Source organism: Rhinolophus sinicus, linkage group LG06, assembly GCF_036562045.2.
Source record: "Rhinolophus sinicus isolate RSC01 linkage group LG06, ASM3656204v1, whole genome shotgun sequence".
Classification (NCBI taxonomy): Eukaryota; Metazoa; Chordata; class Mammalia; order Chiroptera; family Rhinolophidae; genus Rhinolophus; species Rhinolophus sinicus.
Window position 1 is genome coordinate 151,880,196 of NC_133756.1, and position 285,463 is coordinate 152,165,658.

Genomic DNA, 285,463 nt, shown 5'->3' on the forward strand with positions numbered 1-285,463 from the left:
CAGAGTGGGCTCCAGGGCCACTCTGTGTTTGTCGGGGTGAGGGGACAGCGGGAAATGAGGAGGTATCCCAGAGACTAAGGCGTGAATTGGCTGTGGGAAAGGGGGGATCTGTAAGGGACAGATTCAGCGTTCTGAGTTGATTAACTGTCTTTGTGAGCCATACAGTGCAGCGTTCTCTAGGCCCCAGGCCCCTTCTCTGAGAATCAGAAAAGAAAGACAGTGTGAGAGGATGTAGAAAGATTGACACTGGTAAAAGGGGCAGAGATTCACTGGGTGGGGGGCGAGGGGAGAAATCTCACAGGTAGAGAGGGAGAGAGTCAGATACCTGTATAAAGAAAGTATTGACAGAAGACAGAAAGAAAACCAATGACACAGAGACAGAGAGACTGATGGAGAGACAAAGGGCAAGAGCTAATAATAGATGTAGAATGAAAGGAAAAAGAGGCGGAGAAGAGATAGGAGAAATAGTTACAAAAAGCAGGGAGGTAGGAGAAAAATGGTGGCAGAGAATCAGAACCAGAACCAGAACCAGGGAGAGAGGAACACAGAGAAAATATAGGTGAAAGACAGACCAGAAGAGGGGAGGAAAAAGAGATAGAAAAAAACAAGAATAGCCAAAACTGAGAAAAAGAAAAAGGAGAAAGAATCAGAAATAGAGAGATTGGCAGGAAATGGGGAAGGAGGAGATGGAGGCTGAAAGATGATCAGATTGGCAGAGGGGTCAGCTAAGATGCAATGGTGGCTCCCAGCCCTGTTCTTTGCAGAACTTGAGACCCCTGCCATGTGAAGGATCCCTGGAGATCCCCTGTCTGCTCTGGGAAAGGTCACCAGGACTCTTCCCCTTGCCTCCCCAGGAGAGTGGCCAGGCAGAGTGTTCCTAGGCCCAGGTGCCCCTGGGCTGTTAGTAGGAACTGCAAGGAGCAGCTGCGAAGGGGCTGCGGTGGCTGCAGTAGCCACAAGCAGCAGGTAGGCTGCTGGAAGGTGTCCTGGTGGCTGCTGCACTCCCAGGGGCCTCCATATATCCTGTGCATATGTTTAGCAACCTGCCTCCAAACTAGGAGCTGTGTTTACACCCAGGGTGGATGACAGTCTATTATTAGGAAAAAGAAGCTGGCAATGTTTTACATTTTTCAAGGTGGTGTTGCCATCTTTGCAGGTTGGGATTTCCCAGGCAACCTGCAGTTGCCTGCTGAATGGAAGAATAAAAGCTACTGTTTTGCCACCAAGAGATAAATTCCTCATAGATGATGGTGGGGCTTAATATGCTTTCTGTAGAACCCAATATCCCTTTTTACTTTGTCTGCCAGGAAGCTCAATACTAAATTGTAGTGATTCACGCATCTATAACCAGTTTCTAAACCAAGGATTCTTATGTTGAAGTCCATAGATCACAAAGGTTTTCTAAAGCCCCTGAAATTGTGTGCAAAATTATTGTCTTAGTCATAGACTAGATGGCTTAAACCTAGTCTCACAGTTCTCACAGTCTCACATTATTTCTCACAGTTCTGGAGGCTGGAAAGTCCAAAATCAAGCTACCAGCAGATTCAATGTCTAGTGAGGGCCCTCTTTCTGCTTTGCAAAAGGCTGCTTTCTTGCTATATCCTCACATGATGATAACAGGAAGCTCTGGTGTCTTTTCCTCTTCATATAAGGGCACTCCACCCTCATTACTTCATCTAAATCTAATGTCCTCCCAAAGGTCCGACTTCCTAATACCCTCACATTGGAGGTAAGGGCTTCACCTATGAATTTTAGGGAAAGACAAAGACATTCAATCCACAACAGTTATGTGTATATGTATTTTTTTTTGGGGGGGGGGCATTCTTCAGCTTTCTCAAGGTTCTCAAAGACGTTCATTACCTTTAAAGGGTTAACAGAAAGGGGCAGCCTGGATCAAGCTTCCAATATCCTGTGTGTTGGGTTAAGCCACTTTCAGTAACCTCCTGTTGCAGAGGCTGCTGGCGTTCCACCAAAGCCCCTCTCCAATTCCTCCGAAGTAACTTAAGTGTAGGTGTGCAAATGGCTGCCCAGGTGGACTACATTTCCCAGCCTTCTCTGTACCTGGACATGGCCACTGAGCAAGTTCCAGCCAAAAGACTGTGAGGGGAAGGTATGATGCTACTCCCGGGCCATGCCTTAAGACGCTGGGTGGACCTTTTTTCTACATTCTCTTCCACCTTCTCACTGGCTAGAACCTGGCACTGCCAGGGACCTATTTTCAAATGACCATGACTTCAGCAGAAAAGCAACTAGCAGGAACCTGTCAATCGTGGAGCTATTACATGAGGGAGCAATATATTTCTATAGTGTTTCACCGTATTTGGGAGTCTCTGGTATAGCAGCTGAGCTTTACCCCACCGGATGGTCATCCTTGAGTTCCCACTGCAAAATCACACACATTGAACATGAATTACCTACTTTCTGGGGCCTTTTAGCTTTGTGTGAGGGTATCTTTGCCCCATCATGCCACCCAGAGGGCCTGTGCCCACGACTGGACGGCAAAGCTTATAGCTCCCCAGCACTTCCCGTTCTTCCTTTCCCCAGTGACAGCCAGTCACAACCCACTTGGTCCTCACTCCCCACCCTCAGATCCCTTCTGAGTTCTTGGCTTTCCTGGGTTCTGCCTGAAAGGGCAGTGTAATGGCTCGGGGCACAACTTTACACTTAGCGTGCCTCTGGCCAAGTCCTGACTCTGCCCTGCATGGACGTTGGGACCTCAGGGAGCTCATTTGACCCCTCTGAGCCCCAGTCGCCTTATCTTTAAATGGAGGATGATAAAATAATACCCACAACACAGGACTGTGGTGAAGAGACAGGAGCAAAGGCATGTGAAGCTCAGAGGGTATATGGTAACCTCCGCAATCATCGCCACTATGGTCCCTTTACATCCAATCCATGTACCCCATGGACAACTGTCCTCTGTGGGGCCTCCTCCTCCGACTTTCTCACTCGAAGCCCCAGAAGCCTCTCTCCCCGAAGGCCAGTCCATACTCCATGAATTATCGAATGCTGCAAACCAAATCACTCCCACAGTTAGTGGTATAAAACAATATGTCACACAGCTCTGTGAGTCAGGAATTCATGATGTTTGGCTAGGCTCTTTGGGTTTGGGGTGTCTCCTGAAATTGTAGTCAAGATGTCAGCTTGTAGTCATCTGAAGACTTGGCCGGGGTGAAGGATGTGTTCCCAAGATGGTGCAGCCACATGGCTGTTGGCTGGAGGCCTCAGTTCTTCACCATGGGGACCTCTTATTGTGGCAGCTGGCTTCCCCAGAGTGAGGAGAGAGAGAGGGAGAAGAAGAGGGAGAGGGAGAGAGAGAGAGTGAGTGAGAGAGAGAGAGAGAGAGAACAGGCCAAAATGCCTTTCATGGTCTAGTCCCAGAACTTACACACTGTCACTTCTGCCACAGGCAAGGTGGAAAAGGCAAGGAAATGATACAAAGCAGTGAGTGGGGGCAGATCAGGCTGGCCTTGTAGGTCACTGTCAAGACTTTAGCTTTTACTCTGAGAAGCAACAAGGACAAATGCAGGCCTGTTCTTGGGTCAATACTCCCCCTGTTCTCAAGTCTGTGTCTTGGTGGAGGTGCTTGTGGGGAAACCCCATTTAAAGTGAACACCGATATGACTGACAGAGTGAAAGGGCCTGGATCACGGTTTCTGGGAAACCACAGGGTGGCCAGGTGCGGAGAGGCAGGAGTCTACTGAGCCCTCAACCCAGGCGTTCCCTGTGCCCCTGGACAGCCCGTACTGGCATCTTTGCCCTTAGACTTCTGGACCCAGTAATTCAAGTTCCCTCCCAGACCTGGGATTGGCTGAGTCTTTTGTGTACGACTTGGCCAGTGCCTCCCTAGGAAACTTGCTTTTAAGAGGGAGAACACCCTACTAAGAATTGCACAGGACAATTCAAGCATGAGCAGATTCCTAAGTGGGGGGATGACAGGCAGTGGAGCAGAGAAGACAAAAAAAGAGGTATTGATAGAGATTGAGAAGGTCCGAGCTGGAAGGGACACACAGTTCATTTCATCCAACCTGAACCACTCAGAAAGGGCAAGGCCTTGTCCAGGCCAGCAGCAGGCCACCAGCAAAACTGGAACGGACTCTTGATCTACTGACACCACTGTCTCCTGGTGTTGGGTGTACTCAGGGCTCCAGGGAGCCCTCTTCGGGCTTAACTGCTCCCTTGAGTTCTTGTTAGTTTGTTTGAGGGGGCAGTGATTCCAGGCTATGGAAAGTGGAGTACAGATTGTTCAGTGGGGTTTTGTTAGTTTTTTTTTTTTTTTTTTTTAATTTATTGGGGTGACAATTGTTAGTAAAATTACATAGATTTCAGGTGCACAATTCTGTATTACATCATCTATAAATCCCATTGTGTGTTCACCACCCGAGTCAGTTCTCCTTCCATCACCATATATTCGATCCCCTTTACCCTCATCTCCCACCCCACACCCCCCACCCCCCTTACCCTCTGGTAACCACTAAACTATTGTCTGTGTCTATGAGTTTTTGTTTCTCATTTGTTTGTCTTGTTCTTTTGTTGTTTTTGGTTTTTATCTCTAATAAAGTGCTCTTCTTCTCCTTGTTGTGTCCCTTAGGAGGGGTGAGTGGTCACCTACTACTCCCGGAAGTGGGCCTGGAGGGTCTTTCCCTGCCTTGGAATGTGCAGAGGGCCGGGGGCCACGTCTGCATTCACAGGGCAGCCTTGTGTCTAGCCAATCCCAAAGGAGACAGCCTTCTCCATGATCTGGGAGCACCATCAAAGCAGGGGCCACATCTGTCAGAGTCACCATTCCATGCCCAGTGTTCCCCTAGCACAGCGGCTGGCACATAGGTGCTACTCTAAAATATTGGATGGACGAGTGGAACCTCTGATTTGAAGGATCATGTCCCAGAACACAGCACTGTGTCTCTGAGAACAGGTGCTCAGTGGTGCAGATAATTGCAATCAAATCATTTTAGCTGGGGAGGATATGCTATTTGATATTTTCCCCTTTAGAAGATGTAAGCTCCCAACTCTGTTTTGCTCAATCTAATCTTTATTGATTATTTGTTTCATTTCTTCACTCACTAGGTATTGATTGAGCCACTTCCAGGTGCTAGATGCTGTGAATGAAACACTGGACAAGGCCATCCCAAAGTGGCCGGTTCTTGCACACTCAGTCATGGACTACTACAATCTGCTATGTTGCAATCCTCTGAGCAGACCCAGGGTCTTCTAGCAAAGGTCAGCCTCTTAAAACATGGCGCCACTAAGCAAACATTCTTGGGAGCTTTATGGAGTTAAGCTGTTTATGCTGGGGAAGCATTTCTAAAAACTGCACATGGGGCCTTTTACCCATCTTATAATTGGCTCTGGCTCCTGCGTAACTGGAATAAATCAGGCATCAGCCTGCCTCCAGGTTTATTAGAGGTTTACATATTTGGAATAAAAAGCAAAGAATCATCAGGCAGACAGTAGCAGAGAAGAGAAACCTGGGAAGAAGAAACAGTAGAAGGAGAGAAATGGACAGCTGGGCAAATGGGCCTTGGCCCTGGTTCTGCTGCAAATCAGTGGATAAATTTGGCTGCCATTTACCTGCTGTGATCTAAGCGCCTCATCTGCAAAGAAAGTCAGCTGGGAACATCGCTTTTGATAAATTCAGATACTCCCCTCTTCCTCTCTTCTGGGAGTCCTTATTCCCTCTCTTCCTTCGTAAGCTCTCACACATGCTCTTTTGTCAGAATGCTAGATGAGGGTCAGCAGGCCTCACTGTGAAAAACAAGAAAAAGCCACAGGAAAGCTGATTGTTGACCAATGCTTGTTAACACAAGAGCAAGATACACTCCATATTTTTTTGGTGGAAAGGTCTTGAGGGTCAGTTCACATATTGGCACGTGAACTAGTTGTTCCCATTAAATGAGTCAGATAAAACGTTGTGAACATTAATTTGAGTAAGTGAATCAGCCTCACTCTGAAAAAGAAAAGATGCCATTAGGCAGTATGGACATGTACCAATACACACACACACGAGCACAGACATGTGCCATCACACACACAGAGACATGTGCCATTACATTTACACCTATATACACACAAGCACAGGCACATACATATACAAATACAGACACACACACATACACATAGGTACGAATATGTACCATCACACATACACATACAAGCACTGACATATACTCACATACACATGAGCATGGGTGTGTATACACACAAGCACAGACATACTCGCACACACTCAAGTCGATCATCACAGTTCCTTCCATCTTCAAGGCCTTGTGAGCTTCATGAGGGGAACTAGGATTCCACTGCACGTAATAGTGTGTGATGTTCTTCCTGTTGTTGTTAGTTGTTCCCATTTAACAGATGGGGAAGCTGACCTAACAGGATAATGCTACCAGAGGCAGCAAGATAAAATGATTAAGAGCTCAGGTCCTGGAGCCGAATTTGAATCCTGGCTCTACCACTTAGCTGTGCAACATTTGTCAAATTACTTAGCCATTCTGTGCCTCAATTTTCCCATCTGTGAAATGGGGATAATGATAGTAGTAAATATTCAGAAAGACCTTAGAAGAGCACCTGACATATAGCAAGTGCTCTGTAATATTAGTTAAGTAAGGACCCCATTTCCAAGGAGCAGGAGAAGCCCCTGGAGTCTTACGGTTTTGTGCATCTGTTCCGGGGATAGCAGGCACAGAGCACATTTGTCAGTGAGAACTTGACGTAGGGTCCTTTCTTTTGAGCCTGGTCACCTTGAAGTGTATGTTTGGACTATGGAAACTAAATGGGGAAGCAAAGACAGACGGGGCCCTAGTTTCCACATAGTAGACAGCTTAAAAGAACAGAAAGTTATTGCCTCACAGCTCTGAAACCTGGCAGTCTGAAATCAAGGTGTCAGTGGGGCCAGGGCCACACTCCTTCTGAGATTCTGGGTAGAAGCGTTCCTTGCCTCTTGCTCGCTTCTGATGGTGGCCCCAGCTCCTGGGCAGACCTGGGCTCACAGCTGCTCAGTCTAACCTTTGCATCCTTCATCACATGGTCTTCTCCATATGTGTCTTCACGTTGTCTCCCTCTGTCTGTCTCTGTGTCCAAACTTCCCCTTCCCTCCCTTTAAAAAAAAAAAAAAAAAAGAACTCAGTCTTATTGGATTAGGGCCCAACCTAACGACCTCATCTTAACTTCATCATCTACAGAGACACTATTTCCAAATAAGATCCCATTCACAGGAACTGGGGGGTAAGACTTCAACATCTTTGGGGGGAACATAATTCAGCCCGTAACAGAGAATGAGGGAAGGAAGGGGGTGGGAGGGAGGACGAGAAGAGTGAAGAGAGCCAGGGAGTAGGAGCCAGCCTGTGCTACCTAGGTACAGGAGCAGGGTCTGTACTGACATGTAGTCCTGTCACTGAGACAGGGACAGGTGGGTGCGGATCTGTCCTGGAGCCTGGAGATGGCCCTGCCTGTGTTTCAATTCCAGCTCTGCCACTCACATGCCGGGTGATCAAGGATAGAGAAACTCTCTGTGCCTCGGTTTCCCCCTCTGCAAAATGGGGGCAACAATAAACCTTTCCTTATAGGATTGTTGGGAGGAATAAACAGAGGCATGGTGTTTGGTGAAAGTGCTGGGATTTAGTAAGAGCTCAATAAAGTTCTTAGCTGCGGTCTTTGCAGCTTTACCTCCCTGTAAGCACACAGTAGGCTGTCAATGCTTCATGTACTAAAGAGACTTGGTCTTCAAGGAAACTAGGCACCACAGTCTTGAATACTTACTGTACGCCTTCTGTAGGCACTTCACATGGGTTATTTCAATTCATCATCTCAGCCCCCAAGAGGTAGTTACTATGTCCACTTTGCAGAAGAGGAAACCAAGCTTCAGGGAGGTGAAGTGACTCTCCCAGGGTCACAGTGGGGTGAGATTTCAACCCAGGTCCAATCTGCCCCAGACCAGAGCTGCAACATTTTGATGCTGCATGGAAATTGATCCGAATCACCATTGTTCCCTCAGCTAGACTGCTAGTGACTCAGAGGAGAGGTGTCCTCTGCTCATGGGCAGAAGAGCCCTTGGCCGTGGACCCACTTCTAGGGCAACTCCTGGATGTTGCCTGAGGCCCCTGGTTGACCAGTTATGTGTATTTGCCTTCCGATTGCTTTCTCTTTGGGAGTTGTTTGCATCAGAGTGCAGAAGCGGGGACATAAGAGACTCTGGGATGGGGAGCAGAGGTGTAGGGACTACCTAATAGTTCACAAAGGAGAGATGGTATCTGTCAGCGACTGAGGCTCACAGAGCTGAAAGTGAAGCAGGTTTGGTCAAAACAACACTGGGAAGCAGGACCCAAACTCCCCTAAACTCTGAAGTCAGCTTGCTGGCAGATCTTGGATAAGTTACCCCTGCGTAAAATGTATTTTCATCTGTAAAATGGGAAAGCCGTTGTACAAGATGAGTCTTAAATTTAAAATCAACTGAATTGCGTTGATTACTCCCCATCCGTCACTCAAATGAGGGCCAGGACCATACACATTCTTTGTTCTTACTCAGGTTTGGGTGTCCAGGTACAGAGCCAGTTCCCGGCGCACGATGGTACCTTCACAAATATTTGTTGCATGACTGAGTTGTACCCGGGGACCCTGAGCTCCCAACTTGTTATCTCAGCAGCTCTGCATGGATGATAAAGGCGATTTAAACAAAGACTTACATTTGTTCCGCCCTTTCTGGTTTTCAACGTGCTTCCGCAGACTTGTCACCTGCTTCAATGTTTACAAGTGCCCTGTGGGGTAGGTGTTATCAGTTCCTTGTATAGAAGAGGAGAGAGGCTCAGAGAAGATAGGCCCCTCTCCCACCAGGGCCACACAACCAAAAAGTTCAATGCCAGGATAGCCCCAGGATTCCAGACCTCCTCCCTGCCCACCCCTCTCTCCCTCTCTTGTGAGCAGATGGTCATTATGCAAGTGAAAAGAGAAATGTTTGAATCTCAGTTCTTTATTTGCTGGGTGACTTTGGGCAGGTATTTCTGAGTCTCCGTCTGTGAAATAGCCATCCCTACCTAACAAAGTTGTTTGGAGGCTTAAGTAAGCTGTTGCTCTAAAGGCCTTATCGCAGTGCCTGGCACACAATACAGATCCCTCCCATTAAAGATTAGGAGTCTAAAGCACAGAGAGGCAAAGTAACTTGCCCAAAGCCACACAGCCTGGTGAACAAAGGAGCCAGGCTTAGAATGTGGATTTATCTATCTTCACAACCTGAGCTTCTACTCAAGTAAGCATTTCATGAATGGTAGTTATTAGTACTGTATTATTTAGTGTCAGTTGATAAGATAAAGGTGGATGATGAAAGTTTAAGAGTCACCATATCTGGCAGGATCTATTCCCAGGGCTCTGCTTTCTGGAAAGTCGGGTTACCAGCACCCAGAGGAAGCTGGACTCTGGGCCCCTCCCAGCACAGCCATCCTGAATCTACCTCTTTTCCTGTGAGGGGTGGGGGGTAGGAAATGAGCACCATCCCTTTTTTCCAGCTGCCAGCCAGCAGCATTCCTGGGGGTGGAGGAGGACCTTGGCAGATCTGGCCCTGGGCCTTGTGCTGAAAACACTCAGAGGCCAGCCATGGCCTATGGGTATTTGCTGGAGGGAGAAAAAGACAGAAAGGGGTGATCCCTGCAGCAGACCCAGGTCTGGAGGGTCGAGACCATGTTCTTCAAACCCTGAAGGACATTTCTAGGACTTGCAAATTTATTTGTACGAAAATCATTGCAAAGATAAACAAATTCAATCACACTCAGTTATACATTTAATGAACTGTCTTTTTTGGGGGAAGTAATTTGCAAATTACATGTCAAAAGAGATAATTCAGGAAAAAATCAGGGAGGCAATGATTACATATTTAAAATGCGGACTGCCTGGGAAAAGCAAGGTTGTGAGATCAAAGTGCCTTTTGGGAAAAGGACCTGGCCTGTCTGGCATCATCCCGCCATCCATTCATGCATTAGACTCACCTTCATTGAGCATTTATTACGTGCCAGGGGTTGTGCTGAGAACTTTCCATGAGACTCCCACAGCCACCCGATGCCAGCGGTGTAGTTACGATTCCCAGTTTAGAAATGCATCCCACTGAGGCTCCGAGAGCTTAAGTGGCTGGATCAAGGAGGCGGTTAGGAAGTGACGTCCAATATTCCCCTGAGCGCCGAGTCTGTGCCAGTTTCTGGAGACCCGAAGATGAACAAGGCAGGGCCCTAGTCCTTGAGAAGCTCCTAGTCTAATCAGCCACAAATTTATAAATGTTAAGAGTAAGAGGTCATCCCTGTCAGTGATTTCAAATTCTTTTTAAGTAAAAGTCACTTTCTCCTTGAAATCTTATGTGAGGTACCATCGTACAAAACAGATGAGAAGGGAACCTCTTCTGGCTAAAGCAAGGAGGGAGATTTCCCTCCCTCTCCCATGGTCCTTAGGTACCTACCATGTTTCCCCGAAAATAAGACCTAGCTGGATCATCAGCTCTAATGCATCTTTTTTTTTTTTTAAGTTTTTTTTTTTTTTTTCTAATGCATCTTTTGGAGCAAAAATTAACATAAGACCTGGTCTTATTTTACTATAATATAAGGCCGGGTATAATATAATATAATACCAGGTCTTATATGAATTTTTGCTTCAAAAGACGCATTAAGAGCTGATTGTCCGGCTATGTCTTATTTTCAGGGAAACAGGGTAGGAGCAGGACCTGCCAGCCCAATTTGAAACCAAATGTCTCATTTTACGGATGGGGACACTGAGACCCAGAGAAGGAAGGGAATTGTCAAGATAGCCAGGATTGGAACTCCGGCCTGTGGACCCCTGGTTAGGAGCTCTTTGCTCTGCATTAGTGGCCCCGGATGTTGGTGTGTGGGTACTCACCCCAGGTGTCCTATGCCCAGTGACGGGCGCAGCATCTGGGTTGCCCAGCACTGCTCACACCCTGGTGAGTTTGGGGTTTCCAAGTGCCAGGGAAAACAGAGTCTAGGAGGCCCTTGGAGGAGAAGTGAGAATTTTCAAAAGAACCCTTTCTACTAGAATCCCCAAAATCAGGGGTGTTGAAAGAGCCCTGGCCTAGAAGTCATGAGGCCTTGGTTCGATGCCCAGCTCTCTGACCATGACTAGGATCTAGTCCATGTTTCTTCCTCAGTTTCCCCATCTATAAAATGAGGTGGTTGGATGACAATGAATTTTTCACAAGGTTCCCTCCATAATGGGGAAATGGGGAGTCTAGAATCTCCTGGGCCAGGCCACTTCTGCATTTATGACAACCTAGACTCCAATTGGTCAACAGAGGCCTTAACACCACCTTCACTCCCTCCTGAGGACTGCTGACTCTTGTTCATGCCCCCCCACCCCCCTTCGTTTTCCTCCCTTTCCCAGCCTCTATCTTTCCTATCCCCTCTCCTTCTCAGTTTCCTGACATGCCACAACTTTGGTTCCTTTATTGCTTTTTCTCAAAGAAAAGCAAAAGGGATCCTTTTCTTAAAGAAAAGCAAGAGGTCATTTGTCCAAGGCCTCCATTGTACAGGTGGAAACAGTGAGACCAGAGAAGGGAATGACTTCCCCAAGGTCACCCTGTGAGAAGGAGGCCTGTTCTCTGCAACCATGATCACCTTCTCTTGTCCAGGACTGAACGCTTGGGATTCCGAACTTTTGGCACAAAGGACTTCTTGCCTAACATACTTAGAATTGTGTTTCCCAATTGTGGGGTATCAGAGCTCTTCAAGGAGATTTAAGGTCATGCATCCATGGGCCTTCAGGACTCTGACTGACCTCCCCAGGAGTTGGGGGTGGGAAGTTCCTTTTCACTTCTCTCTCAATCCTTTTGATCACAACGTGTGGGAGTCTCGGTTTGTTGCTAATGTATCTTTAACACCTTTCTAGCCCTTGCTAATCTCCCTTTTCAATAGAGAGTTGGCCCCTAGCTCAGCACCTTCCTTAGGCAGTAGTATCTTGCTGGAATTTTTAAAAAGTTTTTTTTTTTATTGTGGTTAAATATGCATTGTTGAAATTTAATAACATTGCTTTATTTTCATTGTATTTATTTTACGGTTACCTTCTATTTATAGGAATGTGATGCTGGTTTTCCATTTATGGTAATGATATAACATTTCTTTGAAAAACCAAGCACATTTAAGTGAAAAAAAAAAAGACAAAACAAGAGTTGATTTAAAGAAAGCTATGAATCAAATCGTTCTATCTGGTGTACAGATAGGGCCAGAATGTTGATGGAGGCAGGGGAATGGCTGAGATCCTGGGAACATGGACTTGGGACCGGAGCTGTCTTTCCAGCTGGGTGTCGAAGTGTCCAATTGGCTTGCTGGGTCGTCACTGCCTTGCACTCCCTTCCCCCACTTCCTCCTGCCTGCTTCTACCAATGCCCCAGACCCTTAGAAACTCCATCCCTCCATCCTGTTGTCTCTGGCCTCTACCTCCCCAGTCCCTGCACCCTTATTATAGGCTCATGCTTTTTTCCTCTTTAAATTTATGTGGTGCCTTGCATCCGAGATAGCCTTTTCCAACAGCATTCCATAAACGCAGGGCCTGTGGGGTTTCTCAGCTCAAAGGGTCAGCCTCTCCCCCAGCCCTGTTTTGGCAGCTGAAGGGGTGAGTGTGAAGCCTGAGGCCCTTTAGCAGTTTCCCTGTCCTTGTGTTACAGAAATTGCACTATTAAAGATTTTTCTCCCCTTGGGTTAAGCATTGCTCTCTCTGGGTCCATTTCAAAACAGTGGATCCTGTTGTTTCCCTCCCAGCCACACGTCTACTCTATTAGCTTCTCCTCAATTTACCCAGTGACTCATTGAAATGGTTGAAAGGACCAGACATTCTCAAAGTCCTTAGAGGGATGTATCCTTTTCTTGGAATGCGGCCAAGGAAAGACAGCGACTTTTTGCCCCTTGAAATTCTGCCCTGTGGCCTGACATCACCAACATTCATATTCAAGACTGGAGTAGGTTCAGCTCCTATCAGTCACTCTCTCCTTAGTACAAATCTGTCGACCAAGGGGCCTCCTCCTGTAGCAATTCTGTGTGCTTGAATGTCCAGGGGCTGCAGGCACTGGGTATGGACGTATCAGAGCTGGGACTCAACTCCAAAAAGAGCTGCCCAAGGAAGAGGAGTGGACAACCTGACCCCTCTCAGCTGGCGGTTAGCAAGCACTTTCACTTGGGCTGTCTGCTTTGATCCGCTTGCTTACCCATTTTGTCTGGGGCAGGCTGGGTGGGTAGCTGCTTTATAGAGGAGGTTCAGAGGTTAAATGTTTCCTTGAAGTCATGTGTCAGGGGCTGAGGAAGGGTTCTGTGGCTGTGGCAGCAGTACAAAGATGGAAAGAGAAGTCCTGAGATTGGAGACACAGATCTGGCCTCTTGTAATCAAGTCATTTGCATCTGGTCTGGGGTCAGGACTCTCTCCCGGTGCTGCAACCCCTCCAGTCGCCTCTGTTACCTGCAACAATCTAAAGCAGCCCAGGGAAGGTGAACCCAGCTGGCTTTCAGCAGGTATTCCCAGGGCTTCGGGAAGCCCAGGAACGAGGTTCGGATGGAGGGTCATCCCACCTCCAACCCTACAGTCGGGTCAAGGGGAGTGGGGCAGTGTAAAGTTTCCCTGGAATAAATACTCCAGGTCTAGCGTGCCACCCTGCCCACTGCCCCAGCAGATCTTCTGAACTGAGCCGGAGCTGGGGCTCATGAGGAAAGGAGGGAGGCGGGCAAGGGGCATAGGAAGGGAAGAAGGGCAGAAGGTGACCCGGTGACCCAGTGCCCCCCAGAGCAAGGCTTGGATGCGGGACTGAAGGCGGAGACCCAGGCAGGGAGGAGGCGAGGAGTAGCCCGCGGGAGGAGACGTGCCTCCACGGCGGCCGCCACGGCAGCGGTGGCGGCGGCGACTGGAGACTGAAGGGGAGGCGGTTTGGGGAAGGGAGGGAGCGCGGGGGAGAGGGAGGGACGGAGGTTGGTTGGGAGGTGGGGCCGGCGGGCGGGCGGGCGGTTGCAGCTGCCGCCAGCATCTCGGGGGCTCCAGGCTGCCGGGCGGACGCAGCGCGGAGCGATCCACAGCCGAACCGCGCGAGGCCGCCCGAGCCCCGGCCCCGAACCCCGAGCCCCGAGCGAGTGCAGCCGCGGCCGCCGCCTCGGGCCAGCGGGTCCCTGGACAAGCCGCCGCCGCCGCCAGGAAGGCAGCCGGCGCCCAGCAAGTTGCGAGCGCGCTTCTCCGCCCGGGGAAAGTTTCCCTCGCGGCCGCCGGCAGGAGTTGGCGCGGGGTCCAGCCGCTGCCTCTGGAAGGTAGGGGGCTCCGCACCTCGGTGCCCTGCGTGCGTCTCGCAGCTACGTCCCCAGGGACTTGGAGACTCCACGCGCGCTCCCCCTGGGAGACTGTTGGGCACGGTCGGGGTTGGGGGTGGGATTGGGGGGATCCCAGGACGGTCCCGGGAAAGCCTTGGAACCAAGTTCTACTTAAACTAGCATTGGGAGGGTCAGGGAGATGTGCTCGTCCCCGAATCCGCTGAGAGCTGGGGGCTTCCCACCGGACAGGTGCAGCGCCAGTCCGCGTTGAGCCTGGGTGGGTGGGTGAGTGTGGGGCGCCAGGAGAACGGCGGGGGTGGCAGGTGTGGTTACAAGGTTCCGGATCTCGGCGAAGGTTGAGCCCCGAGGGAGGGGTGCGCGCTTCGCTACACTGTAGGAAGGCAGGTAGGGACCAGGGATTAGGAGCGACGATCTGGCCCGAGAGGATTGCTGGGCCCAGTAGGGCGCTGAGGGCGTGCGATCTTCGGGGTCCCTGGCAGTTGTGCGGGGTGAGAGCGCCACGCTTTCCTCCGGGGGACCCCCCTAACTTCCTACACGGTGTGTGCGGTTCGGGGAAGCAGGTTCTGTGGGGTGTCGGTGGATCCGAAGCTCGGGCATCTCCAGAATTAGGGAGTGTAATGGGAGTCGGCTTGGAGGGTTGGCGGGTTAGCGAACGGCGTCGCGCGGGCTTTGGGACCCGGCTGGCTTGAGGTGAGTTGACTACCGCCAGGGGGCGACCTTCCCTGGTCCTTTCACCCACAGGAACCAAGTCCTGGTTCCTGCGACAAACGCTTTGAAAATCCAGGATAGACAACCACAGACCCTCCAAAACACGCCGTCGGGGCCTCTCCCAGAGGAGCATCCGGCTCCACAGGCGGACTGGGGGAGAGGGTCCGAGTAGGAGGCTCGGTGCCTCAGTTGTAACTGCACCGTGTGCTGGAAAGCTTGGCTGTCAGGAGTTGGTTTTCCTGGGGGACTAGCACGGTCTATGGGTGAACTAAAAACTCACTCTCAGAAAGACAAACGAGAGAAACTGTACACTAACAGCAAATTTGTGTGGAGAAAATGGATGGGAGAATTAACTTTTCAAGGTTTCTTTGGAGTTTGAAACCCTAACCCCTGAATGCACGCTTTTTGTAAAAGTTGTACCTTTGTTTCCTGGATCAGGCCAGACCCCTACCTGCTGTGGCCCAGTGAGAGTCTTGGAGCATAGCCTATCCCCTCTTATCCATCCTCATTCTGGGCACAAATAAACTGGGAGGTACAAGTTGGGGATGAGGGGAGCCCCTTAAAGACTTGAGCAGCCTGGGCTCAAGTGGTAAATTTCTCAGTCAACAGGAACCCCCCCTTCCCCCAATCTGGGGTCTACAGGCCACATTCATCTGGTCTGGTGGAAACCTGCTATGTGTCCCATTGTCTGACCTCAGGGGCCCTGTGTGTTGAGTCTTTGTGTCCCTGCCAAAACCTTGCGGAGCAAGGTGGCTGCTGGCATCTGTGAAGAGCATCGTCTTTGTCATGTGTGGGGCTGTTTGACACTGAAGGGACTCTTGCCTCATTTCTCTCTCTAATTCCCTGCCTCCTTCCTGCACCCCAAGTGAGTACAAATGAGCAAATCAAAGATGGTGCTGTGGCCTCATAGGGGCTGAGGAAGTTTTCATCTTTCTTTTGGCTAGAAACTGTGTGCTCATTGGGCAGTCCCCTTCCAGTGTCCCCTGAGTCTCCTGCAAAGGTGATGGAAATGTGGAGGACCCTGAAAGAAAGTTGAGGTGCTTGCTTTCGATGTAGCTCACCTAACATTTTTGTTGGGTGCTACCAACTTGCTCTAGGACAGAGTTGTCATAAAGGAAGAGCAACATGCTTTTTCTTTTGAGTAGAAGAGGAGAGGGAGCTGGGAGACAGAGGAAAGGGTGGAGGAGCTGGTCTCTGGATGTGTCTTCAAGACATTCCATGGGGCTAGAAAACAAAAGGATTTTTTGTTTTGTTTTTAGTGACTCTTGTTTTTCTGTGGAGGAAAGCCTGCCGGGAACAGCCCTGCCCTTGGAACCTGGGTGTGAGCGGGAGGCCCAAGGGCTGGCAGCTCCTGTGTTCCACTCACTCTCTCTGCACCCCGCTCCGCCCCCCCAAAACATACCCTGAAGAGAAGAGGGAATTGAGACCCCAGGGCTGCTGACGTCCATGTTTGGACTTAGCATATCATGTGTGGACTCACAGTGCTCCCAGGCACGTTGCTGGTCTCTGATTCAGCAAAATTTCAAGTCTTGGTCACTTTGTATCCTTGTTTTCCTGTCCCCAAATCCATTTAAATGGCTGACCCGCAGGGTATCTTTACCCAACCCAAGGCTGAAATAGCATTGCATCCGTGAAAGTTCTAGAGCACTTTCTAGAAGCCAAAGTTCATCTGGAGTTGGAGTTAGGACATCTTGGGTTGATCCCCCAAAGCAGCCCACCCCGTATAAAAAATTCCTTGTCAGCTGGGAAGTTGCTCCTTGAGTCACTTAATGAGGTTTTCCTGGTCTGGGGGGTGTGGTTGGAAGACAGGGTGCTGGGCAGGAACAGATGTGTGAGGGGATATTGAGGCAAGGGCTTACAGCAGGGATTTGTGGGAAGGGGTCCGAAAGGGAGGAAACAGCAGATTCAAATCCAACTCTAATGGCTCATCAGTGTGGCCTTGGGCAAGTCACTTCCCCGCTTGAGTCTGCTTTCCCCGTCTATGGATTGAGGGTCCTGGCCCAGGAGGTTCTGAGGGGCTTTGCCATGTAGGAGAGTCTAACCTTTAGGATGCTGGGCATCCCTGCTCTGCCTTCGGTCCAGTGGAGGGCACCTTTCTTGGCTGTCTTGCCCCACCCTACCCCACGCCTGCTTTAGCAGAGTGAACCAGGCTCCTGACCTCCATCAGATTGTGGTTTGGGGGTGGAGAGGGTCATGTCGGTGCTCCCGGGAGCTCCATGTCTGTCTGCAGGCTCAGACCTTGCCTTTCTCCTCATGCATGTCCTGCCCTCACTCTCTCCCTTTCCCTGGCAAGAGCAAATGTTGGTGGCTGCGCTGCCCCTTTTAGGGGTCCCCTCTTTCCAGAGGGCTGCTCTTCTGGCCTATTTCATCAGCTGTTGAGAAGAAAACGAGGGACATTTGTTCATGCTCCTCTGGGACACAGCAAAGGGAGGGGTCTTGGAAACCAGCACTTTGGCCCCTCCCCAGGAGCAGATGATGGGCTGAGTGGGTATTTCTGCAACTTGATGCCATTGAGCAAACCTGCCAGCTTGGGCTCCTCCTGCTGCACAGGCTGGCACCTTGGCCTTGCATCAGCGCTCTGATGTAGGGAGGGGGCGCAGATAATGAAACACTTATTAAAATAAGAGAGAGTGAGATGACGAGCAGCAGTGTTTGCAGCTGGCAAAGCAGGTCTTTCATCTCAGCACTTATCTTAAGGTCCAACCCTTACCCCTTGTCTGCACCCCAGACTGCTGCTTTAATTAGTGATTTAAACTACTTGGAGATGAGCAGAAACATGTTCGCGGTGTGTGTGTGTGTGTGTGTGTGTGTGTGTGTGTGTGTGTGTGTGTATACATACTAAGAGGCAACAAGATGGAGTGGAAGGGTCACTGAATCAGGAGTTAGGAGATTTGTGTTCTAGCCCTGATTCTGTTACAAATGGAGCTGTGTGACCTTGAATGAGTCACTACCCCTCTCTGAGCTTCAGTTTCCCTATTTCTTTAGAGGCAGCATTATGTGGTAGTTAGGCTGCCTGGGTTTGAATGCTGGCTTTCTCCTACTTAGCTATGTAACTCTAGGCCATTCAACCTCAGTTTCCTGATCTGTAAAATGAGACTAATAATACCTCATTTTATTGTTGTGACTGGTTATCCAGATGAAATGTATAAAGCACTTAGCACAGGGGCTGGCACAGTAAATGCTTAGTAGATAGTCACTATCTTCACTGTCATTATTGTCATTGTTACTGTTATTGTAAAGTGGGGGGGAAGATCAACTTTGATCCTTTCCAGCTCTGATCTTCTGGGGCGTGGTATGGTGCGTATGTTTGTATGTCTGCTTTAGGGATGGAAGACAAGGGTACATAAAATAAATTGCTTTTTTGTTTTCTTTCTTCCTTTCCCTGCCTCACTGAGGGACTCCTGAGTTAAAATCTTGTGAGTATTCTCACGATAGCCCTGTCCTCATGGCAGGAAGCCCACTTTGACGTCACTGAAAATATCCTGGTTTCTGGCACTTGAGGGATGATATTTCATCAGCTCGTATTTGCCCATCATTTCTCTTCCACCCTTTGTTTCCCACCCTGAACCAGAGTACGAAGACCATATGTGCAGATAATGAATTTAAGCTGATACACAACTCCCAGATTCACCCAAATAGAAGGCCATCCTCCTGGAGACACTTTCGACTTCAAAATAAATAATCTGGCTCCTCTGCTACATTGCATTCTATCTGGCTGGCCCTGCTTTCCTCTCTGTTCTGCTCCTGAGTCTGTTGCAGGGACGTGGGCCGGGCCAGGTCTGTGATCTAAGGCTCTGGGCTCCATCAGCCGTCTTGGCTGAGGCAGCCTCCCTCCGCTGTATCTCTGCCTCATCCCCTTCCGGCAAGGCTGGTGCTCTGAGCCGTCCTAGTGGTGCTCTTTATGGTAACAGACACTGTGGGAGTGCTCACCCCACAGCTAGGAGCTAACCAATGCTTTCTGTCACCTCCACCCTCAAGGTTGGTTCAGATGCTGTCCCCATTTTACAGATTGGAAAGGTTCAGAAAAATCAAGAGAGTAAGTGATGGGACTGGGATGTGATCCTAGGTTGATCTGATTCCCCATCCTCTGCTCTAACCCACTATGTGATCTTTCCTCGTGTTTCAAAACCTCCTGTGAGCTCCAAAGCCCCAGGGAAGCTATCCCTGAGATTTAGTCAGCCCCCTTCCTCCCTGCTTTTGATCATTTTCCAGGCTCAGAATGCCTTATGGGATTCCCTCTTTTCATCCTGCATTGTTTACTTAGCCATCCTGGGGACAGTGAGGGGAAGGAGTTTTTTGGGGCAAGACTGCTTCCAGGAGGGGAATGATCTTATTAAGCAACAAAAGGTTGTAATTGAAAGAGGATGTGTGTTGGAGTCACAGATCTGCATTTGAGTCTTGTTTCTGCCACTTACTGGCTATAGGGCTCTGGTTTCTTTATCTGTCAAAATCAGAATAATAGCAACAATGATACTGTTAAGTAAAGTAACACTAGCTGCCACAGCAGATGACCCCAAATTCTCGGTGGCTTAACACTGCAGGCTAATTCTTGCTCACATTACTTGTCTAACATGGATCTCTGCTCCACATGGGTATTCAGGGACCCAGGCTGCTAGTCACTCCACTATCTTTGTAGCTGCACCTGGATTATGTGGCACCCACAGTTACTGCAGAAGGGGAAGAGAGATGGAAAAGGCACACTAACGCTAACCTGCCTTAGCCAGGAGGCGACATACATCACTTCAGCTCTAGTACTTGTCAGAACTGTCACATGGCTCCCAACCAGCTATAAGGGAGGCTGAGAATGTAAGGAAGAGGGTGGATATTTGCTGAGCACTAACTCCCTCCATTTACATTTCCCTAATAGAGTACTGTGAGAATTAATTGAGATGGTGCTTTTAAAGCTTCTAGCATCGACCCAGTGCATAGTCCATAAAACATGGAAGATTCCTTTTCCTAATAATCCCTGATGTGCATTGCTCTTTATAGATTACCGACTGTGTATGTGGAAATATATCTCTGGGCAGATCATATATTGCCTATAATACACTGGAGGGAGGTGGGGCTTAGAGAGGCCCAAGGGACTGGCAAAGGAATAAATACACAGCAAGGGCATTAAGGTGGGCCCTTGACCTTTAACCCCTGACCTTTAGTTGCTCCCATGGCCACCTTTGGCTTTTACTGAAATTTACTTCTCTGAAAACTTCCCAGAATCCTCCAGTACCTACTTCTGCTCCTATTTCCACCTCCCATATCATAATGGTGTGGAGCTTCTGTATTCATCTTATGTGTGTGCATGGGTCAGGAGGAGAAGGGCCCAGAGAGGGGAAGCTGCAGGAACTATCTGGAAGCTCAGGGAGAAGCCGAAGGGCATGAGGTGAGAGAAGCCATACATACTTTTAGATATTCGTAATGAAAGCCATAGGAATTTGGGCCCTACATGCACTGCCTTGGGAACTGCTGTGCATTCAAGCTTTGGGGTGTCCCCCAAATGATGTACAAAGTTCCCTGTCTCACTTATGCAGCCCCACGCTGGCCCTCATGGAATTGGCCAGGGAAGGAGAGGGGGCCAGATGAGGCTCTCCAGCCCTGTTTTTCTGCAGACAGTAAGATGGCCAGAACTAGGTTTGAAACCTGACTATTCTACTGGGCACTTGTTCATCTCTCTGAGCCTCAGGTTTCTCTTTTGCAAAATGGGAAGAATATGGGAAAGTTAAAAAGCTAATCAGGTGCCTGGCACATAGTAGGTCTCAACACATTTGTACATCTCTCCTCTCCCACTTGAGTAAGAAGGAAGAGATGCCTTTGGCAATGCCCACCCATAACGACCGTGTCTTGGATGGAGAGGCACTGAGTATCCATCCCCGGCAGCCTCTAGCTGAGCTCTTAGGTTGAACTAATATGACTTCGATTTGAAATGGGTGAAGAATATGGAGCCCGGGCCGGCCCTTGGATTTAGGCCCGTCTTTTCATGTCTAATTTACCATTGTCAGTGAGAGGCCTGGGGCTTGCGGCTGAGAGAGGGCCCCTCCTATGTTGCTGCCTCTCCAGCTGGGACAGATTGCAGCACTCTCCCCAGCCAAGTGTGCCTCAGCTTCCTGGGGGAGCAGCCCTGCAGCCACCTGGTGCCTGACATTTAGGGCTCCCTCCAGCAGGGCAGGCCCAGGGTTCTCATCTGCTATGGGCTTCTAGCTCCTAGGGGAACGAGGTACTTCTGAGCCAAAACAGAAACACCCCCGGAATAACTGTCCCCTTGAACAGACCCTATGGGAATTGCTGGTGCGCTGGACCCTGGAGTGGAGGGGTGTTTGGGAAAGGATGGCTTCCCAAGACAGGGTTCCGAGGTGGTCCATTGCCCCCTTGGGCGTAGTGGACACTTGTGGGCGCTGCATACATTGGCCTCCCACCGCAGCTGCCACCGAGATGCTAGGAAGGCACGCTGACTCCCGGCTTATCCGAGAAGCACTGCAGGCACACAGGCCAGGGAGGTCTGTGAGTTGGCACCGCATGGTTCCTCAAACACACCTCATTACTCCTAGCCCCAGACCTCAACTCCTGTAGGAGCACTTGAGACAGGGCTTTGGGCCGCCTCAGGAGCCCTGTGAGGCTTCCTAGAGCTACTGTAACAAAGTGACGCAAACTGGGGGCTTCATGCAAGACATTGATTCTTTCATAGTTCTGGAGGCTAGACGTCCAAAATCAAGGTGCTGGCAGAGCTCTACCTGCCAACACTTTGCTCCCTCCTAGCTTCTGGTGGCCGTTGGCAATCCTTAGTGTTCTTCGACTTGTGGACACATCACCCCAATCTCAGCCTCTGTCATCACATGGTGTTCTCCCAGCGTTCATCTTTATTCCTCTCATGAGGATAGCAGTCATATTGGATTAGGGTCAAATGACCTCATCTTAACTTGAACTTGATTACTTCTGCAAAGACCCTATCTTCAGATAAGGTCACATTCACAGGTACCAGGAGTTAGAACTTCAACATATCTTTTGGGGGTTCACAATTCAACCCATAGCAGGTGAGTATGTTATTGCCCCATTTTACAGCCAAGAAAACCAACAAAGAGGTTAAGTAATTTGCCCAAGTTCATAAAACTATGCAACTAGTAAGTGATTGGTAGATTAATCTCTGTACATCTCAGGGTCCTTCTCTATAAAGTGGGGATTTATACCCACCTCGTGGCCTAGTTATGAGCGTCAAAGGAGGTAACTGCATCCAACACACTGTCCACAACTAAGCATTTGTGAAATCTTTGTTCCCTCTTGACAGGCCTGGAAAGGTGCTGGGTGTTCAGTATGGGCTCAGAAAACAGCGACGTATATGAATTATAACCAACTGCAGATAGTGTGTTTTCTAGAAATAATGATTTGAAACGACTGCATGAAAGGCACCGTTTACATTCTTTCAATGTATCTTTGTGGAGTTGCCTGCCATCTCCTCCATCTCCTCTCAAGTTGAGAATCTCTGGTTGAGATGAATTGTTCTCACTTGCTATGTGTCCTGGGTTCACCTTTAGCACTGGAAATCACTGACTTCTGCAAGCTGAGCTCCTCTCTCCAGGTGCGGTATCTGGGCATCTCTACACAAGGAGGGAGTGTAGGAGGGACAGCAGATGGCTGTCAGCTACAGACCCAGCCTGTAGGGGCCCAGGAGGGTTTGAGGGTTCAGATATGCAGCCTCTTCCCCAGGCAATGAAAGCAGAGGAGGCAGGATGCCATTGAGGGTTAGGAGTGTGGCTTCTGAACATAATGGCCTGGGTTCAAAATCCCAGTTCAGCCAGGTCCCTTGATCTTTGACAAACTACTCGACTCCTTTGTGCCACCATTTCACCTCACAGGGTTTTATGAAGATAAAATAGGATTCAAATGCATACATGTGTCTCTTAGGATTGAATGTGGCACTTCAAAAGTATTCAGTGAGTGTTAGGATTATTCTGATTATTTCTTATCGGTTACCCTTAATGGAATGAGGGCAGAAACCTGTCTGCTTTGTTCTCCGTGGAGCCTGCAGGGTGTAGCTCAGTGCCTGGGGTTCAATAGATGTTCAGTTCGCACATGCTGAATGAATGAGTGAATGAATGAATTCTTAGTCATAACTTCTTTGGGACACATTCTTCCTTGCTATGCATGGAGGCCTCTGCCCTTGGGCCCCGGTTATCTAGGGACACCACAGGAAACAACCCAGGTGGGAGCCCCAGGATGCCATGAAAAACTCAGGAAAGATCCTTATATCTGGGGGTGGGGGTAGCCCCCGCCTCCCCATGGAGTGAAGTGCAAATTGCAGCTTGGAGGATGAGGAGTGGCTGGGGAAGGGGAGTCTGGAAGGTTGTGTCACCACAGGAAACAGGCTGTGTGGGGGCCCCATGGGTAGAGCCACATCTGTGGTGTTGGGTTTTCCCACGACTTCTGGGGGAACAGAAGGATGCCACTCTGACCCATGGAAGGGAGGCCAGTCCGCCTTCAGGGCTATTACCTAACAGGTGTACCTCATTCGAGGCAGGCCAGATCTATACCATGCCAGCTGGATCAGGGGTCCTCATTCAATTTACAGATAAATGAACTCTCAAATTCCCATTGCTCCCTACTGCCTTAAAAATAAAATTTGATTTACCGAAGTTCAACTTACACACTTTGTTAGGGAAAACATCTGTTGTGTAACGTGATCCTGTTAGCCTCCTGGCTGGAAACCCTTCAGTGGATTCTCACTTGTGTTCAAAAGGCTTTGTCCGCAGCCTCTGCCCCCTCCCCCATCCAAGCCTTTTTCCCTCTGTTCCAGCCCACCTGTGACCTTGCTTCCTTCTCTTGCCCCCACCCACACAGGGCTACTCTACATGCTCTCCTCCCCCAACCCCGGCAATGCTTTTTTACTTCTTTAACTACCTGATTCTTCCTCATCTTTTGGATTCCAGCCCCTGCATCACCTCTGCCAGGAAGCCCTCCTGGACTCCCAAGAGGGCCAACTTCCCCCATCTGTTGGCTCCAATTGCTCCACCATCCCCTCCTTAATGTGGTTTCATCACAGTTGGGCGATTGTTGACTTGTCTTTGTGGTTATTTAATGCCTAGCTCCCTCACTTTAGTATAAGCCCCAGAAGGCAGGGACCCTGTCAATCTTTGCTCATCCCTGTATCCCCGGTACCTGGCAGGTGCTCAGGAGGTGCCTCCCTCCATTTTCGCCCAGTGTTTTTCAGGTCAAGAGCATGGCTAACATGTATTGGTCACTTGCACTGTGCCAAGGCACTTGCAAGTCTGATCTCATCCAATAGAATGGCTTATAGTCCCAGTTCTACCACTCACCCGCTCCACAGCCTTGGGCAAGTTACTCAACCTCTCTGTGTCTCCTTTTCTCATCCATAACATGGGACTAAAAATAATACCTGATTTATTGAGCTGTTGTGAGGATTAAATAAATTAATTCATGTCAAATTTAGTTTCTCACAATTTTGGCAGCTAGAAGGTCATGATCAAGGTGTCAGCAGATCTGGTTTCTTCTGAGGTCACTTTCTTTGGCTTGCAGATGGCCACCTTCTCCTTGTGTCCTCACATAGCCTTGCTTCTATGCACCTTCCTCCCTGGTGTTTCCTGGGTGTCCAGACCTCCTTTTCTTTTAAGGACACCGGTCAGATTGGAGTAGGACCCACCCAAAAGCCTCATTTTAACTTAGTCATATCTTTAAAGGCCCTATCTTCAAATACAGTCACAGTCTGAGGTACTGGGGTTAGGGCTTCAACATATGAATATAGAGGAACACAGTTCAGCCTATTATACCTTCTAATTTGGTACTGTGATTATCACCATTTTATGGCTGAGGAAACCGGGGCACAGAGAGGTTAAGTCACTTGCCCAAAGTCACACAGCTGGGAAACAGAGGTGTAGAAATGAAAACACAGGTGGTCTGAACCCCAAGCCCATTCTCAAGATGGTCTGTTTCCTGGCTATGCTCCTTTACAGGAAACCAGGGTCTTCCCTGTTGGAGCCAGTTTGTGTCTTAACGGCTAGGCTGGGGAGGAAGCAGGATCTAGGGGTCTCAGAGGCCTCTCACCTGGCCCCTTGCTCCCTTCCAGCCCTTAATCTCTTGTTCAGTGGCAGCTACAGAAATTTTGAGGGAATTGGGACCTATCTTTCTGAACCCGGGCTGAGAAGGAGGCCACGATGGGGTGACAAGGAAGTAAGAAGGTTCTAGGAAGTGAGGGAGATTACCAATACCAGGGTCTTCTCCCTCCCCAGAAGTCATTTATTTGATTTCCCAGTTCTCAGAAGTGCTTTGAAAAGAATCATGTTTTACTGGTGAAAGGCTTAGGAGGAAAATAATCAGAAAATATGGAAATAGAACAAAAGCCTGTTTAATGGAAACTCTCAGTCTTCACCCAGTCTCCTCACCCAGAGACCAGTGTTACCAGCTTCCAGTCTCTTTTGAATTGTTTCCTGGGGAAATAAGCATACCTAGGTACACAGCGTCCTTCATTTTATATACCTGGTGATGTTCCATACCTTCTACTCTGCATCTTACTTTTTTTTTCACTTGTTCTGCATTAGCACATGTACTTCTGCCTTGTTTTAGTTGGGTGTCTCCAAAAGCCTACCATGAGCCAGTATCTGGGTACAAACAGTTTATAGTTGAGTGGGCAGAGGGGAGGAGAGCCAATAAAAGGTGCGATAATAAGCAGCCTCTTGCTGTGCGTAACTGGGGATCCATCCCGTGATTGTGTGGCACTCACCTCAGAGTCGTACCAGCGAGCAGTCATCAACTTCCGCCTCTCGTGGGTTGAAGGTTGCTCCTGGGGACACAGCATCCAGACACCATGTTTCCCCGAAAATAAGACCTAGCTGGACTATCAGCTCTAATGCATCTCTTGTTTTTTTTTTCTAATGTGTCTTTTGGAGCAAAAATTAGTATAAGACCCAGTCTTATTTTACTAGAATATAAGACCAGGTATAATATAATATAATATAATATAATATAATATAATATAATATAATATAATATAATATAATATAATGTAATATACCGGGTATAATATAATATAATACCAGGCTTGATATACAATAAGACAGGGTCTTATATTAATTTTTGCTTCAAAAGACGCATTAGAGCTGATGGTCCAGCTAGGTCTTATTTTTGGGGAAATATGGTACTTTCAGCCTGTCTTCTGGCCAAGAGACTGAAGGCGGGACTTGCGTACGGGTTACCAGTGAACAGAACTGTCCCCTGAGGCTGTAGGGGGTCTCTGCGTGGACCATGAGACGTGGGAGAGGCACAACTCACGTGACCGCTGCTTAGCACATCCCTTCGTGACAGATACCTAGTATTCCTACGTGGATAGCCATGATGCGCTGACTGATTCCCTAGTGATGACTCGGAATGCCTTTCTCACACACGCCCCTTTTCCAACACTCCACCAAGCAGACAATCTGTAGTGACCACCTATTGTGGAATGTCTAACTGGGTCAATGGCCATCTCCTCTCCTACAGTTGCTTGACCCTCTCTGGCCTCTTCTTGCCCACAGATGTCACTTTAACCCTTTCATCTCATAGGCTCCAGGTGCCTGAGCCAGGTGGGCGTTTGTGAAAGAGACCTGGGGCCCTTTGCAGGGGACTTGGGAGAGGAAGGCCAGCTGGTCCTGACAGAGGGTGATTTCCACCTTCCTCCAGGGTCTTCTGTTGGCAGATCAAAGGGCTTTCTGTTGTTTTGTTTTCCTTTCTAGTGGCTTCTTGCTGGGGAAGCAGGCTGCAGAGCCAAGGCAAACAGAGCGACCTCTGAGGCTGCTGCCGGCTTTTTGTGCAAGGCTGAGTGAGATGGACGTATGGCTGTGGTACTGGGGAGGGGCTAGAACTGGGGTCACAGGTGGGAGCTTTCTCGGAGCCCTTCCTTCTTCTGAGCCCAGAGACCTGATGGGAAAACCAGGGGCCAACCTCAGTGCCTGGTGGGCCCCAGGAGGCCTGGGGATGTGGGAAAACCATGGAATTGGGAGAGTGTGGTGGCAGTGCTAAGAGAGCTGGGTGGCAGCCTAGACCCACCCCTTGAACTGCTGCTGTCCCCATTGTTCCCCGACTGAAGAGATGGGGACAGCACTGGACTAGGAGTCCAGAAAGTCAGAGTTTACAGCCTAGTTCTGCTTTGGCTTGAACTAGCTCTCGTTTCTGACGTGACTGCTGACATCTCATCCACACACTGGGGAGTGGGGCTGCTTACTCTACGGGTCTCTGCCCGACTCTAGAGTCACCCCTTGGAGCCTTGATCAGGGACTATGACCAAAAAGCCTTGAATTCCCTGGAGAAGAGTGCTCAGGAAGCCCAGGCGTGATTGTTGATGGAAGTGGGGGTTGTTGTTTAAATGAATTAAAAGCAAGAGAGGAAAATTCATCAGCATTATTTTCAATAGCTGGGAAGAGATGCATAATTTTTCCTCCTTTCATTTGATAATTTTTTCTTCTCAAAGTAGTTTAAAGAAAGAAAGTGTCTGATGCTTTACTGCACAATGAGCTCAAATAAAAATACTCTTTTTAAAAAGTGGTTGCTATGTAATTGAATTTAAATCGTGGGCATTTTTTTTTCTAAGTAGCCCAACCACTATTCAAGCACCATTCAAAACGGTTTGAGAGGTGTGTGTGTGTTTGTGTGAGAGTGTAAAGAAAAGGAGATCTCACTGATAGAGTCTTTTTGGCAAAACAATAATAATGATAATAATATGTTAAATAAAGTTGTGTGCCTGACTTCATGCATGTGTGCTGTTGAGAAATATATGAGATTAAAAAATCAAATACTCTTCTAGAAAGAAGAGATCCAAAGGGAGCTATAGCGTGTGAGTGGCATTTGAATGAGTCAGTGAGAATTCTGGTTTCTGAATCCCACAGATCTGAGTTCAAATCCTGACGCTGCCCCTCACCAGCTGCATGACATTTGGCAAGTTTTTCATCCTAACCAAGCCTCCTTTTCCTCACCTGGAAAAACGGGACAGCACAGGCTGGATCAGGGGCCTGGCCAGGTGCTAGGCGTGGAGTGACCTGCCACAGGACGAGCAACAGGATTAGGGCCGGGCCTGTGCCGGCCAGTTCAGTGGGTCATGGGAAGAGAGCCATGTGGTGCAGTGGTTAGAGCTGGGGTCTGGGGTTGGGTCTCCTGGGTGGATTCTGGCCCTACCACTTTCTGGTGTGTGTGACCTCGGGCTGGTTAAGTCTTGATACTTCCATTTCCATCTGTGTGAAAGTAGATAACAGCAGTGCAGGCTGTTGTTGGTGGGAGGATGAAGTAACCCAGTGCACGTGGGGTGTGGAGCGCAGAGCTGGAGCGGCCTGTGCAGGGCAGCCGTGCCTCACCATGGACCAACGAGTCCCCAGAAGTTTGGGAGAGGGGTGAACTAGACCTCGTGGGAAGATGTGTGCAGGAGGCAGGGATCCCCCACATTTTGAGTTACCCTTGGGTCCTCTTCCTGTCACATCAGTTCTGCCACGACTGGGCGTAGCCAGAAGTCTCCCAAAGACTACAGCCGTTTCTAGGGTGCTCCCTTCACTTCTGGGAGCACCCCAGAAATGGCTGCAGCCAAGCTTTACTGGGGCTCTTGGGGCTAAAGAACATGGTGATCATTCCACGTGAGGAGCATGCTGGGTGCCTTCCTAGGCCACCCCTGGAAACCCCAAGGCTCCATGGAAGGAGAAGACTTTGGAGGTGACGATAAAGCTGCCCCGAAGGAAGAAATGCTCTTGTAACAACCGTCTGAGGACCCAATTTCAGGCACATTTTGTTCCAAATGGCCTCAAAAAGCACATTTGCCGATGTTAGGGAACTTTTCACTTTTTTTTTTAGTTTTGTTTTTTAATTTCTAGCGTGAGTGAGGGGAGAAGAACAAAAAGGAGCCATCTGCCTGGTTGAAGGGAGAAAATGAGATAGCTTGGTTTTCCTTTGCAGCAAAATGCACTGTGGCACTGTGAGTTTTCCTGCAAATGTTAATAAAAACAGAAAGTGGTAAGACAACAGAGGCGACCCCCCCCCCACCACCACCACCGGCTGCTGCTGGAAACACCTTCACATCAGAGCACCTCACTGGGTGTGTGTGTATTATCACATCAGAAAAAGGGCAGTTTTCAGCAATGTCAGATCACAGTCTCAGCTGCATTAGGGAAAATCTCTGTCTTGACGCCAGGGAACAGGGCGAGAACAACACCTGGCCTACTCCTGGCTGCAGCCCTGTCTCTGTGCTGAGACCCCAGCCTGCAGCCAGCCTGGGCGCCTTCTCCACTGCTTACTGCTTAGTGGGGAGGAAGTGATATAGATGTGACCGCTGGGAGATGAATGAGGTTACCATCATGGTTCTGGCTTTTCCAGTGGTTCCTAATTTGTTGTGAGAGGCCCCGTGGAGTGGAGAATAAGAACCCTGGATTAGAAATGGGGAGAGAGATTCCAGTTCCAGCTTTGCTATAGCTCGCTATGTAACCTTGGACCCTCTCTGGGCTTATTTACATCTATAAAACCTCTGTGTATCAAGAATGGACTGGGGGTGAGCTGCAGCTGCCCCCTTTGGATGGGGTGTGCCTCTCTCTCATTCTCCTTCGGGGTCTTTGCTGGGACTGGCATTTGGAACCCACAACAAAATGCTGCCCTCTGGGACTCTGTGGGGACAGAGCCCCAGAAAACAGTTTCCAGGCTCTCGGCCTCACATAGACAGGTGCTGGCTCAGGTAGTAAATGGCCATCAATATGATTGGATGGCCATCAGCTGTGGCTGGTTGGCCGTCAGCTGTAACCAGTGAGCCATTGGCCACTAATATAACTGCTGTGGCTACGCTAGCAGAGAGAGAAAGAATGGGGGCTAGCAAGAAGGTGGCGGCTGGGCTGGCAAACGTGGATGGCGGTTTGCGGACAGTGTGGCTCCAGCCTCCAGTGAGAGTATAGTGCCGCCAGAGAGAATATAGTGGTATGACTCCCCTACCTATGGCTCCGTGGGTGTTCTTTTTGGCCTCACCATATCCTGCGTTCTTATGGGGGGAGCGAGACCAGAGACCCCACCGGACTCCCCGCACGACAGACTCCCAACCTGTGTCGGAGAGAATGGGTTTGCAGATGCGTGATGGATGAGTTAGAAGGAGCAAAGATCTGGTCATGCTGGGATTCAATCCTGACTCCTAAACTTACCATCTTGGCGACTTTGGGTGAGTTATTTAGTTTCTCTGAGCCTGTTTACCCATTTGTAAAGTGAGAAGAGTAGCACCCACTCCAACAGATTGTTTTGGGTTTAGCGCAAGACTACGATTGGAAAGTGCACAGCATGGCTTTTCTGCCCCTGCCCACAGCTGGCCTGGTGGTGTCCCCTCATGCCCCCTGGAAGGGGACACTTGGTGGTTCCTGAGCTGTGGCCCCCTGGTCCCAGTACTCCCTTTGCTGTTGTGGGGGTGGGAGGTGGGAATTCTCTGGGGCCCTGGTAGTCCCCCTCTTCCTGGCCTGCCCTGCACCAGGGCCCAGCTTGCATGGAAGGGCAGGATATGCCTCTGGCTAGTCAGGGCAAGACACCAGGCGAGGTGGTGACCGCAGCTCCCGGCAGCTCATCCTGCCAATCATGGTGCCAGGTTCTCCCTCACAGGCAGGCATCTGCTTTACCTTGTGGGCAGCTGACACATGGGAACATGCTGTCTTCACTCCCCGCTCCATGGTACCTTCCTTCATTCTGCATTCTGCCCACAGCTGGAAACAGCCCTGTCTCCAGGGGATGGTTCGCAGGCACCTGGTGCTTCCACGAGAAGCTTTCTGGTTGGGTCTTTCCTGACTACCAGTTTTTCTTATCCCAGAAACAACTTGGGTGGGGAGGTGTGGGGACCAAGTGACTTCCCTTCCCCAAACCTCAGTAGCCTTACCTGGAAAGTGGGCGTTAGTCATACCTGGCTCATCACTGCTGCTCAGGAATCCTAAATATGATTGTGAATATTACTGTTGCTATTGTTAATTGATTATGAGAAAGCATCTAGTGGGACATTTGGGGTTGACTTTGGTGTAAAGGATGTGGTTTGAAATGGCCTCTTTGTCTCAGAACAATTCGTGTTGATTCATTCAACTGTGGGAATTTGAAAATGGCCCACATGTTTTTCCTCCTCTTGTTCTCTCTCTCTCTCCAGCTCTTGGATTTCCTCTCATTCCCTCATTCACTTGTTCGCCACTCACACCCTTCTTGCTCACTCATCCACTCTCACACTTGTTCACACTCCTCTTCTCACACTTAATTTAAGTGAAGGTGGAACTTCAAATGGCCCAAATGTTTTTCCTTCTACCTCAGAGGCTCACACTGTCTCAACTACACACACTCAAATGTATGTACCGTGTTTCCCCGAAAATAAGACCTAGTTGGACAATCAGGTCTAATGCGTCTTTGGAGAAAAGATTAATATAAGACCCAGTATTATAGTATAGTATAGTATAGTATAGTATAGTATAGTATACCTGGATGGGGTGTGCCTATATAAGTAAAATAAGACTAGGTTTTATATTAATTTTTGTTCCAAAAGACGCATTAGAGCAGATTATCCAGCTAGGGCTTATTTTTTGGGGAAACATGGTAGTGAAACTCAAACTCCCCTCCCTCTTTCCGTCTCCATCATTCCGTCCCCCCACTCTTACCCTTTTCCCCACCCCTATCCTAGTAAAGCCTGAGGTCAGGAGACCTGGTTCTCATTCTGTCTCTTTTACCAACTGGCTCCGTGGCTGTGTGACATGGGCCAAATCACTCAACCTCTCTGGGCTTCGATTGTCTCCCTCCCAACAGAGGCCAGGCTACCAGTTTACATTTAGAGAGATGATCACTTTCTTATGCAGTATCTCAGATGCTCTGAGATAAGGTCCTTTCTGCAGCTGAAATTCCTTGACTCTGAGAGTGAGTGGTTTCGATCTCATTAGGCAGACTGTGTGCTGACCTGAAATTACTTTTCCTGGTATTGGAGAGACATCGTTTTATTTTGAGTTGGAAATTAATACAAGGTCAGGAGAAACATGGCAAGTTCAAGAGGATGATTCACTTCTGACTTTAGAGAGACATGTCATAGCATCTCATTCTGTCTCATTCCTGACTTCCTCCGCATGTCCCTGGCAGAGGGGACTAGGGAAATGGGGGGTGGGGTTTGAACTCAGGACATAGACCCTGTGTTTTCAGCCCCCAAACCACCAGAGGGATCCACTTCATTTCATGTCCCCCTTTCACCCTGCCCCAGGTCCCATGGACAGAGAAGCTAGAATTGATTGAGAACACACCACATGGGAACATACTGTTATGCGGAATCCTTGCAACAGCTCTGTAGGTTAAGTGCAAATATCGTTCCCGTTTTAAGGATGGTGAAACTGGACCACAATAAGGCTGAGCATCGCAGAGCTCGGTCTGCAACTGGGCAGTGGTCTGCAGTGGTCTTGAGTTAAGCTTTTGATCACCAAACCATGCTGTCCCCAGTGGCCCAGTGGTGCCACAGTGGAGTGGAAAGAAAGAGGATTTCAAGATGGGAGTCCAAGTTTTAATCCTCTCCGCTGCAAACTCATTATGAACCTTGGGTGAGTCCCTTCCCCTCTCTGGGCTTCAGTTACCCATCGTAAAAAGGAGGAGCGGGACCAGTGATCCCCAGAGCCCCTTCCGGCATGGTTTTCTATGGCTTTCTGGGGAGTTAGATTTTAGGCAGTGATTAAGAATCAGGGTGTTGGGGTTAAATCCTGGCTTAGGAGCTGTGTGGCCTTGGGCAGGTTACCCATCTTCTCTGATACTCAGGTTCTCTGTCTGCAAAATGGAGAGAAGATCAACACCTATTATGTAAGGCTGCTGTGAGGACTGAGAGAGGTAAAGTACCTGGGACCAATGGCAGTGCTCCAGTGCCTGCCAGGTCTTCCTGTGGCTTTATGGTCTGTCTTGGAAGACCCTTTTGCTAGGGATGTGGAGTTGCTACCTGGCAAGGAAAGCCCCATCCCAGAGTTCGAGGCATTACATCCCCAAGTGACACGGTACATGGGTCACCATGATGCCTTTGGATAAAAACCACTTGGCCACCAGAATGAAATATAATGGAGCCGCCGTGTGAACTAGGGTGGGGGCTCTTCCGCCCTCCCCACTTCCTCTCCACTTTGGTCTGTCCCGAGGAACCTATGGGGAACCCATTTTGAGAATCACAGGCCATGAGCTAATAGACAATGGAACCGAGATCAGTTTCATTGTCATTCACCCAGGAATCAGAAGCTGGGAGCGTTTGCCAGAATCATTTTCATTAGCTGTATCGTTTTACGTTCTTAGAAGAGGGCTCTCCTGTGTTTCTTTTGGCCATTGATCTTAATTAATCATCTAGAGACATGTCTTTCAATATTGACACTTACTTAGCGGCTGACATTTCTGAATGATTCTCCTGTGTCCTCACAGCTACAGGTAAAGGCTGGATAGATATTTATTGTTCAATTAAAGAAAATGGGGCTTTTTATTTGGAAGCTTTTGAAACACAGTATTTACCCAAGTAATCCTGCTTGATTCTGCAGGTGTTTTGGAGACCTAGGAAAGTGTATTTGACCAAAATACATAAACAAATTGCGACCAGAACGAACCCACAGATGGGGTGGTTTGTAGGGGCTCTCACGAGCCCCATTGAAATGAAGCATCTCTCCCCACTCCCCACACTCCCCTCTTTGGTTTTCCAGATCACATGGTATTCCTCCCTCAAAACCTAATTTCCGCACAGATTTAGTCCGCAGTGACCCGCCACATGAAGAGCTTTAGTGAGAATCAATACGCATGGGTCGTTGGTGAGGGCTTCACGCCTGCTGCATGTAAAATACCCTGGCAGCAAAAGCAAGATTGATGCTGGCAGCACATCTAGGGCGTCCCAGCACAGTGGGTCCCCCTGCTCATTTTAAAGGCGAGGTGCTGTGGCGCACAGAGAGGCTTGCGACTTGCCCAAGGTCACGCAGTACGTTAGAGGCAGAGCCCTGGTCCTCTAGGGTACCTAGGCTAGGGCCCTGTCCAATACACCGACCCCCCTCTTTGCTGAAGTTAGGCTGCCCTTTGCTTGCGGATCTAGGTAATAAACCAGTTCTGCAGTGCCTGTGTGGGCAAAGAGAGATGCAGGGAACTGTTAACGCAAGGCTGGCCTTTTCGAGAGCATAAGCAGGTTTAGCTAGAGGCGCTGCCATCAGAGCAAGTGGAGAGGTGCTCTGAGACATTTGCCTGTTACCCACGGTGCCCCCATCCCAATGTCATGGGAGGTTCAAGAAGGGAGACCTGGTCCCAGCCTACAAGTGTAGGAGAGACACATGTGAATTCAATTCAAGGCTGGCGAGGCTTGGGCTTGGCTTCCTCGCATGCTGTGTGCTCTGGGAATGGGTGGGAACACTGTCTTCTGCAAGCCTGACCCTGGCAGCCCCGCGTATGTGTTTATTTCTTCCTCTTCCATGTGGGAGGCCGGCGTCTGGCAGGGTAGTGAAGCAGGCAACCTCTGGGGCCAGGCTGCCTGGGGTTCACGTCCCCCCTTACTGCTCAGACCTGTGGTCCCAGGCTAACTCCTTGTGCTTCCATTTCCTCTTCTGTCAGATGGGGACACGAATAGTCCCGTGCACACAGGGGGGCAGTGAGGCCTTACGGAGAGAATCCACAGGAAGTCCTGTCCCACACACAGGAAAAGCAGAGTTTGCATTAGCCATTCATTTGGGGAACGTTAGATGGGGGTGTTTAGATGGGCGAGGGTGTTCCTCTGTTTAAAAAATAATGTTTATCACTCTTTTTCCTGATTATAAAAGTCACATGTATGTATATGCCAATTACATAAAGATACCAATTGGTATCATTTTGCTATATTTCTTTCTGGTTTTCCCCCTGTGCATTGTGTGTGTGTGTGTGTGTGTGTGTGTGTGCGCGCGCGTGCGCACGTGTGTGTGCAATTGGGCATGTACAGTCAAAGTATAATTTCCAAAAAATTATAAATCCTATACAATTTCATATAAATGTAAAATGAGCATGGGGCAAAGATTGATTTAACTCATTAATGAAAGAGCCAGCCAGCAAGATGCTAAAGCTGGTTCTCAGGAGAATTAGAGAAACAGTGGTTATACAGGCATTGGAGAAAGAATGAAGAATGCTGGATAGACGGCTGGATTGGATACAAAACTGGTTAATGCTCTACAGGGCAATAGAATCATAACCTTTGGAGTTACCTTTTCTATAAGACGTACAAATTTCCATGTAACGTCACCAGAGTTAACGTTACATTCCTACATAATCCCCTAGATAGTTAAATAATCCTTGGGCAGGCCTGCTAAACTATGCTCCAATGTGATGCTGAAAAGACAGGTCTCTCCTTGCCGTATTTCCAAGTTTTGGGTCATTTTTCTCAACAGTATCTATAGACTCTTTCTGATCTTACACTAGAAAACATTGTTCACCTCCTCTTCTACATTTAATACTACATGACATTTATTTTCAAAAGATAGTTTTGAAGGAGGACCCAGAATTCCCCAAAGGGTGTGACCTGCTGCTCATAAACTCAGTTTAATTGAGGTGCCCCCCCTGCCCAGGGTCCCAGGGCAGCCACACTTGCCTCTGTCACCACCGTGTTTTATTGTTATCGTCCATTTCCCTGTCTCTCTCCCCATCTAGACTGAGTTTCTTGAGATCAAGGATTTGTTGAGCTGAACTGTCTTCCTGCGCCTTCTATCCCAAGCACCTGGCATGCAGCACAGAGAGATTCACTTCAGAGATGCTTGCTGAGTGACCACGGATGTTAAGAGGAATGGCCTCTTGTCAGTTACAGAAGGTGAGCCTTGCTGTTAGGAATTAGCAGGCTCCTCTCCTGGACTGGCTGTGTCCTTCTGTCAGTCAGAGGTGCTCCCACCCCCCATGCAGGCTCACCACCCCCATCCCTGCTTCTGCCAGTTAATTGTGTTTGGAGGGCTCTACACACTCCGTCTAGAAAACCAGTCTTGTCTCTTCTCTGTAGGGCTCTTCAGACTGAGCTCTCTGAATTCCTGCCTTTCTTTCCTACTCAAGGTTTAAAGGGGTAAAAAGTTCTTGGCCACTTCAAGCTGGGGAGAGAAAAATATGGCTGGAATTATTAAGCTCTGCACTAGAATTTACTACGAATTTTAAAGCTCTCTTGTTGCACGTGTTGGGAAAACCCATCAAAATGTTAATGGCTCTGTGGTCTTACCTCCTGCAGGCCATTTGCATTTACTTGGACTTAAGCAAGGAAGAATTACAAAGAATTGGGGTGCAGTTTTCCCAGATCCCACCACAACCCTATAAAGCCTGAATTAATAGTCCCAGGTTGAGGAAGAAAGTTGTGGTTGGCCGTGGGGTTTGGCCTCTTCACTCAACTCTCCTTATAAGTTCTCAGCTTTCAGCTTCCTTGCTAGCTAGCTGCAGGGTGGCCAGTTTGGAAATATCTCTATTACTGTCATGTGGCTTTTAATACAGTCATGCATCACTTAACAATGGGGATACAATCTGAGAAATGCTTCGTTAGGCAATTTTGTCCCTGTGCAAACGTCATAGGGACTCACACATACCTAGATGGGACAGCCTACTGCACACCTAACATATATAATGTAGCCTTTTGCTCCAAGGCTACAAGCCTGTAACAGCATATTACCGTACAGAATACTGTAGCCCGTTATAACACAATGGTAAGGATTTGTGTATCCAAAAATATCTAAACCTAGAAATGGTACAGTAAAACTATGGAATAAAAGATACCAGGTGGTGCACCTATATAGGACCTCACTATGAATAGTGCCCGCAGGACTGGACGTTGCTCTGGGTGAGTGAGTGAGTGGTGAGTGATAGTGAGGGTCTAGGTCATTACTGAACACGACTGTAGACCACAGACACTGTACACAGCGGCTAGAGTAAATTTATAAAACAACGGAAGATTAAATCACGCACAAGAGAAATGATGTACTGAGGAGACGCAGTAAACACGAGATGGATGAGGCTGCTGCCGGCATGACAAGGCATCCTGTTCTACAGCAAACTTTGCGATAGTAGAAAGAGTAAACTCTAAAATAATGCTGACCGGTATAGTATAGTATATACGTACACCAGTAACCGTTGTGTATTATCAAGTATCATGTACCGTACGTAGGTGCATGTGGTATAGTTTCATATGTCTGACAGCACAGTGGGTTTGTTTACACCGGCATCCACAAGCAGGCGGGAAATGCATTGCACGACAACGTACGGCAGTCGCGACCTCACTAGTGGATGTTATGATGGCTACGGCACGTGTCCCTAGGCGATAGGAATGTTTTAGCTCCGTTATAATCTTATGGGGCCGCCATTGTATATGTGGTCCATCATTGACCAAAAAGCATCGTTAAGCGGCACCTGACCGTATTGCTTCTCTCAGAGGTGGAAGATCCTTGGACACGCATCCCTGTACGTTTAAGACTGCACAGTAGATCCATGTTGAGTTCAAGATCTGGAACATGTGGAGACACAATTTGTACAAAAGCCAGCTTCAGCTTGGCTCTTCTTGAACCATGTACCAGAAGCACTGGTTGGTCTGGTTTCCTTTGAACCCCCAGGTATCTTTGCTCAAACAGTCCAGTGGCCTGAGAGTCTCCCAGATGCATCCAGGGGAGGATGGACGTACGGGGTTGTCCTAATGCAGGCTGGTCTCAGGCTGCAGACAAAATCGTGGGTTCTGGTCCTCCCTCAGCCTGGGTCAGCTCTGTGACTGCAGACAAGCCACTTGACCTCTCTGAGCCTCAGGTCCTTTCTTTGCTAGAGTGGAGGAGGACGCTGGTCATTTGGTAAAAGCGTGATGTCTCCATGTTTTTCGTCTGTCTATTCATTCAGATGACACTGTGGAGTAGGGCTGGGCAGGCTAGGGTCCACCTTCAGGGACAGGTCTCTTCAATCATCGGTCTGTCTGGGACCAAATGCCCAGGTCCAGGATACTGGGCACTTGCTGGCAGGTCTGCTGCCCCCTCCCCACGTGTCTCCTGTGAGAATGAGTGAGCCTTACTTAGCAGACATTATGGATAGAATCATTTATGTTTTCTGTGTCCCTTTCTCCATGAACAACACACCTACGTTTAGTTACATGAAAATGCAGTTGCTCACTTTCCTCATGTGTAAAATTGGAAGAGTGATAATACACCCCTTGCAGTGTGGGAGGAAGAAGAGGGAAGATCAAGTGTGAAGTGAGCTCTAGTGGATGGATAGGATGGAGACTTCTTGTCCTTGCCTCCTTCAGGTAACAAGAAAGAACTTCCAGACGGGACAGAGGGGGAGCAGAGGCAGGGCCGTGCCCGCTGGGGACAGGGAGTCTTAGGCTCCCAGAGGCCACACAGTCTCCTTTCTGCTCATCTGAGCATCTTGGCATCTGTCTCATGGGGAGGGCACGAGAGACTCTGGCCAGCATATGGCATCTGCAGAAAAGGCCCAGACCTAAAGGGAGGTACGGGGGCGGGGGGCTGATTACTAATGGCAATTGCATTGAGAATGAACAGCTTCCTGTGTTAACTTCACCCGGGCCCTTCCACCCACCCCAGGCCACCAGGAGCTACAGGGCTCAGATTGGGAGTTCCTTGTCCACTGGGATCCTTGCCAGCAGTGCCAATGCCCACTTGCTGTGCCCAGTTATATGTAGGAAGTGGCTCTCCCTTCCTGAAGCAAAAATAAATCCCAATCTTTCTAAGGATGTTGTGGCTCCCACCTCAGCCCGACTGTGACCCTGGGGTACAATTAGCAGGCCAACTCAGGGACTCCTATGGGAACAGAAGACCATGGGGCTGAGTGACAGGGGGAGTGGCGCTGGGAAGCAGCGAGCCAAGTGCAGGTAGAGAGAAGGTGCAGAGACAGGATGTGGCCTCATTAAGAGCTGCCCAGGGGATAGTTGACATGCAGGACACAGCAGGAACTCCTCCTGAACACTCCTTGGCTCCTCTCCCTCTCCCCACCCCCACCCCAACCCCCTGCGTTGCTAATTTAAAACAAAGTAAAACAAAGCCCTGGCTTTGCTTTGGAGCCATAAACTGCAGAGCTTTTATGTGTCAACAGCCATGCATCAGCTGGCAGTGGCCCAGCCTGGATCTGGTGGCCTGGCATTGGTGTGGGTAGAGGGCATCCAGGGCTGAGCCACCTGCAGGGTCTCACTGAGGGTGCTGCTCTTTCTTGGGAGTCTTTGTGGTCACAGGGCTCAGAAGGATGGCAGTTCCACCTAGGAGCCAGGAAGAGATGTAAGGTGGCTGGAGGAGGGAGGGAGGGAAACAGAGAGGTTATAGTGGGAGCTAGCCAGGAAAGGGCTTATCACTGGTCTCATCTCTTCCCTCCCTCCGTTCCTTGCTGCCTCTTCCAGGAAGCCTTCCCAGCTCTCTTCCTTCTCTGAAATCATACTGACTTGGGATTCTAGGATATCAAGAGACTCTAAACCAGTTGTCTTCAATGTTACCTAGAAACTTATTATATAAAATATTAGGAAGTTCTGCTGTAGTGAATTAAGTGTTAGCATATGTCTGGGGTGTAGACTCCATCTTTTCTGTGTGTAGACCCCTGAGGAAGTGAGAGAAGGCTATGAGACGTATAACTGGAAACCACCAATCACAGCCACTACCAGTTTTACAGAAAGTAGCAAGCAGATCCTACTTCATGGAATTCCTTCTTCCTTTATTCATCGGCTGCTGATTTTGTGCCATGTACCATGGCAACCACTTACAATCTGTTAGCTCACCTAGTCCCCAGCTCAGGCCAGCGAGGTAGGGCTACGATTGTCCACACTTTGCAGGCGATTTTAGTTTGACTGTGGGGTCTGCATATTGTGAGGATCTGAAGGTGGGCCTGGAACGATTGGTAGCCAGGGATCAGATGACAAAAGGCCCCATGCGTAGGCAAAGGGAGGCCAGGAGAGAGAAACCATCCTCCACATTTATGAGCTCAGTCTTACAGCAAAGGAGAAGGCAGGTTGGAGGGAACAGAGGCCCCAGCCCCCAGCTGGCAGACTAGCCTGGAGCCTGTTTGCAGCAAGCGGACAACAATGATAAAGCTGAGCCCAGGCAGGGAAGGGCAGAGGCAGCGGGATGGAGAGGCAGGGATACTTTGAGAGACATGGGATGGAAGAGAAACAACGATTGGAAAACAGAGAGAAGGTTTTGATGTGGGTGTCAGTTACGTAGGGGTGCTCTGTTTGTGAAAATTCCGTAGGCTGCATACTCATAGTACATGCACTGCTGTGTATATATGTTCTATTTTAATTTAAAAATAGAGTAGGAAGCATCAGGGTAGAGATTAAAGTCTCTCAACGGGGCCTCATCCAGGACACCAAAGTGGCCCTCAGCGTTTTTCTTATACCTTGAGAGCTGCTTTCTCTCACACAATGCAGATGTGCTTTGTTTAGAAGAAAGAGAAGGAAAAAGATCTGAGTTTTGAGCTGGACCTTGCAAAATGGGAGGACTTGGCTAACAGTCATCAAACCCGCTGCCTTGATTAAGCTCTTACTGTAGTTCACGGAGTCCAAAGCACACTTTATTTTATTTGTTTCTATTTTCATGTCTCTGGAACCAGGACGCATCGTTCAAAAAGTGACAAGTCATAATTAATTAACTGGCAGTGTTTTCTTTCTTAGAAGTCCATAAAATAATGGTGCGATTATAATCCACGGAGTCTTACATTCAAGAAATAGGATATTGTGCGGCAGGCTTTCTAGGTCCTGTGTACACATTCCTCATGCAACCCTCGCACAGCTCAGGAGTTATCAGCTGTGGTCAGCCTTGTTTCTCAGAGGAGGAGTTGAGGCATGGATTAAGGTCAGTGGCTCAAGGTCACAGAGCTAGTTAGAGGTGGACTCAGGATTTCAACCTGTGCTACTTCAACGTAGGGGATCGTTGTACAAACCAAGAGTAAGTCTGGGGCCTGGACAGTGGTGGCCTTTCCTTTCCACAGCCCGAGACACCACGGTCAACAGCGACCTCCATTGCCCTCCATTGACCATCTTTCAATGCTGCCTCTTGTCATCCAGCTTTAGTCCCCCTCTTGGCCCTAAATCCTGGGATTCTTTTCTTCTTCCCAAGAGAGCGCCGAGTCTAACATCTGCAGTGACCTCCCTCCCGCACAGAGAGGAGGGGGCTGGAATGAGATCTCAGGAGAAAAAGGAAGAAATTCCGAGCCCAGCTGGTTTCTCTCACACAATGCAGATTTGCTTAAATGAGAATTAGGATTAGTGCTGGATTTTGCCTCTCCAGGCTGACTGGTAATAAACTAATCTCCCCTCAGGCGGCAGGAAGGCAGAATTCCTCTGAAGACTGGAGACAGCTTCAGGCTCCGGAGTACAAAACCTGGAAAGTAATTTTGTTATTGACAGCCTACCCGCATCATGCAGCCCGCTGCTCCTTCCCAGGGTGTCCGTGGCCTTTAATTTCGTTAATGTGTGACATCCACCCAGGCTGCGTGGCTGACAGGCATGCTTGACATTAATACATGTTCCTCACGGTCCCCAGAGCTCATAAAAGCTCATTATCAGTTCTGATCCTGTAAATGTAGTTCCTGGCTCCTGGCTCCCGTGGGCCAGAGTGCCTCTGAGATGCCCCCGGCAGTGGAGCCTGGCCATCTGCGTGAGCCCAGAGATCAACTCCTCCTTTTGTCCAGGGGACTTGGCCTCCCAGGCTACTAGGGGGTGACTGGAAAAGCCCTTGTGTAGACAGAACCCTGGGTTCCAAGTTACATCCGAGAAAAGGGGCTGTTTCTGCCCTGCTATGTGAGGGGAATTGATCCAGCATTTTGGGAAGGCCGTTTGTCTACATCTATTCAGAGGCAGAAGGTACACAGTCTCTGCCCAGCCGGCCCACTTCTAGGCATCCAGGCTTTGGAATCTCATGGACATTTGCACACAGAGGTATGGGGAGCATTGCAGCAAGGTTGGAGTTATAATGGCCCGGAATGGAAATACCCCACCTATCCATGGCAGGGGAGGAAAATAAATTTTGGTCCACCTTTACTATAAGGTACCGTGCAGCTGTGCAAAAGACTCAGAGAGTCTGTATAATCTCACCGTCGTGGGTAGGCATGATATCCCTGATAAGTAGCATTGTAGAACATGTGTGGTAGGATCTTACTTGTGTAAAGTCACGTTGTCTGCATGTGGGCCCACATGGGCACATGCATGCACCCACGTATGTGATTACATAGAATAAGATCTAGAAGGTCACAGTATGGGGACTTTGAAGTGGTTCTATATGTAAAATGGGATTCATGGGTAAGGCAGAGCTTTCACGTCCTGCGATGGTAGCCTTAGTCTGGCCTCTGATGCATGAGGGCCTTCGGGCTGACACTGGCTGGGTGGATGTCTGGGGCAGAGAGAGCCAAATAAAATGAGGTCACATCCACCAACCAAGCCCTGTTTCCCATCCGTCAGGAGGGAGTTTTGAGAACCTCTTCTGTGCAAGGGGCGCACTGATGCTGGGATTTGTAGCGCAGACCTGGAACTCAGTTCTCTCCTGTTTGCACTTCTCCTCCTGTGGATATGGCACTTGCAGCGGGCTTGACTTCCCAGGGCCCTGAGTTCTGGTCGTGGTTCGGTCCCATTTTAGCAGCATGACCTTCGGCAAGTTATTGAATTCTCCTGAGTTCATGATCCTCCTCCCTGAGGTGGTGCTACTTTCTCGTGTGATTGCAGAGGGCATCGGGATTCTTGTCGTCATCATTTGAGACAACCTGAAACTTGATCAGGGCTTCCACTGTGCAGCCTGGTCATTTGGGCTCAAGGAGCTGGGCTGGGGATCTTGGCTCTCCCCCTCTCTCTGCTACAAATTTTTCTTCTGTTTCTCAGCTGTGCATGTGAATAAGCCGGGCCCCTGGGACTGGCCCAAGTCTTGGCTGGCAGGTATGTAGCCTGGACGGGGTGAATTTGATCCTTCTCCTGTGACCTGGGGCCTCAGTCAAACTGACAGAGAAGAAGGGGGGAGAGACGGGTCTTCGACCCCTGCACTGTGGGGCTGAGCCGTTGTTCTCACCGCCAAGGACCCCTCCTTTTTTTACATCTCTTTGTGGATACCAACCAGATCTTGAAAGTGTTGGTCTGCCCAAGGAGCCTGCATTCATTAGGTAATGATTCATTCTTTTCCACGTTTTCAAACTTACTCAGAAAGCCTTTTTTCTCTGCCTGAGGAAAATGCAGTTCCCACACCAAGTTGATAATATTCTAGCTGGCAGCAAAGAGTCGTGGTGTGATGTGATGCTCGAGGTCATCACGTGGGCATTGCACAGGCTCCCGGGCTGATTTTGGGAGACTGAAAATACGCCCCGCTCCATAAGCACTGGGGATGCCATCCTGTGAGCCGACGTGGGCTGGGTGCTTAGTTCTGCCTTTCTGGCCACAGGGAAGCTTGTCTGGCTTCTGCTCCTGCTGATGTGGAAGGAGGGAGTGGACACGTCAGCCAGTGGGCGCACATCGGGACTGAGGGCTCCCCCAGAAGCCACCCTAACCCTTGCCTTTTCAAAATTCTTTTTTTTCCTCTTCCCCCTCTAGAGCTTATCTAGAAGCCACCATCAGAAAGAGACCTCAAGAGAGTCTTGACACCTCTGAAGGGACAAGACACCCGTTGAAAGAGGTATGATTTGGGCAACATGGTGGAGTGGCGTCTCAACTTATTCATATAGAGGGTGTGATCTCCTCTCCTCTCCCTGCCCTCCAGACTCTCCCTTTCTGAGTGGGAGAACTCAGCTCATGCTGGGGGTGCAGGGCAGATGAAAGGTGGCTTTCCTCTCGTCCTTGCCCCCAGATGTTTGTTCAGGGGTGGGGAGCAAAGGGGAGGTGTGAGGAGAGAGAAGCTGGTGCTGAAGTGGGATCTCACGAGGCTGGCTGCTGCCCTGCTGAAGGGGCCACGGGTCATAGCTGCTCCTCCACGGGTCCATCCAGAAAGTGAAGATTGAAGGATCGGAGGGAGTGAGCCCTCCAAGGGAAAGCAGAGCTCCTGGGGCTCACGGAGGACTCCTTCCTTGGCTCACCCTTCCACACGCCCACCACAGTCTTGGAAATACCTTCTTAGTGTTACTCCTTTATCTCCCCATCTCAGGACTCTCTTTTGAATAAAGTTCACATTCCATGATGGAGTTGAGAATGGAAAAGCCCAGGTTAGCTTCTGGGACTCTGGAAGCTTCTTGGGCTGCCCACAATCCCAGGACATGTGATGGGCTAGAGGCCTCATGGAAAGTTCCTGAATGCGGAGTTATGATGTCTGTTCTTTGGTGCGGCCTGGGCTACCATTGTGCTCACGGGCCCTTATAAGCCATTTCCCTCCTTGAGCCTCATTTTCTTATCTGTTAAATGGGGCAGCAGTGACTTGAATCTCTGTTCCAGTCTTCGTGTCCTCTATTTCTGAGGTTCCAAGGCCAGGGCCTGAACTAGAGGAAGTGACAAGGGTGGTAGGACAGCTGGAAGGCAGAGATGGGTTGGGGCCTTGGGGAAAGCTGTGGAGAGGAGAGAGGATTTGAAAGCTCCAACGAGATCTGATGGCCAGTCTTGAGCGAAGGATGACTCAGACCCTCAGTGGAACAACCACAGGGTCTGAGGGGCAAATGGACCAGGGTTTGAGTCCCTGCTAATCACAAGAGTCAGATTAACCCACATTGAGGGCTTCTCCATACCCAGCTCAGTGCTAAGCACACTCCCTGCATTATCTCATTCTGTCCTCTCAACAGCCTCAGAGACACGAGAACACTGGGCCTCAGAGAAGTTAAGTGACTTGCCCAAGGTCACACAGTAGTAAATAATGTGACTGAGATTTGAAGCCCTTGCCTGAACTGCCCGACAATTTTTATGTATTTTTCTTACCAGCTTTGTGACTTGAGGCTTGTTTCCAAAAACAAACAAACTTTTAAGCCAAATCACCTCTCTGAAATTCCGTTTCCTGAAAAGACATAAAAATGATTTGTTTCCTTGACCTAGAATTTTTTTTTTTTTAAACTTTGGGCTCTTCCTAAAATCTCTCGGGTGCTGGTTGTCTGATCTCTAAAATGGGGGCCTAATCTCTACCCATGGGGTGGTTTGGGGGAGAAGATAAGATGATGAACTCCCAGAAAGCTCCCAGAAAGCTCATCCCAGGTGCAGACCCCCTCCACCTGCCTTCCTGCCCCTATGGATGCAGAGAGGGTGGACGGGGTGTACACACTGTGGAGTGCTGCTCCCAGCCGCCTTATGGCATTTGCAAGTTAGCTTATCTTTGGTGGCTGCGGTTGGGAAGCACCCGGCCACTTTCTTAGTCACTGATCTGATATGCTCCTGGTCTCCCAGTCTATCCTCTCACTTCTGGGCTGTGCCGCTGGCTGGGTGGGGTGTTTTAGACTGGAATCCAAGGCAGGGTGGTTGGCTCCCAGAGGCAGAGAAAGCAGGGCCAGGCTGAGACCCGTGTGGACAGTGGCACCAGAGTGGCGAGGCCTGGAGCTGCTTGGGCTCTGTCTCTCCCTAGATAGTATCTGTGTCCTGCAGCAGCCCTTGCTCGGCCAGCGCCTGGGCCATAATCTTAATTGTAAGCCTCCTGGCAGCTGCCGCCCTGATTCCCACAGGAAGCCATTGCCTTATCACAGAGACTGGATCTTGCATGGTTTTCTTAATCAGGGGAAGGCTCTGAAGCAAGTCGGAAAAAGCTTAACTTCCCCAGGATCTTTCTGCTACAGATGCTTCTCTAATCAGAGGAAGCCATGGGCCTGGGTGAATGAAGGGAAAGAATCTCTTTTGAGTACAGTAAAAAGCAGCAAGTGTGCTGTTGTTCCTGGGTTACCTTCAGGAGGGGTGCCGAGAGAGCAGAGCGATTTAGCCTTGCCCCTCTTGTTAGCCAGGAAACAGATAAATGTTACAGAGTCACAGGAAAAGTGCAAAGCTGACCATAAGGCCACAGGCAGACAGGCATGTGCTGTTGTGGGAAATGTTTGCTGGGGTTTAGTAGCCAGACTGATGGAGACCGAATCCCAGCTGTGCTATTTGATTCCAGGGGAGGGATTCAATCCCCCCAGAGCCTCCGTTTTCTCATCTATAAAATGGGCAAACAGCATGCATCTCACTGGGTGGTTGTGAGCGTGAGAAAACTGCCTGCGCAATGCACCTGTTTGCTTTGAACGATGCAGCTCCTGAAATAATGTGGCCTTTCAAGGTGACCTTTTTGAAGAGGCTCTGGATCTTGGGATGTGAGCGCTGGGTGTTTATGACCAAACGGTGGGGTTACCCTGGAGACACATACCTCTTTCTGTGCCTGGTCTAAAAAAGGGCTGAAAGCAGGGCCTGGGTTATGTCAGCTCTCTGTTCTGACACCCCTGGGGTGTGGGGCCACCTTGGGTGTGAACAGTTCTTCCTGAGCCTTTCTCCCCTGGTTTTCACTTCACCCTGACGATCTTTACTGGACCCTTTCTGAAGATAATTGCTGACCCTCCTCACTTCCCAAAAAGCAAGTATCTATCATCTCTTGATAGGTGAGGACAACTGGGGTTCAGAAAAGAAAGTTGTAAATTAATCCAGGCTTCACCTCTAAAAAGCAGCAAGTTTAGGACCAAAACACAGGGCTTCTGCTCCAAAGACAAGTGTGTTTACCATAGAACCTACAGCAGCCATGGTGCCCACATGGCACACCTACAGAGACACCCCATTTGCACCCACAGCCGCACCCCACAGTACCATGGTGGCTTCCTATGGTGCCTGACAGCACCCACACATCCGCTGCGTTTTCCACAGTGCCCATAGAGGCACCCAGGGTGTCCATGAGGCCCCCCACAGGACTCAGCATCACCCCATGGCACTCACTGCCCATGTGTCCACAGAACACCCTGCATGCCCACAGTGGCTCCCCACGGTGCCCATGGTGGCACTCTTCTCATGTTCTCCACCCATCCTTGCACGGAGTTTGGAACTCAGGTAGAAAGGGAAGTCCCCTGATGTTTATCTCCCAGCCAGGCCTCTGCAGCAGGCGGAGCTAGCGAGTGAAGGCAATTTGTAGGAAGCGTCAGGCTCTTCCTTCTGCCGAGATCGGACAGCGGGAAGCAGGTGTCAGGGACAGACTGATGGAGGCCTGGCTGCCGCAGGAGAACCTATAACCCAGGCCCCATTTGATCTGTTTTTTCTTTTGTTGCTCGTGCTTTTGGTGTCACATCTAAGAATCTATTGTCAAATCTAGGGTCTTGAAATTATTTTACTATAACCTAAGGCCGGGTCTTATATTAATTTCCGTTCCAAAAGACGCATTAGAGCTGATTGTCTGGCTAGGCCTTATTTTTGTGGAAACACTGTATTTAGATCACTGATCCATTTTGAGTTAATTTTTGTATATGGTGTGAGGTAGGGGTCCAACTTCATTCTTTGGCATGTGGTTAGCCAGTTGTCCCAGCACCACTGGTTGAAAACACTATTCTTTCCTCATTAAATAATCTTGGCTCCCTTGTTCAAAATCAGTTGGCCATAGATGTATCGGTTTGTTTCTGGACTCTCAGTTCCACTCCATTAGTTTATATGTCTATCCTTATGCCGGTTTCATTACTATAGCTTTAGATGTAACTTTTGGAGGAGCATTATTGTATTTTAAAGCTCCCCGAAGTGATTCCAATATGCAACCAAGAGTAAGCACTACTGGTTTTTAGAGGAAGATGAGGCACCGTTAGGGAGGCCAGCTGGGAGACTGCTGGCATGATCTAGGGCAGTGCAGGGCGGAAGGATGCAAAGCCACAGTGATAGTGGTGAAAAGGCCATGAAGGAGTTAAGAGAGATGAGTGAGGGGGGGAGACGTCCTGATCCTGATTCTAGGAAGTTCCTTGGAGATGTCAAAGGTGAGAATGGAAGCCGGTGGTCCAGGTGAGCTTTATTAGCCTCCTGCCCACCCCCAATATGATTTGGAGGAAGACCTGGTCCCCGTCACAGCTCTGCTCCACTGTGACCTTGGGCAAGTTGCTTGACCTCTCTGAGCACCCTCATTGTCTCTGTAAGGTGGATCAATCTTCTCTGCTACTCACGCAAGTGGTTGGCTGAGGATCAAATGGGTCAGCTCTACAAAGGCTGAAGGACTTAAATGCAACTGAATGCTTGGCAGAGTCTCTGCCCCAAAGTTCCTGCCAGTTGGCTGTCAGTATCTGCCTACCCACCTGCAATGAGGCTCATGGCCTCCATTGCAGTCTATGCTACCTTGGCCTTCCTTGGGCTGACTCTGATGGTCAGAGTGTCTCCATGCTGAGTTGACATCTGTTTTCTTGTATCCTCTGTCTACTTGCCCCAAATCTGCTTTGTGGGGCTGTGTCACTCCTTTTCGTCTGGGCCTCTCTCTTGCATCCTCACCCCTCATCTTCTCATCTGCTGGCTGAAAGCTCATAGTTACCTCTGCCTTCCCTTGAGGATGTAACTCGGTGTTCCCTTGACTTCTTGCTCACCCTCCTCTGGGCAGAGTCTGGCCTGAACTTGGCACTTTCGTAGTTCAGCCCTCTGGAGCTCTGGCTCCAACTGTGTTCTGACCGCAGCCCAAATGGGTGGGACCATCGCCTCCCTTGATCTGGACCTTTTACTTCTATTCATGCAGCAAGATGGTGTTAGAGTCCAGTGATTCCCCCATCCCATTTTTTCATTGACCAGATAGAAAAGGTATCCCTTCGCTCTTGCTGCATATATCACCTTTTCCGTCGGGTATTTATAAATCATAAAGCAGTTTAATGCAGGAGGGAGAGCATAGCTATGGCATTAGATGAATTTCAGCACTATTTTTGAATTAGTTATTAGCTTGGGCAAATTAACTCAGTTTAGTCTCCTGTTAGATGAGAGTCACAGCAATTGCAGACGTCATGGTCAAGATTAAATGAGATGATGGATGTCAGGTGTGTCACCCATTTCCCAAGAAGGAAGCAGTCAACGTTCCAGAAGGTGAAGGATGTCATTACCGTTATCATCCGAACACCACCCTTCATTTTTCTCCACTTCTGACAGGTGGGGTGCAAGCCCTGAGCTTAAGCACAGAAAGGGGCTGCAGCCCAAGGGCTCATCTCCCTTCCTGGCTTCCCCCTCACTCTGAGATACGTACATGAAGGGCCAGGATGACAGGTTCTCACCGCCCCAGTTTCCGGCTCACTCAGCCCAACTTCTGCTGGGCCTTTCTGGCTGCGGGCCAGTCCTGTGTCCACATGTAACTCCTGACAGCTCCCTGACCGTTTTCTCCCTTGTTGGATATTTTCCATCCCAAACTTTTCCCTTCTTTTTCAAGTTGTTTTAAATTTACCCAAGAAGGTTCATCCCAGGGCCACATACCCATCGGCCCTGATGGGAGGCTAAGCTTGGGGGAGTGTTTCCCTCGGAGATGCCCTATCGCCCTGGCACAGTTGGTGGTGAGAGCAAAGCCAGACAAACCCCTTTGCTCTGTGTGGTGACCACTCCTTGACACCCTGGAGAGATAACATGAAGTCTTCATTTTCCTCATCAGAAGAATGAGCAAACCATGGCTTTTCCGTTTATGTAGCAAAAATTAGCAGAAAGTCCTCTCAAGAGGCTTTATTATCGTTTTTTAATGACATATATCCACACTGTGACTCACAGCTAAAGAACTTTCAAACAGCCAGGTGTGCCAAAGAGGAGTGGAATAGGCACCCCATTTTCAGATTCCACATCAGCATCAGAGAGGGGAAGTGACTTGCCCAAAGCCACACAGTTACGGAATAGTTGAGATGGGCCTCACCTGAGAGTCTTCTGACCTGGAATGGTGGTTGTTCTTCCCCACCCAGCTGCTTCTCTTATTGATTAAAAGTGTAAATAATGTATTTTAATTAATGGCCCAGAAATAAAGGAAAAAGTCCAAATCAGCTGGCAGCACTGCTTTGTTAGCTGTGGTAGTTTATTACCTGCCCAGAGCTGCTGATGTGACAAGAAATGACTGATGCCATAGCCTGTGCTTTGGGGTCACCAAGGTGTCTCCTTTTCTGGGGCCTGGCCAGGGCCGTGTTTTGAAAGAAAGGCACCGTGGGGCCAAGGAAGGAAATTGGGCTCTTGACTCTGAAACCTTTTATTTTTTATTTTTATTAAATCACCTTATTTTCTAGAGCAGTTTCAAGTTTACAACAAAACTAAGCAGAAAGTGCAGTGAGTTCTCATATTCTCCCTGCCCCCCTACACCTGCCCCCTTGGTCACTGTCCTGCACCACCGTGATACATATATTGCAATCAGTGAACCTACACGGATACATCATTGTGGGGGCAGAGCCCCAGAAAGAAGTTTCCAGGCTCTCGGCCTCACATAGACAGGTGCCTGGCTCAGGTAGTAAATGGCCATGAACTGTGATTGCATGGCCATCAGCTGTGGCTAGTTGGCCGTCAGCTGTAACCAGTGAGCCATTGGCCACTAATATAACTGCTGTGGCTATGCTAGCAGAGAGAGGAGAAAGAATGGGGGCTAGCAAGAAGATGGCGGCTGGGCTGGCAAGCGTGGATGGCGGTTTGCAGACAGTGTGGATCCAGCCTCTAGTGAGACTATAGTGCCGCCAGCGAGAATATACTAGTATGACTCCCCTACCTATGGCTCCGTGGGTGTTCCTTTTTGGCCTCACTATATCCTGCGTTCTTGTGTGGGGAGCGGGAGCAGAGACCCCGCAGGCCTCCCTGCACGACAATCATTATCACCCAAAAGCCCATAGTTTAGATCATGGTTCACTGTTGGTGATATACTTCTATGGGTTTTGACACATGTATAATAATTACATGTATTCATCATTATAGTATCATCCAGAATAGTTTCACTGCCCTAAAAATCCTCTGTGCTCTGCCAATTCATCCTTCCCTCCCTCCTAAGCGCTGGCACCTCTCATCTTTTTACTGTCTCCATAGTTTTGCCTTTTCCAGAACATCGCATAGTTAGAGTCATATAGTATGTAGCCTTTCAGATTGGTTTCTTTCACTTGATCATATGCACGTAAGTTTCCTCTTTTCATGACGTAATAGCTCCTTTTATTGCCCTATTTTTTTATTGTGATAAAATATGCATAACATAAAATTTACTGTCTTAACCATTTTTAAGTATACAATTCAGTAGTATTAAGTGCATTCACATTGTTGTGCAACTATCACCGCCATCCATCTGTAGAACTCTTTTAGCTTACAAAACTAAAACTCTATGCCCTTTAAACAATAATTCCCAATTTTCCCAGCCTCTGGCAACCACCATTATACTTTCTGTCTCTATGACTTTTGTTACTCTAACTACCTCATATAAGTGGAATCATAGAGAATTTGTTTTGTGTGTGTGTGTGACTGGCTTATTTCACGTAGCATAATGTCCTCCAGGTTCATTCATGTCGTAGCATCTGTCAGAATTCCTTTCCTTTTTCAGGCTGAATAATATACCTTTATACGTGTAAACTACATGTGGTTTAATCCATTCATCTGTCCACGGGAACTTGGGTTGTTCCACATTTCAGCTATTATGAATAATGCTGCTAAGCTCATTTCTTTTTAAAGCGGAATCATGTTCCATTGTCTGGATGTACCACAGTTTATCCATTCACCTACCGAAGCACATCAGGGCTGCTTCCAAGTTGGGGCAAGTATGAATAAAGCTTCTCCAAACATCTGTGTGTAGGGTTTTATAGGGACATAAATTTTCATCTCGTTTGAGTAAATACCAAGAAGCATAATTGCTGGATCATATGGTAAAAGTATGTTTAGTTTTGTGCGGAACTGCCAATCTGTCCTCCAGCGTGGCCGTGCCATTTTGCATTCCCACCAGCAGCGTACGAGAGTTCTGCTCCACATCCTCTCAGCATTTAGTGTTGTCAGTGTTTTGGATTTTGGCCATTCTAATAGCTATGTGGTGGTATCTCATTATTGTTTTAATTTGCAATTTCCTAATGACATATGATGTTGAGCATATGTTTATATGCTTTTCTCCCCCATCTGTGTATCTTTGGTGAGTTGTCTGTTCAGGTCTTTTGCCTTTTTTTAATCGGGTTGTTCATTTACTTATTGTTGAATTTTATGAGTTCTTTGTCTATTTTGGATAACAGTCCTTTACCTATATACCTTTTGCAAGTATTTTTCTCCTAGTCTGTGACTCCTCATTCTATTGACAGTGTCTTTCACGGAACAGAATTTTAAAATTTTAATGAAGTCCAGCCTGTCAATTATTTCTTTGATAAATTATACCTTTGGTGTTGTATCTAAAAAGTCATTGTCATACCCAAAGTCATCTAGATTTTTCTTCTGTGTTATCTTTTAGGAGTTTGAGAGTTTTGCGTTTTACATTTAGGTCTGTGATCCATTTTGAGTTCATTCTTGTGAGGGTTGTAAGATCTCTGTCTAAATTCACTGTTTTGCATGTGGATGTCTAGTTGTTCCAGCACCATCTGTTGAAAAGACTACCTCTTCTCCGTTGTATTGCCTCTGCTCCAACTGTCAAAGATCAGTTACCTGTATTTATCTGGGCCTATTTCTGGCATCTCTGTTCTGTCCCATTCGTCTATTTACCTATATTTTCACCAGTACCACACTGTCTTGATTACTATAGCTTTAGAGTAAGTCTTGAAGTCAGGTAGTAACACTGCTCCAACTTTGTTCTTCAATATTGTGTTGTCTATTCTGTCCTTTGCCTCTCCACACAAGCTTTAGAATCAGTATGTTGATATCCACAAAGCAACTTGCCGGGGTTTTGATTGAGATTGCATTGAATCTATAGATCAAATTGGGAGGAACTGACATCTTGGTGATACTGAATCTTCCTATCCATGAACATGGGATATCTCTCCAGTTATTTAGTTATTCTTTGATGTCTTTCATCACAGTTTTGTCGCTTTCCTCATATAGATCTTGTGCATATTTTGTTAAATTTATACCTAACTATGTCATTTCTTTTGGTGCGAATGGAAATGGCATTGTGTTTTAAATTCAGATTTCACTTGTTCATTGCCGATATACAGAGAAGCGATTGATTTTTGTATATTAACCTTGTATCCTGCAATCTTGCTTTACTATAAATGCTTACTAGTTCCAAGAGCTTTTAGTCAGTTCTTTCAGATTTTCTACATAGACAATCAGGTCATCTGTGAACAATGACAGTTTTATTCCTTCCTTAATTTGTAAAAATAAAACCCTGTAAAAAGAAAAAAAATCCAACAACAACAACAACAGAAAAGCTTCCTTCCTAATCTGTAATAATGAAAAAAAACTTTGTCATACTGTATTAGCTAGGGCTCCGAGTACAATGTTGAAAAGCAGTAGTGAGAGGGGACATCCTTGCCTTGTTCCTGGTCTTAATGGGAGAGCTTCTAGTTTCTCACTGTAGGTATGATGTTAGCTGTACATTTTTTGCAGATGTTCTTTATCAAGTGGAAGAAATTCCCCTCTAGTCCTAGTTTGCTAAGTTTTTTTTTTTTTAATCATGAATAGATGTTGGATTTTGTCAAATGCTTTTTCTGCATCTATTCATATGATCATGTGATTTTTCTTCTTTAGCTTGTTGATGTGAGGGGTTACATTAACTGATCTTCGACTGTTAAACCAGCGTTGCATACATGGGATAAATTCCACTTGGTCATGGTCTATAATTATTTTTATATATTGTTGGATTTGATTTGCCATTATTTTGTTGAGGATTTTGCATCTACGTTAATGAAAGATATTGGCCTGTAGTTTTTTTTGCCTGGTTTTGGTGTTAGGGTAATAATGCTGGCCTCATAGGATGAGTTATTAATTATTTTCTCTGCTTATATCTTCTGAAAGAGATTGTAGAGAATTGTTATAATTTCTCACTTAGTTATTTGGTAGAATTTACCAGTGAACCCATATGGGCCTGATGCTTTCTGTTTTGAAAGGTTATTAGTTATTGATTCAATTTATTTAATAGATATAGGCCTATTCAGACTGTCTGTTTCTTCTTGTGTGAGTTTTGGCAGATTGTGTCTTTCAAGGAATTGATCTATTTCATTTAGGTTCATAATTTATGGGCGTAGAATTATTCATAGTTTTCTTTTATTATCTTTTTAGTGTTCATGGAAACTATAGTGATCTCTCCTCTTTCATTTCTGATATTAGTAGTTTGTGTTCTCTCTCTTTCTCTCTCTCTCGTTAGCCTGGCTACAGACGTTTTGATTTTATCTATCTTTCCAAAGAACCAGCTTTTAGATTTTTAATTTTCTCTATTGATTTCCTATTCTCTGAAGCCTACGTTTTAGTCATGAATCTGTCACTATCTAAGGGTTATTGAGGGGTAAATCCCTTCCATTCTCAGAGTCTCAGTTTTCACATCTGCAGAATGGATGGTGATGACAATGCCTGGCCCAGAGTTGGTTTGAGGGCAAATGTCAAATGTGAGTCCACATTCATTGATTCAGTAAGTATTTGTTGAGCCCCTACTGTATACAAATACTGCTCTGCATACTGGGAATATCATAGTGAACAAAACAGCAAAGTCCCTGCCCTTGGAGCTCGTCTTCAAGTTGGGGAGACAGAGACCTAACAAACTGAATGCCAAACAGCATTAGGTGCAGGAAGGGATGGGGAGTGGCCAGGGGGTGCTGTTTTGGATAGGGGAACTAGGAAGGTCTTCCCGATCAGATGTCATTTGAGCAGAGCTCTGAAGGCCCTGAGGAGTGAGCCTTGACTTTCTCTATGGGAAGAGCCTTCCTGGCCGAGGGAACAGCAAGAGTCAGGGCCATTAGGCAGGCAGGCAGCTGGCATGGTGAAGTATCAGGGGTGCCAGGGTGCTAGAGCAAGGGTGGTGTGGAAGGAGAGGAGGCCGGAGGGGAGCTGCCAGCCGGGCTGAGGACTTTGGGTTTTGATTCTAAGTGTGATGGGAAGCCAGAGAGCAAAGAAGAGATAGGATCAAATTTACATTTTACCAAGATCACTCTGGCTGCTGGGTAGAGAACAGACTTGGGGGCCAGCGTGGAGACTGATGTTGGAATCCAGGCGAGAGATGAGGTGATTTGGAAAGACAAAATGGCGGTGGAGGTGCTGAGGGGCCAAACGGTCAGGATTTATTTTGAAAGTGTTGCTGACAGACGTGCTAATGGATTGGATGGGGTGGGAGAGAAAGAGAGGAGTCGTACGACGGTGAGTTTGTGCCTGAGGAGGAGGCTGAGTGGGCTAGACTTTGGTGCAGGGTGAAGGGAATGTACGGAGTTCTGTTTTGGGACATTTCAAGTTGACACATTTATTAACCATCCCAATGGAGGTTGCAAGAACGTGGATGGAGATGCAAACCTGGAGTTCAGGGGTAGGTTGGGACTGGAGAGACAAATTTGGGAGCCCGCAGCTGGCAGAGAGTATTTCAAACCTTAGACCTGAATGAGACCACCTGGGGGGGGGGTAGATGGAGAAGGTCATGGGGGACTGCAGGGTTTTGGAGACCTAAGGAAGGTGCCCATGGGAAGCTACGTGGAACTACCCAGACGGTGGCCCATCCTGGACACCGGGGCAAACAGATCCTATTTTCGCAGTGCCCTGGGAGCTGTGGAGTGGCATGGAATGAGAAAGCAGCCAGCGGCCAGAGCAAGCCCTGGGTTTAGTGCTCACCGGAAAGAACACTGTTCAGCTGTCGGTACCTGACATAAAATAGAGCAGGTGCAGCAGGGAATACCTAGGCGTCTGACACCTGGAGAAGATGATTTCTTAATACCCGCCTCCTCTATACATAAAATGATTTTCAGTAATAACAATGAAATAAAGTCAATTCTAATAATGGCCAGAAAAGAAACACAGACAGTAAAAGTTTCCTTGCAGTGAACTTTATTATATAACCGTTCTAGTCGACAAGCAACCATCACAGTATACAAAAAAAGGGGGGTGGTAAGGTAATGGGTTCACATTTTTAAATTATATTAATGGGTATTTTGAAAAAAAAAAATGCATGAAGAAAGTTCCAGAAGCGCGAATCCCCAAGGTTCAGAGAATGACTGGCAGAGAGGTGGCCGCGTTGGCACTAATCCAGTTTCTACCTTGTCCTTACAATCGCTGTGCTATCGTGGCTTAGTTCAAATCTCTATTCTAGTGCAGGAAAATCTAGTGGCACTGGGGCGGAGGTGTGAACCCTGCAGAAGGGAACTCCAGGCGTCCTGAATCCTTATTCCTAAGATGAACGTGTATGGAACATGTATAACAGAATCGGCTCGTGTTGGGTTCTGTCTGGATACGTGGGTGTTTTCTGAACCAATCGCCATGTAAACACAATGTTTATTAAAGGTTAAGTCATCAAAATGTGCTCATGTGAAGCTTACGTACATATAACTCACCCGTGACTATAGCAATTATTTAGAAATTAGAGCAACAAAAGATTGTTTTTATAGGCAGAGTGTTTTATCACTGACATTGTTTAAAATGGTCAGCTTTTGGTCGGTTTTATGTTTGTTTTTCAATTCTCTGCAGTCAATTCATCCCCTATTGCTTACATCCTGCACAGACTGCTCCCAGGCCCTGCCCTTGGCACAGCAATAGGGAGGTGTTTCCAAGAGGAGTGTTGGGGGGATGGTGAGGGGAGGAGGGGAAGGTGCTCAGAAGACCCTGAGAAGAAGACCCTGTGGCTGGTCCTGCAGCGTGGCTAGTAGCTTTCCAGGTGGGCTAAGTGCAGAAAGGATTTCTAGGGGTCCAGTCTATGCCGAGGCATGAGGCGGGACAGAGCCTGACATCCTGGGGGACCCTGACTTGGTAGGTATTTGGCTCCTGTTCCTGAAATCTCCAGTTCGGAGCACCATCTGTGGTCAGTGTCTGACATTTTGAAGAATCAGGCTGAAAGCTTCCTCCTCAGGGTGAAGTGTGCCTGGTGGATGTGAGACTGTGCCTGTCCCTGGGACCCATGCAGCCCCGCTCAGTGGGATCCCCACTCTCCCTCCCTCTCTCTCCTTCCCTTTCCCTTTCCCAGTGCCGTCCTTGGAGGCAGCCGTACTAATGAGATATCTCATAAATACCAGGAGACAAGGATCCAGGGCTTTTGGTTTTTATTTCTGCCGAGACTCCCTCGTCAGCCTTTTCGGTAGGAAACGTCCCTTTGGAGCTGAGAGTTTTCTCCCAGACTTCAAAGACAGGGCTTCTTAGGAACACAACATCTGTTTCAAGTGAACTTGAACCAAGAGGCAGGTGTGTCCCGCAGGAGAGGGACAGGGCAGAGTGGGAGGGTGCAGACTCTGCTTTCTGTCAGGCCTGTTCCTGAGTCTAGTGTGTCCCCATGCCGGGCAGTGGCTGTCAGTACATGCAGAGAACTGGGGAGCAGGGGACCTCAGGCCAGAGTCTAGGCTTTATGCTGCCTGATGTCCAATTAGTATGCAGGCCCCTGACTGCAGATACCTCTCCACCGGATAATACAGCGGCTCCTCCAGCCTGGGAGCGCCTGTGACGCTCAGACGTCACTTTCTAGTTGGGTTTTTTACAACTCGTAGCTTTATACTCACAAGTCCTCCTTGCCTCCCTCCCTCATTCCCTGAGCATCCACTGGGATACAGAGATTAAAAATGTCCAACCCCCGACTTCAATGAGCTCGAAATCTGACAGAACAATCTGAACAATCGCTCAAAGGTAAGAAAAGTTGAGCGTTTTGTAAGCACGTGTGTGCGTGCCCACGTTGTTATCATTAAGACAATAAAACAACATTATAGAAAGCTTGGAAAATGGAGGGAGAAGAAATCTGCCAGTCCCCCTCCCAGGACAAGAGGCCCACTCGTTTCCTGCTTTTGTTCCCACTCAGGCGCACTTCAACAGAGTTGCCTCTAGAAAGTCCATGCAGTTTGGCTTCCTGCTTTTCTTTGCTCACCCTCTCCGGCTGCATCCCAGCTGCGTGGGACCCTGTCCTGGGCAGCACTGGGTAAGGGAGCCCCCATTGTTGACGTGCGGCTGGTTTCCACTGTTAGAGGCATGCCTCCTAGAAAGGGTAGCTGGGTAGAAAATTAAACTGCAGGACACCCAGTTACATTTGAACTTCATATAGACGATGAATAATTTTTAAGTGTACGTCCCATCCGTATTAGTCCCATGTACTCTTTGGGATATACGTTAAAAATTATTTGTGGTTTGTCTAAAAACTCAAACTTAACTGAGAGTCCCATATTTTATCTGGCAATTCTATATACCTGGAGTGTCTTTTTGCATGGGTGTAGTCAGTGCTGCGTTATTTAATGGCAGAGAAAACTATCCGGCTGATATGTTTTCTTTCCCATTTTGTGAGGAACTCTCTCCCTGACTTGACTCTGTCCCTTCCCTGGACCACCCTCCCTGACCACTTTGGTCTCCTGTGCTCTGTGAATTAGCACACGTCCAGCCCCCACAGTCCCAGCCTCTTTCTGGAACTCCCAATGCCTGCTGATGTGTGGTTTGCTCCCTGTAGGGGGGAGAAGAGGTCGGTGGGAGCTGTGAATTAGCACTCCCCCTTGGGCCCCTGGAGCTGCTTCCTCCAGAGCCCACCAGCATCTTTGGCAGCGATGGATCTAAGCAGTGTGTCTAACTTGTCACGTTGGAGGAAGCGGAGGTTTGAGGGCTTGGTCCAGGGCTGCAAACCCACAGAGGCTTTCTTTTTACCTCCGTCTCTCTCGCTCTCCATCAATGAACTTATTTATCATTCTAAGCCTGCTTCAGGGTGATAAAAATATAAATCTAAATGGCAGACAGTAAAAAAAAAAAAGTGATTGACTGGCGACTGGAAAGACAGCGTTGCCTTGTGGTTAAATGGATTTTCTGTTTAACTGAGGGTTAAGTAGAAAACTCGTTTTGATTCAACCTCTGTTGCTGCAAATCTTTCTAAAATGTATTAGCCTGCTCCCTGGTTTTCCTGAGTGCACCATAATGACCATAATTGAATCTCTGTTGGCGGAGCATCCTGTGGGGCGTTGGGGCACGCTGTTGGAAATGTCAGTCCTGTAGGTGCAGCCAGTTCTCAGGCTTTAGAGCCTGTGGCATAGGCTGTGTGCTTTGCAATGGTCCTTATTCACTGCCATCTCATTCTATCTTCCCAGCCACCCTGGTCCGGGCTTTAAGAAGGGACCATTTTACAGGTGTGGAAACTGAGGTCCACCGATGAAGGACTTGCCCCCAGTCACTTTGGCTGGTGGAGGAGCTGGACCTGAAGCCAGCAGAGGTGGAGGTGGTATGTTGACCCAGATTCAAACCTGGCTTTCACTTGTTGGCTGGAAGAAGACCATTAAGCTTCTTGAGCCTTGGTTTCTTCATCTGTGAATTGGGCATGATAACCTTTCCTTGCAATGCTGTTGTTGAGATTAAATGAAGTAATGATGTAGGTGGGCTGCACACCAGGGCCTTCGTATATTGAAAAGAAATATGACACAAGCACACCCTCTCCCCCTGAAAAAAATCAAACATACCCTAGTCCTGGGACCTTGCATCATGGTTCTTTGTACTTTCCTGTCTTCCTTCCTCCGTCCACTAGTGATTTTGCATACAGATCACAGGACTAAAATGTCTGGGTTTGAATCCTGACTCTACCTGCCAATCCCTGTGTAGCTACATTTCTGAGCCTCAGTTTTCCCATCTTTTTGATGGGGATGATAATAGTAACGTGCCTCTTCAGACTACCACGAAGATGAAAAGCTAGAGAGCTCATCCTGGGGCAAGTGTTTTGCAAGGATTTGCCATCACCATCCTGGGACTTGGTTAGGTGAGTCCTGGGTAACCAAGCTTTCCTGGATATAGTTCATATCCTGAGCATGTTAGTGGGATTGGGCTTGGGACCTAAGCTCCGTATTGGCACCCCTGGAGTTTGTATGGTCAGTCTGGAGAGGGAGAAAGAGACCCCTCTTCTCTCGAGCCTGCTTCCTGCCACTGTCTGGCTGATGTTTACCTGTCTCGGGGTGCTCAGGGAAGGATACCGAGAGGGACCTGTGGGTAACTTATGAGGCCCCTGGCTAGAAGATTTCTACCATGACAGGGCCCTCTGCCCAGGGGACACTGGCATCAAATAGCCCCTCTGTCTGGGGCACTGTCTCGTCTGTGCTCCCTCTCCGTATATCATGCATTTCTGGCATTTTAAGAAGGTATTTGTTTTCTCCTTATCAAGGGACCCACTTGGAGCACAAGAGGACTATCTGTGTGTGACCTCTGAACCCTCCAATGGGGAGTCGGGGTGGGGCTGGGGAGGACACTTTGCCAAGCTAAACCCTGGCCAGTGAGGCCACCTCTTCTGGCCTCTGGGCGGCTGGCTCCGCGACTCCTTGGGTCTTGTAGGCAAATCTACTTCCGCTCCCGAGTGACCAGTGCTGGTTTGTGCTGAGCCACCTCCTTGCTCTCCAGGTGACCCACTTCTGGACACCCTCTGGGACTCTAGGGGTGGAGGGGGTTGCAACTAAATAAACAGTCACCCTGGTATTTTAGGACAGGAGCAGCAGCCTGTGTGTGCAAAGCCCCTGGGTAGGCTGGTTTATTTATGTGTTTCTTTTTAATGGGAAGGCTGAGAGAAATTGCGTGGTGTGTGAATATTTACAGGCAAATTACTTCAGGGAGGAAATGAATTCATTCTCTCTCCTCTCCCACTGTTAACAGATCACACTGTGGTTCCTGCCGCCTGCCTCCCACATCCCTCTTTTCTGTCTTGTAATTCCTTGAAGTCTTTCTGTCAGCTCCTTGCCAGCTCCAGAAGGAGCGGCTGGGTAGATGTGTCATTGTAATGCACCATGCATGTATTGAGCGTCTACTGTATTCCAAGCCCCGACTGAGGCACTGGGGATGGATTCCGAGGTGAGCACCACGTCTGCTCTCACGGGTCTCCCAGTCTCAGGGCCGTGAGGACAAAGAACAACAGTGCTCTGTCAAAGGAACCAGTTGCTTTGAGACCCTGAGGCTCCAGGTCCTGCTGAGCCAACAGAAGAGCGGGTCTGGCACTGTGGGCTTTGTGGGGGCCGCAGGCAGAGGGGTCTGTCCTGGGAGCCTGCCCCCGGATTGACCTCTGGGCCCTTCTCAGCAGAGAGAAGCTTCCCTTGTGCTCTCTTTCCGTCTAGCTTTGCGTGCTCCTCCTCAGTCCTCTTCCCTGACCCCCACATTATCTGTCGGCTGTGTCCTCAGTTTGGTCCAGGTCATGTGACGTGAGACCAGCCCTTTATCCTCAGGATTCTGAAATGCGGCCCAGGAGAGAGTAGATATTTCAGAACTGTGTAGGGCCTGGCTGCCCTCAGACGCTAAGAAAAGCACCATGCCCTTTTTGTGTTCAGTGAGGCCCCTCCTTGACTTGCTATAGGCAGGGGGGAGTCGGTCACACCAGCTGGGTGAGATCCTGGGGAGGCTTAGTGGGGAGCAGCAACCTTCCCAGGCTCGGAACCTTCTGGATCAGGTCTTGGCTGACGTTTGTCACCCTGGGAACAAATGGATCACTCCACTGTGGTCTCCTTAAGACACAAACTGCCTTCCACTGCTCCGAAGGGGCACACACACTCTTGCTGCACACACTGCCTTCACACTCTCCTTTCCTTGCACACACCTATGCACGCCTACGCACACGCCTGCACACACCTACGCACACACCTGCACACACCTATGCACACCTACGCACACGCCTGCACACACCTACACACACGCCTGCACACACCTGCGCACACCTATGCACACCTACGCACACGCCTGCACACACCTACTCACACGCCCGCACACACCCATCCATGCAAACATCGCGCCCCTGCAGGTACCTCTTCTGCACATCCACCCCTGCTCCCACTTACCGCCCGCAAATCCTTCCCTATGCAGATTCCCTCGCTGCAAGCATCCGTCCGGCCTACCCCTCCCCACCGTTTATGTGTGTGCCTGTGCACACGTGCTGTCCCCTCCACCATGCACACACACATTCACTGCAACCAGGCTTTTGGGTGATCTTGCTTATTTCTCAGCTCAAAGCCTACAGAACTCGGGATTATCTGGGACTCTTTACCCAGATGCTGAGCCTATCAGGGGCTCTGCAGAGAGTGGGAAAGTTGAGTCAGGGAGTAATCCTGGACTCAGAGCAAGTACCCTCTGAGTCTGGGTGCATTCCCTGAACCCTCTGTTTCACACATCCATTTATCCATTCATTGATTCATCTACCCATTCATTCTAGCACATATGGATAGAAGTGACCCAGGAAAAAACATAGCCTGTGTCCTTATGGGGCTTACCGTCTCATTGTAGTCAACTTACTTTATCATTTCCTTCATGGTTTGAGGTTTGTTAAGCAGAAAATGACATTGGACCTTCTACTTGGTTTTGGGACCAGAAACTCTGGAATCTGGTTTCTGCCACTTGCTGGCTGTGTGACCTTGGACATGTCGTGTCATCCTTGAGCTAGTTTCTCCACCTGTAAAATGGGGATCATGGTACCTCTCTCCCAGGAAGAGCCCTGGGCTCAGGATGGCAGCCGCAGGCACCAACTTGGGGACTTCTGTGTTTGTCAACAAAACCCTCCTTAAAACAGGGGTGGGATGGGGTGAAATAAAATGCTTGCAACTGTTGGTTGCAAATGAGAAGTGAGGATATTGGTAAATGAAAAGTTTCAAAGTACTGGTGGGTCTTTGAACCTGTCTGTCAAATACCAACTTTTCAGCTATGGTTGGTCAGTTTCTTTGTTCTGTCCCTTTAAGAGAAAGTGGTTGAGAAAGGACTAGCTTATCACACACATTAAAGGAATATGATGCTCTGGAGATTTCTGGAAAAGGCAAGAGGAGTAGCCAGAAACTGGTGGCTTAGTCATTCATGGCTGCACCAGAGGGCCCTCAGCCAGTCCTCTCATCTGTAGAGTAGAGATAGTGAAGCCTGTTGAAGGCTTGGAAAACCCCCCTGGTGTCTGCATGCTGGCCTTGCTGGAGGGCGTCCCATAGTCACCAGATTCCATGGATAGACCCTTCCCAGTCCTCATGGGTTCTCCTTGAGACAGATCCAGACGCTGGAGCTGCCAAAGGCCTGGGGGGACCAAGAGGTGGCTGAGTGGCTTTTTTATTATTATAACACCTTTAATTGGTCATTGGAAAAATGCACTGGCTAACTTCTAGAGAAGTCTCTCTCTCTCTCTCTCTCTCTCTCTCTCTCTCTCACACACACACACACACACACTCACACACATACTCATATTCACACACAATGACTGTTAGCTCCTTGATGGATGGGACACTATGTATTTGCGTTTGTTGCTCCAGAAGCTGTAACAGTACACGGTAGGGTCGACAGATCTTTGTTGGCTGATGAATGAAGGGAACCTTCCAGAAGCATGTGCATGCCTCTGTCTCTTCTCCCACATCTCTGGGCAAGTTTGGTAATAGTGTAGGACAATTGAGAAAGTGTAAGTACTTTCATGTACATTCATCCAGCACATATTTCTCCCCCATCCCCGCCAAAGAACCACACATTTTATTGAGATACAATTTAAAGTGTTCAATTCATTTTGACTGTGTATATACACCCATGTAATCCACACGCCCAGCGAGATAGGGAACGTTTCCATCAGCCCAGAAAGTTCCCATGAGCCCCTTCCCAGCCAGTTCTTCCTCCCCAAGGGCAACCCCTGATCTGCTTTCTGTCACTATAGGTTTGCCTGTTCTAGAACTTTTTTTTTTGATGTTCTATATCATCAATTTTATTTTATTTTATGTTTTAAAAATATTTTATTAAAATATAGCTAACAGACAATATTATATTGGTTTCAGGGGTCCACCATGGTTATTCAACATTAATATACCTAAAGAAGTGATCACCATGATAAGTCCAGCAACCATGTGATGTTATCCCATGCTGTCGCAATATTACTGACTGTATTCCAGACAGGAAAACCATTCCCAGACAAGAAAAAGCTAAAGGAGTTCATCATCACCACAGTCTCTGAGCACACCAAGGCCACCACCAGCCTGGGGCCTGAAACTCCGATAGTTTTCCAAACAACAATGCAATGTGGGTGGGGTCGGCTGCTCTCGAGAAAGTGACCCAGGTGTTGGGGGAGTTGGATGGGGTGGGGTCCCAGTGAGTCAGCAGGGTGGAGCTACTGAGCTCACCAGGCCAATCTGATTCAGATTTGGCTGTAAGCGTAGGGGGAGGGCTCAACACAGGAAAAATGGCGCCTGCCTACTGGCTGCCTGGGGGAAAGGACCCCTCATGGGGAATTGCCGACTGTCCTCCAGCCCTTTTCTGGAAGCCACACACCTCAGTTGGTCCCCCGTATGTCTCCAACACCCTTGAGTCACTATCTCCCCATTGGAACCCAAGGTGAGTGCCTGTAAGCGAGAACGTCTGCACACGTGCCCTTTAAGAGGACCTTGGGTTTCCCTCAGCCTTCCATCCCACCTAGACAGTCGGAATCCCCACTATTTTTCACAGCCAGATGTTGTGGGGCTCCTCTTCTTGCCATCAGTACTGGGGCTGGGGAGTCTGGTGTGGGGCTGGGGTCCCTCACTTCTTTTGGGGGGAACCTCCACAGCCGAGGTATCCCTCCTGATTCTCAACTGCCATACGGAGGTTTGGGACCCGTTCTGCATCTCCGCCCCTCCTACCAGTCTGGACGTGGCTTCTTCTTTATATCCTTAGGTATAAAACTTCTGTTCAGCCAGACTTCAGATGGTTCTCCGGTTGTTCTGTACTTTAGTTGTAATTTTAATTCGTTCATGAAAGTAAGCGGGCATAGTGTTTATCTACTCTGCCATCATGGATCTTCTGTTCTAGAATTTCTTATAAATAGAATGCTACAATTGCATCCTTGCATTTGGCTTCCGTCACTCGGGTTAATATGAGACGAATCTGAGATTCATCCATGTTGTTGCCTGTATGAGTAGCTCATTACTTTTGATTGCTGTATAGTATTCCATCTTATGCCCCTCCCCCCCCCGTGATTTATCCATTCCCCCTTTGATGAACATTTAGTTTCCAATTTTTGGCTGTTATGTATTCAAGCTACTAGGAACCTTTGACTACAAGTCTGTGTGTGGACACTTGCTTTCTGTTCTCTTGGGGAAATACCTAGGAGTAGGATAGACGTATGTTTAACTTATAAGAAACTGCCAAGCTGTTTTCTAATGTGGTTGTACCATTTCTCACTTCCACCGCTGTGTATGAGTGCCGGTTCTTCCACAGCCTGGTCAGTACTGGGTGTGGTCAGCTGTTGAATTTTAGACATTCTATAGCTGTGTAATGTTATGTCATTGTGATTTTAATGTGCACTCTCTTAGTTGTCTAGTGAAGTTGAGTATCTTTTCATGGGCTTATTTTCATTTGAATATCTTCTTTTGTGAAATAGCCATTCAAGTCTTTTGCCCATTTTTATTGAATTGTCTGTCTTTATTACTGAGTTAAAGGAATTCCCTAATTTCTGGAAGAAAACAGGGGAGAATATCTTCACCACCTTGTGGTAGGCAAAGATTTCTTAGGACATTAAACATAGTAAATATAAAAGGGGAATGTGATGAATTGGACTTCATCCATCAAAATTTAAAACTTCTGCTGACACTGTTAAGGAAATGAACAGGAAAGCCACAGATTGGAAGAAGAAATCACAGCACATGTATCGAGGATATATCACAACTATTTCTGAGGACTTGCCCGATCCTATGAGCTCCTACAGATCCTGCTCCCAACCGCAGCTGCAGTGCTCTTTGTGGAACACCCATGTGATCGTGGCTGGCCCCTGATGAACTTCCAGCACTCACAGGATAAATCCCACATGCTCGATGTGGCCTCGGGGCTCTGCCCCTCCCTCCCCTGGCTGTCTGCCATTGTGTGTAGCCACCTTCTCTCAGTCCCTCAACGGTCTAAGCTCTTTCTAAGCTCTTTCCCCAGGTCTAAGCTCTTTTCCTGGGGAGCTGAATTCCCACAGGCCATTTTTCTAGAACACTTCTTCTGGCTGTTCACACAGCTACCTCGCCTTGCTGTTCAGTATGCCTGCATGAGGGAAACATCCTTGAATCCCAGAGGGATAGCCTGGCACTATGGTGGGGGCTTGAATGGGAGGGGAGGGGTCAGGACACAGCCTGTGTTGTTTGCTTTGGGGGGAAAGATTGCGGTGCAATTTAGAACCCTATCCTTTAACTCAGGGGCAAAGCGCAAACTGCCAAAGGACAAGGCAGTACCGTCATTGACCAGCCAGAGTGGACACTGGGTCCCAGAGGCCCCTGCTGGGTCAGACACCCTCCTTTGAGCTTCTGGGTGTGGGGAAGCGCTGGGGAGGCAATGGAAAGACTCTGGAGCCCAGAGCAACCACGAAGTATCAACCAGTGCCAACCAACGTAGGACGGGATTTTGTTCCGGTGCGTACGGCAGGCTCTTGGCCCTACTTTGTCAGCCTTCTGCTCAGGGTCTTGTTTCTACCCCATTTCCTCTAAAGCCTTTTTATTATTTACATAAGACAGTCATGTCAACCCATTACCTTTCCCACAAGACCACAGACTATATGAGAATGTGTTCAGGCATTTGTGGTCCCATCTCTGTCCCCTGAGACCTAGTGAACCCCTTGCCATCAGCTGTCTGGGGACCCTGTGCTATCACTTCTCATGTATATCAATTAATGAGGTACTATTGTAAAATTCTTTGTCCACTGTCTGTCTGTTCCTGGACAGCAGACTCTGTGAAAGCAGCCACTACTTCTGCTGCATCTACAGTCGTGCCCCTAACACTCAGGGCTGTGCCCAGCCCACAGGAATTGCTCAGTGAATACTTGATCATTCAATGAGGGTTAATGAACAACCACCAGCAAAACAGCCCAAGTACAGGCTCTCATTTTCCCAATTGGGAAACCGAGGCTTCATGAATGGCATTAGCTTGTTCAGAGTCTCAAAGCTGGTAAGAGGCAAAGTCATGAATGCACTGCAGATCTTTCGGTTTCTAGCACTTTCTGCCCTACGACAGCCACACTCCTTACGTCTAAGTTTAAACCCAATAATGAGAGTGGTGAATGCTATAAAAATGTAGAGTGCTGTATAAATAAAAGGTATCATGTAAAATATCTCTGGTGATTTTAATCATTGCTAACCACAGTAATGAGACAAAGTGTTATTCTAAATATGGGCAAGGCGAGTGCTAAAATCCAGATGTTTCCTAGGGGGCTTGAGAAATGTTGCATTGTGAATGCTTCTGTTAAACGCGGATGAGATGCAAAAGAATATTTATAAAATAAATATAGGAATGAATTATACAATATATTGAGCACGTGAGTATCTACCACCCAGACCCAGAAATTCCAAAGGTCCCCCGTACCCTACTTAAGCCCATCTCTTCCCATCCTAGATTTTCCATTTATCCTCCTCCTGCTTTTTTTTTTAATGGTTTTTCCACATCCGTTACTTTAATATTTCCTCTTCACTTATATATACATTCAGCAAATGCTTGTAGAACTTTAATGCCATGGGTAGAGTTACAGAGCTCCCAGTTCCACTCCTACAGCCCTGCAGTTTTTACAAGGGAAGAAAGATAGGTGATTTTGTTTTCCTCTGACCAAAAAAAAAAAAATTCTCTGGGTGGTATGTGCACCCCACCCCCCACCAGCCCCTGAAGCCAGTTTTTCCCCTCACATGCTTCGTTTGCAATTTGGCCCCCACTGCAGGCCACTGTGAGTGTTTTCCACAACATATTTGTGGCTTTGGCAAGGTGGTTGATACCATTAATAGTGTTCCCTTTGTCTGGAGGTTTCCCCCCCTCCCTATTTCACTCGGTATGCATTGGGGCGTTGACTGGACTTGGCAAAGCAGAACTTTCTTTGCTCCTGGGGCCTCTCACTCTTGCCGCCTGCTAAACGGTGGTGTCAGGGCAGCTGTGGTCAGAGAGCAGGGGTGGCGGGCAGAGGACTTGTGGCAGAGCCCATGAACACTGGCTATTTAATATCTGCATATTAAAGGCAAGTCCCTTAACTCCTGGGTACAGCACTCGTGCCCAGTGACTGGGATGCTTAGAGCATTAGGAAGGCCCTGTCTAGTTAGCTGTTTTTGTCAGATAAGACAAAGGCACCAACCGATACCACCCACAGGCCTTCACAGTGTTTGACAGTTTGGGGTTACAGACCTTTGCACACCCACTGTGCTTATCTGTGATGTCCTTGTATGACAGATAAGCAGACCAAGGCTCAGAGACGGTGGGATTTGCTTGTGGTCACTGCTGGTAAGTGGCAGAGCAAGATGGGGCCGCCTCTCTGTTCTGTGAGCTGCTCTCCCAGTCCTCCTAGTGGTGGTGAGGGAGGAGGTGATCGTCGGGGGCTGGGGTGGTGGGATCGTCTGGCAGGAAAAGAGGTTCTGTGCTTCTGTGCCTTGAGACCTGGCATTGGATAGGTTCAGAGTGAAATTCAGTAATGTCCTCAGAGTCTCTTCCTGCCAATTTTGTGGCATCTGTTACTGCGGGGGACAATTGTTAGGGCCTTCCTCCCCTGGGCCCCCTGGTGGGTGGAAGTTGCACAGGGATCTGGGATGCTGTCGTCACTTCCCCATTACCTGCACCTGGATTGTCCACTTGTATTTTTAACTCTTGCTTCATTTCTCTCCGTCACCATTTCGGGCCATCTTAGGAATGCAAACCATTTTTACTATTAGCCAGAGGAGGGCCTATTTAGGAAGGCGTATAGGCTGTTTGTGAGGGTGGGGACAAAATGGGGGTGTCCAACAAAGATAGAATGAATTCTAAAGCTAAGCAAATTGGGGCAAAAATTTCAACTCTTGAAAAACAGGGATATAAGCAACCATTTTTGAGTGCTTCCTATGTGTTAAGCTAATATTACTGACACTGACTCACTCAATTCTCATGTTAACCTTATGATATATGTTCTTTCAGGATTCCCATTTTACAGATAAGAAAACTAAGGCTCAGAGAGGAGAGTTAGCTCTCACACAGTTAGTGAGGAACACAGTTGGGATTGTAAGCCAGCCTGTTGGATTACAGAATTTGGAATTATATTCCCCTTCCCCACCTGCAGTTCGCATCTTTCTACTGCCGTGGGTGGTGCAGAGCTGACAAAATTCACAGTGGGGTCCCTATGGCAGTCCTATGTGCTGGCATTGCTGGCTGCTGGAGGTTGATTCTCATTCCCTTAGCACAAGGACGCAGAGTGAGGGAAGTAGTGGGCTTAGAGGGTAGGACCCAGGCTGCCTGGCTTTTTCTTAGCTTCCCGGTGCCTAGTTACCTCATCTGTAAAATGGGAATAATAATCTGATCTCACAGGGTTGTTATGAGAGTTAAAGGATATAAAACATTTAGCACCTGGCCAGGTCCAAATCAAAGATATTGGCAGGCATGGATATCATTTATGTCCTGACAAAATCCAGGGACAAGGCTAACCCATCCTCCAGTTAGTTTGGGACACTTTTGAGCTCATCAGTAATTGCCCGTTGTTTGCTGAGGCTACTTTCTGGAGCTTTCAGAAGTCCCCCAGTCTCACCTAACTCACTGTTCCTAGGCTGTATGTCTGCCCTAAAGCCCCTCATTCTACCAGTCACACTGTGGACCACCTAGGAGCCTGGCCCAGGCTCGGGTCTGTTTCACCCACTCTCTCTGGCAGAACAGGTGTCACCCCCATTTTGTAGGCAAAGAAAAGGTTGAGAAGCCAGAGTATGGAAATAGGAGTTGGTTGGGTATATCTTTTATATGCCTCCTCTTCTATGGGTCATGCAGGGGCCAGACACCCTCTAGAAACAATTGGCAGGCTGAGGCTCTCACAGAGCAAGCTGGGGAGCCAGGGAGCAGCCTGCGCCCCAGGACGCTTGCTCCCCAGATGGCCTGGGGTATTAGCAGCATGGCTGCCACGGTCTCAGCAGCTCTTAAAACAGCGCTGTTCTGTGGAACTTGCTGTGAGGACCGAGTTGTTCTATGAGTGCGTTGTCCAGTATGAGAGCCACTTGAACACTGAACATTTTAAGTGTGACTAGTGCAACAGAGAGACAGGCATTTTAATTTTATTTCATTTTCATTGATTTAAATAACTGCATGTGACCAGGGGCTGCCATATTGGAGAGTGCGGGTTGGAGGAGGGACTTCCTGCAAAGGGACATGTTTTACAAGAACTGGTGGCACCTCTTCTCTGTGGCTTTGTTTCTCTTGTACCTGGAGAAGCTGGCCAGGATTAAGGAGGTCACATGTCTGAGTTGATATTACACTAATTCCCTGCCCACCGCTCCAAGGAGAGGAGAGGGCCAAGTGAAAGGAGGAATCCATGCAGCTGGCTACCGTTGCCTTTCTGCAAACAAGGCTGTGCAGGGTGCCTGGGCACAGCGTGTGGAGCAAACCACAAGGAGCCCACAGTCACGCTTGGTGGAGGGACTTTCTCCCCAGCAGAGAGGGCTGGGAATGGCAGAGGAAGAAAGACGTGCCAATTTTCCCTGTGTAGCAACCTTACAATAACACCCTCATGTCAGTCGCTGGATTTCATTCACCCAGGGAGAAGAGTGTTGCATGAATTCATCAATGAATTCTTTTCACAGTTTACAAATGTTTACAGGAGGCAGAGCTGGGATCATCAGAGAAGCTGAGGTTCTCACTTCCCAACAGAAATAAGTCCCAGGCGGGGGAGTTAAACAACCAGCCAATGTCAAATCTTGTAGGATTCTTTCCATCATTAGCCAACATTGGGATTAAATTGTCCAGTTTGGAGCCTTTTGGAAGGAAACTAACCCTATGGGTTTTTATGTCTGCTAAGGAAAAAGCTTTGTACGATTTGTCTGTTCCTTTGTGAACTTGCTATGTGGCCTCAGACAAGTGATTTAACCTCGCTGAGCCTCAGTCTCCTCTCCTGACAAAGGTGGGCAATGATACCTTGCAGGGGGCTTGTAGGAATTTGGTGAGACAGGAAGTGGGGCTGACCTTGGCAAGCAGCGAAGCTCTGTTGGCCCCTGAGAGTGTCTGTGATATGGCTGAGGGAGGTGTCTCTTGAGGAGGCTTCAAGATTATTGATGCTGATGCAGGAGTAAGCCAGGGGTGAATTGTGTGCCTTAAACCCAGAATTATGGTATTTGTGGAATGAAATAAAAACAATATCCCAGATCAGTAGGAAATGAGTCTTTATTTTCATAGTCTGTCAGCAGGATTCCGATAGCATTGGGACAAGACGAACAATAATGGTTCATGTTCAAAATGGAGCCCCACCCACCTCCTCCCATTACTTGTCTATGTGGGACTGTGCAGGGTGCATGGAGTTGAAAGACTCCTTCAGGAGCCCTCGCCGCACGCCAATGCCCCTTTCTGAGTGTTTTGGGGGCCTGGGGGCTGCTGGCCGGTACACCGAGGAGCAAGGTCACTTGGAGTTTCCTGGGCTGTCAGAAGGAGGCCCATCATGAGATTGTCCTTGTCCTGTCCCTGAGCCCAAACCTCTGACATCGTGGACTCATAGCCCTTGGTTGGTCACCCAGGCAGCAACTTTACCGCTGGGCTCTCTGGGGCCAGGAAGGTGTCTGGCTGCTTCATGTATGTGTGCGCATGTGTGGGTGCATGTGCGTGCTTGCTCTGGGCTATAGGACAATAGAAAAGGTGATGGAATTGCTGATGTCTAAGGAAACCTGGAACCTGGTCAGCAGAGCAAGATACCTCAAAACGGGCACATTTGAGGCTTAGCGTCCCACATTCCCCTCTGAGCTTTCGCTTCTCCATCTGTAACGTGAGGTTGCTAATAGCTAATTCAGTGCTGGGTCATTGCTGGGCCCGGTGCATGATGGGTGACAACAGAATGGCATCTGGGACAGGATGACCTGGCAATCATCCTAAAGTCAGCTTCCTCTTGTGGTCCCTTTAGGAAATGACATTTTTTTGTGTGGTCTGAGGCAGGAGTTTTTATTCTGCTTGGGCCCCGCATTATCCTGGGGGCATCTAGTACAGGGTCTCTCCAGAGACCCTTGTCCAGGCTCTCAGGAAATGGAGGCGCCCTTGGTCCCCATCGGAAGGCACCAGCCTCCTGCATCCCCAAGGCTTCTGAATGACTCCATTCCCTGTAAGCTTTTGGAAACCGGGTCTGGGATGGCTTCCTCCCTTCACCTGTGTTCTTTCACTGCTGAACTATTCCACAGGTATGGAGGCAGCGCCAGTGGGGAAGAGCCCTGGGCGTGGCACTTGGCCACTGCGGACTCCAGCCTGGGTCTGGGGTGTGAGCCACGGGACCAGTCTCGTTTGGCCCCTGGTTTTCTCACCTTTGTGGGGAAAGAGGAGCTATGCCTGAAATGCATCCATAATAATTTCCCTTCAAACTTTTTTTTTTCCTTTTTTAAAGATTTTATTGGGGAAGGGGAACAGGACTTTATTGGGGAACAGTGTGTACTTCTAGGCCTTTTTTTCCAAGTCAAGTTGTTGTCCTTTCAATCTTAGGGGTGGAGGGTGCTGTTCAGCTTCAAGTTGTTGTTCTTTCAGTCTTAGTTGTGGAGGGCACAGCTCAGCTCCAGGTCCAGTTGCCGTTGCTAGTTGCAGGGGGCGCTGCCCACCATCACTTGTGGGAGTCGAGGAATTGAACTGGCACCCTTGTGGTTGAGAGCCTACTGGCCCATGTGGGAATCGAACCGGCAGCCTTCAGAGTTAGGAGCATGGAGCTCTAACCGCCTGAGCCACCGGGCCGGCCCCTCCCTTCAAACTTTTGAAGTAATGGGCTTATATGTTGAATAATGGCCATGTTGGGTCCCCTGAGGAGGTTGGAGAGCTTCCATCTGGACCTCCCGTGTGGGGAGGCTGGAAGCCTTGGCCGTAGTGAAGGAGCTGGTGGAAGCGTCTTTCCATTTTGAGTAATGACTGCCCGTGTGGCCACCAGCCCCACCTCGTCCTGGTCCCCAAGAGGGGCGCAGCCTAGTCCCCTCTTCTGTGGGCCACCTCCTCCTCCTGACCCTCTGCATCCCCAGCCACAGAGGAGCCCGTCACCAAAGTTTGCGTGTCTGCTCTAGAAAGAGGGGACTGGGAGCAGCATGCAGGGTGTGGTGCCGCTGGAGAGGGTTCCCCATCAAGGCCGGCAGCGGTGGAGCTCAGCGCACCCCCAGTTCTTGGCGGCCGTACAGCCTTAGGCAGGTCATCCAGCCCAGTGAACTTTGGTTTGTAACAGCACCAACGTTGTCAGTGGGGGGCAGGCATTTGATTCATTCATTCAGAAATATTTATTGAGCCCTTCCAATATGCTGCAGACACTATTCTGGGTACAGGGGTTATAGCAGTAGACAAAGTTTTCTCCCTTGTGGAGCTTACACTCTAGTGGGAGAGAGAGACAACTAAATATATAGTCCATGTGAATTGTATGCATATAATTAAATATCTATTATTATTGGCTCATATATTTTAAATAAGTAACTATATGTTTAAGGTAATGAGAAATTCAGTGAGCAATGATGGGAGAAGCTGATAGAGGTCGGGGGACCTCTCCAGTTGACATGTAAGCAGAGACTTGAGGAAGTGAGGGAATATGCCCGGAGCGTCTGTGGCAAAGACAACTACAGACAGAGGGAAGCGTAGACATCAAGGGCTTGGGGCAGTGATGGGCTGGCGAGCCCCAGGACTGAAGCACAGTGATGGGGAGGGAGGTGAATAGAAGGGGGAGGGAGACAGCCAGGAACCCCCATGGAGGGCCTTGCAAGCCTCCTTAGACTGGGGGGTTTTCTTGCTGACTACCTGGCACAGCGTAAGTGCGTAAATGCTTTCATTTGCTCCTTCAGTGTTGGTTAGCGCTTCCCCAGTGACTCCCCCTGAGTGGGGGGTGAGGATGCAGAGATGAAGGTGGGTGCCTGCCCTGGGGGGCATGGGGGTCTCACAGCAGGCTCTGGGACATCAAGTACATCCTGTCCATGCTGGGGCTTTGGGGGAGCTGGGTGGGGGTAATGCAGAAACAATGAGGTGCCTGTGCCCCTCTGAGCCCCTTCAGTGATGGCCGCAACCAGGGAAGGCCGCCCAGATAAGGCGATGCCTCAGCTAGCTCTGCAAGGCTGAGTGGACCTCTGCCCAGGAAGCAGCCTGGGAAGGAGGCGCCGAGCAGAGTGCACAGACAAGAGGCACGTGCCAAGCCCAGAGGTGCAAGAGAGCATGGCCGAGCGGAAGCGCCATCTTTCAGTGTGGCTGCAAGTCCAGACTTTGGAAGGGTGTGGGGAAATCATGAGAGCCGGGGCCAGGTATGGGAAGAGCTCCAGCACGGCTGACTGTGTGACCTGAGGTCAGGCTGTCCCAGGAGCTAGCTCTGAGGGGAGGATTCCTGTGCAAGTGATTTGTTAAGGACCTGCTCCCAGAGGGATTCGGTGAGGAAGTGGGGAAGACAGTGAGGAAAGGGGATCCCAGGCACAGTCCAGCAGAAGGGGGCTTCGGCTCTACCCCACAGGGGAGCTCAGAGCTTGTCCTCAATTGAGGCAAGGGAACAGGGGATTCTCTACACCCGCCCCTGTCAGTCACTGGCCCAGGGCCACCTGGCAGGAAGGTATGTGGCTCAGAGCACTTCCGACTCGCTGGGGGGACATGGACGAAGCTAAGGTGACCCGCCGTCCCTGTTTGCCAGGGACCCAAGGGTTTTCTGGGATGTGAGATTTTGAATACTAAAACTAGAGTGAGAGGTCGCCCAGAGCACCACCAGTGTTCACAATGACCTCACCTCCTCGCGCCTCAGTTTCCTCTTCTGTAAAACGAGGATCATAATAGTGCCAACTTCGTGGGCACGCTGGTGGATTCATTACAAATAACCCAAGCAGACCCATTGCCTGGCCTCGAAGCCACTTGAAGAATGTTTGTTCTCTAAGCCTCCCTGTCACTTGTGGGGCACCAGGTGACCCTAGAAGGATGAGAGCCGACATTTCTCAAAGCAGAGGTCCTCCCAGTTCTTTGCCTGCCACCATGCTTCCTTCCCACCCCCGCCCCAACCGTTTGACAACTGCCCATGGACTGAGGACCAAAGAGGAGGAGGCTGTGTCTTTAAGTGTTCCGAACAGCACTGAAATGTTATGACAGTGCATCTCACAAGGGATGCAGTTTCCACGGCAACCCCACACTAAGATAAGCAAGCCGCCTGTATTTTTTTCTGAAAGATTCAGGAACGGGGGGAATTAGGAGATCTGTCAGCGGGTGGGACTTGAAAGCAAGAGCCACGTCCATTAATCCTTGAGCTCTGATTGCATTATCCGGGAATGAATGTGTACCATTAGAGGAAGGAGAAGCAGGGCTCCTTTCCTGTGCACCCCATCTTCTGGACACATGGCAAGAGGAAGAAAGAGAAAGCCATGGTCAACTTTTGTATGAGAAATTGCAGCCCTTTAGACTCTACCAATTCTGTCCCCACCTAGTGTACCCAGGGAGTGTGTGTGTGTGTGTGTGTGTGTGTGTGTGTGTGTGTATAGAGTTCAGACTCAGGCTTTGCAATCGGACAGACACAGGTTCAGATTCTGGCTGTTCCAGTGGCTGGAATATTGGACAAGCTGTTAACCTTTTGGAGCCTCAGTTTCTCCATCTGTAAAATGGGGTAATAACGATAGTACCGGTGTCATGGGATAGGCGTGAGGATTTAATATGATGAACATATGTGATAATGCTCAGCACAGTGCCTGGCACACAGGTGCTTAATAAATGCTAGTTATTAACATTTATTATTAATAACTGAATCAATGGGGGAAATGGTGCCACTTTGGTTTATGCATGAACGAGAGGTCATAACTGGCTTTAGGCAAAAACTGGCATTATCCAAGTCCACATGCCTAAGAGCTGCTGCTATATCTGCCGTTGGAACCCTCCCAGGGTCTTCCCATCACATTTCAAATCAGATTTAAGCTCCTCACTGGGGGCTGGCTCCTGCCAACCTCATCTTCATCACCTTCCCCTCGCACACTCTACGCTGGACCAGTTCCTGGCCTCACACCAGCTACTTCTCTGCTGGGACTGCTCTTTCCTCACTGGCCCGCACCAGTGAGAAGTGTTTGACGTCATCCAGAGGATGCTGCTGCCTAGTCCCCTGGTTCTGATGTTGGCATCAGACGATGTTTAAGATGTCTGCCCCGGAGCCATTCTGCCTGCGTTCAAATCCAGTGTCCCATTACTCACCCTAGTAAACGTGGGCCTGATGATTTCTGTACACCTCAGCTTCCTCATCTGTAAAATGGGCACAACGATAGTCCTGCATCCACTCACTCATTCAATCTGCCAAACGGTAAGGCAGTGGTGCGGCAGGAGACCAGATGAGGGCTACTACTGCAATAGTCCCAACGGGCGATGGCGGTAGCCACCTGTGGCACAGGTGTGAAGGTCAGATATGCACAAACTTCCAGTAGCTTTGCACCAGGTAATTACCACCTCCTTACTCCTGCCGTTTCTGGTTGTCTGAGGGCCTGGGGCCTGAGACTCCATTTTCTACTATAGGAAGAGGGCGATTACTTCCCACGGGGTTTGGAGCCTTAGGGTGTGAAGCCGGGGGATGCACCGATTTTCTTAGTTGAGAGACGTGGGGCTACCTCTGTGCTCGGAGCCCACTGCACTCTTGCTCCAAGGGCCTTCTGCGACTCTGGAGCGACCTGGGACCCAGCAGAGCCCCTGTTCTCAGGCCTGCTGAATGTGGAGTCGTAGCCCCAGACCTGGCCTGTCACCTGCCCTGTCCGCCCCAAACCCCAAGGCTGCACACGGCTGCATCCGCACCGACGAGTCCTCCTGTGCCCCCCACCCCGTCAGGCACCCCTCCTGCCCTGCCCGCATCACAGCTGCATCTCATTCCTTGGCCTCAGTGTCCAGGAGACTCTCGGCCGTGATCATCAGCTTTTGCAGAGTAGCCATCCGAGAACTCCCAGGACGGCGAGGAGGAGGAGAACATGGAAGCTCCTGGGTCTTTGCTAATTTATTTTGACAACTGTAATGTCATTTTAATTATTTATGCTCATGCTCCAGAGTTCACTGGCAAATGACCCAGAGGTGTGTATTTCGTGCAGTGGAGGAAGCATGGACTAAGAGATTTGTTTTCAGCTTTTATGTTTTTTTTGCTGATTCTTGGGAAATGAATGTCAGAGTCCTCTGCCCCCAACCCCGCCCTAGGAGTTCCTCCGCCATCACTGAAGAAGTACTTTATTTTCACTCCACGGAGATAGATAACAAGAACCCAGTGCTCAGGGTCCTGTGGGGGCCCCTAGCCACCCTCCCTGTTTCAGGCTGGGCCACTCCTCTTTGGGTTTTATTGCCTGCCCTCTGGGGGTGTGGCCTGCTTACCGTGCCCACAATGGAACCTGAAATGTCAGGGTAGGCAGAATGTTGGTGAGGACTCGTCTTGAACCCTTGCTGCATGCATGAGAGAAATAGTGACCAGAGAGGTCAGGGATAGCCTCGGTCACACAGCAAAAAGCAAACCATAGACCTGGTGACGCCAGCCCAGTGCAAGCCCACTCACCCCTCTTCTGTCCCCCGTCCCCAACCCACGTGCTGGGCATTCATTAACATGCATGTTCCTGAGCCCCAGCCTAGGTTTGCAAGGGCTTTCTCAAGCTATCTGTCACTGGAGACACTGGCTTGGAGGGTGTGGTCAGGACTGGGGTGTCCTCAGGGCCATGGCTGGGGGGCTTCTCATGAGGTAGCATCCTCCCCTCTGAGCAGGTGTCACCAGACCTGACATTCTACCACCGGAGGGTCTTCCTTTGGGGATGAGCATTGCCGTCGGTATCCTTTCCAGTGCAGGTATTCCTGGGAAGACTTGCTCATTAAGGCCACGAGGAAGTCCCCCATAATAACCCCTCACGTCTGCCAAGCATGTTGTGCTGTCAGCTTACCTCACAGAGGGTAGACAGCAAGGCTCACCTGCCCATTTCACAGATGAGAAACAGAGTCTCCAAGAAGTTGACTTTTCTGAAGGCACATGGCCTGTGAATTCACAAACCAGACTCTGGACATTTGAGCCCCTGCTGTGCCCTGAGGGGTCAGGGGTTAGGGAATAAGGGAGGAGGGCCTAAGGGGCCGTGTGAGGGGAGTGAGAAAAGGCTCTGGGGGGCGGGGCCTCCGCAGCCACCATTGTTTCCCTCCCTGTTTTGGCAGCGTGGGAGGTTCATTCATTCATTCATTCCTTCATTCATTCCTCATAGCCTCCGATGGTCAATGGTGGACTGGTTTTGGAGTGAAAGACCTGTTGGTAATCTGCTCTTTTAAGGACTGGTGGTGTAACCTTAGCTATAATTAGGGGGAAGAAACGTACCTCTCAGGGTTGACATGAAGCATTTTAAAGCTACTTCCTGTGCGTAAAAGTGCCTTGCACAGCATTTGGCACAGTACATCTCAGCTGCTGCTTTCCAAGTGGGCAGACTTCTGGCTGTTGGCTCAGGAGGCGGAGCCTGAGTCTGGTCCTCAGGCCTGGGAGTGACGATGTGCAGGAGTGTTTCCCTGGTCGGACCAGGATCAGGGACCGTACTCAGTGATGCCACAGCCCAGTGACTGTCCCCACCACTCTCTACTGAGCATTTGCCTTCACTCATCCTGTCAGCAAATGCTTCTGCAACCCCTGTCATAGGTAGGCATTATTCTGTGTCCTGAGACTAGAACAATGCATAAGAGAACGCTCCTGCCCTCAGGGAGCTTCTTACCTTCCAGTTCTAGGAGAGGGAAAAGAAACAAGGACACACACTAAATATAAAACTTGCAAGTGGAGGTAGTGCTGTGCAGGAAGCAGGCAGGGAAATGTGATAGCGACTGGTTGGGATGGGAGGAGATACTTTGGATGGGGTGGTCAGGGAAAGCCTCACTGAGAAGGGAGACAATTAGGCAGACTCCTGACGTCTGTGTGAAGCTCCAGGGGAAGAGCATTGCAGGCGGAGGGACCAGCACGTACAAAGGCCCAGGGGTGACATCTGAAAGGAATCCCTTGTGGGTGGAGGACAGTGAGTGACAAGGTGGGGAGTGTGCAAGTTGGTGAGCGAGGTAGGATTGTGGGGGTCTTTGGAAGACAGAGCAAAGAGTTTGGTTTTTGGGAGAGGAAGCAGTCAGACCATTTTAAGCAGGGGAGTGGTATGATCTAATTGCATTGAACTTTGCGGAGAAGACGGGTGGGGTAAGAGTGGGAGTGAAAAATCAGTGAGAAGGCACCTGCACCCAGGTCAGAGATGATGGGGGCTGGGAGCGGTGCAGCAGTAGTTAGACGTGGTGAGTGGTGGTTGGATGTGGGGCATATCTTGGGGTAGACTGGGTGGGATTTGCTGTGGATATGAGGGATGATGGCTAAGAGGGATGGAGAGTGACTAAAAGATTTTGGGGCTGAACATCTGGGCGAAGAGCCCTCCCGTTAATGAAAATAAGGAGGCAGACACACCCGCAATGGCTCCCTGATAAGACTAAAAGATTCTTAAGGACCGTTTCTGCACAGACTCATCATTTTATTGCCCCTATGCCTCGTACAGGACCTGACAGGATGAGGTTCTCAGGAATGGTTTGTGGGGTGCGTATGTACACAAGAGAGGGGAAAAGGACTCAGGAAGAGATGAAAGTGTGAACAAATGAAAGGAGGAATTACTGATACTCCCGTGCCGAAGGTGGAACAGCATCCAGCGTTTCCCTAAGTGGATGACACAGAACACTAACCCTTGGCCCTAAATGATTGTGCAGCAGAGAGGTCTGAGAACCAGCATGGATTCTGCCTCCCTTTCTGGAGATTCAAGATGCACATTGGGTCAAAGAAAGGCTCTGCTAAATCCCACACGAAAGAGCCTCTTTAACTTGGGTGAAGCCAGCATGTCCCAGACTTCAGTGATCACAGAGCCTTTTTTTGTTTTCCCCTTGCTGGTTTACTTATTAACATCTGAACACACTTCAAAAAAGGCTCTCAGGCCAGCCCCCCTCATATCGCTCAGTTGCTGGCTGTCACTGCAGAGGGTCAGAAGGCCAGAGTGCCCTCCCACACTTAGCTCTTGGGAAATCTCTCTCTGGGGTCGAGGATTGTTCTGGCAGCATTAGCATCATAATAACACTAGTCCTCCTCAGTCCTCACCCTGGGCCAGGCACTGTTGTACGCAGTTTCTGTGCGTTTGTCATTGAAAGCTCCTAGCAGCGCTCTGACATGGGCACTGTCGTGGCTATCCTTATTTTACAGATGGGGAAAGCGAGCATTGGCAGGATTAGGTGGCTTATCCAAGGTCACACAGCTGGGAAATAGCAGAACGAGAATGTAGGAAGGTTCCAGAGTCCCCCTCCCCCAGCCCCTAACCAATACCCTATCCTGCTAGGGGCTGAGTACCCTCCACCATCCATCCTGGACCCCGGCTGAGCCACCCTGTGTCTTCTCCGCCCTGGCAGCCCCCACAGTGGCCCAGTCTCCGGGGAGCTCCAGGCCCCCCAATGTAGCCTGTGCATTGCTAGCCTGAGTCTGGCCTCCTCTGGGCAGCGCACCTCCCACCCTGCCCTCAGCCATCCTGGAGCCAGGGCTGAGCGGCTCAGAAGCCCATGGAATTAGAGAGTTTTAAACAGGAAACTGGTATAATTTTGGTCAGGAGCTCAGGCAAGAGGGAGAAGCTCTGCCAGGCACAGCCACATCCAAAAGAAATAGAGAGGGAGGGTTTAGGGTTTCAAGTTTGTGCGTTTAAGGGATATTAAGGCAAATAAAGGACTTTTATTTAGCCCTGTCCAGGCGTGGCCCTGTCCTGCTTTTCAGTCTACCGTGTACCTCCTTGTCGAATTGAGTGGGACTGGGGTCGACCAGGGGAGGCCAGCGCAGTGCACCCCCACCTCCCACCCTGACCTTTGTGATTTGGCATGGGAGCTCCCTCTCCCCTACCCCCTCCGCCCCTCTCCCAGGCTCTGTCCCAGCCGCTGTGTCCCCCTCCTCACCCTTCCCCTCCTTCAGTTTTTGTTCTTCTGGAGCTCCCCAGAGACTGGGCCACTGTGGGGGCTGCCAGGGCGGAGAAGACACAATGGGACCCTTGTGAGGCTATGGACCCCTCCTGCCCCCTCCCGAGGGGCCCTGTGGAACATTCCTCAGCCTTGCCCAAGACCGCCCTGAACCTTGTCCCCTTGGGAAACCAGACTAAACCGGTCTGGTGGGGAGAGGGATTTTTCTCAGCCCCAGGAGTCTGTCCCTTTCCCCAGGGTCAGGAGGGAGCACCGCGGCTGGGGAAGCAGACAGATGACCACCGCCAGGCCAGTGGTCAGGAGTAGCATTTATTGAGTGTTTATCATGTGCCGGCTGAGATCTACGGGGTCACAACAACCCCATGAGGTTGCTGCTAGAGAGGAAACTGAGGCAGAAGGCATGATGCCCCTTGCCCAGGGTTACAGTCAGCAAATGGCAGAGTCAGGACTGGAACCCAGGCAGGCTGCTTTCAGGGCTGCTCTTAGCCATCCACTGCGGTTATCAGAGGGCTTAATTAGCAAGTGTTTGTGAACCGGGCGTTCTCTCTGCCACCAGAACAACCTCTCCCCAGGGCACGCACTTTAAGATTCATGACACACTTGTAGATCACAGTCTTCAGGATGACCACACAGGTATTACAACACCCGTTTCGATGATGGAAAAACTGAGGTTCTGAGAAGTGAAAGGAATCACCAGAGGACCCAGAGCTTGTGCATCCTGCTGGTCTGGGTTTGGAACTTCTTCTGGCTCCGTTGAATTTCACCGAAGCCTGCAGCTCAGTGTCAACACAATTTGGGTGCTGTGAATGAAAGTCTAATTAATGCAAGAGACCAGTGACCGGGTCTGGACCCGCCCCTTGTCTGTGAGAGCCGGCCACCTGGTCTGGGCTTTTCCGGACTGACCAATGGACTTGTATTGGCACAGCGTTGGGAAGCTTTGCTCAAAGTACAATTGCAACTGATCTCTTCGAGGAGCCTCTTCCGGGGCTGTCCATCAGGACTCTGGGTGACACCTGTCTGCAGAAGTTTCTGGTCTCCCCTCCTGGGCCAGATATCCCTCAGGCCCCTTCCCTAGAGAGGGGCTGCCCAGGATTGGGGGTAGGAGTGGGCAAGGACTTCTCAGGCAGTCTGTCAGATCATAAATCAGGGCTAATTGCAGAGCTTCTCCCCACAGAGGCTCAGTGTCTGCCGGGAAGGCCGTCTCCTGGGACAAGGAAACTTCCGGAAGGCTATAACTGCTCTCTGCCATGCAGGGACCCCGCCTCAGCTGCGGGCTGCAGGGGCCTGACCTACAGCCCTGGGCTACACAGCCCGTCCACGGTGGCGCCAGAACCAAACCTCAGATCTTTTGACCCCCGGTCCGACTCTTTTAAAACTCCATGTGCTTTTTCATTTATTTTTTTAAATAGCATCAGAATCAGATTGGCAGGATTGCTGAGGCTGAGGGTTGGTACCTGGGGGTTCTTTGTGGTAGCCTCTCTGTTTGTGTGTATGTTTGAATATTCCCCAAAGCATCAGTGAAAACCATAAACTACATGTTAGCCTCCTCACAAAAGCTTTCTCTGAAAGAAAATATTAGCTTCATTCTCCTCTATAGCCCCCTCTTGCTTCCTCTACAGAACTGAGGACAACGCACGGTTCTTACATGGTTTGTCTGTTTCCGTCTGCCTCTCAGTGTTGACTTGGCTTTGTTACCTGGTGTGTCCCTGTCTGCTAGCACAGAGCCTGGCGTAGGGAAGGCACCCAGTAAATACCTGGGGAATAAAACGGTGTGCATATGGCATCTGGAGAAGCAACACCAGCTTTGGGGCATAGTGGGGAAAAAGGAAAAGTATTTCCAGGAGTTGCTGCCTCAGGGCGGCGGTTAAGAGTATGGAAGACAGAAGGAACTGTCTGGTTTGAAGTTACCTCCAGCGTTCCCTGCTCAAAGCCCCCGTTTCTTCACCTGCAGAACAGCCATCATAATGGTTCTAGTGCCAGGGGCCAGGTCATCCATACAGGGTGCCCGGCACATGCCCTGTGCTGCCTCCATGCAGGTGGGTGATGCTGTTGCTGCAGGTTCCTTGGCTGCACAACAAGTGGCTGTGGTACCAGCGTTTAACCTCCCTGGACCTTCTCGGCCACCTTTACAAGACAGGGCTATTGAGTCTTATTTATCTAAAGGAAGGAGCTGAATAACTCTCGGGCTCTAGGCCTTGGAGAAGCCCTGCTTTCCTCCCCACAGAAGGTTTTTATTTCTCTGGCTGGCTCTGGCCAGAAGGGCCCCACTATGCTTCCCAAAGTCCCGGGCCCGCTCCCCATCTCCACAAATGAAGGGGAAACTCAGGTGAAGTTGTCCCTGGCCAGGGTGGGAAAGAGGCCCGTGGGGTGCCAAGTGGGGGGTTGGAGAAGGCAGCATGCCTTTTCAAGACGTGTTCCAGGGGCCACCAGTCTGGGGAAACCTGCTTTGTCACCACCCCAGGCACTGGAGTCCAGATTAGAGGCTGGCTAGGTTTCTTCCTGCCGCGTGACTTGGGGCCATACCCCAAACCCCTGTCCGCACTCCAGTCCTGAGAGCTGTTTGCCCCCCTGCAGACCTGAGGGGCCCACCCCGGACTCTGATGTGACTGTGAAGGAGGGAAGTTCTACGGGTGAAGGGGCCACTCTGTGCTAGAGGGATGAGGTCTGCGGGGTGATCAGGGCTCTTTGTAAGCCAGACCTAGGGCATGGCAGGCTCAGAGACCCCTGGTCCGGTGGGAAATCTCCAGTGGTAGCAGCACGTGCTGAGGGTGCACAGCGCCCTGTGTGGCAGTGTCTCGTTTACGAGCTCATTTTAACGCTCATCTGAAGAGGAGCTTCCATCTTCATTCCTCCTTTATACACAAGGAAACTGAGGCACAGAAAGATGGAGTAACTGCCCAGATTACACTAAGAGATAGAACTGGGATTTGAACCCAGGCCAGGTGACCCACTCTAGACTTGAAAACCTTGATGATAATTCATTCTTAGCAGCCAGTCAAGTGGTGGACAAAGACAGATCCCCCTCTCCTCCCGTCTTCTATGTAAACTCTCTCATTAGCATGGGGGGAGGTCCCTCGCCCGGTGGAAAAGGCAGTAGGTGGTTATTTGGGAGCAAGTCCCTGGGCAGGTCCGCAAAGGTCTTTGACGGGTTAGGAACCCTCCAGGAGAAGGAGCAGCAAACACAAAGCTGTGTTCAGGGACCCCAAGAAGCAATGCTAGATGTGGCTGGATAGGTAGGCAGAGCACTGGGAGATAAAGTGAGAGGGGGGGTGGGGTGGGGACGGCAGGCCTTTGAAGAGTTTGGATTTTATTCCAAGTGCAATGAGAAGCCTTCCAAGGGATTTTCGCAGAGGAGCTCTGAAGTTCTAATTTGCATTTTAAGTAAATCTCTGGCTGTTGCATAGAAAATGGATGACAGGGGCCAAAGCCGGAGCCAAGAGACCAGATAATGGAGATAGAACAGGACTGCCCCCCAGGAAGGACCGGCTGGGGCATGGGCACTGTGCACGGCCCCCCACAGACACACTTATACACACACACATATAAACACTCACACTCACACACACACACACACACATTTGTCGGGACTTAAGAACCCAGGGAAGAGGTGGTTGAGGATCTGCGGAGGGTGGGGGGGGGGGGGGCTACAGATGATGGGGGGACCCGAGCATATAGCTGGGAGGTTTGTTGAGACTGGTTTCAAAGCCCTCAGTTTGTTGAGACTGGTTTCCCAACATAATGGGAGAGAAGAAAAAACGGTGAGGGAAAACTACGCTGAGGGCTTTACTAGGGAAGCCCTCCCCTGAGTCAGCTCAAACCCATTACTTGTATTATTGTTCTTGTTCATATTATTTGTAATGTTATTACTGTAACATTGCGCTTCTATGGTAAACTGGTGCACCCGCCCCTTGACAGTAGGGACAGTGGTGGGATAGCAGTGTATGGGGGAGCAACGTGGAGGGAATTTTATTTACCTCCCATCAATTGAGTACTTGACATTTTCCAGGCCCTACCAGGCATTAAAGGTTATTCCTTGGTCCCCATGACTATGTTTCTGCCCTTAAGTTTGAATAGTGCCAGAAGCAAAATCCACAAGGAGAGTTAAGGCTTTGTAGAGGACAAAAGTGGGAGAGGGGTGGAGAAAGGCTTTATCGAGGTGGCCTTACAGGGCTGAGGTTGGGAGGAAGACATTCCCGGGGGAGCAGCCACATTTGTCAATGCTTGGACATGGGAAAACATGGGGTGTATGTTTCCATCAAAGAAGGACTAATACCTTTTGGTGGTAATTCTGGGAACACGTAGCAGAGTAGTGAACCATTAAGCCTGAAAGGTTGGTTGGAGCCAGATTGTACAAGTTCTGGAATGCTGAACTTGGGACTTACCTGTTCAGCCTTGGGGGAGCCTTTGGAGGTTTTGGATCAGGTCGGCGGTCTAGTTGCTCTGATAGGGGTGCAGAGGATGGGCTGAAGAGGTAAGAGATGGCAGCGACTTGTCTACTGCAACTATCTAAGCAATACAGGGTGCAGGCCTCGTGCAGCAGAGACGCTGGGGTAGAGAGAAGGGGGCAGATGCAGGAGGCAATGGGAGACTCTATAGGACTTTGGAATGAATTGGATGGGGCAAGAACAGAACTGTCTCTGAGTTTTTGAGCTGAGGTAACTCAGAGATTGTTCAGGCTGCTAAGAAAAATGATAGGAATTCAGAGGATAGGGAAGGAGCTCGTTGGAAGAGCCAGAGAGAGAGGAACTCAGCTTTGGGCAAAGCACTTACGATTCTTACTCCCTCCCTGCGTCAGAATCTCATTCCAGCAGTATTTTCTCAGCACTCAGATGGACATTTGACCAGCATTTGAGCCTTGAAAATAAGACTAGAATGTGGCCAGCCCAGAGCCTGACTGCATGGTTGTTATCAGATTACATTGTTATTTACCTTTACTCTGCTTCCTTGACTCTTTCTACTTCTAGATGTTGAATTCACTTAGGGCCACAGGCAGGGTCCATACCAGTTGTTTTCTTCTTCTTCTGTGGACCCAGAGTACACCACAGTGTCTGCCAGTAATAGAAGAGCTCAGTAAGTATTTGTGGATGGAAAACAGGGAAGGAGGGAAGGAGGGACGGAGGGAGGAAAGGAGGCAGGTCTTATTCATCTCAGTTCAGCACTGAGCCTAGCCTTTGGAAGCCCCTTAACTAATATTTGTAGACCAGTGTTCAGTGGATGAGTGATTCTTTGCAGGCTGAGGTTTCAGAACTCCTCTCTGATAGCTGCCATGCTTGCAGTGGTATGTTTATCTTTAAGGTTTGGGTCTAAATGTTTCTTTCAAGTCCAAAGGCATTTATAAACCTCAGCCCAAAACAACAAGTGGGCTGCATTTCTGAGGAGGGTGGGTAGGGGAGAAGGGAGAGCAAGAGAACCACTCCCCTCCCCTCCCCTAGTGACTTCTGGGGTGGAGGTGAGAGCTACAAGAGGCAGGGCTTGTGGCTCTCCCCACTGAAGCACACTGGGGAGAGCCACAAGCCCTGCCTCTCGGGGGTTGCCTGGTGAAAACTCAGGGGGAGAAATCAGTTTATGGAGAAGTTACAGACCTTCTCCTGGTTTGGCTGTTTAGCAGCGAAACTGCGGCCATCCTTGGGGGGCAGGGCGTGTTGGGACCTCTTGGTAGTGGGCGTGGGTCTTCCTGACCACAGGCCGAAGCAGCCCAGAGATGTCTACCCAGAAGAAACTGTGCTGGTCACCACTTTTCATGACGGTTGGGTCTCATCGATGCCTGGGTGGGGGTTCTTGGCAGAATAAAAAGCCAGCTCTCATGGGAGCCACAGATGTGTGCATCTGTCCCAAAAGCCAGTCAGAACACACAGAGAGACCTGGCTAAGGACGTTTCTAGCCACTTTTCACAGCTCTTTGTGATATAGAAGTTAAAAATAAAATAAGCTGCTTCCACTGAGGCAATTATTATCTCAAGGATTTTTCTCAATGTTCAAGCGAAATTAGGGACCATTGGGGCCTAGGGGCTGGGTGTTTACATCTTGTTCTGGCTGCTGGCTTCTAGGAAGTACTGTCCTTCTCAGGGTGAGATCAAGACCCAGGCTGGGAGGCCTGAGTTCTTGTTCCAGTTCTGAGATTTAGTTGTGGGACCTCAGCTCAGCCACCTGGTTTCCCTGGGTCTCCATGCTTGCCTTCTGTATTAGTTTGCAAGGGCTGCTATAATAAGTTACCACAACCTGAGTGCCTTAAAACAAAAGAAGTGTAATCTTTGACATTTCTGGAGGCTAAAAGTATGAAATCAAGGTGCCGGCAAGGGCCTCGCTCACTCTAAATTTCTAGGGAGGAATCGTACCTGCCTCTTCCAGCTTCCGGTGATTGCTGGAAGTCCTCGCTATTCTTGGTTTATAGCCGCCTCGCCCCAGGGCTGTCTCACCGCTGCAGCCATGCTGGTTCATAGTTGAGCTGTAACACAATTGAGCTGTTCCATGGCGTGCTGTATCACAGCTGAGCTGTTTGCACTGAATCAAGTTTCCTTCTTCACTGCACCCCAAAAAGGGATTCCTATTGGGGTTGAATTGGCACCAATGACCATTGGTTAACATCCATCTGTTGACAACTGCCATCTCTGCCTCCATCTTCATAGTCTTTTCCCTTCTGTATGTCTATTTTTCTGTGTGTCTTCACCTCTTAGAAGACACAATCATTTCGTTTAGTCTCCCGAAACTAGTATGACCTCGTCCTAACTGAGCATATACGCAAAGACCCTTTTGCCAAATAAGGCCATGTTGTGAGGTTGCGATAGACACGGATTTGGGGAAACTGACACTATTCAACCCAGTACACTTTCCTCCTTTAAAATGTGGTTGCACTTTATGAAGTTCAACGTATGTAGTTCATAAACAATTACGAAGTGCCTGTTGGGTGCACCATGCTGGGGAAGGGGTCTCCAAAGATAAGTAAGACTCTGTTGTGGATTTTCCAGCCTCATTTATAACAAGCCCATGTCAGCTGAACTTGCACTCGGCCTGTTCAGGGTGGGGGTCCAAGAAGCCAGGGCTTTCCCCAGGACATGTAGCTGCTTAACTGTAGCCCTTGTGGTGTCTGCATGGACAGCCTGAAACTTGCTTGGATAGCTAAAGAAAATGGTCGAAGGTATCCTTTTTGTGTCATGTGTTCCACTGTAAAAATCTGTCTACGTTGTCTTGGGGCTAACAAACACTTTCTCATTCCACAAAGTCTCAACCCAACAATATTTGGAATATTGGCTGAAAAATCGAAACATAACGGGCAGATCTAAATCAAATATAACGGGGAGGCCGGTTCCTTCAACACTTCCAGAGCAGGGAGGAAGTGCATGAACAATCGGTGGCATGTGGCATGTTAGGTGATTTTCCATAGAGCTCATGTGAACTAGAACACTTTCCGTTTCAATGGTTATATTGTTATTTGAATGAGTATTTGATAAAGTGTATTTGACACAGCAAACCCATGGTTTCCTAGATAGTATTACTTAAGACAAGGTTGAGTTTACAAATTGAGTAGGTTTGAAGTCATTTGAAAGAAGTTTCAGAGCAGAATAGTCCAGAGGGGATATGTGTAAGGTAACATGAGTGAAAGTAGCATGTAGGGGGTGTGGATATGGCCACTATGGTGGGTGAGGGGAGCTACTCGAGGTTGGGGATACTGGTTGAATGGATTAGAGAGTCTGGCATTTATACTGGGTTTGCATATCAGCTGTACTGCCTACTGGCCTGGGAACCTCAAGCAAGTCAGTGCCTTGGAGCGTCTGTTTCCCCATCTGAAAATTGGGGGTTGGTGGCATCCCCTGTGGCACTAGGGAACCGTTTCTGTGGAGTGTGGAACACTGGCACAGAGGGAGAGCCGAGACAGGCTGGACGTGGCTATCAAGCCAGAGGTGCCTCCAGTGGGATCCAGATGAGAAGACAGATCCAGACTCTGGTTGCAGCAGAGACGGGGCCTTGTGGGGCTGGCTGGGTTCCAGGGCTCCGAGCTGGAGGGGTCTTCTTGAATGCCTGACTCTGGGGAGTGTCCTGGGAAGCAGCCTCCTTCCTGTAGGTTTGAGAATGGAATGGGACTAGGAGGAAATACTGTTTTAGTAATTCAGGAGGCGTTAGTTGGGGTTTTTTGTTTGTTTCTGTAAGCTTCTACTATGTGCCACATGCTTCATTTGAAGTTTTATTGCTCCTGCAACAACCCTATGAGAAAAGTGGTATTATTCCCATTTTACAGATGAGGACACTGAGGCTCAGAGAGGTGAAGTAACTTGACCAAGGTCTCATAGAAAGAAGAGGTGGAGGGAAGATTGGAAACCTCCACAGTCTTGCTCCATTTAGCACCCTGCTCCTACCGCTCTTGGGGCTGGTGTCTCTATAACTAGATCCAGAGAAGAGCTGTGGTGTTGGACAGACCTGGTACAGGAGAGGAGACCGGAAATTGAGCAGAAAATTCCTATACCTCTTTGTATATAAGGAAGGATCCCCTAGGTGCAGGCTTCCCACAGGCTTCTGCTTTTCATTTCACCTGTCTTTCCAGAAAGGAGACACCAGGGCTCATCACCTGATCTGTGGCTTTCACGTTTTCTTAGCCGTAGAGGAGCAGGTAATACTGTGCAAAGGTATCCTCTAGAAACCACGGGGGTGGGGGTTAGGGGATGCAATCTCATGGGATTAAAAAGCAATTTGAACATGAAATTACTCCCTGGGGCCTGGCAGTTACACAGAGAGAGGGGGATATAATTTGACATTTCTTGGAAACTGATATTCGCCTTCCCAACGGACCTGGGTTTGTGGACAGTCTTCTGGGTTATGTTTCCCTCACCAGGGTTTGCGATGACTGCTGATTGCCCTTATTCGTACAGGGCTCAGATTTCCTCATGGACTTTCACTTGCTAACAGGCCTGAGTTAGTTTGGCGCTTGGATCTATTGTGGTTCACCATGTGTCTTTCTTGAACTTCGTGCCTTACCCGCTTCCCATGCCTACATGGTACACAGGCAGAGACCATGGTAATAACAAGGGCTAAAGCTAATCATGTAGCCATGACCATGCGTCAGGCCTCATTCTAAGGCCCTTCACATGGTCTCAATTATTTCATCCTCAGCACAACCCTTTGAGGCAGCCATAGTTAGCCTCGTTTTACAAATGAGGTGCAGAGGTTAGGTGACTTGCCCAAGGTCACACAGTTCAGCTGGGGCAGAAGGAGATTAGAACCAGAGTCTGCTTTCTTGACACTATGCCACACTGAGTTCGTTGCCTGTGAATTCCTTTGACACACACCCAGCGTGCCCTGAGCAGATGTCTGTCACGGAGTTTATAATAATTGCAAGTACTCGTTGGTTTTCCTGGTTATCTCCACTGCGAGTTCTTTGAAGCTGGGACGTGGGCTTACCACTTCTGCTTCTCCAGGACCCAGTATGGCACGTAGCACATGAAGACTGTTCGACAATGTTGTTTTTGAAACAAAAGGATTTGAATTTGAAGTTCACTTTCAGGAAAATTCACAGCAGTGGGTGCCAAGAAATCAGGAAGAAGCCATTTGAGAAGCAAAAAGCCACAAGCCCATAGCGGGGGCCAGTTGGTGAGACGTGAAGCCGACGACCTGGTTCCTTGCTTGATGCTGGACATCAGTGTGGAGCAGAGGTTGGTTCCTGAATCTGGAGGGGGTTGGTGCTTGGTGTTTATCTCGATATGCACTGAGCACAGCTTACCCAGCTGTCCAGAACAATGGATAACCAGCATGGTAGTGTGGTGTTATGTTGAGAGCAGGCTGGGCTTGAGATCCGCTCTGCTGCTGATTTTCTTTAAACTTCAGCTACCCCTTCTGTAAAATGGGTTTGTTACGAGGTTTGAATGAGATAGACAGTGAGAAGTGCTCAGTGCACTAACTCGACCCATAAGTGCTCCGTAAATGTTACCTTCATACAGCTCACATTTTCAAAACATCTTTCCCACCTAGTGCCTGCTGGATCCCCCAACACAGCTTGGCGAGGCCCCATTCTGTAGAAGAGGAAACTGAGGCTGAGAGAGCACAAAAGTGATCGCTTAGGTCCCAGGGTTAGAAAGAGAGAGAACAAGAGTAGGGCCAGGGCTGACTCGAACCCAGGGCTTTACCCACATCACTTGTTCCTTCATAACGTCGAGAAAGCTCGGGCTTTCCTTAAATTAAGAAACTAATCATAATTTATTGCAGCGAAATTCATATCCCATCAAATCAGCCATTTAAAATGAACAATTCAGTGGCAGTCAGCTCATTGACAATGTTGTACAGCCATTTCTCTAGCTCTAAAACAGTTGCCTCCTTACCCACAAAGCAGGTTTTCTCCATTCTCCTCTTCCTCCAGCGCCTCAATCTGCTTTCTCTATGGATTTACCTCTTCTGGGTATTTCACATGAATAGACTCCTACAATAGGCAGCCTTTTATGTCTGGCGTCTTTCACTTAGCATAATGTTTTTGAGGTTCACCCATGCTGTAGCATCTAGCTGTCCTTCATTCCTTTATCTGGCTGAATACTATGCCACTGTGTGGGTATAGCATGATTTGTTTATCCATTCATTTGTTGATGGACATTTGGGTTTGTTTCTACCCTTTGGCTATTGTGAATAGTGCTGCTGTGGGCATGCGCGTACCTTTACTTGAGTGCCTGTTTTCGAATGTTTTGGGTATATACCACTTTTCTTACATTTTAAAGGAATAGAAACATACGAGCAACACTGTCATTTCTAAATATTACGAAACCAGCAGGCATTTATAATTAAATAATTTAGTTACTATCCGTCTCTTCCCCCAAAATAACAGACTTCAGTTCTACAAATGTGGTTTAAATACCTCTACTTCCCTGGTCAATAATTGGAGTTTTTTGTTTTTTGGGGTTTTTTTTTTTTAAAGATTTTATTGGGGAAGGGGAACAGGACTTTATTGGGGGAACAGTTTGTACTTCCAGGACTTTTTTCCAAGTCAAGTTGTTGTCCTTTCAATCTTAGTTGTGGAGGGCGCAGCTCAGCTCCAGGTCCAGCTCCAACCAACTGAGCCATCCGGCAGCTCAGCTCAAGGTGCCGTGTTCAATCTTAGTTGCAGGGGGCAGAGGCGACCATCCCTTGTGGATCTCGAGGAGTTGAACTGACAACCTTGTGGTTGAGAGCCCACTGGCCCATGTGGGAATCGAACCGGCAGCCTTCGGAGTTAGGAGCACTGAGCTCCAACCCCCTTAGCCACCGGGCCGGCCCAATAATTGGAGTTTTAAACACACACACACACACACACATGCACACACTCACATGCATACGTGTGCCTATGCCTTGTCACACGGTGGCTACCGTTTTTCCACTGGTTGCTGTCCAACTGGGAGATTGTGTCTCTGTTGATGTTAATTGACACAATCTGATGTTTGGTTTTTTTAACCGCCTCCAATAGGCACTCAGCACCATTCATCGGATGTGAGAAAAGAGAGAGGGAGAAAAAGGCACACTCTGCAATTAGCCTTGAAGTAGAATCAGAAATACAAGCTCGATAATCTCCTAGTGATAAACTCCTTGATGGCATGTGCCATGTTTTATGCCTTCTAAAAAAAAAAAAACACACTCTTTTGCTCCAAGTGTAGGTTTGGGGCTCTGCAAATATTTTTCAATGAGTCAATCATGGCACTATTTTGATGTGCTAACAAGCTCCTTAAAGGAGATGGCTACTGTGGGTGAACTAAGGAACCCCCAGAAGGAGAATAGAAGGGTTAGCTCACTTCCCAGGATGACAACTATCACAGTTTACCCCGGGAGTGGGCACGGCCAGCAACGCCGTGTGTTGCCATCGGCCTGCTTCTCCATGCTGCACCTGGTGGAAATGCCGCTGTCAGTACTTAATCAAAGCAAGCCTCCCCAATCTCCACGAGGTGGGCCTTCAGGCTGAGGAATCTTCTTTCCTCCATGGCCAGGCAGGTCTACCCAGGGCAAAGAACATGTCCTTTGCAGTCCTACAGGCCTGGGTTCAAATCCTAACCCGGCTACTTCCTGGCAGTGTTCTCTTGGATAAATGACTTAACCTTTCTGTGCCTCAGTTCCCTCAGGAGGTTCCAGTAATCATGAAATGAGCTTGAGCTTGTAATATGTTTAGCGAGGTGCCTGGCGTGCATTAGGGGCTCAGTTCTGTGATTGTTGTTGCTCTGTCCTTCTTTCCTCCAGAAGACAAGACAGTTCTGTTTCTGGTGTACAATAGAAGCTGTGTCTGCACTAAGTGGCTGCTCTCATGGAGGGCAGTCCAAAGGGGAGGATAAACATGAAAATAAACAGAATCACAAACGGCATACCACGTGCTGCTGGAACAGAGGAGCAGCAAACTCTGACGGTGGGTGCGGACCTGTCTTTACAGAAAGGAACTCCCTAATCTGGTTCCTAGAGGATGAAGAGCAGTTTGCCTGGTGGAGAAGGTGGGGCTGACATTCCCAGCGAGGGTCCAGCGTGGGCAAAGGCAGGGAAGTGTTTCTGACAAAAGGAGCAATGTGGCTGGAGGTTAGGGTGCTTGAGGTCTCCAGGTGTGTGTGTGTGTGTGTGTGTGTGTGTGCACGCACGTGTGCCTGCGTGATTAAGGTAAAATCTGACAATGCCTTACTACATAAAGTTACGAGTTAGTTATGAATTAGGGTTGAACGTTAGAGGAGTAGCAGTTACTTTGCCTCTTTTACCCTTTGGAACCAGCCAATTTCAGCTCAAAGAGGTGACTAAAAGAAGGGCACCTTAGCAGATGACAGGACCACGTCTCTAGCTCTGTACCTGCCTGGCCACCAACCCCACCCCCGAAATGATATCTGACATCATTATCATGAAGGCACATGCCAGGCTCATGAAATAGCTTCACTGGGCTAGAGGAGGGGCTGGTGGGTTCTTAGCCAAAGGGGATGTCTGAAGGAGGGGAGGGGATGCCACAGGCAGCCCCCAGCCCAGGGCCGTTGCTGCTGTCGTCACCAGTAGGCGCCTTAGGTTCTCGGGCATGCCAGAACCTGTCAGTGTGCAAAAGGGCACACATTACAAACACTGCAAAAGGGCACCCATTACGTATTTTGCTCGATGGCAGAGATAAATCCTCCGTGTGTGTGTGTGTGTTTGTGTTAATTAGTAAAGGACAGCACAGCTGTATCTCTCTGTGTAACTCCCCAGCACTAGGCCTGCCCTTTCAGACACCTCACATACCCCTCACCGCACAGGAGGAGCTGTCCCTCTGTGCTCAGCTCCCTCACTCCCACAGCAGCCCTGGAGGATTGCCATCTCCAAGCCCCAGATTTTCTCCAGCCCTGCCAGTCCATTCCTGGCCTCAGCAGCCTTCTCTTCCTTGTTCTGCAAGACGGGCTCAGCCAAGCTGCTTCTAGAGAGATGACCCCAAGCAGAGAATAGCCAGCTGAATGCCTGTGAGCAGGGACTCGGGGCCATGTCTTGGGGACAGACAGACACAAAGGAAGAGGGGGCACTTGGAACGGATGTAGCCCAAATCCTGACCGGGCCACTTAGGACTCCTGTGGGATCATGGGCAATTCACAGAACCTCAGTTTCCACAGGGGAGCATGGGGATCATAGCACAAGCTTGCATTTGTGGGTTGAGATAATGCACTAAAGTGCCTGGCACAGCCCCAGTGTTCAACACCCAGCTTTTGCGGGCACACGATGAGTAAATTGGAGACAGGCTTTCGTTTCTCATGTCCAGGACAGGCTGCCAAAGGGCTCTTGAAATTTCAGCTCAGCAGGTGCTGCTGGGAGAAGGACCTCTAAGAACTAGCCTTGTGCCTTTCCTTGCTGTGTGATTTTGAACCAGACGCTCGGTCTCTCTGAATGAGGCTAAACTTAGGGGTCGTTCAACTACTCCCAGCAGCAGGGCCCGAGATGCATTCATGGCAAATACACCTCAAGGGCTGTTATTTTGCCTTTTTGTTGCAAGATACATAAAACTTGGTGGTGAGAGGCCTAGGAGGCAGCATGTGGCCAGAGAGCAATGACCACTGGCACCCATCGTGCAGGGCCGAACTGGGTTGGACAGAGCCCTCCTAGGTCCTCTGCATCTGTCAGCTGGGCTCTGCACACCTGGGAGGCAAGCACACCCAGATCTGGAGAAAATTCTGAGCAACTCGGGCCATGATGTGAGAAGAGGTGTCAAGGGCATAGAGACCCTGGGAACGGGCCTTGGAGATAGAGCCTTCAGAGATCATCAAACTTTAGAAAAGCTGCAAAACCTCTTTTTCAAAGGAAGCCCAAAATAGGAAACAGACAAAAGCAACGAAGGAGTCCTCAGGCGGTTTAATTCTTCATTGTGTGGTGGAAAATGCCTCATTGTTTGTGGCAAGTCAGCAGAGCACCAGGGTGGAGGGTCCAGACTTCATTTCCTTTACCAATAAAAATTGAAAAAAAAAAAGAAAAAAAAAAAAGAACTGACATCTGCATCTGGTTGAAAACTTCTTCCTGTTGAAGAATAAGGACATTACAAAAAGACAGCTACCATCTCCCAGCGCCATTATTGCCCCAAAGAAAGAAGATTTGTCCCATCCTAGCACCAGATAGGAAGGACAGGGCTTTACCAGGAGGACGCTCTGCTTCATGAAAATTCTGCCTCATCCTGCGTTTGCTCATTTGCTTATTTGTAACCTGCAGCAGCAAAGCAGTGGGTGGGAACCCCGTCCCAGGGGTTTTCTGGCCACACAGTTTGAAGAGGGCTGACTTTATCCCAATACCTCATTTTACAGATGTGGAAACTGAGGCCCTAACAACAAGACAGCGCGTTCATTGAATGACACTTCGTAAGTGTCTGTTCCATGCCATGCACCATGCCTGGGTTAATACTGAGGCTTCAGATTGAAATTCCATCTAGGAGGGCTGGATACCATAGGGCTCAGTGGTAGAATCATTCATTCATTCATTCCTTCATTCATTCACAGTTTACCGAGCCACTGCAATAGACCGGCTAGATGGAAATACAAGCTATAAACAGGGTCTACAAAATACAGCCTAATGGGGTTTAAGGCTGATGGGGCAGATAGATAAAAGGAAAACTAAAGAAAGCAAAACAATGATTTTAGAGAATGACAGTGATACAAAGATATGAAACAGAATAACATGAGAGAATGACAATGGGGGGTGGTCATATGTCTCTGATGAAGTGAGCATTTCTGTGAAGACCTGAACCATGAGAAGAATCTGGTCATGCAAAGAACTGGCCGAAGAACATTCTGGACAGAGGAAATGACAAGAGCCAAGGTTTTGCGGTGGAAATGGGTGTAGTGTGAGGGAGCGGCAGCATGAAGGTTTCAGAGTAGCGGCTGGTGGTGCTGAGGGAGGCATGGAGAGGAGAGGGGTGAGGGCAGGCACACAGGCATCGGCTGCTGACCCTCAGGGGAGAAAGCCCAGGGCTGGCGTGCCCAGCAGGCATGCAGCTGGGACTCCCACGGGTCTCCCACTGGGGATCTGCCCGAGATTTGGCCAGTGTGGAAATGGAAACCCACCTGTACACCAGCCTGTGACATGGGGTGGGCACTCCTGGGGGGGCTTCCTGGCCCTCAGTTGGGACCCACTTTCCACCTGGACACACATGATCTGGATACAGAGTGGGGTGAATTGGGGGCTGGGGACATCTTTCCCGTTATCTCAGTGTCCTTAAACCTAGGGACCGGAAGAAACCTGTCACCATTCTAGAAGGTGACCGAGAATGTAGAGGCTTAATCCTGCATCACCACTGCTCACCAGCCCTCGGCAGGGCCTGCTGGACTTGAGGGGCACCCTCAGAGTTGGGGTGGGGTGTCTGGAGGCCTGCTCTGCTGACGTTGCACCTCCAGCCCTTGGTGTGTATGTGTGTGTGTGTGTGTGCGCGCGCGTGCATGTGTGTAAAGGGGGTCTGTGTGGCTAGAGATTGACGAGATTCACTCGACAAATGCTTCTTGAGCAGCTACTCGTTGCTGGGGATTATCGTAAGCACTGAGGATGCCGTGGTGATGATACATACCTTCGATAAACCCAGGTCCTGGTGAGTGCGCTGAAGGTACTGAAAAGAGACGATGAGCAGAACAATGGGCTGAGGCGTGGAGCCACTTCAGATCGAATGGTCAGGGAAGACTTCGCGTGGAGGAGGGGCAGTGGAGAGTTGAGCTTGAGAGCCTGCCAGCCATGGGATATTAGGAGGCAGAGGGGCCACCAAAAGCACTGAGGGGGAAACAAGATTGCGTGTTGCAGGGGCGTAAAGAAGGCTAGGTGACTGGAGCAGAGAAAGCTGGGGAGGTGGGGTTACAGCAGAAGAGGGAGGATCTTGCTGAACTTCACATGTCAGGGACTAAGGGGACAGGCAAGACCAGTCGTTTCCTTTACTCAAATATGTCCAGGAAAGAAAACCCATGTCAGTGTGAAAAAAGCTGGTGAGGTAAAGAAGGCATTAGAATCTAGAGACCTGAGTTTACTGTTGTGCTTTCCTGTGTGACCTGGGACAGGTCTACTGCCCACTCTGGGCTTCTCCTCTGTAAAACAAGATTACTAGACCAGACCAGGAAGAAAAATAGGTTTTCCCATTAGTGCCAGTTCAGACCGGTGACCGTGGCTGCCAGTGCACTGGGCTGAAAGGATGCTGAGGTCCCTTCTGGGTTGATCAGCAAAGAGTGCTGGAATCGATTAGTAATGTCTGCCATGGGTGAGACATTAGCAGGGAGTTGTATGTGTGCCACACATTTGCCATTCCTGGATCATTTACGACTAAAACTGACAGGAGACCACACTGGATATGTTTGTGCTTGTACCTGTCTTCGGCATCTGTGTATTTTCCTCTTGTTCATCAGAATTGAGTGCTGTGTGCTCCCTGGGCACAAACAAACAGCTGAGCAGAATAGTAGCTAACATGCCTCACTGCCTTAGAGTTTTTACCAGATCCTCGTGCTCATTACCCATAAAGTCCTCATAGCAACCCTGGGGGAGAGTCTTTAAGTCTTTTCTCCATACACTGGGTTTTGAGGCCCAGGGAACCTATTTCTGGCCATGCAGCCAGCAAGGGGAGAGCCAAGGTTGGAACCCATCTCACTGCAAACACCACACTGTTTCTGCTGTAACAGCTGCCTTCTCAGAGAAGGTGAGGAGACTGTGCCCTGACGGAGAATCACTTGGGGAATGAGTCTATGAGAATCGATGCTGACTGCTGCTTCTCCTGTCCCTCCCTGCTGCCCCTGAGCCTGCTGTCTCCAGAGCATTCTGCCTCCTAATCCAAGTGCATGTGGATTTACTGGAAGGATCTGGCTCCCACGCTGCCTGCCGTCTGGGTGCAGGAGGTGGCCTGGCCCAGCAAGAGCCTGGCAGCTCTCCCTTCTGACTGCTGCCTGCTTTTCCCTCAGTCTGTCCCTGCCAAGGAAGCGTGAGAGGACGGCAAAGCAGAGTGCCCAAGTCCAGGTGAGGGTGACTGGTAGGGCAGTGACTGTCTGTGGCCAGCTAGGCTCTGCTGCCGTGCTATGGGTATGAGCCCCGGTGTGGTCTGGTAGGGCTACTCTAGTGAGGCCCCATCTCAGTGAAAGGAGGGACCCAAGGGACAGGTGTACATCGCCACCACAGCAAGCTGGGGAGGCAGCTGAGGGCATGCCCAGGGGGCCGTCCTGGGTCTCAGCCCTGCCTTTACTGCCTGCCAGCATCTTGAGCTTGAGCAACATCCTCCATCTTTCTTTCTCATAGGAAAATGGGAGTTGCATTCATTATCACCCAAATAATGCCGTATAACAAAAGATTCCAAAACTCAGTGGCTTAAAACAACATTTATCCTCATGTTCAAGGGCTGTGGGGTGGACTGCAACGTGGCTAGGCTGGCTTGGACTCCAGGTGGGCTCCTGGCAATGGCTGCAGGTTGGGTCTGAGTCTGCTCCACGGGTCTCTCATCCTCCTTGGACCAGCAGCTGCTGGGGCCTGTGCTCACCTCTATGCATTTATTGTGGGGCAGTGGCTTCTAGGACATATTCTTCTCACAGCAGTTGACCAGAATGCAAGAGGGCCTTCCCAGGACATCCAGGGACATCCATGCCTCTGCTCTGACATCCCATTAGTCAAAGCCAGTCTCATGGTCAGGCCCAAGGTCAAGGCATGGGTGGTCACTGCCCACATGAGGCGGTGGCAAGGATATGGATGAGTAATTCTATTATGGGGAGGGAAGACTTGGGAACTCTAACTCCAGCTCCCACTGAGATGCACAAGAACTCATATACCAACCACTGCTCATTTCATCGAGCACTCACCATGTGCCAGGTGCAATGCAAAGTGCCTCAGGTGCAACACCTGTCAGGTGGCCATTCTCCACCCACAGATGGGGAAGTGAGGCTCCAGAAGCTGGAGTCTCCCCAGGCCACCGGAATCTGGGTCTGAACCGTTAGCCAGTGTGGTCCAGGCACTTCTCCCAGTGCAGTTTCTCTTACAAGGAGTGCCCACAGGTGCCTGCACGTATTCCTGCTTTGTAGATGGGATGTCTGAGGCCAGAGACGAGAGTTCCATAGCTGAGCTTATCCATCCGGGAAGCCCGGGAGTCTGTCCGAAGACCTCTGATCCTTTCCGTGCTAAGATCTGCTTCTTTTGGCCTCAACCATGTATTAGGCTAGGATGGCAGAGCATCAGCTTGCAAGTCAGGATGTCCACGTTTTACCTCTGCGAAGTGTGTGATGTGGGCAAGTCTCTGTTGTTTGACTTGGCTGCGACAGAACTGACGGTGAATGATAGGAAAGCCCATTTCCTCCAAGAGCCCTGCCAGTGCCGCCCTGCCTACCCGTGCAGGGGACGCTATTTCTATACATCCTCCCTGGGCCCTGACCCTGACCTTCCTCTGCCCCCGGCTCCGAAGCTGGGGAGAGCCTGGGGCCTGAGAGCCAGAGGATTTCCTGGCTCAGCCCCACCAGCTGCTCAGGGAGCATTCAGCAGGGCCCCCACCCCAGCTCCTTGCCTGGGTTCTCTGTTGCCAGCGGATTGGGGCAGGTGGGATGTATGGCACAGGCTTTGTTGAAGGGTGGCTGGCCCAGTGTCCTATGTTCGTCTAAGACTCAACTCCCTGCTTCTTTCCTCTGAAAAGCAAGAGGGGAGGCCAGAGCCAGCTTCACTCCTGGCAGAGCTGCAGCACCCCCCTCTCTTTTGCCCTCCCCCACCTTACCCCGCCTAGCAATCCCCAGGAAACCCAGTAGTCAACGCCTGCCTCTTATTCTTGCAGGGGAAGGGAGGAGGGAATTAACTGTTATTTATTGATCTTCTTTCATGTGCCAGACACTAGATAGCATAGTTATTATATTGATATATAATATACATAATATAATTACAACGTGTCCTACAATGGCCTATTATATCACTAAAAGAGCCCCCTGGCTGGGGTTCAAGAGGCCTAGGCCTAGGCCAGAGTCCTGGCCCTGTTGCTAAAACCACGTAGCCTGACTTCCTTGAGCCTCAGTTTCCCCATTTGCCAAGATGCCTAGGTGATCTCTTACACCACTCCCAAGGCTGATACTCCCCAGTCAGGCCTGGCAGGCCCCTCTTTAGCAAACACTGGGGGCCTTTGCCTGTCTGAACAGGGAAAGTCATCTTCTTAGACTGAGGTTTTATGGATTGTTCAGAATATTCACTGGTATCTAAGCCATCGAGGGTTCTTGTTTCTAGATGTGAATCTGGTTCTGAAGATGGAGTTAGCGTGTTCTGATCCCCCTTCCTTCAGCATCACCTGAAGACAGGCTCTTCTCTTGAGTGGTTTGGGCTGATCTTGTCAGAGGCAGGGGGCCAGACACCATAACCCTTCTGCTGCCTTCAGGCTTCTGTTCGGTGCTTCTGTGAAGGAATTTGCACCCCAACGAGCTTCTTAGTGCTAATTAGAGACCATGGAGGGGCAGGTAATTATAAGGATGGGGTTGAGGTATCTTGACTTTCGGGCATGGGGGTGGGGACTGCAGAAACTGCTGCATTTCATGCCAATCACAGGGGCCCAGGGAATCCGACGTGTGTGTGTGTGTGTGTGTGTGTGTGTGTGTGTTCCCTTTAAAACTGCTAATTGTCAGGGTGATAATATTTTCACATGTTTGCTCTCCAGGAGAGCATTATTACTGAAGACGTTGGCAGTTTTCTTCAGTCACCTGGCCACAGTCAACACGGAAATCCTAATTAATAGACGTGCTTGCCGCTCTTGGGCATGGCAGCAGAAGTCATTATCATGATTTAATTGACTTTTCTCCCCTCTGTTATGCACTCCGCTTTTTCCATTTTCTTGAGCCGAGAAGGTTGGGTTTTTCTTAACCTCCTTTCTCTCTCTTTTTTTCCCCTTTTATACAGACTGTCTGTCACACCAGGGTTCTATTTGTCAAATCCTATTACAGTAAATATTGTGACAGCACAAATCTCTATATTACAGAAACGTCCAGAGCCTGAGCCAATGGCTTACTTATTGGGAGCATATTGGTTTAGTGAAGACGCAGGCAGACCCAGCGAAAGGTCTGGTAAGGAGACAGGGAATCGATTTGCTCAGAGGTTCTGGTTTCGGCCAGCTCCTTGGGCCATCTGCACTAGCGCCATTCAAGGGCAGTTGCTGTCGAGATACAATCAGGGTTTAAGGCAATCCAAGAGGCAAAAATGGGATTCCTCTGAGCTTCTGGAGCCAGAAAACCGTCTGAAAAATTCTCTCTCTGGTAGGGCTCCCTCCGGATGGCTCATTGCTTTCTCTGCTTTCTAGTAGGGTCTGCTAATTTATCTTGACCTTGACCATCTAGTGAGTGGACCCCAAGCCCTCACAGGTTTCAGTTCAGCTCCCCATAGTGAATTGGCCATGCATTCTGACCTCCCTTTGCAAGCCTGACCATACCTTACACTCTAAAGGTCAAGGGGTGGGCTGCCCTGGACACAGGTGTCCTCCTTGGTCCAATCAGCTACGGCAAGTACGCAGGATCATGTAGCCCACTGTCCACTCCTCAGGAGCAAAGCCTTTTGCAAATAGATGAGATTGTGGCAGGTGCCAGCACAGCACTGGAGAGCTAGACTGCTTGGGTTCAAATGCTGGTTTGACTACTTACTTGCTGTGTATCCTTGGGCAAATGACTTCAATGTCTGTGTCTTGGTATTCTCATCTATAAAATGCTAGCACCTACTTCACAGGGTTATTATGGAAGATCAGTGACTTTCATCGTGTGACATACCAGATAAACACTCAATAAAATGTTCACTTACCAGAGGAGGCCGCCTCCAACGTCTGATAAGCTGGTGAGAGTTCCAGACATCGAGGATGGCAGGGACCTCCGAGCAGTCATCCATTATGCTTTAGCCTTCTCATTGTCCCCAAGGGGAAACTGAAGCACAGAGAAGGGTTGTAACCTTTTTTAAGGTCAAATAATTTTGACTAATACGATATTGGACTTTTTAACATGGAGCTGAAATTAAGACCAAGACACTTCCTTAGGCTTCGTTGGGAATTACTGAGAGCACTTGACTTTGAATTAGAACATTACAGATAAAATAAGGTAGAAGAGAAGATAAACGCCGGATTCTTCTATTTCTTTTCTTTGTCTCCACACAGGAATTCTGAGGCAGGCTCATGTGAAGGTTTTAAGCGTTTTGAAGTACATCGTCTCCATCGATCATCTTTTTCAGATGATGCCTATGTATTGGGTCAGTACCTAAGCTATCACCAATCAGCTGTTATTTTAGACACTTAGTTTCTCTGAGCCTCAGTTTCTTTATCTGAAAATGGGTATTTACTGGCCTGTAGGGACTAAAAGCTTCTCAAGGACAGCGATAGTATCTTCTTTACCGCCTCTTCCTCTCCTAGGATGTTGTTAGCACTCAGTAGATATTTGCTGACATTTCTAGAAATGAGCTGAGTGATCGCCTGAGGTAGTAGTCAGGGTCAGAAGCAGTCAGGTGTGTAGACAGGCTGTGTGGATGGTTGTGCTCCTGAAAGGTGAGGCCATTAGATACAGGAACTGAGATTCTAAAAAGTTAAGATACGCCAAACCATGACTGTAATGGAGAACGGATGACCTTTATTGGGTCTGTTTCTTAGGATGGTTGGGGATGAAGGCCAGACTGGAGGGGCTTGAGAAGTGAGTGAGAGATGTAGAAATGGCAACGAGAGGTAGAGACAACTCCACTGAGAAGTCTGGCTGTAGAAGGCAGGAAAGAGAGAGAGGGTCACCACTGTGCATGGGGGTGGTGGTGAGGTAATGAAGATACCAGAGAACTTTTACATGTTGGTGAGACAGGGCCAAGTAGAGGAGGTGCTCAGTAAATGTTTCCTGAATTAAACGAACTTCTGTCTGAACTCTCCGGGGTGCCTGGCTCTTTCCCCGCATCCTCAAGAACGGTTGTAGATGACGTGGTTGGGAATAATTGAGAGCCAAAGACTAGGGTATTGGTTAAGGGTGCTGGGTCCTGTAAGAGGTAAACTCTGAATCTCAGTGGCTTAACACAATACAACCGTTTAGTGAAAGTGTGTGTGTGTGGGGACAGCTGTCCACACCCAACATGTGTCTTCTCAAGGCCATCAAGGAAGGAGGAAGGAAGGGTAGAGAGGGCTCGTCTGCTTATTGATCACATTGGCCTGGAATAGCTCACATCAGCCCTCCTCCCACTGGTGAAAATGTATCACATGGCCACATGTGTGCAAAGGAAGGTGGGAAATGTAGCTGGGGGGGGGGGGGCAGGCCCTTGCCAGCCACAACTCTTCACTCTGGAAGGAGAGCATGAGTGTTTGGGGGCCAGCCAATCTCCTCTGCCCTGGAATTATAACCCCTCCCAGTTATCTGAGGAGCCCTTCCCAGCAGCCTGAGGAGATACAGTCTAAGTCTGTGAAAAATATCAGAACCTACGTGAAGACCAAGATCCTGCTCCTGAGGGCGAAAGAGAGATAAGTCATTGATCCATTTCCCCAAATGTATAATACCGTGTTTCCCCGAAAATAAGGCCTAGCCAGACATCATCTCTAATGCGTTTTTTGGAGCAAAAATTAATATAAGACCCGGTATTATATTATATTATATTTTATTATACCTGGTCTTATATTATAGTAAAATAAGACCGGGTATTATATTATATTATGTTATATTATATAAGACCTGATTTTATATTATAGTAAAATAGGACGGGTCTTATATTAATTTTTGCTCCAAAAGATGCATTAGAGATGATTGTCTGGCTAGGTCTTATTTTTGGGGAAACGGTATTAAGTCCTGCTGGACAAAGTTAAGGGGATTAAAAGAGCAGGGTTGGCACAAGCAGGGGAACTGAGTTGGAGCACTTGTTTCACCCACCAGCTGTGTGGCATTGGGCAGCTTTCTGATCTTTCTCGTCTTCGGAAAATCCTTCCTGTATTGCTATGGGGATGAGCCAGACACGCCCGGCATATAGTCAGCGCTGAGGAAATGTGAGCTGTTGCTGTTAGGATCCAATCTCTCTCCCTTCATCATATCATCAGCCATGAAAGGTCTTGACTTAGTTTCTGACTAAAATGAGTAGAACTGATGTAGCTGTGAGACGTTTGTATCTTCAGCATCTGACATGAATTCCTGAAACAATTAGAGAAGCTCATTTGAGTCAAGTAGCTGGAGGAGGGGGAGGAAGAGGAGAGGGAGAAAGAAGTCATCCACTTGAGTTGGTCTTCCCCTCCCACTCACACCGGAAGACCAGGATCCATGGGGCTTATTTCTTCTAAGAACAGGTCCCGGTCCCGGAGTTCCGCTCTATGGGCAGCTGCTCTAAATCAGTTAAAACCCAAGGCTTGGTACTGGCCACGCCTACCCCCTATCTCCTGCTTTCCTGGGTCTTCCCTCAATGTAAGACCTGCCTCACCATCACAGTTGGGGGCTTGGAGTTAAGGCCTTTGAGTTTCCTTGAGTTTGGTTGATTCTAAAACATCTCTAAGCTCCAGTGCTTTTGCAATCTCTTCTCCATGGTTTCTCCCCTCTGCTTGGGAGGGGTGGATTGGTGCCCCTCATTCCACGCCCCTCCTAACTGTCGCGATTTAGCGTTCTCAATTACGATCCTGGCTACTGATTTAGTGTGGTAATTTGTTGCCTCCCCCCCCCCCCCCCTTTAGCCTCTGACCCTCAAAGTCTCTAAGGAAACCAAGCTGTGAGGGAGCCGGTACCTGAGAAAGATCTGAAGGGAAGGTTTCCCCAGGAGGGGAAAGACTGACCGACCCTTCTGCTGTACCTTGCACCTCTGGGGCAGTCCGGGCCACTCTGCCACTTGCATACAAAGCTGGGCCCTTGGCCTGGGGCTGTGGGGAGCCAAGCAGGACAATGGGAGGAAGGAGAAAGCACAGAGATAAAGCCCAGGGCCCAAGGGTCTGTGCCTGGGATTCCTGAGGCAGGCTCCTCCAAGGCCCAGAGCAAGGAGGCTTCAGTATAAACATAGGCTGGGTTTCCTGCGTTTACAAGGCCCGTGCAGTTTTTTATTGTGCTGTTACTGTTGAGATAATTATTCCATTTCAGGAGAAGCCTGAGCGAGGACAGACATGTCTGATGTTTCCACAGGGATATTGCTATCATTCATTCATTCATGCCCGAGACATTTATTGGCTTGGCTTTGCTTGGTGCTGGGAATATTAAAAAAAAAATCTGCCCGCCCCTCTTCTCAATAAAACTCTTCTTGGTCCTGGAGACAGATACCACACAGAGATTCTGACAGTTTAGTGTGGCCAGAAAAACAGTAGGAGTTTGCCCAAGGGTTAGAAGTGGAGCTGAGGACGGAGAGATTGCCTTTGGGGGGACGGGTCTTGGTTGGGGCTCAGGGCTGGGAGACCAGCTATGTTCTGACCCGAGTGCCCTAGATGCCCCAGATGCCCCCTGAATATCAAAGGTGGGCAAAAGGTTTCCTGTGTTTTTTGTGTTGTTGTTACTGTTTTGTCTTTGTTTTTGTTTGTAAATCTCTACTGACCCCAAATCAAAGGACTCTTAGAAGGCGGTCAGGTAAGGGGCTGATATTTATTTGGCACCTTCCATGTGCCAGTAACTGTTATGTGAGCTTTTACAGATCACCCCAGTGACCTTTTAATCCTCAGGACACCCTATGAGGTAGGACTGACTTTTATCCCCATTTCACAGATGAGGGGACTGAGGCTGAGAGTGGTTAATTAACTGGCCCAGTTCACATCACTAGGAAATGGGCAGCTGGGTGGGAGCCCGGGTCTGCATGACTCCAGCACCCTTGCACTTCTCACTGGGTCCTGCCGCCTTTTGTAATCCTTGCCCCACTTGGTGTGTTCGTTTCACTGCCAGGTTCTCAGGCACGAGCAGGGGCTGCACCGCTCCTAGGACAAGGCTGGTCTTGCCTGACTTGATGTGTCCAAGTGGAATCCCCTCCAGAGGGGGGGCCTCCTGACGGATTCGAGCTGAGAACAGGACTCAGGCTCTGGCTGTCTCTTAAAGGTTTCTGGAATGTCGCTGGATGAGCACTTGAGCCTGATAGAAATACGTCAGGGTGGGCTGTCTGGGTTTTCATATCACCTGGGGCCTGTATGCTTTTACAAGTCCATTTCATAGAGTCTCAGACTACCCTGGTTTACACAACAGAGAGCCTGCCGGGCTTGTTTTCCATTAATTAGTATGTTAGGGTTGGGTGCCTGCTCGCCTGTCTTGTAGCACACGCAACGCAAGGCAAGGCAGCCTCGGAGAACAGGGAGTGCGCCCTTTGCTCTGTCTGCCCTCTCCTGGCTACGGGGTCTTGGGCCAGCAGCTTCTCCACTCCCAGCCTCCATTCCCAGCATTAAAATGGAACAAGGACAAAATCTACCTTAACAAGTTGGAGGAGAGATGATGTGGGATAGGAGATACAAAACACTTTTTACACCCCAAAATGAGGGAGCTAGAGTAGCAAGAAGAGCTTTCCTGGAATAGGGAAAGCTGAAACAAAAGTTTGTATCCACCGGAGTCCATGGGCAGGCCTTTTCGGATGTTGCCTGTATCACCAATATTAGCACCTAAATTTGCTGTGTGCCAGCCCCTGTGCGCAGAAAAGGTATTACATGCCTTTTCTCCTCTCACTCAGTTTAGAGATGAGGAAACTGATGCACAGAGTGGTTAAGCAACTTGCCTAAGGTCACACAGCTAGTAGGTGGTGATGTAGGTGATGTTGGATCTGCTGGCAGTTTCTGAGTGCGGGCTGGGATCTTGTCTCCTGAAGCCAAAGAATAGAAACAGGGACCAGGGAGAGGCAAAAAGTTTTAAAAAGAGGATAGTTTATTAGAGGCAGGAGAAGAGGTTGCAGCTCCCGAGCGGGAGGGGTTCCCGAATGGGGGGTGCCCGTGACTGAGGCAAAAGCTCTTACTTTTATACCTTCCCTTGCCTGCTTGGGGAAGGGGAGATGTTTGAAGAAGGGAACTTGTTTGAAGAAGGGAACTGGCGCCTTCTAATGAAATTCCTCTACCAGGTGTGTTCTGCTTGCCCATCCTAAAGGAATCAGCAAAGTAACCCACTCTTATCTATCAGATCTGCTCCATTTGTCAGGCCAAAATGAATTTTATGATTAACCTCAAGGCCTTGTTACATTATGTCCTGGAGCAAAGGAGTGATTTCAAAACCTGAAGTTTTAGGATATGACTGTCTTTTGTTTATTCCACCAGGGACCTCCCTGTCTACCTAGGGACATGCTAACTCTCCTGTGTCAGTGGTAGAGCCAAGAGTTGAAACCAAAAATGTCTGGCTCCAAAGCCGTGGCTCTTCATGCCGTGGGCCTGCCCCTTAATAGCTGTATGGCCTGTGGCTAGACACTCACAGGTGCTCGTATTCTGAGCAAAGCATGAGTCAGCCGTCGTGGGGGCAGTTGCTCTTGGAGTCCGGGGAAGGGCATGGTTTTATACTCTGCACAAGATCATTTTTCCTGTATGCCTCCCCCCTCCCCCATCCTTTAGGCTTTTGTGCCCAGCTGGCCAGGGCCTTGCCTGGTTGGGAGGTTCTTGGACTCTTGGGTGCCTCCAATTGTTGCTGGCCCAGGAGCCTTTAGTCCGCAGGGGCCCTGCCTAGGTGACCAGTTTCCTCTGGTCTAGACTGGGTCATAGGTAGAGTCAGCCAGGTCTGCCACTGTCGTCCTGTCCCAGGTCACTGCTCCCACTTAACCTTTGCAGGAGGCCTGATAGTTTCCAGGCCAGATGCTATAATCTGACCTTGGGACCGCCAGGCTCTAGGGTTTCTTTTTCAGGTCCCTCATGGCACATGGCAGGGTCCGAGTATGGGAAGCCCAGAGATAGACCAAGACCAACAGGCCTTGGGCCTCATTGCCAAAGGATCGAGGGCTCAGGAGGGGCCTCACCCTTGGAGGGGCTCTTGTCTTGAATGGCTTCTGTGGACAAACTTACGTTGGGAGGCAGAGGTGGGGCAGAGCTGGGGAGAGAAGGGGGCAGTAACTTGGCACCTGAGGACCGGCTCTGGGCTCTGCTTTGAGCTGGAAGCCATGTGACTCTGGAAGTCGCCTGCCACCCCTGACTTTCAGCCTCCTCACCTGTGAAATGGGGAGATGGAGTGGGAGAGTTCAATTAGATACAAATGTCTCGAGTGCCTTCAGTCTCCTCTGCTCTGAATCCCTAGAAGTCAAGGGATGGGACTCCTTGAAGAGAAGTAATCGGGGAAAGAACTGAGGCTAAAACCAGGCCTGTGCTCTGGAAATGTGGGAGAGACTAGTCAGTGGGAAACAGCAAGGAATGAGAATTTATGATGCATCAGTCCACCCTGCCGTCTGTCTAGCCCCACGTCTATCACCTGGCCCATGTGCTAACATCTGTCTAGAAAGAATGGGTTCCTGACACCTTGGCTGTTTCTATCCCTATCCTGGACCCTCCACTATGCTTGTCTCCTGCTCCATTCCAACCTGTCTCAATTTCTGCTCCTCCCTCCTTGGTCAGAGCCCTTCTCCCTCAGTCCCTCCTGAGTCCAGGCTCTGCATGTCTGTGCTGGAACACAGGAGGAGGTTCAGCTTTGTCACTTTTGTTCATGTTTGTCATAGTCTCAGCCTGAACTCAGGCTAAAATTATCCGCCTTTCAAAACATGGTCTACCTGACCACATGTGATTTAGAGTACCTCCCAAGAGGCCCTTTCCCACGATTTTCGGCACTACAGAAGATAATCTTTCCAGCTAGAAGACTCCTCGGTGCTTGAGAGAAGATGTGCTGGGGGGTTTGGAGACAGGGGCACGAGAAAAGGCTGAGTGCCATCCTGCCAAAGAAGGTGGCAGAGATGGGAGCCTCGGGATCTCCCTGCCATGGCTGGCTGGAGGGTTTTGGGAATTCTTCTGACTTCTCTGGGACTCAGTTTCCATATCTGTCAAAGCACGAGGAGGTCCTCCAGGGAAGAGGAGCCTTCCTCTTCTTACTCTGACGTAGCGGTGGCTAAGAAAGCCTGGCTGGGTCCCGGAAAGGCTGGCTGAATTGAATTGACAAACATGAGCCTACTTCAGCCACTGTCAATAAGAGGAAGAGTCCTGCATTTTCGGTAGACTGCTTTCCTAAACCGCAGACCTGTGACCCCAGTGTCTGGATTTCCCACAGGCTCCTATTGACATCACAGCTTCCCTCCCGCCCCATCCCCCCATCCTGTTTCCCCTTCTGCAACCCGACTGCAATGAATGAAGCCTCAGTGTACCCGTTGTCCAAGGCCATGGCCAGGGAAACCTCCTTCACTCTTTCTCCTTCACCCCCGCCATACTCAGCCCATCACCTTGTCCGTTCTACCTCCTAAAAAAACTCTTGAATCCCCTTCCTTCTCTCCATCACTGCCCTCATGGAAGCCACCATGATCTGCCACCTGCATAACTGGTCTCGCCGCCTCCTCCTGGCCCTTCCCCCTAATCCAGTCTCTCTATGACAGTCCAGACATTGTTTTTCAAGGTATGTTTATGTTTTAATTTATAGACTTCATTCTTTTAGAGCAGTTTTATGTTTACAAAAAAATTTGATTGGAAAGTACAGAGTTCCCAAATACTTCCCCCCAACACCGACGCACAGTTTTTATTATTATTTACATCTTGTATTATTGGAGAACATTTGTTACAATGATGAGCCAATATCGATACATTATTGCTAATTAAAATCCGTAATTTACATTAGAGTTCACTCTTTGTGTTGTACCTCTGTGGGTTTTGACAAATGGACATTGACATATGTCCATCATTACTGTTTTATACAGAACAGTTTCACTGCCCTAAAAATCCCCTGGGCTCCACCTAGCCATTCGTCCTTCCCTCCCTCACCCTGTGACCTATGTAACCACTGATCTTTTTTACTGTCGCCATCGCTTTGCCTTTTCCAGGAATTGTACAGTATGTAGCTTTTCCAGACTGGCTTCTTTGACTAAGCGATATGCATTTAAGGTCCCTGCATGTGTCTTTGTGGCTTGATAATTCATTTCTTTTTATTGCTGAATAAATGCCATTGCGTGAAAGACCACAGTTTGTTTATTCTATTTGTCCTGTTGAAGGACGTCATGGTTGGTGCCAGCTTTTTGGTGATGATGATGACAATAAGCTTCTATAAACATTCAAGTGCTGGTTTTTGTGTAGACGCAAGTTTTTGACTCATTTGGGTAAACACCCAGGCGCGCAATGGCTGGATCATGTGGTAACAGCATGTTTCGCTTGTAAGACACTCCCACCAGCAATGAATGCGAGAGAACCCTGTTGTTCCACATCCTCACCAACATTTGATGTTACAGTTTTTTTTTGGATTTCAGTAAGTGTGGATTGATAGATTTTAACAGGTTTGCAGCAGTATCTTATTGTTGTTTTAGAGCCCAGTCATTTTGAAAAAGGCAATTTGGATCAACCATAGCTCTCCCAGCATTCCGTGCTCCCACTGCTCTTAGAATACAATCCCCCCTCCTCTGCCTGCCTCACCAGGTCACGTCACCCCCGTTCCCCTCACCCACCCCACACTATCCACACCAGCCTCACTTCAGTTCCTAGAACAGTGAGAGATGAGAGACCTTTCTTACCTTGGGGCCAAGCTATTGCCTCTGTTTAGAGCGCCCGTCAGCCTTACCGCACCTGGCGGTGCCTCTCGTTGCAGGTCCCTCTCGTTCTGCAGTGTTCAGCTCAGATACACCTCCTCGGGGAGCTCTTCGTCTTCTCCTGCATTCCACTCTGTTTATTGCTTTCATGGCACAGGTTTTAAACTGTATTTACAGATTTATTTGCTGGGTTATTTATTTAATAATAGTTTGTGAGTGCCACGGGGGCAGGGACCATGTCCATTTGTTCACCGTCTCATCCCAGTGTCTTGCACAGCATTTGGCATCAAGGTGTGACTCAATATTTATTCACTGATTGAGACTGGATGAATGTCCAGTTTATAACGAATGAATGTCCAGTTTATAGCTGGACAGGAAAGGGGAAATATTTACTGACTATCAAGGTGCCAACCAGACATATTCATTATCTTCAAATTTTTTTTTTATATAAATTTTATTGGGGGCCATTGGGGAACAGTGTGTTTCTGCAGGGCCCATCAGCTCCAAGTCGTTGTCCTTCAGTCTAGTTGTGGAGGGTGCAGCTCAGCTCCCAGTCCAGTTGCCGTTTTCAATCTTTAGTTGCAGGGGGCACAGCCCACCATCCCATGTGGGAATTGAACCGGCAGCCTTGTTGTTCAGAGCTCGCGCTCTAACCAACTGAGCCATTCAGCTGCCCTATCTCCTTTGATTTTAAGAGGGAAGATCATCTCTACTTTACAGGTGAGGAAACCCAGGATGAGGGGGCCTAGACCAGGTATCACTCAGATTCCTACAGGAGCCAGGCAGCTAACACAAATAAGTGAGCAGGTTGAGTGGCAAACAAACAAACTAGCAGCCCCGGCTCAATGATCACGGGCATTTAAACCATGACTTTATTGTCTGTGAGGCACCAGGGAATGGTGGGGACTGAGGTAAATTTTAACGCATCTTCCATCTAAAGAGAGAAGCTACTTTTCAGCTGCCATATTTTAAGATCTTCTGAAATTTAAAAAAAGAAATTGAAAACTCAGATATTTAAAGAGATATTTCCCAGTTGTTACATATTGCCAATTCATTCACAGTTTTAAAAATAATTCAAAGTGCCACTGTGCTGTTGCTGTGTTTGGCCAGTGGAAGTGTGGTACCCCAGACCCTAGTTTCAACTCTGGCTTAGAGTACAGGAAGCAGAAAAGCAGGAGAGGTCCTGTGGGAACCCCAAACTATCCCATCCCATCAGACCTTAGGAACCGATGAAAAGATAATGTGTGCTCCGAGCTCTGGACTCAGAGGAAAGATAAGGCCCAAGGAAAAGTGTCAGGACTTCCTGGCACCCTAGAGCTGACAAGTGTTGTTACATTGATTTATCCCTTGGTTTTCGAGGTCTTTCATCCAGGCCTTTGCAAGCCCCAGGGACCCAAGAACTTGGCCTTGGAATAAGCAGGCCCACAGATCCAGACCTGGTCATCACTGCTTATTTACATAGCCCATTGACCTCTCCTTGGTCCAGTTGGAAAAGTCTGGGTAGTGGGAGCGTTTGGGTCATTCATTCACTCACCCATTCGTTCACAAATGTATGTTGCTACCCACTGTGCACTGGGACATATTCTCCATGCTGGGGAAATAGTGAACAAAGTGTGTATCCTCATGGAGCTTTCCTGCAGGGAGTCACTGCAGGGGTGGGGAGTGACCTGAGACAATCTGAGCTGGGAAGTCTTCTTGAAGAAGGTGACATTTGAACAAAGGCCTGAATGAAATGACTAAGTGAGCTGAGTGAAGGTCCGGGATATGAGGTTCTAAGCAGAGGGAGAGCCAGTGCCAGGACACCCAGGGTACCCGAGGTGGAGCAGCTTGGGGTGTTCAAGGAACAGTAAAGAGGCCATCGATCCAAGAGGGTCGGGGAGGAGGACAGTGGAAGGAGAGCCTTCCCGAGTCTGGTAGGTGCCAGTCACCTGTCCATGCACTTGACTTACATCACATGTCACTTCATTTGATTCCCCACAAGTGCATAGGCATCATTACACTCACGTCTTCACGGAGGAGTTAGGTAACTGGCCCCAAGTTGACGTCCATCGTAAGGGACCAGTGTGTGTCATTTGAACCGAGGCTGCCTGCTCGGCATCTTTTCCTTCACATCAACGCATTTCTCTGCTTCTTGCCAGTGTCAGTATATCTAGCACCCGGTACAGTTCCAAGCAGAGTCCATGTTATGAACAAGTGAATGAATGATTCCGTCATTCCTTTTTCCTCTTCTTTTTTCCCTGTTTCCCTTCTGTCTCTCCCCAGCCCAGCTTCTGTTTCCAGTTCTCTACCTAAGAGCCTCAAACTGCCATCTTGGGTCCGACCCTCCCTTGGTTCTGAAAGAATCTTCCCAACTCTGAGCTGCTTCTCTGCATGTTGACATAGCCGGGAACCCGTCTATCCTATTCTCCCCAGATCACCACTGTCTCTGGAGGGGTCTGTTTCTCTGTAGCATCCTTACCCTCCCAGGGACTCCAGGGAGGAGCCTCTCGTCTCTCCTTCCTCTGGCTCCACAGCCCAGGTCTGTCAGTCTGCTGTGGCCCTGCCTCTCGGGTCTGCCCCATCTTGCCATCCCCACTGCCGGGGGCCCTGCCATACCCGCTCTTCCCCGGCTCTGCAGCAGCCTGCGGCCTGTCTCCTTGTTCCTCTGGCAGCCTCTGCACCAGCTGCAGAGACACGTACGTAAAGAATCCTCAGTGGCTTCCTGTTGCCAGTCTTCACCGCTGTTTCAAGGCCTTCTACAGAGACGGTGGCCTGAATATCCCTGGGGCTTCATTTTCCTACAGTGTCCCTTTGACATCTACCAAATGATGCTGTTTGTCGACACCACTCTGTGTCTTTGCCCACACGGTGCCCTCCACTACCTTTAGAAGACACCTCCTCCAGGAGGCCTGCCTCCACTGCTCCAACAGAAATACCCTCCCAAGTTTGAGCTCCATAGTACGTTGTCAGCCCTCTACTGTTCACTTCCATGCTTGGCTGTCCGTGACTCGGGACAGTGCAGGGTCCTGGATGGACACACGGACCTGGGTTCAAATCCTAGCTTTCTTTCCTGTTGGCATAGTGACCCCGTGCAAGTAGCTTAACCTCTCTGAGCCCCACTCCTCTGTCTGTCCAGCAGAATAAGACCACCTTGCTGGATTCATTGAATGATTAGAGATGAAGTAAAGCTCCTAGCTCCACGCCGACGTGCAGCAAATGGTGACCATTAGAAAATAACTCCTCATTTGACCCCTAGCTGTCTTGATGCAAAGGCTGTTACCTTCCACCTCCTCCAGGAAGCCCTCCCTGGCCTTCCAGCCTTAGCCCCTCCTTCCTGTTATCACCGATAGCACTTCATTACTGACCACTTTTTACCCCTTACAACAGTATTTGAATGATTTGATCTCCTATGCTAGACTAGGCTTATGAGGATGAAGGTTATAATCTTACCTCAAGGCGCTCACCTGCCATCGCTAAGTTTACTGCGGATCATTCTTAACCCAGACGGGTGGCCAGCAGGGAAGCAGGACCCAGAGCAGGTAGGCCAACCTTCAGAGCAGAGAAGGTGCTGGCACCTCTGGCCTGAGCGCTGACACCAGTTCTAACACACACCTCCCCTGGGCCTCGCTGTTTTCCTTCTTAAATTTACCCTCTGGGTCTCTGGGATCTGGGGACGTACAGGGGAATCGACACTCCCACCCCATTCCTCGCCATCTGCAACCAAGTGCTCCCTCCCATGTAGAAGAAGAGGTGGCTTTGCCCATAATGCACCCAGAGGGAGTCTGCTGAGCAGGTAAGTAACAGGCAGACAGGCAGGGGCTTCCCTTTGAAAAGGCATTTATGATGGTGGCCAGGAGATCATTAATTACTGCTGTCCCGCTCTGCCCTGCCAGGGGCGGCCCAGGGATCAGCTTTGTTTCCAAGGCTTAAACCCAGGCAGGTTCCATGAGGTTGCAGAGAACGAGGAAAAAGGGGGCTTTTAAGATTCTTTTTTTCTCATTTCAAAAAGACCCTTGGGGAGATCCAGCCTGTACCTCAGACTCCGAGGGTTCTTTCTTCAGGAGGGGAAGCAGCAGCCCCAGGGAGAGACCCAACAGTTGTGTTTCAGATCACACTGTGTGTGTCTGAGTTGGCAAATGATGAATCTATTTTTTTCTTTCTTTTTTCCTTTTTTTCTTTGCTTTGATGAAACCCAAGGCCCCACAAGGAGTTTTCACCCATCGTCCTTTACTAAATGCATCTCCCCAGCACTCCTTCCTCCATTTCCTCACGTCTCTAGGAGTTGGGGAGTCATGCAGAGGTTAGGCATTCAGGCTTGGCGTCAGGCTGATGAGGGGTCAAATCCTGCTCTGCCGCTCACACGCTCTGCAACTTGGGCACATTGCTGAATGTCTCTGGCCTTGGTTTCCTCATATGAAAAATGAAAAGTGCCTTCTCTCTGTCCCACCCCCATATTGTCTAACTGCTTCCTGGAGGCAAGACCGGCGCCACTGGAACTGAGCATGCCATGGGGAGTGGGGAGTGACAGAGTGATCGAAGGGGGACAGATACTCAGGGGCCATTTCAGGGGCACTTAGCCAGCAGGGAGCAGCCGGAGGGCAGAGTGAGCCAGTGACTCTGTCTGGGTGAGCATGGTTTGTTGATTCCCGGGGCTCTCTAGGCAGAATGGTTCTCCTGGGGCCCAGAGTTGGGTCCTGTCCTCCCAAACACGCTCCCAGATGCCATCTCAGCATAGGGGCCCATCCTCAGCCCCTGCAGAGCAGTGACTGGAGCCCATGGCCAGGACCTCTCCAGAGTACACAGCTACCTCAGGAGCGAGCATCATCCCAGGTCAACCCGCGCTTTGCTCTACAGGAAACAAAGGCGCTGGCTTGGCCAACTCCTGCACAGGGCGAAAACTCCCCCGCCACGGCCCCGGAACCTGGAGCAGGGTTACGTGAGGCTTACTTTACCCATCTGTGAACGGAGGCTGATGAGGCAGAAGTCACTGCTGAGCATTTCAGGAGACGCTTGGAGAAGGCGTCCCTGCCCTGCAATGCCTGGCGCAGAGGGAGCGCCCCAAAAAGACTCACCAGTGTTGTCACCTCGGGGCGGGGGTGAGGAAGGCAGCCTTGGCTGTCCTTGCCCATGTCACCTGGGGAGGTGTCTCTCTCCCGCCTTAGGGGGAGTGGGATTGTAAGAGCTAGATGTCGTAAGACATCAAAAGATGAAGAAGCATTTGCACAGTGCTTTGGAGGGAATAAAATTCTTTTCATAGGTGATCCTGCTTCATGCACCTAACCGCCCTGGGGTTAGAGAATTATTCTTCTCATTTTGCAGAGGACAAAACTGAAGTTCAAAGGCGTGAAAGCACGTGCACACCTGAGGGCACCCAGCTCTGAGCTGGCATAGAGCAGGATTCCAGTCCAGGGCAGGCTGCCTCCAGAACGTGCTCTTTCTACTGTCTGGCCGCCTCCCAGAGGGGCAGGCACAGGCTCTGATGGGCCAAACAGACCTCAGGCTCTGTTGCTATTGCTACATCAGTGCAGCTACATGCCGCTTGACAGTGTGCAAAGCAGACCGCGTTAATTATCCGTCTTGATCATGACACAGCTTGCAGTTCAGGCAGAAGATCTTAGCCCCACTTTACAGATGAGAAAAGCACAGCCTAGGGACGGAATCACGTGCCAGCAGGTGGCACAGAGCCATTTGTCTCCAAGCTCAGGGCTCCTAGTTATTGGCATGTGACCACAGGCACATCATGGAGCCTCAGTTTCCCCACTAATTCTGTATCTGAGGCTTGTAGTGAGAATTAAATGACACAAGGATGCAGAGAGCCTGGCATTGCCACAGTACCGGGTGGGCTCTCAATACAGGAACGTTCTCTTCCCTTCGGGAAACTCTTACATGAGCCTCTGAGGGCAGCCAGAGCTGTGGAGCGCCGCCTCAGAGGACTGAAAATGCGCAAACCTGTATTGAGTGCCTACTGTGTACATGCCAGAGGGCTTACTGGTGCCAGACGCAGTGACTATGTGCAGCTTATACTCCAGTGTAGGAGACAGACAGAAAATCAGGACGGCATGGATTCATCAAATGACTGCATGTTGTCGTAAGTAGTATGAGGGGGAAAATAGCAGAAACAAGAGAGAGGGACTGCTTATCGGTCAGGGAAGGCCTCTCAGGAGGGGACTCGAGCTGGTGCCCTAAAGCAAGCGAAGGCTGGCCTTGCAGAACTGGGGAGAGGAGGCTTCCAAGTTGAAGGGAAGTGTGTGCAAAGGCCCTGGGGCAGGAATGGATTTGCATGTTCAAGGATGGAAGGAGGAGCATTATGGCTGGGGCCTTGTGAGAGATAAAAGAGTGGTTAGAGTCAAGGCCCGGAAGGCTGGCAGGGACTTGACCGTGAGGACGTGGTCACGGGTTTGGATTTTATCGTAAGTCTAATATGAAGCTGTAGATCAGGTTTGAAGCAAGGAGGGACGTGATGTGATTGAGGTTTTAAAAAAGTAACCACTTTATACATTCCTAAACAGTTATAGTTGGAAGGACCTCTAAAATATGATCTGGCCCACCCCTTTATTGGGCAGTAGGGAAACTGAGGCCCCAGAGGTGGAGTGCAGGTGGCCAGTGTCACGCAGCACCCCAGGGCAGAATCAGCCCTCGAACTCAGGACCTTAGAGCTTGGCTTCAGTGTTCCTTCCTTGGAGATGCTGGCATAAGCCCCAGACCAGGCACCACCTCTGTCTCCTTCAAGGAGGAGCCCTGCCTGGCTTCTGGCCCCATAGCCTGAGGGACCATGCCAACATCCGGCTTTCCCAGGTCAAACTCGTGGCTGTCCCTTTGCCATGATGACTTCTGCTCCACGGCCACTGTCTCAGGTCCCTTCATGTCAAAGGAACCCACGTGGGCCAAGTTCCATTTTTAAACCACATCTTCACCGTAGTAACTGCAATTCTGCTTGAATGTACTTGACCCCATGCAAAGATAATCTGCTAGTGATTCCAAGCATTGAGCATTTTGGCTCCGTAAGGAGCAGAAAACGATGCATGGTTTTCTGTGCATGACCATGTGTCTCTCTCTTGGAGGGGAGTCCAAGAAGCGTGACACTCTTTTTTGCAGATGGGATGAGAAGGCCAGGACTTACACAAAGTCAGAGAGGGAGAGTGAGCAAGAGAAGGGGCCTCTCTATGGAAGCCAGATGACATGAAAGGGAAAGGAAAGAATAAAATGGGTACAAAATCCCTCAACGCCAGCATTTGAACCTGAGACTCATTCTCCAGGCTCTGAGAATCAAACTGACAGGGCTGGTAGGCTTTAGCGATGGACAGATCCAATCTGTCCTCTACTCTCATAATTTTTTTTTTTTTAAATCCTACTTAGGCATAACACGTATACAGTAAAGCACTCCATCTCCAGTGTACCGCTCATTGATGTTCTTAAAATATATGCCAAGTAATCATCATCCAGATCAAAATACAGAACATTCCTATGTCGTCAGCCAGAAGGCTCTCCTGTGCCCCATGCCAGGTGGCACTTTCCTTTCCCCATCCCCCTGCAACTACTGTTCTGGCTTCTGTCACTACCGAGTTATTGTTCTTGTTCTTGAACTTCATATACGTGGAATCATACAGCATGATCTCCTCCAGGTCTGGCTTCTTTAGCTCAACATAATTTTATGATCCATCCATGTTCCTGCATATAGCAGCAGTTTGTTCTTTTTTATTGCTGTGTAATATTCCACTGCATGACTACATATATGTATATGTGTGTGTGTATCTATATATCTATATCTATTTCTATCTATCTATCTATTTATCTATCCTTCTGTGGATGGATGTTGAGTTGCTTCCCATTTTGGGTGCTTATGAATAAAGCTGCAGCACACATTCTGCTCCATGTCTTGTTGTGGGCATATGCAGGCGTTTGCTTGGGCATGTAGCTGGGCGTGGAAATGCTGAGTTGTCAAGGTTTAGCTTTAATAGACACCACGAGATAGAGTGGCTGTGCCGTTGGTCGGTGCCGCCGGTGGCAGTGTACGCAAGTTGTAGTTGCTCCGGCTCCTCACTCACGCTTGGTATCCGTCTGTTCAGTTTTAGTCAACTGGTGGCTCTATAGTGATGTGTTAGTGTGGTTTTTATTTGCATTTCCCTGGTGAGTGATGAGGCTAAGCGCCTTTTCATATGCTTATGAGCTATTGGGATACCTTCTTTTGGGAAGTGTCCCCCTTTTCTTGCCCAATTTTAAACTCGGTTTTCTTGTTCTCTTCTTGATTTATGGGCGTTAGTTATGTATTCTGGACACGAGTCCTTTGTCACGCACAGATATTGCGAAGGCTTCTCCCAGGCTATGGTTTGCATTTTCACTCTCGTAATGGTGTCTGAGAGGTATAGTCTGAGAGGGAAGACAATGAATGTTTATCGAGAGCTTCCTCGTGCCAGGCCTGGTACTCTGCACGCCTGACTAGCTCAGTGCCTAATGCTCACCACCACTCAGTGAGGGGGCACCCTCGCCCTCCACCTCTCCACACCCCCACACCACCGGACAATAGGGATTTAAGGAATCCTAGAGTTCTCTGGCCGCAAAACTTCGTCTTTCTGCTTTGGGTGTCAGTGAGAGAGAAGGTTCCCAGGCCCCCACGTCCCATCCTTAGCATGTCTCACCAGCAGCAGCCAAGCAGAGACGCACGATCAGGAAACTCCCGTCTCTTTGCCTTCCTTGGAGTGAGGGCTTCCTAATTACCCGCCTCGTTTTGTTTGAAGTGAATTTCTTGGCATCGTCAACTACATTCCATTCCAGATTCAAAAGCGCTTCCAACAAGGCTGGCACTATCTGGTGTTTGGAATTATCCTTAATGCCAATACCTTGCATGTCGATAATCCCTTTGATTTAAAAAGTACTTCCCTGATAGCTGTCTTGTTGCATATTCATTAGCTTCAGCCAGTGAGGTAAGCAGGGCAACAATTATTAGAGAGATCGTGTCCAGTAGATTTTTACCAAGGACTGATCTGGTACTGGGCAGGGGGACGCAGTTGAGTGAGTCCTGTGCTTGGGCATTTGAAGTCCAATGAGTAAGATGTATGTCTCAGGTCACCATCCAATGCGGGGCAGGGTGGGGCGGGTGGCGGGTAGTAATAGAGACTCATGCATGATTCAATGAGTTTTTACTACATACATGGCAGGCACCATGCTCAGGGGACATGGCAAGAACAAACTAGAAAACCAGACATAGTCCCTGCCCTCATGGAACTTGCAGAGATGAAGCAAACGCAATGAGAGCACAGCACAACTGTGACCACCTGGACCTGGGAGAGATGGGAAGCTTCCTATAGGAGGCAACACATGAACTGGGTCTTGAAGGATAAATAGGAGTTCATCAGGTGAGGGAAGAGGGATATGGTATTTCAAACCGAGAGAATCTCATGGACAAAAGCCTGGATGTATGACTTACCCAAGGTCACCGGGCCAGGACATGGATGAGTCTGCTGCTTCTCAGCCCTGTGTTCTCTCCGCCCTCCATGCTGTCTCCCTTCACCCTGCCCAGAGCACACAGCCCACAAAGAAGTGAGTGAGTCAGCGCAGCCTCTGGCATGTCCACCCAGTGGTTGAGCCGTCACCAAGGCCAGACCTAGGGGCAGTTTGCCAAGGCAGCACTGGCTGTCCTGGGTGTGTCTCATCTAAAAACTGGACGTGCTGAAAGGAGTACAGCGTCAACTTGGGGATCCTGTGACTCCCACAGACTCCGACTGGCCTTCCTGGGCCTCAGTTATTACATCTGTAAAGTGAGAATAATAATCACAATAATCGCTGCATTGGAGAAGCCTTAGCTTTGTACCAGGCACTGAGCTGAGGGCTTTGCACACAGTATCTCCTTTAATCTCCACAGTGGCCCAATGAGGTATGGGACCTCTTACTACCCATTTGAAAGGTGACAAAACTGCGTCTCAGGGGTTACATGGCTTGTCCAGCATTTCACAGAGCCAGGAAGTGGCAGAATCTGATCATCCCTCTGTGTGACTTCAGCGTCCCTGCTGAAGCTAGTAGGTCTTCCTCTTCACACCTCTGTCCCCACCCCAACATACATCTCAGGTGTTTAATGCGTATCTGTTTCCTGAGTGTCAGTGTCCCTGCCAGCCGGGATTTTGGGGTAGGTCTGTGATTTGATGGAGAGCACGTGGCAGGGGCCCATCTCCTGAGAGTCCAGAACTTCTGACTCTTCCTGACACGCAGAATTGCGGTGGACGTGCCTCATGGAGGCAAAACACCACAACTCAGTGAGGGCTGGGCTGGTCCAAGCAGCCCTAGACATTTAACAGAAACAGCCGGCTCTGGTGTGTGCATGCTCGGGACAATCTAGCCGAGAGGAAATAGACTTGCATTTATTATAAACTATGAACCAAGACAGGCATCCTGTTCGGTGGAAAACAGGTAGGAAAGTGCCCCCTTGTCAGGGGAGTTTGTCCGTCTCTCCCCTTCCATTCCACAAGCATTTGAGGAGTTCTGCTGGGAGCAGAGCCTGAGCTAGAGAAGCAGAGAGGAGTCAGCAGATCCCAGGCCCTCAGGAGTAACCCAGCCCTTTAAAAATCACCATTTAATGAGCGCTTACTGCCTGCCAAGCACAGAGCTGAGAACTGGCCCACCACCCTGGGAGTGATGGGGCCTAAGGAAAGCCCTGTGTCCTGCTCACCGCAGGAGGCAGAGGTGGGGGCGGCTTGGGGAGGGCACAGGGCTGTGGGCTCCCAGGGGGACGCTGAGGGGGGCCTTTTAACCAAGGCCCTTGAATAATGAGCAGGATTTTTGACAGCAGAAATGGGGAGAGAACAGGGCAGGCGATAGAGGATTGCAGCCAAGGGCATGGCCTGTGGCCAGCAAGACCAAGTGTGAAGCTGGGCCCCTCACTTACCAGCACTTTCACCTTTAGTGAGTTTCATCACTTCCCCTCTCCCCCACCTGCTTTTTAAAAAAATTGAGGTAAAATGCTCATAACATTAAATTAGTCATTTTAAAGTAAACACGTCAATGGCATTTAGTATATTTATGATGTTGTGCAAACACCACTCTGTCTAGTTCCAGAACATTGTTATGACCATCCCCACCCAAAAACCGGTACATATCAAAACTCGTCCCCCTGAGCCCCTAGCAATCATTGATTTTCTTTCTGTCGGTATCAGTCTACCGGTTCTAGAGATTTCATAATATGTGGCCTTTTGTGGCTTTTCTCACTTAGCATGTTTTGGAGTCATGCCTATTACAGCAGGTATCTGTACTTCTTCCTTTTTCTGGCTGAACAATATGCCATTGTATGGATCTAGCACATTCATCTGTTTATCCATGCAAACGCTGACGGGCATTTGGGATGTTTCCACCTTTTGGCTTCAGTGAACAGTGCTGCTATGAGCATGCGTGCACGGGTATCTGTTTAGGTGTCTGTCTTCAGTTCTTTGGGGTGTATGCCTAGGAGTGGGATTGTGGAGTCACGTGGCACTACTATGCTGAACTTGTAGAGAATACATCACCTCTTTGAACCTCAGTTTTTACATCTATAGAATGGGAATGATAGCGATAGCTACCTCATAAGGGGTGGATGGGAAAGGATTTGAGGATTAAATGAAGTGCAATGCCCAGGGTAGTGAGGACTCAAGGTGCATTAGGGAGAGGCCGTGTTAAAGAAGGCTGATGGCTGTGGGAAGGAAGAATGAGGGGGCAGGAGTCCCCTGTGCCTGGCTGGGCTCAGCTCTGACCCTGAGCAGTGGGTTCTTTCTCTGAGGGATGGGGCACAGTGAGCAGGTGGCTGTAGACCTGAGAACCAGGTCCCCTTCCTGCTTTTGGGTCCAGGGAGGCTAGCCCCCCAGCCCCACTGGACAGCCCTCACCCACAGGAGAACCCCCAGCAACTGCCACTGTAGTTGTCCCCCATTTGCTGCTCGCCCCTCTCGCTTCCCTCCTCCTTTCAGAGCCTGTCTAGGAGCTGTTCAGGCTTGGCAAGCAGCGGGGGTTCAGAAACCAAATTCACAGGTAAAAATTCCCATTCTCTGCCTGTTACCCGCCTGACTGAGCTGCAAAGTCTGCGACATAATAGGAGTTTGGATTGGGGGTGGGAAAGGAGCCAGTGTGGTTGAGAATCATTTGAGAAGGAGAGAGCCCCAGGTTTGTGACGTAGGGAGAGGCCAGAATGGTGCCAGGGCAGCAGTCAGGTCACCAGTGAGTCCCCGCCCTCCCCGCCCCCTAGGATGTGGTCTCCTGAGCCACATGGCCCAGGAATTGCACCAGGTGGCAGAGGGGGACAGCGAGCTTTGCCCTAACTACTAGACTGTCCCACCCTCCCATCTCTACAGCCAGATGGGCCCCTTTGTTAGTGGGAGGCAGGTGCTGGGGCCCAGTGGTCAGGTAGAACTGAGTTCCTATCCAAGCGCGGCCATGTAGGATTTGCAAGTGATGTTGGGCAAATGATAATCTCTCTGAGTCTCAGCTCCTTCATCTGTAAAACGGGAGAGAACAAACCCTCTTGGCTGGGTTGTTGTTGGTATTGAGTGAGACCGGGAAGGAAAGTGGGTTGCACCGCGTATTGTAAGCTCCTGGTAATAGATGGGGGTGGGGGTGAGGAATGGTCATGGTCGGTCTGCGTCTCAGGCTTGACTCCCGCTGGGCTTTGAGTTCCCCGACTACAGGAACCGTGTCTGTCTCCTTTATGAGCACCCTTTGTCTTAGGGCGGCTTCCCTAACAGCAGAGCCTGAGTGGGGATGGTTGTGCAAGTGAATTATTGAAGGGGGATTCTCAGACGAGGTCTGTACACCACAGGGGGTGTGCAGGACACGGCAAAGGAAGAAGCTAAGGAACTGCGGGGTTCAAGAGCAGTCCAGGCTCATTTGGATCCCATGGGGACCTTTGGCGCATGAATGGCATCGTGGAACTTGTGCCCAGCATATTCTTTCGGGGCTACAGGCTATGCTTGGGGGTCGGGGGGGTACATGGGTTGTGGTCTCCCAGGCCTCTCTGTGATGTGGCTCCAAACAGCCAGGAGCCAGCAGTCCCCCCGAGAGAAGGGCAGGTGGAGCCTTTAGCAGCCAGCGCTGCCAAGGTTAGGAGAGGGGTGCACTGTCCAAGAAAAGGGTGAGGGTGCAGCACTGGCATACCCCCTAATTCCTTACTTTGGAATCAGAAAGAAAACACTGGCTCTGGCACCTGACAGACCTAGATGTGACGCTTCTTTCTGCCACTTCCTGAAATCATCAACCTCTCGGGGTCTGTTTCGCAAGCCCCCCTGCATAGGGTCCATGGGAGGGTGCATCAGATGCTCCATGGACAGCAGCTCCATTGGACCTGGCGCACAGTAGGTCCTCAGCACGCATGGGGTGGGTAGAGTCAGGCGTCTTGCTTTCACCATCCCAGAACAGCGTCTCTCCTGCCAGGCCTGGCCCCACGTGAAGGCCTCCCCCCTACAGGAAGGAGATGGATTTTGTGATCCCTAATAACCCCTGTCCCCAGGGCCAGGAGAGAGGAGAAGGCCATTGTTCTCAGCTCCCTTCCTCCAGAATGAGAAACACAGCCAGAGCCTTTAGCATTGGTTCAGCCAAGGCCTGGGCTTTCCCCAGAGGTGTTTAACCCCAAATGATTAATTTATTCCCATTGTTATTTAGTAAGGATACACGGATACACTTTGCTTGAAAAAATGACACATATCGGGTAAGATTGTAGCCCCTAATGCCAGGCTCTTTTCCTCAGGGCTCCAAGCAATGGCCACTGTTTATCCAGAGGACTGATGTTAGAAAACAAAATTCAACTGAGTAAACTTACAGATCTAACTGGCTTTATTCAATGATTCATGAATTAGGTAGCATCCCATCCAGCAAATAAAAAGGAGCTCCCAGGGGCTATACAAAATGGAAGGCTTTTATAGGCAGAAGGGGGTGGGAAAAGGAAATTTCTAGCAAAGAGTGGATAGTTTCAGACTTAGGTCACTCTCCTTTGTGGGGTGGAAGGGGTCTTTGGGGATTACCTCACTAATGCTGACCAGGAAATTCCAGACTGACCGGTTAAGATTACATTCCTGGGAGAGGCTGAGACTGCAATTAGGTTTTGTATTTAGTCTTGGTTTGCTGACATGGGGCTTAGCGCAAGTGACTCCATTTTGGGCCTGTTGTGTCTCTTAACCATGTCAGCACTTCAGAACAGTGTCCATGTGTGGCTGGGATATGGTCAGGAAAGCCCCCCATCAGGGCAGTGGCTGCCAGGTCCCAGTGAGGACCAGAAGGAAGATAAGCCTCTTCCCAGGGTCCCTGCCGGCCTGAGCTTAGCACAGAGGGGTGCGTGAGCTGCCTGGTTGGGGTTTCCCCAGAATGTGGATGGAGCTATAATTGTAATGCTAATAATAGCTTCCACTTACTGAGGCTTACTTAGGGGCAGACACAATGCTGGGCAAACTCCTGTGTCTCCTCATTTAACTGCGAATCGCAAGTGTCATTGTCTCCATTTTACAGACGTGGAAACTGAGGCTCAGAGAGGTTCACGTAAGGCTTCCACTGTCACGTAATGAGTGGTGGGCATTTGAATTCAGCCTCCGATGAGGCAAGGTGCTGGAGATCCCAATTCTTGCCCCAGTAGGTGTCCAACGGGCTTTCTTCCAGGCATAGGTCATTTCATCAAAGAGACCTGGGCTCTTCAGATTCCTTTTCACGTCACCTTTACCCATCTGTGGGGACTGAGCCCCTTCCTTTCACTCTAAGATTGAAGATCATTGAATACCTGTCTCATTTTAAAGAGGAGAAAGTAAGAGCCTAGAGAGGGCACATGACCTACCCAGAGCACAGAGCAACGCTGACCCAGAGCTGTGAACAAAGGTTTCCTGCCTCTTGGTCAGCATACTTAACCTTTGACCTTATTGTTTTACTCTAAAACCAGACTTGGCCATGTGTGCGTGTGTGCACGCATGTGTGTATATGTGGTGAGGGGAGTGTGTGCCTATGTATGAGTGAAGAGCCAGAACCTGGTGGGGGAGGGGGCATGGAGGCCCATAGGGAGAGGACGGAAATGTCTGCTCTCAGCAGCCTCCATCATATGCAGCCTGAATGCTGGCCAGCAGAGGAGTAGCTGCAACCTGGCTGCCTCTGAGTGCAAACAACTGTATCCAGGCAGTAAACTCCACCCCTCCCTACCTTTACCTGGAGGGGTCCTGCTTCCTGTCTTCCATCTGGGCTAGTCCTGCATCTGCCCTGTGGTTGAGCAGGGAGCTTTATGTAAATCCCAGGCAAGAGAAACAGAACCAATGCTCCCTGGAAACCTTTTCATTCTTGGGAGAGAGCTTCAGAGCTCCAACGACCAAGACTTGAACTTCAGACCAAGGAAGAAAACCCAGAACCTCTGAAGTCTCCGATGCCCCTCTATGAATTTCCTCTGAAATCTTATGTTTATTGAATGATTGAATGAATGGTGCACACTCTGTGATATTTTGGGAACTGAAAGAGTGGATTCACACCCTCAGATGTAGCTTCCTCGGCCCTGCCTATGAGCATGTGTACACACCACGCACACATGTAACACGCTCGACTCTCCGTGTCTGCTGTCTGTGCTGGCGTCTACGCCACGTCCCTTACACACACCTCTCAAGCAGACCACATCCTGGTCCCTGCATCTGACGGCCCTTACGTGGTCTCTGCTCCGCTAGACATGTGATTCTGTGCCCTGAAAGATCACTTGTGCTTAAATGCAGCTGGTGTGGGGAAGACATTTGTCAAGGGAAGTGGGAGGGAACCAAAATGGTCTGGCAACGAACAATGAAGGGTAAACCCAGAGTCTGGAAATATGCAGTCTTATAAAATGCTCTGGGACATCCCAGCCCGGTGGGCATGGATGCCTCTAAAATCTAGCAAGACTTTTTTCTTTGCTTTTCTTTGCTTTTCTTTCTCTCTCTCTTTCCTGAAAAACTTAGGTGCTCATGCTATGCTAATGCTTTAAGAAAAGAAGGAGGAATTTGGGGCATTAGTGGTCTTCCAGGGCCTAAAACACCAGAAGGGGAGGTGGACCTTGCCGCATAGGCAGTGGGGAGCTATGGAGGGTTGTTGAGCAGGAGAGTGGCATGGTCCAAGCCCCACTCCTGAAGTTCTGTCCTGGCCCACCTGAGGATGGACCGGGGGCAGGGGGGGCAGTAGGGAGACTGTGGCTGTGGGCCACGTGCGAAGAGGATGAAGGCTTAGATTAGGGAAGATGGTGGAGATGACTGGTAGAGGGGAGGGGTCAATGTAGGATGTTTCCAGGTATATGGGACTGAGCTGTTGGGGGAAAGGGGAAGAGAGAGAATAAAATCCAAAAATGTTTAGGAGACTCCGATTGGGAGGATTCCTAGAGGAGCCACTTCTGGGTAAATAGTAACAATAAGTCATAGTATTCCCGAAGCTTTACTCTGTGCCGGGCACTGTGGTATGTGCTTTATGTGTTCTGCCTCATTAAATACTCACAAGAAACCCCTGAGGTAATTACTATTATCATCTCCACTTCACACGTGGTGAAACTGAGGCATAGTTAACGTGACACAGAGCACACAGCCGGGAAGGTCATAGCTAGGCTTCAACTCCAGGCCGCTGTGGGCAGGACTTCCCTACGTAACCCCTGCCCCACGCTGCCTCGCCATCACAGGCCTGCAGGAGGCCAGCTTTACTTCGGAAAGGAGCTACAGAAGAGCTGAGAGGAGAGGGCAGGGCGATTTAGGGTTCACCTGACAACCGACATTGGGTGCAGAGGCGTCATCCCCTTGGGAAGGAGACCAGCAGCCTGCGGGGGCCCCTCGTTCTGTGTGGTGGGCTCTCAGCCCAGGGGAGTAATGAGAGGGCAGAAAAGGAAGGACAGGAAGGAAGAGAAATCGCTGCCCATTATACCTGTCCTTTGGCAGGCCTGGGTAATTACCAAACCCTCAGCAGTGAAATATTTCGTTTCGGTGTAATTGCTAAGTAATTATGTGGTATGGGTTGTGTATTAATCGTGTTGATTAATAACACGCAGGTAGTAATTAAACATCTGCTTCGTAATCATGTACAGGCTGAAGCTTAACATACACACACATACGCATGCGTGTCTGTGCTACATGCAAAGCTTCTTGGTCGCTGTGATGCTCGTGTGTGTGTGTGTGTGTGTGTGTGTGTGTGAGAGTGTGTGTGTGTTAGAGAGAGAGAGGGAGAGAGCGCGTGCGCACGCGAGCGTGTGCCCGGCTGAGTTGAGGCCACTCCTTCCCCCCATACATTAAGGCCTTTGTGTCCCTGCCATCCCCTGATTCCAGGGGAGGAACTGAGCTGGCCTTGGGGCTGTGCCACCCTGAGGCCCCTCTCAGAACAGAAGCCCCGTGTGTGTCTCCATCCGGGCTGAGCTGCTTGCTCAGTAGGTTGGCACAGGGCCTTGGTGCTCCCTACCTGACGATATGCTAAAGTGTCTTAGAGCTCACTGTGCAATCAGTGTGAGACTGTGGCTTCAAGGGTCCTTTCAGGGGCAGGTTACTTTTTTCCAGCAGCTGGAAGAGAAAGTGATTGTGGGAGCCACCGCTCTGTGGCCCCGTAACATCCCAGCATACCCATTAGGCCTGGATTGAATGATCTGACCCCAGAGGCTGCAGGGACCAAAGCAGGACACAGACCTGGGAGCCAGGAGCGTGGATCGTCCCCGACTTGCTGTGTGATCTCGGGCAAGTTGTGTTCCTTCTCTGTCCCTCAGGTTCCAGGTCTATCAAACAAAGGAAGAACACAGAGCTCAGAGGTCTCCGAGGGCCTTTCCAGAGCTGCTGTACTCGAATTCTAATTTGGTTTGTACTAATTAGGAATTGGAGACAATTTAAATTCAATACATCCGATCCTCAGTGAGTAAACAATCAGAAATAATGCCTTCCTTTACGATTTCTCAAAGACTCACTCATGAGCAATGAGAACCCAAGCTAAAATCAATAGCTTTTATTTCTCACAGAGAAATTGCAGAATCCTTGAGCTTCTGGGCATTGCAATTCATTCTTGTATTTTAAATTTTTATGTTTATGTTTATGGACTGCCATTAGGTACTATGGATCCGTCCTGAAGGTTGATTTTTTTCATTAACTTAACTCATTTTACTTATTAGTTCACATTTATAGTTTGGATTTAATAAGCACACCATGCACAAGTCATAAAACAGCCCTTTTCTTTAGCGATATTTTAAAATCAAGACTCTTCTCTGAGTCATCCCAGGTTTATTTGCTCATAACTTGCTTCTCCTGTGATTTGAGGCCCAGCATGACCGATTCCAGCCAGTCATTTGCCCTTGAGCTTTGGTGCCCTTATTTTTAATAGGGAAGTGTACCACTAATTAGTAAAAGCTTAAATGCTTAAGTTTTAGAAAGCAAGCATCCAGTAATCATTCACTGTGTTCAAAGTGCTTCTCCCATATTATCTAGTTGAATCCTACATCCCTACGAAGTGGCTTTATTTTTTGTTTTTACTTTATAGGGGAGGAAACGGAGGCCCAGAGAGGTTAAATGACCTGCCTGAGGCCACACCGTTGGCGATAGGGGCAGAAGTGGGATGCAAACCCAAGGTGTCGAAGTGCAGCCATCTTCCCTCCTACACTTTCTCCCTTCCCCCACGCCTGCCAGTTTTGGGTCCCCCATCCCCATCATCCCTTTACTCTCCCACTGAGACAGGTTAGTTAGTATGATTGCTAGATAGATAGGGGGGTCCCTGGTGGAATAAAGAAAAGACAGCCATATCCTAAAACTTCAGGTTTTGAAATCACTCCTTTGCTCCAGGACATAATGTAACAAGGCCTTGAGGTTAATCATAAAATTCCTTTTGGCCTGGCAAATGGAGCAGATCTGATAGATAAGAGTGGGTTACTTTGCCAATTCCTTCAGGATGGACAAGCAGACCAAACCTGGTAGACGAATTTCATTAGAAGGCGCCAGTTCCCTTCTCCAAACTGCTCCCCTTCCCCAAGCAGGCAAGGGAAGGTATAAAAGTAGGAACTTTTGCCTCAGTCATGGGGCACCCCCCATTCGGGACCCCCTCCCTCTCAGGAGCTGCAACCTCTTCTCCTGCCTCTAATAAACTATCCTCTTTTTAAAACTTTTTGCCTCTCCCTGGTCCCTGTTTCCATTCTTCGGCTTCACAGATAGGATCCCGGCCCACACTCAGAAACTGCCAGCAGATGCAACATCACCTACATCACCACCCCCACCAGGCCCTGCCCATCTTCCTGTCATCCTCTCATCTGCTGTTTCCACTCGTCTGGGCTCCCTCGGCCGGGAGCACACCTGTGCTCTATGACCTTCAGTGGCTCCCCATTGTCTACAGATCAAGTGCCTCCTCCTTAGCCCGGCATTCCAGGGCCTTACCCATCCAGCCCCTGCCTTCCCTTCCGGTCTCATTTCCCACTCTGCCCCAACATGCAGGCTTGGCTCATGGTCCTGAATACCCATCCCACACTTGGGTACCTTCATGCCTTCGCTCACCCTGCTCCCTCTGCCCACAGTGCCCTCCTCTGCTCTCCATACATTCAAATCTGCCCCCTCTTCCAGGAAGCCTTCCCTGGGGCTCAAGGAGGAACGGCCCCCTCTCTCCTCTGAACTTAGAGCCATGTGATGAGCCTTCCTTCACCACCTTGAGCTACGAAGACAAAGCCATTGCCTTTTCTTCCTCTTACCAGTGAGCTCTTCTGAAGGTGTAGTCTGTGCCTCACTCATCTCTGGCATCCCCCGAGTCCCAGGTACACAGTTCAGTTAACCCTCACCATATGATTGAATGCTCATATTTCCTGTGGTTTCCAGGAAATAGAACGCCTGTGTCTTCTCTGGGGCATTCAGGGCCAGCCCAGTGCAAATTTAGGGAAAGACTTTGTCCAGGTTCTATTAACTCTCAACAGCTCTGCCTCCCTCCCTCCCACAAGTTTCCTTCTGTCTTCCTTCCTTCTTGGTCAGTGACTCAAATATAAAATCATTTTCCTCTCTCCTCCCATCAAAACTTACCTATCCTGGGCCCCATTGACTCAGCTCGCTGCTGCTTGAATGGCCTCTGGTTTCTGGCAGACGAAATCCAGCTATATAATGTTAATAGTGAATCGTGACAAAGAAAACGAGACACCAGAGGAGGGGAGAGAGGGCCTTGTTTACATAAAGGCATCGGCTGGATTCTCAGTCAAGGCTCCTGAGTAGCTCTCTACCACTTCCTGGGTTATCTTGGCCACTGGGATTAGAATGGCAGCCCTGTCCTGGACGTGGCACATTACAGTTTGCATGTACTTTCCGTTAGGCTGTCATCTCTGCAGTTCTGTGAGGTTTCACTGAGGCTCAGAGAGGTGGGTTGCATGCCCGATACACAGCCAGGGGCTAGTGGCAGGTCTGGCAGCCCTCAGTCACTCTTTCTCTGTCTCCCCAGCCAGTACCGTTGGTCGCCTCCTGGGCCTCCCTTCCCCCCACCCCGACAGCAGCCTGTGTGTCTGCCAGCTCGATCTACAGGGTCTGTTCCCCCAGCTGGGGCAGGCAGCCTGAGGGGCCACGGAGGAGACAGAGCCAAGGAAGGTGCCAGGCCGAGGGCAGCACGTGCCTCTCTCCTGGGTAGCGATGTGTTCAGCCTCTTGGAGTGCGGGATTCAGGGATAGGTGACATAGGCCAGGCCCACATGGCAGGAACTGTGAGGACAAGCTCAGCTCCCTGCTGAAGCGCAGAGCTTCCTGGGCTGCTGCGGGATGGCCAGGGTCTTCTGACTGTCCTCTCCCAGCCCTGTCAGCCACTCAGGCACGTCCTCCCCACCCAACTCTGGGCCTGGATTCAGGGCAGTGGCTTCACTTGGCAGTGACACACACACAATTATAACGTACACGCGTTCCCACACTGAATGCCCCCACGCCCCACACACAGACACAGTGTTGCCCACCCTTATGTGCCCGGGAGCTCATCTGCATGCGTTTATGACACACTCCTGAATTTCTCCAGTTCACATTCTATTTTAAACAGTCTAGACGGTGGTATCCACAGTGATCAAGAGCTTCTGCTCTTACGTCAACTATGGGTTCAAACCCAATCTGTGCTGTGTAACAGCCACGTGGCCACCGAGTTACCTAACCTCTCTGAGCTTCAGTGTCTCATCAATAAAAGGGGAATGATAGCAGCACTGCTAAGGTTAAATGGGGAGAGGCGTGGTAAGCGCTGACCATGGGACATTTCCATCTCATTTCCCACTCTGCCTTGACAGGCGCCTTGGCTTGAGGCCCCCCTCTTGGGTACCTCTGTGCCTTTGCTCACCCTGGCCCCCCGGCCCAACTCAGCCTGCTCTCATCTCCACCCACACACATCTGCCTTCTCCACCAGGAAGCCTTAACAGGCCTGCAGGGGTCAACAGTGTCGTTGTCATAGGGAAATGAGAGGAGAAGGGTCCTTACCTTGGCATCTCTGCCTGGGAGCTACTAGAGCCCTGGGTTTTGGAGCTGAACCCGACCGACCGTGGGGACTGACCGTGGTGCCAACACGCCCTTTTGCAGATGGAGAAACCAAGGCCCCACGAAGGGAAGGATATGCCTGTGTGCTCACAGCAAGTTAGTTTTCCTCTGGGCTGGAACCCGGGACTCCTGCCTGCGGGTCTGTGGGGTCCATTGCTGCCACCTCTTCCTGGGGGTCACGTTCCCCCTCACCTACTAGTGGGGTGGGTGGTCTGCTACTCTCAGCAGGTTTGAGGGAGCAAGTGTGGACTGGGGTGGAAGTAAAAGATAGAGGCTTGGGGTCCCCCAGATGAACCTCTTTATCAAGCGAGTATGGGGAAGAGGCCCGGAGAGGCAGACACACTTGTCATCGGCAAGGGACTGAAGCAGAGACCCCAGGTGGCCGTGGTGAGCCCGTGAGAAAGCCACAGCTGCGTAGCATGCTGTTAAAACAATCTCCATTGTCACCTCTTTCCTGCAGCCATTTATTTATTTCTTTATCATACGCTTTTGGAAAACGCGGAGAATGCCACCCCTCCCGGGGAAGCCATCCCATCCCCACCCCTCCCCCAGTTCTCACGCTCTGGCTGCCGTCTGGTGTGACATTAGCGTTCACCAGCTTGCAGAGCGCTAATGACATTTGCATTTTCCTGGCTGGTGAAATGTGGGCTGGGCTGTGGGGTCCTATGGGGAGTTTGCAGCCCAGGGGGAGAAGCAGGTATGCTGGGCTGGGGGCCCACGCTGGTCTCTGAGAGGCAGAGAAGTGGGATCAGGGGAAATAAATGATTGGTGGCATTAGAGATTTTTGTCTCAAGACGTGCCAAGGACACACAGCAGCTCCCAGTCCAGTGCTCCAGCTCCCCCACAGGCACCCCCAACATCCTGCCCTGCATTGCCTCCCTAGCATTTGTTCCACTCTTGCTATGTGCCAAATGCTCTGCTATGGGCTTCACAGACCTATGAAAGCCGTTTTAACACCCTGCAGTCATGGAAGAGAGATGCTCTCATTATCTGGTTTACAGACGAGGAGACTGATGCTCTGAGGACACCTGAATTGCCCAGGGGCCCATTTCTAGAACAAGGTCGCCCCAGCATGGGGCCGAGGTCCATGTGCCCCCAAAGCCCATGCTTCTGACCACTGTGGACATTGCCTCCTGCACCATGTCCGGGCTTGAACATGGCCAGGAAACCATTCTCCATTCTTGCTGTCCCAGCATCCACCTGACAGGCATGCAGCAGCGCCCGGCCATGGGCGTGAGCGGCTCTAGAGGCTGCAAGGCTGACAACTAGAAAGGAGGGTGAACCCCTGGAGAGAGCACCCAGCCATGAATCTGGAGAGACCCCGGGTTTGGGCCTCACTCTACCACCAACTTGCTGTGTGACTTTGGACAAGTAACTGCCCCTCTCTGGGTGTCAATCTCCTCATCGGTATAATGAAGCCATTGGTCTGGCTGGATGGAGCGTTCCAGCAATGCATTTGCACGTGAGGAAGGATGTGTCTTCCAAATGCACTTGAACTCTCCTGGAGTTTCCACTCACTCAGAAATGTAAAATTATGTTTTATGTCAAAGCAAACCAAGAAATTTGTCAAGCGTCTCCACTATGCAAAGGGCACGGTGCTAGACCCAGTGGGTGTGATGCTTGTGTATTTTTATTCGGGATGTACACACACAGGCAGATGCATACATTTGTGTCTTAGAATTGTCTCTAGGCAAGTTCAGTCGGGACCTAGACAATGTCTCCCCAATCCTAATGTGTAACCCCCAGGCTCCTGTAGTCTTTGCTTTATCACACTGCCTCTTCAGGGCCCAGCGAGCATTTCAAACATAAAGAAAATAACTCAGGCAGTGTGAGCTGATGAGATCTCTCAACGAGGCAGTCATGGTTGGTTCTGCTTGTCTCTGACAGGTGGACACCTCCTGGACAGTCCCAAGCTTGCAGTGGCCAGAGCTTCTGACGCTGTCCTCAAAGCAACTTGAACCCTTTGAATTTGGCTTCGAGAAACGTGGGCACCTACCTTTTCCAGACCTTCCCACGCTGGCCACCCAGGTAAGGGACTTCATGCTTGTTCAGCATGGGGTTTTATGCTGCTTTTGTTGTTGATGTTGCTGATAGTAACTGTCAGTAGGGCACCCTGGCATTCTTTATCACAGTGCACTTTGGTTATCATCGGCAGGAGAGCCGGTGATTAAAGCTCTCCAGTCCAACAGACCTGGGTTCAAATCCTGGAACCACCAGGATGCGAGCAGGTTCCTCAGCCTTTCTGTGTCTCAGCTTCCTCACCAGTCAAACAAGGAAGCAATAGCACCCACCTTTTCGGTTTGAGGTAAGGATAACATACGGTAATACATGAAAAGGGCTTAGAGCAGGATGAACACACAGTGAGCTCAGAATCCAATAAACGTTTGCTGTTGCTCATAGTAGGCCTGCCCCCATGACGATTGGGAATTAGTTCGTTCTCACATTCGCGCTAGAATGTGGATTCCACAAGGGCAGGGGGTTTGTCTGTCCTGTTCTTAGTTAAACCCCAGATCCCAGTAGAGTAAACTGGACATTATTTGTTGAATGAATGAATGTGTGAAGATGCTTTATATTATGTGGAATCCTCAGAACAATCCTTGATGGTCCTTGCATTAGTCAGAATATGGGTTTGGTCATGTGTGACCAAAATAACAGTTTCTTAAACAAAAGTGCAGTTGATTTTTCTCTAAGATAAATCCTGAGCAAAAGGGACTCTTCTACACAGAAACATTAGGGACCCAATTTCCTTCTGTCCTGTGGCTTCACCATCGCTTGTCTACATGGTCCACCATGGCCCACGACAGTCTCTCTATCCTACTCAGCAAGAAGGGCACATCGAAAAAGGAGAGGGCACCCCTTCCTTTAAGAGGGTACCTATGTCGTTTCCATTCATGTCCCACTGGCCACAATGTACATATATGACACACTTGGCTGCAAGAGAAGCTGAGAATTAGAGTCTTTATTCTGGGTGGCTACCTGCCCAATTATAATTCTATTTCAGTGGAAGAAGAGGAAAATGTATTTTGGGGACCCTCCACCTTGCCACATAAGATGATCCACCCCCCTTGTTTCATCCTCTCTCCCTTCCTCCCTCTCTTCTTCTCCCTCGCAACCAATGATCTTTTCACTGCTTCCATAGTTTTGCCTTTTCCAGTGTCATATAATTGAAATCATACAGTATGTAGCCTTTTCAGACTGGCTTCTTTCACTTAATGATATGCGTTTAAAGTTCCTCCACATCTTTCCATGGCTTGATATCTCCTTTTCATCGCTGAATAATATTCCATCGGATGTGCCATAGTTTGTTTATCCATTCACCTATTGAGAACATCCTGGTACCCTCTAGTTTGGGGTGATTATGAATAAAGCAGCTATAAACATTCACGAGCAGGTTTTGTATGGACGTAAGTCTTAACCTTTTGGGTAAATACCTAGGAGCATGACTGCCGAAGTGTATGGTAAGAGTATATTTAGAATTTTTACTGCCAAGCTGTCTTCCAAAGTGGCTGCATCATTTCGCATTCCCACCAGGCGTGAGTGAGCATTCCTGTGGCTCCGTATTTTCGTCAGCAATTGGTGCTGTCATTTTTGTAGATTTTTGTCCTCCTATTAGGTGTGTGGGGGTATGATCGCCACTTTAAAGTTGTGGATTATGAAACTTAGAGAGAGCAGCTTGCTCATGGTGATGCAGCAGGTAAGAGGTCCAGGAACCTTTCCGGGCCTGCTTGACACCTGAGCCCAATAGCTTCCTGCTACATCCCACAGCCTGTCCCATGGTAGGTCTCTCTGAGACTGGACCAACGCCCTGGGGTGACTCTTCTAGCCCCAAGCTCAAGGGTGGCTGGATCCCAGGCCCTCATTCATTGTTTAGTGTCTGTCGCCCTCAGCAGAACCAAAGGTCAATAAGGCAGGACAGTGAGAGGTGGGGCAGAGTGAGTAGTTGAGCCAAGGCTGGAGGTGTCTCACTTGAGCAGCCAAAACAGAACCCTCGGAGGAGCCAGACAGCTGGGAAGGCTGGGGTACAGGCCAGCCCAGGAGGCTGCTGTCCTGTGCCCAGTTCTAGGGCTTGAGGGGAAGGCTGGAGCTGCTGCCCAGGTCAGTAAGAAGCAATGATAGGCCCGAAGTGAAGGCTGGCTATAGGGGTGGGGGTGATGAGAGGCTGGGCAAGGGCCGAGCTGAGGTCAGATCCTGCATCATTTGGGAGTCAAAACTCAAACCCAATTAAGCAAGACAGGCAACTTATTAGCTTTTCATTGGTTTCTAATATGTTGGCAATTTGTAGCCTGTTTATTGGTGTCCAAGTCAGGGCTGAGTCCAAGGCTCAAATGATGCCTATGTCTGTGCCCTCTGCTTCCTTCCTGTGAGCTGTAGTCCCCGACAGGCACTCTGCATGGCAGTGGGGCACTGAACAGCAGCTCCAGACTGACATCCTGCTCGCTTCAAATCCAAGGGAGGGAGAACTTCTTCCCAGGAGTTCCAACAAAAGTCCCAGAGTTGAAGCTTATTGGATGGTTTGGGGTCACATGACCACCTCTGACCAATCACTGACACCAGGAGGAAAGAATAGGCCGATTGGCCAGACTAGCTCAGTGATGGGTGGTGGGTGGTGAGGGGTGTGTGTTGTGGGTTGGGAGAGTGGGCTTGAAAGTGTGAGAGGGCTGCTACCCCAAAGGGAAAACCTTATTTTCAGAAGAAGTAGGAGGGAGTGCTGGGCAGACAAAACCACAGATGCTCTCTGTTGGTGCCAGGGTACGGGGGTGGCGGGCATGGAGTAAGCAGGAGGGCTGAGGTCCTTCCTGTGACTTACAGCCCCAGGGATGGCCTCTGACAGGTGCACGTCAGTTTCCGTGGATCTGGTATCTGAAAGCTTGATTTATGCACGTATATGTGTGAGTGTGCACGTGTGTGCTCACACACCACGATGGATCCGCAGGTGGTGCTTCACTTTTCAAAAGGATTGTCCCCAAAGTCCTTCCCATATTGAGTCTCTGCGCTTCTTAGCAGCTACCCCACTATCTCTGCCACCCCATATCTGGCTGCCTTGGGTTTCCCTCCACTTGCTCGAAGGACCTTTTTCTTTTTCCCTTCACCCCCATTCCCTTATCTCTTGGGAAAGTTTCTTGAGCTACGCTAGCATGTCTGTGCCATAGGTGGCCTCCCGGAAGTCCAGGCCTATGACAGCCCCCTTCCCAGAGGAGGAACCACAGCCTCCCCTGAGACCTCTCAGAGGGAAGGGGAAAGAGAGGAGACAGTCACTGACCAGCAGGAGACTCATCCTCAAGGGGCCCCAGGGCCTGTGTGGGGTTCCAGGACATAGGTGCGCAGGCCAGCCTCGTAACCGCCGCCGATATCCACTGTGGCAGCTCTGTTATGTATTTAGGGTGCAGTGTATGATTTCCTTTGAAAAACGATTGCTCTGCAGAAAAAAAAAGATGGGAAACCACAGTGTACGCGGCTGCCTCCCAGGCAACTGTGGCCAAGTGTTTTTGAAGATCTGTCCTTTGCTTGATTTTGGTCAACCACAAACCTCCTGGCTCTTCACCAGTCTCCCCTCCTCTCTCTCTCTCTGGATCTCTCTTGCCTGTGGATTCTGCAGCTCTGACTCACCACGCAGACAACTCAGCATTCAGCATCACCCTGCCTTATATGGTATGCTCAGTGCTCGCAGGGCAGTGAGGAGTAATTCATGTGTTCAGCCATTGGCTGTTGCGTTCTTACCATATGCCAGACACCATTTCTTTCGCTGGGGATTGAGGGGGTGCTCCCTGCCTTCTCCTCTGGAAGATCTGCCGAGGGCAGACACTCCCTCTGCCTGTCTTGCCCCCAACCTCTTGTCCAGTGTGTCATTCAGTGCCAAACCATAGTCAGACTTGGTGGATGTTTGTTGGTTACTTTCCACACCATGTTTTAAAGTCCCCGCTTATGAATGATAGGCAGAGATGACCGCTAGATCACTGTGGTCCCTTCTTGACCACTAGAATAACTCGATCCTCAGCAGCTAGGACAGAGTTGAAGATGCAGCTTGTGATGTGTCCTGCAGAGGGAGGAAAGGCCATGGTTAGAGATCTCTGTGCAAACCTGGTCAGGGGGTATGCACAGGTAATCAACAAGTATTGGCCAACTTCCACTCCCGGTCATTCTCCGTTCATTCAGCAGCACCTCAGAGGTCCGCAAGAGGCTCCTCAAGGGCCTTCTGGCCTGTGGTCAGGGAGACAGGCATGGAAGTAAATCCCTGGCATCCAAGGTAGGGAATGAAAGGGTTTAGAGCACAAATGTAAAAGAAGGCTTGGGAATTCCAAGATGACATTCAGAGGCCGCTTCTGGGTGGGGGCGGTGGTGGGAGACTAGGGAATGTAGTGCATTTGAACTGGCTGTGAAACTGGGTGGCATATGGGACAGGCGAGGATGCTGGGAAGGACATCACAGGAGGAAGAAACAGTGAAACAGTGAAAGCAAAGGCCTGGAGTTGGGACCGTGGGGCTTGGAAGACTGTGTCCGGCGGGAAGTGAGATGAACGCAGTCAGCTTCTTCCCTGCAGGCCTCCAGGCTTGGCCATGCAGGCCTGTGGCCTTCTTCAAGACTGCCTTCAACCACAGTGTGTTTGGAGTTGGTAGCGCTTCCATTTTCCTTTTCTTCCCCCTCCAGCCTCAGGAAATGGAATTTTGGAGGGGCTCTTTAGAGAGAAGATGCTGCACAGGGACCAAGAGTAATTAATACTCCACTCCTATCTCCGAGGTTCTTCACAGAATTTAGAAAGCGCATTCACTTCCAGTTTTGCAAGCAGCAGGCCTCCAGGCAGACCCTCAGCTGGAAATCAGAAGACGTGGGTTGTTATCCCAGCTCTGCTACTGATGTCATTAGCCTCCCTGTCCGATAGTTTGTTGTTCGTAAGATGAAGGGCGAGGCCCCTTCTAGCTTTAAGCTTTTTATTCCAAGTCAGACCTGGGTTCATATTCCAGCTCTGCTAGTCATGTGACTGTGGCCCTCTGAGCCTCAGTTTTCTCCTCTATAAATGGGGATAATAATACTCTCACAGTACTGACGTGAGCCTTAAATGAGATGACTAAATGAGATAAAGCATTTAACAGTGTTTTTGCCAGAGGGTTAGTACTTAGTGATAAGCACTGATGCTGTTCTCTTTATACGCTCATCTTTATAACTCTGTGGGAGGAATCCTCAATGGACTCTTTGGTGTGTAGGTGCCTATAGGGCAGCCTATGTCCATGTCCCCCAAAATTTGGTGATGGGGCCGAAGTCACGCCCCTCCTATCTCCAAAAGGGGGTAGAGCGTCTCCCTCACAATCACGTTAATTGATTCATTCATCAGATATTTATTGAGCACTTGCTGTGTGCCTGGGCCTCTGAGAGGTACATGGGATCCTGTTGAACGAGATACCCAAGCTGCCTGCTCCCCACGGCTCAGGCTGACTTTGGGGCATCGCCTCTGCCCTCCAGCTGGCCCCACCAATACCACTGGCCAAAGGATTTCATACCAAGCATGAATGTGCTCAGGGCTGCAGGCTGGAGCCCTGGGGAGAAATCCCACCCCTGCCTCCCATGGCTCCTGGAACTCTGCATAACCAACCCCTCCCTTTCCATCTTGGGGCTAAGGCCCCAGTGAAATGCCAGAGAACCACCACAATTAACTGGTCTGGCCTTGTACCTGGACAAACCAAAGCGATGGATTGGATTGCCAAGTTCTGGTTCAGCATTATGCAAAGTAAAGTATTCTGAAGAGGAAGAATGGCTTGCCACCGGGCCTGGATGACAGGGCTGTTTCATGCTCACCCCCTTTAATGCCTGTTTGGATCCCCAATTGCAAGGAGTTTGGGATATCACTGGAGGACAAAAAGCCTGCAAATTTGCAGATTGGAAGGTGCGGAGGGATCCAGTGTGCCTTGTGCCCACCTGGTACTTTTCTGGTGGCTGCATATTCTCACCCTCTGTAGTCGCTTGCATCCAGCACAGAGCCTGGCAGGCAGGGGCTTCAGTCAGTGGTTGGTGAATGGATGGACAGATGGCCGGATTACGGTGGATTCACTGTAACAGAGGCTTTCTTAGCCTTGGTCCAAATTTCCAAGGTGGTTGGAGACACCAGGCTCTGAGTGTGTTGTCCGGTGACAATTTGATTTTGGCTCCTATATGCAATCAGTAGTTTTCAAGTCACGGAGTGAACGCCAAACAAGTGGCTTTTGAACTTGTCAGTTTCTCATTTCAGTTGCAGGAGGCAGCGTGGTGTGTGCCCTGATCTAAGGATGGCAGACACGAGAATTCAGACCCCAGCTCCTAGGCTGGCTGACCTTGGGCATGTTATTTAATCTGTCTCGGATTCTATTTTCTCATCTAGAAAGCGATAGCACTAATAGCACCCAACTCATTGGGCTGTGATGAGCCTTAGATGAAATAATGGGTGCTAAAACCAGGAGCAGGGCTCTGGGCACGTGGGAAATGCTCAAGAAAGGATGATGATGATATATTTAATGACCCTTTAAGCTATTTGTTAGCTAAACTTCTCTCTCCCAGACAGATTTTTGCAGACTGCTTTGCGTTTTTAAACAAAAATTTTCCCTTTCCCCAACAACGTTCTCTTTGAATGTGGAGGTTTCCAAGTCTGGAATTTTTCTCCTTTTTTTCTCCCTAAGGTGAGGGGACAGGTCAAGGGGAAACAGTGGCCAGGTAGCTGTTGTATTCACTTGCCATCCAAGCCCAAAGTCCTGAGGCTGGTGTCCCAATGGTCCCATTGGAACCAGGGGTGGCCTGTGACCTCAGGGCAACGTGCCCAGTTTGCTGGCTCCAGTTTGCTTGGTCTTGAGGGTCTCCAGTGTTGTGTTCTGGAGTCCTGGGGGTGGCCCGAGGTATGCCACATTTGGGACAGGCTCACAGACAGTGTCTGGCCACATGCCCAGGTCCCCTCTTTTGTCGTGGAGCCCAGGGCTCAGTCCAGCGCAAGCTTCCATGCCCCTGGCAGGACAATCACTCCACCTCTGACAATCTGCACTTCCACACCTGCGCCTTCTGCCACCGCCACACTCCTTCCCTCATTCGGAGGAGGCCAGGGACCAGCATGCAGCCCGGTGCCTCATTGGTGCTAATGGACTTGCAGCAGGTTTGAGTTTTACCAGCACTAGGGCGCAAGATGTGCCGTCTGCCTTTATTTCTTTAGATCAGACTTGATCTGTCACCGAGCTCCTCTGCCCATTCGATCCCTGTCATGCTGGGGAGGAAGGAGTCTTGAGCCCTAGGATCGTGTAGGAGTCTTGGTGGCCTTTTTGGGACCCAGAACATTGGGGGGAGGCTACTGGACTTCAGTCCACTCAGGACCCCACAAAAAGGCTCCTTTGCCAAGTCTCAGGGTCCAATGAGGGCAAGAGGGCAGTGGCCGTTTCCATGCCAACCTGGGCACAGTGAGGTCTCTGGTGGCACTGGTAAGCTAGGAGTTTGGCTGTCTAGATTCCCAGCCTCTCTCAGTCACCCCAAGATAGCTGAAGTCCTGTCACCTCTTGGGAGGGCTGTTCTGCAGAGGATCAGGGCACTTGAGCTTGGAGCTCTGGGCTCCCACAAAATCCCCTTCTCCTGCTGACTCCAAACCCTCTTCCCAGCCCTCTCCCCAGGTCTGCTGCCTCTGCCCTTCGCTCACTGGTCCTCACCCCTCCACTTCCGGGGCTCCAGCCTAATGCCCAGTGAGACGTTTCCAAAGACCAGATGGTGGGCTATATTCCTAGGCCAGCAACCTCCATGCCTGGCCTTGGAAAACAGCAGCCCCAAGGCGTAGGACCCAATGACTTAGCCACCGTCTTAGGAAAGGGAAGAGAGAATGCCCACAGCAGAGCAAACTCATCAGGAAAGACCATCTCAGTCAATTCTCCTGCCGCCCACTTCAACTCCAACAGATGAATCAATACCTTTCATTCTTTTGTTTATTGAGCACCAACTATGGACCAGATTCTTGCAGAGACCAGAGGTGACAAATCATACGCGATGGACCTCAAAGGACTTAGGGTTTCACTAGCGGTTCTCAAATGTGGTCCTCAGACTAGCAGCATCAGCCTTGCCTGGGAACTTGGAAATGAGGGTTTTCGGACTCCTGCCCCAGACCTGATGAACTGGAGACTGGGGGGTGAGGTCCAGCCATTTGGGCTTTGACAAGCCCTACAGGGGATTCTGAGGCAAGCTCAAGTTTGAGAATCACTGAGAGCAACCGGCAGGCCACAGGCCATCTAATACCCTGTGATGTGACAGCCCAGAGAAGGGGTGCCAGAGCCCATGCTGGGGAAGGGGGAGGTGCTGGGCAAGGCTTGGATTATGAATGACTTAGAGGTGGACAAAGACATCTGTGTGTGACTTGGAGAAGGGGAGTAGATTCCTGGCAGAGGAATCAGCACATGCAAAGTCCCTGGGGCACGATGGAGCAGAAGCATTGCAGGAGTTACGCTGGTGCCGCTGGGGTAGAGGGAGAAGAAGGCATCGGAAAGCGAGGGGATAATCAAAAGGCCTCTTGTGCTCGGAGTCTGGCTTGTTCCTCAGCAGTTCTGGGGAGCCATGGAAGGGTTTATGCAGAGAAGGTGGGGAGATCTGCACCCTGGGAAGGTGGTGGGGAGGATGAATGATTGACGTGAAGGGCCCTGGACCATAGCAGGTGACAAGCTGTCTTCTGGAACCTGCGGTGGATGGGGAGAAGGAGGCAGCGTGAGGCTGGGACACCCTGGGTCCTGGAGGAGCCCCGCCCTGTTGCTAGAACATTTCCTCAGGGGACCTGAGGCGATGGAGTTCTGGAGCCCAGGGGGCCATCTCTGCCCCTCTCTGTCTTAGTACCTCAGAAGCACTCTGTGACTGCCTTGCACTGTAATTAGTGTCTGCGTTCATGCCTTCCATCCCATCTCCATTTACTACTGTCTCGGGTGTGGAGGAGACTTAGGTACCATCTGCATGTTTGAGTTCTTGACCTGGAGTAGAAGCACCGAGAAATGCAAGAGCAAACCTGGACCGTTCTGCGGGTAGAGCTCGGTGGGTTGGGAGGGGGCCTGGAGGGGCCTGGGTAGGTGCCAGTGTGGGTCAGGAGCGCCCCTGTCCTCCCCGCGTCAGTGCTGGCTTGGGAGCCCCTTGGAGGAGAGGTGGCTGGGGAAGCTCCCAGCCCAGCCCAGCCCCTTCCTCAGACGCCCATCCTCCTTCAGAGGCCTCAGCCTCCTCCTTGCCTTCCCAGGGCCAGGCAGACACGTGAAAGGCAGCTGGGGCCTCTCCCAGGCCCAGGGCTCTTGTTTGGGAAGGGGCCTCCTATGAGCTCATCCTGTGGTGAGTCCAGGGCTGAGAAGAGGGAACTAGCAAACTGCAGCCAGGATCCTGAGTCCTTGGGGAAGCCGGCACTGGGGAGAGGGAAGGTGGGGTGCCCCCGCAGGGCAGCGGGTGGGGCAGGTATGAAACAGGCTGCTGACTAGAGGGCCAGATATGGTCCCGTTTGACTGACTGGGCAGCCACTTTGGCTTGGCAGCTCCTCTGCACCCACTCCTAGGGCTACCTTAGGCTCAAGTACTGTTGCTTGGAGCCCTGGGATGCCTGCTCTGTCCTGGCCATATGCATTCAAGTATCACATTAGCCCCAAGCAACAATCAGCGCTGATTTGTGGTGTGTTCAGAGCAGCTGTGGTTCCAACTGAGAAGGTGCCAGCTAGGCCCTGCCCACTCGGTCTCCTCCCTCAGAAGGCCTCTGCCTTTCTGCTTTACTCTGAGTATAGTTTTAACTCTCGAGGGAAATAATCAGCAAGAATTTGTGGCCTCACGGACTAACTGGACTGGACGGGGTTTCAAGGTCATCTATGTTGACTCCTTGAGAGGTGGTCATTGAGCCTCTGCTTACATACCTCTAGGGATGGGGCTCTCACTACCAATTAACAGAGCAATGTTCAGATTGCACTGCAAGTTATTGTCCTGCTTTGTACAAACCCTGGGTTCAGATCTGACCCTTGCCACCTACTGTGTGGCCTCAGGCAAGTGACTTACCTTCCAGAGCTCTGGTAACCCATTTGGCTAAAATGGGTTTGATAAATAACCTCTCACTTTTAGAGAGGTTTAAATCAGACATCTTTACAACCATGAGCAAATCAAGTCTCTCCACAGTGCACAGACCAGGAGCCATACAGGTCTCCCAGCCAGTCACATTCCCCAGGGTAAATGTCAGTCTTTCCCTGGCACATAGTAGGAACTCAGTACTGGATTAGTTTCATTGCCTCCCCCTCAAACAGACCTACCAGTGCCTTAGAGGCAAGGCCAGACTAAATCTTGGGTTTTAATCCTCAGTCAGAGACCCTAAACCAAAAGATTTCCTAAGCTGCCCCCCAGCCCAGTTTCCAAAGGCTTCTGGGAGACCCAGTCTCCTACAGACCTCCCCCCTCAGGCTGTACCCGCCCCAGACCCCTCATCCTTTTGAAGAACGCCCCCCCTCCTCACATCGCCTGGGGTTCACCTCAGGTTTTTAAAGAGGTGGGCTGGTGGGTCTGTTTCCTTTCCTCAGACCTTACTGGGCAAGAAATAACAAGAAAGTGCCAGTGTGAAACCACAGGTAGAGAAGGGGTGACAAGACTGGCAATGACCTCAGGTCAGCCTGCCACTGCCACCCCACGGTGTGGCCATTGCCCTCAGCCATGCCGTTGGCCCCTCTGGACTCCTGCTTTGTTGACGGTGGTGTTGTTTTGGTGCTTTTTAATAGCTTTATGGAGGTAGACTTTATATGCACCATAAAATTCGCTCATTTTAAGGGTATGATTCAATGATTTGTAGTAAATTTACAGTTGTGCAACCATCACTAAATCTAATTTTAGAATATTTCCATTAGCCCCAAAAGAAATCTGGTACCCATTTGCCTTCAGTTCCTGTTCCCACCCCTCGCCCCAGCCCACCACCAATCTGCTCTGTCTCTATAGATTTTGCCTTTTCTGGACATTTCATATAAATGGATCATACATCATGTGTGGGCTCCAGTTTTTTATAGCCTGGTGGAGGGAGGTGGAGACTGTGTCCACTCAGTGATATGCCTGTCTTCCCTTGGCCAGCCAAGGCCAACTCGTAAGTGTAATTTTTTTAGAGTTGGAAAAACTCATAGAGACCCTGAGCGCAATCTTTACCTCACTGCAGTAAAGTACAAGAAGTAATCTTTCTTTCTTTTTTTTTTTTTAATTTGGGAAAGGGGAACAGGACTTTATTGGGAAACAGTGTGTGTACATCCAGGACTTTTTCCAAGTCAAGTTGTTGTCCTTTCAATCTTAGTTGTGGAGGGTGCAGCTCAGGTCTAGGTCCAGTTGCCGTGGTTAGTTGCAGGGGGCACCACCCACCATCCCTTGCGGGAGTCGAGGAGTCGAACCAGCAACCTTGTGGTTGAGAGCCCGCGCTCCAACCAACTGAGTCATCTGGCACTGGCCCATGTGGGAATCAAACCAGCAGCTTTTGGTGTTAGGAGCATGGAGCTCCAACCGCCTGAGCCACCGGGCTGACCCAAGAAGTAATCTTTGCAGAAGTCAAATACAGGATTGTACCCAATCTCACACTAGGCCCCTCTGACATCTGCCTTAATACACCCCGTGTCAGGCAGCTTTCTATCCCCTGGAGACTAAAGGAAATTTGCATGTCCTGATCACATGACAAGTGCTGATCACATAAGTGCCAGGCTTGCTAATGGCATTTGATTTTTGGTTCCATCCTCTGAGATGGAATCATTTTACCACTGGGAAAATTGCAGCTCAGAGGGATTGAGGCACTCACCCAAAGTCACACAGCTAGGAAGTGGGGGAAGCCAGGATTTAAACCCTGGGTCTCTGTGATTTCCAATCCATCTTTTAACACCTGCACCACATTTCCAGTAGTAGATACTGTAATACAAGATGGGGTACTTGTCTTTGTATTGGGGTAAACTCTGTCTTCCTAGTATAACTTCCACCCACTAGTTTGGCCAACAAGATCCACACAGGCCATCAACCTGGACATGGGATTTGGAGGGGGAGTGAGTCAAGGAAGACTTCTTGGAGGAGGTGATGTCTGAGTTGGAACTTGAAAGATGAATAGGATTTAACAGGCAGAGCTGATAGGGAAGTGTTTCCAGGGACTCTTTAAATATTTCACAGCTGCTTGAGTCTGGAGGGAACTGTTGAGTATATCTACATTTTCTATTCATTTGCCCCAAACATCACCAGTAAGTGGTGGTCCAGCAGCAGTACTTGAATACCTGCAGGGACAGGGAGCTTAACACCTTACCTGGGGACCCATTCCATTGTGGAGCAGCTCTGACTCTAGACTGGGTTGAAGACGGCCTACCTGTAGCCACAACTAGCTTGTAACCACACAGGTTATGGCCGGGTCCCTCTTCTCACCACCAGCCTTCGGGAGGCTGAGCATAGCAGGTGGGGTCTTGGAGGCAGCCTGAAAGTCTTGGCTAACATGTGCCCAGTTCCTCCATCCATTCTCTTTGGGGTGGACTATATATGCTGCTCAGGCCTGGCGACTTGCCTCGGGGATACCCAGCCCATGTCCTTGGATTTGGAAGCACGTTCAGAGAGGGATTAGGAGCATGGACTCGGGAGCCAGTGTGTGATACACATCCCAGCTCTGCCACTCACCAGGTGTGACTTTGGAGTGACTTTGGGTAAGTCCGTTAAGCTCACTGTTCATGTGTTAAGTAGAACTGAGTATAGTACTCCACTGTCTTAACCTGCTGTGGCTGCCACAGCAAAATGTGACAGGCTGGGAGACCGAAACAACAGGCAGTTATTTTCTCACAGTTTTGGAGTCGAGAGATCCAAGATCAAGGTGCCAAAAAATTCGATTTCCGGTGATGCTTCTCTTCCTGGCTTGCAGACCACTGCCTTCTCACCGTGTCCTCACATGGCCTTTTCTTTGTGTGGAGACAGGGAGGGAGGGAGAGAGGGAGGAGAGAGATCAAGACCTCTGGTAGCTCTTCCTCTTCTTATAGGGACACCAATCCTATCGCATGAGGGCCCCACCCTTATGACCCCATCTAACCTTAACTACCTCCATAAAGGCCCTGGCTCCAAATACAGTCACATTGGGGGCCAGGGCTTCAGCATATGAATTTTGGAGGTCACAATTCAGTCCATAGCATGCACCAAACTTATAAGGTTGCTATGAGATTAGTTAAAGTGATTGTGTGTAAAGCGTGAAGACCCGGCACATAGTAAGTGCTATATTAGTGTGTGGTATTATTGCAGCAGTTAGTGTTAAATCCAGGGAGTGGGAGACTCCCCTTTCCATCCTTGCTGCTAGTCTAGACCCGGTGAAAGCCTAATGAGCACACACACTTAATAATAGCGTGTATTTATATGCAGCCATAAAAAAGAGAGAAATTCTACCATTTGCAACAACATGGATGAAAGTTGAAGGCATTATACTGAGTGAAATAAGCCAGACAGAGAAAGAAAAATACCGTATGGTCTCACTTACATGTGGAATGTGGAAGAGCTGAACTCGTGGAAATAGAGAGTAGATGGTGGTGGCCTGGGGCTGGGGGTAGGGGAATTGGGGAGATGTTGATCAAAGGGTACGAGCTTCCAGTTATAAGATGGATAAGTTCTGTGGATCTAATGTACAGTATGGCGACTATGGTTAACAATTCTGTATTGTGTACTTAAAGGTTGCTGAGAGAGTAGATCTTAAACGTTCTCACCACACACACAAAAATGGTTAAAAAATAAATAATAACAGCAGATATGTATATTGTGCTTACTATATGCCAGGCTCCATCTTAAGTGCTTTACACAACTTACTTAAGCCTCATACTAGCCTTATGAGATAGTTATTCTTAGTATCCTGATTGTGCATATTAGGAAACGGAGGCACAGAGAGGTGAAGTAACTTGCCCAAGGTCACACAGCCATCAAGTGCTTAGTAAGTTAATACATACAGGTATTTATTCAAGTAATATTATTTAAAGGCCATCTGCCCATTTTGGGCACCCAGCCCCTGACCTCCAGTTCATAGTCTAGTGGAGAAGACAGACTCATGGTCAGGCAATGACAGTCCCGTATGCTGAGTGTTCTAATAGGGCGAACCCAGGGAGCGCATGACACCTGTGCTGTGGCACCTAGCAAGACCCCAGGAGACACCAGGGAGGGCTTCCTGGAAGAAGAAATGTTAAAGCTGAGGTCAAGAAAGGTGGGAAAACAGCTTGAATGAGGCACTAGGAGGGAGAGCGTATAGCTGGGGTTGTTGGAGGATTTGTTAGCTGAGAATTTGCTTTCGAAGATGGTCCTACAGAAGCACAGAACTTCTGTGGTGGCTCAGGCCTCTGGCATCACAGGGGTCTCCATGGCTCAGAGATCAGGGGGCAGCCCAGCACCTGTGGAAACTGGGGCTTTCATGCTGGTCCAGGGAATTTTATGGTGGCCCAGAATTTTTTCCAGCACCCAAAAGACCTGTGTGGTCTTGTGCACTGTGACAGCCCAGGGATCTGGACACCCCCAGACTTGTTGGGCCCTGAGGATTCTATGACAACCCCAGGGACTGCACGGCAACTCCAGAGTCCCACCATCCTGTTCTTTATGGCTGTGGAAAGAAGAATATGTAAATTTTTAGTAGACAAATCCCTTGACTAGGGCAAAGGAAGCAGCATGGAAGGGGACTGTACCCAGAGGTGCTTTTACAAGGCTAACGCAGGAGGAAAGTCCAAGGAGATGTGGCTGGAAGCCCCCTCCCTCCAGGGTCTGGGGAGCCAAGGAGTCTGCACTCCTCAGGGTTTATTTCCTTCTGGAAAGCAGAAAATTAGCCACTTCAGGGAGGTCTGCAGGAGCTCTGTCCTGACTTGTAGGCCTGTGGCTTGAACAGGACCGAGTCTGCTGCTCCTGTTGCCTGGATACGAGGCACCATTCCTCAGAGCCCTCTGAGCAGGTGCATCGCGCAGGGCTGGGGGGCGGGGCTTGCTGCTGACCAGGAGGGGGCTGGCATGCCTCACTCACAGACCTCAGCATTGGCCCCTCAGGGGCTCGCTTACAGGAGCTGGGCTTTCCCCAACTGGCATCTCTGGGTTCGTGCCAACCCCGCTGCTCCAGGCCAGATGGGTGACGTGTCTGGGCCTTGGGTCCCGCACTTGCAGAATGGGGGTGGCACTACTACTGCCTGTTTCACAGGGGGGTTGAGGTGCTCAGTGGGGTGGAGGAGAGCCCTGGATGAAAGCGTGAGGATGGGTTCCCACTCCACTGTGACAGCTCTGTGCTCCTGGATGAACTCCATGCCACGGAGCCTCAGTTTCCTCATCTGTAAAACGGGTGGGCTTAGCACAGTGGAAGACACACCACTGTTTCTCAACAGATGTTAGTTCCACCTTTCACTCCCCACCCCCAACCAGAGATGGCAGCCAGGTACCCTGGGTATGGGAAGAGGGTGGTCCTCAAGAGGAGGGGCTCATCTAGCCCCATAAACATCAACCATGTCTCTGCCTTTGTCTCTGAGCGAAACCTCCCCTTGTACCCTGGGAAGAACCAACCTCGTAGCTACTACCTTCGTCAGGCACTATGCTAAGCATTTTACATTCATGATCTCATGTAGTCCTCTCTACAACATCACAGTGTTGTAGAGAGGACCGTCGTGATCCTATTTTACAGACAAGCAAACGGAGGCACAGAGAAGGCAAGTAAGTTGTCCCAGGCCACAGGACTAGAACAGAGCAAGGATTTATACCCACGTCTGTCTTGATTGCAAAGCCCAGACACTCATCCCCTCTCTTTCCAAGTATCCTTCTAGAAAAACTCAGGGAAGAAAAAGGAAAATGGTGAGATGGGACCAAGCTGGAGAACTAGTTGGACGCTTGGCACCTGGCTGAGGGCACATCGTTTGTCCTTCCGGTCTTTGTCTGGCCTGGCTGGCACTTCCCAGTTGGCAGTTGGGCAGGAAGGATAAGGAGAGGGGAGGCAGGGGCTGCGTTCAACCCAGGCTGGCTCTTTGGACTATTTAAGGATCCCCAACCCTCGATGGCATGGAACCTGCTGGGACTGGACCCCTCCCTTCTAGTGGCCCTGCTTTAGAGAAACTGGGGGCGGGGGCGTGTGCTGGGGAGTGTGGGGCCTCTGGTCTGAACAAGAACCAGTTCTGTCCACACTTCAAAGGAGGAGGCAGGAGGGATGCAGACTGGGTAACTCGGAGAGAAGGAGGGGTCTGGCAGTGCACTGACCCATTTTGCTTTTCCAGCCAAGTGGGGCTCAGCATGAAACCGGGGGACAGTAGTCATTACCCCACCACGACTAGATCTGCCCTGGGGCTGGGGTAGCAGGCCCTGTGAAGAAGGGGGGCCCCTGGGTCCAGCCCCTGTGCCCCAGCCTGCCTTCTCTCCGGCGCGGTCCCTCCAGCCCAGTGTGGGGCTGGAATGCTGGACAGCCCAGCCCAGATCCAGCCTCTTTGTTGCCACTGCCAAATACCAGACCACTTATCAGGTTTTCCAGGGAGCTGATGTCCCCAAGCAGAGCTCCAAGCCTGCAATTAGGAAAGCAGAAAAGGGCTTAACTTTCTCTGGGCTCTAGGCCTTTCAGTGGGAAAGATAAGCTTGGTCTGGATTAAGCTGGAGGGTAAAACAATATTTACTCTCAAACAAAACTCTCTGGCTAGGAGCAAATCTAGGCCCTGGGGCTTGGAGGGTAGGGGCTGCCAAAGGGTCTGCCAACTCCCACCAAGTCCCCAAGAAGTTCTTCCTCCCCACTGACCCTCGGCCAGGCTCATTCCACAACCCAATTTGCCAAAATGCTTATTGTCATGAAATGAAAATGAGAAGCTGTGATGTTCAATGTGTCATTCTCTACGGCGCCCTTGGCCTGGGCAATGATCTCATCCAATCTATATAGCTATCTTGGGAGCTGGGCTTGTGACCCCAAATAGATCCAGACTCAAGTCCCAGCTCAGCCGCTTCTATCTCTTGACCTTGGGGAAGTGGTTTCATTTACCATGAGCCTCGATTTTTCACCTGTGAAATGGGGGTGAGGATAGCTGCCCCAAGTGTGTCATGAAGATGAGTCATCGTGTATATAAAACACCCAATCAGTACTCCGGCTCCTAGTAGTTCCTAATGAATGGGAGGTTGTTTTATGAAAGATAAGGCTCAGATATGTGAAACCAGCTATTCAGTGGCAAAGCTGAGATTCGTACCCTGGGTGACACGGCCCTGTGTGAGCCAGGCCTCCAACTGACCAGCAAGGGAGGGGCCCAGGGCAGAAGCTGGATGGGCAGGGAGGCCTTGGCTGGCCTTCATCCGGACGGCCATTCAGACACAGCCTTAAGCTCCAGAGAGAGGAAAGGCCGCAATGCCTCCATCTCCACTCCCTTTGTGGACAACAACCAGGCCATTCTCTTCCTCATCCCATGCCTCAGTGATTTGTGCCCCTGGAGGCTGGGAGACGAGCACCCTGGCTCATTCCAGGGTGAAACAAAGACAGAGGTCAAGGCTGTCCCTGACAGGGCAGACACTGGCTCCAGGGAAGGAAGGGCGGGGGGGAGTTGAGAGTCAAGTAGGGTATGCGCCAACTTCCCCTCCCCTCCTCCCCCCACGCTGTAAAAGGAGTCCTTCTAGGTTCCAGTGCAGACTTCACCACCAGTCGCACTGCTGTGAGGCCTGGCGAGGCCCTGCCCCTCTCTGGGCCTTGTCGTCTCATCTGTAAAATGAGGGCATTGGAACTAAACAGAAGGGACTACTGCCTAGGCTGGGGAAATCTCGGCAGGCTTCATGACTGAGGAGACATCACGCTGAGCTTTGAAGCAGGAGAAGAAGTTCTCCAGGTGGGCAAAGAGACAACAAGCATTGCAGGACCAGATTGTAGCACCAGCAAAGACCTGGCAGCTTTAGAGTATGGACTCAAATGACCCTTTCACAATGATTTTTTTCAATTACATCAATAATGTATGTTCTTGGACTGGCCTGGCCTGTGGCTCAGGTGGTTGGAGCGCCAGGCTCCTAATGCTGAGGTGGCTGGTTCGATTCCCACATGGACCAGTGAGCTGCGCCCTCTACAGCTAAGATTGTGAACAACGGCTCTCCCTGGAGCTGGGATGCCATGAGGAGCCGGAGGTTGGAGGTTGGAGGTTGGAGGTCGGAGGTCGGCATGGGCTGCTGTGGGCTGCTGTGTGCTGTCATGAGCGCCGGTAGCCAGTGGGAGTGGCCGGCAGCCGGCAAGAGCTGCCGAGAGAGCCGACCGACTGCCTCAGCCTGGGGAGCGCAAGGCTCATAATACCAGCATGGGCCAGGGGGCTGTGTCCTACAACTAGACTGAGAAACAACCGCTTAACCGGAGTGGAGGAGGGGGTTGGGGGAGGCGGAAGAAGGGGAAAAAAAGATAATAATATATGTTCTTTGTAAGAAAAAAAAAACAAATCACCTGAATCTAAAGAATAAAAGACAATCACCCATACTCAGTTAATATTTGGTACCATTTCAGCCCTTTTGAATATGATTAAGAAAGTGGCCTTTGAGCTCCCTAATGTACAGAGAATCTCAGATTCTGGGTGGACAGGAAAGAACAAAGAACTGTCTTCTGAAAGCAGAGCCAGGCCCCAAGGCCTACATAGACAGACAGCGTTTCCTGGGGGTGGGGGCAGAGGCACAGGCAGACACTCAGGGGAGGGACGACATTGGCGCCTGCTCCTGAGCCCCTTGCGGAGCCCTGTAGTGAGACTGCCGGGCTGAGGAAGGGAGGTCCCGGGGAGGGTCTTTGTGTGCATGAATGAGGCCTTGTGGGAAGGGCCGGCACTGCTGTTTCTGGGAAGTCCCTGCGCCTGTCAGCTGGCAAAAGGGGCCATCCTGCCGCCAAGCAGCTGAGGGGTCCCCGTAATGGCTTAACTGTGGTTTCCTAAGAGGTCTAGCTGCAGGGTATGGCAGGCTTGGGAGGGGGCCTAATGACACTGTGAAGTCACTGCTGTGATCTTGCCAGCTCTTTGGCGCCACCTTTAAAACATGGCTCATCTTAATGGACAGGGCCTAAGGGGGGGGCAGGGACAGCGTGGGCCGCCCAGGACAGGGGGCCTGAGCCGGGAGCTGTGGGTCAACATCGCCCCAGGGGGACTGTCCACTCCTTGACCTCCAGGCCCAAGGCCCAGTTGGGAGGGAGGGCGCTCTTCCTGAGGTATGTCCACCTCCTCTGTGGGCTCCTGCCCTACCTTCTCCAAGTCCCCGACACCCACAAGTTTTCCCCAGAGGCCTTCTCCCCCTAATAAGGCAGTTAAAGCAGCCCACCAGGGAGCTCCAGTCTACCCCGCCCCCTCTGTTAGACTGTCATCCTTGGCAGCCTGGGCATCTGGGGTCCCTGGGGGAATGCCAGTGCATTGGGGGCCAGGGGAAAAAAAGGTCATAGAGACCACCTGAGCCATCATCACCTTGGCTACGAAAACAAGACAGAGTGTTCCATTTCCTTCCCAGCCCCTGTGAAGTCTGTTAACAGTAATTATGAAGTTATGGGGAATTCCCAGTTCTCCTAATTAGTGTTAATGGGGGGCGGGGTGGGCTAGTCACGGGAAAATAGATGCCTTTGTTTGTGTTCTCCAAATTAGACCACTGTGTTCTGCCTTTAGGTGTGATATAGCTGTGTTCTCTTCTCACCCTCCTCCTCACGGACCTATATTCCTGTACCGTGCACACACCCACTGACCATCTTATTCCCTGTGTGCACAGGGGGACACACACACACACACACACACACACACACACACGCCAGCACAATAGACTTTAAGTCTTTGGATCCTGGATTGAGACATCCTTTTGCAAAGCAAGCACCAAAACCAAGCAGCATTTCAACCACACTGCCGGCCCCCCTTAGAAATACCATTAGAGACCCCGTCCTCCATGCTGCACCCCACCGCAGAGACCCCAGTGCACCCACCTCCCCAAATTTGATTGTATTAACAAACCATGACATGTTCCAGTTAGTTAGCATGGTGCGTGAGCCTGGCTGGCTGAGCAGGGTAGTGACGTCCTACTCTTCCCGCTAACAGGCCTGGGCGCGTTCCCCCAGGAGCCAATGAGCCAAGCCTGCTCCCCTCTGTCTCTGGTGGAATAATGAGATCCAGCGTCTCCACGAGCACTGTGGAAAGCTACCCATCATATGGGTCTGTGGCCATCCTGGAGAAGGTTTCCTTCAGACCAAGCGGGAGGGAGCGAGTGAAACTCACATTTATTATTCAGTATTGGCTGTTGGACCTGTGCTAGATTTTCCACCTAGGACGGTGCTTTTTCAACTGAGTTGTGGGTACTCACAAGGCCTAGGGGCTCCTCCCTGAGCTAGGGGGTGCACAAAGTCTCAGGATGTGTCATAGCAGGACATCAGTTCTTGAAGATTTGGAAGACAATACCTTATCTTTGTATTAAAACAACTGTAGATATATTTTGAAGTAAAATGCAAATATATGTATAAAATTTACATATATACGTGTGTATATGTATATATACATATATATGTATACACACACATACACATACATACACATATAGGAGAATTTTACTCTCCCACTTTCTTCTCTGGGCCGGGTCCCCAGATGTGTAGGGGGTAATAGGATTCCTTCCGGAGCCACTGCAGAAACTGAGAAGGGCGAGTCTATGAGGTTCTAAGTCACAGCATAATGCTGTGTGATGTTGGGCAAGCCACTACACCTCTCTGATCCTCCTTGATACCTGAATAGCACAACGGTAATGGTAACACCTCCCCACTGCCAGCTTCACAGGTACATGACCTGGGCAGTCACAAAGGGCCCTGTGCTTAGAAGGACCCCACACTTGGTTTAATGCTCTGCTTTTGCCATCTTGAAATTCTTAATGACTTTTCTATAAGAGACCCTTCATTTTTACTGGGCCCCACAAATTATGTAGCTGGTCCTGCATCTTTCCATAAAATTTTAGCAAGGGTTAAATCAGAAACATGTGAAAGGGGCCCACACAGAGATTCGTTTCTCCCCCCTCCTGATGGGGAGCTTTCCACAGGAACTTGAGAGAAGAACTACTTCAGACGGGCAGAGAGTGCAGGTAGGCTGGTCAGGGGAGGTTTCCCTGAGGAATTTGACCAGGACCTGAATGAAGTGAGGGAACACACCATGTGAAATATCTGAAGGCAAAATCGTCCCAGGCAGAAGACCAGCAGGTGCAGAGGGCCTGACGTAGGAATGTGCTTCCCATGGGGAAGACAGCAGTGGGGCTCGAGCTGGCTGGAGTGGGATGAGGGTGGAAGAGGGTAGTCAGAGATGAGCTCAGCAGGATGGGGGTAGGTCTTGTGAGCTGTTGCGAGGATGTGGTGGGGGTAAGTGAGTGACGAGGGGGTAGAGGATTCCTGTAGCCAGAACTGGATGCTTGTGGTCCCCCCTGGTTAGTTACCTGGAGGTCAGAATAGCAGGAGGAGAAGGACGAGGGTGTCCCACTGTCCTCCGGAAACTTGGGGGGAAGTTGTATCTGGGCAAGGGATGAGTGGCAGCCTTAGGGCCCACCTTCTGCTGTTGCTGAGGGGTGGCCCCCCTTCTAGCTCTCTCTGCCTCCTCCTCTGATTGAACAAAGCTGCCCTGGCCTGTCTGCCTCACCTCACCGGAGGGGGGAGAGCTGGGAAGGGGATGGTCAGTAGTGGGAGGGCAGGCCCATCACCCCATCAGGGGCTTCTGAGACTCCGTCTTAGACAAGTTGTGCAATGAGAAGCCTGACCCAAAGGCACCCCTGACAGTGCCTGTGCCAGGAGAGCCCCCAGGAGGGCACCTGCAACGCAGTTTCGCAAACCTGGTCCTCTTCTTCCAAAGGAACTCAACGTGTAGGGCGTGAGTGCCAGGAAGTGGGACAGCTGGGTCAGCAGGGCTGGAAACTGACCTGTGCTTGTGGATAAGCAGGGACCCTTGCTCCCTGTGGCGGCCCGCCTGCGGAGAACCTCAGCGTCTCCTCTTCCCAGCCCTGGGCAAGGGGTGTCACCGCCCTGCGACCCCAGCCCCTCCTCGTCTGTAAGTGGGAACGTTATTAGTGATGTTGAGAGGATTAAATGGAAGCACAGGTGAGGCACCTAGAGCGTCTCCCAAATGTGGGACGTATTCACTCCGTGAGACTTCTTGGGTGCAGGGCCCCTGCTCGAGTGTCACCTCCGAGCCATGGGACCTGGCCACAGAGTGCCTGAGAAGTGAGCAGCAAAGAGAGTGAAACAGAATCTTAAGACCAAGCCACGCCATGATGCTAATAACTTCAGAACATGGGGTGTGATCGGGACTGGACCTCAGGCCCCTCAAGCATTGATTTCTCTAAGGTGGGAAAGTGATGCATTCCTCTATGAGAACCCACCCACCAGGAAAATAGCACTCCACTCTGGGTGGGGGCAGCAGACTGTGGGCCCCCATCTTCATCTTGTGGCCCTAGAGGGATGCCCAGAAAAGGGACTGGCCTGCAGGCCTGGGGCTCCTGCTACCCCAGATGGGAGAGTGGCAGTGATGGCTAGTGGTTAGGAGCTCCAGGCCCTGAAGCCAGACTGCCTGGGTTCAAATCCCAGCCCTGCCACTTACCAGCAATGTGACCTTGGGCAAGTGACTTAATCTCTCTGAGCCTGAATTTTCACAGCTGAAAAGTGGAGGCAATAATACATCTAGCACATAGAATTGTAAGAGTCCATAAGAACTGAGTCTGGCACATACAGTGCTGTAGAAATGCCACAAGTTCTTGTATTGATTCTCTCCTGGTGAACTAAGGTCGGGGGGCTCCTTCCCGGGCCCTGGCTTCTTGGACCCCAGCCACACTCTGAACCTCTGCAGCTGCCCCTCAAGAGCAGTCCCCTCTGGGAGCATGCTGGGCAGCTGTAACCTTGTGATAAGAACAAAGCATTCTGGGAAAAAAGGATTTCTTTGAGCATCACTGATGAAACTGAGCAAAAGATCCTTAAATCCATATTTCAGAGGTTAACCTGACCTTAAACTGGTGTGAGGTAACTGAGAAGTAACAGAGAGCCAGGCAGAGGCCTGGGACTTTAGAATTCACATGGGTCGGCTCTACTCCTGCCTCCACTGCCCCCGAGTCCAATTCCTTCAGGGTCTTAATCCTCGTCTCTTTGTCTGTGAACCACAGTTATTAATACCTTGCACAGTTGTGGGAAAGCTTCCATAAGATATATGTGAAAATGTGAGCCCCACCACCCGGAGCCCAGCAATGCTAGGAGCCTGCACTGCTCTAAGCACACCCCATATTTCATTCATCCCAACTGCCTACCCCAAGGCACACAGTTAGGAGGGAGCTGATCCCCACCCCAATGCCTCCCCTCACTCAGGTAGTGGAATCTAGGTTCTCTGTCAGGTTTCTCTCTTACTGGAACATTTCCCTTGGAAAGTCTGATATGACGCCTCTATATTTCCCATAGAACCTCTTCTCCAACAATATTTGCTATTCGGAATCGCACCCTGGAAGAGGCAATTGGTAGAGTAACGGCCTCAGGCAAAATTCAGAATCATCTTCCCAGCACTCACCTTAGCCCCGTTGCTTCGGTCTGCCTGGACACAACCAGATCTACACAAGTGGTCAGGGCCCTGGTGGCTCTGAAGTCATCTTATAGTGGCTCAGAGGTGCTTGCTCAAGGTCACATAGCATCTAGGGATGGGGTCTGCCTGGAGCCCAGGACAGCCTTGTTCTAAAGCCTGCTCCATACACCTGCCCCTTCCTGCCCCATGTGGTGCCTGGAAATCCCGACTTTGCCCCATGAACTTGCTGAGTCTTCCTCTTCCTTAATTAATTACTGGGCAGCCAGGGGGAAATGAAACACCTGCCAGGCTCTTCCTTTTCCCAGCAAGGAGGCTCTCCAGAACCCCTGCTCCCAGCAGGGCCCCGGCAGTACGGAGGTTGCCTTGGGCAAGCCGGCTTTGTACAATAAGCTCACACATGCAGAGCCTCTAAATTAAACATGGCCACTGCCTGCTGGGGGGTCACAGTCCCAGGGCAGGGATTTATGTCCAGGCCCCTGAAGGAGGTGTGCTTTAAGAGCAGGGTTCAGCTGACGTAAGCAGGTAGTCTTACACCTCTCCAGGAAATGGCCTGAGTCTGTGTGCACGAATGAAGGCATTCAGAGAGGGAAGAGAGAGCAGACAGAGGCAGAGACATAGCCTGGCACACGGGACCCACAGCAGAGAGAGGGGGACTTGGCCCAGCCCCAGAGCTAGCTGGCTGTGAAACCTAAACTTGAACCCACATCCCCAGACCTAAGGGAAGTACCTTTTATCATTACATCCTCAGAAACTGTGGAAAAGGTACCAGTTTGCTTGATTTGAGTATGTCCTGAAACCCCCTTCCATAGGCTTCTTCTCAGCATCGCCATCCTGGTCACACAAGGGATGCACAGGTGTCACCATTGCTGTCTGTGTTCTGCAGGGCAGCTTGAGAGTCCAGGAGTGGGGACGAGGCCGTCACTGCTGAGCTCAGACACACCCCATCACCCTAAGGTCCGGTGTTCACCCGGCCACCTTCCCTCTGCTCCCAGACTTCCCAGAGTTTCAGCAGGGCCTTCTTAAACACTGACCCCGTTATTCTGCTGACATTTCTTAGCTCTGGATGCTACAGATTTGAGTGTATTTACATTTTTAACTGATGAGGTCTGCTCATCAAATACTCAGACAACTATTTCCATTTCTAAAAGGACAATACATAAATTCTTTCCACCCACAAGTGGAGCCAATGACACCCAAATGTTGGCCCCACATGGGTGCTGGGAGTCATAAAACCATGGCTCAGGGCCTGGGGCAGACGAGCAGTAGGTGTGGCTCCCAAATGAATGAGGGTAACAGCGCCCGCTTCTAGGCAGCTTTTCCAAGCCTCAGGGGGTGTGGTCTCATTGGATGTTCACAGACCTGTAAGATCACAGGGTGCACTGAGGCTCAGAGGCCAAGGTCACACACGTAGGGAGTGGGGAAGAGGAGTCCACATACTCAGTCTGAGCCTTTGGTCACTTGGCATGCGCCCTCCCCCCCCAAGCCCAGGCAGGGCGAGGAACTTGCTCGCCATCACTCGGCCATCACTCGGTCGGTTAGTGGCAGAGCAAGGACTCGACAATGAGCCCCCCAATTCCCACTGCAACACTCTTTTCTAGTGGGTTTCCTAATTCTGGAAAGATCCGTGGTTTGCCCCACGAGCTCTGGAAATGCCAGCCTAATAGCTGTGTGACTCTGGGCAAGTTGCTTTACTTCTGTGTGCTTCGTTTCCTTTGTAAAATGAGCCTAACAACTGTACCACTTCACGGACCGTTGCAAAACTTAAATGACTTAACAGATGTAAAGTGTTTAGAACGGTGCCCGGCACACAGTAAGCACTCTGTAAGTGTTAGCTCTTATCATTGTCATCGTCAACCTCCTCCTCTCTTCCCAGACCTGGGCCACACCATCCACCGGCCTCCCTGACCCTCGTAATTGCTGTCGAGCCTCAGCAGAGCCGAGAAGAGGCCTTCCCAGGCTCAGCGGGCTAATCAAAGGGCACATCCTTGGCTTGTAATACACTCTGCATCAGTCACCTGTCATCAGTGAGAGCCGCAGGGAGGGGACCAACGCCCGCAGCTGGCAGGCTGATCAGGGCTGCCCAGACACGTTGCCATGTGCCAGACTCAGCAGTGGCCATGCCTGAAGGGTCAGCCTTTCCTGGCCCCCCAGTAACCCTTGTGCAACAGAGCCCTGATGCCAGGAGCTCTTGGCAAAGGACGCAGCCCAGGGCTCCCCTTCTTGGGCTCTTACGGGGCAGAGGGGTCAGGCCGTGGCCTCAGTGGGTGACCAGCTCCAGCTCCTCTGGTTCCTCAGCCTTTCTGCTGGACAGCTCGCCCTGTGCTGCTCAGACCCTTGCACGCCCCACTCAGAGCTCTTAGCCAGGCCTCACCAGCTCCCGGGAGGCACAGCCAGAGCCTTGCCTCCTGAGGTCTGAATTCGCTTCTCATCCAGGTTTTTCTGATTCCTGAGGGCACGCCCATCCCCCACGAGGGCCTGCTTTGACCCTCAGGACAACCCTGGAGGGGGTACCCGCTTTATCCCTGTGTTCACAGTGAAGTTCTGAGGCTCAGAGAGGTGCTGGGACTGGTCAGAAGCTGCACAGCCTGAATACAGGACTGGAGCCCAGCTCTTTGCATACTCAGTTCTGTCCTCCCTCCCATTCTCCATCCCCCACAAAACAGGGGGAAACACATTCACTTCTAATCCTCTACTTTAGCCCCAGGTGAGTCCCTAAATAGTCCTTTGGGTCAGGGGTGTACACACTATCATCTGTGGGCCAAACCGTGCCCAGTCTTTTTTTCTATGGGTTGTATTGGCCCAGAGCCATGCCCACTCATTTACGTGCAGTCTGTGGCTGCTTTCTCGAACACAGCAAAATTGAGTCCTTGTGATAGAAACAATATGGCCACAAAGCCTAAAATATTTACTATCTAGTCCTGTACAGAACAAGAAAGTTGCCAATCCTGCTGTAGACGAGGGCTTGGCACATCCTCTCATGTCCCCCTCAAGTCCGTGTCCCTTTCCTTGGCTCCCCATCTCCTGCCAGCACCAGCCCAAGGGAAGAGCAAGAGGCGGGAGAGAGGGGTGGGGGGGATTTTCTGTCCCATTCTACAGATGGGGAAACCAAGACCCGGACAAGTTTTATTTCTTCATGTTATCATTTACGATTTTGTCAAAAGGAAGTAGAAATCCTCTCCTGGAGGTCGGTAAGACCAAATACTTGCTCTTCCCTGAGACTCCATTGAAGGCCTGCCAGCATCCTTCCTGAATGGAGTAATGGAGTTGGTGGAATTAGTAAACAGGCGTCTGTGGAGAGAAGAGCAGCTTCTTGTGTGCCTTGGAGATCCGGACCTGTCTCCATCCAAGCCAAGCCCTTTCACTGCCCCCAGCCCTGGCCCGCATCTTTCTTTGGGGCTCCTAGGAGCAGCTGGGATGATGTTTTATGGGGAAGAAAGAAAACAGGGCTGTCTGACTCCTGCCATCCGTCTACTCAGGCCCTGGCCCCAGATTTTCCCTTTGATTTATTTCCTTTTCTCAAGCCAGGCGGGGTGCTCTGTCACAATTTCTCTGGTTTTTGTGTTTTTTTTTCGTTCTTGTTTGCTCTCCATAACTTGAGCTTTAAATATCTGTAGTCATTCCTCTTATGGGAAGGGGTTTTGGCCTCCCTAATTTGGGCCAGGTGACTAGACTCAACTGCAGTTGGGAAGATCCGGTGTCTCTAATATTTATTGCCAAGCAAATGGAACTGGGGCAGCGACCCCCGTGGACATGAGGCTGGGGTGCACTTGGTTTCCACTTTAATGACAGTTCCTGGGTCCTGGGTGGATGCGGGGCAGGGTCGGGGGAAGCCTCAGCATTCTGCCCTCCGCACAGGAAACCTGGTGGGGAAGCTTCAGGATCACCCGGGACTACCCAGCTCTGAGAGGCCGCCCCTCCACGTTGCACGCAGACATTACTCAGGCAGGAGGAAAGTGAGCCAGGACGAGTGAAGTCCCCTCACTAAACACACACAGGCGGAGGTCCCAGGAAGTGCATTGCAGACAGGAGCGGACAAAGTGAAATCCACAGGACATGGACACCAACCTGGTGGCATTGAAGGAGTTGAGAAATCTCAACAAACAAAAACAAGGTTGAAGGCCACCTCGCACAGTGGCTTTGTTGTCTCCGGCAAGCTCCGTGACTTCTCTGGGCCCCACTTCCCCTACATATAAGCATCTCAGGCCTGCTCGCCTCACTGGACGCCTATGAGAATCAAGCGAGAGCACAAAAATAGAAGGGCTTTGGGAGCTGTAAAGCAGAGTATTGATGGAAAGCGTTGTGTGGTGATTCATGTAAAGCAGGAGGGAATTTGGTTAGATGCCAGGAAGAACTTCCCTACTTAAGCAGGAGATGTCAGAATGAGGTTGCGGGGTTTGTCCTTCTTCCTGAAGATCTTTAAGAATAAAATCAGACTGGTTTGCCCGTTTAGAATATTCTTGATGTTGGCAGAGGCATTGGACAAATGACTTTTTAATCTTTTTCATGACACTATAGTTAGTTCAATCAAACAGGAAAGTAATCAGTGGCCATATCTCTGTGTGTGTGTGTGTGTGTGTGTGTGTGTGTGTGTGTGTGCATGCTTCCATGTATGTACCTATGAGTATGGCTGCATCTGTATGTCTATATGCATTTGTGCCCGTATGTATAGCTGTACATTTGTCTGTGAGTATGTATCTGTTTATGTCTCTCTGTGTCTGTGTGTCTGCACGGCTGTGTCTGTGTGTCTGCACGACTGTGTCTGTATAGCTATCTGTGTGGGTTTGTGTGCAAGTGTCATGTGTAGAGCAGGTCACTGAAGCCAGACCTCGAGTTGACTCACCTTTATTGCTAAATTGTTGGAAGAATGTCATCGTGCTGTCCTATCCAACTTGGGAGGATGTGGACAAAGCACCAGGGTAAAAAAGGATTTTAAATTTGATTGATTTGTTATTGCTGTTATACACCTATCTAAATTTGGGCCCAGAAGAGCTAGATGAAGTGCTGGAGTGGACTGCGAAGGCCTGCATCCAGGGGCGCCTGCTTACCTGTTATCCTGGTGTCTTCCTTCCCCTCTTAGGGCCTCAGTTTCCACATCTGTAAGATGGGGGTAACAGAGCCCATCTCACAAGGTTCTTGTGAGGATTCCGTGAATTAGCCTTTAGTGTCTGGCCATAGAAAGGGATTTGTACATGCTAGTCATTACTGTTATTAGCTATAAGCAGTGTTTCTGGCCCAGACTACTGCTAGATGTAGCAGAAAGAGCACTGACTTTAGAGCCACAGCACCTTGGGTTCAAGTTTGCCTCCCAGTAGCTGTGTAGCCTTGGGCAAGTCACTTCCTCTCTCTGATCCCAGTTTTCTCAGCTGTAAATTGGGAAAAATAATAGGCCTGCCTCGTAGGACTATAGTGAGCTTTCAAGGAAATAATGGGAGAACTACCCAGTAGGCACTTAAGAGAAAAAGTAAGTTTTCTTTTTCTACCTGCAAAAGAGAAATTCCCCCCTGGGATCACACTCACCTCTCATTGCCCCCAACAGTGGAATTCTGTGTCTTACCCACTCCCTGGATTCCAGGCAGGATCTGCTTTATCCTGTATGATCTGATGTTACAGAATAAGTACAGCAACAGAAGCCAGGAGCCATGGGCACCCTTCTCTGCATGGTGGGGATGGCGGGTGGGAGCTGCTCTGGCTGGAGTTAGCAGGCTCCTCCCACCCACCCTGCCCCTCACCCCAGCTCAGACCTGTGCCCTTTCCCCCCAGTTCCCAGGCCCTCTTAATACCCATGAAGCCATTAAATATTTAAATGCAGGTTGTGTGGCAGCCAGGTTGCCCCAGCAACAGCCCTGCATATTTTGGGATGGATTACCAAGTTTTTCAAAGGGTCTCTGGCAGCTCCAGGCCCTGAAGGGGGATGAAATGTGGGAAACGAGAGCTTGCCTGTGGGGAGGGTGAGCTCGCGACTCCCGCTCCCCACCAAGGCATAGAGAAGCAGTCGGCCGTGAAAAACAACCAGAAGACTCAAGGGTCAGAGAGAAGGAAGGCGTAGCCCAATTTTCAGAATCTGGACTTGAACCCAGGACTCGTTTGCTCGTTCCTTCTCTTTACCACTTGCTTCTGCCTTGTGGGTGTGTTGTCGAATAGCCTGTCAGCCAGCAGGTTTCCTAGTACTTAACAGCAGTGTGCCTTCTGGGGTCTAAATCTGAGAAGGGCCACCGTGAGAGGCCTGTTCCCCTCCTCCGAGCCTCAGTGCCCTTCTGGCAACTGAGGGGTAATTCACCCCTTGTAGATGATGTTGGAACCGTGCTCAGCCTGGTTCCTGGCACCCGTGAAACAGGAGCAGTTATTATATTGCTAACATTCTGTCTGGTACCCTCGTGTGCCCTGAGTGGACTCAGAGGAAGTGGAAGACGAACCCCAACCCCCTGAGGCTTAGATCTGGTGGGGAGGGTCTGGCAGCAATGGTATGTTCAGGGAGCACATCCCTGCCCCTCCAATGCTGGTGCGAGTGTCCGGCTCCCCTACTGGGAGCTTGAGTTGGCCTTCTTGCCCTTCCCCGGGATGCCCACGCCATGTCCCAGACCCTGAGTGTCCCTGCCACAATCCAGAATGGTTTCCCAGATGTATCTGACTGCACGTGTCCTCCCTGGGCCCTGAGAGCCCCCTTGTTTACTTGGGATGCCTGTTTGCGATCTCCTCATACCTACTTTTCCCCAGATCCCCAGGCTGGCATTCACCAGACTTCCCTGGAGGGCTCAGCCTGGATAAAGACAGGGTAGGTTTGGCCTCGGAAGGAGGGAGGGTGTCCTCATCTGCCCTCCTTGGCCCCTCCCAGCCCTAAGACTCAGTCCCTCATCCTGCCTCAGTTACATGCACTGTTGGGCACCACACTGGACTTGGACTCTGGCGTTCTGTGGCCAGACCCTCTTTCTGATGCACAGAGCGACCTCCACGCTTCTTGCTCATGCCCAAGTTTAAATGGCCCAGGTTACCTTGCCTTCAGCGCCTGGACCATGGCAATTCAAAGTCTCTGCAAGAGGATGCAGAGCCTACGTCCCCAGAGGCCTTTGCAGTTGGGCTGTCTCAGTGCAAAGGCAGGAACAAGGACCCATCGCCCGCCTGCGTCTGAGACGAGCACCTTCCATGGCTTGAGTCCAGCCCAGGCCTGTGTGGGGGATGGGAGGCCTGGATCGTGCTCACTCTGGGGATCAGCAGGCCCAAAGTCTCGAGGCCACACCTCTGGAGGACAGCCGGGGCCCAACGATGAGGAGTCCTGTTTTGTCCCAGCAATTCCTTCAACCTACTGTGTTACTTTGGGCCAGTGACTTCACCTCTCTGAGCCTCAGTTTCCTCATGTATAAAGCAAGAGTGACCATCTCCTGGGTTGGTTGGAAAGATTCAGTGAGGTAATACGTGTAAAGTGCTCTTGGAAGTCAAAATCAATTAAGATGTCTTAGGAGGCTGCCTTGACTGGTGGGAAAAGCAGCAGTCTGAAAACCAGGAGGTCCTGGGTCCAGCCCTGCTAGCGTTGGGCAAGATCCTGCCGCTGCTTGGGACTCACATTCCCCGGGGTGAAAAGAGGGCATTGGAGGTATCCTCACTAAGGCCTTCCTTCCTTGAAGATTCTCTGATGGAAGCAGCCCAGGGGAGTTCTGGGTGGGGCAGAGGAAAGGGCTTGTGGAGGCACTGCGCGCCCACGTCCTGGTTCCACTCATGGACCAGAGACAGGGCCTTCCCAGATGCTGCAGACGCTCTCTGCCCCCTGGACACTGGCAATTCATGAGCACGGAGGCTGTCATTTAGGTTCCCACTGCATCCACCACAGGCTGCCTGGTACCGCTAACCCTCAAGGTACTGCCCCCAGAAGCCTAATTAGATGTTATCCCTGCATGTCAGCTGTGTCCATGTCCCTGCGTCCATGCCATCGCCAGGCATGCCAGGCTTTAGGACCAATTACTTGTTTACGAGAACATCTGTCTCGGGATGAGGCCCAGCGGGCATAGCCAGCAAGCAAATAAGTCCTCCCTGCTCCGCTTTGAACCTCATGGCGAGAATCGCTCTTATTCTGACCGGCCTCAGCCCCCATCCTGATGACGGAGAACGAGGGTCTTGGAGTCAGACAAACCTGGATGTCACTTCTGGCTCTGGGACCTTCCTAGCCTGCGGGAGTCTCAGTTTCCTCATCTGTGAAAGGGAACACTGATAATAGCATCTATTTTGCAGAGACTTTTGGAGGATTCAGTAAGATTGTTATAGGTAAACGCGCATGGCACAATGCCTTGCATTATCATTGGGGCCCAGTAAGTGTTGGTCCTGCCCTGTCCTCCCTGCCCCCCCATGGGCCTCCCCAGCTTCTAGGCTCCAGCATTTGCTTCTCTCCTGCCGGCCCTGCCCAGAGCATTTGGTTGGTGTGGCTGTTAACAGTCCACTCCAAGTACCGGGTTATTGATTCTCACTAGACTTGAGTGAGTCCTTGAGGGAGGGAAGCCCCTGGTTCTGGTCTCTGTGCCTGGGACCAAGCCCAGGGCTGGCACTGGGAGGTGTCTGGCACACGCAGGAAGGAAGCGCCTGACGTGCAGCCACTAAAGTGCTTTCACCTACATCACCTCCTTCAGTTCTCTGAGTGACCCTGGGAGTTAGATCTGAGAATCCCCGCGTCACCTATGAAGAGATGGCCTGGGACCTGAGAAGGCTGCCCCGGATCTCACAGTTTGACAGGGCAGAGACCCTGCTGGTTGGAACTCAGGTTGCAGGTGAGGCGGCTCCGCTGGCGCCCCGAGGCTCTGTCCTGCACCACAGCGCCCTCACCTGGCCGAGGCGCATCCAAGACATTTCTCACTACAGCAGCCGCGATCTACATTTGCTTCCTCTGATGGGGGTTTCTCCATTGCTCATACCCACCTGCCTCCCGTTCTCTCTCTCCAGAAAGCGTGGGGCCGGGGACAGTGGAAGTAAAAGGAGTGATTTATGAACTGAGCTGTTCTTCATCAGAGACCCCCTCCTGGGCCCACTCTGTGCAGATGGGAATGAGTCGCCATCTGGGGCAGTGGGAGGGGCGAGGTTAATAAAGCTGTCTGGCCCAGGCAGGGTCCTGCAGAGGAGAACCCTGAGGCACTACGTGACCTCGCCCCATCTCTGCCCCTCTCTGGGCCTCAGAGCTCCCATCTGTCAGTGGATGGCAGGATCAGGTCATCCCCCAGAGGCCTCCAGCTGGCCCAGGGGAGGATGCTAGCTGGCTCCCTGGGACACTCTGCCCAGTTGCCGGATTCCGGGCAGAGCAGCACCAGGTTGGACTCTTTGGAGACTGAGGCATAGCCCTCCCTCTCTGGTGTCCTCTCTCTGGTGCCACATCCATGACTGGTGTTTTGTCAGGAGCTCTGGTTTAGAATTCAGCAAACTCGGGCCCAAATCATGGCTGAGTCTTACTAACCATGTGAATAAACTCAGGCCAGTTAATTACATTCTCTTAGCCTCAATTTCCTCATCTGTAAAATGATGTAATAATGACACCCATTTTCTAAGTGAGGATTAAATAAAAGAATGCAAAAGAAATACTTAGCAGGGTCTGGTAAACACTCAACATTATTAGTCATGATTAGGTTCGGTTATCACAAAACTATAAAAATTCATTTGAATTTGGGGCCATTTAGGAAAAAGGTGTTTCTATGCATCCTGACCAAGCCCCACACTCACCTCCACTGATAACTGATGAATAGGGTGTGGCATTCACTTATTTCCAGTATATGATGACCCTGGCAGTAATAGCTCCCCATGGGAATAGTTATAGGTTATAGGCTTCCAAGTGTTTTTATATCATATCATTTCATTTCACATGTTTCCTATGATGAATTCCTACAATCACCTTTGGCTCAAAACTGAGAATCACAGTTTTCAGAGGAAAACCTAGCGTCTCAGGGAGGGTAGTGATTTTCCAAAAGTCTCAAGGGAGCTGGCTAAGGCAGGTGCTTTCCAGGCTTTGCAGAAGCAGTGGTGGTAGAGTGAGCATTGACTGTCGTGACTGGGAAGGAATCTGAACAGACAGATCCCAGAAATCCGCCCTCACTCCCCATGGGAATGCCCACCATAGCCCATGTTCTCCGGGGCCTCAGATTTTCCCCGGAACTGTCCTCTAGCCCAGTGTTTGAGCAGGACCTGGCTGGAGAATTCCCCACAAATGTGGCAGAACAGGACTCTCCATCTGGGCCCATTTGACTCCTGAAACCAAACCTTCCTTTCCATTGCTGGGAGCTGGCTCTCTAAAGGAGCCTTCTGGCAAATCCTTATGCAAAGCTAAGGAACCCTTTCCAGCACGAAATTTCTCTCTCCTGGGAGTCAGAGTTTCGGGGGAGGGAGGTTGATGGAAAGCGCTCTGCTGGTACTCTCTCTGCTGAGGCATCACTACAGATACCCAGGTAGCATCCAGGTGTGTAGGCCACCCACTCCTATGTTTCCTCCCAGTTCATCAGCCACATGCAGCATGTCAGCACAGATGTAGCCCATGCCAGAAACTGCAAGTCTCTTGAAGATGTGGTTCCCCATGCAGCCCCAGCAAGGGCACCCAGGAGCTGCCATCTGGGCAAAAGGTGGGCACTCCATGCAGGCCTCCCCGGCTGGAGGGGCCCAAGTGTTGAAAACTTTTCATTAGCGTTAACGGGCCCAGATTAGCAAGGCACTTGCCCTGAATGTGTTTCTGGAGCGTGGGTTTTCATAAACAGCTTCTTGAACGTCGCTGCTCCTTAATGACTTCCTATAGTAATTGAATATTTTCTCTTATAGGACAAGCTGGGCCAATAAAAGAAATATACAGGAGCCCCTCTGACCAGGAGACTCCGTCTGCTGACGCCTAAAGAACTGCCCAGGTGACACGTCAGCAATTGCCTCCCTCTCTCTCTCTGTGCCCCCCTTCCCCAACCCCTGACACTGCCCCATCTCCCCCTCAATTCTTTCTAGTTTATCTCTTCCTGTATCACTTCTTGCTGTCTCTCTCTTTCTCTGTCTTTCTCCTTCAGTCTTGCTCCATCTTCCTCTCTCTTTCTCACTTGTCTTTGTCTATTTCTCTGATTACTGACTCTCCATTGTTCCGTCTCTACTTTTTCTTTTCCCACCATTCATTCATTCATTCATTCATTCATTCATTCATTCATACATATATTAACTGAGGACCCACCATGTGCCAGGGGCTACTCCAGACACTAGGAACATGGCAGTGAACAAAACAGGTCCATATCTTTAGGAAGCCTACCTTCTAAGAAAGGAAGATGCGTGCTACCAAAATAAATAAGTGAAACATCGAGTATGTAGTGTATCCACGGACGCTGGCCTGGGCTTCCAGCAACAGGGCTCCAGGCTCAGATCCCTCACTGATTGGTTTTGTAACTTGGCCAAACCCCCTTCCCCTTTCTCAGTCTCAGTTTTCTCATTTCCAGAGTGAGGGTATCAGGTCAGGTCAGTGCTGGCCTGCCTTTTTATGACCAAGAATTTCTTTAACGTGAAATGCTGGTGACATACGTTATACAAGGGCTAGTTTCTAAATCAGCATTTACCCGAACAGTAGTGTCAAATAAAAGTTTCCCTTCAATCTCTTTAAAGTTTGTAAACACCTGGTTTTGTTATACATGAAACAGTTGGTTGCATCTGGGGGAAAAACACCCATCTGTTAGTCTGGAACCCTCCCTTGGCCAGGTGCGGGGACCCTGTGACAGGCACAGGAGCCGTGCGGCCGTGAGATCTACAGCAGCAGGTCCAGGGCTCCCACCCATGGCAGATGCCCCCATGGAAGGGCACCTGGAACCACAGCACCTGAACTGCTTTCCTGTGTGTGTGGGGAATTGAAGTCACACAAAGTCAAGTTCGCCCCTGATGCTGACTCCTACATTTTTATCCTTTTGAGTCCCAAGATTTAAAGGATTTTATCTACCCAAGAGTGCTGCCTTTACCAAGCCATTTATTAAGGATATGTTAACGTTTCTCCTTAGTTTTTGTACCGCAAAGTCGTACATAACTGGTGGCCCGAGCTTCTGAATAACCCAAGAAACAGGGTCCCCCGTCCTAGGGTGGCTTCATTGCTCTAACACACAGGACACTTGCCCTTGAGCCGGCCGGTGGTGAAGACATGATTTCTACGATGTTATTTGATAACCCGAAAATAGCTTTAGGAGATGGCTCGTCTCAGGGAACCCAGTTGGAGGACCACTGCGCACACTCATTCTCCACACTCAGAAACCCTCCTTAGCCGAGTCCTGCCCTCTTCTGACACAGAGAATGACAGCTCATGAGCTGGTTAGTGTCTGCGAGAGCAGGTAGAAGAGCCGCCTCGTGGCTGGGCAACAGGGAGGAAAGAAGGGCCAGGGCCGCAGTGCGGCAGGTGTGGCATGAGGAGCTCTGCACGTACGATCATTTAATCCTCAGTGCATACAGTTGGCTGAGGGGGTCTGCATTCCCAGCCCTGTTCTGCAGACATGAAAGCACAGGTCCAAAGAGGTTATGTGATTCGTCCAAGTTCACAAGCCTCGAAGGTGGGAGAGCTGAGTCCAGCCTGACCCTGCAGCCCCCACCCACACTGATACTCTCCCTCAGGGTCCCTGTTGGCTCCCCAGAATGCAGAAGCCTCAGTGGGCCTTTCACTTGTGGCCCCAGGGAGGGCATCATTTCCATATAGCAGAAAGGCCCCCTGTCTCCCGCATAAGTGCTTTTTGAACATCTTTTCTAAGGAACAGCAAAGCTCTTAGACCTCATGGGCTCAAGTGTCTTCTCAGCCCACCTTCCAGAAATTGTCTATGTTCCCACTCTCTTTAGAGGTAAATTGGGGGGATGGTGATGCTACTTCCAAAAGGCTCTGTGGATGGGTGGAACTAACAGCCAGATCCAGGTAGGGGTTGGAGACTCCATGTGTCTGTCACTCTTGCTGGCCAATTGGCTATAGAGATGTGTCCTCATGATCAGAAGTCCTTCCTGGGGAGGGGAGCAGGCAGGCATTGGTCTTTTGACTTCAGCCTGGTGGTGGATGATGGCCCAGGGTGCTGTTTCCCTTGGACAGTGGGAAATAAATTGGCATAGTAGGTGTGAAGACAGGCCTGAATTTTGAAGGATGGATGAATGGGGCAAGGAATTAGCATTCACTGAAAATGATTATTAAGAGTTGTGGCTCCAGGTTAAGACAGGCCTGGGTTCAAATCGTAGCTCAGGCACTTCCATGTTGTGTGATCTTGGACAAGTGATTCTACCTCTCTCAGCCTCAATTCTCTCACCTAAAAAATGGAGATGACATTACCTGCATCCTGGAGCTTTATGAGGAATGAATGAGACTGTGCATGTTTCTTGCCGTGCAGTAAGAACTCAAGGTATAGGCCAGCTGTCACTCGCTGTAGCTGTTATCTGCCACGTGCCAAGCTCTGAGCCGGGAATGCATTATTTTTATACTAATTTTAAAGACAAGGAAACTCAGATACATGCAGTTCAGGAACTTGCCCCAGGCCACCAGCTAAGCCTGCCAGAGCCAGGATTTAATCCTCTGTCAAGCACCAAAGGCCTCTTTCCTGTTGCCCACCCTGCCCTGGAGCTGGAACCGGGCCTCTGTATCTCCATTCGCCCTCTGGCTCACATCATCTTTTCTACCTGCCTCACCTTTGAGGTTGTTGGAAGCTCTTCCCAGGAGACAGTATCCTTTTATTGCATTTGTCTGGGAGTCTGGTTCTCCATAAACTGCCCATTCAATGTAATCTCTAATGAATGTTGGACATAATAAATACAGGTAGCCTGTTCATGAGCTGCCATATTTATTATGCCTCTTAATTGCTCAACAGCCAGCGTCCACTGAAAGCTGGATCCTGCCCTAGAGAGCAGCTTTGTCTGGGTGGGCAGAGAGGAAGGACGCTAGAGGCCAGCCTCCTGCAGATTTCTCAGCATCTCACCAGGGCAGCTCCTTCTGCCCTGCAAAGGCCCGTCAAGTCCACGTGTGACAGAGGAAGACCCTGGGCTTAGGGATGATTTAACACTCGGTGAGCACTGGCGTGGACCAATCAGAAGAGATGCTGGCTAGACAGACAGCAGGCCCGCCATACCCCTGGGTTCCCACTAAATCTCAGTCCTCCCACTGCCCACCAGGAGGTCGGGGCCTGGTTGGGGTACACCCTCCGGTCCTGCCCATTGTCTTCCCAGGGGTGTCTTGAAGAAAGTGTGAAAACATTAGATATTGAATGTGAACATGACTTGTGCATCTTAAGGTCTGACTTGTGACAGCAGATGCTGTCTGCTTTCCCCAGGGATGGGGAAGGGCTGAGTCTCAGGGGCTTCAAGCCCCGGTGCCTGGCATCCCGTTGATGTGCGATAAATGTTGTCAGAATAGAATTGTATTCAGTGACTCGCTGTCGCTCACTTTCAGGTAGGGACAGGGAAGGCTCCTGGGGCAGGTGGGATGCTGAAGGTAGTCAAGGCATGGGCTGGGTCTGACCCCAGGAGTAGGTCTTGAGCCTCCAGCTAGGTGGCCCCCACCTCTTTTCCCTGCAACACCCCTCCACTGAGCAGTCCTGTAGGCTAGAGGGCTTGTACAGTTTTGGGAAGTTTCTCAGGCCCAGATTCTAATCCTCATTTATGACCTTGGAAAATCCCTTAAGGCTCTGAGCCTCAGTTTCTCACCTACCAAATGGAGGGTTGACCTCAACAAGCAAGTTGTATCATCATGTAGCATCCTTGAGCCATTGCCACGTGCTGCACCTCTTGCTAAGCATGTCACTGCATTATCTCAGTTAATCCTCCCAACACCGCTTGGGAGGAAGCTTCTGTTTTTAATCTCCATTTTCAAGTTGGAGAGAGCAAGATTCAGAGAGGTAGAGTAATTTGCCCAAGGCTACACAGCTAATGAATGGTAGAGACAGGCTTGAAGCCAAGCGGGCTGGCTCCCAAGTTCTCACCCATAACTCTGGCCCCACAGGGTACATAAAGCACCTTCCTTGGAAGAGGAAGTTATCAGCCTCCCACTTCCCCCACCCAGTGCAAGGGCAGGCTGGCTGCTGAGATCCCCCCGCCGTGGGTGGGGTCCCCCAGGGGGGAGACTGAGGAACCTTGCTTTTTTTCAGGCGGAGCACCATGGAAGGCGACTGTCTGAGCTGCATGAAGTATCTGATGTTTGTGTTCAATTTCTTCATATTTGTAAGTATTCCCGGAACATGTCTGGGGTCTTTCTAGGCCTCTGCTGGATGGGCAGAATGGCCTGCTGCTTGGAAAGAGTCCCACTGGGCTGAATGAATCCCAGGGGTGGGAACAGGGGCCAGTGCTAGAAGCAGATCTACCTGAAGGGGAGGCTCCCAGCAGTGCCCACCCCACTCCCAAGAGCCCACTGTCCTAGGAGACATTTTGCCTGGACCCCGGGATGGTTCAGCTCCTCTGACAAAGGGTGAGGGCCTCAGTCCTGGCCACTGTCTTGGGATCTGAGCCCTGGTGGGGATTAGGGGAGAAGAAGGAGATGGAGGTGACCAGAGGGCAGCAGATGGGGCCTCACCCAGCCCTGACACACACACCTCCCGCAGAGCATTAGAGACATCAGAGCTGGAGGGGCAACTTGATGGAATTAGAAACCTCTCTGGGACTAGGAGACCAGGACTCAAAGCCCAGCTCTGCATCTTACCAGCTATGTGATTTGAAACACATTTCACCTCTCTGAAGCTCAGTATCTTCATCCCTTAATTACCTACCTCAACAGGTTTTTGGATATTTTTGGAAACTAAGCAAGATTAGGAAGTGCCTGCCATGTGTCAACGCTGAATAGCTTAGCTCCATCCCCATCCAACATATGGATTCTGTCCACGAGGGACAGAGCCCTGCAGGTGGCCAGCCCAGCATCCTACAGCATAGCCCACCTGCCGGCAGCCCCCTGCGGGCTCTGCTCAGGCCTATGGCCTTTCCCAGGAGAGAGCCACACTCCTGGTGTCTTGAGCCCCTGAAGCCTTTCTGCACCCCACCTCCACCTTTGACCTTAGTGTAGCCAAGACTTGGATGAATAAACATCTCCTAATGTCCTCTGGGGTAGGGTCACTGTGAAAAAGAGGCCCCTTTCTGGTCAAGACTGACTGTCTGTCTCTATTTTTTATACATTTCAGCAACTCTCCTCGATTTCTTCCCCTGCCCCATAATTCGAAAGAGCAGGGAGCCCTACAGACTTGAATTCTAGACCCAGCTTCTAAGCTGGGTGACCTCTGGCAAGCCCGTGCTCCCACCTGCAGTGGGCTGGGTCATCTGAGCAGCTCAGTCCATGCCCAAGCCCTCCTTGAAGCAGACTTCAGCACACAATTCTTGAACCCCAAAACCTCCAACAGCCATGAGAAAGGACACAGGTTTGACTGGATATGGGTGGGGAGACTGAGGACAGAGGCACTACACAGCAGAGGGCAAAAAGTTAGCCTCGGTCACCAGCTGTCCCTGCTGGTCTTCCCTTGCTCTCTCCCCCGCTGCCAGGTCCCTCAGATTTCTGGGGCCCCTCCCCTGCCCCAGCTGCACCTCCAACATCATCTCTTGCCACAAGTCATCCAGCTCTTCCCCCCAGTTTGCAGACCCCTCCCAGCCAAGCCACAGCCCAGCAGTTCGCTCTTTGCCACCATCTGTCATTCCTCAGGTCGCCACACAGGGACATCAAACACGTCACAGCCTTTCACATCCAGTGGTGACAAACTGGCTTTCCTGAAACCTGTTGATCCACTTCCAATACCCCTCTGTGCCCAGGACAAAGGGAACAGATATTTATTGAAATTGGCTAAGTACATTCCCATCCACTCTGTCCTTTTTTCCTGGGGACCACCTTGGGAGATAGGAATTTGTATCTTCTTTTCATCTCCAGGAAGCTAAGGCTCAGAGAGGTTAAGCCACTCCCCAAGGTCTCAGAGCCAATAAATGGCACAGCCCTTTCTCTGGTGTAAGCTGCCTCTCTCTAAAGACAAGTAAGGTATGGAGAGATGGACCATGCAGATGAAGATATAAACACGAAGGCTTTAGAGGGGCGGGTTTGAGAGTGGGGAGCCCAACCTGACTGAGAGCTCCTGTTGGGGACAGAGGGGCTGGCGTTTGTCTGCATTTTCCCGCCCCCAGCGGGGTGCAGACACAGCATAGGTGTCAGTGCATGTTCATGGAGTTTGCTGAGTGTCCTTGCGGCAGCAGTCATAGAGGCCCAGGATTCAGTCCCCGCTCTGCCTCCAACTTGCTGTGTGACCTTCAGCAAGTCGTTGGCCCCCTCTGGGGCTCAGCGTGGAATCCGAGGGTGGGACTCGATGACCTCATTATCCTGCAGCTCTGACATTTCAGGAGAATCTAAAAGTGTCAAAGAAACTCGACATGATATGGCTCTCAGCAGGCCCCGGGGTGGGTGGGTGGGTGTGTGGCTCAGAAATTGGGTTTAAATGATGCATGCTGCACTGAAGATCAGAGTAAGTAGGAAATTTCAAGGCAGCGACAAGCGGTGCCCGGACACAGGCTCCTGCAGCAAAGGAGCTCCTGCTCAGCTCACTGGGGCTCACCACCTCGCCCCAGGTCCGCGCGCGCGCGTGTGTGTGTGTGTGTGTGTGTGTGTGTGTGTGTGTGTGTGTGGTGTCTAACCTCCCTGTCTACCTGTTTCTTCTCCTCCCTCCTGACTGGACCTGGGAGCAGCTGGGCGGGGCCTGCCTGCTAGGCCTCGGCATCTGGGTCCTGGTGGACCCCACCGGCTTCCGAGAGATTGTGGCAGCCAATCCCCTGCTCATCACGGGCGCCTACATCCTCCTGGCCATGGGAGGCCTGCTCTTCCTGCTCGGCTTCCTGGGCTGCTGTGGGGCTGTCCGCGAGAACAAGTGTCTGCTGCTGTTTGTGAGTATGCCCATCCCCCACCCCACCCAGGGGCACCCGGGGCAGGAGGCAGAGGCCCCTGTGCCTTCACTGCAGGAGACTCACACTGCGGTCTGAGCCAAGTGAGATGCCCTCCTGGAGTAGAAAGGCCACCAAGGGTTCCCATTGGCATTTGCGGCCCCCACTTCTGGAACCTGCTCTTTGCGCTGGGTCTGTGCCTCTTCTGCAGGTGAGCTGCCCCCAGGTGGAGAGTGGTTTTGGCCACCAGGTCTGAACAGGCAAGCATCTCCAACACATGGTCAATTGAGAACCTTGACCGTGATGTTTTTTCTATTGCTCGTTTTTTAGAATTCAAATGTATAATAACTCCTCAGTGAAAGAGCCGAGATAGCTATGGGAGAAATCATTTTTGAGTTTCCTGTTCTAAAATAGGAGTGATATGATCTCTGAAGTTCCTTTATTCATGAACTAAATAGTCCTTGAACTGCTACTACGAGCCACTAGGTGCTGAAGCTGCATCGGGGGCCAACAGTGGTCGTCCCCTCCCCCTGGAACAGGCCCAGGGAGGCATTGGGCCCATGAGGATGGGCTGGGCAGCAGGCAGCCTGGGTCTGAGTGTGCGCCCTGCTCTGCTCCTAACTAACAGTGTGACTCCTGTCTAGCTTCTTAACCTGGCTGAGCTTTCGTGTCCTTGCTTGTTAAGCGAGGAGCCGACCAGCTCAGCTGTCGGGAGCCAAACGGAATAACAAGTGGATGTCCTGTTTCTCTAGTCTATTGCATTCCCATGAGCTGTGGTCCTTTGGGCCTCTGCTGACCTTCCTGGCCGTGGTGGATGGGTCTTCTTTCCCTATGGGATCCTGTGGGTCCCCAGGGCTAGGAGAACTTGTGGGTTGATCCCGGCCCTGCTATGGGCTACATTGAAAACAGCCCTGCTGAGAAGAGTGTGTTTGGATGGATGGGGTGGGAGTTAAGCAAGAGAGAGATCTGGGCTGGTCATCGGGAGGACAACTTCCTTGCAAGCAGTCCGTCCGCTCCTGCCCATGAGCCAGCTCCGAGCACTTCGGGAAGTAGAGATCTGGCACGAGGCCTGCGCCTCAGATTAGAACACACTGTACGGCCTCCATTTGTGTTCCAGTGAGATGCCCCACATCGCAGAGAGAAAGTGAAATCTGCTGTGAAATGTGTGACACAGGAGCCTAGGGTCCCTTTGGCCTTCAGCAGCATAAACAGTGCAAACTTTTCATTTGGAGAGAAACAAAGAAACATGGGGGTGCCCCCTGGTGGAAAGCTCTCTACAGTGTCGGATGGTGCAGGGGAAAGTCTGGGCTTGGGATGACTAAACGGAGCTGGGTATGGGTCCCAGGACACACCGAACCTCCCCTTTCCCCCACCGCACCTCGGCCCCCAGGGCTCATTCATTGTTAATGGGCTCATCTCTGAAGCCAAGACAGGAAGCCAAGCCGGGCTCTGGGCTGGGGAGGCATCAAGCTAAGTGGCTCCCTCGGAGCCTGCCAGCTGGATGAGGACATCACTCTCCTCAGTGCTTAGACGACCAAGGCCCAGGATGAGGTTTGTCCCAAGTCCCCCAGGAGAGAGTTAAGTCCGGCCGTGGCCGGTCCAGCCCACCAAACCTTAAAGTGGCCCCTTCCCGTCCCTATCTTTTGCTGCCTTTTCCCCTCCCTTTTGAATCATCTCTTCAGTCTCATCTCTCTGCTCCCTTTCCTTATCCCTCTCCTGAATGTTCCTTGCCTCTGTCCTGTCTCCCTTCACCTATGTTCCCTCCCCTCTCCCCTCCCCTCTCTGATGCCCAAAACATACAAGCTTGCGGTCACAGTACGGATCAAAGGCAGGGGACCCTTGGCCCAGGTCTCCTGTCTCTCAGACCAGGGCTGGCCCAGGGCTCCTAACCTGGAATGGACTCATGTGGTCCAAAATTCACCTAAAACTATGTGTAAAATATTATGTCAGGGCCTGCATATGTGTGTGTGCCTGTACATGCGTGTTGTATATGTACCGTATTTACCCAAAAATAAGACCTAGCCAGACAATCAGCTCTAATGCATCTTTCGGAGCAAAAATTAATATGAGACCTGGTATTATATTATATTGTATTATATTATATTACATTAGACCCAGTCTTATATTATAATAAAATAAGACCAGGTCTTATATTAATTTTTGCTCCAAAAGATGCATTAGAGCTGATTGTCTGGCTAGTTCTTATTTTCGGGGAAACACGGTGTGTGTGTATATTGTGTGCACATGTGTGTTTGTGGGGGAAGACAACACAGCTTCTGGAAGGTTTTCAAAAAGATTCATGCCCTGAAAAATGAAAAGAAGCACTTCCTCTTCCAACCTGGACCTGCCCATGTGGTGGTTCCAGCTGAAGAGGGGCAGTGAGTCTCAGCCCTGAGACTCTGGGGACCTTAGAGAAGCTGCGCCCGCTTCCTCAACCTGCTGAGAGGAAGGGAAGACTTGTATTGACAGGGGCCGAGAGGGAGCAACGTGAGCCTCCTCAGGAACCTGGCTCAAAGACCTGCAGAAAAAGAAGGTCTGGAGATGGGGGTTGACTGAGTACCTCCCCCCCCTGCTCTGAGGCTAAAACCCACCGGGTCCCAGGGACCTTTGTGTAGCCCAGGGACAATGATCCTAATGACCACATCACCTAATGATCAATTTTCCTAAAGACCCGTCTTTCAAACACTCCTGTTGATCAATTTTACAGCATTTTCACGCACAATAGGATAATTTCAGCCTATTACTGACATTTTGTGGCATCCCTTTTCCCTGGTTGCTTACCTCTGAGTAGTTCAAGGAATTTTTTTGGCCCATTTACTGGATTCAAAATTGTAAAATATTTTATGACAAAGGCATGCTAAGTTGGAAAAGAGAACAGCACAAAGAGAAGACTATATTTAAAAGAGATAAATGCACCAAATTGCACGTGAAGTTTGTAAATTTAGTAGATATTTATTAGAAATGAGAACTGAAAGCAGATGTCCTGGAGGCAGATGGGTTAGCGAAGTCTGGAAATACTCATCAGTAGACACAATAGCCGTTTCCACCCCTTTGTTAATTTCCCCATCCTATGCAAAGTGCTGTAAGTTTGATGCTGAGGAATATTAGCAAATGTGTCTATTGGCAGATGAATTGAGGTTAGATGAACCCAAGCAAACAAACCCTGGGAAAGGTCCCGATTAGGGGAAGTCCCAGGAAATAGCAGGACAAGTCGTGTGGCTGCTTCCAGGGGGATCCCCTCCAAATAACCAATGGTAACCCTGTTGAGCAGGAGGAAATCATTTCAGGCTGGAGAACGCGAGTTGGCAAAAGAGACACTATTATGTTGGCACCACAGCCCAGCACTTTCCTTCAGGTGACTCACACACCCACTCAAGTCACCTCAGGTCCCTGTGCTTGGTGAAACCCTACTCCAGGCGGGAGTGATGGCAAGGAGGTCTGCAGACCCCTTTCCTCTGGGGCGGCCGGCTTTCCCTGCCAATGAGTTATTGGGTTCATCCTTTAATTTCGTCTCATGAATCTTCTGCATTTCATCTCATGAAGTGCATTTCTTAAATGATGAATCTTGACTCAACATAAGCTCTATAAGGATGGGAACCATATCTGTCTTGTGTGTATTTGTTTGCCAGTACCTAGTACAGTGCCTGGTACAGTAGGTGCTCAATAAACAGTCCTGGAATGAAGGAACAGAGAAACGGGCGGTGTCAGAGGTATATAACAACATGGGCTTTGGAGTCAGAAAAGCCTGGCTCTATTCCCTGCTCTGCCACTTCCTGGCTGTGTGACCTGGAGCTGGTTACTTAACCTCTCTGAACCTCAGATTTCTCCCACATAAAATGAAGATAACAATACTTCCTTCTGAGACGTAGTGTTGTGATCATGTTTCAGTGAGAAAATGTGCATGCATCTTGCCTTGCTCTGTTTCTGGCACATGTGAGCACTTCATAAATAGGAAATTAAAAAGGACTGGTGTTGATCCCCAGGAGACCGTACAGGCCATGTGAAAGTCTTAAGACCTGGAGGCCCTTATAAGTTTCAAGGTAACTGGGTGTTAAGAGGCCGTGTTCTGGAATCAGAGTTTCCATGTTTATCCCAGGTGTACTACCTACCTGCTGGGCCATGCTGCCCCTCTCACGGTCCCAATTTTCCCATCAGTAAAATGGGGGTGTTGATAACTGCAGCTGCTTCTCCGGGCTGCCGAGGATATTCAGTGAAACGATCCACGTGAGCCCCACAGTACCTAGGTACTAAGCACTCAGTAGATGGTAGATGTTGTTATTTTTCCAGAGATTGCCGTGCCAGCACTTGTCTCCAGGAAGGCCACGCTTCTTCTTGGTCCAGAGCCACCGTCTGAGCAGCTCTTGCACGGTGACAGCCTGTGCACAGCACCTCTCCTGCATCGTCTCACTGACACTGTGCTAAGTCCTCCTGGACAATGCACACAGGCGCCCCGAGTGATGAGCACGCGGAGTGCGCGAGGCTGGAGCTGTCTCATCCATACTTTATAACTGTCTCAGCCGCAATCGATGGCCAGAGCCAGCTGAATCACATCGCCAAGGAGGGGGACCATTTCTGAGGCCACTCTTCACGAGCTTAAGGACTGTCAGCAACTCCACCGAGAGGGCACAGGGCAGGGAGGGGCCCCCGTGGGAAACAGAACCGGTGGGCCATCCGTCACCAGCCAAATGGAAGTGCCAGGAGCCCTGCCAGGGGCCTCCATCACTGTCAGGGGCTGGGAGGCCACAGAGGTAGAGAACACATCACTCAGCCCAAGGACCAACCAGTGCGTGAGGGAGGGAAGTGTGGGGCCAGTGGAATGGACGGCAGGCGTTGTGGCCAGGGGCACAGGACGCCCTCTGTCACAGTACCCTCTGGTTGGGAATCTCTGCCCACCTTGACCTGAGCCCAAGGTCGCCTCACACAGCTGACCCCAGCAAGGCTGCCACTGACCTGTCAGAAGTAGACCCCAGCGTTCAGCAGAGCCACTGGCAGCTCAGTCCTGAGCCTGCTTCTCAGCGGGGAGGTGGCCTGGCACTCCGAAAGGAGCTGGGTTCAGACGAAAGGATTTGCTCTGAAATGTTTGAGCTGCCCGCCTTTGGGGTAGTCATTCCCTCCCGTGGCTTGTTTCATCCACTGTGGAAATAGAGGGCTAAACAGAAAAGGGAAGAAATAGGCTCGAATGCTGAGGAAAGCCTCTTTGAGGCCCGGACCCGTGCTGGAGCCAGCTTGAACCTAGTGAGAGCCCCGTGGCCAAAGATGACAATTTGGGATGTGGAGTGACAAATTGACGCTTTGTGCTGGCTGATCTGTTTCAGCCAGGGGTTCTCCATGGGTCTGGGCGTTTAAACAAGACAATAAAACTGTTAGGAGATGTCTTAGGTCTGTGTCCTAGGCAGATCATCTCGAAATCCATCCTGAGGGTCTCCCCAAAAGTGGTCTGTAGCCCAAGAGGTTTGGAGGAATCTTGGGACGTCTATGGGGCAGCCGCTGTTCAAGCTAAAAAGTCAGGCAGGGAACATGACGGGGTTTTCCCCGAGTGTGGATAAAGTGGCAGAAAATTTCTGGCAGGAAGATACACCAGGGACGTCACCAGCGGCCGTGAGAGCGGTTGTGAGGAAAGCAGCACAGAGTGTGTCATGGGGGCCAGGCTGTGGGAGCTCATGGAAGAGCCTGCATGGGCTGGCTTCTGCGCTCCTCCTGTACAAAAGAGCCTCAATGACAAGCTTTGCTCAGCCCCCTTTATGACACACAGAGCACTTGCACATCCATTACTTCATTATTCCCCACCGGGACCCCAGAAGTGGGTGTTGTTGCTGTCATTTCATTGACAAGGAAACTGAGGCTGAAAGGGTTGGAGTGATTGTCCCAAGTCACACAAAGCAAGGCAAGGTGGGCTGAGGTGTCCTGACACCACGCCCAGAACCCTTTGCCTCCTTCCAGCCAGGCACATCCAGTGCAGCCTGCTGGGGTCAGCTGTGTGAGATGACCTTGGGCTGAGGTCAAGGTGGGCAGAGATTCCCAACCAGAGGGTACTGTGACAGAGGCTGCTGGCTGAGGTGGCTGGGACAGTGTGTAAGAACCTGGCTCCGTGTGCACTGGGGATTTAGTTCTCTGCTGGTGGTCTCAAGTAGGGTGACAACTCTGGGATTGTCGCAGACTGCACACGCCAAGGCCCCCAGCAATGCTAGTGAAGGCACAGCCATTTCCTCTTTCTTCTGCCAATAGCTCTCAGCCCAAAACAGTGCCCATGACGACCAGGGCCTGATCTGTAGCAGACAGCAAGGTCCTGATGGCAAATCGGTCTCTCATGGATTCATTCATTCATCTGGTAGCCATGAGCCAACACCTGTGCTGTCCAGGCATTGGGAATAGCATCTGAGTGACAGCCTCCAGGCTTAAGTTAGAGATACAGTGGGGACACAGCAGCTGGAATGACAGACATCTCTGTGGGGCACCGTGACATGGGGAAGCCAGGCAAGTCTTCTCCCCAGGAGAGCGGCTGGGGCGAAACCTGATTTGGAAAAGGAGGAGCTGGCAGGTGAGGAAGGAGGGGCCTTCCTGGCAGAGGGAGCATGGTGTGTGAGGGCCCCAAGATGAGAAGCATCGTGCTTTATTTGGGGAGGCATCAGGAAATGCAGTGAGTGGAGGGGAAGGGGCTATTAGATTCAAAATCCTGGGTTTCACATTGTGGTAGACACACCACCTTCCCTCCACTCTTGCTCCTTTACTGCAGCTGGAGATCCCCATCACCTCCCCACCTCCCGAGGGAATGAGAGGCAGCAGCTGGGAGAGGTGGCCTTAGGGCTGGCAGGGCAGGGAAGGCCCACCAGGGATCCCTAGGAAGTCATGATTCCCACAGCTTGGACAATCCACCCGGAGGGGCCCAAACAGGTTTCGACATCCATCTCCTTCTAGGGCTGCAGGTAGGGTTGTCCAGATTGTAAACTGCACAAGGGGCCTCATCTAAGGAATGCCATTTGCACGGAAGACATATTTGTTGACTTTTTCCATATTTGCATTAAAAGATTGTTGACTCCAGAGTTGGATTGCTGGTGTGTTTATGATGGAATAGCCTGGCTTATGGCAGTGAAGTTCCTTACCGTTACAAAATCAATACATTGTGTCAATTGTGTAACAGATGAAAGGGTGCTTCTGGTGAGGGGGTGTCCCTTCCCCCCCCCCGCCCTCAGGACTCACGAGCCCACTCCCTTCTCTTTGCAGTTCTTCCTGTTCATCCTGCTCATCTTCTTGGCAGAGCTCTCGGCGGCCATCCTGGCCTTTATCTTCAGGGAAAATGTACGTACTGGATCCCACGTACCCTGGCCCCTGCAATCACTGGCCGCCATGGCCAAGCTGCCCTCCTCCCCTAGAATCAGCCTCTCATCCAGCACTTCCAGCCCAAATTATGACCCACCATCCCAGGGAGGCCCCGTGGCCCAGAGAAATCCCAGGGAGCTGCTTCTTGCAAGGGCTCTTCCAGAAGGTCAGAGTCGGGGGGCCCGTAAGGGTCTCTGCTTTTCCAAACCGTCTGACGCAACCCCACACCTGATTCTGGACTCGGCGATGCCACACTTGTCCAGCGATGGTCCAGCAAAGGTCACTTCACAGTCTGAGGATAGTCAGGGAGGCTGTGTGTCCCCCCCGCCCTCCTTCCTCCGCTCTGGAATGTGAGACATGCAGGAGAACAGGGCAGAGCACCCTTGAATAAGGCCTGACCAGTATCTAATTTGGGCCACTTGCCCCCACAGGCCATCTTATCCCAGGGGCTCCAGCCACCCTGGCACCAGCTCCCTTCCCCGAGTCTCTAAAAGCCAGGTACCAAACCAAGGTGGCCTGGAAACAAAGGAGGGGAAGACAGGCAAGGGGACAGGTCACACAAGCTGGCCCTGGGGCCAGCAGTTAAGCTGCTGGCACAGAAGGGAGCAGGCGTCAGTCAGGTAGCCTGTGAGCAGTATGGTGCCCAGACATTCCCTCTGCGGGTACCACCCAGGGCCCTGCAGCAGGAAGTGGGCTAGTTAGACCTTGGGAGAATATTTTGAGGGTAGGAAATGTTGGATGTGCAAAGACTCCCTGCTCCACATCTTCTTCAGGGCCTGGGCATCCGCTTGGCTCTGTCTGAGGAATAGCTCAGGGTGGAGAGGGTGGTGTGAGGGGTGCCCCACCCTGGGTAAGCCCTCGCTCTGAGAAGCGCTGCAGGACCCAGCCAGGTTCTCAGTGTGCCCTGGCCTCAGGGTGACTGAGGGGGGTGTGAAGGCTTCAAGTAGGTGATCCCACCATGGGGGGAGGCCACAAGCCTTGGAGCAGGACTAAGGGACCTGCCCCACATTGGTAGCTTAGGAGAATGCCAGGAGCCTGGCACCAGGGCCCTGAGGCCTTCCCTCCCCTCCCCCAAAGCAGATAGATGGAGAGGCCACGGAGGGACGGGGGCAGCATCAAGCTGCCAGGTGTGAGTCTCAGCCTCCTTCTCCCTCTGCCTCCAGCTCACCCGTGAATTCTTCACCAAGGAGCTCACCAAGCACTACCAGGGCAACAATGACACAGATGTCTTCTCTGCCACCTGGAACTCGGTCATGATCACAGTGAGTGACACCACCCCCACACCCATGCCGTGAGCTGTCAGAGCCGTGGCTCCCAGTGCAGCAAAAGTCTGGCCTCCCGAGGTCCTCTGCCCACGTGCCTGTGCCAGGCATCAGTAATCGACCAGGGCACTGGCCTCCGGGTCAATCCATACAGCAGTCCCGGAAGACAGGGCCAGTCAGACACAGCCCAAGCTCAGGACAAAACCTGCTCGCCATCTCTGACTTGAATCCACAGGCAATTGTCATTGTCATCAACGGTAGAAATCATAGCCACTGTTTGTGGAGTACTGACTGAGTGCCAGGTGAGGTGGGAGTTGTTAGCCACTGCCCTCGTTTTACAAATGAGACACTGAAGTCTCAGAGAAGCTGAGTAACTTTCTCAGAGTCGCACAGGCAGAGCAGGTGGAGCCAGCCCACACCTGGGTCTTGACTGTGCTCCACCTTTAGAGAGACTGTCTGTTTACCTGTGCCCCAACCCCTCCCCATCTCCCCGGGGCCAGCTCCCACCCACTAGACCCTTACCTTTGCTCTCCTCCTAGTTTGGTTGCTGTGGGGTCAATGGGCCTGAAGACTTTAAGTTTGCATCCGTTTTTCGACTCCTGACTTTGGACAGTGATGAGGTGCCGGAGGCCTGCTGCCGAAGAGAACCCCAGAGTCGGGATGGGGTCCTGCTGAGCAGGGAGGAATGTCTCCTGGGAAGGGACCTGTTCCTGAACAAGCAGGTACCAGGCCTGCTCCCCCAGGTGGGGGGACCTGGGTGGCCAGAGCTGTGTGGGTGGCGCTGTCGGCCCAGAGCGTCTGAAGGCATTCCTGAATCCCATGGGAATGTTGACCATGATGTGGGGTTGAATGGGGCTGATGAAGCTTCACCCAGGCCAGAAGTCCAACCAAAGTGGGGAAAAGGTCAGGGTGGCAGGAAGTCCAGCAATGGCACAGGCCAGAGGAGGGGGCATTTTGGCTGGGGCTAACGGGTAAGTAGGAGTTTTCCAGTGTTCCAGGCAGAACACTCCTTGAGCGTCTGATAATGCTGGTTGAGAGCCAGAACCAGAATTACAGTGAGGGCCCCTCCTCAGCCATGCACTCTATTTTGGGGGGAGCTCACATTTGCCATGTGGGAGCACTTCCTGACCCCAAGGAAGCAAGAATTCCCTGACCTGATTCTCCAAGGTCAGGGAAGCTCCTAGACTTCTTTGCTTCTCCTGCAACCCAAGGACTTCATCTAAGTCTCGGGGAAACCCTTTCCCTTCCTGCGTGTGCCACCTCTGGGGCACACAAGGGCCCCCACTGACCAACTCCTCACCCCTTAAGTGTGTGAGAGACCAGGCTAGGTGGGGAGAAAGGGGAAAACGAGGGTGGACTGAGCCTGAACCCATGCCCCTCACTGGATTAGGCCTTTAATGAGAATCTCAGGGGAAAGTTCCAGATGCAGGGGACAAGGCCCCAGTTCCTGTGAGGCTCACAGTCTAGTTATTATAGAAGAAGCAGATGATAAACAAGCAGCAAACAAACAAAAAGTGGTCATTTCATGTGGCAATGATTACTAGGAAGGAAGTAAAACCAGATGAGAGGCGAGGAGGGACCAGCGTGGGGGCTCAGGGCCGGCCTCTTAGAGTCCAGGGAAGGGGGCAGTTGAGCTGAGGCCTGATCCTGGCCGTCTGGTGAGGCTCTTTCTAGCCTCAGCTTTGACTTAGGAACTCAGCACCCCCACCCCCTGCACCTGCCCATGTCACAGCCAAGGATTCATGGGGCCCCAAGAGCCATGTCCCTCTGCCCTTCACGGTCCTGCCCTCCTGCATTGGGGGGAAGAGACAAAGAAACAAGGGTCCTGGGATCAGGCCACCCTGGGGTTTGGGGGGGGTCTGCTGTGAGGAGAGGCTGCAGGACATGGGGGGGAGGGTGTTCCAGGCTGCAGTGTCAGCTTGGCCTGGGCTGGTAGCCATTGTCCCCTTGGCCAGGACACAACTCTCTGGACCTCAGATCCCTTGCACAACGGTAGAGATTGCTGGCTGCCTCCATGCTCCATTCACCCCTTCCTCCTTGGAAAGAGGGGCTTTATAAGACCCTCCTGACCACCAGGTAAAGGCTGTCCCTTCCATACTCCCTTGCAGCTAGGCCCTATGACCAAGGTCTAGCCAAAGGGAGGTGAGCAGAGGTGATTTGTGCAACTGAGTCACATCCTTAAGAGAAAGCATTGTGCCCGCCCGTCCTCCTTTCCCCCTGGCTGGAATGCAGCTGTGGGGACAGCATCTCGGACCTCGCAGAGGAGGGTGGCCCCCTAGAATGTCAGAACATCAAGAGAGGAGGAGCCTGGGCTACTGACAACTCCATGGAGCACAGCAGCCACCATGGCTCGGGATTTGACATGAAAGACAAATGAACTTCTAACTTGTTCAAGGAGCTGCTGTGAGGGATGCCTGATGCCGAGAGCCAAACCTGTATCTCAAGGCCACTTGTGAATTGTTACCGCAGGCTTTTCATGGGCCCTGGTCCTTCAGGGCTTCTCCTGACACGCTTCCCATTTCTGATTCATCCTCTGTGATGATGCCTCTTTCCACCTCCTGGGTGTAGCTTTTACATTGGCACTTACCAGACAGGTCCCTGAGCGGCTACATTAGGTTTTCACAATGACCGTTCCTCCGCTTCTCCTGAGTATTACTGAGATCGACTCTGGGGACTCCTTTTCTGAGACACTCACATCTCTCCTGAGCATCCTTCCCTTTAAAAGCCTCTGCCGAGGCAGTATCTGTTTGTTTTTCTCCTCCAAAGCCCACTTCCCTAAAGCCCAGGATGCGTGTCTGACTTGGCCTTACATCCCATCATAGCTGGAAGCAACTGAAATCCCAACTAAAGGGACTTATGCAAATACCTTTGTGCTTCATATACACACGGCAAGAATTCTGGAAGATGGTGGCTTCTCACGTTGCATCAGTGGCTCCATCATGTCACTCAAGGCCCGTTCTCTGATTTTTGTGGGCTTTCCTTGTACTTACCATTTCATGGTGGCAAAACGGCTGCCATGGCTCCAGACATCTCCCCCATGTTCATGACAGGAAGATTTGGAAAGGGTGGCACCAGCCTCCTTCCCATAAACGCTCAGCAGACTTCTGCTTTGGCCTTGCTGGCTAGGACTTGGTCACATGGCCACCAGGAGCCAAAGCAGAGGGCACTTGTCTATGGGTGTTGAGTTAGTCCATCAGCCCTGTTTACCATTGAATGCCAGTGAAGAAAAATTAGGAAATCTCACAGAAAGGTAACCTATCATGAATACTTGGTCTACCCCACTGATATGATTGGAACCCATGTGGCAGCTTCTCCAGCTGGTTCCTCAGCCTTCCCTGCGTCATGACAGTCATCTGGGCAAGCCAGCAATGTGTTCTGCTGAAAACAAATCATGGTGGGTCTCCCAGTAGATGGTGACCTTGACTCCGGGACAGTATGGTGACCATGAATAGAAAGCCATCCATATTCACCATTTGTCTAGGTAACCTTAAGCCTTCTCTCCCCACAGCATCACAGTTTCTCTGCTTTATCCTCACTGCTCCCATTTGCTTCCTGGTGGCTTGTGAGTGAGGGGACTGCTCTGACTCTCCTTGAAACAAAGTACTACACCCTTATCATCCTGGCAAGGGAAAAGCAATCCAGCCAGAGAGTGAGAACAGTATGTGCAAAGGCCCTGGGGTGGGAGGAAGCATGGTGTGTTCTAGGAACCGAGAGAAAGCCAGCAGGGCTGGCGCACAGTGAATAGGGCAAGGCCAGCTCAAGGGCCAGCAGGCCCATGGTAAGGATGCTAGAAGAGCAATGGAAACCCATACGTGCCACGTTCTATATGGAGAGTGTGAATGGGGGAGTGGGGCTGGCCGTGTCGGTGCTCTGGCTGCTCAGTGGCCAGGGATTAGAGGTGGGCCTGAGTGACAGGAGGGATTTTTACACTGGTCCCAATAAGAAATATGATGGGTTAGACCAGGGTGATGGCAGTGGAGATGCAGAGAGGTGTATGGATCTGAGGAATTATTCAGGAGGTAAAATCTACCGACCCTGGCAGTAGGTTGACTTTGGAGAAGGGATGATGAAGATGAAGAGGTATTGAACCGTAGGTTCTGGTTTGGGGGAAGGTCTCAAATCTGGTTTGGGGCATGTTAAGTGTAAGGAACCTTTGGGACATCCCAGCAGAGGTTCCCAGTGGACCACCGGGCGTATGGGGCTGGAGCTCGGGGGAAAGTCTTTGTGGTGGCACCTCTGGCCTAGCTGCCCTTTGTCAGATTAATTTGGGAAGGCAACAGTGTTTGGGAGTCAGGGCAGGGGTGTGTGGGACAATCCCTCACTGCAGAAAGTGAGAACGAACGCTGGGGACAGCAGCATGGTTAGGGAACCACCAGTCTGTGGTGAGGCAGGGAGAAATGGCACGCTGTAGTGAGTGTCTCACTGGGCAGGGTGGGGGGTGAGGGCGGGCAGTCATCATGAGGGGGAAGAAGAGGTGATATCCGGGGGTGCAGACAGGGGCTCCAGGCCCTGAGCCAGGGGCCTGGCCTGGTTGAGCCAGAACGGAGGCTTCCTGCGGCCTGGCTCCCTTCCCCTCAGAACAGAGAAAGAGCAGCATCTCCCAGCAGTGTGAGTCCAGTTTCCCTTCCTCCCTGTGTGTGACCTGCAAGTGGTGCAGCAGCTCCTGCCCTCCTTTCCTCACCTACAGAAGGGGGAGAGCCCTCTTCCCCAAGGGCGAAATGAGAACAAGCCCAGAAGGCCCAGCAAAGTTCCAACAGGGTGGCACTGTCCCGTCCATTCCCCCTGCTCTCCCCGCTCCCTCCGAGGGTGTCAGGATCTGGGGCTGCCATTGGCCAGCTCGGTCTTCTTGGTTCAGTCCAGGGACCCAGAGTCTTTGGTGCTAGAGACAGATGGGGGGAGATGAGCAGTGAAGGCCTCAGGTGCCCACCCCCCAGCTGAGAGGGGCACAGGCATCTTCCTTCTGCTTGACAAGGTCCCCCTGGGTGACGCATATCAAAGTCACCTTCATGCTCAGGGAGGGATTTACTATTTCTCCTGTCCCCTTATGTAGAAGGATGTGTGTGGAGAGAGGACACCTGGAGACATAGGGGGTAAATGCCCCCCAACTCTGTGCTCAGACACTTCCCACCATCCAGCATGTGCTCAGGGGGACCCAGAGAGGGAGGCTAGGACAGGGATTGAAGCCTTGCTCCATGCCAGCACTGTCGCCTGAGCTTTGGGGCCACATGCCAGTTCCCCGGCCGCACACCCCTATCCTGACACTCGCCTGTGAGCCCCGACTGTCCCTCTGGCTGTGGCTTCACCTCTGGTCCTTCCCCCCAGGGCTGCTACACGGTGATCCTCAACGCCTTCGAAACCTACGTCTACCTGGCTGGAGCCCTCGCCATAGGGGTGCTGGCCATCGAGGTAAGTGACGGCCCCACTTCTGCGACTCCCCAGAAACAAGGAACACACAGGGTCGGGGACAGATCCCCCAGGGCCTGCAATCCCCATCCCAGCTCCTCGTCCTTAACCAGGATCCATGGGTCCCCCGGCCCAGGGACTATGGGGTGGTAAGCCCTGCTGTGTCTGTTCGCTGTCCGAGTCATTATTGGACTCGGGACACATCTCAGCAAGTCTCTGGGCAGTGGTGACGAGCAGGACCTAAATGTCACTCCCTTATATTCCTCCCACGCCCCCATTTCCACCCCTTTCCCACCAAATCCCCACTGTCCACTCCCCAACCTCACCCAAGGTCCAGAGTGAACTCTTGGACAGCTGACGACGGAGGGGCTGCTGTCTGTGCTGCTACATCAGGCATGTTCTCTGTGGTGTGTTCAGGGCCTGTAGGGCCTTGTTAACCTCACAGGGTGTTCTCAGCCCTCCTTACCTGAAGGTCCCAGCGCCCTCCAACGGGAGGCAGCTGCAGCCTCTTGTAGACACCAATAGGGGGCGCTTCGGCCAGAGGGCGGAGCTGCCACCTCCCTTCCGGTCTCAGGGATCTCAAACCCACTGCTTAGGGAGGTTAGAGGAGCAGCGTTACCCCCACCCCACCATCTCCAGGAAGGGGCAGTAGGGCTCGCAACACCTGGCAACGTCGTCACCTTGCTCCGCTTCAGACTGTGTCTTACGGCCTTGTATAGAGAAGTTCGTGGGACTATTAGAGACGCCGGAAAGGGTGGGCTCATTTATTCACTCATTCATTCATTTACTCAGCAAGCATAGACTGAGCCCCTACTGTGTGCCAGCACTGCTGGAGGTGAACAAGTCCTCTCAGAGGAGGTCACAGTGAACAGGAAACATAAATCTGTGCCGGGCCCAGGGACATCACAAGCACATATCCGATGCAGGAGGAACATGGGCTTTTAGAGTCCAGCTCCTCAGCCCCTGTGGGAGGCAAAACCCTGCTCCCAGATGGGGACCTTTCCCATGGTCCCCACCCAGCCTTGCCTTCCCACCCCGTCCCTCCTGGAGATTTGGCCATGAGCCTGTCGTCTGGGGACTGTCCCCTTGTGCTACTTGCAAGAAGAGCTGTGGCCGTGGGGGCATCAGCCAGTCTGGTCAGAGGGGCATTCCTGAGTGGGTCTCTGCCTGCCCCACCACCGCAGGGCTCTTAGACAGGTGACCACTGGTTGCGCTTCTACTCTGGAAGGGCTGCACCTTTCATGCCTCTTAGTAACAATCCTGGTGGCTTTTCACTAAGTATCGATTACATAACAGGCACCATTACATCATTAGATCATCACCTTATACTTCAATCTCACCACCTCCCTTTGAACTAGAAGTGGGAGAGCACAGGTTCTGAGTGTGGGCTCTGGGGTCAGGATGCCTGGACTCAAACCCTGGCTCCGCCACGTGTAACTGTGTGACCTTAGGCAGGTTGCATGACCTCTCTGTGTCTCACTTCCTGGTCTGTGAAAAGTTTCTGAGAAAGCACTTCAAACTATGCCTGGCACACAGTGAGGTCTGAAGGGAAGTGTCTGGCCCAAGGTCATCGCTGGCAAGTAGGGAGCTGGGTTTGAACTCATGTCTCTTGGTTTCCCAAGCCCCCTTCGCCCCATGATTACACTGCACGCAGAGGCCAGTGGCTGATGAGAGGAGCTTGCCACCAAGGGAGTGTCGGGAATCCCTACAGCAGGAGTGTGTTGTGATGTTCCAGACCCCTTCCCCTGGGAGGGGGGCCCGTGGAGAGCGGTGGGGACCAGCGTGTTGCCTAACGAGCCAACTCCTACTTTCTGTGCAGCTTTTCGCCATGATCTTCGCCATGTGCCTCTTCCGGGGCATCCAGTAAAGGGTGTGACCTGAAACCTGAAGACTCATCCCACCCATCACTGCCCAGCACCCAAGCCCTCCCTCCCCCTCCCCCACACCCTTGCCCCTTTGACCCTGGGGGCAGGGGAGCGGGGGAGGTGAGGCCATCATGAGTGGCTAGGAGAAGGGACGGGGAAATCGCTATTTTTTTAACAAAACAAAATGACAAAAATATGGACTGATGTACCCCGCGTGGATTCCAGTGGGAGCCATGGGCTCTGCACAGGTGCCCCAGCACCTGCACCCAGGATGCCGTCCACACTGGAGACCAAAGGGATGTCAGTCCTAGGTCCCCTCCTCAGCCCAGCCAGACTCTGGCAGCCCTCAGTGCTTCAGGGCCAGGTGCCAAGAAAGTGAGAATTTAGGCAACAAGAAGGCAAAAGCAAATCTCGGAGAGAAGTCCCCAAAGCCCAGGGGCCCCAAGGAGACATGGTCAACACCTCCAGTCCTTGAGGACTTGGCACCTACATGCAATCCCTTGTCCTCCGGTGGATGGAGTGATCCCTGCTCCTGCTGGGGCCCAGGGTAGGCTGCGGACACTGGACCCAGTGGCCCAGCTGCTGGTCTCCTTGCTTTCCGCAGCTGTTGGACCGAATCTGGAAGGCGCAGATTCTCATCCACAGTCACACAGCATATGCCTGACAGTTCTGAACGAGAACTGGGTCATCTCCAAGCTGCCTGTCCGTCCCTCCAGGGCTCTGTCAGTCCAGCAGATCTGCTGCTCACACTCCTCCCTGGCCTCAGCATTGTGGTTTCCCCCAGAAGAGACAGCAGAGTGGCCAAGAACTGCCTCTTCCCAGCTCCACAGCTAAGACATTTTGGGACTCTGTCACCCCTGCCCTCCTCTCACCTCCCCACACTTGTAAGCCCCCAGAAACACACACATGCACACACACCAGAGTCCCGTTTCCACACTGCCCACCTCTCCCTACAAGCTGTCGCTTTCCCTGTTCTGCACCAACTCCCTGGCTCGGCTGGAAGGAGCCCCCAAGATCATCGGTTCTCCTCTCCCCACCCAGAACTGTGGTTTGGATATCTTCTGTAAGGTCCCCAACAAGACATCTCCACCGTCTTCATGAACACCTCCAGGGGCGGGGAGTTTACTACCTCCCAACACAACCTCTGCCTTCAGACTGCTCTGACTATAGCGTCAGCTCAATACACGAGATTTTCCTGTGGTTCTTTCCATGGCACCCCACTTGCTCTGTCTCCTTCCCTAAGTGTTAAGGCCACATGTTGTCTCACCCTGAGCCCTGTTACCTCCAGGCTAAAGAACTTCAGGGCATCTCATCATTTCTGCGGTGACATGGTTTCCTGTCCCTTCACTGTCCATAGCACATTTCTGAGTGCTCCCTCCAGGCTTGGGCAGGGAGAGCTTTTCCCACAAACTCACGGACACCCACTGCGGCACCCACAAATCAGCTCCTCATACACAGACCTCAAGTGCTAGACCAGTATCGGCAACTGGATTGCAAGATGCTTCAACCCCAATCAGTCAGGAGTGGCTGCCAGAGGCGGTGCCGAGGATCTGAGGTTTGGCCTGGGCTCAGTGGGAGGGCAATGTAATCTCTATTAGTAATGTCTGCTGGATACCTTAAGCTTGATTAGTGATGTCTGCCACAGGCATGGGAATGAGGACCAGCGGGATGCCTGCCCTCCTTTCCTGTCTCCACTCTCTTCAGGGTCTGGGACAAGTCCATTCTGTCTCAGACCTTGTACCAGCTTCCAGCCTCCCCTCATGCTTTCTAGCCACTGGGAGAGACAAAGCTGCAGCCCAATGCTCCCTTAGTTTACCACCTGCCCCCTTCTGAGATGCAGTCAGGGCTCTGTGCCTGCTGTAAAGACTTGGTTAGACCCTCTTCCCGTCGCTCCCTTGCCCCCTGCCACTCTCCTGCTGTCCCCACCTGTCCTGGCCCTCTCTCCAGGTCTCCAAACTGGGGCTTTCCAAATTGTCCGTTAACAGCCTGCCCTGGCAACTCCATGATGCCGTGAGCTGCCTAGTGACTAGGCATTCCTGGGATCCTGGGGGCCCCACAGCTGGCACCCCAGCCCAGCATGAGAAGGGCATGGGGCCTGCCTCTCTAGACCCACCCACACGCTTACCTCCAACTTCCTGGAAGAGGCAACTGGATGGTCTGAGATTGACCAAAAAACAAACAAAAAAACCCAGGCTGTTTAGGCGCAACTTAAGGTCAAATTGGGCAGCTGCAGTCCAGGGGCAACCCCAGCTTCTGGGCCCCATCTGGTCTCCTACTCACTGCCCACGAGAATCTGGGGCCTTGAAAGTAAGAAGAGCCTGGCTTCTGGCACCACCCTGCTCCTTCAGTCTCTTTCCCTCCCACCCTTCCTAGGCCCCACAGGAAGGAGTTCAAGGTCACGGAGGACCATCTGGGTGAGGTGGGCTCATGGGTGGATGTGAGACTGTCACCACCAGGGGCTTTCCAGAAAGGTGCCAGGGAGCCCTGACTCTGCCCCTGCTGACCTTCCCAGCCACTGACCCCCATGCTCAGGATGAAAAGGGAAAGCAGGCCAGAGGTCTGCTCTCTGTAGCATTAGCCCAGGCTGGTAGCTATTTGCAAGGTTGCCTATGTTCATTCAAGGCGTGTGGGAAAAGAAAGCTCCACTCCAATCTAAGGAGCCTCTCTCAGGCTCGAGCTGGCTGGGCTGATCCAGATATAGCCCATAAATAGGTGCTGGTGGCAGTTGTCGGCTGCTGGGGTAGGAGATTAGGAATGCCTCTTTAGAGACTTCATCTGACCCCAATAACAGGGCAAGGGCCAGGGAAGACCTTACACACAAGTCATGCACCGTTCCTTCCTGCTCCAAAAACTACTGCCTCTGGGAGGACATACATCTTAGAGGTTGGGGCCCCTCCTCGGCCTCCCTGGTCCCTCTGTCCTATCCATGCCTAAGGGGCCTAGACAGGATCCCTCAAACTAGCCGAGGCCCCAGCACCCCGTCTCCCCAGAAGCCCCCTCTCCCCTTCCCCCTTGGGCCCTATGTTGAAAGTCTATTTTGAAAAATGTAAATGTTCCTTGCAGTAGATAGCAGAGCTAATTTATCATGTTTATTTCCTGTGAGCCCCCCCCTTTTATATTATATATCAAGAGTTTTTGTAATATAAAACAGGACACCCACACTGATGGTTTTGCACTGGTTTTTGTGACCATTTCTTACAAAAAGAAAAAGGAACGAAGAATAAATAGTGACCGTGAAGAAAACTGGTCTTGATTGGGGGGTGGGCTGGGGCTGGGGCAGGAGCTAGGCAAGAGGGTGCTGGGTTCTAGCGGCAAGGGAGAATGGGGAAGGGACATTCTGGGTCTTCCCAGACCTTTAGGATGGGAGCTGGGCCCACACCGAGCCTTCCTCACTGGATGTGTGGGTGCCTTTGGCCCGCTCCCCTTTGTCACTGCATCCTCCCCAACGAGGACTCCTTGCTTTACCATCCTCCCTACTCCCACCCCCCAGGCTGTATGTCTTGTCTGCCAGGCACTCCCTCCCTCCGGGCCTCAGAGCGATGTTTAACCAAACAGCACAGAATTTCAGGAACGCTGCTCTGTGTCAGAGCCTGGGCAGCGCCATCCCAGTGGGCCCTCACCACACCCCATGGACTAAGGCAGTGCTCCCCCCATCCACCCCCAGGCTGAGAGGAAGCTTGGCCGGCTTAGCCCCAGCAGATGCCCAACGCAGAGCCTGACTGCAGACCTCATGCCTCCGCCTCCCTGCCTGCCTCCAGGGGATCTACCGGCCACGCCCAGCGGTGACAGGCCAAACTACCCTTCACCTGTTAGAGGACGTGGCCTCAGCCTGTAGAACTGCCCACCAGCCACCAACACTCCCTCCCAAAGGCAGCGGTGGGCTCCCAACCTGCCCAGGGCTCTCCCTGAGGACAGGCACGACCGCCAGTGGCAAGACACCAATGCCAGGAAAGAGCAGGCCCTTCCTGGCGTCCAGGTTCCTTTCCCCTCAGCCACGGTTACCAGCAGCATAGCCTTAGGCACCTGACCCGCTGGGCCTCTCCTCTGCTGTGTACCAGTGGTGGTGCCACCACTCGGCTGGGCACTCGACATGTGGCTGCAGGGACAGCTGGGCACAGGGGAGGGCAGTGTGTGGCCCCGTGTGGGCAGGGTCAGGTTCCCGGACACAGGCCCACATGGCAGTAGCCAGAGCTGGGCTGTACCTACAGCCTCTTGCCCCTTAAAAACGTTCTTTTACAAGAAGCAAAACTGCTTCTTTCCACGTGTCTCCAGAACACGGGCTGACATCCCTGGTGTGCACACTTGTGTCCTGGAGGGAAGGAGCGTGTTGGGAGGAAGGACTAACGGGGGGCCCACAAGCTTGTGGGGCTGCACGGGGTCTTCAGCTCTAAAGGAGCCAGTTGTTGGCCTTTTCCAGGGCATCTGGGGGGTGGTAATGAGAGGAGGTAGCCTGCTGAAATTGTCCTGTTTATTTCCCCTGCTGAGTTTGAAGGGTACCCAGTCCTACCCCACCAGGCCTCGGGGGCAGCCCAGGCTAGAGGTTCATAGGGCAACACCCTGGGGAGTTGGTGAGGGGGCTAAGCCTGGTGAACAACAGACCCTGGAGAACATGCCAAGGGACAAAGAAATGCCACTGCTTTTCTTTCATCATCCCCAAACCCCATCACTTCTAGGTAGCTTCCACCTAAGGTTATCTGTGTGTCCATCTGTCAGAGCCAGCCTGTGGGTGAGGCCGCTGGCAGTCTCTGGACCCAGGCCAGTTGGGAGAAGGGGATTCCTAGGGGCTTCCAGGAGTTGGGGTAGAGGCAGAACAGCCTTGAGTGAGACCTCAAGAGCCAAGGTGGCCGGGACAGGGCTCTGCTACGTGTAGCCCACCTCACAGGAAGGCTGAAAGAGAAGTGTCAGCTTAAATACAGCCACCCCTGCCTGGCAGCTGCAGCTGGGCTGTGGAGAGGGCAGGTGTGTGTGTTTGGGGTGGAGGTCCCCACATGTAGGGAGAACCCACAACAAGGAGTAGGGGCATAGGGTCAAGTCCTCAGGTTTTCCAGGCATAGACAGATGCCAAGTTCAGCTGCTTGGGAACTAAACTGGCTGGGGGTGTCAGGGGCGGACAAAGAGGCAGCCCGCAGCCTCTCTAGAGAGAAGAGTCTCCCAGCGGAAAGGGCAGGAGCCGCCCCTCAGCCCAAAACCCCGTGATGCAGGGTCTTCAGATAGTGTCTGTCCAGGGGATCCGGAGGCCAAGAGGCCAAAGAAAAGGAGGAGTCACTATGTGGGGCAAAGAACAGCGGTGCAGAGGCCCCGTCCCTCTCCAGACCTGAAAGCTCAGAAGATCACAGCATTTGGGGAGTGCCCAGGAGGAAAGGAAGGTGGCCACCCGTCTGCCTGGGGCAAGGCAGGGTCCTTTCCACCTTCCAGGAACCAAAGAGAAACAGGCCCAGGGCCTCCCTGCCCCAGAGGGCCCCCGGCCCGGCAGGCAGCTAAACTTTCTTGGGTTTTCGGCCGACTTGGTAATAGTAGTAAATGCTGATGGCGACAAAAAGGAGGCGGCTGGCCAGGAGCAGCAGGATCCCCAGGGTCATGAGGCCCGTTTCGGCGAGTGTGGCAGTGACCACTGTGGGAGAAAGGCCGGAAGGGAACAAAGGTCAGAGGAGGCATGTGCCCTCACCCCCACCACAGGGTGGCACGCTGATCCGGGAGTCCTGGGCGGACCGCCTCCTGCTCTGCCCTGAGCCAGGGGTCCTGCCAGCTGTCTGACCCCACAGACATATCTGTTCTGAGGCCCCACACGTGACAAGGACCAGGGCCTGTGGGCAAAACCAGTGTGTACTATCACACTTGTGCTGCGGTGTGGAAGGCTGCAGATACACGGGGGTAGGCTGTGGAAATGCAGGGGTGTGCATTCAGGAAGATACAGGTACATGGTAGGTGTGCGAGCACAGGTGTGCAGACGCACAGGTAAACAGCCACATGAGTCCCTCCCCCTCAGACACGTTCCATCACTTCCTGGAAACCCAAGTGGCAAGAGCTGGAAGATAGGGACAAAGCTGCCCTTCCTGCAACCCGCCTTCAGCCTCCCTACCTCACTGCCCACCTTAGGACTCACCTAAGAACTGGACCCCGAAGTAGCAGGCTTCCGTGAGCAGAGTCCATCGGATGATAACCTTCTCAGCCGTGTAGAGAGCATTCCACATGATCAGGGAGATGCCTGGGTGGGGACGAAGAATGGGACAGCCTGACCCACCCACCTCTCAGGGCAGGGGCAAGGGGCCTGTTCCTCCTCCCTTTGGCCCTACCTAGCAAGGGAGTCAGGATCCTGGACTTCCACACCTGCCCCCACGCACGCTCCTCAGATTAAAACTCATCCATCTGTCCCATCTTGTTCCCTCCAGGTTCAACTCTGCTGCTTCAGCCATAAGCTCATTCCTGTTCATGCAATTTCCTATTAACCATGGGACACTGGGCAAGTCAGGTCCCCTCACTGGGACTCAGTCTTTTCATCCATAAAATGGGAAAACAGCTCTAGGTACCGTGCCCCTATCAGGTTCAGTTATGATTCTGGATTAATGAGAGTCGATGAGTTAATGGGTTACCTGGTCTATAATCACATTTTCTTTCCAAAATGGACTCCTTGGAGACAGAAAATCTGAGCCCATTAAGGAATCACTCTGAGGAATTCCCCAAGGGGAGAAAGGTAGACCATATTTTCAGTGGAAGAACCACTCTCCCAGACCCAGCTTACCCAGTGTCTGCTGGCTCTGAACACCAGATATGTACTCATTTTAGTTCAACAAACCTAACTCCATAACCGTAGCTCTCCCACTGTGTGGGTGAATTGCTTAAAGCCGTCCCAATCTCCACCACTAGAGTTACTGGAGCTGGCCCTTGAAGGCTGAGTAGAAATGCAATTGGCACAAGACTGGTGAAAGTGTGTGCAAAGGCACAGAGGCCATCTGAAACTGGGGATGGGGCTTCATGAGGTGTGGCCAGATGTGGGGGAGGTAGGTTTGGGAAGGCAGGCTGGATCCATCCCACAGATGACCCTAAATGCCAGGTGGAAGAGCCGGGACTTTACTCTGCAGACGACAGAGAACCATGGAGTGCTTTGGGCAAAGAGAGGGCCACCATCTGGGCTAGGTTTTTAAAACTGTAATTCAGCTTCCTAACAAGCACTGTATGTGACAGATTGGAGAGGAAACAAGTGGTTCAAATGAGAGGCCCAAGGGCATGAGGGGTTTGCAGACACCATGTTGAATATGCCGCCTTCTCTAATCTGTGAGGCCCTGGAGGGCAGGACCTGGGCCTCATTCATCTCTGTATCCCAATGCCCAGGTGGTGCTCTACACCAGGAAGCGCTCCGTAAGTGCTCATTCCAGATGATGGCAAAGACGGAGCCCCAATCCACTGGGTGCATTCTACCAGTGGCCACAAGATGGCAGCATACACCCAGCAGAGACAGACGAAGGCTGGAGGGAGAGAGCTCTGGGAAGGGGAGCCCCTGCACAAAGGAAGGCTCCCCATGTGCCCCTCAGCCACAGTTGGTCCCCTAGCTGACCATCACCTCCCCCAGAGTCTGCCCCAGCAATACTCACTGAGGATGGCCCCACCATAGAGGCGGATGGGAGTCTTGCTGGTTACTTGGGCTCCATCAAAAACCGCGTCATAGAGCTGGTCAGGGAAGGCAAGGGCCTGTGGGCAGCGGGTGGAAGGCTCAGGGTGGGAGGATTTGATGTTGAAATTTCCCCTGGACGTCTTCTTCCCCCAGGAGCAGGGGCAGCGTCCCTGGGGCAGGCCAGGGGCAGGAACGTGATCGCCCCACCCCCACCCCCATGCCAGGACAGAAGGGGCTGGGGTTCTCAGCAGCAAGGAGGCAGAACTATGCACATGGATCCAGGAGGCTCCAGGCCAGGCAGGCCTAGGTGGGATGAGGGTAAGGAGCCGGGACATGGAGGCGGCCAGGGAGGCTTGACAGACGGGCCTCGGCATGATGGCCATGTGGGGAGGGGCAGGGGAGGAGCTCCACAGAGGCCGAGGCTTCCCCAAGGGTGGACTGGGGGCTCACCATGATGGCGATGCCAGAGAAGAGCACAGCAGAAACAAACTGCCAGACCCTGGGGAGGCATCAAGAGGAAGGTCACGGACAGGTCCCTTGCTGCCACCCCCAGACCCAAGGGGACCCTTTTCAGCCAAGATGTCCAGAGATGGCCAGTTTGTGGGCAGGGAATGAGATGGGATGCAGTCAAGGGCAAGAGCACAGGGGCAAGGCTGAGGAGGCGGGGTCTTACACAGCCCCTCCCCATAACGCTGTCCCCAACCAACACTGACACATAAATGCTCACCTCAGCCCCAAAGGCTCCCGAACAGCAAACTTGATTTCATTGCCCAAGACCTGGCTGATCTGTGGACACAGAGAGGTCACATGCAACCCGGCTGAGGCAGTGCTCAATATGCCTAGCCCACTTACCACCCCCCAAACCCCCTAGCGTGCCCAGGGATCCACCTGGGTACCTCTGTTTAGCCAAAGGGCCACCCAGGCTGGGAGCGCCACCCTGAGGTCACTCCCTCACTGCCTGCCTGACACCAGAGCTTATGGGAAGGAGAAAATAAGGTGGCTGAGAATGAAAGCTCAGGGCTCTGCTAGATGTGGGCTTGAAGCCTGGCTTTCCCACTTACTGGTGTGGCCTTAGGCAAGTCACCTACTCCCTTAGAGCCTCGGTTTCCTCATCTATAAAATGGGTTAATAACTTTATCTGCATCTCCCAGGGCTAGCAAGATTAAATAATGCTTATGGTACAATAAAGCAGCTGGTACAATAACAGGCACATAATAAGCATGCAATTAATTGTAATAATCTGTTTTCATTTTTATTATTATTCCCCTAACATCTCCATTAAGTTTCTAGAAAAGGAACTAAGTCCTGGGGCTCCTGCAGCTATATGGGTCTCAGCTCCTCCCTCCCCAAATGGGGGGCCAGACCTGCCTCCCCAAACTGGTGCTCAGAGGTGGACCCCCGGGTGTGGCCGGCGCAGGGCCCCTACTGAGGCCTACCTTGGAGCGGTGTACCTCCCCATCGTCGTCCTCACCACCCACACCTAGGATCTTGCGGGTCTTCAGGCGGCTGACAAGGTCGGTCTGGCTGTGCTTTTTCATAAGAGGTGGGGGCTGCTTGGCCGCCATCTTGTCCTGGCAGCCGGCCTCTGCAGAAGGGCTGCAGAGAGACACCAGCCTCAGGCCATATATCCTGCCCAGCTTCCAGACCTCAGAGGGTACCAGGCCCCAGCCCAGGCTGAGGCCTCCCCGTAAGCCTTGGGTGGATAACAAGACAGCAAATCTGAGGACCCAGGCTCAGTTCCCACTGCCTAACCACCCTGCTGTGTGATGAAAAAGGGGAAGTCAATGCCCTTTTCTGGTCTCAGCTTCCTCATCGGGATATGCATTTGGAGTGAGACCACACCCAAAGGTTCCGGGGGCTGGGGATAAATGAGGTTTAGAAGAGGGAAGAATGTGGCCAGGCCTGGGCCAGTGGTTCCTGAGCTCTGGGGTCCAGGCTCCCCACTGAACTTTTGCCCAGATAATTCCTGCTGCCCAGCAAGCACGCTACACCCCCCCTCCCCCCCGCATATCCCTGAGACAAATTCCTTCAAACCTGCCAGGACTGAAGGAAGGGAAGGGGTCTGGCCCAGCAACCCAGCTGAGCAGAAGGAAGGCATGCCAGGAGTGTGGGCGGGGCTTCTGGCCATCCACACCTGTCCCTCCCTGTCACCAGCGCCCACCTCCAGCCTCTCCCACCACCCACGATCCGCCACAGCCCCATCCTGGGCCAGGTCTTAAGCACCTACTGTGTGCCAGGCACCGTGGAGGGCAATCAAGACGCAGAGCTGTGTCACGTGCTCTATCTCACCACCAGTCAGCACAAAACCTAAGCAGAAGAGACGGGAGTGTAAACCGCCACGAGGCAAAGGCTTCTGGAAGCTGGTCTGGGGTGGCACTGGGCTCCTCTAATCCCAGCCTCTCTGCCCTGCAAGATGGGTGCTATTTACACCCATTTCACAGATGAGGAAACCAAGGTCAAAGAGGTTCCACAGAAATGGACTGCATAACGGTAGCTCCCATACCCCAGTGCATGCCAGCTCCACCCAGGCAGCCAGGGTTTAACCACACTGCTCCTTGGGGACCGAGGTGCTGTCACAACACTTCAGCCACTTGCCACCATCTCCTTATGAATCCAGACAGAAGGTCTAATCAGCCTGGTATCCCTATTGCTGCCAGGTGGGCCCAAAAGCCATTGTTGAGAACAGTGAAGAGCTGGCCCCTCACCCATCCCTCCGCGAAGGAAGCACCTGGTAGCCTGGCCCTCGCCCTTCCTCTTCCGGCCTCCCCTCTGGCCTTGTAGTTTTAAATTACATACAGCAAAATTGACCTTTTTGGTTGTAGTTATATGAATTTTAGTACATGTATAGAATAGTGTAACCACCACCTCCAACTTGGAAGAGGGCAGTTGTATCACCCTCACTCTGTCCAGTCACACCCTCCCCTCACCTCTAACCCCTGGCAACCGCTGGTCTGTTGTCTGTCACTATAGTTTTCTTTCTGTTTTTCTCAAATGTGTCATACGTGTATTAATGCAATCACATCGCCTAGAACCTTTTGAGATCAGTTTCTTTCTTTCAGCAAACTGCCTTTGCCATTCCTCCAAGCTGTGTGCCCGCCACAGTGCCCGCCTCTTCACCGCAGGGTACTATTCCATGGGACAGATGGACAGATGTACCAGTGTCATTACCCAGTCGCTCACTGAGGGACAACTGGTTTGATTCCCGAGTTTGATGATCATGAACAGAGATGCTATAAAGATCCGTGTACAGACTCTTGTGAGACCATACATTTTCATTTCTCTAAGGTAAATACCCAGGAATGGGATGATATTGAGTTATATGGTAAAGCTACAGTTCACTCTAGGAGAAAGTGCCAGACTGTTTTCCACTGTGGTGACCCATTTACCCACAATGCACGAGTGTGCCAGTTCCTCCACATCCTGGCCGGCACCAGGTATGGTCAGTCTCCTTCCAATAGGTCCCCTTGTGCTTTTAACCCTCCCCCAGGCCAGCCATACTGCCTGATTCAGTCCTTACTGGCTGTGTGACTTAGACAAGTCACCTCACTGCTCTGAGCCTCAGTTTTCCCCATCTGTGAAATGGAACAAAAATTCACACCTCCTAGTGATCTTGGGGCAAAAAAGAAGCTTGGTCAGAGCATGCTTCTTCATTTAAATGTGTAGCCACTGCACATTTAAATGAAGAAAATACAGTTAGTGAGGATGTGCTGTGAGCCAGGTATGGGATGGTGGAACAGGGCCCCTGCCCTTTAGTAGCTCACAGCCTGGTTGCAGAGGGGGAGCTGATCTGTCAGTCATCAATAAGAGCAAGTAGCTTCTCTGAACCCCAGTGTTCTCATCTGTGACATGCAAACAAATGGAAACCCTTACTCTTCCCCTAGGGCTGCTGTAAAGGGAACCAAAATAATGGGCAGGAAACGTTTTATAAAGTGCCAGCTAACTGCTAAAGCCATTAAGACCTAATGGTTCAGTGCTTAACTGCTGATGTCATACTCTGACTTCAAATCCCAGACCTACGACTTCCTTGCTGTGTGCCTGTGGCATCATCACTTAATCTCTCAGTGCCTGTCTCCCCATCTGTAGTTGGGGAAATAAAACATCCTACCTCATGGGGATGTTGTGAGAATACAAGATGTGATTTCCATGAAGCGTGTGGGACAGTGCCTGGCCTCTGAAACATGCTGTTAGATGAGCACTCTCCCCCTCCCCCAGCTCCCCCATGCAGCAGTAGGTCTGGGGTAGAGGCCAGGGAGCCTCAGGAGAGGGGCCCAACGTCTCCACCCCACTGGGCCAAGCCCCCAGACCTCAGTCCCATGGCATAAGGCTGACACGCAGGCCACAGCCCACCAGGTCTGGGCTATGTCCATGACCCCAGCTCACAGGGTCAGCTGCCTCCCTCTGCCCGACAACCCCTTCCCACCAACACACAAAGCTCCCCTCTGCACCCACCAAAGGCCTGAACCACAAGCAAAGGCTGTGAGGTGTGGCAGTGCCAACCTACTGGGGCTGGGTACAGAAAGGGACTCCATTTGACACTGGCATCACTCGTAGAAGGGACGAGCTTTATCCACAGGTACTGCCATCAGGTACCCGGGCTGGTGGGACCCACTCTGGCTACCCCAAAGCCCAGCCCCAGCAGCGAGCTCACCACCAACAAAGGGCCCTGGAGCCTCCCGGGGACAGTGAGATCTTGAACTTGACGTCCAGGGAGTAGACCCCTGCACCTGCTTCTGCACAGTTAACTGTTTGAGCACTGAGTTCTATCCTCTCTTCACCTGCAGGACTGGGCCAAGCCCGGGGAGGGGAGGTGGGCAGCTGCAATTCTCCTATATCCCCCAGGACCTAAACATATCCCACCCCGAAGGCAAACCCCACACACATCCCCCTCAGATCTGCCCTTGAACTATCTTCCCCTTCAAGGCCACTCTACATGTTTCTTTTAGGCCTGGTCCCATTTTAACCCAAGAAGACAGAGGGCATCTCCCTCCACTCCCCTCCCTGCATCTGGCTGGACACTGACCTTGGTGCAAGATCTGGTTTCGAATCCTGATTCTGCTCTCTTACCTACTGCGGGGCTTTAGGCAAGTCACCACATCTCTCCCAGCCTCCGTTTCTGCCCCTGTGAAAGGGGGGTACTGAGAACGCCCACTTTGCAAATGTGCTAGAAGATAAAGAGAGGGAGTGCGGGCAGTGCCTGCGGCCAAGTGCCCTGCCTGGGACAGGCCTGGCCCGGGCTCCTGCTTCCTTCTCTTCACTCAGCCATGCACAATGGAAAAAGCCTGCCTGGCAGGGCTGTCACGCTTCCTTTCCCAGACCCAGCTGCCATCTGAAGGGCCCCAGGGCTTCCTCAGGTGCCAGGCTTCCTGAGGCTAGGGGAAGGTGTAGAGCGCAGGGCTTCCCCGCCCCCCACCTACATATTTACTTGGGAGGACCTGCCACGCAAGAAGGGAGAATGTGGCTTGCAACCCCGCCAGACTCTGAGTTCATGCCCCTCTGCAGTCTGCCCCTGGCCAGCTTCTCTGACCTCAATTCCCAACAAAGCTGGCAAGTCACTGTCCTTTTAATAGTTTCTGCTTCTGAATAATTGCCCAGCCAGGAAGGCTCTCCCTGCCCTCCGCTCCCCCCACCTGGATGGTCCTAGTTCTTTGCATGGCCCCTCTGCCAGAGCCTCTTCCCAGGGCAGAGCCCTCCCTCCTATGGACTCATGGGGTTCAGAGTAGGTGGCCTCTGCCACTCCCAGCCCATACTCCTAGGCATGTCACAGGCAGTTGGCCCCCGAGACCCAGTAATATGAAGGCAAGGCTGGGAGTGCCCATCTGCATCTCCCTACTGGTCCTGGGGGCACAGTAGGCACTTTATCAGCACAGGTGAATGAGTGACAGTCGGGCAAAGGAAGCAGGTCTCCCTATCCCCCCAGATCACTCAGGACCACACTCAGTTCAATTTGGCAAGGCCCAGGGGAGAGGCTCTGCTCCACACACACACTAGACAGGACAGAAAACTGAGGCCCAGAGTGGGCAGGGTCTGCCCAGGCCACACATGAGCTGGTGGCAGAGGAGAGCAGGAAAGGGGCTTTGCACTCAGGCAGGGCTGGGTTAGAATACTGGCCAGGTGGCCTTGGGCAAGGGGTTCATGGGGGGCTAAGAGAGTTTGCAAACTCTCTCAAAAAAAGGCCTGGCACATGTGGTGCCTAGGCATGCTGGGGTTAGAGGGCTGGGTGAGGCTTTGCCTCTACCACCTTATAGAGCTGAGGGCAGCTCTGCAAGGTGAGCACCAAGGGCCCAGGTTTCCCTCTGCAGGGCCTGGGATAGTCCTGGCACCTGAGCTCAACAAATATGTGACCAATTAGAGTTGGGAGAAGGTTCCCAGAGGCCCCCTGCTGGCCAAGGTCTGACCCCTTGCAGCCCCATTCCCCCCTCAGGTGCTGTGGCATCAGAGGCTGGGAAAGAACACCCCCAAAGAGCTCCCAGTGGCAGCAAGACAGAGCGGCCAGGACGGGCCAGGGGCCAAGCAAAGCCCCCGGAAACTGAACCAGGCAGGAAGGGAGAGGCTCATCAGGGGTGAAACTGTCAGAGGCTGATGACAGAGTGGGGTGGGGGTGTATACTTAATGATTGGGAAACTTGGGCTCAAACCCCAATGCTTTATCTTAATTGTGCTGTGACCTCAGGAAAGTTTCTTAACCTCTCGGAACCTCTGTTTCCTCCGTTGTGAAACCACGCTACTACTGCTTAGCTCACAGTGTTGTGATGAGGCATTCCGAGAAAAGGCACCTAGTATGTGCTACATAGAGAACAGCAATGAGTAAGATTATGGGGCAGCTGCAGGCCCTGTTTTGGAAGCTGAGCAGATGGGGCTGGGGCATCATTCTCAAGCCCATCCTAAAGGACCTCTCCCAACCCCTTGAAGACTTCCCACGAAGCCTGGTTTCCATAGAAACAGGTGGACTGCAGAGCTGTCCCTGTCATGCAACCTGACTAGCAGGGGAAGGGTACAGAGAGGAAGGGGCCTGGGACCCAGAACAGCCACCAGCTGCTGAGGCTATGATTCAGGGGACAGTCACTGCCGCTGTATCGCAGCCAAGAACCACTTCCTTTTCAAACAAGACCCTCTGCAGGAGGAGCAGCATACCTGCCCCCCCCATCTGGTAAGGAGAACTGCCCCCAGTCGCTTCCCCCCTCCCTGAGGCTGGAGGTGGGGGACAATTACTTCTAAGACCAGCAATTCCCTGTAACCCCACCACGACCCCACGAGGTTGGCCATATTATCACCCCCACTTTATAGATGAGGAAACTAAGGTCCAAGTGACTTATTCAAGTGTCTCCTGGAATAAGTGGCAGAGCTGACATTCAAACCAAATTATGCTTTAACTGGTCATCCTGAGAGGAGCTGGGGTGTGTATGTGGGGGTGTATATGTGGGAGGGGGAGCGGTGGGGGAGATTGTTTGGTGAGCCTGACCTCCAAAAACAATAAGCTTTAAGCCATCTTCCCCTCTGCATCTCCCCCTGAGAGTCCCTGGTGGGTCTCCAGCATCTGAGCTCCACCCTGGGGTCCAGCCTCCCTTGGATTAAAGCCTATGACTCCAGCAGGACCTGGGAAAATCTGCAGGGAGACCCATTGTTCTGTTATCACATTTGTGCAAAATAGCTGGAAATGGAGTTTGGGACAGGGCAACACCAGGGGGTGGGGGTCAGTGAGAGCCTCAGGTCCCTGGCCAGGGAGAAGGGGAGGCAGGGAGGACCCCAACAAGGCAACCAGAGCCTACACCATCCACCCTGTGGTCCTTTCCTGGGGCAACCCATCACCCCCTTGGGCAAGATGGGGTCTAAAGACCCCCCCAGCTCAGAACCCACCACCTGGGCCCTCAGGCAGAATGAATCTTGGGGCTAAAGGGACCTGTGTTTGCATCGTGGCTGTGCGTTACTAGCCCTGTGCCTTTGGGCAGACGACCCTGTCCATTCCTTCATTACAAATGGGGGGGGGGTAATACCTGACTTACTAGGTTGTGAGAGCTAAATGAGGAAGTCACAGGACACAAAGGAGGCTTAAGGGACACAGCTGCGTTACCAACATTATCACAGCAGACTCTGGGGATGGGTTTTTGGGGATGGGGGTCTCAGGGCCCACAGGCTAAGGGAGGAAGCCGAGGCCAGGCTGCCATGCAATGCAGCAGGGCTTGTATGCAGTGTGTCCCTGGAGAGGGAGATTATTCTAAAGGCCAGGCCAGCCTTAGTCAGCCTTGTCTCCCAAGCAGCCGGTGAGCCAGTGGCTCATCCACCTCTGTCACGTCCCACCCTCACCTCCCACCATCACCATGGGCTCAGTGTCCACGCTGCCACAAAAGGCAAGGATGACAGAGTAGAACCGGCAGGGAGAGGAGGGAGCGCAATGCAAATCCTGCAACAAAGCTCTGTAGTCAAGAAAGGGATGCCACACCACATTTTCACAAACCTCCAGGAACCTGAGAGCTGGCAGCTGAGGGTTTGCCCTGCAGCTGGAAGGCTGACTGGTGGGGGAGCCCTGAGTCACTGAGCTGAGACAGGCCAGCTCAGGTCACCGGCAGATTCTGCCATCACAGGTAGCCAGGGCAGGACTCTGGGACTCAGTTTCCTCATCTGAAGAAATGGGAGTGTGGTCCAGGCTACGACATTCCTGATTTAGCTTCCACACCGGGCGGTCCACTACCCCACACTCCAGCTGCCCGAAAGGCCCTAGCTCCAGCTGATAGAGACACACATATTCTTTCTCTCTACTAGTTCTCGTCTTTCGAAGGCACCTGATTTCCAGAAAGGCAGAGGAAGGCCCAAACTTTCATCACAAACAAGTATCTCCAAAGTGTCAGGGACAAAAAATAAACATTGCCTGCTGTGTTGGAGACTGGGGAAGGTACAGCAGGGCAGAGTGCCAGGAGGGGACACCCCTGGGGGCCTCAGCCAGGGCTCTGAAACTGCTGCTGTGTGTAAGGGGTGGGGGCAGCCATTGTCACCACTCAGGAGTCACTGAAAGGGTTTTCCCTGTTCCCAGTGTCACTCACAAAGAGCAGAGCACATGGAGAATTCCTGTCCTTTTCAGGCCAGGAGTGGGCCAGCCTCTCCCTTGGCCCAGTGACCATGTCAGGGCCCTCAAAGGCAGCTGGTGCTTCTGTATTCCCAGGGGGCCAAGGTCATTAGGACAGCCTTGCTTCCGGATCTCATGCTGCCAGCGCTCTTCTGAGAAGGCAGTGGACACATCCCTCTCCTCTCCCACTTCCCCCCACCCCTGTAGCTGCTCAGGAACTCAGAGGGGGAGGAGAGGAGAGAAGGGAGGGAGTTTCCTTGAAGGGATGCACTACCATTTTGAGGCAACTTCTTCAGAAGCCAAGTGCTGATCTGCCTTCTGGATGGGTTGGGGGAGGCAGGCAGAAGGGTCCCTGTACCTTTCCCAGGACGCTGATGGGCCAGAACCACAATCCAGGACTGACCATCTCTTCCAGGGCTTGAGGCTCTAGCTTAGTGTTTAAAGGAGGTCACAACTCAAAAGGCCTGTGTTTAATTTTGGCTCTACCATTTGTTAGCTGCATGACCTTGGGACAGTGATACTACCTTTCTCAGCCTCAGTTTCCTCATCTGTTAAATGGGTATAATAATGACACCTACTTCCCACCAATGAGAAGATGCATAAAAAAACACCTAGAAAAGTACCTGTTTCATAGTGAATGCTCAATAATGTTGATGTTGTTATTCTCATACTAGGAGAGTCAATTCTTTGCCTCAGTTTCCCCCCTGACCATACCAGCTTCAGAACAGGTCTTCTTCCAGGCAACATATAGAGTGGGGTGCTTATAAGGGGGTGACCATGGGAAGGAAATGGGGAGAGAACAAGGGTCACTCTGGGTCAGGAGGAGGATGCTGCCCCAAGTGCACTAACAACACGGTGGGAAGGGAGAACCCGGGGAGGCAGCTGGCAACAGACTACAGAGACGTGGAGCCCCTTGGGTTACTAAGCCTGGGTGGCTCCCCTCCACGTCCCTGGTACTTGGTGAGGCCTGGCCCTGGGAGGGACACAACCAGTGCTGTGAATGAATGGTTGAGATACAGGGTGAAGGGAAAATATTGTGCGCCAGGAGTCAGAACATTAGGTACCCTGCTTTGCAGCTGCCTCTCCTGGACTACATGTTCTGGGATGACCTATGTGCTGTTTCTGAGCAACACTTATCTCACCTGTGAAATGGGGAGGCTCCATCCCTTCTCAGCCAGTCTTGCCTCCTATCTCTTCCCCATGGCCTCACTCCACCCTCATTGCACTGGCTCTTTACCTTTCCTCAAATACAGCAGGCACATTCCAGCCTCAGGGCCTTTGCACAAGTTGTTCTCTGCAGATCTTTACTTCCTGAAGCTATCCCCTACCTCCTCAGGGAGGCCTCCCTGACCACCCTTTTTAAAATGGCAATCTCACCCCTGGTCTTAACACTCAGCTTTTCCCCTTTACCTCCCAATACACTACATAATTTGCTTACTGATTTTTAGTTATTTGTCCCCCCCCCCCTTTGCTTTAAGTGGCAGCCATGAGGGAATCTTTACTTTGTTCACAGCTGTCTTCACTCACGACATCATTTTGGGTGGAGAGCTCACATTTTGTTCAATGAGGGCAAGTACAGGACAGCACAGGGCTGTGTGGAATATAACTGCACTCCCCCTCCTCCCCCCCGAAGGGCAGACTCTTTCTCCAGCAGAGGACATGGGTCTAACATAAGATCTTGGGGGAGGGGAGGCAGCTGAGTGTGGGATTGGAGAAGCTGGAGGCGGCGGGGGGTGGGGGGGGGCCTGGAGGCAGAGCCCTACAGAGAAGCTTGAGCAATGGACCCAGGTGTTCACAGCCAGATATGGGTGAAGAGCTTCAGGCCTCAGTCCTCTTCTCCAAACTTGGAAGGGCTGATTAAGCTGACAGCATATGGGCGAGAAAGGTGAAGCCAGGGCAGCTGGCTCCCAGGGTATTGGGGCCAGAGGGTGGTCTCAAAGACCAGACCGCCCATTTTTCAGATGGGAACAGAGACATGGAGAAGAGACAGTACCTTATTTCCTAACAACCCAAGAAAAAGCTTTCCTCTTGGGCTGAATGTGGAGCTTCGGCTAAGGAATGGTCAGTGCCCCCTCCTCTCCAACAACCGTTCCCACCCCACCTCCAGTGTCCCAGGGATTTGCGGGCTGCAGGAAGAGAGGCCGCCAGGGACGGAGGTGGGCATCCCTGCAGCCCAGGGGCCTTCATCCCGCGGGACCGCCCCACCAGGAAAAGTTTGTCTGAAGGAAATCAACCAGGAAGTGCGGAGCGGCCTTGGCTTAGGATGAACCTCCGGGTTTTCGGCCTCCGCCCCGCTTCTGGCCCCCGCCCCCAACGTTCCCGCGGAGAAAGCCGCTCCCCTCCCGCCGCAAGGCGGCGGCGGCAGCCGGGGACCGCGTGGGCGCGTGGAGGATGGTGCGAGGAGACGCAAAGCGAGCGCCAGAACCTGCTGGGCGCGGCGTTCTGGAGGTTCCTCTACAGACCCCCAGGGTGGTTGCGAGCATTTTGCCGACAGTCGGGAGCCCCAGCCCACCCTGCGCCAGGCCAATTGCCCCACATCGCCCCCTTTCTGCTGCGCGCGCGACTTAGGGGAGAGTGGGGGGCGTCGTCTCCACCTGTGCTTCTCCTACCCCGCCCCCAACAATTGGGGCTTAGGCGCGGCTTCCATTTCAGCCTGCTCCCCCATCCTCCCAACCAGCCTGGAGACTAGGGTCTCTCCAGTCTTGCTTCTCCCCGCTCCAATATGTCCTTTATCTCCCAGATTCAGCCACTCACCCACTTTCTAAGACCCTAGGCGGGGAACTCCGGGCAGTTGGGCGCCCCCGGGTCTTCTAGCCCAGCACCCCCGCCCCCACGGCCCCCCGAACCAGAAGGTCGTTCCAGACTTGTGGGCTGCGGGAACTCCGCCACCTCGGTCCGCGGCCCAGCGGGGGCTTGAAGGGGAGGAGGGGACTCGCAAGTTTGTGCAGTGTACTCCCCGGACAGGGGAACAATGGCGGGGGGTGGGGAGTGGTGGCACAGATGGAGGGGGAGGGGACAGAGAACCGAGCGCGGCGACGGAGTCTGACCCCAGCGAGGGAGAAACTGCTTTTCGCTCCGTTTCTCCTGCTCCGAAGCAGAGAGCGCGCGAGCCCAGGAGGAGGAGGCTGAAGGCAAAATAAACAGTCCAAGCGGGAGGAGACGGCGGAGAGACAATGCCGGGGAGAGGGAAACCGAGTCAGAGGGAAGGGCAGCGAGCGGAGAACGCGAAGGGAGGAACAGAAGGGCTTCGGAAAGGCGCCTTGGAGAGCCGGGGAGGGGTCCCGTGGAGTCCCGGCCGAATCCGCCGGTGCCAAGAGATCCTGGAGTGCCCAGCTTGTGCGCACGGGGTCCTCACTGTCCCCAGCGGTCCCTGAGGCCGCAGGGGCGCCTCTGAGCTGCGCTGCGCAGGCACCGGCCGGCCGGCGGCGGGAGGGGAAAGTGCGAGGTTCCGAAGCGGCGGCGGGGAGCAGAACTTACGTTGCTAGCGCATGCTGGCGCCGGCGGCGCGGAGCTGGCGTGCTGGGGAACCTCCGGCGCTCACATTGCGCCGCCCGCGCCGGGCAGGACAGGCCAGGGCCAGGCTGGACTGCGCGCGGCACCCACCGCGGCCGGAGTATGCCCGAGTCTGGCGTCCCGCGCTGGTCCCTCCTCTCAGTGCCGCGTAGAAGCCAATGGCGCGCCGTCCCCTCCCACGCGCCGGGCTGCCTCGCCCCCGAGGGTGGCCGCCGGGGCGGGCGGGAGAGAGGGGTTGGGGGGGCCTGGGCTCCGGGCTCCCCTGCTGAGGCTTTGCTAGAGACGGCCGGCGGGGGGCGCGCTCACGCCCTGGGAGATGGCGCTTCGGAATCAAAACTCGGGGCTGCCCAGGAAGACTTTCTTGGCAAGTTCTGAAGCCCGCCCCTTTTGTGAGACTATCAACACTCCCATAGTTTGGCAAACCACAATGTCTTAAATACCTTTGGTGTAGTCCGCGGGGCCTCGGCCAGTGTCTAAAATGGAAGGGACTGCTTGGCTGGTACTCAAGTGCGTAGTAACACAATTTCAATGGTCACCTGCCGAGCGCCCTCCACTCCATGCCAAACACCTTGTGCTCAAGGAGTTACAGATATTGTTAACTCATTTGATTCTCACAACCACCTATAAGGTCGGGGTGATCAATCCCATTTTACAGATGGCTGTCATTGTTTGATTTCATTTAGCCTCCTGGCTTCCAGCCCAGGCCTCCCCTTCTCTCCCCCTACTAGGCGTGACTTTGCCAAATAACATGATACCAACACACACACACACACACACACACACACACACACACACACACCCCTTCATCCTCCACACAGCCTCAGCGATGTTGCTGTAAATTGCACTGTCACTGACTAAGATCTTATCTGGGGCTCCTGGACATGTGGAGGTGGGAGAGGCACAGTTGTCAGATTGGGGAAAAGGCGGGTAAGAATGGGTTTGGGAGTTCTGGAAGCTCTCTGGGAGCCTTTCAGCCTAGACGAACCAGGCTCCAATAAACAACACCTCTCCCCTCAGATTCTGGACTCATTTCAACCTCCTGTGACCAGTAATGTGCTCAACCCAACTCCCACCCCCTGCACCCTCCCTAGAACACTGCCTGCATCTCTTCATCTTGTCTAATGGTCATACACTGGGGGTGGCAGGGAGGGAAGAGGTAGGTGGCTGACATGCTATATTTCACAAGACAAGAAAATGGGGCAGAGAGAGGTGAGTGGTGCCCCAGGCATCTAGCTAGGTGGGTATTTTGACACTAGGTCTGAGTTCTTTCTGCAGTAGTTTCTTAAAGGTTCATCAAGCAGGCCCTGGAGCCAGACTGCCCAGGTTCAAATCCAGGTCCAGCATTTTGGTGACTGTGGCCTTGGGCACACACAGATAGCAGAAGAAACAGCTCATAATAGCAGGCAGTCCTTGGGGGGGGGGGTGTGCAGAGTAGAAGGAAGAGACAATATCCATTACCCTCCCCCAGCATCCACTTTCCCTCAAGAGCCCATTAGAAGCTCTTGTACTCTTCCTATACATTTTTCTAAAGTGATGTGCATCTACTTCTGGAACATTCCTTAGACTGTCCTTCTGCCGTTAACCTTTCTGAGTTACCTCACGTTTACATTGAGCGTTAAAAAGTTCACCTCGCTGGGCTATTGTGAGGATTAAAACTGACATTCATAAAATGCACCCCAAATCTAGACAAGAATAGGTGCTTGGCCCATGGTAACAACGAGGTGTCATTATTTAGGGTGCAGGAGAAGGGACTTAACTGAGAGGGTTTGAGAAGGGGGTCATGACCCTGACTCTGCTTCTAACTAGCTATGAGACCCCCTAATGCACCTGAAACATGGGACTATAAAGACACCTGCTTCTCAGCTTGTGAGAGTCAAGTGAGCAGATTAGATGAAAAAGGTTTGCAAACTGAAATGGCTGATTCCAGTTATTGTCATTATTATTATGATTCTCATTATTGTGAAATGTTTTCCTCAAAATCCCAGGAGGGGGGAATGGAGCCAAGAAGGCCAGCTGGGAGAGGGTCATTCCCCCCCAGCCTCCCACAGGAGCGTGGGAGCAGCTAAGCTTCCATCTGCCCTGGTTCCCCTCAGCAGGGGCGGCCTCACCTCCTGAGTGACCTGGTGTGAGTTAGTGTGCCTATATGTGCCTGTGCAGGTGGGTGCTGGAAGGTGACATGGACACAAGGAATGCCAGTGTCTGTGGCCAGAAATCCCTTATGGATTGTGAATTCCCCTGGGAAGAATGCAAATGCAATTGGACCTCAAAGGTGCCAGCAGTGGCCTAGTTTTGGCATCTGGGAGGTGCAAGAGAGAGCCTATGGGGAGGGGCGTTGGCCCTAGTCTTGGGGCCAGGACCTGGGGGTAGGTCTCAGCAGTGACCCACATCCTGAGGATGGGGGGCACAGAGAGGAAATAGAGGAAGAGGATGTTGTCAGAGGCCCTTGTGGTTGAGCCCAAGGGGTTTGGAGTTGATGGACCTGGGTTCAAATCCAAGTTATGGGACTATGGGTCAGTGCTTTCATTTCTCTAAGCCCAGTTTCCTGGTCTAAAACGGTGATAATAGTAGAGCTCATCTCCTAGGGCTTATTGGGAGTTTTACAGAGAGGATGCACATAAAGCAAGGAGCAGGCACATAGAAATTATTGTTGCTGATATTAGTAAGCAGCCCAGAAGGAGGAAGGGAGAGGGCCTTGGGAGATGCTGGTGCTTTGTAAACTGTAAAAGGTAGCTCTGGCGTGAGAGTTGTCAGGCCAGAGTGGTTGAAGCTGCCACAAGGAGCACCATTTGGGCCACAGATGAAAGGGTCACTGTCCCAAGGAGTGAGGCAGAGGGGCTGGGCTTTCATAACTCCTGCTGGCTCCCCTTCCACTTCCCCTCACTTCCCTTTAGAACTGCCTTCCCTGGTGAGAAGACCTCTGGGGCTTTCCTCTCTACCCCTAGTGGTCCCAGCTTAAGCATAGCTTTGGGAACTGAGAGAAGCAGCTAGGAGCACAGGAGCTCTGAGGCAGGCCTCCCCCACACTACGCAGACCTCCTCTCCACCCCATTCCCCATGGCCACCCTCATTCCTGTGAATCATCTCGCTGCTCACTGCTTACTGCTCACTGCTGCTGCTCCAGGACCACAGACTATCAAGCAGCTCCTTACCTGGGAGAGAGAGATCAGGATGGGGTGGAAACTATGAGATTCAACCTTTCCCAAAGGAAAGGATGTGACAGCTCAGGTGCCAGCGGACCAAAGCAAGCCATTTCCTGCTTCCAATGAGGCAAGGCTCAAGGGGACAGGTGAGAGCAGGACTTGGTGTTTAGACCATCCTGGATTTAGGGTCAAGGCCTTAGTCCTGGATAACCAGCTCTGTGGCCTTAGAGAAGCTGAGAAACTTGCCTGAGCCTCAGTTTTTTAATCTGTCAAATGGAAAGAGGGAAATCACGATGACTCACAGGGTAGCTTGCAGGAATAAATGTAAGTCCTGAGATCAGGGCCTCGTTCACAGTAAGTGTTCAATAAATGTTCATGGACTCAATGAATGAATGAACATGTGGAAATGAGAGTGAGTGGGAATAGAGCTGGGGTGAGGGGGTGCCGGGTAGCTGTCTGTAGGAAAGCCATCCTCCACCAACTGGGAGAGTCGGGGTTATCTGAGGGCCTTGTTTCCTAGGCTCAAGACACCCATTTCTCTGTGTTGGTGTGAAGGGGACAGCTTCCACAACTCAGGATATAATAGACTATTCCTTATGGGCACAGCTGACACTTGTAAGCCAAACAAGAGCCTCAGGCTGAGCCCAGAAACTCTCAAAGAACAGGCTGTCACCTGTGCCAACAGATTCTAATTCATAAAATCACTTTGGAGCAGTGGTTCTCAGTGTGGTTACAGGGAACATGTTAGAAATGCAAAATTTCAGTCCTACCTTAGACTACAGAATCAGAAACTTTGGAGGGAGGGAGTGGCTGGAGCAGCAGTCTGCCATTTCAACAAACCGTCTAGGAGATTCTGATAGGAGCTAAAGTTTGAGAACCAATGTTTTAGAGCTTGCAAAGCAGATTCCTAGATTCTCTCATTTAAAATGGCATTATTTGGTTCATTCTACAGGTAAGGGTAACTAGTCTCCCTTTGCCACCTCCATCATGGAGGTAGAGGAGATGGGCCTGGAACCCACAGCGTTTGGTTCTGGAGTATTTCTGTTGGCTTCTGTTGGCGTTCCCGGGATCAGATTGCTGACTCAGGTGGGGAGGGGGTGGGGCTCTGAGCTGAGGGGCTGCGACGGGATGCTGGCTCCCTCCCTCTCTTCCAGGAGAGGGGGCAGGTGGTGTTTGTTTATTATTCCCTAGAGGTGCCCCAAACCAAATCTACATAAATAAAGCCCCGCCTGGCACTTTGAGGGATCGTTTTTATTAATACTCGCGGGTCGCTGCCGAGGCGGATTGCAATAATACTAAAGGCGGCCCCGCGCCGCGCACGGAGGTATCATTATGTAATTGCTCGGTGGAAGAGCTGAGGGCCAGGGCACCAGAGGTCCTTAGTGCTCTTGTCCGAATACTAAAGGCGGACTGGGGGCTCCAGCGGCGGGGAGGCTGCGCTCCGGCGCGCAGGGGCGGCGGTGGAAGCGAGCACCCGCCTACGAGTCCAGGCCGGCCCGCTTTATGCTGCGCTGTCCTCCTATGCCCGAAGCGGGTTAACCCCTGCGTGGCTGGGTGCAGCCCTCCACGTGGGGCAAAGGGACCCCCAGAGGCAGATCTCCTGTCCCTGGGGACCCGGGAGGCTGAACCGGGGCTTCCCCTCCCCCACTCACCAGGGTCCCTCCTTGCCCCACCCTCACTCTGACCTGGGGGAGAGAGAAAGAAGACCAATACTTTCAGCAACTTCTGGGTGACCTGCATACCAGACTCCTGGCCATCTCTGTGAGGTGGCCCATCTTACAGATGGGCACCTGAGACCCAGAAAGCCTGGCTTCATGCACCGAGAATTCCAGTCCCAGAAATCCTCAGTTCCAAAGCCCATGTTTGTTCCCCTTGCACCCCACAATGGGTCTTTATACCCACCATGAATCATCTGTTGCCTCAGTTTCCCCGTTGGGACTCAAAGTGCCAGGATGCTGTTGATTGAGTGGAAAGTACTGTGTGCTTTCAATATTAGGGGCCGGGGGAGGGGTTTGGCACAGGCAGTACAGTAGCTGGGATGCTAGTGTCCACCTGCAAGATGGTGCCAAGGGCATGCTATGGCTGTGTCAGCACACCAGGCCCTGCCCCCACACTCCCAACCATGCCCAGACTCTGGGAAGCAAACCCTGCATATCCCCAAACACTCCAGTGCTCCAGCCCTCTTGGCCTTTGCCCAGGTGGGCCCTGTGCCAGGAATGCCCTTCTCCTATCCACCAGACAGACTCTTCTCCCAGAAGTCTTCCCAGCACCCCCCACCCACCCACACACACACCAGGAAGCCTTCAACGTTGTCTCTTCAAGCCCTGGGAGCGCCTGGTAACAGCACCTGCATTAGGGGAGCTATTGTAATCTGTCTGCCCCCATTAGGCCATGAGGTCTGGAAAGGTGGCTCAGTGTCTGACTCATCTTCATGGAAGTGCTCAGCCCCTTAGCACAGGGCCTGACACACAGTAGGCATTTCGCAGCACTGGGTGAATTTGAGGTGAAGGGTGGAACGCTCATATGGATTTAATGCTTGGTGACAATCTTCAGACCCTAGCTTCAGAGCTCCACAGACCTGCCAGTGGCTCTGCCAACTCCTAGCTGGGTGGCTTTGGGCAATTTCTGTAGCCTCCCTGGGCCTCTGTTTCCCCATCATTAAACAGGGATGATGGCAATCACAGTCTCATGAATGTTAGTTAGTGTTTATTGAGTACTTATTATATGCTATGTATATGCTGTGTGACTTCATGGACTCTACCTGCCAGCTCTGAAGAGGTAGCAACTATTGATATCTCCACTCTGTAGATAAGGAACTCTCCCAAGTCACCAGCTGATAAGGGACAGAGCCTGGATTCAAACCCTGGTCTCTCTGTCTCCTGTGTTTCTTATCTCCCTTTCACAGGATTATTTTGACAATCAGATGACAAGTAGTTAAGTAAGGACTAACATACAGTAGGTTCTCAATAAGGCTCATGCCCCTTCACTCTAAAGCTTTCAGGGCAGCTCTCCTTTTGCCCTTCAGCACCCCACCCCCACCCCAGGGACCCCTGGGCATTGTGGGAACCTTCTGTGGGAAGGGGGTTGAAGGAGGGGGTTGCGAGAAGACTTGGCAGAAGGAAGTGTTCTGGTTTCTGAGTATAAATAAATTATTGTTTTATATCCGTATATTAAGAGAAGGGCACAGCGTGCATTTGCCCATCCAAGCATGTGGAGCTGCAGCTTCCTTGCGTGTTGCTAATTGCTAAGACGTGTTTGCAGCCCAAGGTAGTAAACAGAGCCCACTCTGCCTGGCTGCTCCCACAGTCCTGGAGTGGGCAAGGACATCTGACCCCAACCAGGCCTACAGAAAGAGGAGGTGTCACTGGGGATGCTGAGGCAGGCCGAGAGTTCCTATGGGTCTCCTTCAGGCCGTGAGAACTTCAGAAGACGCTTCACCTCGCTGAGCCTCAGTTTACACAGCTGAATATGGTCCTATTACTAGTGTCCCGTCCATTTCGCAAGGTGAGAAAAGTGGTTGTACAAGTGCTTTGTTCTCATGAAAATGTTGTTGTTGTAATTAACACGGAGAGCAGTAAGAGGACCCAATTCCATTTTGTCCCTTCTGTGCCTCTTCAACTCAGCTGTCACCAACTACCCTAATACCCTAACTAACCCTAACCCAAGCCACTGTCCTCTCTCACTGAAACTGCCATCTCCCCTCCTAACTGTTCCCCCAGCTCTTAACTGCACCTCCTCCAGGTCACCTCCGAAGTCCAAGAGAGCTTGGGAAAAGCTGATCAGAGACTATGAAACATGGCTTTCCCTGTCGCTTAGAATAAAATCCAGAATAAAAAGTCACCATAGCCAGCAAGGGCCTGCATTCTCTGGCCTGGCCCTCTCCTCTCATTCCCTCCATGGCAGCCATACCACGTCCACCTTCCCAGTTCTTTTATCCACTGAACTTGTTTCCACCTTGGGCCCTTGGCACGTGTTGTTCCCTCACCTGGAATGATCTTCCCCTCAGGCCTTCACAGCTGAAAGGTCACCTTAGACAGCTGTCCCAGACCACGCAATCACAGTAGGCCCCCATCACTCACCTGCTTCACCCTGTCTCATTGCCCTTATAGCATGTGCCACCATCTAAGATTAATTACCTTTAAAATTGTAAATTTACCTGTTTCTTTTATCTACCTCTTCGAGAATATACCCTCCTTGAGAATAAGAACTTCATTTGTCTCACCATTATATTCCCAGCATCTTATTCTATACATATTACATAAAAGAGAGCGGGAGAGACAAGGGAAGAAGAATCACTACTAATAAATGACAACGTAAAGCAGAGCCAAGGGGCATTACTTCGATCACAGGAGTGTTGCAGTACACGGCCTGTGCAGCAGTACACAGCAGCCCAAGGGTAACGGCCGTCATAGCTTTCCCACTTCATTCTGCAGATTTTTATATCGTTCCAGGTAACACGAATGAAGGAATGAATGCCTGCCTACATACATACTTTTATACATCCATAAAATGAGTGATGAGTGGAGCCCATTTTTTATGTCAGAGAAGCTTGTAATCTGGTGGAGGGGATGGACGTCTGAGCAGATGCTACTCCCAGTTGCCCTCTTGTGCATTGCTCTGTTTTGCGTCTGGGCTTGTCCTGCGTGCTGTTCCCTCTGCTGGGATTTTTATCTCCCCACATGCTGCAATCTTCAGCTGCCAGCACTTGTTCCTGCTTCTCTGGTCTCAGCTCATTTCCTCTGGAAATATTTTGTGATTCCCAACTGCACCCCCACACTCTAGCCCACACTTGGGCCCCCACAGACCCCAGAGCAACCCCAGCAGCTCCCTCAGGGCACAGTAATGGATTTGACAGCTGGGTTCTGAGTGCCCAGGGCTGGCTGAGAACTACTTCGGGGCAAAACTGTTCTCTGCTGTATCTTTGTGCCTAGCACAGAGCTGGCACCTGGCAGGTGTCTGAAAACTGTAGGAAAATGTGGGGATGAGTGAGAGCAGAAGTGGGCTCAGCTGCCCCCTCCTACACCTACCCAGCTCCCGGCCCACGCATTCATCCCCGGGGTCCAAGAAGCCTGATTTAGAACCTCTGATGGGTGCATCTACCCTCTGAATTACCCTTCACTCACCTGCTATTGCCCCCCAGCTCCCACCAAGTTCCAGACCAGCCTGGGTGATGGTGAGAAATCTCTGCAGCCACCCTGGTCTCTCTTCTCTGCCCAGCTCTCCCACCCCTTTCTCTTTTTCTTTCTTTTCCTTCTGCTTTGCTTCACACTCAATCCCCTCCCCCAGCCTGGTGAATGCAAACTGAAAAGAAAAGGAAAAAAAGGCCCACACAGCACGTCAACAGTGAAAAATAACCAATTTAAGGAGTAATCGCTGCTGTAATGATTGTCGAAGCCCTGAGTCACTGCAGAAAATCAGGCTGAGGCTCTGGGACTCCCAGACTCCCTGAGTCGTGTTTCAGGGGTTGTTTTACGCCCAGGACCTCAGCATCTCCATCTGTAAAATGGAGGGAATAATACCAGCCCAAAAGAACTGACCAAATGTGATTCTCCCTGGCGCTGCAATCAGAGGTTAAGGTAGCACGCACAGCATGGGACATGTTTTCCCTACACACGTGGGAGGAATGCAGTCAGTATGCAGGAGTGGGGGGATGGTACCCAGAGAGGCTCACAGTTTAGAAGGTCTCGGGAATGGCTTCCTGGAAATGGTGACATTTAACTGAGCCGGGAAGGACCAATAAGAAAGTGATGGAGGTATGGAAAAGTCAGCTCTGGAACGAGCTAGAGACATCATCTGGTCCCACATTCTCGTTTTACAGATGGGGAAACTGAGGCCCAGGAGGACTGTGGGAATGGCTCAAAGCCACTCCCCTATTAGTGGCAGAGCCCAAATGAGAATACAGGTGGCTTGACTCCTGTTCCCGTCCTCTTTTTTCTGATGTCGAACTAGCTCCCAATGACAATAAGGACAGTTTGTCGAATGCTCACTGACAGCCAGGCTCTGATGCCTGGGTGTGGTGTGTGTGTGTGTGTGTGTGTGTGTGTGTGTGTGTGTTATTTCCTTTCACCTTTCGATAATCCTCTTAGGTAGGATTAGAATATTGGCCCTGTTTTACCTTAGTAAGGTTCAGAGAGGTTAAGTGACTTATTCAAGGGCATACAGCATGGCTTTCTTAGCCCCTGAAGTCTCTCTCAGCTTCTCCATTCACCAAGTGGTCCCAAGAGGAGAGAGAGAGAGAGCAGTTCTGGGCGGTGGTCCTGGGTTGGCTGCCCTTCTCTGGGGTCTCCCTACTGTCTAAAGAGGTTAGGGAGTGGTGCTGCCTCAGAGGGGTGGCGAGGGAGCCTGGGCTTTCCCTCCAAGCCCCCACAGGAAGGGAAGCAGATGGTCAAGGAGACAAGAGGCATACATTTAGAATCCCCATCAACAAGAACCTGCTTTGCCAGGGCTCCTTGAGATGCCGGGCTCCCTGATGAGTGCATCCCAGCTTCTGGGAGAGGAAAGAAGCAGAACTAGGGAGTTGAGGAAGGACCAGGGAAGGGCCGGCCAGCCCCTTACCCACATTGGCTGGGGCGCCTGAGACAATGAGCTGTCTCAGAGGAAGTGGGGCTACTACTCAGGCACCATGTATGCAGAGTCACCAATAAAATAAGGGGAGGTGGTTTTAAAGAATTTAATACAAAAAAAATCATCAAAGTACTATTGTCATCCTGGGATTTCCTTACAGTTATTTTAGAATGTAGTGTTGTTTTTATTTAGGGTTGCACGGTGGTGTGTGGACACCATCACCTTTTCAGGACATGAGGCCTTTGAGTGTTATAGCTGGGAGGAGTGGTGGGAGTGTCTAAGCCCACCCCTGCTCTGCTCTGGGGACGTGGCAGGGGACTTGTTGTCCAAAAGCCATTAACTAAGGAGCCAGAAGTCTTCAGCACCAGGCCTGGCTCGGGCAAGATTTTACAGTGTACCGTTTACTTTGTGAAATTGTTTGCCTTTTGGGGTCTCAATAGCTTCACCCTTGAAATGGGGATAATTACGCCTCTCCTGCTTATGTCACAGATGTTTACCTGCCATTCAGGCTAGAAATTAACAGAGACAACAGCCAGAATGGCAGTGTCTATAGGACCTGGAAATCACCTGCAAAGTTGATCAAGAATGCAAATGAACCGGGCCCTCCTCAGACCTCCTGGGTCAGAATCTGTGAGGGTGGGGCCTGGGGATCTGCATTCGTAATCCCCTCCACCCCCCACCCCGCCCCCGCCAAGTGATCCTGACCATCACGCTGTCTGAGGACCACAGCTGTGAGGCAGTGAATACTCATCAGCTTCCAGTCTGGCTTATCCTCTGATAAGCAGTGTGGCCTCAGACAGGGGGTTAGTGCCTCCAGTATGGACCTAGGGGACTGGCCTGGTGGGGTCTGAGGGTATAGCCCTCAAGGTGCCTCTCTGAATGTTCAGGGGTGGGGCTGGGTGGGCAGTGGGAGGTATAGAGGGCCCCAGGCCCAGGAAGGGAGGGTAATTCTGGCCCTGACCACTTCTGTAGGAGAAGGGCAGACCACACCGCCCCCATTTCCAGCTGGGCCTCAAGGCTGCCGAACTCTGTGGAGGGGTAGCAGGTGGGCCATCTGCTCAGGCCTGGGGAAGGGGGGCCAACAGAGGCACAGAGCTGAATGGCCTCTCTGTTGGGACTCAGCCTGAAGAACAGATGGCCTGGGGGCTGCGGGGGTGAGGGGGTGAGGGGCAGACAGAGGCCAGGCCTGCCTCCTTCCCCCTGCCAAGTCACAAAGTCCTCTCTTCCTGGGAGAGAAGGCCCTCAACAGCCACTTATGGCAACAGCAGCCAGGAAGAAGCAGGTTTCAGGGGGGTCAGGGAGCCCAACAGCAAGCTGCTGAAGCAGCCCGAGAAGTGGAGTGACACCTGCAGCCTCAGCTAGAGACAGGACGCCTCCCAGTGGGGCAGGGAGGGGCTCCCAGAGCCACGTCAGGCCCAGGGTAGTTCAGAGCTCACTCCATCTAAAGCTCTCCTACCAGTTTCGCAGACGGGCACACTGAGGCCTAGACAGCTGCAGAGAGCCCATTCCATGTCAGCCAGCAAGTTAGTGACAGCTGGGATTGGAACCCACCTGTCCTGATTCCTGGATCAAGGCTCTTTCTACCTCATCTACTTCCTTTCTGGCTGCCTCCTCCTTCTGCCTTCCTCCCTTCTCCGTCCTCCCTCCCCAGCACTCGGGCCCCAGGCTGCCTTCTGGGAACGGGCCCTACCTGCCCACCTGTGTCTTTGCTCCTGCCCTTCCTCCTGCAAATCTTTCAAGACCCAAAGCAAGTCCCCACCGTCTAAGAACCTTCCAGTTCATTCTCGGAGCCTACCATCCAGAATGGGAGGCCCATACACGGTTGGCTTTGGGTTGCCAATCCTTTCATTGTAACTGAGGCCCAGAAAGGGAAAGACGTTTAGAAATTGTCCCCACCACCTCCTACCCTAGCCATTCTCCTGTGCTTCAGTTTGCTTTCAAAATGTATTTAAAAGATCTTTACTACACAGAGGCTGTCAAGGAATCTTGTAAAACATAGGTCCCTTTGGGTCCCTTTCTTGAAAGGAGATATTTTCTCCTGCTTTCTCTCCAAGGTTTCCCAGAGGGTCAGATTTCATTTCGTTTCAGAGGCAGGCACAGAACAGAAGCTGGGGTTCGTCCTGGGGGAGCAGCCACACCTGCTGACGCCTGGGTGAGGCTGGTGATTGTTCCTCCCCTGTGCCAGCTAAACACAGGATGATCAAGGTCTGCAAATTGCCTCGCAACAGTTGCTGCCAGGCCTGACCACAAGGGGCCTGAGGGGAGAGGTGAGGGGGGAGGAGGAAAGACGTCCCCTTGTATAGGAGAGACCAGGTGTGAATCCTGGCTATACCATTTACTACCTGTGTGAGCCTGAATCTGTCTCTGAGCCTCATCTGTACCTACTTGACCAGTCTGTGGGGACATCCCAGAAAGGTCACAGGAGGATCGTGTGAGCACAAACTCCAGTACCCAAAGAAGGTTGAAGTCAGGCCTTAGCCCCTGCCCCTCACAGAGGTCCAGCGCAGGCGACAACACCCCTGCCCCCAACAACCACACACTTCCCAGGGTACCTCAGTTCACTTAGCCAAGCAAACCCTGAGTCACCTCTTCACCTGCATTCCTGGCAGTGCTCTCTGTCCTGACCTTGCTCTGTGTCTTTAGGTACAGCCCTATCCCTCTCTGATACTCAGGGTTCTCAGCCCTGAAAGGAGGGGAGTGGACACCTTGCTCTCCATAGCCTCTTCTGACCTGAGGAGACCACTCCAGGCTTTCTCTGAGCACCTTGGACCGGGCCTCCCTGGCGTAAGGGAGGCTGGAGAGGTCCGAGGCCAGGGAGTGGGGAGGCCAGTTTCCCATATCCAGTACCTTCTAGCTGTGGCCAAGAGACAAGCTCAGTTCAGGAAAACATTTCCTGATTCATTCATTTCATTATTCATTCATTTATAAAGAACCTATAATATACCAGGAACATTCTGGGCTCTGGACATACAGCAGTGAAACAGGCAGACATGGGTGCTCCCTGGTGGGCCCCAAGCTTATGATTTAGTGGAGGAGACAGAAGACAGAGTGCACAAACAGAGATATGCAGTGATCAAATGTGATTGATACTTTAAAGGTTACGAGGAGCTCCGAGAGAGAGAATAATGGGTGCGGGAGACAATATTCTCTAGGTGAGGGGCTGAGCCTGGCTTCTCTGAGCGATGACATTAGAACTGGGACCTGAAGGGTGAGAGGGAGCCGGCCATGTGCTGTATTGGGTGGAGGTGCGTGTCGGGGCCAAGGAGCTCCAGGAGGCCAAGCATGGCTGATGCGGTGTGGGACAGGAGTGGGGGGAAGGGGAAGAGGTACGGGAAGCAGCCAGACCTGGGAAGAAGTTTTACTTTTTCCCCAAGACCCGTGGGATACAAGGGAGGGGCAGTAACTTGATCAAATCCACATTTTCCACATTTCCACAAGCTCCTGCTGGCTCCTGTTTGCAATAGAGATTGGTTAGGAAGTGAGGGGGACAGTGAAGAGCTTGACACAGGGGTCTCTAAAGTGGGGTGCAAGCACCCCAGGAAGTGTGCAAGGTAGTTCTCTGAGGGGAAAGGAATATTAAAACTTATTTCTATGTCCACTTTGTTCAAAAAAAAAAAAAAAAAAGGAAAGGAAAAGTATTTATAGGTTGACAGTGAGGTCCCTCTTTGGTCTTGGTGTCAATTGTCACTCAAGGAAAGTGGGACTTGGATTCCATAGAGATGCCAGCAGCCAGGTCCTGTTCCTTGCTTTGAGCATTCTGAAGAATTTTCCTCTTCAGGTGAGACCAGTTTGGCCGATTTATAAACTGTAATACCCTTCAACTGATTGTTCAGCAAATGGACAAGGACTGAAAAAGAAAGGAGGAAACAGAAGAAAAAGACGTGAAAACACAAGCTCTCAAGTCCAGGGCTGGGCAGTGTGGGCCCTTCCGTCCTGCTGCAGTTGTTCCGACAGCCACGTGGGAGGCAAAGACAATGACCATTCAACTGGGCTAACAAGAAAGTGGCCCCCGAATTTCCAATATGAGAAGACAACTTGCAACAATAACTTCTATCCACTATTATTACTAATGAGCCTAAGCCTACGTGCAGATTTTTGCTTTGAGAGCTTAGCTAAGGATGGCATAAACCACTCACAATTATTAAAACATTTAAAAACATTGTTTTAATCTAATTTAATTGTGTCATTTATTTCTATGCATGTTCGATAACATTCATAATATGTTAGCACAGTAATGCACGATTATTATTTCTAAATGAGTGAATATATTGAGCAGGTGTGATCAAAACCTTTTTGCTGTGTTAAGAGCATGAGCAAATTTAGTGGAGCCCCCTGGCTGTGATGTAAAGAGCCCAGGCCCGGTGGCATGGAGATTGCTGGCTTCCTGCAGGAGGTAACTGTTGAGGTGGTGACGAGGCCTCAGTGCCCGGCCTACTGGGGGTAAAGGGACCTTCTCTTGGGAATCCTGAGTTTCCTATCAGCACCACGCCATCTGTCTAGCTCATTCCATGATGGCAATTGGGAGAAACACTTCCTCCAGTCCAGGCTCTTGCCCGGGGAGGCTCTTGCCTGGGGAGGCTTTGGGTTTTTTTTTTTTAACTCCCTAAGTGAAACAGAAGTTCATTCCCTTAAAGGGTAAACGGCAGATCCTGGCAAGGCTTTCTGGTTATTTATTCACTGGCCAGTAATAGCCGAGAACACACATCCTCGCTGGAGAGAGGGCGTTTTTGTGCCTGCACACCAAGCCCTGGAGCCCTGGAGCCCTGGAGCGTGCCCCCTCGGAGGTTGCCTGCCAGCTACTTCTGCACAAAGGCCCACTTTTCTGGCCTGTCCTTATTGGGCACATCGTTTCTGAGTCTCTCTCTTTACAGTGCCCAGGAAAGGTGCTGTAATGCTAGGTAGCTGTGTGTGCTGGGAGGCGGTGTGTGTGTGAGGCTCAGGCCCTGCACTTTACATGTGTGAGCGAAACTCCCTCCCACAGAGCCCGGCCTCAGGCTGCAGTCCCTCCCTGGAAGGTGCCTCCTGCCTTTCCTGTTGCTTTGGGATTTAAAATCCTCTGCAGGTGCAGTACTGCTGCCACCTACCCGCCTCTCGCCGGGCATCCAGGGCCCTGCCACCTGGGAGAAGATGTGTCTGGCTTCCTGCAGCTGGGCTAAGCAAGGCCTCTAGCCCCAAGCAACTCAACATCCTCTGGCTGGAGGGTCAGGGCACCAGGCTCCTTCCCATCCAGTTCCTCCCAACTTTCCTTTTCCCAAAAAGGTAAACCCCACAGGTCCTTGCATGCCCCCAGATGCCCTAAATTGGGCCAAGCAGCTGCCTGCCTTCCTTCTCCCCATAGATGCCTGTCTGCTTCTCCTGTCGCCAGGATGCAGCCAGAAAACTCCCCAGAGCATGTTTCTACTCCCGTTCCCAGGCAGCAGTTTCCATGTGCTGGCATGAGTGCACATTTATTAATAAAATGAGCAAAGTAACCGAATGCGTTGACAGCCCCTGACATTTACCAGAGGCTCTGTGTATGTCCAGTGGCACCAGAGGAGCTTGGAGAGGCCCTGTGGGGAGCCAATGGGGATGTGTCCCCGACCTTGGTGAGACCATCCAGAATCAAAAAGGGCTGCTTTGGCTCAGGGTGGCTTTTGGGAAAGCCATGGCGGAGGTGGCGTGGCCTACAAATAGCTGCTGGGAGGACCTTGCTCAAGAGAGCCCCCCAGCCCTCCTCCGGACAGTGGCTACAACCTCTCAGCCCTAGGGAGTGGTAGAGAGTGGGTCAGTGCCCACCCACCAGGGGAAGTGCTCTTTGTGTTAATAATGTTAGTTTAGGGTCCCGCCTCAAAATTCAAATACTGCCTCTGCCTCTTACTGGCAATGGGGCCTTTGCCAAATCACTTAGCCCAGCTCCCCACTTCTCCATCACCTGGACTGCTGCACCCACTACAAATGCATCGTCGGGCCCATCCTGGACTCGTGGAATCATCTTGTGCAGACTCAGGCCCAGGAACCTGGTTTATCATGGTTTCCATGTGTTTGCATGTGGTCAGGTCAGCACTCAGGAGCCACTAATTAACCTCTCAGTTTTCATCCTCCCCCACCCCCCATAAACTGGGGATGAGATAAGGAACAGGACAATTGATCCTACCTTTCAGGGTTGGTCATAAATTGATGAATGTATATAAATAATACCAAAATCTAGCCAGCATTCACTAAGACTGCTGCTGTATTAACTCATTCAATCCTCACACAAGCCTATGAGCTCTGCACATTATTAAACCCCTTTCACAGATGAGGAGACTGAAACTCAGAGATATTAAGTATTTGCCCAAGGCTGTACATATGGTAATGGCCAGAATCCATGTAAACTGCTTAGCATGGTGCCTGGAACATAATTAAGGTAAGTACTCATTAATTGGTGGTTTGTTTACAAGAAAAAAAGAAGGTGGGGGCGATTCAGGTCACTTGCCCAGTCTTTGGGAGAGGAATGTTGTTCCTGCCCTGCCACCCAGAACATTGTGCCCTATCCCTGGTCCACTGGCCAAAGGATCTCTTTGCAGAAACAGCCCACTACCCAGAACCATAGCTAGAGTTGGCTGCCTCTGCACAATTACCTGTGTCTCCAGGCCCCAACGAGCATTTTGGAAGCTTGACCCAACATAGTCCGTCTAAGTACACCCATCAGCCCTCGACTGTTTTACCGCAAAGCCTGTGAAGCAATCTGACCGGTGGGAGAGGGAAAATGTTTTATACTTGCTTTAGCTCACGCCTGTGCGTTCAAGTTCACAAGTGGAGCTTTTCTTAGACCAGTGTGTCATTTATGCTAGAGGCGTAAATTTGACATGAGGGAGAATTGTAGGGGGAAGGAAGGAGCAGGCGTTCAGCCGGGCACTGGGATGGGACTTGGCCATGCTGTCTTGTTTTGTCTTCCCAACTGCCCTGTTCAGGGTACCTCTGTGGGGGCAGAGCCCCAGAAAGTAGTTTCCAGGCTCGCGGCCTCACATAGACAGGTGCTGGCTCAGGTAGTAAATGGCCATCAACTGTGATTGCATGGCCATCAGCTGTGGCTAGTTGGCCGTCAGCTGTAACCAGTGAGCCATTGGCCACTAATATAACTGCTGTGGCTATGCTAGAGAAGAGAGAAGAGGAGAAGAATGGGGGCTAGCAAGAAGATGGCGGCTGGGCTGGCAAGCGTGGATGGCGGTTTGCGGACAGAGTGGATCCAGCCTCCAGTGAGAGTATAGTGCCGCCAGCGAGAATATAGTGGTATGACTCCCCCATCTATGGCTCCGTGGGTGTTCCTTTTTGGCCTCACCATATCCTGCGTTCTTGTATGGGGAGCGGGAGCAGAGACCCCGCAGGCCGCCCCGCATGACAAATGGCGCAGCGAGCAGGGTCCCCCGCACGACGACCTCCTTCTCTTGCAATCCCCTCCAGCCATGCCTCACACTCAGTCAGTCCCAGCCCTGAGTTTCTTGTTTGGGAGGAGGAGGTCTTGCTCACTAACCAGAACCCCCACAGCTCTGTGTCCCAGCAGCCTCCAGTGCAGAGCTGAGCACACCCTATGGAATGCTCCAATACCAGCTTGGCAGGGGGCTTCACCTTTCCGTGCCTCAGTTTCTCATTCTGTAAAGGGAGGATAATAATGGTATCTGCTTCATAGTGTTGTTGTGAAGATTAAATGATCAAATACATGTGAAGGGCTATATGCCCAGTGCCTAGACTTCAGGGAGCCCTCAATAAATGACAGCTAATGATGATGATAAGGATGAAACTATCAATTTCATTGATGGGATAAAGCTTTAGCTGATGACTTACAGATTGCTTGAGACCTAGAGCCAGTTAGTTGTACATTAAAAAAAATAATGTTTTTTGTGTGAGAATTTGGCCAGAGTGGGGGTGGGGAGGAGGTAGGAGGTAGACATAGAGGTAGGTCCCTTGCTATGGCCATTTTTGGGGAGGTGTGCACAGCCTAGGGGCCAAAGACCCTTCTATCTATAGTAAATCCTCCCTTCCCATCCCTAAAGGAGGGTGAGAGATTGTATAGCAGGACCGAACCCTAGTTATGGGAGATTAGACTCAGGCTGGACATGTGACCCAGGCTGAGCCAATCAGTTCTCTCTCTCAAACTTTTGGGTTTGTGAAGGGAAAGAGAGGGAAGGACACAGCCACTTGGTCTCCACATGGCTGGGATGGAACCAGAAGAGTGGACACAGTTGCTCAGGGCTGCCGTGGGCTCTGAGGAATGGAAGGCATTGCTTGACAAAGAGAGAGGAATGAAGCCAGCTGGCTGAGAAGAGCAGAGATGAGGAGAGAGAGAGAGACGGTCCGATAGCTCACAGCCCAGCCCCAGTCAACCCAGGTCTGGCCCTTCCTGCCAGCTTAGGCTGGACAATCTGGAAGACACCATTGGAGCCTCATAAAGAAGTCCCCCTTTTTCCTGAATTGAGCTTGAGTGGATTTCTCTGACTCAAAACCCTGGAGCCTTACCTTCATCCAGGCCAGAAATACCACGATAGGGGACCCCCATCCTCCAGGGCTCATTTATCAGACAGCCCGGGAGAGAGGAGGAACTGAGACAGGAGTGCTTGGTCTCCCACATTTTGGGGACAGAAATGGAATTTTGTAACCCAGGGAGTTGCCGAGGTCGTGGCTATCCTCTTACTGTCTGCGTATGGGGCAGTCCGTAGAACGCATGCTTACTTTGGTCTCTGTTATCTTGAGCCATTTCTGAAAACGTGATTCAAAGACAGAGCCCTCACTATAGGTGCTTAATGATAACTTAACCACAGTTCACATGTTGCAGCTCTTTCGAGGTGCAGATTGCCTTGTCACCACTCTGGGAAACTTACCTGGATCTTCCCATCAGGCCAAACTAGTCTCCTGTGCACCTTGGACGTCCTTCTGCTGAAGCTGTCACACTCGAAACAAGCAGGTTGTGGAGGAGGACAGAGCACATGCTTCAGAAGGAGGTGAGGTGGGTTTGAATCCCAGCCCTGTGACCTATTTCCACTTGTGAAATGGGGGTGGACATCTCCCCATTGGGTTGTTTTAAGCATCTTAAGATACTGTGAATCTGAAGGGCTCAGTGCAAAGGCTGACATTTAGTGAAATCTCCTAAAGTGGCTTTATTACTGGTAGTTTGGCTTACAGCCCAGGTCTGGCTGAGGCCAAGCCCAGGCCTAGGCCCCATTTTGCCAGGGTGTGTTTCCACAAGGCTTGATTAATCCCATGTCACTTGACATGAGACAAGAGTGGGACCTGCTGTTCTGTTTGAGAACATACACACACCACCCATTGGTGACTGGGGTTTCTCAGTCAGGCCCTGAGCCGGAGAGGGGGATGGGTAGGAGTGTGAGGGCCACAACTCGGAGGTCTTCCTGAAGACAGCCCAGTTTGGCCCCCTGCACCAACTGGCCAATGAGTGCTTTGCTGAGTTGTGGGGGTTCAGTGCTCAAAGTCTTAGAGGAATCTGTGCCTCCCAGATTCTCAGAATCATCCACCCAAGTGTCCCCATCCCAGGTCCCAGGGTCCTCCTGTTTCCCCAACAGGGCTCTGACTTGGCTTATGAAATCTGTCTAGGCTGTGTATTCATGCTCCTTTGTAGCCCTGTCCCCCTCTGATTCCATCCTGAGCCTCATTTTCAGCACAGGGCACCCTTTGGCTGCAGGAGGAGAGAGTCTCCCTAAACAGGACCAGGGAGGGTTTGAGTCTTCAGGGTGTGCCCTGAGTTGATGCATGAATGACCTGAGTTTGACACTTCTTTAAGGCTTCCAAAGCAGTTAATGGAAGGCAGCCGACTGCGTGATCCTTTATACTGACCATTGCCCCATATCCTTCAAATACTAGAGCTTCCACATAACCTAGGAGGGCTTTACTGTCTACCTACCCCTCATCCCCGTCCTCCACAGGTGACAGTCTTAAGACCTGTGAAGCTCAGTATTCCAGAGGTTGTCCTATCTACCCATCCCACTAGAATTGGGTCCTCACTGCATCTCACCAAGTGATCCAGTTCCAGAATGCCAGCCTATACTATTGCTCTCAGGGCCACTGTACTGTCAACCTTCTTAGCCCAGGGTCCCCTTAAAGCAGAACCCAATGCAAGCATGTGTGTGCAGAGCGGTTATTTTGGAGGGTGATCCTAGGGAGCAGAAATAAGGGACCGATAGGACTGGAAAGAAAAGCAGGAAAGCCATCAGTGCGTCATCAGGCCACTGCTGTGGGTGCACGGACACTCAGTGCTGCTGGTGGGACCTTCTGAGCCGTGTATGGAAGGTCCCTCGGACTTGTCAGCCGGATGGCAGACTGACAGACGCACGCACCCATGAGTTCCTGTGCCCCGTTGCTTGAGGTTGGCCAATGGAAGCCAGCTTCCTTCCACATGTGCTGACGCTGAGCATGCTCCTGACAGCAGCCTGTGTTAGGCAAGGCACAGCCCCAAGGCAGAAAAGTAAAAAAAGCATTCTGCTCACGTGAGGGGAGATGCTGTCAGTGCAAAGTGAGCTGAAACCCACATGGAACTGTTTGCCACAGTGTGTTGGACATAAAAGTGCTGCTGCGCACAGGGGACGCTGTGAATACAGGCTCTTGAGCCAGACAGTTTAGATTCGAATCCTTTGCTGTGCGTCATTTTCCTCGCTTATAAAAGGGGGAGTACTAAGAGGGAAACACTTGCGTGGGGGGTTGTGAGGTAAATGAGAAAATCCACAGGGCCTGGCACACATAAGCCCTCCATCAGAGTAACTTCTATCACCCCAGTTTTACGGTTGAGGAAATTGAGATGTAATGTCTAAGGGATGGAGAAAGCGGGAAAAAAGGGGAGAGGGAGAGACTTCATTTCGCATCATCTCAAACCGACAGAGAAGCCTCAGCGTGCAACTCACAGAAAGACCTGGCATTTCAAAGCCGTCTTTCATCTTCTCCGTGTTTCTACGCCCACTTTCCCTATCACGTGAGGGGCCTCAGGAGGGGAAGCAGGCGCTCTTTGCTCTTTCTTCTCCTAAACACGCATTCAGGCTTCCTCCGCTCCAGCTGAAGGGTCCGGAGCTTCCTTGTGACGTCACAGCTGGTTGCTAGAGAGACCAGGTTGCTGTGACTGTCAATCTGGGTCTGTAAGGACAATGATCGCATGCAAGCTGGGCCCAGGGAGAGAGGAAATGAGGCACCCCGGGAGGTTTCATAAACACCTCTCCCTGCCCCCAAACACACAGACACACAGCAGAGCCAGCTGGCCCCCACACACGTCCCCCACACTTCCCCTGCTCCACCCTGCTGGGCTGAGAACTGACAACATATGTTTGGGGGCAAACAACCCCAGGCAGGCAGGCCAGGGTGACACCTAGTCAACATCAGCCCTGCTCCCTTTCCACTGCCCCTGGGGGAAAGGTACAGCTCATAGGTGGCAGTGGCATCCTGAACGTCCCCATGGCAACAGTGAGGTCAGACCTCACTGAGGTGACTTCACTCTGGGGCCACTAGACTCAGGCTGGGCTGTCATCACCAACAGGGGAAATGGAAAAGCTGTGAGTCGTCTTTCCAGAAAAAACAGATCTGCCCTCTTAGGGTGATGGCTCTCGGTGAATCCAGCCCTCCTCCAGTTTAAAGGAAGGAGAAAACCCTGGGCCAGGGCTTGGCTTTTCACTGGGCACAGCTGGGGCTGCAGGAAGTGGCTTTCCTGCCTCTGAAGATAGCAGACCATTCCCTAGAAAGGGCTGGGTTGTTCTGAAACCTGTGCACAGAAAAGCCCTCTGGGGGGATGGGCAGAAGCAGGGGGAGCACCCTCTGCCCTTCTCTGGACCCCAGGGGGGATCCACCCCTGAGCCCTGGCCAGGCCCTGTGCCCTCCCCCGACGGAGCCTGACTCAGCACAGCATCTGGTTCTCCCTCCCTGCGGTTCATCCCTTCCTGCCTGCCCTATTCTAGGCCAGGCCCCTCCTGCTTCCCCAGCTGGACCACCTGCCTATTTGGGACAACTCTTCAGGAGGGACTCTTGCCTATCTCTACTGGACCCTTGTAGGAAATAGTTACTCCCGACCTTGACCATGACCCCATAGCTGGGGCTTTTCATCTGGTTGATGGGCAGCCTGGGACGAGGGAGAGAAACCACAAGTTGTCGTGGATGCAAAGCCCACCCCTTTCCAGAAATGTAGCCTTGTCACGTCCCCTCTCTGAGACTCGATCCTTTTCTACCTGTCCCAGAGAAGACCGCCAAGAGCCCGTGGCCTGCTATGCGCTAGGATCTTTGATGGACATTTCACACACATTATTCTATGGAATTCTCATCACAAACCCGTCAGAGAAGTATCACTAGTCTCATTTTAAGGATAAAAACAAGGGAGACTTACAGAAGTAAAATGGCATATCCAAGGTCACGCAATAATCCAGCTACCATTTATAAGCATCTCTTTGTTGAGTTTTACACTAAAATGCTTTCCGTTCATTATCTTAGTATGTGTAGAGTAGGAGGTTAAATGCATGAACTCTGGGGCCAGCCTTCTTGGGTTTGATTTGTGCCTCTGTTTCTTAAAAGCCGTGTGTCATATAATGTTATATGTCAATGATATTTCAGTTTTTAAAAAAGTTGTGTGACCTTGGACAAAAAATAAGATAGTAACAGTGCCTTCCTCATTGGGTTGTTATGAGGATTAAGTTGGGAATTAAAAAGCTTACAACAGTGTCTGGAATCAAGTCAATGCTATATAAATAATGCTTACTGTAAGTTTGAAAAAAAGGGGGGCTGGGGATGGGAGTAAAGAAAGCCTCGCATCATCCTTCTGGGTAGAGTCCTACTGTTAGTTATGTCATAGGGGATCAACAGGTTCACAGAGGTGAGTGAACGTACCTGAGGTCGCACAGGTTGTGTGTGGCAAGGCTGGGATGTAAGCCCGGGTTCCTGGCACCTGAAATTGTGCAGGTTCCTCTCTGCCAAAAAGGACAGCAGAAATTTTGCTGGAGGGCTAGGAAAAGTAAGGTCCGTGGGGACTCAGAACCAGGAGGGACAGCTGCCCGCTGACCCAGGAGTGACCCAGGAACTTGGCTGGGGCAAGAGTACTCAGGGACTGGTGGAGGAGGCAAGAGAAGGGACCTGGCGGGGGCTTACCAGGACCCCAGCATCCCAAATTCCTGTTCTAGCTGAGTCCCACAGAAGGACCCATCACAAGTCGCCTGGGCTGCTGGCAGAACTGGGCTCAGGGCCACCTCCCAAAGCCCTGTGTTTCTTGCCTAGATTAAGCTTGAGCCCTTGTAAATCCTTAAATTGACTGTAGTTACTGGGACAAAGCTCTCAGAAAGTTAGGGGCAGCTGCATTTGCTTATTTCCTCCTTAAGACAGCCTGGGAGAGTAGAGGGAAATGGCTTCTCTCACTCACTCCCTGACTGCGGGTCCCAGCACTGCCTCCAACCAGCTGGATGACCTTGGAGAAATCACTTCCCCTCTCTGAGTTTCACAGTCCTCATCTGTGACATGGGGCAGTAATAGCACCTCACCCTTTACTGCTGTTTTGGGAGGGTCAGTGCTATCACATATATCATGTGGATGAATTAGCTTTCCTCTTGGCATAGGAACCTTTCACCAATGGGGCTATTATTACCAACTCCGTGATGTAGATGAGGAACTTGACCTATCTGGGCCTTGTGTCACAGGTCATTATGGGGAATGAGTGAGTTAACGATGTAAAGCTCCAAGCACAGTGCAGGGTAGGGATTCAGTCTATGGAAGTCCCCTTCCCCCCTGCTTGACGCCCGTGGACCACAGTTGAACTTAGTATAGGGTGTCCAGGAAAACACTTGCGTGCCCAGTCTGGGCATGTATCTTTGCGGTTATCTTAAGGTGGAGAATCAGAGGCCCTCACATGTTTTTGCTGCCTCCTCAGAGTGTCTTGGAACCAGAAACCAGGCCTTAAGAGATAACTATGGGGCATGCAGCCACCATAAAGATAATCGAGTTTTCATCTTGTTCTTCCTGCACATTCATTCTGGAAATGACAGCCAGTCTCTGCTCAGTTGGGGGAATTGAGGGGTAGGGTCTCAGGCTAAGCCAGAAGGGACTATATGGACCACAGTGAACTCTAAGGCCAGAATAGCGGTGGCAGCAAGACAGAGCAGCCAAGTGTGACCCCAAGGGAGAGATAAGGCTCAGCATGACATGGTGGGTACGTTCCCACGACACACGTCCCTGTTCTCACCTCTCGGTCATATGCATGCACACTGTCATGCATAGAAACACACACACACACACACACACACACACACACACACACACACGCCTGGACTCACTTGCCTGAAGATTGCCACATGACTCCATTCCTGGTGCCCCCTCCATTCTCCAGCATCACACACACAGCATGGCTTTCAGAGCTTCCCTTCCAAAGTGCCCTGACAGCCAAGAAGAACAAAGACCTCCCTGGGGCAGCCTGAGGGCTCAGTTTGAAGCAGCCTCCGTGAGTGCAAAACGAGGGCCGAGCTTCACCCACATTATCTCATTTAATCTCATGGGCAGGAAATGCCTTTGCAGCCTTGCATTTGAACTTAAAACTTCATGAACACTTTAGCTGTTGAGAAAGCTGAGCTTCTTTTAATTTGAAACAAGATTGAAAAATTTGTCCTCAACGGAATTCCCCTCAGGGACCACACCTGGCGGGGTCGGGGTCTCTTGGGTGGGGGGAGGAGAACGATGGTGGTGCGGGGGGGGGGCAGCGAGGGGACATTAAAGCAACAGAAGGTGATACCAGGGGAATGTGGAGTGTGTGAGGAGTGGGGAACCAGGGCGTCTGTGGGGGGGCAGGATCTAGAAGAGAGGAGATTGAAGCAAGTGAGGCTGGGGGCTGCTTCCAAGAGGAGGAGGAGGAGAGGAAAAGTGAGAGAAGACCTGCCCGTCAGAGGAGGAGATAGCAAACACAGCAATGTCAGAGGGGTTTTGTGTAGGAAAGGAGACAGGCAGAGTCTATATTGCGCTACTCTGGCCAAAGCATTGGAAATCTGCGGAAGACTCGACTGTGTGTCTGTGGACCTGGTGTCGGGTCCCCTTGGCACAGGGCCTTGGGCCTCGCGGTACTACAGTCTTCCAGTCTCTCTTTCCCATTAGACTGTGACAGTCCCAGGGTGCAGATGTGTGGTTTCATCCCTGAACCCAGCCACGGCCCAGAACCAGGACCCATCCACATGGTCAACATTGCTGGGACTCCAACAACAACTTTGCTTGGCTGAGCTCCACCTGGGAGGGTTTGGAGATTTTTACTCTTTGCTTTCTAGGTTGGTTTTATTTAACCAAGGAGGTGGTTCAGGTTCAGAGCTTATCCTCACCTGTCCGGTTTCCGTTTTGCTGAGGAAATGGCTTGGCCTGGCCCCTTTAGGTTGGCCCAGTGCCCAGCTCAGGTCCTGGGAGCACAGGAGGTAACAGGGTGGTGGTGGTGGGGGTGGCTTCTGGCTTGGCTATTGGATTGCCTGCGGGGAGGGAGGCCAGGCTTACCTTTGAGAGGGCTGAGGGCCGAAGAGGCCGCCTTCTCTCGGCAGTCCATCCAACTCTGGGCTACCCTGTGTGTCCCTGGCCTTTGAGCCCCAAGAAGGGAGGGAAATGGGCCCCGGAGCCCAGGCTTGTTTAGTCAAAATGAAAGAAAGAAACAGTAAAAGCCCCTATACCTGCTGTTTCCAGCCCCAGAGGCTCCAGGCTGAGATGCCGGAAGCTGCTTTTTCCCATTTAGACAGGACAGCACCAATGCGAACACAGGGAGTCACGGCCACAGGGAAGGTGTTTGCCGGACATCATAGGGAACCTCTTTCCAACTGGAATGGGCTGCCGTGTTCTTTGGGGAGAAGAGGCACGTAGCACCCCTGGGGGTCCCAGAGGTTGGCAAACTTTCTGAGATGGCACGCAATGTGCCCTTAAGGAGCTTTGGAAAGACAACTGCCTCTAGGAAGGAGAGCATACCTACAGCAGCTTTGGTCCAGCTCTATTGTGAGTTACCCGATTAGCTGATGACAGGTGGGGAGTAAGGTGGGAGAAGGCTGGGCCCTTGGGTGGGGAGAGAAGAGAATGGAAGGGGTGTGTTTGGGGCAAGAGCTGGAGGCGTGAAAAGGCCCGTAGGAGGTGGAGGGGGTATGAAGGGTCCATGCTCCTCTCAAAGTCAACTCCATCCAACTGGCCTGAGCCCAGTAACCAGTTCACTGGGTCCTGGGAGTTTGGGGATGGAAGCCATAGGGCTGTGGAGGTGTGTGGAAGTGACCTTCCTCACTCCAGGGGCCAGGGAACTCCAGTAATAAAACAATTGTTAACTGAGCACTTACAATGTACTAGGTGCCAGCCAAGCCCTTTACATATGTGATAACAATGGCACCTACTATGTGCTGGGCACTCTCCTGAGCAAGTCATTTGTATTCATCTATGCAGTTCTCACAAATCAGAGGAGGAAATGGAGGCACAGAGAGGTTGAGTGACTAGTCCAAGGTCACCCAGGATTGGGACTCCACAGGCCAGACTCCTGACTCGCTCTGTAGCATCTGGGGATGCTGAGTCTTTCTTCACCGTTACTCTGCGGTTGATAAAGTCGTTCCCCCTTGTCTGTGAGGGATACATTCCAAGACCCCCAGTGGATGCCTGAAACTGGGGATAGCACCCAACCCTATACATACTATGTTTTGCCTATGCCTACACACCTATGATCAAGTTTAATTAATAAATGAGGCAATTTCACAGGTGGAAGATCTGTTCTTACTGCATATCTTAGAAACCTCTGCTTACAATGATTTTTTCTTTCCTTAAGTCGAGAAATTTCACCTTTTCACTTAAAGGTGAAAGTTCTTTCCAGCTTCTCTGTGGCCTATCCGAATGGCCAGCATGACTTCTCTTGCATTTGGGGGCCATTATTAAGTAAAATCAGGGTGACCTGATCACAAGCGCTGTGATACTGGGACAGTCGATCTGATCACTGAGGTGGCTGCTAAGTGACTAATGGGCAAAGAGTGAATGCAGCAGCACAAAGCGATGACTTTCATCCCCAGCGCAAGATTTAATCACACTACTCAGGACGGCACGCAATGTAAAACTTATGAATTACTTCTGGAATTTTCTATTTATTAGTTTCCGACCACGGGTAAGGGGGACTCCTGTATTATTACCTCCATGTTACAGAGGAAGCTGAGGCTCGGAGAGATGACCTAAGCAGGGAATGGGCACCCGCCGTGCCAGGCTCTGTCCTGGCCACCTTCCCACCTGTTACTCCTTTGTGCATCTTAGCCACAACCACATGAGGTGAATATTATTATCCTCTCACAGAGGAAAGAATGGGGGGGAGGGGTAAGTCATTTGCCGGATTTGACCCAAGAATCAATGCAAAGCCTGTGCAGTTTTCAATAGTTCTCATGGTCTCAGGGAGCCACAACTTCAGCACCCACATTTCAGGGCCCAGCAAGTTCCCCAGATCTCCCCCCACCTGCGGGCCCATTGCAGGGACCCAGATGAGGAAACTGAGGTGGGAGAGAGGGCCAGCCCCTCTGCTGCACCCAGTTCATTGCGCCCAACCACTTCCTGCCCCCAGGAAAGGCAGATGATTGTTTTGTTTCCCAAGGGCTAGAGGGGGAGCCCCTGGGCAGAGGACCTTTGAGAGATGCTAGTGTCCTTGGACTAACAGTGTAGTCTTCAGTGTCTACATACAGATGCTTGTCTAACCCCTGGTGGCCCTGAGCTGGTCAGAGCCTATGAAATGAGAATCGTCATTGTCCCTCCCCCCCGGGATGTGAGGACCAGATGGAGACGGTTCCTGGCACAGTGCTGCTCAGGTCGGCTCCCCAGAAGCAGAGCCTGAGATAAGGATTTGTGTGCAATGGATGCATTAAGGACGCGCTCCCAGGGGAATTGGGGGTGGAGGGGTGGGCAGGGGAGGAGCCCATCCAGGGTGTCGCACAGGTTTCACTTCAGAGTTGTTGGTCAGATTCAAGGCAAGGCCGTCGGTCACTGCTGTAGGGCACTCTGGCTCTCTGTACCTGTACCTGAGGCCAAAAAGACTCTGGGTCCAAGGGCTGTTAGAGGCCAAAGCACACAGAAGCCTCGGGATGGGTGGGGAGGTGGGACACTCAGAAATGGCAGGAGGCATCTGGGGGATCAAGGCCACCTGTAGGACACATGGAAGGTGCTCATGAAGCAGGGGCAGCAATTGCTCAGGCCACAGAGCAGAACCAACACCGTTGAACCTGGACAAGTTGTGTGGCAGGTATGGTCGTTTCTTGTTGCTGCTCTAACAAATTCCCTTTCACGTAGTGGCTTGAAATCATACAAATGTATTCTTTTACAGTTTGGACGGTCAGAAGTCCAAAATCAAGGTGTTAGCAGTACTGAGTTCCTTCTGGAGCCTTTGCAGGGGGAATCCCTTTCCTTGCTCTTCCAGTTTCTAGAAGCCACCTGCCTTCCTTGCATCACTCCAGCCTCTTGCTCCCATTGCTACCTTTCCCGCTACTGACTCTGATTCTCCTGTTTCCCCTTAAGGACCCTTGCGATAACACTGGGCCTTTTCAGCTAACCCAGAATAATCTCCCTGTCTCAACACCGTTAACTGCAAAATCCCTTTTTACCTAGAAGGTAACACACCAGCAGTTTCCGGGGATGAGGATGTGGACATCTATGGGGGCCAGTATTCAGTCCACCACAGCAGGATGGGGACATGAGCCTCTCCCAAGATGGGTACAAAAGCCCTACCTTTGTCTCCATGGTGCCACCCATATTCCAGAGCTCGCTGTGGGATCAGGCTGAGACCAGACTCCCGCTGAGCCCACAGCTTTGCCTGGCTTCTTCCAAGCCTACCTTGTTTCCTTTACTCCCGTCCATGTTTCTCCCAGGAAGTCACTTGCACAAGAATCCTCATCGCAAGCTCTGCTGCTAGAGAAGCTGCCCCAAGTCATTGGGTTGCATTATCCCCATGTAACAGATGAGGAAACTGGGATGCAGAGGGGGTGACTATAACATGCTCAAGGTCACATAATAAGTCAAAGGCAGAGCTGGACTGGATCCCAGCCTCTAGATTCCTGGTTCTGGGCTCCCCGCTCCTCACTGCTCAGGCTCCAGCTCACGGGAGGGGTTTGTTTCAGGGCCTGTGAGGGGGTTCTGTGGAAGATCAGAGAGCCCAGGGGGCCCTAATTGCCTCCTCATCTAGCTCACCTTCCCCTCAGGGCTGTCACTGCTGTCCTGCCGCTGCTTAGCTAGTCCCCTGCTAGCCGGCGCCTTTTCTTCCTACTTTCTCTCAGGCCTTTGTTGACGATGGGCTTTGAAGAGCCAGCTGGCTGCTTCGCTTTGAATTTCCCCAGCAGCTGTTTTGTGAGGCTGGGGGAGTGCTCTGGGATGATGTGGAGGGCTCTGCTTTTCTTGGAGGATGAGACTGGGACAGAGGCAGGCAGCCCCCAACCCTGCGGCCTCTTCAGAAGACCAGGCCTCAAACGCGGCCGTAGTGAGAGCTAAGAAGGGCGAGCCTGGGTCCTGTGCTGCTTATTTATCAAATGTGCTTCAATAAAATTGGGGCCAAATTATGACCGTCACTTTGAAGGCTGAGTGTGCAGCTGTACACATATCGGTGTGTGTGTGTGTGTGTGTGTTTTCGCACGTGCACAGTGGGAAACGCCTACTCATGCATCAGATGGATGGAAGATGGAGACAGAGGACAGTGGGAAATGCAAAAATGCTTACTCTTCTCTCTCTGCCCTGGCTCAGCCTTCTGTAGGGTAGACTTTCTGCAGGTCCCCTCTCCTGGTTGCTTCCTCCAATCCCATCTCTTTATGCTGACTCACTCCCCTACCTCCCCACTTAGCTGCTTTTTCAGCCACTTCCTTCCACCCTCAACTTCTCGGCTGTCCCTGGACCCTGGCTGTTTAGTGACTGTGAGCGTTTGCTGGAACTGTGCCTTCCACCTAACTTGCCTCCGTCAGGCCCACAGCAGCCCCTCCCTTCTTTTCTTCCTCTTCCTTGGGAAGAATTCACGGCCCCCTTCTCTGCATTTGCACAGCTCTTATCCCATCTCTGTCACAGCACTTAGGCTGGGAGATGGCTGTCCTCAGCATGCTTATGTTGTTCCCCATCCGTCCCTCTAACATGGGGAGGGTGGTGTCTACTTCATCCTCACATCTGGAACAGACTCCTACAGTGGGACCTTGCCCGGTCACTTAACCTTCCTGAGACTCAGTCTCCTCATCAGAAACCTCCCAGGTGGACACGGTTCTGCTAGTCCCATTGTCATCCTAGCAGCTCAGAGTCATCGAAGCTTCCTGAATACCATTTTTCCTGACCATACTTTTTCCTGTCTTGTAATTTACCCAGTTTAGACCCAGCTCACTTCTCCTGGCTGGCTTCTTAATCGCCAAGGTGTGGGGAAAGTCCTCTTTCTTGAAGCAACTTCAGGGAAAGCGCCACAAAAGTAAAGACCAAGCCCTGCTCGCCACCCTAGCTGCCCCCTGCAGCCCCACCCAATCAGGATAAGGAGTATATGGGACATGTGCTGCTATCCCGGCACCCCCACCCTTGGCCACCATTGTTCATCAATTGCCACACTCAGATGCAGATTCAGAATCCTTCTCAACACAACACTCTAAACAGCTACTTCAGTCAGTGGGAACGGGCATGGAACATGGCAGCCCTTCGCCATTGCTGCTCCTGCCAGTGAGGGCAGCCCTGTAGATAAGAATTTTTCTAAACTCAGCCACAAGCAAAAAATGTTTCCAGTCTGAACCAGACTGAAGGCTCCTCTTACCCCTCAAGCCTTCTAAGCAACCGACCCCAGCGCTGTGTCTAATCCACCCCACTGCGTGATCCTCCTCCCAGCCAGTCCAGCCTCCTTCATTGCACCCCATTTCCCAAATGCCATGCTCCATCCCAATCTCCAAGATTTTGTTCAGCCTCATCCCAAAGCCTGGAATTCCCTCCCTGGACTTCTCTGTGTATTTAAATCTTCTCAATTCTTGGAGGGCTCCTCAATCACCACCTGCCCCAGGAACCCTTCCCCAGCTGCTCCTGACACTGAGAAAACCACCCTCTTGGTTAGCGGCTCTTGGTCCTGGATGGGCGCTGGGATCACATGGGAGCTTTAAAAGCTGCTGTCACTGGGATGCACCCTAATTGGTTTGGGGTGTGCCCTGGGTATCCAGATGATTCTAACATGCAGCTAAGGTTGAACCACCGCTAAGATCTAGTAGAACTTTCCACATACCCCTTCAATTTATGCTACGGCCAGATTTTCCTGTGAAGTGCTTTTATGGATTTGTTTATTTGTTGTCCACGTGACTAGGAGCTAACGTGCTAAATCAGAGCATTTACCAGGGGCCAGGCATCATGCTGAGAGTTTCATTCACTTAGTCTCATTAAATCTTCATGACACTCCTGTGAAGTACGTACTCTTATTATAATTCTGATTTTCAGGGAATCAAGGCTCAATGTATGAAGGACTTATCATGTTTGCACAGCTGGTTAGTGATAACCCCAGGATCTGAATCCCAGCCTGACCGTAGAGCCTGCCCCACAGTTTGTATGGCTTTCTCCCTTCTCTCCCCTCCTTGTCCTCTGCCGATGGATGGATGGATGGATGGATGGATGGATGGATGGATGGATGGCTGGCTGGCTGGCTGGCTGGCTGGCTGGCTGGCTGGCTGGATCAATGAAAGAAGCCAGATACAAAATACAAGTCCCAGCTTCCTAGCCAGCCAGCCATACTGTAGAGACAGGAGACCTGCTTTCTACTTCTCCTGAGCAGCAGGGATCCCAAGCAAAGGACAGTGACCTATCACAGTGGCAACTTCTACTTCCTGGCTGTGTGACCTTGGGCAAATGCTCTACCTCTCTGAGCCTCACCTGTAAAATGGAGATGGCAGTACTAATTACAGGAGGGTACTGAAGAGGAAATGAGACCATGAACAGGAAAGTCCTGTAAATAGCAAAGAACTTGTTAACAACTAGTTAACAACGATGGGCTCCGTCAGCAGTGGCCAGCTCTCCCAGCCCTCCCCTCCCCTCCCTCCAAGTGCCATTGGCCTTGGTAGTGGAAGTAAAGGAGCCTGTGCAAGTCCAGAGATGAACGCTGGGAATGGGCCTGGGAGTGGACTCTTCCCATGAGTCTCTTCTTCCCAAATAGACCTTATCAAAGAAACCTGAGACTATGATGAGAAGACAGTAGAGGAAGCAGCGTGCAACATGGGATTTGAGCACCGGCGGTCAGACTAGGAGGAGCAGGAAAGCGATGGTCAAAGGCCAAAGGCCTTGGTAAAGTTCTGTCTCTCTCCATCCAGAGCCATAACTCTACCCAGACATCACTCGCTGGGCCCTCCTACTCCTAAGCTCTGGCCCTATTTTGAGAGCTCTTGACCAAGGTCCATGGATTCGAATGGGGAAGCAACCTCACCTTTATTCTTTGAAATTTAGCATTTTCTTCAAGTGTGTGTTAGGCAACAAATCAGTGATTAGCGGCTCCCAGGACTTTTGTCGCCAAGAGAAATTCCAGGTATTTTCATGTTACATACTAGCTGTGGCAGCATCTTAAAATACCATTTGTGTTCTTCACTAATCTGAAATCATGCTAGCTATTAAACTTACCACTGGATTTTGCTATTTAATGAATCAGTAACAAAGCCCTTATATTACCATATTGCAATATTTGGGATTACTTTGATAATTATATTTTAACCTAATTGTTTCCTTTGTAATTCTATGCATTTTATTTTATGAATTAAAAAAACATTCTCTGAGAAAGGGTCTGTAGGCTTCACTAAGCGGCCAGTGGGGTCCATCGCATAGACAAGGTCATGACCTCCTGTTAGAATTTGCTTCTCTTCTGCCTTCGTGGACATGTCACTGACTCTTATTGGCCTTCAGCCAGTTGTCAGGGGCCAGGCCTGCATTACTGTGCTAATGTATAAAGCAGCTTTGGAAGCCTGAGTTTGTTTGGGGGGCCTCCTTCAGCCTGCAGAGATCAATGGATAAAGGATGGTGGCCCTAGGCCAGGGGTTCAGGACCTTTCTTCTGGGTCAGAACCAGCCCTCCTTACCTCCCCATCATCTAGGGACAGGTAGGTTGTTCACAGATCCTCCCAGCAGCTCTCCTGAGCCTCGTCTTTTAAATGGGAATAATACGGCCCAGCTCATAGGCTGACGCATGCTCTAATGAGGTCATCTGGGAAAGAGCACGATGAACAGTGAAGTGTCAGAGCTGCTGACAGAGCTGCCGCTCATCCTCCCCAGTACCCATGCAACCCACAAGCCGGCATCCCTGGAGCAGCAAGACTAGGGGAGGGTCACCGCTGGCCACCTAGGGCCTCCGATTCCTGCATGGAGAAGCCAGCTGCAGTTTGAAGCAGGTGCAGCGCGACCCTTAGGGCGACCCTATACTCTTGCTGGAGCACAGCAGTCAGTAGGAACAAGGGTCCCCTTTCAGCCAGGGAGACAGTTGGCCCAGAAGGTCTCACCCAGCCGGGCACAACCTTCAGTTTAGACTCCCATCACCTCCTATTGACAGCTTCTAGCTGACACCTAATCGCTCATCAGATAAATCACTGGGGTGGTGACAGACAACTAAAGTGCATTAACTTGCTCAGCCTTCAAACAGTCCTATGAGGAAGGGACTTTTATCACCCCTGTTACACAGTCGGAAAAACAGAGGTTCAGGGAAGTGACGTGACATCGGGATTTGTACCAAGGCAGCCCTGGCCCCAGGGCTGGTTCCCCTAACACTTTAGATCAGAGCTTGGCACACGTCAACGTGCATCAGAACCAGCTGTGATATCTGCCACTGGGCCCCACGCCCAGAGTTTTTGACCCCGCAGGGCTGAGAACCACAGCACTAGGGCCTGGCTGCTAGATGATGGGGATGAGCCATGTCAGCAACACCTGTGCTTGTGAGAAATGCAGACTCTCAGGCCCTGCCCTGGTCCTACTCTATCAGAATCTGCCTTTCAGCAATTTCCGGGTGCTCTGTGAGCACACTGCAATGTACAAAGCTCTGCTGTGAACCACCTCAGGGACAAGGCCCTGTCACTCCTGGAGCTTAGATCCCAGAGGGAGGGAGACAGAAACAAACAAACAAACAAACAAACAAATAAATACAATGAAACCATCTCAAAGGACAACGTGTTCTCTGAAGGAAATGAAACAGGGTGATGAAAAGTGGGCTATTTGAGGAAGTGTGGCCAGGGGGGCCTCGCTGTGCAGGTGTCAATGGAACTGAGATTTGAATGAAGAGGGGGAGCCAGCCCTTTAACAATCAGGGGCAGGGCACTGGCCCCCCTGTGTGCGGCCCCAGCCTGGGGCTGGATGCCCAGCATGGCCCTCTCTGGCAAGCTGGAAAGATGGATGTGTGTACTTAAGACATAAAGGAACAACTGAGGGTGGGAGGGTGTTATGGCCCCTGGGTTAGGCTCTGGCGACCTAGACCTGGGGGAGAGCCAGGCCCCACCCTCACGCACACATACACTTGCTCACACTCAGGTGGGGAGATAAGCTATAAGCACCAGAATTATAAAAAGAAGTAGAAAGGGCCAAATCAAAAAGTGGCAGAGAAAAGGGGTTGTGGACATTCAGTGTTCCCTGAACAGTTACCCACTTGGTGTCAGATACTATACTGTGAGCTGTGTCACACACACAGGCACAGACACACAGGACCCACAGGCACACACACAGAGATACACACACACATACACGTGCTTATCGCACAGTGATGGAGAGCCGGCAGCTAGAGCCATTCTTCCTTGCATAGTCCCACCTTGGATGCTGACTAGACCTTGGTCCTGTTCCTTCACTTCCCTGTGCCTTGGTTCTCTCTTCATCGACTGGGAACAAGAAAAGCAACAACCTTTGTAAAGTACCTCAAATAGTGCTTGGCACCTAGCAAGTGCTACATGAGTGTCAGCAGCTATCATTTTATCCTCGGAGCCTGGGATTCTCTGAGGTAGCTGGACTGACATCCCATTTTGCAGATAGAGACACTAAGGCTCAGAAGGGTCCCCCAACTTGCCCAATCAGAACCTCTGTCTGTCTGACATGGAGTTCAGAGGAAGCGAGTTCACTTCCAGCAGGTGGGTGGATGAGGTTTGATGGAGGAGACACCTGAGCTCTGGGGTACGTGGGATGGGGAGCATTTTGTCATGTAGAGAAAGGATTAGGGCAGGGGGTTAGGGTGAGAGGGAGACAAAGTTCCTAGTGGCGAGAACAGAGTGAGCAAAACACACACAGGGAGTGAGTGTTTGGGAAGCAAATGCAGAACAGGAAACAGCAACATTTGGCCTTGAACATGGAGAATGCTCAGGGTAGAATGTGGCTAGACCAGATGGCGGAGGGCCGAAGTGGGGGAGCTTTATGATTGATTTTATAAGTGGAGCCTTAGAAGTTTCCATCCCAACCACCATATTCAGAGCAACCATGGAGCCACTGGGCATCTGAAAACAAATGTGACCTAATTTCCAATGGCCACGCTCATTGCCACTTAAGAAGGCATGGCGTTGGCCTTGGTTCTCAGCTAGGCCTGAAGCCACATGTCCCAGAACCAGGTCACATCCTATAGCCAGACCTCACTTTCCAGGGCAAAGCCTTCCAGGAAGGGAGGCAGGACTCAGCTCCAGGGCAAACTCTGAGGACAGACAGTGCTGACCGAGTGGCAACAGCTATAGGGCTCAAGGTTTTCTTTCAGCCTGTATGCCAGGCTCCACAGAAGCCCTGCCAACGGCAGTGCTCTGCTTCCTGGCTGGCTGTCGAGGAAAGCCAGGGAGCCATCTCCTCAGCCCTCAGCCAGCTGGAATGCTGGCTGCCAAGGAAACCGGCACTGCCTGGAGGACAGCTTGCCCTTTGGCCAGGAAGAACCCCGTTTACAGGCTAGAGAAAGCTGGGAGGTGGCTCCCCAGGCGCAAGGTGCAAAAAAGGGCAACGATTTGTTGTGTGACCTTGTGCAAGTCACTTTCCCATCCTGGGTCTTGACTCCTCATCCGTGTACAGGAAGTGATGGTACTTTACCCTTTTTCTGGTCTGCTTTATTGACTTGTAAATGTTTAATTAATTTGTGCATTGGTTTACTTCCTGGGTTCACACTGGACTGTGTGCTGCCTGGAGACAAGAAATGCATGTCTCCTGTCATCTGGCACACAGGAGATGTTTAGCACATGATTGTTGATTGACTAAGTGACTGTTGTAAAGATCAAATGAGCTAGTGTATGGGAAGGTGCTTGCAACAAAATACAATAGTATTGGCTCTTACCTCACCATGACATGGCTCACGTCTCAGCACTAGAGAGAATTGTTCCAAGTGATCACCACGACAAGAAAAAACAAAGAAGAATTATAAACACTGAAAAGGAAGACAAAATGATAATAATTTGCTGATGATATGATTGTCTACCTTGAAAAATCCAAACAATTCTGTTGAGCTAGCAATGAGCAGCACTGGTAAAAAAAAAAAGTTTGGTAAAAGAACTAGATTGAAGAATTAGGTAAAAATTAATTGTTTTCCCATTTAGTCACTCTACTTAATTTCGAAGTGTTATTCGAAAAGGATCTCGCTCCTAATAGCAACCAGAAGCTGGAAAACCTCTTAGGAAGTTGCTTATCAAGAAGCATTTCTCTCTGGAGAGAAATCTATTAACACTTTACTTCAAGGATATTTGAATAAGTTGAGACACATTCGTGTTTCTAGAAAGTAAGTCCCCATAGTAAAGATGTCAATTTTCTCATATAATTAATAAGCATAATGTAATTCCAGGGAAAACAGTGGTGAGAATGTAAAGCTCATTTGGAAGAATAGTTGCTTGAGGTTAGCCAAGAAAATTTGGGACAAGAATAATAATGAACTAATGATAAGATTTCATAATACTCGACACCAAAACGTACAATGAAGTGACATAATTACAACAGTGTGGGCAAATCTAGTTGGATTGTCACCTCCCACCTTCTTAGCTGGGGGACATCTGGGGGTTATCTGTGTGTTTTCTCTAAATTCATTTCAGTAAGATGGAGATTGTAATGTTCCCAGAGTTGATGAGAGGATTCAATGAGCTGAAGCATAAGTGGTACTTACCATGGTGCCTGGAATGAGCTCTCAATAGATGATGGTATTTTATTCACTAAAAACAAGAATACATATGCATATTGTTATTTGGATTATGGGTCAAGACAAAAAGCCATTACCGGTTGCTGGGACCTTGGTACAATTTCCCAGTTTGAGCCCGTGCTGGGCAAGTTCCAAGCAGATGGGAGGTGGAACCATCTGCCCTCAGCTCACCTTCCAAGTGGTTCTCTGGTTTCACTGTGGTTGTTTTTCCTGACTGCAGTTCGCAAGGCCGTCCACCTTGCCTTCTTCGCAGGTCAGATGGGATCAGCAACCTGTGGGGGTAAGGCCACTGCCCCAGGTCTTTGTGTGCTCAGGATGTACCTCCTCCCACACCTCTGCCCTGCAGGGCTGCGTTCAGTACAGAGAGGGAGCCCCTTCCACACCCCTCCCACCCATCCCAGCCTTCAGCACTTGCTGGCTCCCAGCTGGGAGAGAACAATATTTTCCTAAACACAATCTGTCTGTGATCTGAGGTGAAGCTGCAGGGGTGACCTTGGGAACGTTTGCAGGGAGTAAAGCAGGGAGGTGGTAAAATTGTCAGGACCCTATGAACAGTCAGCATCACAAAGGTTCCCTCCCACCACCACCCCCGCGGCTGTCATCATAACTGTCCCCTCTGATGGTGGAGAGGGCAGCACCTGGGCAATGGGCTGTCCTGGGCAGAAAGGGGATTATCCCGAAGGGGACGTAGAAGGTGTAGGAAGAGCACTGGGTGGGGAGTCACACACGAGGCCTGTGTTTGAGACTCTCAGCCTCTTAGAAGGTGAGCTAACACGCAGCATGCGTGGGCTTCTCCCACCAGGAGGATCCTTCCTGAAGGGTAAGACCAGTGTCCTGTTTGTCTGTGGTCCCAAGGCCTGCAGAAAGCCTGGTACACCTAAGTCCTAGAGGACTTGGGAATTGGGGGGGGCGGGGGGGGGTGTCACGTGGGCCTGGACAGAGTGAAGCCCTTGTGACAGCTGACGTTTCGGAGGGGCAGAGGGGCACTGAATGATCCTCCCAGGGCTGATGCTTATTTGCAGGGCCTTGGAGACCAAAGCCACCATCATGGACATCAACAGAGACAGGATTTAGAGAGCAACTAGGGTTCAGGCTCAGTCCAGCTGGGGTCAGTGACCATCCGAGATCTATCATGGCGGTTGTGGGCTATCACTCAGATTGTGACTGAATTGGTTTGCTCCCTCTCAGGTCATCGGCTCCAACCCTCATATTTTTCCATCTCTGTAAATGGCACCACATCCCCCAAGTTCCCCAGACTGAAAACGTAGGAGCCATCCTAGTTTTCCTCCTTCCCTTCACCACCCACATCAAATCCATGAGCAAACCCTGTCAGCTCTACCACCAATTAAGCTCTCAGAGTCACGCACCTCTTTCCATCTCAGCACTGAGACGGTGGCCCAAGCTGTCCCCAGACGGATGGTGTACAGAGCTTCTGGGGGTGGGGACAGAGCTGCCGACCTCTGGGGTTCAGCTGAGGAAGCTTATTTTCCCAGGGAGAAAGCTATGCTTTTCTATTATCAGCTTCCTTGGGAATAACAAGAATATGTTTGTCTTATTTCTCAATTGGTCTAGAACTCAGAGTGAGAAGAAGGGAGACATTTATCAGCCCCCCTCAAAAACATCCACACTAGCATCTTGCACTTCGTAGGTCAAAGAACATTCCTATTTATAACTTCCTGGGTTCCCCATTTCAGCTACACAACGGGAAGATTATTCTTATTATTCCTACTTTACTAATAATATAAACATAAGACTCAAAATGGCGAAGTGAGTTGCCCCCAGTCACGCAGAGTGCAGCCTAGAATCCAGGTTTCACAAAATTTCACATCCGGAGTTTCTTCCTTTTGGCCTAAGGTTTGAATTCCTATTAAAATGAAGTTATTTTACTATAGAGCTACAGTTAGTATATGAATTGTGTAACTTCTTGCAAGTCTAAACGGTAAGGATTAAGGAAGACGGGGTGACTTGGTGGGGTTCGTGGAGCCCTCCTCATGGAAAGTGCAATGGAAGAAGATGCTCTAGGGCTGCCTGGGCTGGAGCCAGCTGTGAGGTGTAGCAGGTTCCAGGCTGAGACTCAGGGGCAGTGCCCCACCTGGGCTGTCAGGGACAGTCGAGCCGAAAGGAAAGCAGCCTTCTGTCTGGGTAGGTGGCTCTTCAGCAGTAGCGTTTTCATAGCACTCTCGTTAAGAACATATAGCCAGGAATTCTCTAGTTCACTGCCAGCTTTCAGAGAGCCAAGAAGCAGCTGAGGCGTGAGGAAGCTTGAAGGCTTGTGTGGGGAAGATTTGTCTGTCCTTCCTCCACACATCTGTCTAGCCATCTGTCCATCCATTCATCCATCTGTCCATCCATTCATCCAGTAATATATTGTGCACATTGTGTGGCAGGCGTCAGGCTGGCCTTGTGGGGTGCACAGGTAAACGTGGAATTTGACCTTAAGGTGCTTATGCCCTGTTTCTAGATATAAACAAGAACAGGGAAGGACAGGGATTCTGGAGGCACTTAGGAGGGACATCTAATCCCCATATCTGGAGACCCCAGGAAGGCTCCCTGGAGGAAGCAGCATTTAACTTGACACCTGAAAGATGAGGTGACACTAGCCAGATGTGGTAAAGATGGCTGGCTGTCCCTCAAAAGTCATGTTCCCCTTCCACAGTGTAGAGCTGTCACTGGAAAGGGGCTATGCCTTCCAGCCTGCCCTCCCCTTCTGCTCTGGGCTTCACACAAGATCTCCCTAGTGGAATGTGAATGGAAGTTATCTGTGCCATTCCTGGGCTAAGGCTTTGAAGAAGCAGGTGTGTCTTCCCCAGTATCTCCTTCCCCCATCTGGACGCAGATGCTGACAGGGATAGCAGAGCCACGGGACAGAAGGAGGCTGAATCCCCAAGGCTGCATGGAGGAGAGCTGCCCACAGGGTGGGAACACCCATTTGTACTGCTATGAGAACAATAAACAAACTTCTGTTACCTGAAGCCACAGATGTTTAGAGTTCATTTGTTACATAGTGTTCTTTAAAAAGAAATAAAGTGGCAGAGAGGAAAGGGAAAACAGTGCTTCGGAGGCAACCTCAAGTGTAAAAGTCCTAGGGAAAGAGAGAGGAGAGTGGTGTCCGGCACGGATGGGAAGTAAACTGAGGCCAGGTCAGCCATGCTAAGCAGTTGGGACCTCATCCGAAGTAAATAGGGTAGAACCAGGCCAGACAGCCCCAGGCATTCCCTCCCTCTGCCCCCAGGCTCAGAGAAGGTGGGTAACTTGCTGAACATGACCTGACCAGTGAAGAGCAGAGTTGGGCTCCAGCCCAGGCCATGCTGACTCCATGCACCTAAACATTCCGCTCTGTGCCTTCAGCAGAATGTTGTACAACAGAGACATTAAGATAGTCATCTCCCAAACTCTGTGGGAGTCCTAGCTATGTGGAATCCTCCAATTTTCTGGGACTGGACTTCAACTGAGAGTGCTGTCCCCTGGCACCAGCACACAGAATGGTCACCCAGCTATGGTGGCTCCAGCATCTCCCAGCCTGACTGGGCTCAGCACGACTGGACAAACCAAATGAATGTCCTGCCTGGTCTGGCTAGTACTACCTTCTGGGTGGGGGGTTCCAAAGAAGCCCACCACCCAATGCGTGGGGTTGGCCATGTTGCCAGCTCCCACCCTGTGGTCTGATCCACAGACAGGACACAGTAGGTGGCAGAGGTTGCCCAGAGTTACTCACTCCTCTCTGTGGCTTCCTGGGCTAAGTGAGCGACATGGCAGGGTTTCAGATAACACCGAACTCCCCCATCCGTTGACCCTCAGGAGACCTAGAAGCAGACATCTCTGTGTTCCCCTGGGCTCCTCTTAGTTAGGCAGGTCCTTGCTAACCCATTAGGCAGTGGGATTGGATGTGGGCAGGAAAGGCCAGGGATTTGGTTAAGATCTCCTGTTCCTTTGCCATTCCTCCCCAATACGGCCGTCGTTGTTTCTGAAACCAGAATGTTCTGGATCAACTTTGTCCAAGGCCTTCTTTGGTTTTGCAAAGGTGTCCCTGGTACTCCTACAGAAAATAAGGGTGAGGTCCAGGGGCAGAGATTCAGGTACCCTGTCCACCTCTTTCCCCAACCCAATCCAGAGCAATTATTCTTTTATCATGCACAACATTCCCTACTAGGTAGTATGTGAAGACAGAATTTCACTATTAAAACAAAAATTTGAAAATAACTGGTCAAGTTCAGCCCTCTAATTTTTAAGATAGAAACCCTGAGGCTCAAAAGGGAAGTACATTTTTAAAGAATACATGCACATAAGTCAAAGGAAACGGTCTTCTTGCTTTTTTGTGTCTGTCTGTCATTGTCCATCCATCCATCCCCCCTTCTCCCTCCCCTTCTCCATCCATCCAACCATCCATCCATCCATCCATCTGAAGACTCAGGATGCTTTAGCCTTTTTACCTTGCAGTTTGGGTAATTGCTTTTAAAGCTCTTGGTCTTCTTAGCATCGTGGAACAGAAAGAACATGGATTCTGCATAGATTTGGGCTCAAGCTGCTTTTCTGCCACCTTCAATGAGGAGATTAATTTCAGTTCCCTCAATTATAAAATGCAGTCAGTACGTATTCGCAGATCACGGTGGGGATTTAGCAAGGCAGTGGGCATAACCCTTGGAGTGCCTGGGACATGACAGATGCTCAATCCCTGCTCGATGTCGGAAAGTTCTCCCAGTGCTCACTGCTGGGGGTGAGCAGGAAGGCCAAGGCGTGCTCTCATCCGGAAGTGCTCAGGGCTGCAGGAAAGGAAGTCTCTCTGCTCTCCTTGCAAAAAACCTGGTCCTGGTCCTTCCTTGACTGTGACCTAATTTTGGTCTGGCCAGAGCTGGTGTCTTCCTTTTCCCCTCATTGTCTTGGAGACCTCGAGTGAACTTGGCAAGGACTATTTCCGCAGGAATGACATATAGTCCCCCAGCCAGGCACATGGTGCATACTCCATCACCTTCTCTCACACACGTTCTTGCCTGCAGAAAGGGAGGTACCGTCCCCCAGATATCCCTGCAGCTTGCTCGCCGACTTCCCACAGGTCACCCCATCAATTGTCACCTCCTGAGAGAGCCCATCCCTAACTCCCTCTCCACTGCTTGCTCTCCCCTCACCCTAATTTATTTTAAATTTTATATTCATCATTCCTTTTATAGTTTGTCTCATCTCAGTAGGATGTAAGCTTCGTTATTTTGTTCTTCGTGGCGTCCTCGGCCCTGTCACGTGATTGGCACCTACGAGATTTGTTGAATGAGTGAATTGGTGAGAAATTGAGAAATCCTAAACTTCCCTACCCTAAAATTCACACTATTTGCTGAAATGACCCATTCCCATGCCACGGAGTGTCTATGGCTGCCTCAGTCGAGGCAGAGGTGATGTGGGGTGAAGTCCTGAGCAGAGCATTAGGGTACCCCCCAAAAGGGTGGGATTAAAGGTCAGACTACCTGGCTGTTTGAGAGACTGCGTGTGGATCACACCTGGCCCCAAGTGATGGGAGTGATGGGAAATGATGGCACACAGGAGGCTTGAGAGGCGAGGGTTGGAAGTCACACAGAAGGCTTGGGTTCGAGTCCTGACTTGACCCCTTTCTAGAAGCAGTCGCCTAGGCTCTCCGAGCCTTAGTTTCTTTTATGCAATGGAGCTAATGAGTCTTGCCTTGTGGGGCTGTTAAGCACAAAAGCTACTCTTTATTGATATAGAACACAAATGTGTGTCGATCATGGGCTGCCACTGGAGCCTGTGCTCAGCTTCTTAGACGCTAATGTAATTGCAAAGAATGCTGCATCAGACCGCCTGGGACAAGTCCCGCTTTATGTACCTCCAAGTTGTGTGATGAGGAGCCACACACTTAACCTCCCTGAGCCTTGGTTTTCCATCTAAAACATGTTAAAACAGAACTGACCATAGAGTATTTAACCAACAGGCTAATGCATGGTCAAGTACAGCACGGGGAGTGGCACACAATAAGCACTCAGTAAATATTAGCCATTCTTAGCAACATTAGCTACGAGGGGTGTATATCACCAACAAGCAAGACCAGGATTTGAATCAGAGTCAAGGTCTGTATGTTTTACCCATGGTACTAGTTTTCACCCAGAGAGCTGGTTAATAAGGCAGATTCCAGACCCTATCCCCAAACCACTGATTCAGAAGCTCTGGGGTGGGGTCTAGAAAATTGCACGTTGACAAGCACCATAGGTGTTCCCGATACAGCCCTGGGGCCATACTTTGAAGGTCCCCCTGAGGCTATTCTGCCTTCCTGCTTGGAGCCAGGCAGAGATCCAGGTCAGGAGGGGCACCCTGACGACATCTGGCCACTAGCACATCTTGTGTCCACACTCTGCAGACCAGACAAAGCTCATTTGGGTGATTCTGGGAGCCCCGTGGGACCAAGTCCACAGCTGTCAGCATGAGACTTAACACAGCAGGGCTGCAGCCCTTAGGCCCAGGCCCACTTTCTGACTATACTCAGGAAATGGCAAGTTGGGTCTGCTGTCACCCTCAAAGAGAAGGCCCTGAAGATGGATCACAGAATTGGCAAATGAGGTTGGTGACCTCCTAGGCTTTGAACCTACGCGAGGTAGCCAGCAGTGTTAGCCAAACAGGTTTCATTCCGTCGGCCAACTCAGGTTGCCAGTGGTTGCTTGACGTCCTATGTTGACAAGGATGCTGAGGTCAGTAGTTCTCAACCAGGGGCAATTTTGTCCCCCAGGAGACATTTGACAAAAAAATGTCTGAAGATATTTTAAGTTGTCACGACTGGGGTGGGGTGAGGTAATGGAGTCTAATGATAGAGGCTGCTGAAGTCCTACAGTGCATTGGACTCCCACTCCCCCACTGCCAACCAAGAATGATCCTATCCAAATGGCAATAGTGCCAAGGTGAGAAATTCTCCTCTAGGTTCAGTAGGAAAGAGTGTCATGATTGATTAGTGATGTCTGGCATAGCAGCGGGCGGGGCAGTGAGAGCTCACACGGTCTGTATTTGCAGACACACAGAACAAAGGAACTGGGATGGAAAAGACAGTATGTACAGAGAAAAATCATAAAAATATATAATCATAATAAAAACAAAAACCTCTAAATCCAGAGAGTGGTAACAGAAGGTAATGCATCCATGAAAAAAGAACACGATGCCACAAAAAAGGAACACAGAGAACAAGAACTCTGACCAAAAAATCTGAGAGAGAAAAAAATATAAAACTCCGCCAAAGCTTTGGGAAATGAAGTTGAGGACATTTCTCAAGAATGCTTGTATGTAGCAAAATAAATCATTGAAAAGAGGAGATAAATGATAAGGAAACTAGACGACTGGTACCAGGAGCTCTAATACTCAAATCATAGAAAGATAAAGAAAATGATGGGGAGGAAATATTAATACAATAGCTGAGAAAAATTACCCCAAACTGAAGGACATGAATCGCAAGATCCAAAGGAGCCCACCGGAGCTTAGCCCAGCGAAGCTAAGCTGGATTTCCATCGAGGAAAGTCAATAGTAAAATTCAGGATATTGGCAGCACAGAGAAGAGTTGACAAACTTTCAGAGAGGTGAAAATGAAATCAGAATGGCTTTAAAGTTCTCACTAGAAACCCTAGAAGTGAGAAGACAAAGGAGCAAAGTCTTTACAATTCTGAAAGAAAAGTGTTTCTAACCTGCAGTTCGATGTCAAGCCCCAAATATAAAGATCTCCTTAGATACGCAAGGTCTGGAGAAATTTACCTCCCACCTACTCTTTCTCAGGAAACTACTAAAGGATGTGCTCCAAGGGGGAGTGAACCAAGAAACAGGAAGGTATGGAATCCAGGAAGCAGGAAATCCAACTCAGAAGAGAGGTGAAGGGATCCTTAGGAGGAGTGGGGAGGAAGATTCCAGAACACCAGCTGCAGAGGGTAACAAATTCAGTTTGAAAATGCCCCAGTTTGCCAGGAAAGACTTCTTTCAAGATGCTGAAATGGATAGGAAGTTGGATGTGAATGAAAGGCCTGAGAAAGCTTTGGACAACTGGCAAAAAGTTTGAGGTAAAAAAAAAAAAGAGTGATCAATGCATAGAAAACTAAGCAAATGAAGAACTCGCAACAATTGTAACACTGAGTACCAGTCTGCCCCAAATTATGGCATGGCTATGGGGGTGGGAGGGATGGAAGTGTGGGGTTGGGACCGGGAGGACAGAGATTTAAAACTGCATCTTCAATAGCAGGGAAGTAACAGATCTAACAGTGAAAAATATCCACAGCAATACAGGCATGCTCTATGGCCATAAATACAGAATGGTCAACTGAAGGAATCGAAAGTGGCTGTTTCTGGAGAAGATGGAGTGGCAGGGAGAAGGGCTGGAAACTGCAGCTGTCTTAACTGATCTCAACCAGGTGACTCTAAATTAGGAGCTCGGGCAACTGCTAAGATTTGAAAATTAAAAACAATACAATTGGAGTGCATGTAAAAACTGGTGAAATCTGAGTAAAGTCTGTATATGTGTTAATATTGTGCTGAGATTGGTTTCCTGATTTTTGACAAGGTACTTTGGTTACTTTACATATTATCACTAGGGGAAGCTGGGTGCGGGGTGTATGGAAACTCTCAACTATGCTTGCAACTTTTTGTGAGTCTTAAATGATTCCACATTAAAAAGTTACGTAAACAACAGGACAACGAGCAACAGTTACAACGCATGAATATGCTGTCCCCAAAGCCACCCCTTGTAGAGAGAGGACACTTCTGGCCACCTTTGCCCAGGTCCTGGGTGGTGGGCCCAGGGCCTCGGGCCTCCCAGGTACCGCTCTGCAGGGCCTGCAGCCCATCTTTGAGAGGAATTGGGGTGTGCAAGACAGCCTGACCCAAGAGACAGCTGTGCCTGAGCCTCATTGAAAAGCCAGTGCTGCCACTTTGAGAGGAGGCAGCGGGCAGACCGAGTGTTCTCCTCCAGCAGTTTTGTGGGGAGCTGTGGAGGAGAAAACAAAAATTAAACCATAAATATGCCACTGACATTGTCCCTTTAAAAGGCAATAAATGCCTGCCAGTAGCTGCTGGGAAATGAGCAGTAATCACGCGGCAGGGCAGCGTCTGGAAAGAGCGACCATCCCATTCGGTTGGCATTCTCCCCGGAAGGCTGTGGTTCTGCAGCTGTGAGAGGTGGGAGAGTGGGGGGACCTCGAAGGTCAAGAAGCTGAGCAGCACCCACCAGCTGAACCTTCTCGTCCAACCCTTGTGGGGCAGATGCAGGAATAGGGCAAAGGAGGTAGAAAGAATTGGTGGATTTGATATCAGACTGATCTGAGTTTAAATAACATTTAAACGAATAGGGCAGTCTGACCCCAAATCTATGTGTGGCCAGGGCCAAGAGCCTGGCACTTTCTGACCCTCCTTTTCTTCACCTGAATATGAATGTTCAGCATCAAGCTTGGGAATCCGTGTCTGTCAGGCGCTGGGCACAGTGTCTCAGCACGCTGCTGTTTTACGTATGAACTGTGACCCAGAGATGTGAAGCAGTTTGCCCAAGACCACAGAGCAAGTAAGGGGCCAGAATGGGAGTCCTGTTGGTATGGGTTTAACGTGTGGCTCCACCAAAACCCAACCTTTCCCAGTCTTTGCCACTACACCATGGAGTGTGATTGGGGGTTCACCAATATTTACTGAGCACCTACTATGTGCCGGGCAGTATCCTAGGAACTGAAGTTGCAGCTGTGAATGAAATCGGCCTGCGTCCTCAAGAAGCCGGCCTTCCAGTGGAGGACATGACAATAAACATAAACTGGAGAGATGTTGGAGGTGAGAAAAGTCAGCTGATATGGTGTGTCGAGCACTCGGTGAGGGTGTGCTCCCAGATGACGGCCCCGTCACTGTCCAGTCAAGGAACCTGAGCAAGTTCTTCTATCAGGTAGGGGTGGTGGGGAGGACAGGAGGGGACCACAGTGGGGTTTGGATTGCAGCATCCTGACTGCTGGAATGAGTGGGAGAGACAAGGCCAGACTCGGGATTAACTCAAGGACGGTCTTCAGCTGAGTAAGCTTGAGGCTATTGCTATAGATTGAAAGTTTTTGTCCCCCGAAAATTTGTGATGTGGAAGACCTAAGGTGATGGTATTATGAGATGGGACCCTCGGGAGGTCCTGATTGTAAAGCCCTTATGAATAGGATTAGCGCTGTTATAAAAGAGGCCCCCGAGAGGTCCGTTGGCCCTTACACTATGTGAGGCTACAGCAAGAAGTCGGCAGTCTGCACCCCGGAAGAGAGCTGTTACGGGACCCCATCACGTCAGCACCCTGACCTTGGACTTCCAGCTTCCAGAACTGTGAGCAATAAGTGTGTGCTTAAAAGCCACCCAGTCTTTTGTATTTTGTTATAGTAGCCTCAGTGGACTAAGTAGCTATAGAAAAGTAACAAAACTAACTCCTTCTTTCCAGACCTTCCAGGGTATTGCAGGGGCCTTGGGGACTGTTCCTGAGGTCCCCACGATAGCTGCTCCATGGGGTCCCTCGTTCTACTCACTGACTTCTGGCCCAGCAAGAGGCACTGGCCTAGGAGTGCAGCCCCCGTCCTGCTGCTTACTCCCTGTGTGACATAGGGTGGGTGTCTGCCTCTCTCTGAGCCTCAATCTCTGCATCTGAACAATTTAGGGACTGACTTAATGAAGTCTTAAGGGGCAGCTCTAGTTTTAATGTTTTGGCCTCTTTACACCCTCGAGCCTTTGGGGAAACATCCATTTTTCAACAATCGTGGAATGCTTGCTATGTGTTTATGCTGAGTTCCGATGAGGAACAACACAGATACGGCCCCTAACCTCCTGGAGCTTATGGAGGGATACAAAGGTTAAGAAACAACCAGATGGCCATTTGGATATATCTGTGGAGGGGGCACATCTAGGTGGCGTTTCCTATTGGTGGAGGTTTTAAGGCTGGGTGACCTTCCAATCTATTTTCCACAGTGTAAGAAGAATGAACTTTTTAAAAACATGAACTTACCACCCCACTCTCCCATTCAAATGATTGCCACTGTAGCTAGGATGGCATCCAGCTTCCACACAATGGCCTACACAGTACTGTTTCTTGAATATGCCAAGCACATTCCAACCTCAAGACATTTGTACTTGCTGTTCCCATACGTATAACACTGTTCCCTCTATCTCTAGCTGGTAACCTCCTACTCATTTTCCAAGCCTCAGGTTAATGGCACTTTATAGTGGAAGCTTCCTCAAGCCATGAGCAGCTCTTATAACATCCTATACATTTCTTTCACATCGCATATTCATTCTTGTGTTATGTGTTTGATGTGTATCTGCCCCGTCAGACTGTAAGTTGTAAGAGGACAGCGTCCCTCTGCTTTGTTCACAAAACACGGATCATGCCTGGTGCATTGTGCTCCATGGTGCTTAATAAATACTTTATGATTGAAGGATTATATATGAAAGAAAGAAAGAAAGAAAGAAAGAAAGAAAGAAAGAAAGAAAGAAAGAAAGAAAGAAAGAAAGAAAGAAAGAAAGAAAGAAAGAAAGAAAGAAAGAAAGAAAGAAAGAAAGAAAGAAAGAAAGAAAGAAAGAAAGAAAGAAAGAAAGAAAGAAAGAAAGAAAGAAAGAGAATGAATGAATGAATATTAATTTATCATCCCACTTCAAGTTTTCCCTGGGGCCAGGGCTTTGGGTTGCCCTCAGGAACACCTTGGCATTTCCCAAATTTTGAAGTAGTACCTGGATAGAGACTTCAGCCCCCTAAGCCTCTATTCCCATCCCTCTGGGAATGTTCCAGTGCATCCAGGGAAGTTCAAACCCTGTGGTTCTCAAGTCCCCCTTCTATAAAATGAGGAAACAAGGCCCCTCCCCTGGTTTTCCAAGGTGGCTGGGAGGAGGAGCCATGGCCACACATCTGCAAAGTGCTGAGGTCTCTGGGGGAAGGTGCTGGCCTGGGTCTATAGCACAGGGTGCCAGGCTGGGACCAAGATAGATATTGCCTGAAAAGCAGGAGCAAAGGGAATGTTTGCGGTTAGCCCCATGGCATCCTCTGCAGAGGAGAGGGATTTGGAGAAGACCCACAAGATCATGGACTCCAGTGATGCAACGGGATGAAATTTTGGGCAAGTCTTGGGAGAAGGTGAGTATTTTGCATGTAAGATAATTCTTATGGTCAAATAGGGTTACTGTGGTTGATTAAAAATGGAATTTCGTATCATCTCGCATCAAGAGGTGGAGTCTATTTAACCACCTCTTGACTCCAGGCTGGCCTTGTGACTTGCCTTGATCAGTAGAATGTGGCAGAAGTGACATTGTATGACTTCCTGAGAGACCCTGCAGCTTCCACTTTTGTTGCCTTGAAACCGAGCTGCCACATGAGGAAGCCCGAGCTAACCCACGGCAGAAGCCACAGGGAGGCAAACTGAGGCACCTGGCTAACAGCCTCGGCCAATTCCCAGACACATGAGGAGGTGATCTGGGCCCAGCCGGCTCCTAGCCAACCTGCCAGCTGACCTTTCCTCTTGCCCAAACCTAACCCAGTCAACACCTCACACAACAGAGAGAAGCCATCCCAGCTGAATCCTGCCCAATTACCAAACCCTAAATCATAGGCAGTCAATGATGGTTGTTTTAAGCCACTGAGTTTTGGGTGGCTTGTTTCACAGCAATAGATAACTGATACACCTGGCTGTCTGTCTGTTTGGCCAAACTTTTCTTACTCTTCCTGTCTCCTGATCGTGGCAGAGCTGAGTGTTACAAGCATGGAGCAGCATCAAATAGACCTGCACAAAAATACCCACTTACTAGCTATGTGACCACCAACAGTTTTCTTAACCTCTATGAACTTTGTTCATTAGTAAGACAGGGACATTAATGGCACACAATGGATTATTGTGGGTTATTGTGAGGTTGAAATGAAATACTAATACTCAGTGCCTGGAACATAGCAAATGTTCAATAAATTTATCAACTGCCAACTACTTAATAAGTAAGTATTTACTTATTAAATGCATGGCACTGACCCTGGAATTATGGGGCTGAATAAGACAGACAAGGCCTCTGCCCTCACCGAGCTTATATTCATGCAGGGGAACATAGAATGAACACATAAAAACGAGACAATGGCAGATGGCTGTATAAGCTCTGAAGAATGTTGTGACAAATGTGGTTGAGGTAGGCCTCTCTGGGAGGTGTCCGCTAGGATAAGACCTGGATGATGAGAAGGACCAGCCACTGGAAGAGAAAGGATGTTTTAGCAACAAGTAGCAGCACATGCAAAGGCCCTGAGGAGGGACCGAGGCAGGTGAGACTCGGGAACAGACAAGGTGTGCAAGGAGGTCCGGGGGTCTGCAAGGTGAAGGAGTCCACACTGGTGGTATAATGGGTCTGCTTTATTGTTATGTGATTTATTATGTGGTTGATAATCAGCCCAGGTTCAACGCCTGACCCAGAACAAATGCTCAGTTCACGCTGGACAGTTGGCTAATGAGCAAGGGTTCAGACATAAGCTGTGTAGTGTTTCCATGGAAACCCATTATGCTCCCTGTTGATAGCTAGAGGCTCCCCAAGGTCTCATATCCTCTGGTTCAGGCTGGCCCTGGGCTGATAACGCTTCCTGAGCCCCCGTGGGGGGAGTCACTTCCTCTTCCTCTGCACCTGGCCCTGAGCTCCAGCTGTTAGGGAGGCCGTGCAGGCATGTGAACTAAAAGGCTCTTCCTATGGTGCACACACTCACATGCAACACACAGGGGCTCAGGGGGCCCCAGGCCAGGACTCACGGTCCAGCCCACGTCAGAGCCCAGGTCCCAGGATGCAGCTAGGCCCTGCGCCTCCCTACAGTAGGAAGCACCTACGCAGTGGGGCGTGGGGAGTGACCAGTCCACGGCCCTGGACAAAGGAGCTGAACTGAGACGTGTGCTTCACAAACTCAACACAGCAACAAATGCTCAGCTGAGGAAATGGGCCACAGACATGGGGCTAACCTGCTCTGGAAGGCCAGTGGTTTGAGAGCCAGGTTGCACCCTTCATTTAAGCAAATGTGTGTAATACACATGTGCGCACACACCCACCCCTGGTGAAGAGAGATCCAGATACAATGTGCTCTGAAATGAGTAAGCCAGAAACATAAAGACATTGCGACACACAGACACACAGACAGATGTAAGAAAGACACACAAACATACCACCCAGCAGAACACTCTACTATGAGGATGGGACACACGAACATGCAATTCTATGTAATACGACAGATACACGTGTACATCCACACAGATACTCCTTACAACATACACACAGAGCTGCAGACACATCCAGTGAGGCCCCCGCCCTCACTTCCCAGATAATTGTGAGAGAAAATAGACACACCTACTCCCCTCCAAGTCATTACCCGGCAGCTGCGGGAGCAGATTAATTAAGCCTTCACAGGAGGCTGGCATTTTCCTGGCAGCCCTGCTGTCCCTCGCTGCCAGAGCAGCCGCCAGCCCAAGTTGCTTTTGTGATGGACCCCAGGGGGCACTCAGCCGAGCCTCTTTCCCCCTCCTCCATCTTTAGGCCCTGAAATGACACCCCATCTTGCTGTCCTAAAGGATCTTTCTTGGGCCAATGGACGGGATGAAACTCTCCTGGGAGTCTGAGGCCTGGATCCATAGAGATTCCCGAGGAATTCCCAGTTCCCTGACTTAAGGGACTTAAATTGGCTGTGGACATGAGTGGTGGATGCCCCCAGGTGCTCTCTGCCTAGTTCAAGGCTAAATGTAGTCCCTCTGGCCAGAGGCAGACTCAGTTTCTCCTATTTGTCATCCTGGACTTGAGTCCTCAGCTGTTCCCTCACCAACGTACCTCTCTGCCACCCTCACCTTCCTGCTCTTCTTCCAACATACCAGACTCATGCCTGCCTTGGGGCCCTTGCACCTGCTCCGTTCTCTGAAACACCTCCCCACCCAGGTCTCTGCCTGGCTCCCTGCTTGTCACCAATCAGATCTCAGTTCACATGTCACCTGCTCAGAGAGGCCTGCCCTCATCTACCTATTTAAAATGTCTCCTCCAAGTGGACCCCTCCATTATTTTCTAACTCAGTGGTTCTCAATCCTGGATGCTTGTTAGAACTGGGGAGTTTTTTTTAAAAAAAATCACTCGACGCCAGACCCTATGTAGACCAATTAAGTAAGAATCTCTAGGGTGTGGGTCCTGAGATGCCTAAAAAATTTCTCTCCTTGCTCTAATGTGCAGTCAGGACTGAGAACCCTTGGCCCAGAGACTTCATGGTTAGTAAGAGGAAAGGGTGAATTTTGTAGCCTCCTCACCCCCTCCTCCTCGTCTCTGCTGTTTATTGAGCACCTACTATGTGCCAGGCCTGCGGTAGTTGTGTGCGTGATGATCTCAGCACACAGTATGTAGCACTTACTATGTGCCAAATGCTGTCCAAAGGGCTCTGAATGGGACAGTTTTCATCCCCCTAATGATGTGGGAACTATTACCATCCTCCATGTTACAGATGGGGAAACGGAGGCATGGAGAAAGAAAGTAATTTACCCAAAGTCATTCAGCTGGAAAGTGGTACGACTAGGAATTTAGCCCAAGCAGCACGGTTCCAAAGCCTGACTCTTAACCCAGACGCTAAGCTGCTATTGTTTTGTGATTTGACCAAGGTCGCACAGCCAGGATTCAAACCCATGACAGTCTGACTCTGAAGTATGGAGTGCAGACAACTCTTACATCCTTATTTCCCCGCCTCCCTGAAACAACCCTGAGGGGCTGTGGGGCAGATGGGAGACTGGAACCAGCATGGGTCAGCCCACTTGCTGCCCATGAATTAATTTGATAATAGCAATATAACTGTCACCTATATGACAGCCACCATTCCAAGTGTTTGACATACATTGTCTTCTATGACCCTCAAAGGGACCGTCATTTTACAGAGGAGGAAACAGATGCACAGAGAGTTAAGTAACACCCAAGGTCACACAGCTGGTTAGTACAGACCTGAGACTTGAACTCAGGCAGGCTGGTTCCAGAGTCTGCACTCTTAACCCCTACACTGTACTCCTTCTTGGCTACCTTTCTTACTAAAGCTGCTTGAAACTCACTTTCCCCTCTATGAAATGGGCACATCAGGCCCGAGGACAAAACAAGAGCACAAATGCATGGAAAGGCCCTGTGGGGGCAGAGCCCCAGAAAGTAGTTTCCAGGCTCTCGGCCTCGCATAGCAAGGTGTTTGGCTCAGGTAGTAAATGGCCATCAACTGTGATTGCATGGCCATCAACTGTGGCTAGTTGGCCGTCAGCTGTAACCAGTGAGCCATTGGCCACTAATATAACTGCTGTGGCTACGCTAGCAGAGAAGAGGAGATGGGGCCTAGCAAGAAGATGGCAGCTGGGCTGGCAAGCATGGATGGCGGTTTGCGGACAGTGTGGATCCAGCCTCCAGTGAGAGTATAGTGCCGCCAGAGAGAATATAGTGGTATGACTCCCCTACCTATGGCTCCGTGGGTGTTCCTTTTTGGCCTCACCATATCCTGCGTTCTTGTATGGGGAGCGGGAGCAGAGACCCCGCCGGACGCCCTGCACGACAAATGGCGCAGCGAGCAGGGTCTCCCCCATGACAGGCCCATGCACAGGGACCTCGCATCGCAAGCATTTGCTAGGAGAGGTCATTGTCAGAGTACACAGGGCTACAACCTCATCCTGCAGCAATTCACTTGGAGTCTCACGCACGGTAGGGGCTGAACTAACATGGGACATGGCTGTAGGTGGTAGTATTTGGAGACCGCCAGCCTGCAGTTCCCCCAAAGAGGTACAGGGCCCCAGCAGCACCCTGGGAAACCAAGCTCAGCATGGGTACCTTCAAATACCTAGAAACCGGCTAAGTGTGTCACTGCTGACCCCCCATTAATGTGTAATTGGTATTGCAGATGAGTGAGTAGCTGAGTTCTCTGGGGTGAGATTTACAGCAGAGCAGGAAACAGCAAGAAATAGGCAACAGGCGAGATGGAGACAGGAAAAGAGAAGGAGCTGGGGGGCCAGGGGAAGAGGAGGCCTCCACACAGGAAAGCTGTGCCCTTGGGTGAACTTGCAACCTGGGTTTTCAGGTCCAGACCTCTCTTTATATAGCCTGCCCTGCTGCTCCCACCAGCACACTCTGGAAATGCCAGTGTTCGAGCTTCCCATCTACCTTTCCCACAAGGATGTGAAAATACATCCAGGGAACAGGCAGTCCTGGGATTAAAGACTTTTTATGAGTCTCTGTAATGTTCTCCCTATGTGTGTGATATCACTGATGCGTGAGAATCATCAAAGGCGTCCTGTCTGGAGGGTGTAAAGGCAGCCTTTTAGTTTCCAGGCTCTAGCTATCTCCTTCCGGCGCGGACCTGTGCACACCGTACTAGATGAGTTGTTCATCACTCCAGCCCTTCAAAGAGGTCTTCAAATGTGCAAACAACAGGCTGCTGAGTGCCCCATTAGTTCCACGATGCCCTCTAAAGATGCCACAGGAATTAGGAAAAGTGGGCACTGTGCCCCAATGTGCCGTATTTTCTCCTGAGTTCTCGCCTTTACACCAACTCTTCCCTTTGTGGGGGATGCTTTTTGTCTTGCCAGTCTGGCAATTTTCTCCAGGGCCTGCAAGACTTCCCTCGAGTAGCACTTCTTTTGTGAAACCTTTCCCCATCCCCCTTCCGCCCCAACCCTCCTCAACGGCACTGCTGCCCAGCTCGGAGTTATCCCCTAAGAAGACTTGACAGAGCCCTTCCAATTCTCGTCTTGCGCGTCTGCTTCCCAAGATCAATTTTGGGTCCGTCGTCATAAAGCAGATTTTCAGTAGAGCAGTGGTTCTCAAACTGCGGTCCCAGAGCCAGCAGTGGCAGCTCCAGGGTCCCCTGGGACCTTGCTAGAAACACAGATTCTCGACCCCACCCCAGGCCTAAAAATCAGAATCTCGGGGGGCTCAGCCATCTTTCAACAAGCCCTCTAGGTGACTGAGGCACGCTCAAGTTTGAGAACCACTGCGGCAGGGAGATGAGGCTAGTTCATGAATGCTTAATCCAGAACAAACAATACAAAGAACCACAGCAAATACCACCTGGAGGACCGTGTGCCAGATGCGTGCCAGGCACTGCACCTGCTTTAATTCTCCACAGCAACACATGAGGAAGATACTCATATACCCATTATAAGGATGAGGAAACTGAGGTTCAGTCACTCCCTTCCTTAGGAAACAACTACTAAGTGCTGGGTCCAACTGCAAACCAACCCAGTCACTCTGACTACAAAGCCTGTGTGTTTCCAGGAGAGTGCTGTCTACATGAGTTGGGGGTTTAAAAGAGGGAGAGACCACACCCAAGTCAGGTTTTTTCCTAAATTTTATATTTTCAAAGTATAGTTTCACAAGATTAAATAGTACTATAAATAAATAAATAGGAAAGAAAAGCAACTTTTGCTTCCTCCTACCCAGTTCTCATCTCAGCTTTCAGAAGTAACTACTGTACTTTCAACTCTTTTGGTTGCTTTTTGGGGGTATTTACTTCCATACTTTAAAATACTTGCATCTTGTATTACCTCTTGATTCATCCACCCCAGCCCTTGAATTACGCTGGATAAGAACTTTTGGTTTCTCTCAAGTGAAAAACATCTAGAGGCAAATCTAGGGCCGGCATCGAAGATTTATGGTCATCAAAGACCCAGGCTCTTTCTAGCTGCTGCTTCACGACTCTTCTTAATACAAGGCTCCCAACTCACGGACCGAGATGGCTGCTGGAGCTCCCACCATGTCTGCATTCCAGCCATTAGAAAGAAGGGTGCTTCCACTCCATATAAGGACAAGTCCTGAAAATTGCACACCCCATTTTTGCTGATACTCCAATGTTTGCAACTTAATCACATGGCTACACCTAGCTGGGAAGGGAGGCTGGGAAATGTAGTCTTTATTCTGAATGGTTGCATGGCCAGCAGAAAAATTAGAGTTCTGAGATCAGGTAAGAAAGGAAATACTGACAGTAGGAGCAACCGGCAGCCTTGGCCACACTCCCTGTCACTTAAATTCATTGGAGCTGGCATGCCGGCCTCTGTGCCCTCGCATGGCTGCCTCTTCCTGCATCTCCTCACCTTCTCTCCCCCTTTTGTGCTCCGGGCTCCCTACACGTCTCCTGGCCTCAGGGCCCTCCCACACACTGCCTCTGCTGGCGATGTCTCACTGAGAGCCCAGCCCATGTCTGAGGCGAGAACTCCTACTTCTCTTCCAGCTCTCAGATGCTCAGATACCCTGATCCCAAGCCTGGTCAGGGCCTGCTAGATAGTCTCTCAGTCTCCTGAGCCTCTTCTTTGCAGCATCCTTTGCAATTGCAATTACATAGTGATTTGTGTGATTATACTCACTCACCGTCTCCTTTCTAGACTATAAGCTCCTGGAGGTGGGGCCACCTCTGTCATACTCATTGACCCAGCGCATGAAAGCACAATAAACCTTTGCGGTATGAAGGGTACCTATTCCTGGAAAGCCTCATGTCGTAACCTCCGTATCCTTTCAGAACGAACTGAAATGCCCTGTCCTCCAGGAAGTCTCTCTGTGTTCCCTCTGAGACACTTTGCTCTCCCTCCTGAGTGCCTACAGCCTTCTTAGTCACGATCACTCTCTGCCATATGGGGAGACATTGGGGAGCATGTCTCAGCTCTTCTACGAGCCTGTGAGTCCTGGGAGGACAGGACTGACATCTGCTTCTATTGTGTCCCTCACACACACTCACAGGAACAATCTAGGTGATTCTCTGCTCCAGCAGCAGAATTGCTGACCCGGAAGCAGGACTCCTTGTGTGGCCTCTGGCTCACCGTGTGACATCTTGCAATGGCCTCCTTTTTCCCACCTGGCTTCTTGGGGACCTTCAGAATCTGACATTCTCTGATTTGCCAACCAACACCGTGGCTCAGCTCTGGGGCTGCTGACCTTCACCCAGCAGGCCTCTCGCTCCACAGGCCATGGGCTTGTTCCTTGGGTTTTGTTTTCCAGTGAGAGATGAAAAGAACAAAAATACTGGACACCAGACTCACAGGCAAAGCAAAACACAGCCAATCTATCAGAGTGGAGGAACTTTTATTAACTTAACAGCTGGCACCAGTGCTCCTCATAGGAGGACATGTAACATTGTTTAGAAAACAATATTTTGACAAGTGCTGGGAGGAAGGTAAGAACTTGTGGGCCTGGTGCCCAAGCCTCAGGGTGCAGGAGATGTTGCCCTGTGATGAGCAAGACTTAGCAGCTCCCAGGACCTCCGACCAGTGGGGGTGAGGAATGAAGAATAATAGAATAATAGCTAATATTTACTGATATCTTGATCTGTACTAAGGAATGTGCACACTTTGTGCTGAGCATACACGGCAATCAAGGTGCCTAATTGCAAAAAAAACAAAGAAAAGAAAGAGGGAAAAAGAGGAAAGGAAAAGAGCAGAACAGAAAGAACATAAAAGAGAAAAGACACCCCCCCACCCCCCAGGCTAACCAAAGCAGTGGAGGATCTATGCGTTGTCTTTCTATCAGGCCTGAGGCTACTAGAAAAGGAAGACCAGAAATAACAATGGCTTAAAAGGGATGGAAAGGTCTTTCTTTCTTACTAAGCAGCTGAAATGTTACGATGGTTCTGTTCCGTGAATTTTTCAGGCCCTCAGCATGTGGTCCTGGAAGCCTCACTTCATTCTAGCCAGCGGGAAGGGGAGAAGAGCGCCTGTCCCTTCCCTAAGAGGGGACCCCCTGAAAGGTGCACACATCACCCTGCTCCCACCTCCTCATCTAGAGCCTGCTCAAGGGCCAGGAGCGAGGGAGGCAGGGCGATGTATTCTGGACAGCATTGGCCTAGTGAAATATTCTATTACTGCATGAGCAAGGGACATGCTACTGGGGGGAGCAGAAGTCTCTGCCGTAGATGGAGATTGGGAGTTCACAGGATGGCTGGGAAGGCTAGGGAATCAGGATCAGAAAACTAGGAGGGACTGAGGGTGGCCACAGGGCAGAATTCAAGTTGCGGTTATGCTCAGGTCACCCCTCAAAAAGCCAAAAAAAAAAAAAAAAAAAAGTCCGCAACACAAGTAATGCCATTTCACTCTTACCACCACCCTTTGAGATAAGTTAAGTACTATGATAAGTCCCAGTTTTCAAGCAAAAGGGGTTAAATGTACCAGTCATTACTGCAGCACTTCCTATGAGCTAGGCATTGCCCTGACTCCAGTAAGTCCTCACTTAACATTCTTGAAACAACGCATAATGAAACCAATTGTATATAACGAAACCAATTTTACCATCGGCCAAACAGCGTTCTCTGTTTGATATAAACAGAGTTAAGTTCTAGGCGTCTCTCATCAACCTTATAATGGAAAGGTCTCATCAAGCTTATAACGAAAGGATGTTATACAAGGATCTGCTGTATTTTATCATCATTAACTTTTCATTTGTTCCAGCCCCAGAACGACCATTGGGACAGGTATCATAGTATCCCCATCTTATAGGGATTCCCAGAGGTAAGGAAAGGTGCCTAGAGTTGCACAGCTAGTAAGTAGCAGCAGAGCTGGGATTTGAACCCAGGCAGTTTGGCTCCCAATCCACACTTGTGATCACTACACTACCCTGCCAGCAAAGGAAGAAGCAACAGGGAAAGGTCTGAGGCTGTGTCTCCCGAGAGGACGCCCCCTCCCAGGTTTCCCAAAACAATTTTCAGTGGAAGATATTGACTCGTGAATACTTTACGTAAATGTTTGTTGTGTTGTTCTAGAAATCAGGCAGATTTCATAGCAGGGTCGGTGAGGCACCGCTCAGAGGCAGTACCTCCACCAGAGGTGAGCACCATCCCCTTCCCACCACACACAGCTGCTGCTGGGAATTAGCAACAGCATAGGAGAAGGCGTTGAGCTTCACTAGGTGTTGGAACAAAGGCCATGAAAAACAATCTCATTTAGATCTCAGAGGCAGGATGGCCAACAGCTATTATTTGAGTCACCCAATCGCTAGGACAGGATCAGCTTCCACCCCATCTGCACACAGGTGCCCGAATCTCCAGTCCTGGTGGCTGTCTGGGAACAAACCTGCTTTTCGCCTGACCCAGCCCTGATCCCAGGTGTCCACAGGGGTGCTCCACGCAGGCTGTGGCCACCAAGCAGAAAGCTGAGAAAAGAGAAGACAGGTCTGCAAAACCCATCGATGGGTATCTGTCCCCAGAATTCACACAGAGCATCCCAGGACTGACCCTGGGTGCTGGGCCCTGGACCTCACAGGGACCTAGCAGACCTCGGGAGTAAGTGGAAACGCGCTTGGGGAGCCCTGCTCCAGAGACATTGATCTAACCTGGGGCAAGCCCCCTCCACCCCAGGCCGTGGCTGATGTAAGAGCTGGAATGTTGGGAGCTGTAGATCCTCGGAGGCCTGCTGTCCACACACACACAAACACACACACATACACCCCAGGCACCAAGGAGACCCAAAGTGTCCCTTGACTGAGTCACACCACACCCTTATGCCACTTATTGTGTCCCCAGGGCAGAGGGGGTCCTAGTCCTTTGCAGGCAGTAGGAGATTCATTTCCTCAAAACACATAGGCCAAGGGAGCGTAGGCATTAGTGATATATGCTACTAATTACTATTATTATCATTATTGTTATTCAGCCATCATTTTTTCGCATTTCTAGTACCATAAACTATATTAGCCATTCGACATTTGCTACCTTTGCCCTTCGCCCAACGTGTGAGTAGGGACCCCACCCACATCCCTCCTGCAGAGCAAGAACCAGAAACTCAGAAAGATGTGAGCTTCCTTTATAAAAGGAAGGACCAGCACGCAAGCCCCTGCTCCATGCTGGACAGAGAGCACCTCGCCAAGGAGAACAGGGAATGACTCACCCTTCTGGGAGCAAAAGAGCAATTCCTGAGGCACCCTGGAAGAAAAAGTCCTTGTAGGGAGGGTTGGTGAGCCGCCCAGCAAAGCTGTGTCTCCTGATGTCCCTTTACCTTGGTCTCCAGGTGACACATCGAAGGGTTTTCACCAGGTTCCAGCACCCCAGGGTAAGTCGCGACTGAATTCCAGCAGCCCCCAGAGAACTCCACGCCCACCTCACAGCTGCAGGAGTACAGCTGGGAAGCCATTTTTATGTCATGTCTTCCTGGATGTTTGGAGCTGATAGTACAAGGGATGGACAGCTAATCCAGGGAAGCCAGCGCATTGCAGGGCCAGGAACCACCTGTTTTTGTTTTGTTTTTTCATAAAAATGTCAACTAAAAGACAGGAAGTCTCTGGTTAATGAGTTGTGGCTTCTGGGTCTGTAAGGGATTAAGGAACTGGGGCCAATTCGGATACCAGCAAGTCAAAATTGGCAAGGTTCTCTTTTGTGCCCCTCTTCTCTCAGACCAACACACTCTCGCTGGCGTATCTTGGACCAAAATTATAGGAGAAGAAAGAAGCCACAAGGACACAGAGTAAGAAAAAAAGAATGAGAAGAGAGAGAGAGAAGCACAGAAGACAGACCATATGGAAGAAGGAGAGACAGGAAATAAACAAGGAAAAGATACTTTCTTGGTCCCTTGCAGCTCTAGGTTGCGTGAGGTCTGACATTATTCCATTTCTATGGTATCTGTACCCTCCCTGACCTTACTTGAACTGGTTTGAGTGGTTTCCATTCCCTGCAGCTAAGCAATTTCTGACTAACAGGAAAATATAAACCAAGAACGGACTTGGAATAATAAGTTCTCAGAGGAACCATGAAGCCATCTGTGGGATCAAAGCAAAATGGAGGCAAGGAAGATCCTGTAGTAAATTGTTTAATGGCTGTAAATGCCTCCTTCCCTAGTACGTGACTGCATTGAATCTCCCAGCTGGAGGTGGAGCCTGTATCTCCCCATTGTGGATGAAAAAGGGGCCACAAACTAAACCTGACAAGCTCAGGGGAGGCCTGCATGGCAGGCCTTTCAAACTCAGACACCAAAAATAACTACATAGGATGGTCTGAACATAAAAATTTGTAACTAAAACCGGGTCATGGCAGGTAGTTACATCCTAGGCCTGGAGCTTCCTTGATAAAAGTCTTTACCTTAAGTGGGCCTATTGTCCTTTTGCACCTAAAATAGAATACTTTTCAAGTGTCAGAGTAATCTTTTCCAGAGCACAACCTCTGCATCAGAGCATGAGATCACAGAAGCCCTCGTCCAGTGTAAAAGGGAGAGAGACAAACACTGATTCTGGGTTTTCCAGCTGGAACCAGAAATTTTTAAAAATGGGACAATTGTGTAGCATTTTGCTTATAGCCAGCCTTCTGAGACAGCTGAGACCAAATCCAAAAAATAATCATGCACCTTGCCAAATCATAGCAGCTGAATTTTCTGCCATTCTGGGTTTCTATGATTAAAATGAATGCATTTAATAAAAAAAGACTGGCAAGGAAAAGAGAAATTGGGTATTCTGGGCAGAGAAAAGGCTTTGAGCAAAAAGCTCAAAGAGGTGGCTTCAATGAGACTTGCACTGACGTGCAAATAGACAAGTAAGGAAATTAACAAAGCACTTAAACCCATGATTCCTAAAAGTCAGTATGCATCAGAATCACTCAGGCGATTTGTTAAAACCCACTCTGCTCAGAGACTTTGGTTTAGCAGTTCTCTGTGCGGGGATGGGGGCGGTAAGGGCAAGAATCTGCTGTTCTAACAAGTTCTTACATGATCCTGACACTGTTGTTTAAGCAGGTATCACACACGCTTTGAGAACGATTGGCCTGAATTTAGCCCCTAAACAGATAGTGTTTTGGTTTTTAGCCTTATGTTTGAGGTCTCATGGCCACAAGATGGTTGCTGCAGCTCCAGAACTCATGTCTATATCCAAGGAAGGAAGAGAGTAGATGTTGATCTATGTACTAGTAGAGTTTGAACTCTTTAGCATAAATGAAAAGATTTCCTTGAAAAACCTGTCCACTTCCCAGTAGTGCTAACCCCTAATGCCCCACCAGATTGTCAGATATATCTCTGGCTGTAGAACAGGCTGGGAAATTGAGTGTGTAGCTCTCTCACCTCTGTCGTAGAGGCATGCAGGGGGAAAGGGGTGGGAAATGAAGCTACAGCGTTTACGACAGATGGGAAGGTGAACACAAGTCTGGAGGCCAGTCCTTATGTAAATCAAGTGGGGGACATAATACTCATAGGCACCCAATACATGTTTTTTTATGGATGAATGTCAGGAGTGGATTCAGAAAGAACAATGGGATTAGGCCTCTTCCGCTTACCAGTTGGATTTTGACTAAGTCACTTTACCTCTGTGAGTCTCAGTTTTTCTTTCTGGGACAAAATCAGACAACCTCCTTGAGTTGTCGTGAACATGAAATGAGATGTGTGAAAAGGTCTGGATGGGGCGCTGGGCCCTGGAAGTTGGCCTAGAATCAGGAGCGTCAACTCTAACATTAGGCCTATCTGCCCAGGGCTTGCTGTGGGCTGGGCTCTAGGCTAACCCTTCCTGTCTTTTTCTCATTTCCTCCCCACGATAGCATTCCCTTTCTTCAGATGGGAAAACTGAGGATCAGAGGAGGCTTTTAACGTCACCGGCTGGTAAGCAGAGAGCAAGAATTCAAACCAGGTCTGTTGGGCTCCGAGTGTACACCCTTAACCATGACTCTAGATTGCTTTTACAGAAAAAGAAACCAGTGTGGAGCCTCCAATCCCACGAGGCCAGCTGACACCTCTCCCCATTCTGCTCTCACTGGGTTAGTAACTCAGCTGAAGCCAGCCTTGCTTTTGCTGTCCCTGCCCCTCAGCTGAAAGTGGCCCGCAGGAGCCAGGTGGGGAGAGCCGCCTACCCAGACTGCCGCCCCCAGCAGGAATGGAGTCCTGCCAGGTCGGCAGAGTGGCTTCTAATTAGACACCATCTCCTGCCCAGGCAGGAGGCAGAAAGCAGGCGGGACCCAGCAGGGAGCAGGCAGTTAGAGGGTAATTAGCTGTGCATGTGGACGGCTCCCTTAATGAGGAGGCTGCTCTGGATGAGAGACACTTGGGAAGAAGATCACACCAGGCGCCTGCCCCCTGCCAGCATCTTGCCCTGGGCACCATGGGAAGGAAGAAGCAACTCACATTCTATGTGGCCCAGGCCTTGGACGGACCACAGGGCTCCCTCATCCTCATAACACTCAGCCTGCTGACGAGAACACTGAGACTCGGGGAGAGACAATGACCTCTCCAGGGTACACAGCTGGGAAATAGCAGAGAGGTCGAATGACCTGAGCCCTGTGTCGGTGCTCTTTCTCTGCTAGCACACCATTGGTCTTCTGCTCGTATCTTCAGATGCTAGAGCCTCTGATAGGTACTCAGAGTTGATACCAAGGATGATATTCAAATTACGTATCACCTGGTATGGCAGGACTAGGACCAGAGGGAATAGACCCAGGCCTGCTGTTGGCTGTGCCAAGCATCAACCCCTTGGCTCCTGGATCATGAGAAGGTCCAGAGGATCCCATGTGAGGGGCAGGGGTGGCTGGGACAGCAGTAGAGGTGATAGGACTTGGGGGCTCAGAGCAACAGCTTTTAACTAACCGGGATGGAAGAATTTCAGTTTTAATAACCAACATGGCCGTAAGAAGTGACACGTTGTGGCAGAACCTTAGTCACTGCTGGGTCTGCCCCTAGAGGTGGCTGCTCACTTTCTAGGCTGCAAGACTGGGGCTGCTGGTCGCATCCTTCCTTACACCCTAGAGCTGGCATTCAAAGCCCAGGATGGGTGACTCATGGCTTCTTCCAAGAGCTGGGAACAGACTTCCCAGGCAGGCACAGTCAGCACAGGGAAGCCCCCATCTGTCTAAGGCAATCTGTCTGTCTGGAAATCGGTAGATGTGTGCCAAACACTACAGCAGCTGTACCCAAAGTGAGTTCTGCAAATCTGAAAGATTGTCCTCAAGAAAGCAGGTTCCCTGGGTAAATCTGTTTGGGAAACATGCATATTTCATTCCCCTCTGGAAAATCACAATCCATATTGACATATTAAAGGTTCTCAGAAGTCCTGGGGCAAAAGGGCCTTTTCACTTGATTTAACCTGACATTTTCCAGGCGTGTTTAACAACAAAGCTATTCCTTGTTTAACCCCACTAGACCTCTGAGGGCACGAATTTTCCTTGAGATGCGGCTTTGGAAACGTTATATACAAATTCCTTCCCTAATTTCAGCAGCCTGAATGTCACCACTGGGCCACAACTGATGCTGGGGACAAAGGGTGAGTGAATTCAGGGGAAAGGAGAGTAAGGTCTGGGGGAATGGAACTGGTCTGCACCCCAAGGGCCCCCAGAAATTCTTTGTTCTCCTGATGGTCTCCCTCTATCAAATAATCAAAGCCCATCCACAGGACAGGGCTCAAGCAGAGCCTAGATCTTTCCTCAAGGTGGAAGAAAGGTTTAAAGCTGCAACTCAGTACCTGAGCACCAGGAAACAGTGCCAGTGCTCTGGACTGGAATAGCTAAGGTTCAAGTGCTAGCTCCAGCTCTGATCAGCTGTGTGACCTTGGGCAAGTCACTTAACCTCTCTGAACTTCAATTTCCATCTGAATAAATGGATGGTAAAGCTGAGATGACAGGGTTGTGGTGAGAATAAAGACTTCATAGTTACAACAGCCACACTTACGTAGCTAATTGTGTGCCCTGCCTGAATCTAAGCATTTCACATATACTAATATTGTTTCCATAACAATTCTATGAGGGGGATATTCTTGTCCTTATTTTACAAATGAGGACACTGGGGCACAGATTAGTTGTGACTTCCCAAAATTTCACAGGTGATAGGTGGTAGGGCCAGGACTCAAACCCAGGGAGTCTGGTTCCCGAAATCACATTGTCAACCAGTACACACAGAGCCTGGCCACGGTAACACTCAGTGTGTGGGCACAACAATTTGTGTCATTAGGCAGAGGTTCTGGGGCTCTAGAGATTGCGGGAGGGGCAGGGTGGAGAGGAGCCCATTTAATAATGCGGGAAAAGAGGACACATCTAAGAAAAGAAAGACACGGTAGAGAATCTCTCCACTTCCACAACGCATGGCACTCTCTCCCCTTTGGGTTTGATTTCACATCACAGTGACTCCTCCTCTAAGGGACAAGGCAGGCTGCATGGACGGTGTCCCATCGTCTCCAATACCACGATGAATTGGTTATTTAGACCCCTGAGGAGGGCAGTTTGTCTTGCTCTGTGTACAACTTCTGTCCTAGATTCTAGCCTGGTGTGAATTGAATGTCCTATAGCTGGATATGAAGAGGTAATGGAGCATGTCTGAGCCCGAGGGTCTGCAGAACACAAAGCCTACAATAAAGATTTAAGTTCACATACTAGTGAGAGGCAAGACCAAGAATATTTGAAGTGGTGCCCAAATCTGTCTGATTCCGGGAGCTACTGAAGGATTTGGGCAGCAAAGTATCGTGATCGTATCTGATTCAGCTAAATATAGTGCAGAAGGAAGAATGCATGGCCTGAGGATTTGAAGTTGTGGGGGCCTGGCCTGGAGGCTGTGATTTTCAAACTTTGGTGGCTCTGGAATCACCTGGAGGGCTTGGGAAGGCACAGGTCGCTGGGCCCCAGACCCAGGGACGCCATTTCTGCCATGATGCTGCTGGCTGAGGAAGCACACTCTGAGAACCAGCCGTGTCCGTCCAGAGCAGGGGAATGAAGAAAAGTGCTTCTAGAGCATATGATCTCATAAGATGGAAGCAGAAGACTGGCACTCCCGCCCAGACGCCCCTCCCTGTCCTCAGGCTTCCATCTGTAAGTGCGTGAGAACGTGGCTCCAGATGATATCTGGGGCCTCTTCTGCTTGGAGGTCCCCTACATCTTCAGCCTCAGACGAAAGGAGTATAGAACATATTCTGTAGTTCCCATGCTTACTTCTGGAGGAGCTGACAGCGACTCAGGCCTCTCCACCTGCCTGGGTCACCCCTCTGTCTGGAGACTAGGAGGAGGCGGGATGTCCAAAGGGCTGAAAGTCTGTGAGGATGAGGCCTCAGGAGGAAGCATAGCCCAGGGAAATCAGCTGGACGACCCCGGTCCTTTGCTGGGATCTTTACCTCATTGCTTCTGCATGGATTTGAGCTCCACAGCTGGTGTCAGGGATGCTTGACAGCCAATCCCAAGCTAGCCGGTCAGCCTGCTCCAGCCAGAATGCACCCACGGCTTTTGTGAGGCCACTGAGGGAGTGAAGGAAGGCTTTGGACTCACACAGGCTTGGATCAAATCTGGTGTAACCTTGAACAAGATAACTTCTCTGAGCCTGTTTCCTTAGCTGTAATTGGAGGAACCCTCAGAGGTGTTTTAAGGATTGAATAAAATAAGGTAGATAATAGTATGCCTGGTGTGAAGTGGGGCTCAACGAAAGCAATTATTATGAAGCCCCAAGTGCTGTGTGACCCCACCCTGGTCATGAAATACCATCTATGGTCTAATAACGCCCATATTTATTTCTCCAGCCCTGGTGTCAAGACTCAAACAGACAATAGCTCATGCTAAGCCTCCACTTAGGCTAGTGGTTTCCACAGTGGGCAGGACAGGTCTGTAGCTCAGTCTCTCCCAAAGAAACATAAGCTCAGTGAGGGAGGAGGCTTTTGTCCCTTTTGTTCATGAATATATCCCAGGGCCCCAAACATGTTCTAGCACATGTAGTTGGTGTTCAAAACAAACCCTCATGAACAAATGCCTCGGTGATCATAAAATTATATTCTCTCTCTCCCAATTACCTGAATGAGGGAACAGGCCCAGAGAGATTAATTGATTAACAAGTCACATACAGCAAGTCCCTACCCACTGAATCAGACTCCCTCCCCTGCTTGTCCCCACTCTGCTTCCTGGTGACTTGTTGGTAGCAGGGAACTGATTAAAACCAATCAGTCTGATTAACCCAGAGAGTCTGGGTTGCGGGGCTCTAGGCAGAGCTTGGCACAGGCTGAGACTGCTAGCGAGCAAAGCGCACGGTGCTGCTCCACAGGCTGTGTGTGTGTGTGGGGGTGGGTGGGGGGGACTGGGATCCATCCACACGGGGGTGTGAGTCACGGCTGAGAGTCATGAAATTGCTCGAGATGACAACAGAGGAAAGAAAGACGAAAGCCCAGGAGACGGAGACATTATTTTTTTCATCAAGAACTCTTTGCGGATTTCTGCTAGACCAGCCTCAGGAATCAGGGGTCAAAGAAAAATCTAGTTGAGAATTTTAAAGGAAACAGGAAAACTTGCTTCCTGCTGGTTTGAACAGGAAATGGGTTTATAATTAAAAAGAGAAAGGTGTGGAGGGGGAGTGAGTAGGGGGTGGTCCCTGAGGCCTGAAAATGCTGTTACCGTGAAAGGTCCAGTTGCTGAGGTTAGCATTGCCCTGGTCCCTTGGGACTGAGGCGGGGCGCTTCGCAACTGACCAGTCCCGATTCTCTCCCTGCTCCTGACTGTGACCTTGGGAGGCAGTCTGTTTGTCCTGCCTCCTTCCCAAGGCTCCTTCAGTGGGAATCCTTGGAGCAGGATGAAGGGGGCAGAGAAAGGAGGGGCAGAGCAAAGAGCAAGGGTGAGTGAGGTTAGGCAGACGGGTCTAGTTCATCAGCCTGAGAGGTGACAGGGACAGCTTCAAGGAGGACAGGAGTGTACTCCAGCTCCCCCCGAGGGTTGCTAGATTCAGCAAAGAAACAAACAAAAAGCAAAACAAAACAGGACACCCAGTGAAATGTACATTTCAGATAAACAGAAGAATTTTAGTGTAAATAAGGAGAAGCCAGGACATACTTATACTGAAAAATCATTCCTTGTTTATCTGAAACTCAAACATAACTGGATGTCGTGCGTGCAGACCTTCAGCCAGGTCGACGGCGCTGCCTGAGATGGAGCTGCCCGGGGGGTGCTCGCGGGCCAGGGCCCTCGAAGTGGCCATTTTGCTCCCCTGTGAAGTTTAGGGGGACTTCCCCTTACGCCGCCAGCCCCCCATGCTCCAGCTTCCAGACCTTGGTGCTTGGGATGTGCCCTGGCCTGGAGCACAGGTCTCCTCCGTCCTGATCCTCTTTCATCTCCCGGACTTAATTCCAACTCTCCTGCTAGAATTTGCTTTAACCCTGCAGGAGTTAATTTGCTCTGTTCATGTTTCTCACAGCCCTTGAACCTTCCTTCGTTACAGGCAGATGTCATTTGCCCTTCACTTGTGAAACGCTTTCTTTTCTGTGTGAGGCTTTGGCTCCTGGTTGTACCCCAGCAGCTGGCTCCCCGCCTGGCCTTAGCAGGTGCTGCAGCCCTTTCTGTTGTGTGAATGAATGGGAACTATTCCCGGGAGGAGCGAGTGGGGAGGCAGAGTAGCACCAATCTCCCCCGGAGAAAAGACCATTTCCAAACCTGGAGAGGACAGGAGCCCATGGGCAGAGCTCTTGAGGGAGGCTAAAAGTGGGAATCAGCTTTGCACACCCAACTGTTCAGTTTGGGCAACGCTCCACCCTTCTCTGAGGCCCTATTATCCCCTAAATAGTGCCTGAAACCCCTCCCAGCTCTGCTTCACTGGAAGGCTTGTCAAGGAAGACCCCAAATCCTCCTGAGAAGGATGGCGGTCTGCCCTCCCCCACTAGGCTGTAATCTGGGCAGCCAGCACTGGTCTATGACATCCTGTCTCTGTCCCCAGTACCTGGCAGTGTCTGTACACCTAGTCTGAGCTCAATAATTATCTGGAAGGTGAGTGAATGAGTAAATGGCCTGTTTCCTCGATATTGCATGAGTTTTTCAGGGACTTGGGGGCCGGGGGAGAGGAGAGAGGTAGCAGCAGCAGCAGCAGATAGCCATTGGGACCAGGAATGGGAGCTAAAAAGGGAAGAGGATGCAAAGAAAGGGGCTGAAGCCACAGGCATGTTTCTCCACAGTGATGTCATCTTGGACCAAACCCAGGGGGGCTGGCTGGGTTATCACAAATCATGTCTCCCCAGGCTAGTGTTATCATCTGATTTCGAACAAATTACAGAATTAAGGGGTGGGGGTGGCTGGGCCTGTTCTATATTTGGCACTGGCATCTCAGCAGAGCCAGCAAGAGCCTTCTGGGATTGTGTTCGCAAACCTGATTAAGGCTGGTGTGGCCAGAACGTCCCGTGCTCCCCCCAGACAGCCAGGGATCTTGCAGACAGTGGGTGAGGACCAGAGAAACAGGTCAGTCTGAGACCTGTGTATCCCAGCTGTCATTTCCCATTAACTTGAATAATGTAGCCATGGCCGGGTGGGGGGTGGCAGCTGGCAGATGCTGTGTTGCCAGAAGGTGTTGCTGGCACCTCTGATGGGGACCAGATTACGCTTAGCATCTAGGGAGCTTGGAAACAGGTGCAGAGAGGAACCACGGAGGTGCAAACGAGTATAGCTTGGAACAGGATGGGGAGGCTGCGAGGTGGAGAAAGTTGGGGAGGGGGCGCAGTGGTGTGAATTAGAGGAGGGCTTCTCTTTGCAGCCATAGCTCTTGCTACCTGTAGAGGACATCTGGTGCTTTTGTAGCCTTAATATTCATTTTCCTCCTTGTGGAAACATCACCCTGCTTTTCCTTTGATGAACAGCCCAGCCTCCACGCTCAGCCCATGTCTTCCAGGCAGGGTTGACATTCCCCCAATCCTAGATCCAGGGGTGGGCCTGAGCCCCAGTCCAGACAACAGCTCTGAGCACAGCATGGTTCAGTGGTGCCTTGACAAGCTGGGTCATTCAGGGTCAGCCCTGGGACTTCAGCTAGAATTACTGGGAAAGATCCATTCTTTCCCAGCTGGGGTCGAAGCAGGAGGGAAAAAAGCCCTGAGACATTCATTTGTCTCAGCATGAAGCCAGTGCAAGGAAAGAAGAACTAGGAAATGGAAAAAATGCTGAATTTAAATGACATCCTTTGAGCACCTGGATCCAGCTACACCTGAAGCTCATTGCCCACAGTCTTCTGATAACATGAGCAAAAAATTCTGTTTGAGCCAAGGTTCTGTAATTTGCACCCCAAAGAATGGATTAATTATCTTCCATCCTACACTCCAGCCACAGGAGACTAGTCGCAAGGTCTCAGAACACATCACACCCCCCATCCCACATTCAGATTGCTACTCAAGCTGTAACCTCTACCGGGAATGCCATCCCCACTCCACAGCTTCCTGCTGAAACCCTACTCTACCTTTCATTTAAATGATATCTACTTCAAGGAGTGTCCTCGTTGTTATAATCATAGTACTTCTTCTGCCACTCCTATGGCAGGCAGACTGAGCGAACTTTTGTTATGGGGCCCATGAGGGGGCCCTGGGTCTGCCTCCTTCTTGTAGGTGTTGAACCATGCTGGGAGCATGGCGTCATTTCATCCTCCCCTTGAGGTGATATTTCTACAGTCTGCATCCCATAGGGAGGCATACATTCAGCGAGGCCGAGAGATGTGCTTTCTGTCCCGAGTCAGAGCTCCATCAGGGGCTCGCCGTGCTGTGTTGGTCCCTGGCTTGCCTGCCAGTGTCCTTCCCCCTCTTGCACTGCAGTGGCCATGGGAGAAGTGCAGGGGGGATGAGTGTAAACACTGGAGTCCCTCTGTGTGAGTTGAAAGCCAGGCTCCACATCTTAATGCTGTGTAACCTTGGGCAAACAGCTCCTCTGGGTTGCACCTGACTTTTTTTTGTGTGTGTGTGGTAAAATATACCTATCATGAAGTATACCATCGTAACCATTTTTAAGTGTACAATTCAGTGGCATTAAGTCCATTCACATTGATGTGGCGCCATCACCATCATCCACCTTCAGAACTCTTTTCATCTTGGGGAATTTAAACTCCGTACCCTTTACACACTAAATCCCTGTTCCCTTCTTCCCCCAGCCCCTGGCAACAGCCATTCGACTTTCTGTCTCTATGCATTTGACTGTTCTATGTGCTTCATATACGTGGACTCATATGGTGTCTGTCCTTTTGTGACTGGCTTAGTTCACTTAGCATAATGTCCTCACAGTTGATCCACGTTGTAGCACATGTCAGAATTTCCTTCCTTTCTAAGGCTGAATTATATTCCATTCCATGCATTGTCTTTACACGGGGGCTAGCACCTACCTCCACAATAAACATCAGGCATTTGTGTAGGCATCATGCCCAGGAAATGAGGAAGGTATCTCAGTGGACATGCTCCTGCTGACGAGGAGGCCAGGTCCATGTGGAGGCCACCATCTGCACCATCCCCCATCTCACACAATTGCCCACCAGAGAGAACAAGGAAGGGGAAGACTGGCAGTGTCTCCCCAGATTCTCCAGCCTGCCATGCGAGATGGGATGTCCCTGCAGTGAGAGAGTCTTCTCGATTCCAATTCCTCCTGACTAGGGAATGTCTACTCCAAGCCAGGAGCTGTGCTGGGAGCTGTCACTCCCACTCTCACCCCAGCTGCCAAGGATATGCCCATCAGTGGGACAGCAGAGAAGATAGTAGGCGAGAAATGTGCCAATCCAGAAACTCTTGGCTGAGCCCTAAATGAAAAGGGGATGTTGAAACTTCTCCCAAGGATCTTCAAGGCATCAACACTGTTGGGGAAAGGAAATTAAACATTCAGTGCCAGTTCAGGGGAGCTGCCTGTGAAAACCGGGGAGGAAGGGACACGTCCAGGGATGCTGTGGTCCAAAGCCCGGCTTTCCAGAAGGACACCTGTGGGATGCTGCTGCCTGTCTCTGGATTCCAAACCATCCCGGACAGTTGCATGGGCTGAGCCAGGCACAGGGCTGGGCCCCAAGGAGGGGAGTGAGGGGAGAGGAGGGAGATACTACTACAAGTCTCCATTGGCCAGATGCTGGATACCTAGGGATTCTGCAACCTTGAGAACCATCCAGAACACTCCCTCCCTCCTTCGAAAATTAAAAAAATTAGAATCTAAATGATCACTCCCTAAGCCCAGTTAGGAAGTGGAGTTGGTAAGGGACTGGTAGGTCTGGGAGCTATCTAAGGTGGGAGGATGGGCCACTCTTGCTATAAATGAGGAAGGTGCTTGGGCCAGGAAGCATGTGGTCAGAATGATTAGCTGTCCATTGATAGATGAACGGGCACAGCTGTGGTACGTGTATACAATGGAATATCACTCAGCAATAAAAAAGAATGAAATCATTTGCAACAATGTGGATGGAGCTAGAGGGTATTATGCTAAGTGAAATAAGTCAGAGAAAGGCAAATGCTGCATGGTATTACATATACGGAATCTAAAAAACCAAAACAAATGAACAAACGAAACAAAACAGAAACAGACTCATAGATACAGAGAACAAACTGATGGTTGCCAGAGGGAAGAGAGTAGGGGATGGGTGGAAAAGGTGAAGGGGAGTAAGAAGTACAAAGTTCCAGTTATAAAATAAATAAGTCACGGGGATGAAATGTGTCGCACAGGGAAAATAGTCAATAATATCATAGTAACTTTGTAAGGTGACAGATGGTTGCTAGACTTATCATGGTGATCACATTGTAAGGTGTCCAAATGTTGAATCAATATGTTGTACACCTGAAACTAATATAATATTGTGTATCAACTATACTTTAACAAAAATATAATTTTATCTCAAAAATGGACCCCCTCGTATAAATGAACATACCACCCTCTGCTGTGGAAGATGTGATTCTTGTGCCAGCTCTCCACTCACTGCTTCCCTGCAATAGAATTCTACATCCACACCCTCTGCCACGTGACTTGGCAGTACCTTCCGTGTAGGGGAAATACACACCCTGTGACTTGTTTGGGCCAATGGAATGTGAGTGGGCACCCTGTGAAGTTTTAAATGTGCTTACATAATTTGGCCTGGCCTCATGCACTTCTTGCCATTTGCCATGAAAAGAGCATGCCCTAAGCAGCTACCAGTCTAAGTGAAAGGAAGAAACCAGTGGATCTGACCCAAACCCAACCCCCAGCCCGGAGCCACGCCTGACCAAACCCAGCAGAGACCAGCTGAACCCCTGTGGACTCCACACGCAGAAGTGAGAAATAGAAATATTATCATTCTTACGGGCCGTTAAAATGTTAATTGCTCTTTGTTCCTCCACATTATTGCAGCATCGGCTGACTAATGTGCCACATACACATCCATGTATCCAAGCAACACAAATGCAAGCCATCCGCCCTCACCAGGTGTGCCCTATATACATGTTACAGATACACAAACACAAACTGAAATCCACATACAAATGGTGGCTGGAGACCAGCAGCGCAGTACACGTGTCACTGAGTGGGGTTTGCAGTTCTCCCTGGACCTTCATCCCAGCCCAAGGCTGCGAGCCAGTGCCCCCTTTCTTGAAGCAGGAAAAGTAAGGGTGTGGCCCGCACTGCCTCACTCACCTCCATGTGCCAACATGACCAGCACTGGGTGTGGCCCCCCATCTCCAATGCCCAGTTGAAGTTTGTTGGATGGACATAACCTCACAGTCTGTTGGGCATTTTCTCTCTGGAGGCTGGGGACGCTTGGGAGTCTGGAACCCTCTAATGGCAGCAGGCTGAGAGGCTGGTGGAGGGAGCCTGCTGGGCAGAGAGGATGGCCAGCTCTGGTGTGGGAGGCCCGTGGGCCTTCACTGACATCCCAGCTTAGCCTCGGGTCCATCCCGCCACCCAGAAGGCAAGACTCAGCATATGATGGTGACAGAGAGGGACACTGACGTCAGGCTGCTTACCTGGGCCCTCGGGCAAGTCCCCTCACCTCAGTTTATTTGTTCGTAGCCTATTTAAGGCCAACCCGCCATGTGAGCCTTAGATTAAAGATGTTGTTCCTCCAGTAATTTTTGCCCCTCTCCCACCTGCATCACCAAGTTTTTCATCTTTCCTGGCTCAGTCTCAATAGCTCCCAAATATGCTCAAATTTCTGCCACCTTAAAACAAACAACCCAAAAGCCCTCTCCATGTCTCATCCACCTGAATATCTATTTTCTCTGTTGCCTTTTATAGCGAAACTTGAAAGAGTTGCTGGGCCACGTCTGTCTCTGTTTCCACTCCTGCTAGTCTCTCTCCCGCCTCCTTCAATCCGGTTTCTGTTCCCAGTATTCTGCCTCACTGGGGTTTGGCGTCACTGAGAGGGCACAGGGAGGCGCTCAACCCTGGGTACGTGGGTCCATTTGGAAAGGTCAGTGATTACTGTCACTGCTATCACTGTCATCAACGTTTCCTTTCATTCTCAGATGCAGAAAGTAGGGCTGAGAGAGGCAAGGTGTCATGCAGGGACCCAGCTCCTGCTCCTCGCACAAGAACGCAGGATATGGTGAGGCCAAAAAGGATCACCCACAGAGCCATGAATACGGGGTTCATGCCTGTGGGGGCAGAGCCCCAGAAAGTAGTTTCCAGGCTCTCAGCCTCACATAGACAGGTGCTGGCTCAGGTAGTAAATGGCCATCAACTGTGATTGCATGGCCATCAGCTGTGGCTAGTTGGCCGTCAGCTGTAACCAGTGAGCCATTGGCCACTAATATAACTGCTGTGGCTACGCTAAGAGAAGGAGGAAGAGGAAGAACGGGGCTAGCAAGAAGATGGCAGCTGGGCTGGCAAACGTGGATGGCGGTTTGAGGACAGTGTGGATCCAGCCTCCAGTGAGAGTATAGTGCCGCCAGAGAGAATATAGTGGTATGACTCCCCTACCTATGGCTCCGTGGGTGTTCCTTTTTGGCCTCACCATATCCTGCGTTCTTGTATGG

General features: G+C 50.8%; 2 protein-coding genes across 9 annotated transcripts; one reads left to right on the forward strand and one right to left on the reverse strand.

Moving 5' to 3' along the window:
• Positions 1-13,957: 13,957 nt before the first annotated feature.
• Positions 13,958-194,155, forward strand: TSPAN18 (tetraspanin 18). Of its 5 annotated transcripts, XM_019746421.2 has the most exons (11): positions 13,958-14,267; positions 43,456-43,537; positions 133,770-133,910; positions 168,101-168,183; positions 172,399-172,471; positions 174,956-175,150; positions 182,369-182,443; positions 183,628-183,726; positions 184,266-184,448; positions 189,049-189,132; positions 190,949-194,155. In XM_019746421.2, the coding sequence occupies exons 5-11, from the start codon at positions 172,409-172,411 to the stop codon at positions 190,994-190,996; spliced, it is 747 nt and encodes a 248-aa protein (XP_019601980.1). In that variant the 5' UTR covers positions 13,958-14,267; positions 43,456-43,537; positions 133,770-133,910; positions 168,101-168,183; positions 172,399-172,408; the 3' UTR covers positions 190,997-194,155. The 5 variants fall into 5 exon arrangements, with proteins under 5 accessions (XP_019601980.1, XP_019601982.1, XP_074192353.1 ...); XM_019746423.2 differs by lacking the exon at positions 133,770-133,910; XM_074336252.1 differs by lacking the exon at positions 43,456-43,537.
• Position 194,156: 1 nt separating this feature from the next.
• Positions 194,157-211,380, reverse strand: TP53I11 (tumor protein p53 inducible protein 11). 4 transcript variants are annotated; one of them, XM_074336253.1, is made up of 9 exons: positions 211,138-211,368; positions 208,284-208,420; positions 200,831-200,910; positions 200,040-200,199; positions 199,331-199,389; positions 199,054-199,102; positions 198,584-198,680; positions 197,098-197,199; positions 195,449-196,605 (listed from the first exon to the last, which is right to left on the reverse strand). In XM_074336253.1, the coding sequence occupies exons 4-9, from the start codon at positions 200,166-200,168 to the stop codon at positions 196,472-196,474; spliced, it is 570 nt and encodes a 189-aa protein (XP_074192354.1). In that variant the 5' UTR covers positions 200,169-200,199; positions 200,831-200,910; positions 208,284-208,420; positions 211,138-211,368; the 3' UTR covers positions 195,449-196,471. The 4 variants fall into 4 exon arrangements, with proteins under 4 accessions (XP_019601985.1, XP_074192354.1, XP_074192355.1 ...); XM_019746426.2 differs by lacking the exon at positions 208,284-208,420 and having other exon boundaries at positions 194,157-196,605; positions 211,138-211,367; XM_074336254.1 differs by lacking the exon at positions 208,284-208,420 and having other exon boundaries at positions 200,827-200,910; positions 211,138-211,380.
• Between the last annotated feature and the right edge of the window lie 74,083 nt (positions 211,381-285,463).

Bases quoted from the DNA above. Each gene is read 5' to 3' on its own strand.
- TSPAN18 (XM_019746421.2), top strand. From the start codon at position 172,409: ATGGAAGGCGACTGTCTGAGCTGCATGAAGTATCTGATGTTTGTGTTC. The intron at 175,151-182,368 runs GTGAGTATGCCC...TTCTCTTTGCAG, and splicing joins ACAAGTGTCTGCTGCTGTTT to TTCTTCCTGTTCATCCTGCT. The intron at 183,727-184,265 runs GTGAGTGACACC...CTCTCCTCCTAG, and splicing joins GGAACTCGGTCATGATCACA to TTTGGTTGCTGTGGGGTCAA.
- TP53I11 (XM_019746426.2), bottom strand. From the start codon at position 200,168: ATGGCGGCCAAGCAGCCCCCACCTCTTATGAAAAAGCACAGCCAGACC. The intron at 199,390-200,039 runs GTAGGCCTCAGT...CTGTGTCCACAG, and splicing joins GGGAGGTACACCGCTCCAAG to ATCAGCCAGGTCTTGGGCAA. The intron at 198,681-199,053 runs GTGAGCCCCCAG...CGCTGCCCACAG, and splicing joins TCTCTGGCATCGCCATCATG to GCCCTTGCCTTCCCTGACCA.